The 255,553-nt window shown below is 41.7% G+C and overlaps 83 protein-coding genes and 1 non-coding gene across 84 annotated transcripts in view; 45 read left to right on the plus strand and 39 right to left on the minus strand.

The window, feature by feature from the left end:
• Positions 1-1,434: 1,434 nt before the first annotated feature.
• On the plus strand, positions 1,435-2,476 carry BCR41DRAFT_330198 (hypothetical protein). Its single transcript, XM_022021742.1, has 2 exons — positions 1,435-1,724; positions 1,859-2,476. Exon 2 carries the CDS (start codon positions 1,893-1,895, stop codon positions 2,457-2,459), a length of 567 nt encoding a protein of 188 aa, XP_021886394.1. The 5' UTR covers positions 1,435-1,724; positions 1,859-1,892; the 3' UTR covers positions 2,460-2,476.
• Positions 2,477-2,995: 519 nt separating this feature from the next.
• Positions 2,996-5,428, plus strand: BCR41DRAFT_3453 (VTC domain-domain-containing protein). Its single transcript, XM_022022689.1, has 3 exons — positions 2,996-3,476; positions 3,692-5,015; positions 5,126-5,428. Exons 1-3 carry the CDS (start codon positions 3,097-3,099, stop codon positions 5,357-5,359), a joined length of 1,938 nt encoding a protein of 645 aa, XP_021886395.1. The 5' UTR covers positions 2,996-3,096; the 3' UTR covers positions 5,360-5,428.
• Positions 5,429-5,937: 509 nt separating this feature from the next.
• BCR41DRAFT_417859 (hypothetical protein) lies at positions 5,938-7,715 on the minus strand (the record flags this gene model as incomplete). Its single annotated transcript, XM_022029551.1, has 3 exons — positions 7,282-7,715; positions 7,065-7,184; positions 5,938-6,932 (listed from the first exon to the last, which is right to left on the minus strand). Exons 1-3 carry the CDS (start codon positions 7,628-7,630, stop codon positions 5,938-5,940), a joined length of 1,464 nt encoding a protein of 487 aa, XP_021886396.1. The 5' UTR covers positions 7,631-7,715.
• Positions 7,716-9,281: 1,566 nt separating this feature from the next.
• Positions 9,282-10,466, plus strand: BCR41DRAFT_379506 (40S ribosomal protein S17-like protein). Its single transcript, XM_022027221.1, has 2 exons — positions 9,282-9,625; positions 10,002-10,466. Exons 1-2 carry the CDS (start codon positions 9,600-9,602, stop codon positions 10,408-10,410), a joined length of 435 nt encoding a protein of 144 aa, XP_021886397.1. The 5' UTR covers positions 9,282-9,599; the 3' UTR covers positions 10,411-10,466.
• Positions 10,467-10,655: 189 nt separating this feature from the next.
• Positions 10,656-12,832, minus strand: BCR41DRAFT_343960 (hypothetical protein). The gene is made up of 2 exons (XM_022022395.1): positions 12,328-12,832; positions 10,656-11,790 (listed from the first exon to the last, which is right to left on the minus strand). Exons 1-2 carry the CDS (start codon positions 12,563-12,565, stop codon positions 10,694-10,696), a joined length of 1,335 nt encoding a protein of 444 aa, XP_021886398.1. The 5' UTR covers positions 12,566-12,832; the 3' UTR covers positions 10,656-10,693.
• A 4,597-nt stretch (positions 12,833-17,429) lies between these two features.
• Positions 17,430-18,596, plus strand: BCR41DRAFT_294801 (hypothetical protein; the record flags this gene model as incomplete). The annotated part of the gene is made up of 2 exons (XM_022020408.1): positions 17,430-17,945; positions 18,213-18,596. Coding segments are annotated over 2 exons (900 nt in total), but the record flags the coding sequence as incomplete, so codon positions are not given.
• A 2,968-nt stretch (positions 18,597-21,564) lies between these two features.
• BCR41DRAFT_343966 (eukaryotic translation initiation factor 4E binding protein-domain-containing protein) lies at positions 21,565-23,164 on the minus strand. Its single transcript, XM_022022396.1, has 4 exons — positions 23,123-23,164; positions 22,694-22,865; positions 21,847-22,098; positions 21,565-21,695 (listed from the first exon to the last, which is right to left on the minus strand). Exons 2-4 carry the CDS (start codon positions 22,809-22,811, stop codon positions 21,634-21,636), a joined length of 432 nt encoding a protein of 143 aa, XP_021886400.1. The 5' UTR covers positions 22,812-22,865; positions 23,123-23,164; the 3' UTR covers positions 21,565-21,633.
• Positions 23,165-23,349: 185 nt separating this feature from the next.
• Positions 23,350-24,967, plus strand: BCR41DRAFT_417864 (hypothetical protein; the record flags this gene model as incomplete). The annotated part of the gene is made up of 4 exons (XM_022029552.1): positions 23,350-23,520; positions 23,588-24,521; positions 24,620-24,671; positions 24,760-24,967. 4 exons carry the CDS (start codon positions 23,350-23,352, stop codon positions 24,911-24,913), a joined length of 1,311 nt encoding a protein of 436 aa, XP_021886401.1. The 3' UTR covers positions 24,914-24,967.
• Positions 24,968-25,134: 167 nt separating this feature from the next.
• On the plus strand, positions 25,135-26,114 carry BCR41DRAFT_376226 (hypothetical protein; the record flags this gene model as incomplete). The annotated part of the gene is made up of 2 exons (XM_022027030.1): positions 25,135-25,791; positions 25,908-26,114. The coding sequence occupies 2 exons, from the start codon at positions 25,135-25,137 to the stop codon at positions 26,112-26,114; spliced, it is 864 nt and encodes a 287-aa protein (XP_021886402.1).
• Positions 26,115-27,216: 1,102 nt separating this feature from the next.
• Positions 27,217-27,289, plus strand: BCR41DRAFT_t1. The gene has a single exon. It is a non-coding gene; the product is annotated as a tRNA-Trp (tRNA).
• A 1,556-nt stretch (positions 27,290-28,845) lies between these two features.
• BCR41DRAFT_291924 (peptidase S8/S53 domain-containing protein) lies at positions 28,846-30,974 on the minus strand (the record flags this gene model as incomplete). Its single annotated transcript, XM_022020359.1, has 2 exons — positions 28,846-30,375; positions 30,513-30,974. Coding segments are annotated over 2 exons (1,992 nt in total), but the record flags the coding sequence as incomplete, so codon positions are not given.
• A 732-nt stretch (positions 30,975-31,706) lies between these two features.
• BCR41DRAFT_330209 (Rtf2 RING-finger-domain-containing protein) lies at positions 31,707-32,924 on the minus strand. The gene is made up of 2 exons (XM_022021743.1): positions 32,369-32,924; positions 31,707-32,258 (listed from the first exon to the last, which is right to left on the minus strand). Exons 1-2 carry the CDS (start codon positions 32,840-32,842, stop codon positions 31,815-31,817), a joined length of 918 nt encoding a protein of 305 aa, XP_021886404.1. The 5' UTR covers positions 32,843-32,924; the 3' UTR covers positions 31,707-31,814.
• Positions 32,925-33,047: 123 nt separating this feature from the next.
• On the plus strand, positions 33,048-35,888 carry BCR41DRAFT_3678 (lung seven transmembrane receptor-domain-containing protein). Its single transcript, XM_022026336.1, has 9 exons — positions 33,048-33,344; positions 33,463-33,538; positions 33,659-33,756; positions 33,909-34,205; positions 34,331-34,514; positions 34,624-34,723; positions 34,821-35,277; positions 35,360-35,662; positions 35,753-35,888. The coding sequence occupies exons 1-8, from the start codon at positions 33,252-33,254 to the stop codon at positions 35,396-35,398; spliced, it is 1,344 nt and encodes a 447-aa protein (XP_021886405.1). The 5' UTR covers positions 33,048-33,251; the 3' UTR covers positions 35,399-35,662; positions 35,753-35,888.
• On the minus strand, positions 35,790-36,943 carry BCR41DRAFT_3694 (hypothetical protein). Its single transcript, XM_022026453.1, has 4 exons — positions 36,814-36,943; positions 36,674-36,706; positions 36,292-36,395; positions 35,790-36,187 (listed from the first exon to the last, which is right to left on the minus strand). Exons 1-4 carry the CDS (start codon positions 36,814-36,816, stop codon positions 35,914-35,916), a joined length of 414 nt encoding a protein of 137 aa, XP_021886406.1. The 5' UTR covers positions 36,817-36,943; the 3' UTR covers positions 35,790-35,913.
• A 164-nt stretch (positions 36,944-37,107) lies between these two features.
• On the plus strand, positions 37,108-39,958 carry BCR41DRAFT_343973 (BCS1 N terminal-domain-containing protein). Its single transcript, XM_022022397.1, has 9 exons — positions 37,108-37,432; positions 37,592-37,741; positions 37,850-37,938; positions 38,045-38,094; positions 38,194-38,231; positions 38,359-38,579; positions 38,672-38,789; positions 38,949-39,247; positions 39,362-39,958. Exons 1-9 carry the CDS (start codon positions 37,142-37,144, stop codon positions 39,945-39,947), a joined length of 1,842 nt encoding a protein of 613 aa, XP_021886407.1. The 5' UTR covers positions 37,108-37,141; the 3' UTR covers positions 39,948-39,958.
• Positions 39,959-39,969: 11 nt separating this feature from the next.
• BCR41DRAFT_417869 (hypothetical protein) lies at positions 39,970-41,864 on the minus strand. Its single transcript, XM_022029553.1, has 5 exons — positions 41,743-41,864; positions 41,265-41,478; positions 40,999-41,159; positions 40,753-40,896; positions 39,970-40,641 (listed from the first exon to the last, which is right to left on the minus strand). The coding sequence occupies exons 1-5, from the start codon at positions 41,818-41,820 to the stop codon at positions 40,042-40,044; spliced, it is 1,197 nt and encodes a 398-aa protein (XP_021886408.1). The 5' UTR covers positions 41,821-41,864; the 3' UTR covers positions 39,970-40,041.
• Positions 41,865-41,944: 80 nt separating this feature from the next.
• BCR41DRAFT_343975 (mitotic-spindle organizing gamma-tubulin ring associated-domain-containing protein) lies at positions 41,945-42,835 on the plus strand. The gene is made up of 4 exons (XM_022022398.1): positions 41,945-42,060; positions 42,161-42,264; positions 42,431-42,472; positions 42,568-42,835. Exons 1-4 carry the CDS (start codon positions 41,988-41,990, stop codon positions 42,577-42,579), a joined length of 231 nt encoding a protein of 76 aa, XP_021886409.1. The 5' UTR covers positions 41,945-41,987; the 3' UTR covers positions 42,580-42,835.
• Positions 42,646-44,373, minus strand: BCR41DRAFT_343976 (hypothetical protein). The gene is made up of 4 exons (XM_022022399.1): positions 44,023-44,373; positions 43,863-43,902; positions 43,509-43,734; positions 42,646-43,346 (listed from the first exon to the last, which is right to left on the minus strand). Exons 1-4 carry the CDS (start codon positions 44,145-44,147, stop codon positions 42,799-42,801), a joined length of 939 nt encoding a protein of 312 aa, XP_021886410.1. The 5' UTR covers positions 44,148-44,373; the 3' UTR covers positions 42,646-42,798.
• A 278-nt stretch (positions 44,374-44,651) lies between these two features.
• On the minus strand, positions 44,652-47,044 carry BCR41DRAFT_343978 (t-SNARE). Its single transcript, XM_022022400.1, has 9 exons — positions 46,957-47,044; positions 46,801-46,838; positions 46,421-46,646; positions 45,849-46,032; positions 45,582-45,752; positions 45,396-45,469; positions 45,206-45,301; positions 44,860-45,087; positions 44,652-44,765 (listed from the first exon to the last, which is right to left on the minus strand). Exons 1-9 carry the CDS (start codon positions 46,987-46,989, stop codon positions 44,718-44,720), a joined length of 1,098 nt encoding a protein of 365 aa, XP_021886411.1. The 5' UTR covers positions 46,990-47,044; the 3' UTR covers positions 44,652-44,717.
• Positions 47,045-48,296: 1,252 nt separating this feature from the next.
• BCR41DRAFT_3894 (hypothetical protein) lies at positions 48,297-49,203 on the plus strand. Its single transcript, XM_022028117.1, has 2 exons — positions 48,297-48,655; positions 48,972-49,203. Exons 1-2 carry the CDS (start codon positions 48,338-48,340, stop codon positions 48,993-48,995), a joined length of 342 nt encoding a protein of 113 aa, XP_021886412.1. The 5' UTR covers positions 48,297-48,337; the 3' UTR covers positions 48,996-49,203.
• A 3-nt stretch (positions 49,204-49,206) lies between these two features.
• On the plus strand, positions 49,207-50,573 carry BCR41DRAFT_3882 (hypothetical protein). Its single transcript, XM_022027974.1, has 2 exons — positions 49,207-50,040; positions 50,323-50,573. The coding sequence occupies exons 1-2, from the start codon at positions 49,338-49,340 to the stop codon at positions 50,409-50,411; spliced, it is 792 nt and encodes a 263-aa protein (XP_021886413.1). The 5' UTR covers positions 49,207-49,337; the 3' UTR covers positions 50,412-50,573.
• A 422-nt stretch (positions 50,574-50,995) lies between these two features.
• On the plus strand, positions 50,996-52,302 carry BCR41DRAFT_298219 (WD40-repeat-containing domain protein; the record flags this gene model as incomplete). Its single annotated transcript, XM_022020485.1, has 2 exons — positions 50,996-52,065; positions 52,221-52,302. The coding sequence occupies 2 exons, from the start codon at positions 50,996-50,998 to the stop codon at positions 52,300-52,302; spliced, it is 1,152 nt and encodes a 383-aa protein (XP_021886414.1).
• Positions 52,303-60,674: 8,372 nt separating this feature from the next.
• Positions 60,675-63,818, plus strand: BCR41DRAFT_391180 (hypothetical protein; the record flags this gene model as incomplete). The annotated part of the gene is made up of 2 exons (XM_022028333.1): positions 60,675-61,989; positions 62,092-63,818. 2 exons carry the CDS (start codon positions 60,675-60,677, stop codon positions 63,816-63,818), a joined length of 3,042 nt encoding a protein of 1,013 aa, XP_021886415.1.
• A 638-nt stretch (positions 63,819-64,456) lies between these two features.
• On the plus strand, positions 64,457-67,514 carry BCR41DRAFT_3940 (Transglutaminase-like superfamily-domain-containing protein). The gene is made up of 4 exons (XM_022028606.1): positions 64,457-65,798; positions 65,897-65,968; positions 66,101-66,750; positions 66,860-67,514. The coding sequence occupies exons 1-4, from the start codon at positions 64,654-64,656 to the stop codon at positions 67,321-67,323; spliced, it is 2,331 nt and encodes a 776-aa protein (XP_021886416.1). The 5' UTR covers positions 64,457-64,653; the 3' UTR covers positions 67,324-67,514.
• Positions 67,392-68,334, minus strand: BCR41DRAFT_417877 (hypothetical protein). Its single transcript, XM_022029554.1, has one exon. It carries the CDS (start codon positions 68,311-68,313, stop codon positions 67,705-67,707), a length of 609 nt encoding a protein of 202 aa, XP_021886417.1. The 5' UTR covers positions 68,314-68,334; the 3' UTR covers positions 67,392-67,704.
• A 414-nt stretch (positions 68,335-68,748) lies between these two features.
• BCR41DRAFT_343987 (hypothetical protein) lies at positions 68,749-71,691 on the plus strand. Its single transcript, XM_022022401.1, has 6 exons — positions 68,749-68,910; positions 69,029-69,124; positions 69,312-69,652; positions 69,749-69,847; positions 69,997-71,394; positions 71,489-71,691. Exons 1-6 carry the CDS (start codon positions 68,895-68,897, stop codon positions 71,651-71,653), a joined length of 2,115 nt encoding a protein of 704 aa, XP_021886418.1. The 5' UTR covers positions 68,749-68,894; the 3' UTR covers positions 71,654-71,691.
• Positions 71,692-80,010: 8,319 nt separating this feature from the next.
• On the plus strand, positions 80,011-80,858 carry BCR41DRAFT_297951 (hypothetical protein; the record flags this gene model as incomplete). Its single annotated transcript, XM_022020469.1, has 2 exons — positions 80,011-80,321; positions 80,432-80,858. The coding sequence occupies 2 exons, from the start codon at positions 80,011-80,013 to the stop codon at positions 80,856-80,858; spliced, it is 738 nt and encodes a 245-aa protein (XP_021886419.1).
• A 564-nt stretch (positions 80,859-81,422) lies between these two features.
• On the minus strand, positions 81,423-81,843 carry BCR41DRAFT_343992 (hypothetical protein; the record flags this gene model as incomplete). The annotated part of the gene is made up of 1 exon (XM_022022402.1): positions 81,423-81,843. The coding sequence occupies one exon, from the start codon at positions 81,841-81,843 to the stop codon at positions 81,637-81,639; it is 207 nt and encodes a 68-aa protein (XP_021886420.1). The 3' UTR covers positions 81,423-81,636.
• A 2-nt stretch (positions 81,844-81,845) lies between these two features.
• On the plus strand, positions 81,846-83,695 carry BCR41DRAFT_382706 (SGNH hydrolase-type esterase domain-containing protein). The gene is made up of 4 exons (XM_022027377.1): positions 81,846-82,341; positions 82,455-82,545; positions 82,790-83,397; positions 83,513-83,695. Exons 1-4 carry the CDS (start codon positions 82,009-82,011, stop codon positions 83,669-83,671), a joined length of 1,191 nt encoding a protein of 396 aa, XP_021886421.1. The 5' UTR covers positions 81,846-82,008; the 3' UTR covers positions 83,672-83,695.
• A 219-nt stretch (positions 83,696-83,914) lies between these two features.
• BCR41DRAFT_382707 (hypothetical protein) lies at positions 83,915-84,964 on the minus strand. The gene is made up of 3 exons (XM_022027378.1): positions 84,687-84,964; positions 84,338-84,514; positions 83,915-84,051 (listed from the first exon to the last, which is right to left on the minus strand). Exons 1-3 carry the CDS (start codon positions 84,799-84,801, stop codon positions 83,921-83,923), a joined length of 423 nt encoding a protein of 140 aa, XP_021886422.1. The 5' UTR covers positions 84,802-84,964; the 3' UTR covers positions 83,915-83,920.
• A 1,557-nt stretch (positions 84,965-86,521) lies between these two features.
• On the plus strand, positions 86,522-89,037 carry BCR41DRAFT_4261 (hypothetical protein). The gene is made up of 2 exons (XM_022030679.1): positions 86,522-86,981; positions 88,952-89,037. The coding sequence occupies exons 1-2, from the start codon at positions 86,693-86,695 to the stop codon at positions 88,984-88,986; spliced, it is 324 nt and encodes a 107-aa protein (XP_021886423.1). The 5' UTR covers positions 86,522-86,692; the 3' UTR covers positions 88,987-89,037.
• Positions 89,038-89,121: 84 nt separating this feature from the next.
• On the plus strand, positions 89,122-91,041 carry BCR41DRAFT_366479 (camp-dependent protein kinase catalytic subunit; the record flags this gene model as incomplete). Its single annotated transcript, XM_022026219.1, has 5 exons — positions 89,122-89,194; positions 89,411-89,579; positions 89,712-89,975; positions 90,404-90,677; positions 90,838-91,041. The coding sequence occupies 5 exons, from the start codon at positions 89,122-89,124 to the stop codon at positions 91,039-91,041; spliced, it is 984 nt and encodes a 327-aa protein (XP_021886424.1).
• Positions 91,042-92,721: 1,680 nt separating this feature from the next.
• Positions 92,722-94,681, plus strand: BCR41DRAFT_343997 (ribosomal protein L23a). Its single transcript, XM_022022403.1, has 3 exons — positions 92,722-92,803; positions 93,562-93,907; positions 94,362-94,681. Exons 1-3 carry the CDS (start codon positions 92,794-92,796, stop codon positions 94,444-94,446), a joined length of 441 nt encoding a protein of 146 aa, XP_021886425.1. The 5' UTR covers positions 92,722-92,793; the 3' UTR covers positions 94,447-94,681.
• Positions 94,682-94,801: 120 nt separating this feature from the next.
• BCR41DRAFT_4218 (WD40-repeat-containing domain protein) lies at positions 94,802-96,889 on the minus strand. Its single transcript, XM_022030078.1, has 8 exons — positions 96,813-96,889; positions 96,564-96,706; positions 96,368-96,451; positions 96,174-96,263; positions 95,915-96,076; positions 95,565-95,786; positions 95,204-95,461; positions 94,802-95,103 (listed from the first exon to the last, which is right to left on the minus strand). Exons 3-8 carry the CDS (start codon positions 96,434-96,436, stop codon positions 94,822-94,824), a joined length of 1,083 nt encoding a protein of 360 aa, XP_021886426.1. The 5' UTR covers positions 96,437-96,451; positions 96,564-96,706; positions 96,813-96,889; the 3' UTR covers positions 94,802-94,821.
• A 1,775-nt stretch (positions 96,890-98,664) lies between these two features.
• BCR41DRAFT_344004 (S-adenosyl-L-methionine-dependent methyltransferase) lies at positions 98,665-100,408 on the plus strand. Its single transcript, XM_022022404.1, has 5 exons — positions 98,665-98,783; positions 98,922-98,932; positions 99,039-99,194; positions 99,317-99,611; positions 99,731-100,408. The coding sequence occupies exons 1-5, from the start codon at positions 98,717-98,719 to the stop codon at positions 100,201-100,203; spliced, it is 1,002 nt and encodes a 333-aa protein (XP_021886427.1). The 5' UTR covers positions 98,665-98,716; the 3' UTR covers positions 100,204-100,408.
• Positions 100,409-100,413: 5 nt separating this feature from the next.
• BCR41DRAFT_316218 (Reticulon-domain-containing protein) lies at positions 100,414-101,773 on the minus strand. Its single transcript, XM_022021233.1, has 4 exons — positions 101,539-101,773; positions 101,207-101,444; positions 100,894-101,041; positions 100,414-100,785 (listed from the first exon to the last, which is right to left on the minus strand). Exons 1-4 carry the CDS (start codon positions 101,663-101,665, stop codon positions 100,507-100,509), a joined length of 792 nt encoding a protein of 263 aa, XP_021886428.1. The 5' UTR covers positions 101,666-101,773; the 3' UTR covers positions 100,414-100,506.
• A 4,512-nt stretch (positions 101,774-106,285) lies between these two features.
• Positions 106,286-109,824, plus strand: BCR41DRAFT_344008 (hypothetical protein). Its single transcript, XM_022022405.1, has 4 exons — positions 106,286-106,609; positions 106,707-106,862; positions 106,990-108,949; positions 109,048-109,824. The coding sequence occupies exons 1-4, from the start codon at positions 106,448-106,450 to the stop codon at positions 109,719-109,721; spliced, it is 2,952 nt and encodes a 983-aa protein (XP_021886429.1). The 5' UTR covers positions 106,286-106,447; the 3' UTR covers positions 109,722-109,824.
• Positions 109,825-109,951: 127 nt separating this feature from the next.
• On the minus strand, positions 109,952-110,791 carry BCR41DRAFT_366486 (hypothetical protein; the record flags this gene model as incomplete). Its single annotated transcript, XM_022026220.1, has 1 exon — positions 109,952-110,791. The coding sequence occupies one exon, from the start codon at positions 110,789-110,791 to the stop codon at positions 109,952-109,954; it is 840 nt and encodes a 279-aa protein (XP_021886430.1).
• A 1,166-nt stretch (positions 110,792-111,957) lies between these two features.
• On the minus strand, positions 111,958-114,440 carry BCR41DRAFT_298325 (phosphatidylserine decarboxylase-domain-containing protein; the record flags this gene model as incomplete). The annotated part of the gene is made up of 3 exons (XM_022020489.1): positions 111,958-112,354; positions 112,476-112,996; positions 113,115-114,440. The coding sequence occupies 3 exons, from the start codon at positions 114,438-114,440 to the stop codon at positions 111,958-111,960; spliced, it is 2,244 nt and encodes a 747-aa protein (XP_021886431.1).
• A 344-nt stretch (positions 114,441-114,784) lies between these two features.
• Positions 114,785-116,383, minus strand: BCR41DRAFT_4383 (C2 domain-containing protein). Its single transcript, XM_022030844.1, has 3 exons — positions 115,741-116,383; positions 114,957-115,498; positions 114,785-114,803 (listed from the first exon to the last, which is right to left on the minus strand). The coding sequence occupies exons 1-2, from the start codon at positions 115,903-115,905 to the stop codon at positions 115,124-115,126; spliced, it is 540 nt and encodes a 179-aa protein (XP_021886432.1). The 5' UTR covers positions 115,906-116,383; the 3' UTR covers positions 114,785-114,803; positions 114,957-115,123.
• A 2,312-nt stretch (positions 116,384-118,695) lies between these two features.
• On the plus strand, positions 118,696-118,905 carry BCR41DRAFT_294514 (hypothetical protein; the record flags this gene model as incomplete). The annotated part of the gene is made up of 1 exon (XM_022020401.1): positions 118,696-118,905. A coding segment is annotated over one exon (210 nt), but the record flags the coding sequence as incomplete, so codon positions are not given.
• A 410-nt stretch (positions 118,906-119,315) lies between these two features.
• On the minus strand, positions 119,316-120,118 carry BCR41DRAFT_344014 (hypothetical protein). The gene is made up of 3 exons (XM_022022406.1): positions 120,082-120,118; positions 119,741-119,940; positions 119,316-119,635 (listed from the first exon to the last, which is right to left on the minus strand). Exons 1-3 carry the CDS (start codon positions 120,082-120,084, stop codon positions 119,500-119,502), a joined length of 339 nt encoding a protein of 112 aa, XP_021886434.1. The 5' UTR covers positions 120,085-120,118; the 3' UTR covers positions 119,316-119,499.
• On the plus strand, positions 120,071-121,891 carry BCR41DRAFT_379516 (60S ribosomal protein L5-2; the record flags this gene model as incomplete). The annotated part of the gene is made up of 3 exons (XM_022027222.1): positions 120,071-120,094; positions 120,732-120,801; positions 121,065-121,891. 3 exons carry the CDS (start codon positions 120,071-120,073, stop codon positions 121,889-121,891), a joined length of 921 nt encoding a protein of 306 aa, XP_021886435.1.
• Positions 121,892-122,007: 116 nt separating this feature from the next.
• On the minus strand, positions 122,008-124,480 carry BCR41DRAFT_344020 (Metalloenzyme, LuxS/M16 peptidase-like protein). The gene is made up of 4 exons (XM_022022407.1): positions 123,989-124,480; positions 123,351-123,472; positions 122,359-123,235; positions 122,008-122,276 (listed from the first exon to the last, which is right to left on the minus strand). Exons 1-4 carry the CDS (start codon positions 124,211-124,213, stop codon positions 122,190-122,192), a joined length of 1,311 nt encoding a protein of 436 aa, XP_021886436.1. The 5' UTR covers positions 124,214-124,480; the 3' UTR covers positions 122,008-122,189.
• Positions 124,481-125,369: 889 nt separating this feature from the next.
• BCR41DRAFT_376238 (SCO1/SenC-domain-containing protein) lies at positions 125,370-126,534 on the plus strand (the record flags this gene model as incomplete). The annotated part of the gene is made up of 4 exons (XM_022027031.1): positions 125,370-125,456; positions 125,613-125,709; positions 125,832-126,038; positions 126,137-126,534. The coding sequence occupies 4 exons, from the start codon at positions 125,370-125,372 to the stop codon at positions 126,532-126,534; spliced, it is 789 nt and encodes a 262-aa protein (XP_021886437.1).
• Positions 126,535-126,837: 303 nt separating this feature from the next.
• BCR41DRAFT_344025 (hypothetical protein) lies at positions 126,838-129,943 on the minus strand. Its single transcript, XM_022022408.1, has 2 exons — positions 127,314-129,943; positions 126,838-127,214 (listed from the first exon to the last, which is right to left on the minus strand). The coding sequence occupies exons 1-2, from the start codon at positions 129,634-129,636 to the stop codon at positions 126,952-126,954; spliced, it is 2,586 nt and encodes an 861-aa protein (XP_021886438.1). The 5' UTR covers positions 129,637-129,943; the 3' UTR covers positions 126,838-126,951.
• An 88-nt stretch (positions 129,944-130,031) lies between these two features.
• BCR41DRAFT_4547 (hypothetical protein) lies at positions 130,032-130,508 on the minus strand. Its single transcript, XM_022030853.1, has one exon. The coding sequence runs from the start codon at positions 130,374-130,376 to the stop codon at positions 130,116-130,118; it is 261 nt and encodes an 86-aa protein (XP_021886439.1). The 5' UTR covers positions 130,377-130,508; the 3' UTR covers positions 130,032-130,115.
• Positions 130,509-135,442: 4,934 nt separating this feature from the next.
• BCR41DRAFT_344027 (hypothetical protein) lies at positions 135,443-136,889 on the plus strand. The gene has a single exon (XM_022022409.1). It carries the CDS (start codon positions 135,823-135,825, stop codon positions 136,846-136,848), a length of 1,026 nt encoding a protein of 341 aa, XP_021886440.1. The 5' UTR covers positions 135,443-135,822; the 3' UTR covers positions 136,849-136,889.
• Positions 136,890-137,917: 1,028 nt separating this feature from the next.
• On the plus strand, positions 137,918-139,940 carry BCR41DRAFT_4602 (hypothetical protein). The gene is made up of 3 exons (XM_022030860.1): positions 137,918-139,214; positions 139,304-139,795; positions 139,885-139,940. The coding sequence occupies exons 1-2, from the start codon at positions 137,994-137,996 to the stop codon at positions 139,736-139,738; spliced, it is 1,656 nt and encodes a 551-aa protein (XP_021886441.1). The 5' UTR covers positions 137,918-137,993; the 3' UTR covers positions 139,739-139,795; positions 139,885-139,940.
• Positions 139,941-140,231: 291 nt separating this feature from the next.
• Positions 140,232-141,310, minus strand: BCR41DRAFT_366495 (hypothetical protein; the record flags this gene model as incomplete). Its single annotated transcript, XM_022026221.1, has 2 exons — positions 140,232-141,227; positions 141,266-141,310. The coding sequence occupies 2 exons, from the start codon at positions 141,308-141,310 to the stop codon at positions 140,232-140,234; spliced, it is 1,041 nt and encodes a 346-aa protein (XP_021886442.1).
• A 1,190-nt stretch (positions 141,311-142,500) lies between these two features.
• BCR41DRAFT_344043 (kinase-like domain-containing protein) lies at positions 142,501-146,112 on the plus strand. Its single transcript, XM_022022410.1, has 8 exons — positions 142,501-142,783; positions 142,987-143,189; positions 143,359-143,559; positions 143,687-143,734; positions 143,833-143,995; positions 144,103-145,518; positions 145,621-145,894; positions 146,007-146,112. Exons 1-8 carry the CDS (start codon positions 142,588-142,590, stop codon positions 146,068-146,070), a joined length of 2,565 nt encoding a protein of 854 aa, XP_021886443.1. The 5' UTR covers positions 142,501-142,587; the 3' UTR covers positions 146,071-146,112.
• Positions 146,113-146,166: 54 nt separating this feature from the next.
• Positions 146,167-147,906, plus strand: BCR41DRAFT_344047 (hypothetical protein). The gene has a single exon (XM_022022411.1). It carries the CDS (start codon positions 146,202-146,204, stop codon positions 147,855-147,857), a length of 1,656 nt encoding a protein of 551 aa, XP_021886444.1. The 5' UTR covers positions 146,167-146,201; the 3' UTR covers positions 147,858-147,906.
• Positions 147,907-148,170: 264 nt separating this feature from the next.
• Positions 148,171-149,213, minus strand: BCR41DRAFT_298001 (AAA domain-domain-containing protein; the record flags this gene model as incomplete). Its single annotated transcript, XM_022020473.1, has 2 exons — positions 148,171-149,004; positions 149,130-149,213. The coding sequence occupies 2 exons, from the start codon at positions 149,211-149,213 to the stop codon at positions 148,171-148,173; spliced, it is 918 nt and encodes a 305-aa protein (XP_021886445.1).
• Positions 149,214-153,015: 3,802 nt separating this feature from the next.
• BCR41DRAFT_382725 (Choline/Carnitine o-acyltransferase-domain-containing protein) lies at positions 153,016-156,222 on the plus strand (the record flags this gene model as incomplete). The annotated part of the gene is made up of 2 exons (XM_022027379.1): positions 153,016-153,859; positions 154,152-156,222. Exons 1-2 carry the CDS (start codon positions 153,303-153,305, stop codon positions 156,220-156,222), a joined length of 2,628 nt encoding a protein of 875 aa, XP_021886446.1. The 5' UTR covers positions 153,016-153,302.
• A 360-nt stretch (positions 156,223-156,582) lies between these two features.
• BCR41DRAFT_344052 (hypothetical protein) lies at positions 156,583-157,317 on the plus strand. Its single transcript, XM_022022412.1, has one exon. The coding sequence runs from the start codon at positions 156,633-156,635 to the stop codon at positions 157,080-157,082; it is 450 nt and encodes a 149-aa protein (XP_021886447.1). The 5' UTR covers positions 156,583-156,632; the 3' UTR covers positions 157,083-157,317.
• An 816-nt stretch (positions 157,318-158,133) lies between these two features.
• BCR41DRAFT_366500 (hypothetical protein) lies at positions 158,134-163,784 on the plus strand (the record flags this gene model as incomplete). The annotated part of the gene is made up of 8 exons (XM_022026222.1): positions 158,134-159,022; positions 159,335-159,954; positions 160,376-160,751; positions 160,916-161,227; positions 161,306-161,620; positions 161,778-162,166; positions 162,284-163,214; positions 163,753-163,784. The coding sequence occupies 8 exons, from the start codon at positions 158,134-158,136 to the stop codon at positions 163,782-163,784; spliced, it is 3,864 nt and encodes a 1,287-aa protein (XP_021886448.1).
• A 19-nt stretch (positions 163,785-163,803) lies between these two features.
• Positions 163,804-168,218, minus strand: BCR41DRAFT_417900 (muts domain V-domain-containing protein). The gene is made up of 7 exons (XM_022029555.1): positions 167,396-168,218; positions 167,221-167,315; positions 166,058-167,114; positions 165,666-165,938; positions 165,404-165,570; positions 164,214-165,293; positions 163,804-164,112 (listed from the first exon to the last, which is right to left on the minus strand). Exons 1-7 carry the CDS (start codon positions 168,194-168,196, stop codon positions 163,845-163,847), a joined length of 3,741 nt encoding a protein of 1,246 aa, XP_021886449.1. The 5' UTR covers positions 168,197-168,218; the 3' UTR covers positions 163,804-163,844.
• A 120-nt stretch (positions 168,219-168,338) lies between these two features.
• On the plus strand, positions 168,339-169,843 carry BCR41DRAFT_330280 (putative PRO3-delta 1-pyrroline-5-carboxylate reductase). The gene is made up of 5 exons (XM_022021744.1): positions 168,339-168,707; positions 168,890-169,058; positions 169,163-169,326; positions 169,416-169,495; positions 169,575-169,843. Exons 1-5 carry the CDS (start codon positions 168,403-168,405, stop codon positions 169,784-169,786), a joined length of 930 nt encoding a protein of 309 aa, XP_021886450.1. The 5' UTR covers positions 168,339-168,402; the 3' UTR covers positions 169,787-169,843.
• Positions 169,844-174,792: 4,949 nt separating this feature from the next.
• BCR41DRAFT_366503 (hypothetical protein) lies at positions 174,793-175,107 on the plus strand (the record flags this gene model as incomplete). Its single annotated transcript, XM_022026223.1, has 1 exon — positions 174,793-175,107. One exon carries the CDS (start codon positions 174,793-174,795, stop codon positions 175,105-175,107), a length of 315 nt encoding a protein of 104 aa, XP_021886451.1.
• BCR41DRAFT_344056 (hypothetical protein) lies at positions 174,984-175,779 on the minus strand. The gene is made up of 2 exons (XM_022022413.1): positions 175,176-175,779; positions 174,984-175,074 (listed from the first exon to the last, which is right to left on the minus strand). Exon 1 carries the CDS (start codon positions 175,537-175,539, stop codon positions 175,285-175,287), a length of 255 nt encoding a protein of 84 aa, XP_021886452.1. The 5' UTR covers positions 175,540-175,779; the 3' UTR covers positions 174,984-175,074; positions 175,176-175,284.
• Positions 175,780-178,974: 3,195 nt separating this feature from the next.
• BCR41DRAFT_344061 (ADP-ribosylglycohydrolase-domain-containing protein) lies at positions 178,975-181,135 on the plus strand. Its single transcript, XM_022022414.1, has 4 exons — positions 178,975-179,108; positions 179,208-179,313; positions 179,440-179,707; positions 179,852-181,135. The coding sequence occupies exons 1-4, from the start codon at positions 179,054-179,056 to the stop codon at positions 181,052-181,054; spliced, it is 1,632 nt and encodes a 543-aa protein (XP_021886453.1). The 5' UTR covers positions 178,975-179,053; the 3' UTR covers positions 181,055-181,135.
• Positions 181,136-182,400: 1,265 nt separating this feature from the next.
• BCR41DRAFT_5071 (origin recognition complex subunit 5 C-terminus-domain-containing protein) lies at positions 182,401-184,981 on the plus strand. The gene is made up of 6 exons (XM_022030883.1): positions 182,401-182,524; positions 182,675-183,391; positions 183,609-183,720; positions 183,855-184,034; positions 184,152-184,391; positions 184,488-184,981. The coding sequence occupies exons 1-6, from the start codon at positions 182,435-182,437 to the stop codon at positions 184,937-184,939; spliced, it is 1,791 nt and encodes a 596-aa protein (XP_021886454.1). The 5' UTR covers positions 182,401-182,434; the 3' UTR covers positions 184,940-184,981.
• Positions 184,960-187,156, minus strand: BCR41DRAFT_344063 (malate dehydrogenase, NAD-dependent). The gene is made up of 7 exons (XM_022022415.1): positions 187,000-187,156; positions 186,796-186,806; positions 186,490-186,640; positions 186,107-186,179; positions 185,894-185,984; positions 185,689-185,793; positions 184,960-185,591 (listed from the first exon to the last, which is right to left on the minus strand). Exons 1-7 carry the CDS (start codon positions 187,060-187,062, stop codon positions 185,066-185,068), a joined length of 1,020 nt encoding a protein of 339 aa, XP_021886455.1. The 5' UTR covers positions 187,063-187,156; the 3' UTR covers positions 184,960-185,065.
• A 401-nt stretch (positions 187,157-187,557) lies between these two features.
• On the minus strand, positions 187,558-189,072 carry BCR41DRAFT_376245 (peptidase C14, caspase domain-containing protein; the record flags this gene model as incomplete). Its single annotated transcript, XM_022027032.1, has 6 exons — positions 187,558-187,693; positions 187,803-187,895; positions 188,083-188,381; positions 188,483-188,606; positions 188,690-188,861; positions 188,961-189,072. 6 exons carry the CDS (start codon positions 189,070-189,072, stop codon positions 187,558-187,560), a joined length of 936 nt encoding a protein of 311 aa, XP_021886456.1.
• Positions 189,073-191,257: 2,185 nt separating this feature from the next.
• BCR41DRAFT_344066 (Cullin) lies at positions 191,258-195,000 on the plus strand. The gene is made up of 9 exons (XM_022022416.1): positions 191,258-191,609; positions 191,980-192,047; positions 192,180-192,424; positions 192,552-192,693; positions 192,827-192,984; positions 193,081-193,380; positions 193,481-193,738; positions 193,864-194,552; positions 194,671-195,000. The coding sequence occupies exons 1-9, from the start codon at positions 191,461-191,463 to the stop codon at positions 194,969-194,971; spliced, it is 2,310 nt and encodes a 769-aa protein (XP_021886457.1). The 5' UTR covers positions 191,258-191,460; the 3' UTR covers positions 194,972-195,000.
• Positions 195,001-195,323: 323 nt separating this feature from the next.
• BCR41DRAFT_366508 (hypothetical protein) lies at positions 195,324-196,958 on the minus strand (the record flags this gene model as incomplete). The annotated part of the gene is made up of 2 exons (XM_022026224.1): positions 195,324-196,113; positions 196,258-196,958. 2 exons carry the CDS (start codon positions 196,956-196,958, stop codon positions 195,324-195,326), a joined length of 1,491 nt encoding a protein of 496 aa, XP_021886458.1.
• A 1,919-nt stretch (positions 196,959-198,877) lies between these two features.
• BCR41DRAFT_366509 (hypothetical protein) lies at positions 198,878-202,065 on the plus strand (the record flags this gene model as incomplete). The annotated part of the gene is made up of 5 exons (XM_022026225.1): positions 198,878-199,179; positions 200,371-200,411; positions 200,516-200,679; positions 200,800-201,054; positions 201,178-202,065. The coding sequence occupies 5 exons, from the start codon at positions 198,878-198,880 to the stop codon at positions 202,063-202,065; spliced, it is 1,650 nt and encodes a 549-aa protein (XP_021886459.1).
• A 95-nt stretch (positions 202,066-202,160) lies between these two features.
• Positions 202,161-204,223, minus strand: BCR41DRAFT_344073 (hypothetical protein). The gene is made up of 6 exons (XM_022022417.1): positions 203,736-204,223; positions 203,447-203,524; positions 203,048-203,323; positions 202,848-202,936; positions 202,569-202,729; positions 202,161-202,478 (listed from the first exon to the last, which is right to left on the minus strand). The coding sequence occupies exons 1-6, from the start codon at positions 203,740-203,742 to the stop codon at positions 202,379-202,381; spliced, it is 711 nt and encodes a 236-aa protein (XP_021886460.1). The 5' UTR covers positions 203,743-204,223; the 3' UTR covers positions 202,161-202,378.
• An 865-nt stretch (positions 204,224-205,088) lies between these two features.
• Positions 205,089-207,119, minus strand: BCR41DRAFT_344074 (hypothetical protein). The gene is made up of 2 exons (XM_022022418.1): positions 206,144-207,119; positions 205,089-206,014 (listed from the first exon to the last, which is right to left on the minus strand). Exons 1-2 carry the CDS (start codon positions 207,079-207,081, stop codon positions 205,096-205,098), a joined length of 1,857 nt encoding a protein of 618 aa, XP_021886461.1. The 5' UTR covers positions 207,082-207,119; the 3' UTR covers positions 205,089-205,095.
• Positions 207,120-208,819: 1,700 nt separating this feature from the next.
• On the plus strand, positions 208,820-214,130 carry BCR41DRAFT_344075 (coatomer WD associated region-domain-containing protein). The gene is made up of 11 exons (XM_022022419.1): positions 208,820-209,122; positions 209,232-209,373; positions 209,604-209,945; positions 210,045-210,263; positions 210,352-210,570; positions 210,710-211,457; positions 211,597-212,192; positions 212,288-212,844; positions 212,951-213,277; positions 213,420-213,761; positions 213,836-214,130. Exons 1-11 carry the CDS (start codon positions 209,105-209,107, stop codon positions 214,010-214,012), a joined length of 3,687 nt encoding a protein of 1,228 aa, XP_021886462.1. The 5' UTR covers positions 208,820-209,104; the 3' UTR covers positions 214,013-214,130.
• A 179-nt stretch (positions 214,131-214,309) lies between these two features.
• BCR41DRAFT_344077 (Alpha/Beta hydrolase protein) lies at positions 214,310-216,394 on the plus strand. Its single transcript, XM_022022420.1, has 4 exons — positions 214,310-214,469; positions 214,579-214,696; positions 214,808-215,062; positions 215,161-216,394. Exons 1-4 carry the CDS (start codon positions 214,395-214,397, stop codon positions 216,378-216,380), a joined length of 1,668 nt encoding a protein of 555 aa, XP_021886463.1. The 5' UTR covers positions 214,310-214,394; the 3' UTR covers positions 216,381-216,394.
• Positions 216,395-216,459: 65 nt separating this feature from the next.
• Positions 216,460-220,459, plus strand: BCR41DRAFT_344078 (hypothetical protein). The gene is made up of 5 exons (XM_022022421.1): positions 216,460-216,817; positions 216,932-218,078; positions 218,192-218,885; positions 218,993-219,893; positions 219,996-220,459. Exons 1-5 carry the CDS (start codon positions 216,666-216,668, stop codon positions 220,174-220,176), a joined length of 3,075 nt encoding a protein of 1,024 aa, XP_021886464.1. The 5' UTR covers positions 216,460-216,665; the 3' UTR covers positions 220,177-220,459.
• Positions 220,460-221,201: 742 nt separating this feature from the next.
• On the plus strand, positions 221,202-222,517 carry BCR41DRAFT_330302 (hypothetical protein; the record flags this gene model as incomplete). Its single annotated transcript, XM_022021745.1, has 3 exons — positions 221,202-221,501; positions 221,804-221,908; positions 222,271-222,517. 3 exons carry the CDS (start codon positions 221,202-221,204, stop codon positions 222,388-222,390), a joined length of 525 nt encoding a protein of 174 aa, XP_021886465.1. The 3' UTR covers positions 222,391-222,517.
• A 732-nt stretch (positions 222,518-223,249) lies between these two features.
• Positions 223,250-224,897, minus strand: BCR41DRAFT_382741 (hypothetical protein; the record flags this gene model as incomplete). Its single annotated transcript, XM_022027380.1, has 6 exons — positions 224,767-224,897; positions 224,573-224,661; positions 224,374-224,452; positions 224,119-224,279; positions 223,344-223,974; positions 223,250-223,261 (listed from the first exon to the last, which is right to left on the minus strand). Exons 1-6 carry the CDS (start codon positions 224,791-224,793, stop codon positions 223,250-223,252), a joined length of 999 nt encoding a protein of 332 aa, XP_021886466.1. The 5' UTR covers positions 224,794-224,897.
• Positions 224,898-227,340: 2,443 nt separating this feature from the next.
• BCR41DRAFT_366517 (fungal-specific transcription factor domain-domain-containing protein) lies at positions 227,341-230,612 on the plus strand (the record flags this gene model as incomplete). The annotated part of the gene is made up of 3 exons (XM_022026226.1): positions 227,341-227,502; positions 227,610-228,616; positions 228,743-230,612. 3 exons carry the CDS (start codon positions 227,341-227,343, stop codon positions 230,610-230,612), a joined length of 3,039 nt encoding a protein of 1,012 aa, XP_021886467.1.
• Positions 230,613-230,802: 190 nt separating this feature from the next.
• On the minus strand, positions 230,803-233,520 carry BCR41DRAFT_297979 (hypothetical protein; the record flags this gene model as incomplete). The annotated part of the gene is made up of 8 exons (XM_022020471.1): positions 230,803-231,568; positions 231,689-231,764; positions 231,869-232,037; positions 232,137-232,252; positions 232,371-232,451; positions 232,600-233,110; positions 233,222-233,235; positions 233,343-233,520. The coding sequence occupies 8 exons, from the start codon at positions 233,518-233,520 to the stop codon at positions 230,803-230,805; spliced, it is 1,911 nt and encodes a 636-aa protein (XP_021886468.1).
• Positions 233,521-234,342: 822 nt separating this feature from the next.
• On the minus strand, positions 234,343-235,662 carry BCR41DRAFT_344087 (synaptobrevin). The gene is made up of 5 exons (XM_022022422.1): positions 235,562-235,662; positions 235,105-235,198; positions 234,908-234,962; positions 234,642-234,773; positions 234,343-234,480 (listed from the first exon to the last, which is right to left on the minus strand). Coding segments are annotated over exons 1-5 (309 nt in total). The 5' UTR covers positions 235,564-235,662; the 3' UTR covers positions 234,343-234,454.
• A 74-nt stretch (positions 235,663-235,736) lies between these two features.
• On the minus strand, positions 235,737-242,347 carry BCR41DRAFT_344088 (hypothetical protein). The gene is made up of 9 exons (XM_022022423.1): positions 242,212-242,347; positions 241,824-242,071; positions 241,138-241,731; positions 240,862-241,015; positions 240,622-240,761; positions 238,039-240,530; positions 236,845-237,919; positions 236,414-236,731; positions 235,737-236,271 (listed from the first exon to the last, which is right to left on the minus strand). The coding sequence occupies exons 1-9, from the start codon at positions 242,264-242,266 to the stop codon at positions 235,840-235,842; spliced, it is 5,508 nt and encodes a 1,835-aa protein (XP_021886470.1). The 5' UTR covers positions 242,267-242,347; the 3' UTR covers positions 235,737-235,839.
• A 50-nt stretch (positions 242,348-242,397) lies between these two features.
• BCR41DRAFT_344089 (45.2 kDa GTP-binding protein) lies at positions 242,398-244,715 on the plus strand. The gene is made up of 10 exons (XM_022022424.1): positions 242,398-242,482; positions 242,621-242,686; positions 242,782-242,847; positions 242,958-243,254; positions 243,382-243,557; positions 243,688-243,756; positions 243,840-243,953; positions 244,078-244,118; positions 244,209-244,476; positions 244,575-244,715. Exons 1-10 carry the CDS (start codon positions 242,416-242,418, stop codon positions 244,692-244,694), a joined length of 1,284 nt encoding a protein of 427 aa, XP_021886471.1. The 5' UTR covers positions 242,398-242,415; the 3' UTR covers positions 244,695-244,715.
• BCR41DRAFT_316289 (lactate dehydrogenase B) lies at positions 244,708-246,030 on the minus strand. The gene is made up of 2 exons (XM_022021234.1): positions 245,882-246,030; positions 244,708-245,708 (listed from the first exon to the last, which is right to left on the minus strand). Exons 1-2 carry the CDS (start codon positions 245,907-245,909, stop codon positions 244,795-244,797), a joined length of 942 nt encoding a protein of 313 aa, XP_021886472.1. The 5' UTR covers positions 245,910-246,030; the 3' UTR covers positions 244,708-244,794.
• Positions 246,031-246,837: 807 nt separating this feature from the next.
• Positions 246,838-247,363, minus strand: BCR41DRAFT_298218 (hypothetical protein; the record flags this gene model as incomplete). The annotated part of the gene is made up of 2 exons (XM_022020484.1): positions 246,838-247,157; positions 247,255-247,363. Coding segments are annotated over 2 exons (429 nt in total), but the record flags the coding sequence as incomplete, so codon positions are not given.
• Positions 247,364-247,679: 316 nt separating this feature from the next.
• Positions 247,680-252,498, minus strand: BCR41DRAFT_316294 (hypothetical protein). The gene is made up of 11 exons (XM_022021235.1): positions 251,929-252,498; positions 251,710-251,801; positions 251,483-251,566; positions 251,066-251,394; positions 250,860-250,953; positions 250,571-250,771; positions 250,422-250,483; positions 250,191-250,291; positions 248,538-250,059; positions 248,293-248,422; positions 247,680-248,187 (listed from the first exon to the last, which is right to left on the minus strand). Exons 1-11 carry the CDS (start codon positions 252,224-252,226, stop codon positions 247,879-247,881), a joined length of 3,222 nt encoding a protein of 1,073 aa, XP_021886474.1. The 5' UTR covers positions 252,227-252,498; the 3' UTR covers positions 247,680-247,878.
• A 564-nt stretch (positions 252,499-253,062) lies between these two features.
• On the minus strand, positions 253,063-254,694 carry BCR41DRAFT_403004 (hypothetical protein). Its single transcript, XM_022029346.1, has 3 exons — positions 254,410-254,694; positions 253,986-254,314; positions 253,063-253,902 (listed from the first exon to the last, which is right to left on the minus strand). Exons 1-3 carry the CDS (start codon positions 254,609-254,611, stop codon positions 253,099-253,101), a joined length of 1,335 nt encoding a protein of 444 aa, XP_021886475.1. The 5' UTR covers positions 254,612-254,694; the 3' UTR covers positions 253,063-253,098.
• Positions 254,695-254,873: 179 nt separating this feature from the next.
• The window catches only part of BCR41DRAFT_344095 (hypothetical protein), a 1,724-nt gene continuing 1,044 nt past the window's right edge, over positions 254,874-255,553 (minus strand). Inside the window, exon 4 of the mRNA XM_022022425.1 lies at positions 254,874-255,553. This exon is cut by the window's right edge and continues 412 nt beyond it. Within this exon, the coding sequence (XP_021886476.1) occupies positions 254,920-255,553 (634 nt within the window). The 3' untranslated portion in view covers positions 254,874-254,919.

Below are 255,553 nucleotides of genomic sequence, written 5' to 3' on the forward strand. Positions count from 1 at the left end.
AACATCGCAATGAGGCGCAGGTTCATAAAAAAGAGCAACAAGATGTCGCATGGTTGCGCCATATTTCTTACTCCTTTGTCCTTTGAGGAGTCCTTGTGTCCAGTCTATGTTCCCAGTCTTCCATAGATGCAATGCAAGCCTTCGTTATTTTTACATGTTAGGTGAATATATATATACATCATATTCCTTTCAGTTGTTGTGTTCCTTTTCTCTCTTTCAATTTTATCTGCATCTTCATTCTTACTTCCACATCCGCTTTGTCATTCTTTGTTTATCCTATTATTGTATGCCCCGAGCAACTTGCTACCAAGATACTCTCCTCGTTTACCTCCTTTTGACTCACTTTTCTTCACTTGAATCTGTTGTGATAACTCCAATACAATATCACTAACCTCTTCTCTTGATCATCGGTAAGGGATTTTTTTCTCTTTTCTACTTTTGCGACATTCATTTCTATTCGTACCTGTAGGTTCCACTTGCATATCCACAAGGGTATATGATCAAAATTTGATTATATATCCTTAAAGAAATACTCCTTCCAATGACAGCGCATGTGGACATTAAGCATTATTTTCTTTTTGTTCGTTAATGTTCTCATTCTGATAAATATATCTTACATTCATCACACAAATTATCGTGCCACTGGCTCTGCCTCCTCTTTGTTTGTGGCAAAACAGTCTAGAATATACGAACTCAATATAGGATGACTATTAAGTGTTGCATGCATCCACTTCAACCTCATTGAAACACAAATGAGAAAGAATGGGTGGATGAGTTTTTCTTTTTTCTTTTTCTTTTTCTTTTTCTTTTTTTAATCGCGGAATGTTTATCTCGGGATCTGTTTTGTTTGTTTGTTCATTTCTACATCCATCTGTCCTACAGAAGGCCTTTTATTTTGGCTCACAATTGCGCGCGCTATGGTCCCCTAAACTCAAATTTTATATTTACATTTGCACATTACACGCACATACTACTTTGGGACGCACGCGAGCTTTTGAGATTGATCAGTAGCATTGTAAATCTTTCATTTCGTGAATGTTGCATTGAATGCCATGATCTTCCATGGGATCAGGGCTACAGGAGTGAAATCACACACACACACATGCACACACGCACATATTTATGTTTATATAACGTCATATAAGAAAAAAATATATAATCCTTGCGACACATCAGGATATCGGCCTTTTCGAGCACAATAATGCTCCGTACATATTAGAAAGACCATCCTGTCGATTCAGGGTCAAGCCCAAAGGGAGGAGAAGCAGGATACACAACAACAGCTGTCTTTGTAATATGTGCTTTTATTTTAACTTTTCATATTTTTTAAAAAAAGGATCTTCTCCCTCATTTTTCTCTTTCTTCCCTTCCTCATCTCTCATCCTACATCCCCCATCCCTCCTCTCCTCATCCTCAGCCTGCCTCTGTTCCTGACCAACCATACGCCTACACTCCAACATACTCCTCATCTCTACCTAGGTACACCAATCTTTTCCTCTTTCAGATCTGCGCTTTTTCATTTATTTGTTTCTGTGTTTACAATATACATCGAATATCCAGTATTACCCAAACCCAGATCCTCTTTCGTCCCATACCCCACACTCCATACTCGACCCTTCCCTTGCCTACATTAAACACATACACTTCTCTTCTGTTCACGCCACCATAACAAAGCTAGCCACCTACTTCTATTTCTAGCTAGCTACATCTGTTTTTTGTACCATGTATATGTGCTGGACTGAGGAGCATTGAACAGCCCACAATGGCCAATCTTTCCGCTTTTTCAATTTTGCTCCCGTTCTGATTCTGATCAAACAATTCTGGTTTTTTTCTTCTTTCTTTTTTCTATCCGTAATAGACCACAACATTTTAAACGTAATAGTTCTTTCAACATGAAGTTTGGACAGCATCTGGCCGAGTCAATTCAACCCGAATGGTCATTCAACTATGTCTCGTACGATGAACTCAAAAACGTACTCAAGTCACGAACTGCCGCCCAGATATGGACGGAGACTGATGAAGGTTACTTTGTAGAGCTACTTGAGCGTGAGCTCGAGAAGGTCTACAGCTTCCAAAATGTTAAAATTGGTGAAGTACACCGTAAGCTTTCCTATTATAGCACTCAAGCGCAAGATTTCAAAAAAAATGGGGCCCAGGAAGAGACCTGGAGAGCACTTGAAATCGAACTCTACCGCCTTGTGGCTGAAATTGATGTTCTAGCCAAGTATACCCGCCTTAACTACACAGGTTTGCTCAAAATTGTCAAGAAGCATGATGTAGGTGAACATGATTCTATCTTAGTAACGGCATATAGATTCAAATGGCAAACAGCAAGATGTTGGTTTATTATTATCGACAATGTTGGCCATGGCTTTCCTTTGAACTTGGTCTTCATAGGCCCAGTTTTTTTTGTTGTTGTTGTTGTTGTTGTTTTATCTATGGACACATTTTTGCCATGATGACAACTTACCACACGATCAGATCGAAAAAAAAAAAAAAAAAAAAAAAAAAAAAAAAACTTCCCTTTCCGCAATTAACACAACCCATATTTAGAGATGGGTGTCGTAAAGATTTGCACGCATGTTAGCGTCCCGCCTGCTCTGCCTCTTTTTATTCCATCATCTCCGATTTGGAATGTAAAATACAGCCAACCGGCACTACAAAATTCGATCCAGGCCCAGAGTGCATGCTCTGTGGGTCTCGAGCTACGCCTAAAAAAAAAAATGGCTGTCATTGTGTCATTGGCGTTAAATTGGGTCAAATTGGAGTGGCGTGCAGTAACCAGCAGACGTTTGGTACTAAGAATCCGACTCCACCCCAACCTCCATTGCCTCCATTGCCTCCATTACAATTATCGTTACTGCTTTTGTGTTGTATATACGTTTGTGGTTAATCATTAGAGTGGGCAGTTTGCAATCATCCCCGAACGGAGAATGAGTCGTCTTGGTCCTGCAGAAATCCGCCGTTCCTGCAATCATTGCAAACTAATACATCTGTTTCACTCAAATCCCCTACCCCTGGATATGACATGCCAATTCCCTCATCTCACTCATTCTCTATCATTACGTGTGTTTTTTATAGAAACAAACTGGATGGATGCTCAAGTCCATCTTCCATGTCCGCCTTAACACCAAGCCTTTTCATAAAGAGAACTACGATGCAGTTATTGTGCGCCTGTCAAACATCTACCACATTGTCGCTGCCAGAGGCCAAAAGCTCAAGGGCGACAGTCAGTTTTCAAACGTGGATTCTGCCGCGTTCGTACGCGACACTACCAAGTATTGGGTGCACCCCGACAACATCACAGAGGTCAAGCTGGTCATCATGAGGCACTTACCCGTCTTGGTTTTCAACACCAAGAAAGAGTACGAGGAAAATGACTCCGCCATATCATCTGTCTATGTTGACAATGAGGATTTTGAGTGTTATCAAGGACGTCTCGAGAAAACCGACATGGCACAGGCAATCCGTATCCGGTAAGCTCCTTTTTTTTTTTTTTTTTTTTTTTTTTTTTTTTCGCTCGTGTGAGCGAAAATAGAATATCTTGTTGTAATCTATTTTTGTCTCCAATTCTTGCGAAACATATTCTTTACGACCAGGCAACGGGCTTGTATGGATACTTGATTGACATAATTGACACACCATTAACCTTATGCTCCCCACATTCACGCCTGTACTTTTTCAAATATAGTTGGTATGGACCTACTCCCACTGAAAATGGTCAGTGCTTCTTGGAAAGAAAGGTTCACCGTGAGAAATGGACGGGAGAACAGAGTGTTAAGGAGCGTTTCCCTATCAAGACAAAGTATATCAATCCATACCTAGCAGGCGAATATACCATGGATGTTAAGTTTGCCAAGCTCCGTGCTCGCGGCCAAAAGTCTGTCAAAGATGTGGAACTGATGCAGAAACTTGCCAATGACGTGCAAACGAGCATTGTTACTAAAAAAATGCGCCCCACGATCCGTGCCTTCTACCGTCGTACTGCCTTCCAGCTCTCCAACGATGCGCGCGTCCGCATTTCCCTCGACACAGAACTGGCCCTGATCCGTGAGGATGACTTTGGTGGCCGGAGGCGTGCTGGTGACAATTGGAAACGCGAGGACATTGGTATTGATTGGCCTTTCAAGCAGCTTCCTGCTGAAGATATTACTCGCTTCCCCTATGCTGTCCTGGAGGTCAAGCTTCAGACACACCATGGTCAAGAGCCACCTGCCTGGATTGTCGAACTGATCAACTCACACTTGGTTGAGTCTTGTCCTCGTTTCTCTAAATACATTCATGGTGTTGCCACACTACTGGAAGATAAGATTCAGATCCTTCCTTTTTGGCTACCGCAGATGGATCAAGAGATTCGCAAGCCTCCTAATACAGATTTTGGTTTGACCAGTTTCTTGCCAAGATCTTGGCCCGTAGGCACACCCCAAGCTGGGCCACGCCCAACATTAGCTCCACGAGCCCTTATTGAGGGCAGCTCAGATTCAACTATTAAGGGTACCAAATCTCTCTCAGAATTTGAACCAAAAATGCCCAAGACTATGGACAAAGCTACATATCAGCAAAAAATGGCAGAGAAGAACGCTAACCGTCGCCCAGCCAACAGCAGCGAGAATACCTTTTACAATCAATCTACGCCTATGAGTGCTTCAAAGGCTAGCGTGGCACACTCGCATCCTCTTGTTGATAACGGATCCACTGTTTCTGACCACGCTTCAATGGCTCCACCAGCTCGTCCTTGGGTCGACCGTCTCAATAACCGTGACTCTCCGCTCTCGCTTGGTGCGGAGCCCGCCATGAACGAGAAGAATCCCAGCAAAGCCAATGATGGCAACAATGAGGATGGTCTTTTGCGCAAGAAGTCGACCATTCGCCGCAAGCGTTTTGGCTTTAGGGAAAAGCGATCCTCCGTCGTACCCAAGCGTACCACTGCACCCGTTAGAATGGAACCTAAAGTTTTCTTTGCCAATGAGCGTACTTTCCTAAACTGGCTTCAATTCTCAGTCTTGCTTGGATCGGTAAGTTCAACAACTTACTACCATGCGATTTACTGTGTCCTTCCTGAAGGCATTTATCATGTCGTATCACAGCTTTCTGACAGATTTTTTTTTTTTTTTTTGGTTAATAGATCGCGCTCACGTTGTTAAACTTTGGCAACCACATGACTCGCGTCTCTGGAGCCGTGTTGACAGTTATTACACTATTGGCCATGCTGTACGCCCTCGGTATCTTCCATATCCGTCTGTCCAATATTTTGTCATCAAAAGCCAATCGTCAATTCCACGATCGCGTTGGGCCAACTGTTCTTTGCGTGTTCTTGTTCGGAGCATACTTTCTCAACTTTTACAGTAAGTCACCTTAGCCATTTTGGCACAAGAGACTTGAAAGTTATTCTTCTCTTTTGACTAATCAACTTACTTTCTTTTTTACCCTTCTATAGCGAAATTCATTCAAGCCAATAAAACAGGAACGGCATAAAGTGCTACTGTTTTTCATTTTCCAAAGGTCGTTTCACTATGCTTTAGTATCAAAAAAGGCTTGAAGCCAAATGTACACCACCATTTAATACATACCACAGAAGTGGCATGAGTTGGATTAAATATGGAGGACAGGGAGGGCGGAAACCTTTTTTGTCATTTTTTTTTTAATCCAGAAACCATAACCTCAACTCATAATGTCGACACTAGTACTTTTGTTTATATATGTTTGCCTTTTCACTCTTATCATTTGTTCCTTTTTTCTTTCTTTTCTTTTTCTTTTTTTTCTTCTTTTTTTTTTTTGGAAGAGGAGTGTTTATTAAAGACATGGGATCTTTCTAATACCTGCTTCCAGCTTTAATTAGCGCTTTTATTTTGCAGGATCTATACCCTGCTGATGATATTAAGTCTATCTCTAAGATGATTATATAAGCATAGCATGATATCAATTATACATATGTATTCAAATGCTATTTTTAATCCCGGACCAGATCATTTTGCTATAAAGCAATACATTGGCAATATGATTACGACTGAGTAAGATGGAAGACAAGTTCCAGACAGGCTCCTTTTGATTGGCAATACGGTGAATGTTGCCCGTCGAGACAAAAACATCGTCGAGGAACCCACCAAGCATTTTAGGTATGCGTACAGCCCCGGTAACGGACCCTGCCATGATCAAATTAGGTAGGTTTGGTTCATGACATGCGGGACGACCCAACCCAATCATGTCGATATGAGGCTGTCCATTACTATGGATGCTTTCTTCATCCGAAAGAGAGTTGAGAGCATTGATCATTCCCTTTGCGCTAACAAATCCACCTGTAAGGATGACCTTGGTGATTTTGAGCTTGTTGGAGATCCGGTCTGCAAAGACAGCGAAATGAGCCTCACGTTTCTGTGTCGATTCCGAGAGTTTTTGTTGCTCGATATTGATTCTTTTCTCGTTGCGATCCAGCAAGCCTCCAACCCAGCTTTCGTAGCTTCCACCCGAGATTTCAATAAAGTCGACGCCTAGATTTTCGAGCATCAAAGATACTTGAACAGCATCATCCAAGGATCTCTCGATTTGTTCATCATCCGCATCTAGGTCTTTAATTTCAGCTGCCAAAGCAGCATCTTTTGTATTCTGGTTCCACTGTTGCTGCTGGCCTTTAGGAGATTGTCGTCGCCCAAAGTCCACGCTATTGAGTTTAACACCAATGGAGAATTCCCTGGGGGTGGCTTGTCGAATGCCTTGGATAATCTCACATAAGAATCGAGCTCTGTTCTCAATGCTACCACCATATTTATCCGTACGAATGTTGGTGCGAGGATTCAAGAATTGGCTGACGAGATAGCCATGGGCGGCATGGATCTGGACGCCATCAAAGCCTGCTTTGTGAAGGACTACAGATGTAGTGATGAACCTTTGTATAGTTTGGTGAATTTCTGGAACCGTCAAGGCTCTTGGGTAATCTTAGAAAAAACGTGTTTCACGAAAGCGCTTTTTTTTAGTACGTACAATACGATTTACTTTCAAACCTAAACAAAAGAGAACATTTGTACTCAGTCATAGAGAATTCAAGGAATAGCATCTTTGGTACTTACTGAATACCATTAACCGGTGGAAGTTAGGGGAAGGAACAGCGCTTGGAGCAACGGGCTCCTTGGTAAGATGGGCATGGGTCTGTCGTCCTGGGTGACTAATCTGAGCGAATAGAGCACCCCCTTTTGTGGACAATAGAATTCCAAAGGGAAAAAAAATTAGTTCGACATGGACTCTATGAAAACGCACGATAACATTGCAAACAATTGTAATCTATACCATGGTTCTGCACAGTCTGAGCCCAGACTTTCAATCGACCTAGATCCCGTTCATCCTCGACAGAGACATTGAACTCCATCTCACGCATTGTTCTGTCCACCATAACGTTACCCGTTATTATCAAGCCAAAGCCTCCTTGAGCCCACGAATCATAGACGTTGAGTAGCTTGTTCAAATGAGCATTATCGATCTGACCATCTGACCGCGCCAGGTTCTCACTTAGAGCTGACTTGCAGAACCGATTCTTGATCACTTTGCCAGAGAAAGGAAGCCTCAGAGGTTGATTTAATGATTCGGCTTCGGCACCAGATAAAACTTCAGTACCATACCTGTCCGTGGAGCAAGACATTTTTTTTTTCCTTTTTGTTTTTGTTTCACTGGTTCTTTCCACGGATTCGGGTATTGATTTGCTGAGTAGGGAAGCAATGCGGAAGCTAAAAAGAAATAAAAAAAAAAAAATAAAAAAATAAAAAAAATAAAAAATAAAAGAATAAAAATAAAAAAAATGGACTTCAAGGCCTCTATTTAAATGGGATTACACAGTAACGGTCAACAGCCCCGTGTAAGACATTTCTTGTAATAAACATGCCACTTTTTGTAGATATTGGATGAGCCACCTCAATTGCCGACCGAGAGGAAAGAGAGGGGGATAAAGATCGAGGAAGATATGATGGGGACGTATCATCCAAACGCCATCCTCTTAATGACCAAGTTGAAGCGACTACAACATTCCGAGTGCACAGAGAGAAGATGAAATACCATCAATTTTAATTATACTGGATGGGTCTACGAAAGATGACTTAGTTGCATGATCTAAAGTGGCATGGAGAAAAACGGACGTCTTGTCGACACGCACCCTTTTGGCTCGAGAGAAAAACGCAGTATTGGATATCTATATTCTTTACTCTTCTTGCACACATGGAATATACTGTTGATATCTTGTGCATGAATAAGTTATTCTTTATATTTGTATAGCTGTCCATGTAAAAGATCATGAAGCTGGCTCTTGATTTTTGCTTTTAGCTGCTCTATTGAGCAATTGAATGGATCAGTAGTCACCAAGAAGTCTTAAGCAAACGCGGGGTAGTCGCATCGTATCCTAGGAAAATATATCCTATTGAAGTGAAAGGCAGTAAAATAGATCGATAACAGTGCTACACCCTATAAAAGTTACGTCCTCATGACAGAAAAAGAAAGAAAGAAGAAAAGAGGCCTTCACCCAACAACCCATCATCCCCTCACCATTCGACATGATACTCTTGTAAACCTATGAGTAAGAAATATTATAATGTGTCATCTTCTCTTGACAAATAAGTGTGTCCTACTGTGGTCTATGTCCATATAAACCCATAGTTAGGCTACTTCAAGCACGACTACACATCGAGTGCAAGTCCAATCCTCTTTTCAAGTTGGGATATTGATAAGACCTAAATATATATATAATAAGCGTTGTTTTATCGAAGTGTAAGATTTCTTTTTTTTTTCTTTATTGAAAACAACATGAGCCACTCTCATATCCATAGTAATGGAAAGTCAATCAATGAAGGAAAAAAAGAAGCCAAATGCTGATTTTTTTTCTTTCGAAGGCGAGTTTCGGGAGCTTGGTGGACAAAGAACAAATATGAATCAGGAAGAATCAGGGCAAGAAATGAAAAAGTCAGTCAATGAGCAACAGGTAGGGATACGTGCAGTAGGATAAGCTTCTTGCCATCTGGATTATCATTTACATATCCACAGTAACAACTTGATCCTCGTCTTATATTTTACTTTTATTTTTCGATATCCATAATCTTTTCCTTTTTATATCTCAATATTTCCACAAGTCAGCAAAAAGACGAAAGTGAGATAGTATGTTTATTGATATACTATCATAGTTGTCATACCGTGGTTTACGAAGATGTTAAGAACGTAATGTGAGCACAGTAGGAATTAAGGGTCACTCTCAGGGGATAAAATCAAGTCGATCACTACAATAATTTTTTTCTTCTTCCTCTTACAACTTTTAATCCAAAATGGTTAGTCACGTGCACCAACTAGTGAATAGAAGTATAAATCATGGATTACTCATGGATCATGTATATCTATGGGAAGCAGAAACCAAGTGAACATGCATCCATTAGAAAGTTACAGCAGGAATAAATATCAGCGACTTTTATACATATCATCATCAGCAGTAGCAAACATCTTTTGACTTGTTTGAACGGGATCTATGATCAACTTGGATGAAGTAAACATGACCTAAAAAATCGCAGGAATAATCCAACCATGAATGAACAAGACTAGCATAAGAAAGATGAAATCACGTTTCGCTTTTAACCATGATTAAGGAAGCGATCATACTACAGTAACATCAAAAACAACATTACTTTAAACTACACTTAAGCTCCGATCTGCATAATTGAGATGAATCGTGCCAAAATAGCACTTAACGCAACGGCTGTCATCAGTAAAAAAAAGGATAACGATGCTGCTCATTACAAGATGCTTACTTTTTTTTTTTTTTTTTTGTTTGCTTCATAATAGGGTCGCGTTAGGTAATTATCAGTAGACACGATTTGAAGGGGGAAAAAAAAATGGAGCAGAACAGTTGCTTTGTATCAAACAAAAATAGGAATAAGAGTACGTTTTTTTTGTTGAAACTGAGATGCCAGGAAATCTGACCTCCTTTCCACCAACCTTTTCTCGTTCTTTCCTTGCTGATGCATATTATCACTCAACAGAACTAAGACTGTCAAGAGGGCCTCCAAGGTTCTTATCGAGAAGTACTATCCTCGTTTGACTCTGGATTTCCAGACCAACAAGAAGATTGCTTCCGAGGTCGCCATTATTCCCTCCAAGCGTCTCCGCAACAAGATCGCTGGTTTCACCACCCACTTGATGAAGCGTATTCAGCGTGGCCCTGTCCGTGGTATCTCCTTCAAGCTTCAGGAGGAGGAGCGTGAGCGCAAGGACAACTACATTCCTGAGGTTTCGGCCTTGGATACCTCGTCTATCGAGATTGATACCGAGACCCATAACTTGCTCAAGTCTTTGAACTTTGAGGAATTGGCTGGTGTTACCGCTGTCGAGGTCAAGCAGGCTCCTATCGAGACCCGCAAGCCCCGTCCCCCCCGCCCTGAGCGTGCTTAAACAAAAACACAAAAAGGGAGAATGAATAAACATTTCTAAACTTTTTGGCACTGGATGATTTTTTAGTTTATCTTGAACCATGTCGAAGATCAAGACACTACTCTGATATTGAAATGATGTATCAATCACTACACTAAATCATCGTACTGAATGACATTAACGAAAAAAAAAAAAAAAAAAAAAAAAAAAAACACACACACACACACACACACATTATAAACAAAGATGGGTGTTTTTTGCGAATATGGGGGTTTTTTTTATTGTAGAACAATCTGACTATCCATCATATTGCAAACACTGGCCTGGCATGAGCATAGCGCTGTGTGTATGCCGCAAGGTCAGCAGCGTAGGTGTCAAGGTCAACACTTTCAGCAAAACTTCCAGTATAGTCTTCGTAGCAGGGCGGTAGTATCTCCAAAGGCCAGTCGTCCTGCAATGCCTCGATAGCCTGTTGGTCAATTTCATGGATCTTGTCCCCTTCTACCAGTGTCGTTGAAAACGATCGGTAGTAACTTGGAGGATTTACTCCGTCCTCCTTGTACTCTTGGTTACTCACAATCCGGATCGCTGTCTCATTCTCAGCGATGCCATACTCGACCACGGACTCAGCATCCTTACTCAAACTTGTGAAATGGATCACGAAGCGGATCGAATGCGTCACTTTAACACTTGCATTTGTATATGTTCCAGATGCAAGACAAAAGCCCTTTTCGAGTTTCGATCGAGGACTAGAGAGCGAAAGGGCTGTGTCTGATTTGCACCAATGAGTAAGCGGCAATTGTGGAACCCTGAATATGAGCCGTTTTATAATAGGAGCTGGCTCTTCAGGGGTGGACGAAGGCCAGTCCTGGATCGGACAGTTCTGCCTTGTAACTAATCGCTCGTCGACTAAGACTTGATCGGCGGAGGGACGAATGTAATAGATTGATTCCAGTAGTTCGATAGTGATTTTAGTCACTGTGGTCGCGTTTCCTTTGAGATTTAGATTCAACATTAATGGGATTGTAGCTGCTTGAGGTAGGACAGAACAAGGGATACTGATTTGACCTGAGAGCCGAGCAGCTTCTTCAGAAGAGATACGCATCACAGCAGTGTTGAAGAAATTATCTGAAGGGAGTTCATCTCTCTGCAGAAGTATGACTGGCTTTGTAATATGAAATGGTGAAGAGAAAGGGAGGATGGATGTCGTATGAAGTGAGGCTGTGAGTTGGTAATCGATGTTAATGTCCTTTGAGGTGATTACCGCGGGCAAATGGGAACTGATGGGTAAAGAGAATGGGAACTGATGAGTGCCAACAGGAAGTATGAGCGGAGCCTTGGACTCGCTGAGGAGCAAAGTTTGTTTCTGTTCTACCAGAGTACTCCCGAAATTATGTTTGTCTACGAATTGAACCCAATACGGCGGAACAGAAATGATGTCAGGTTAGATTGGTGAGATTGATTAGATTTCAACGTGCCCCATGCGTTTAACTCAAGGGCGTGATATCCCCTCAATCCCTAAACAAGGGTTTAAACACCGCAGATGAACAAGGGTTCCAAATATGTCAACATGGACAAGATTGACTACATTTATGGAAAAGCCCTCTTGATGTGGTACCTTCTATAACTCATTATCAACCATGCGCACAAACAAAAAAAAAAAAAAAATAGCTGCCATGACATCAGCCAATTTTGGCCGCAGTTTCCCTTTCTGGCTTTGTTTGACGCCAAATAAAAAAAAAAAAAAAAAAAAAAAAATAGAATCGCGTCGCTACTTAAAAATCAACTAAAGCTCGATTTTCAATACTTTGCGAAGGACTGGGTAACTGCGACGTAAAATGGCAGGAATAACCATTGAATGGATCAATGTGGTTATAATGCGCAATTCGTAACCTCTAAAAAAGACTTGGTAAAAATAAAAATAAAAAAATTACTTACCAAGGGCGAAGCACGGTTGTGCACCTGGAATATTGGAAGTCTCAAGATAGAACGAGGTCCTTGCGTACCCAACAAAGACTATTGAAAGCGACTTCACTTTTGTAGGCTTTGTGAGGCGAAGGAAGATGGTACCTTCAAGACTGTGGTGTTGTGGATCTGATATTGATACCTCTGGGATTACAATATGTGGTTCGTTTAGGTTGATAGAGAACCAATTATTCGTAGATGAATGACTCATGTTGTTGAAGCTGTTATATGAAAGGGCAGTAATCCTTTTGAGACTGATAGTCGTAAAAAGAGGATCAATATATCGAAGAGCAAAGTGTACTAATGTTTAATGTTTATGTGTGTGATAGTTCGATGAAACTGAGGGATGTCGTTGCGTAAAGAATGTCTATAAAAGAATAGTATGCGGAAAGAATGCAATGCAATGCTGATGAAGAACAGAAAAAAAAAAAATAAAGACAAAGACAAAGAAATACGAAGAAATGTAAGTGTGAATAAGTTGAAGGAACAAAAAGATGAAAGGAGATAGAGCGCTGTTTTATATAGCCATAATTGGAGGAGATGAGAGAAAGATTAAAAAAGATGTTGATTGCTCCACAATAAATAAATGTTCAGTTTTGGGGGACACGGACTGTTTCGATTGAAGCATCAATTGATAGAACTTGGATTAAGTTTGCGGAGAATTCTTTTCTTTTTGGAAAGATATGTGATTAGGGGTCGAAGGAAAAGAAAATGACCATGATCTGCGTTGCATCATTTTTTTTAGTCCCTTGCTGTCTACCATCCTCGGATTGAGTCAGAAGTGGCCTTTCTATCCTTCCGTTTTCTTTTTCTTTGCACGCATGAGAGGGGGACACGGCCCCCCCTTTGGATCAGTCTACTCGGATAAAAACAATTAAAATCTCTATGCTTTCCATTCTTGTAAATTTGGAGTGTTCTTGACCAAATTTGCCACTGATAACGAAGATGCTCCCTCGTTGTTTCGATAGCTTTGCAAAAAATCTTCTCCTGTGTTTACCTTATGCCTCGGGATAAATAGAGTAAAATAGGAAAGACATGTGGTAGACCTCATTGTGTTCAATGGAGCAGTTTTATCATATATCATTTATCTATTTATTTTTTTAAACTCTACGGTAACATGGCTACACAGGGGTTGAATTGTCGGGTCTTTCCATCCCGCAGTTTTAATGTACTGCGGAAATATAAAAAGTATATTTTATTCATCATGTTGTATTTATTTAACTTCTGTCTTGTAAGGTGTACACATCCATATATACAATATAAATATTCCTGTAATGTTGAATCAAATTAGCGTCAAAATAGCATCTGCAAAAGAAAAAAGACAAGGTGCGTGCGTGTTCATGAATACGCGGATAAGATGAGGTGGCTGCCGTGACTATACCTTGAGTCCTGCTTTTACAGGACAAATATGAATTATGATATTCGCGGCGTCCGAAATCTTCTCCTGTTGTCCGTCCTCTTTTCTATATGAAATAGATATCCTTCTGTACTACAAATGATAAATCTATTCTTTCAAATCAATCATTCACCGCTTGTTTATTCTTTATTCTTTTTTCTTTCTGGAAGGCAATGTCTTGGCACAAACATGCCCTTCTACTTCACCGCCACAGAAGACAAGGTTATTGTCACCATGAATACTGAAGATGAGATGTCAATTGATGGACGGCGAAGCAAAAATAGAAAAAGTGGGCAGCTGGAGGTAACGCTGTCGACTCTTACCCCATTGCGGAGAAAAATCTTTTGAAGAGAAGCAAAAGAACCTAAGATTCGATACTTTGAACGCCCTTTTATTTATAAATAAAATGAATATTGCCTGGGAAGAGAGTTATTGTCACATTGCTGTAGAAACTGAGGCGATGCTGTTGCTCTCAACTAGCTCCTTCATGAAAGAATGGCCCTATCCGTGTATGTACAGAAGTATGCGAGATATAGAATAGTACATGACAAACGAAAAATGAATTAATTAATCATTAAAAACATGGTGCTCTCCCATACCAACGCCCGATGCCTGATTTTGGAGCCTGTGCAACCAAGCCCCATGGATTCTTACGCTGCAGGGAAGATTTGAAAACATAAGGCAAATCGGTCGGATGACGCAATTATCCGAACAAAATTGCGTACAGAACGGAAGGCACCTTGGCATGAACTTGGGTTTGCGGACTGTACCTTTCGTTTTTTTGCTAGTCAAAATGAAGGTACATGTACATCTCGAAGATGTATTGAGGACCTTATCGTCCCTTCTAAAGAGGAGTCCATACTATTGGAGTAGCTGATGGACCTTCCCTATTCGTCTTCATTTCATCATAGGTAACTGGAACAGCTCATGTTGTTGATTTGGTTCTGTCGATCCTACTCTGCATCGCCACATGCTCATCACAAAAAAAAGCCTCCTCGTTAGATAGAAAAGCGGCGTGTGTCTGGCCTAGTACATATTCAGTTTATGACGAGAGCCCTTTCACCTTGTGTTCGGTTTTCGCTGCCTAAATTAGCGGCGAGGATCCTAAAGATGTAGGGCCGACAGACAGGGGAATGTGATTGCTGTTTTTTTTACAGAACGATATTGGATAGGAGGGCGTTGATGAGGATATGGGTATGATAGACCTGGAGACCCTAGGCGTGCAAAACACCATAACAGTTGATGAGTAAATCAGGATTAGCAAATATACAAAAAAAAGAAAGACTAAGAACATCCAGAGGAACACAGGACCAATCATTCGCGCGGGCCACCTCTTTATTTTGGATGCCCGATGCTAGGGATAGACCAAATCTTGTCAGAATCTTGGTTTAGAGTTTCAATGTAATGAAGGCTCGTTATAAGTGGATGCTCTCCTTTGACCATTGAGAAAGCTCCACCGCCACATTTAGAACGTCAGACATGACAGGGAGTTTTTTTTGTAACGTATCGAGTATGTACGTTGCTCACAATAACTGAACGCAAAGCTTTATAAATTCACGTTATCATCTTTTCATCCCTCTCTCATTCACTTTCCTTGGTCACGCCTTCTTTTGCCCTCTCTTGAACTCATAATCTCTTCTGTTTGTGCTGGGCACCTCATTGCTTTGACACCTCAAAGAGAGGACCCTTCCGCTTTTACTCAATTCGCATTCACTCTCCATTCACATTCACTCCTCCATTCACCTTTTTTTTTAAAAATAAAAGAAAATTTCTTCTCTCAATTTTGTTAAGCCCATAAACGCGTTCCTTAGATCGCGTCTCCTACTTGTCTCATATTCCTTTCATTCGTCATATTATCACTTGCTCATCAGCAAAGGCTTTCAATTGACTACATTCTGTACTATACAAGGTAATTTTTGCATACCATAGGATACCTGGTCAGATATTGGCCTAATTAATCTATTTATAATATCTAAACCCAATATCATGTTGTTCATATTAAGTCTTTTGTCATGCAACATTGGTACTTTGTAAAGGAGTTGACATGACGAGGTGTGCGAATTTTTTTCAAACGCACGTGTCTGGCTATTGACGAAAGCAGTAAGGAAGGACAGTTGATAATAGAATAAAAAAAAGGGCCATTGTAAAAGTCGTGCTCTCGTTTCAATGGGCAGTGCATCATTACGATCTATCCTTTTTCAGCCCAATAGTTTAGGCGCGACAGGGCGAGAGCACTGATCGCTCTGACTCTTAACACTTGTCCCACGTTGATGACTCTCCTCAGGCTCTGGTGTCTAATATATGTCTATTAGACCTTGTTATGTCAAGGAAGACATTTGTGTCTGTGTTTAATTGAATCTTTGGAGGAATGCGAAACTGTACAAGGTTTTTGATTTTCTCGTAACCTGCTTAAAAAAAAAGCCCCCCTATTATCGCGCGTTCTTTGGATAATAATTAGGATTACCCATTTTTACCATTTTTTTATACTCCATGAGGAAGATGAGGACATTGAGTGCGGTACATGTTGATAATTAGGACATAATGAATAAGCTTTTATACAACCAAACTTCCTCCTTATTTTTTCTTTCATTAGCCTTTTTTTTTTCGCGTTCTCATTTCGTTATTGAGTATTTGTGGGAGAGTGAAGAGGCGAATTAGCTCAGTAACTTTACGTGTTTGTGTGCTTGTACTGTGATGGATGTAGTTGATTAAAAAAAAAAAAAAGATAAACATGGATGCGGCTGGGTTCACTGCCCAATATATGACAGATTTGAATACAAAGACGGATTAGCGTTTTAGGCATGTTTTTTTGTATTGGAATTTTAATTGATTCGGCTGTGCAAATATTGGCTTCTCTAGACTGTGCATATTTTTATTTTTGTAATGCCAAAAAACTTTTTTTGCCTCTCCTTCTCCCTCTTTTTTATCTCTGTCTCTCCTTTACTCACTCTCTCGCTCTTGACATTCGTTTCTTCACACATTTCAGAACATTCCTCTTTATTTTGATGAATCAATTCCACCTTGACCCTCTAACACGCATAACATAATTATTTTTATTTCCCTTCCCTTCACTTGAACCCTTTTTTCTTTTTTTTTCTCTTGTTGCTATTGTTCTTTTTCAATACAACACAGCCCCATTGGTGTTTGTCTCTGCTTTTCTTTTCTTCCTTTTCCTTTTTTTTCCTTTTCTCTCTTCTACTTCTTTTCTCCTTTGCCTTGGCCTGCCCAGAAGGACTTACTGTTATTCCTCCTCCTTCCCCCACCTCTCTCTCTCTCTCTCTCTCTCACACACACTCTCTCTCACACTCTCTCTTTCTTCCCTTGTCTCTCTCCCTCTCCTTGTTCCCCACGCTCATTCAACTAACTGTTTGCTCTTGTCCTCTTCATTCTATATCCCTATCAACCCCACATCGTTCGTTGTCTTTACACTTCCTCCCTACTCATAACGTACTCCCTTTTCTGACATCATTCTAAATCTCTCTTTCTTTCTATCTCTTAATCCATTCTATCTTTTATTTCAAGTCTTGGTCTGCGTATTTGTACGAACAACTTTTTCACTCTACGTTATCATCAAACACTCGTTTTCTCTCTAGTTGACAGTAATAGCTAATTATCTCCTATCAACTCTCCTCTTCTTTCCCAACCTCATTCGCATTCTCTTTCACCATTGTCATAGATCATGAGAGAACCAAATTTCTCTTTTCCAAGCCAAAACAGAGCTGCCATATGCATCTCAAGCTCCATGTACGACAGACGTGCCCTTGACTGCACAGACTATATCCCACTCATTAACACCCTCACCAACCTCGCTTATCTCACTGGCTCCACACCTACCATCCGTGAATTCATTACCCGTGATGGAGGCTTGGAGCGCCTTGTCACTATCCTCAAGCACACTAAAGTTCATGATAAGAAGAACGGTCTCAAGTGGACCCTCGCTTTTCAATGCGTGGTCAATATCGGTATTCGTGGCACAGAACATATCCGTAAGCGAGTCGTCCAGGCTGGTATGGTTCCAGTTATCGTCAATGTCTTGGAGAGCTTCTTCACTGTCCTTAAAACTGTCAGCGATGAGAACGAGCGACGGAGAATGCTGCGACGAGCAGAAGCTGTACAGCAGAATTCACAGCCAATCATTACCAACGGAGAGCTCTCTACAGACCAAGACCCACAGCTTTCAACCGCACCCTTATCAGTTGAGCAGGAGCAACAGCCCCATGCTGGTCAGGACACTTTGAACAATTCCTCCTCCTCCTCATTTTCTTCTACCACCACATCTTCTCTGGGGCCCTCTACAGCCAATCTTAGCCCAGCAACCTCAGCGTTCTATAACCGAGGTACTATGGACAACACACAGGGACCTTCTACGATGCCAACCACTCAGGAGCCAATGCAAGCGCACTTGAACCCTAACAGCACTCGATCATTACCTATCCAAGTTGTCGACGGACGGCCGCAGCAGCAACTACCACAATTTTTTTACCGCGAAGATGATATTCTTCATTCACTTCAGCTTCTGGCATATCTTTCAAAATATCCATCGCTTCGTTCAGCGTTCCACACGGATACAGGATCAAATGTCTTTGCCATTGTAGAAAAGTTCACAAACAAAGCCATGTATCCAGTGGAGATTCAATATTGGGCCGGCGTCATTATGCGAAATGCCTGTCGTAAAGATGATTCGAGAAAAGGTATTCGGCAGTGTGCGTACATTGGCTGTGGCAAATGGGAAACTCAACCACGTGAATTCGCAAAGTGTCGTAGATGTCGCAAGGCAAAGTACTGTAGTAAGCAATGCCAGAGTAAAGCATGGAATGAAGGTCATCGCTGGTGGTGCGTCGAAAAGAAGCCAGAATCCATGGGCGTTTCATCGTCATTTGGGACCGATCCTGCTCCTCCTCCACCGCCCCCTCCAGCAGATCTTCAAGATCAACCTGACACTTCCCCAAGTTTGATGGAGAATGGCAGTATTTCATCCATGGCATCGGGTGCAGGTGGAGCAAGGATGATTGGTGGAGGGGAGGGCGGAAGCTCAACAAGTCACCATGTCCACAGAATTCATCAACCCCAAATCCAGCAACAGCAACGACCGATATCGTCGCCAGTTCCGGTTTCTCAACCACATATCCCAGTACTCGCCACTTCAGTGTCAATCCCAATGCCGATGGGAGCTCAAGCTCCGTATCAACAGCAACTCCTTCAACGTCAGCGTATCTCGTTGCCTCCACAATCGCAATCACAGCCGCAGCAACAGCAGCAACAACAACATGAGCAACTCCGTCATCAACTCGTATTGGATGCTTATGTTCAAGGACAACAAAATCAACAACAAAATCAGCAGCAAATGTTCATGCTACAGCAACAACAGAGACCTGGCCAACAGCCTCTCCCACAACAGCAGCACCAGCAGCAACAACTACCGCATATGCGAAATGCCCCCTCCTCTTCCACAAGACACCATCATGTTATAGGACCACCTCAAAGATCTATGACCCAACCTCATCCAACAACAGCCCCTGTTCGATCTTCACGCAATGGAATCACTCCTCATCTCGGCTTCACACCAGACTCGCCTACGCCAGAGCAGCTCGCCCAACGCTTTGTTCAGCAGGCTGCATTATACCCAGGTCAGCATAATGAACTGGTTCAAGGATTGAATGCCCAATTTCAACAGTATTTCCCACCTCATCATCAAGAGGAAGCCAAACGCCAGTTTTCCTTTCATCTTCGAAAACTTTTTGCTCGCAACCAAAGACAGCAGGAGCTTATGCGAACCGAAGGCCCTGGATCGTCTTTCCAGAATTCCAGTAGCCGTGGTCTCGTCTATGGACCTCCTCCAGCATCTATGATGGCTCCCGGCGTTCCAAGGACATCAGGCATGTCAACGTCAGGCTCAAGCATGGATGTTTCGAGACAAGGAACTCCCAGGCGGCGTTCCGATCTTGATTCTGATGATGAGGATTCAGCACGAAGCTCGCATATGATGTCCAACAGTAGCCTTACTGTACCCATGCTAACTCAAGATCTGTCCACAACTATGTCTTTAACATCCACTGAACTATCCGGACCACTTCCTACATCTTTGATGAATGCGCGCATGTCCGGGAACTCGACACACCCTGCTCCCTCCGCTGCTAGTGCTAATTATCCGGGCGGATTAGACTCTAATGGGGACCATGCCACGGCCCGAGACTTCAAAGTTCGTAAGCTTATGTCGCCCGATGAACCATCAAACCGAAATGGTAGTTCTTCGGCTGCACTCAGAACGTCAGAGCCAGTGCAGAGAGAGGATGAGTGGACTTATTCGCGACACATGGCGAACGACTCCTCAATGGATCCTTAATTTTCTATCTTAATATTCGTCATCCATTTGCTATTTTACCCGAGAGGGATTTATGTATCTTAGCACTAAGAACTCATGTACTATAATATAGATCGTTTTTGTCTCTTCAAAATCAAATATATCCAGAACCTTCGCCCTTTGTGTGTTGGACTACAATAACCTCGTCATGAATATCCCCTAGTTTTGTTACTCTCAATGTTCCACTTCTTGATCATCGACAGATGTAATGCTATTATCACACAGAATTTATTTAGACGGTCTGCATGGACTAATTTTGTTCTCCACAGTAAACAATCATGTTCACAGAGTAATTGATGTAGGTAATCAATAGGAGATAAATCGATATTATTACGAATGGAGATAGAAAGAGAGAAGCAGATATGCACGCATCATGTATTAGATGATTTAATTACAAGGGCACATAACAATTTTATCGCCTAAAAATACACAAAAACAGAAAAGCACATTATCATCAATCAATGAGACGTAGCTGTACTAGAAAAAGATTTCAACTGTGGTGTTTGGGTTCGTCATTAATGTGCAGCAGGGTTGCCGCAAACTTCAAGATAAGAGGCAACTAAGTAGTCATAAAAAGACACATCTTGTAAAGGCTTTAGGTTAAATACTAAGACTATAAAGGCTTTAGAGGATAGAACTAAGGAATCATGACAAAGCAAAAAAAAAAAAAAAAAAAAAAAATTATGTGCTAGAAAGACACAACTGAGGATATAGACAGGAACTCGATCTGCGTCGATTCACGTAAGGGATCGAGACTTCTACCCTAATCTTGAGGTTGACTTTCAACCAGCTCTCTGTTCTTTCTCCAGCCAGAATAGGATCATGAATCAACGTCTAACTTTTAGGGTCCTAGTATCCAAAAGAAAGCACAAGTTCAAGATCAGGCAAAAGCTCCCCCAATCCCCATCCGAGCGACACCGTTATTTACCGACAGTGCACAGGAAGACAGAAGATATCGCCAAACCTGAAGTCAATATATAAACTAGAATTCTTAAAGCAACCTCAGACTTTTTTTTTTTTTTTTTTTTTTAGGTATATCTCTTGATGTCTTTATTTCTAAATAAAATTACTTGGATACATGCTTATGAAGAGTGCACAAAATTACCGGCATATAGAATACACCTCTGGTCAAACCATTGTTGGAAATATAGAATATATTTCGAATGGGATGAGGTATGTTCTGCAGTACCCTCTCATTCGGATCAAATATCAATCGAGGTTATCGATATGTGTATCGAAACAGACAGCATATTATCCGTAACAAGCGCTGGAAGGCATGATAGTTGGATGGTTAGACCATCCTTCAAACATTTTATACGGAGTAGTTGCGCCACAACTTATGAACACAATGGTATAAAATTTGAGCTATTCAGATCGTAAGATAAAATAGATCATCGCCTCCATTTATCGACGCATTTTATCTCCTCATGTGATGAAGCAGACATACATGGCGTTAAAACAAATCATATCTTTGTTTTTAATGCTTTTCTTTTTCAATCTGTGAAAAAAACGTACTCCTCGTCTACTCCATATCCATATCAAAAAGCTGCCCATCCTTAATTTCCTTGGAAGCGGTAGCGTGAGCTATAAAGAGCCATGATTACAAAGTTGTAACAACGAAATCAGACATATTTTTCATATAGATAAAAAAGGCTAAAGCATAACCAGCCGCTTGTTAAGCGCCATTCTTGCATGAATACAATAGAGCGCATAAGCGCACAGACATTCTCTTTACCTTTGGCATCCTCCTCCTCTTGCGCCTTTGCAATAGCCTTGCGCTTCTCTTCATCCGAATCGTTGTCAGAATCAGAATCAGAATCGTGAGTCTCAACATTGAGGTGCGAGCGGCTGTGGTGGCTTCCAGCCTGGTGAGGCAGGCTCCCACCAGTTACACCAGCGACAAATGCGAGCTTTGCAGGAGGGGTGCGCGACAAAGGCGAGTTACGAAGGTTCAACAAGGTGTTGCGATCATAAATGATTCGAGTTCCTTTTTGAATTTTCGTAGTATATATGAAGAAAAAGAAAAAGGAAAAAGAATTTGGGTTGTTAGTTGTTAGTTGCGTCACATTTTTTTATCAAGGAGCAATTGTCCTTGTAAATGGCATAACATGCTAGAGTGTAGAAATTGGTGTCACAATGAAACCCAATTGTGATCCAGAGAGTCAAAATTTCCTCCACCTCACTAAGTTTTGAATAAATAAGCAGCAGACCAGCTTGTGTACAAGCATGTATTCCTCGCAGCCATTGGAATCATAAAGGTTATGAGCTATCCTGACTTCTCTTTCGTTGGTGGAAAAAATCCTGTCTCCTGATTTGATCATTGATGCACCTGACCTGTATGTCTTCGTGGGAAAGGCTCTTGTGTAGGGGAAATATAAGAGGTTGGTCTCACTCAATGTTGTGATAGACAGAAATAAAAATTCTGTCATCCTGGTTTTTGTGGCAACCAATCTTTGAGGTGTCATGAGTGAGCCACTCGGGGCAAAATGCAACAACCCAATAATATCGTTTCTTCGTTGGAAATATACAAATAAAGAGCAAAACAAAGGTCTACGATGATGCTGATTCTTTTCTTTTGTTACCTCCAGGAGTGCTCGAATAGATGGTACCACCGGGGGTGGTGCCATAGTCCAAGGGGATAGGCGTGCCGGGTTCAGCCCGTCTGCTTGGAAGAGGAATCGCCTTGGAGTTGGTTGACATGTTTTATGCTTCTACTTTGACGATTTCGGTGGGTATTCTCGTTTCCGTTCTCTACTTTTATTCAGATGAGATTAGGGAAAAGTGAAGGAGACACCACAAGTAAAATGAAGTGGAGGTTATGGTAAAAGTAAGATTAGTTAAATTCGTCAGGTCATGAACCCTCCCTGCTGCCTGAGTTTGTCTCATCCTGGCCTCAGCATCACAAGAGAATTATCTTTACTGCTCAAGACTATTTGAATATGTTGTTCTTAAGAAATAATAAGATTGTGTTTGTGTGTGTGTATGTCGATGGCTCACTCATTTCTCATTACTCGGCTTCATCCACTGCAAGGGACACATGCAATACCTTGATCGAAAGCAAAAAAAGCAGTGGTTGAACACAAAGAGAGCGCCGCACTACTTTATAAAAAGGCAAAAAAAAAAAAAAAACAAGATTTGGTGTCACGTGCTTGAGGCATATTCTGTCTGGAGAATAGGTATCCAGTCGCGATCGATCCTTTGCTCAAAAAAAACTTCGTTGGTCTATGTTGGAAATAACATGCGACGCATTAAACCTCAGCGCCGAAAGGCTTCTCCGGCCTACTCTCAAGATCAATTAGGCGCACCAAGCCTTAAAGAAAGACATCTTCCTTTTTCTAATACTCAGAATTATCACCAAAACCACACTCACACTCCGACCTCAAGCCAGATCCAAGACGACGGAGAAAAGGTTAGAGCTTCTGGCCTAATGATCACATCGGAAAAAACCATATAAACTGTCCATAAGCCTTACAGAGTTCTCGCGCGCACAGCCAGACATAGGCTCGAACAATAAGGACGCTGAAATTGAGAGTGATGACAGCATAAGCATACTGCTCCATGAGTTTGATGACGACCTAGAAAATAGTATCAGTAGAAAGTCACGTAGAGTCGAGAGCTATTTAACCACAAGCAGCATTCAGCGCCATCAAACCTCAAAGATACAAAAACATGGCATTACTGATAAAATTCATCGAGGTTCAAAAGAAGCTAAAGAAATTAGCTCTCTAAAGGATTCAAAGATGGGGGATCCTGACGAAGATCTTGCTGTTGAGGATGAGCTACTTTCGTCCTTGGAGTCTGTTGATATGGACTTTAGGCTAGGCACAGCTTCGACGGCGATAAGCAGCTCGATCACCAAGGCCACTAAGAGCGCGTCTTCAACACATTCCATTTCAGAAGCTCAAAACGCTATTGATGATATTGATCAAATGCTCATGGAGAACTCTTCAACTGCTTTCAGTCCTTTATATGAACGCTCAGCTTCAGCGGAGTCAAACATTGTAAAGGCCGAACAAGTGCAACCTTTCCCTGATCCGGGTTTGGATAAGCTTGACTCATCTTTTGAGGATAAGGATATTTCGGAGAAATCAAACTATAAAGAAAACAATGGAAAGGTCTACGACGCTGCCAAGATGAAGCTTTGTGGAGGCAAGTTTATTTTTAAGGCTCCTGAGCCATCTTCTGTCCATACTCAAATCGATAGCACCAAACATCAGGATGGTAAAGAAGCACTTCAGCACGACGAAACTTTGTATGAAGAAGAATCATCGAAAATAGATACCGCGAACGATAGTCCTTCCATAGCCCGCGTGGATATTACTGAGAATTTGGAGCAAGATCAAATCGAACCAAACTCGAATGCATTTGAAGTACCATCGACTGCTGCGGAATTCAAGTCGCGTCTTGATGGTTAAGGACAGCCTGCTCTTTTTTTTTTTGTTGCATTACGAGTTGTGACCGGCACTCCTTACTATGATTACACTATTCCATTACTTTCACTACGCTAGATATAAGCGTCAAGTTCCAATCGACCTTGAACAAAATGATTGAAGCAATACAGTATGTTCTTAACTTGTGCTTATTTTGCTCAGATGCTCAGTCGAAAATATCATTAATATCATTGAAATTGTCCAATATCTTTTTTGAGTGATGTAAATAGTCTCCATGAGTCGCTCAAAGACAATCTCTTGGGACACCAAGCTTATCTCGACCAAAGAGGACGAGGAATTCATAGCAGAGTACAGGAGCTTCAGAGAGATGCGGCTACTTTGCACGCGAGAGCCTCAAAAGGATTAGCCTGAAGAGTGTTTAGATAATCGATGACTCCCCTTGCTATTCAACACAATTAAAAAAAGAGGCCCCACTCTCAAATAAATAATGCCAGCGTACCAATAGTCACAAACCTCGTCAAAAAAAAAAAAAAAAAAAAAAAAAGATCGTATTTCTCCATTAACTTTTAATCACATCTCAATTGATCATGGAACCAACAGAATCACACGATGATGCTCTTGCAGATCGTATAATGAAGTATGCGACCTCCAAGGACTCTAATAAACTTCCAGCTTTCCCTGGGGATGATATTGAATCTCTCCCCTCCGATTACGAGTATAACGAAGGAGACGACTATCAAGAAGAAGAAATTGAAGAGATATCCGAGATGGATTTACTACAACAACTGGACGCATCAATCCCTCCCTTACTTTTAGCACAGGAGCTCTTTAATGAAAACGTTGATTCCAAATCTTTTAAGGTTCTTTCTGCAGACAATGGCAACGAACTCTTCCATAACGGATTTACTGTTCTTGAGAACGTGATTGACCCTTCGATAATTCAAACAGTACGTGAGTGGAGCATACACATGTTCAAGACGGGCCAAATGGATAAGGCCAGTGGGAGGCACGACGAGGAAGAGGACCCATTTCGAGAGGGTAATGCTCGTGGTGATTATACGATCTGGGTCTCCCCTGGATCAAAGTTTTTGGAGCAATCCCAAGCATTGAACGATTGCGTAGATTGGTTTTCAAAGCAATTGCACGATGACCTTGCTAAACTCGTGCACTTGCATGGAGATGCAGAATATCAATTGGCATACTATCCTCCAGATTCAAGTCATTATGAACGCCATCGTGATTCCTTCCCTACGAATGATCGTGAAGACCGGGATCAACGTCGAATAACCGTATGCCTTTTTTTTTTTTTTTTGTTTTTTGTTGGAAAAAATCGATGAATTGGTGTGCATTTCTTACTAGAAATCTATGTCGCTTATTCCTTTAAATTTATTATTATCATCTTTAGGCAATTGTATATTTCAATCCAGAGTGGACTCAAGGAGATGGCGGCGAACTCAGGATCTTCGATAAGGGTATGGGCGATGATGGAGAAAAGCAAATTGATATTGCTCCCAAGGCTGGACGCTGTGTACTTTTCCTAAGTGGAGTCATAGATCATGCTGTTCTTCCTTCCTTCAAAGAACGTATCGCTCTCACTTCATGGTACCGATAGATCACATAAGAAAAGCACATTTATACAATATATATCAACTAAAGTGGATTAAAAACAGATAGCATGTACTTTAGAAAAAAATCTATTTAGCAATTCTCATCTCTACTTTCCAATTTTTTTTTTTTGATAATGAGGACCAATGTGGCCACGTAGGATTTATTTAGATGTTAGCTCTATAAATGGATTGTCCCATTACTGGGGAAAGCCTCCCAGTAGACCCTTCGGTTACCGCTTTTTTTTTTTTTTTTTTTTTTTTTTTTTGATAACAAGGACCCTCAGGGTCATGGGTAGACCCTTCGGTTACCGCGCTTTTTTTCTTTTTTTTCGTGTTAACAAGAACCCACAGAGGTGAGGAATTTTATTTCATAATCTCGCTCTAAAGTAATGATATCGCCCTCAACTATGAAACAAGCGAAACTCTCAAAGTTCGCACGGGATGGCTGTGAAGAGCCAATTCGTATCCATGTTTTTCTCTACCAATGTACACCGTGATCGGTACTCGAAGTCCATCCTTCCGATGTGGCCTGTTGCACCCGTGAAAAGCCGCGGAGGCTGGCGTGCCGACTCTAGCCAAGGACGACTTTTAATTTTTTTCTATTCGATCAAATCCACTGGCATGTGGACCCAAATCTTGCGGGATTGGTCTGAAATTTCTACTTTGGACTCCGTCAAACTTTGTGATCATCGCTGTCCTAGTCAAGTGGGTGGATGGGGGGGATGTGCTGCCAGATGTACCGCTGGTTCGGCTGGGGGGTGGAATATAAACCTAAGACATGTGGCCAGCCAGGCGACTTAGGGTAGTGCACCCACGATCTTAGCCTTAGCGGAGAACACTAGGCTGTCTCGGAGAGAAAGTATAAAAACTCAAGCAAATCCCTGACCTGGCACATGTTTGCTTCACTTTATGTGCCTTAACCAGGACTCGAACCCGGCCCCTGGGCTAGACAGGAGGGTGCCCTGACGAACGAGTATACTAGACCCTTCGGTTACCGCGCGAGTAGCCTTCCATGAAGTAAAAAACTATTAATTGCTAAAATCATATAGTTGGTCACGTGTTGTGTTCAGATTTATATAGTTAATTATTGCCTTCATCCTCCGTTCCGGAGGATTGGCGCAATTGGCAGCGCGTCCGTCTCCAAAGCGGAAGGTCGGGAGTTCAAGTCTCTCATTCTCCATTTTTATTACTCATTTAACGAGTGAATAACGGGGTTTTTTGGACGAAATTATTTACACGGAGACTGTACAAATAAAGTGTGTACTAGTCTGTCCAAATATCTTTTTGGTTTTAGTAATGGTCATTTGCATGGCACCCTCGTACACACCTTATTCACACTGCCAATGTGCGAACAAATTTTTTTTTTATTTCCACGGGGTTTACTATTTCAGTCTTTCAAGAATTCCAAGAAACCTTGCCGATAGAGAAACATGTATTCATGTCCTTATGTGCGATGAGGATGTCGTCAAGATATTGTCTCAAGAAGATGTTGTCAGCTTCGATAAATAGTCTGATGAGAAAAAATGGCTAATCTAAGGTCGGCTCTCACTGCCAAGTCCTAGCAGAGCTAAACAAACGAGATACCAGAGTTTTTACAGATAAAACAGGGAATAAAAGCCAAATAACGCTAGATAGATTGCCAAGCAAATCATGAGGGTATTCCTTGGCAGTTGGGCTGCCAATTAGTTAAATCCTATCTTTTTCTTATTTTCTCACATAGATAAACATCAATTACAGTCCCATAAAACACTCCTTATTATCATGTCGTTAAGGCGAGAATATTTATTCATGAAACAACCTCCTTGGACATGTTAATTATGGCACGAAAATAATCCGCCTCTAGCCAGTCACTTCAGCGAAACGCCATCTCTCTATTTTTCCATTTCTCTGGTATTGGTTATGGGCTTCACTACAGTAGTAAGCAACCCGGAACTCGTGCACGCTGCCCTGAAAGCACGGATGTCAAAGCCAGGAACTATGAAGTGAAGAGACTGACGGTGTACATCTAGCTGGCCCCAGAAGGGTGTTATTTTTTTGACATTTTGTATTTGAGTTATAGCCGGTTTCCTTTCTTTAATTTTGTCACCAAGTCTATGGAAAATTTGTAAACGAGGAGAACCATGATTGCATGGCGCTTGAGACGAGGTCCTCTTGAGAAAACGAACAATAAGGCGTGTACGGGGCTGCGGGGAACAGTTAGTAATCTAAATGCAGATGTAGAATGTGAGATACCAACGTTTCTAACGTTTTTAAATCTGTAAATCAGATTTATGTTATCAAGTGCGTACGCAAGAAGTAGGACTATCAATTTTATATTATTATTATAATTATTATTATTATTACTATTATTATTATTACTATACACATTAGAGATACGTTTGCATACTACACTTGCGTCTATTTGAAATGAATCAGGTCCAAGTTCATAAAAAAATTTTACTTCTGCTGCCCTTCCCAGTAAATCTGATGGCGACCAACTTCAAACAAGTCAAAGTCCTTGGGATAGTCACCCTTGCTCAATTTATGCTGGGCAGCAACAACGATCTGGTAAAAACCCTTGGGTATAGCCTCAGGTATCTCGGATGGGTTCCTAGTCTTATAGACCTTACCATCCCAGACCCAAATACTGAAGAAGAGAGAGCCATTACTAAAATGGTTGGGGTCACGTCCCTGCCAACCAAAAGCAGCTCCTCGGTTGAGAGTATGGGCGTATCCAACAAACTTATTGCTCTCAGCATCGAAAATACGAATGCTAAGGTCAGGAGTGTGGGAACCTAGACGAGTAATCACAGCTGGCCACTCATCCATAGCCAAATTAAATTGATACTCTGGAGTAATTGGCGTCAATTGGCCATTAGACTTAACCGACAATAACATAGGGAATCCATTATCAGTGTCAAGTGTTGGAACCTTGGCAATATCTCCCTTGATACCAGTGTATGGAACGTGGACGGCAACGCCTCCCTTAGACTTAGGAGTGGCAACAACAAAACCAGAGTAAAGAGGGAAGCTAAAAGCATCACCCTTCTTTGGTTCCTTGAACGTCAGGGTGATCTTAGCGGTCTTGCCAGCAGGAATCTTGACCTTGTCTGCAGAAAATTTGACTGTAGCATAGTCGGCTTCAATGATGGGGTTACTAAAGGGGAAGGTGTTCTTGTCAGGGTACGAATTCAAAGCTTCAGCGGGGATATGAGAGAGAGAATAGGTCTCAGTGTGCTTGCCCTCGTTCTTGACCCGAATTTCGACAGTTCTCTTAAAGTGAGTCGAATCGAGAAGGTCAATATGGTCGGGTGAGATAGAGGTCGTGGTGGTAATGGCATTCAAGACGTTAACGAGACCAGCGCCTTGCTTGGCAGCAGAAGCCTTGATCTTGGAGCCATAGTTGGTGGCAATGGTTGCGGTGTTCTTCAAAACCTGACGGATTCTATCGCCACGGGGCCTGGACCCCTTGGCCTGCATGTACAACGCATGAGCGCCTGCAATGTAAGGAGTAGCCATGGATGTACCAGAGAAAACACCATAGGCATCTTGGCCAAGAGGTAGAGCGGACAAAATATTACCACCAGGTGCAGCAAGATCGGGCTTGGAACGGAGCTCGCCATCCAATCCGAAAGAAGAAAAGTCAGAGGGAGCGCCACCACCTTCGATCAAGAAGTTGGAAGGCTTCTTACTCCAAACCAGTGAGGTCTTGGGGTCTTTCTTCCAGACAGTAACCATGTTATTACCAGCCTTGTTCTCAACAGAGCCCATAGGAAAGTTGGGGATGCCACCTACGGCTACGAGTCCAAAAGGAGTAGTTTGAATAAGGATACCAACGGCCCCGGCAGTCTGAGCATTGGAGGCACGAGCACCAGAATTACAGCGAGAGAAATCACCAAAGGCAAGGACGACCTTGTCCTTGACATTGATAGTCTCATAAACGGCGGGATCACATCCGTCTGAGAGCGAGCCATCCTCCTCAAAAATGGGGACGAGAGAAGCGCTGGCAGGGAGCTTGATACGCTGACCATAGCTTTCTGATGGGAAATAGGGGTGAGCAACACCACCGTAAGAGACCGAATCGTAAAGTCCATGAGTATTGTCGAACGAAGCGACACAACTAGAAAGATCCCCCAAACCAGCATCAGCAACCATCCAGACGCCTTCAGTGCCATCGTTACCAGCAGCAGCAGCTAAAGCCATGCCACGTGCAGCCAATCTGTCACCGAGGATAGCAATAGGATTGTTCTTGTATGCAGATCCGCCTCCTAGAGACAAATTGATGATCTAAAAAAAAAAAAAAAAAAAAAAAAACAAACATTTGTGAGCAAAGTGTAGCAGAAATAGTGTGCATTGCCGAGATCCGGAAACACACAGACCCTTTGTGATACGAGACAAGGCGAAATTATAGAACTACTCCTTACATCCATGCCATCGTTGAAGGCCAACTCCATGGCAGCGAGGATAATATCATCTCCAGATGAGCCATCGCAACCAAAGACACGGTAGGCACCGAGGGTAGCTTCCGGAGCGACACCGACGAAAGGTTGAGGAGGTTTAGGCACGGTCTTTGATGTCAAGGGACTACTACCAATGATACCAGCAACATGAGAACCATGTCCTTGACAATCACGAGGATCCGAGCTAGGTTTAGGTTCATTCCGACCAGTATAGTCATCACCGACAAAGTCCCAACCGTACTTAATACGGCAATCCTTGCCATAGCGTGCAAAGCATCCTTCCTTAGCACCAGGGGCAGCGAAGGAAGGGTGCTTGTAGTCGATACCAGTATCAATGATGCCGATCTTGATGCCCCTTCCAGTCAACTTGTATTTCTTATGGACGATGTCAACGCCAGTCATGGAATGGGGAGAAGTCACCTCTGGATCATTAATCTGTTTGTTGCTCTTCTGAAGCTTAGGAATCCTGTGTAATGTAATAGGCCAGACGTTCTTGACAACAGGTAGCCTGGAGAGCTCATCACCCTTATGACCTGACTTTACAGTAATAGCAGCTCCGTGGAGGATATTGTAGTGAGTACGGATCTTGAAATCAATATTATGGGCTTTCAGGCTAATCTGAACTTGGTTGTGGCTAACATTAGGCTGGTACTCTATGATATAGCCAGTAGAATCAATATCACGGGGATCGATTTTCTGAGGATGGAATGTACCTGCAGAGACCAAAGAGGCCGCTGCCATGACAGAGACGATGGTGGCCGTGATTCTCATGGCGCTTTTCTATGCAATGATAGGGGTATAATGTAGCAGAGATGTTTTTAGAGTCTGACTATCAAAATCTATGGAGAAGAGAGAGAATGGGAGGATGATGAAGAAGAAGAAGAGGGGGGAGGAGAGGAAGAGGATAGGTTGAGGATTGTTGAGTCCTTGATGGCTAAAGAAAAGAAAAAAAAAAATATAGACCTCTCCTGACTTTGAAGGTTGAGAGTGACAATTGGAGCCCATTTCATTGTCGTTTCCTTTGAGATTGCCGTTATTTTGTACATGTGGATGGGCCCATGTCTTCAGAGCCTTCGTTTTTAGATCGATGGTTTAGATTGATTCTAGTCCCTCCCGCTACAAGGCATGCAAAACGGAAAGCAAGGTCTTCTAGCACTTGCCACCTTTTTTTTTCTTTATTTTTATTTTTACTTTTTTACTTTTGAGAAAAAAAATATAGGGTACAAAGATAATACGTATAATACACTAATATTGAGGATAAAAGTCTCAACGATTCATAAAGTTCTCCTTCTGACTCCTTACATTACTATTGTAAAGAGACTGAATAGCTGAGGACTTTTGTCTCATGGCATTGGCAGCCATTTGCTCTGCTACTTTAGCCGCAACAGCTGCAGTCAATGAATGAGTGGGAGAAGGTGCCACTGGTGCTCTTGCTAATTCTGAAGCTGCCGTATATTGTTTTTTGTGCCTGGAGCTGTCCGTTGCTGCCTCGTCTAGCTTGCGTTTGTTAGAAGAAGTCTCATGCAACGTTGAGTCTGTTTTGCCCGTCTTTTCGGTCTGTTCCTTCTTACTAGCCTTATTCTTCTTCTTTTCCTTCTTTTCTGCTAGTGCTTTAAGTTGTTTCTCCAATAGAGCTTCTTCCATAGCTTCCTGCTCCTCTGGTTTAGGATTAAGAACAATCACATTCAGTGATTCAAATGGCTTCGCGCACTATCAAATAGAAATATGGGAGTAGAGAATATGAATAATCATTAGAATCTGAATAGCATGTGGGGACATCCATTTTTTCCTCAAAGACTTGAAAATTGAGCCAGTTGTACCTTAATACAGGTCGTAGAGGGGACCTCCTTTAAAGCTTGTTCTGACATGACGCAACCACATGTATCCAGATATACAAATCTATGCTTTCCATTCATCTCCTTCATAGTAATTGGGCAAATAAAGCGAGCGACTGGCTCCTGATCATGATTTGTGAGACTGGGCGAGTGGTCGGGGGAGAAAGAAGGGTTGGGCTCCAGTTGTAAGGTTACAACATCCTTGAGTGATTTGATGTGCTTACAAATCCGATCTCCATCACCATAAGCAGTTCTGTCAAGAAGGAATTCTAAAATGGCATCTCTATTGTAGAGTTTTCCGAGTCCACATGATACAATGGGTGTGCTCAGAGGCTTCTTAGAGAGTGCACAGGAGAACCATTGTACTCTGTTAAGGATGCTCTGGTCGACTTTGGTTTGTTTCTGCTTCTGCTTGACAAGTTCATCTCGCTTAGGAATGGAGCCTCCGTCACAACCCATATTATGGCCGAATTTCTTTCTTTCTAATAGATGGTGTAAAAGTGATGTCCTGTGGAATAGAGTACGGTGTACTGTGAAGATAATTAAGAGGAGAGGTTTTTTCTTTTTTTAAAAAAAGCGGCTTTTAAATATATACGATCATGTGATGTATGACAAAAATGGTAAAATGCAGAATCGCCATATCGGAACAGTGTCCTGACATGCAGGACAAACGCAAATATCCATGTCTATTTGTCACACGTTTGGAGGACTGTTCCTCAGCCCATCATCGCACTTTCTTCCTTTCTTCTATTCATTTATTTGTTTTACAGGACATACTCTTACTCCCATTTTCCATTTTCCCCATATTGTCATTCATTCGTGACATTCAAAGCGCGTCCACTCAAATTTTACTTTTATTTTTTGCGTCATGGCCTCATCAAGGGGGAAGCTCTTGAGCATACTGCTTACTTTGTCCTTGCTGCTCAATCTCACATGCACGGATGCCTTTAGAGCCATAATTGCAAGTTCTTTAATATCAATATTGACATGAATGTCGCAGGCAGCTTACTTATTCATTTTGAATATCAACATGAATGTTTTAACGGAATAATTTTATTTATTGACCATGCGAAATATAGGACAGTGATCTACGTAAATTTGGATGTGCGGGAATGTATGGATCTAGTCCTGGAACGAATGATAGTGAGATCAGAGGTATCCTGAAGTCGATGATGAGGATATATTAGATGTGCTTCATCAGTATGATTGGCTGGTTTATGTTTTATTCTAACAGATTGTTGGGAGATCCCCGATTCTGAATGGACGCGATAATAGTGGTTATGGATAAAAGTTCAAAGGGAAACGCGGTAGTCGTCATTTTCGAATGGAATGACAACAAATATGTTGGTAAAACTGACCCTGAAGATGGAAAGGTGAGGTTGTAGAGTTGCTTTTCAGTTCATTAATACACTTTCTGCTTTACTTAAAAAAAAAAAAAAAAAAAAAAAAGACGACTGATAATTAACCTTCAGCCCATATTTTCTTCCTCGAATTTATTTATAATTAACGTTTTTACACAACACAGCCCATATATATTTGCGATACCGACGCCTTGAAGGCAGGGCTTTGCAATGAAGGCGAGCTAGGCCATGCTTTGATTGACACGTCAGTCGAGTCGACAGTTAGATCTGCAACGTTCAACTTCACAGAGGAAGAGCAAAAAGGCATTCAGTACTATCAATATCATATAGAGAAAACTGGCTACTATTGTGTCATGGCATGGCCTGTGCAGGTTAATCAAGAGGACGCTTATTTTCAAGGTGTTCTCGACTTTAAGAACAAATACGGGACACTAGCAGGATCTGATTTCCCTAAACTTCCTGTAAGGGCTTTTTCTTGACAAAAGTTTATACCAGCAATCTGAATGAGTCGAAACAAAAGTAGGTACAAACCTACGAGAATATGGTCTAACAGGATCCATTTGTGTGCCTACTTGTAACATAATAGTTCTATGGTGTATTGTCGCTCATATATATGACAATTGGAATTTCGTGGATGGTCCTTTGTGCAAAACACTGGCGCGAGATCTTGATGGTACAACATTTTATCTCTGGCGTCATCTTCTTCTTAATGGTCGAAATGGCCTTCAACTGGGGCTATTGGGATGATTACAACAAAACCGGCCAGTCATGTAAAGTTTTCTTTTGTTTGTTTTGTTTACAGCTTGTATTTGCGTCAGATATGGTTCGCTTTCCTCTAATCACCTTATGTTGACTGTGTTTTAATCCTTAAATTTATAGCCATGGCTTTGCTTGTCATTGTATCAATCTTGAATTCGGGCCGTAACAGTATTTCGCTATTTATGCTTTTGATTGTCTCCATGGGCTATGGTGTTGTGAAGTAAGTAATATTGTGATTAAGGCGGTAGCATGGAATGAGTAATTCTTTTTAATGATGTTCTGACAGCTTGCTTATTATATTCCTCTTCAATATGTAGACCGACGCTTGGAAGTACTATGAAAAAGGTCATCATTCTAAGCTCGGCCCACTTCTTGTTTGGAATCATCTATTCTGCGGGCACGATGTCTCCTGTTGATGATATCAGTGCCATGATCGTGCTAATGGTAGTCGTGCCCTTGGCGCTAACGATGACTAGTTTTTATATCTGGACACTGCAATCACTGACTTCAACTATCGCTACACTCAATCTACGCCGTCAAACAGAGAAGGTCAAGATGTACACTCGTTTGTGGCGTCTATTAGTCTTTTCGCTCACGGTATTGTGCGCTTTTTTCGTAATCAACACGCTCAACTTTATGAATGCGGACAGCGACGACTGGCCTGCAACCCACTGGCGTATTCAATGGTTCCTGTTGGACGGTTGGTTGAATGTTCTCTATTTAATCGTCTTCACAGTCATTGTCATCTTGTGGAGACCCACCGAAAACAATAAGGTAAATAAGCAAGTTTATTAACGATCAAATAATAATGAAAAAAAAAAAAAAAACTAATATGACGAATCCTTTCCTAACAGAGATACGGGATCGATCAACTGGAGACAGAGGATTTCGATGATAATGATGAGCACGCAGACCATAACAATGCGCGCGCTGCTGAGTCCATGGGATTGACTGGCATGAAACTCCGCCCTCAACGTCGTGACTATGAGATGGAGGACGATGTTGCCATGTTTGATATTGGCGAGGAAGATGAGGATGAAGATCAGGATGAAGACCACAATGGCGATGACTTGGAAGCTGGGGGTAGACCTAATATGCAGCGTATGAATTCAAGTAGCCGCGGATCTTCTTCAAGAGGACATTCGCCTGGAAACAATTTGTAAGTCCTGAAGGAAAAAGAAAAAAAGGATCATTGAGCCTAAAGAATACAATTTTAATATTTTATTTCCATCTTGCCTTCCGTCTCTAGCTCCAATGAGCCTAACCAGGAGCGTGTCCATAAGATGTACTAGATAGGGATCAGTTCAATGATAAAGAAATAACAGTGCAGTGGGTTTCTATTGTTTATTTATATTGGTCGCAATAATAATTAAGAGAGGGTGGACAAAAAAATCCGATTGAGTATTGATGCTAAAAAAAGACACCTAGAACACTGATGATGGCTATAGCAATGAGAGGAAGAACAAAGAATGTTGATAGATGCCAGACTGGCCAAAGTGCGATAGTTGATCCGAATGAGCCCATGACTAGAGAAGCAGTTGCTATGCGGATAGGATAGAGAAACTCTTTTTCCCAATTGACGTACTCTGTAGGCTTCTTCCTTAACACAGGGCGGATAAATTCGAGATAGAAGAAGATGGAGAGCATGATCACCCAGCACAGAAGTGAAAATGTCAAAAAGTTTCTAAAAAAAAAAAGCCATGATGACACATGAAAATTTTAGAACCAAACGCAAACTGAAACAAATTTTTCAGATGAGAAAGAGCGTCTTTCTCACAGATGCCTTACCCTCTGATGCGGGGATCCCTCCTGTATATCAACACGTCAACTGCATCATAGTACCAGCCGATCAGTAGTCCTAGTATGGTTGGGATGAATGCCTTACGCACCCTCTGTGAAAGAGGTCTTCTTACTGTCAGTCCAGATTTTGATGATGTTGTGAACCCATGACGATCAGCGTTTGTTCCTAAATGATGATGACTGTTGTCGTGATTGCTGTGTTGATTGCCTCTGCCGTCTATTCGTCCATCACGGTAACCTTGGGAATTTGTATAGTTACCATCGCCGTCCTGGTCGCCCTGCGACATCTCTCCTTGACGACGTCGTATCATTCGTGCAGTTGCTGTTTGGGGGCCATTGGCTTGAACATCTGAACCTATCTCTAACGTACCGTCTGCGCGGGGTACCGTGAATGTGTGAATGCCTGCTCACAACAATAGAAATGTAGTTAAACGTTATTTCTTGAAACGATTGAGTATATACAGTAAACAATAATCAGAAATTGAATGTAAAAGGTCTTTGCTATCATACCATGGATTGTATTATCTCTTATTCCTACTGGTCCTTGTACAGGTCTTGCATCCGAGTTCGCTCGGGCTCCAAGACCATTTGTATTTGAAATGGGTTGTCCTGTGGGCTCGTTCATGTCTCGGGAATGTTGAATTCGTTGTTGAAAAAAAAAAAAAAAAAAAAAAAAGAATTGTTGGGTCGGTTTTAATTCTCATGTCACACGAAACACGTAAACGGATCGAGGTGACTGGAATTTTCACGCGATGAAAGTATACGGAAAAACTTTTTTTTTTTTTAAAAAAATTCTTCATTCATGTCGCACCTTCAGTTAGGCAGGATCTCATCTGCCATGGTCGGGATGAGTGCAGTTGGAATAGGCGTTGGGACTGCAACGACAACAACAGTGGCAGCAACTTATCCGTTGCTTTTGTCCTCTTCGTCCATGCTTGGTGTTGGGTTGAGAGCAACGACTTCTGCAGGTTGTGCGCGGCCATGCTTTGCGTCTTTTGGAAGGAACACACTTATTGGAGGGTTGGCATTAACAGGCCATCGTGGGTTCGCATCCCTTCCCGAAGGCGCTCAGGAGGTTGGCAAGCTTGTTTCTTCTGCTACTGAAAAGATGGGACTTGGTGACAACCAGGTACTGCAACCAACAATAACAGCAATAAAAAAAAAAAAAAAAGAAAAAAAAAAAGAAAAAGATATGGCAGATGCCTAACGGGCCGTAACTCTTCTTTTCGTATAAAACAACATGAACCGTGGTATATTTTGATTCCTCATTCGGCTTTTGACGAGGAAGTTTGCTGCAGGAGGATTTCAATTGGCATTGATAGGTGGTATCCTTGCAGGAATTAGAGTTCTAGGATCCTATGCCATCGAATATTTCAAAAAGAAAATTATAGTCACGGCCGAGTTTGATTCGAGAGATGAATCCTACAGTTGGATCTTGGTAATATGTTTACAGTGGTTGTGATCTTGGTTTTTTTTTTTTTTTTTTTTTTTTTTGTACATGTGCATATGGATCTAATCTAGAAAGGGATTCTCTATTTGTTCATAGAATTGGCTTAGTGACCATCCATATTCCAAAAAAGCAACTCATTTTTCAGTATCAACGACAATTGCCAGAGGAGCTCAAAAAATCAACGGGTAAGAGATTAACTGGAGTTGACTCAAGCATCTACATTGAACTGAGAGTCCTCACTATCGAATATATCTTCTTAATCCCACGTTGCTGGCTCATACGACTCTATAGAGAAGGAGGCGATTCTGCTATTGCCGCTACATATTTTTTGCCCGCTCCAGGTATAATGCATAGCCCATGTCTGTCAATCAATGTTTAGACACAATAGATTGGCACTAGTGCTAAGAAAATGATGTCTCGCTTGATGTTTGCCGTTTTAGGACTCCACTTCTTCTGGTACAGGAATCGTTTGCTATGGGTGAGTTTTTCATGGACTATGTTGGATAGGGTTACAAGTATAGTTTTTGAGTCCATTTGATGATTTTTTTATTTTTTATTTTTTTTTACTAAACAACATGGTATTACTTCAACTATATTTATTCTAGCTGCACAGAGAGCGTGCCCGTCCTGCAGGATCCACTGTCGCCACTTCAGGGTCGGCGGTAGAAAATATTACTATTAGCACAATAGGCCGATCTCGTGATCTTATCCAGTCACTGATCTTGGAGGCACAGCGTAAATTTATTGATAGAGACCAATCTAGGACAGTTATCTTCCAAGCAGATCAATATGGTGCATGGAGACGGACCAAATCGAGACCCAAAAGGTTCAAAAAAAAAAAAAAAAAAAAAAAAAAAGATGAAAATTCAAAGCGCGTTTGTGCCATTGACTGATCCATCATAACGTTTTTTGTGATAGACCTCTAGATACTATTGTTATGGATCCGAAGTTGAAAAACTACATAGTGGAAGACGCCAAAGAGTTTTTTGCAAGTGAAAGCTGGTATGCAGAACGTGGTTTGCCCTTCCGACGTGGTGTAAGTCTGCAACTATGATATCTAACATCCAGGAGATGACCGGTTTTTTTATGTTCAACAACAGCGACGACGGCATCAGCATCTATAGCCTTTTTTCTCATATTACACGCATTTTCCCTTAAAAATCATATTTTCCTAACTTCTTGTATTGTCTTCCAGTTGCTTTTATATGGATCTCCAGGGACAGGGAAGACATCGTTCATTCATGCATTGGCAGGAGAATTGGGACTCAATATCTATGTTGTCAATTTATCGAGCAAAAACCTTACCGACGATACACTCTCGGAATTGGTTTCCGATACGCCATCGAGATGCCTGCTATTGATCGAAGACGTAGACGCTGCTTTTGTTCAAAGAGAATCTCAGGATGCTGCTAAAGGAATCACGTTTTCAGGATTGCTCAATTCCGTAGACGGTGTATCGGCTCAAGAAGGCCGTATCTTGTGCATGACGACCAAGTAAGTGGCAATTCTTTTGTTCTATCTCTTTTCCTCCCTCCAAAAGCACTGGCATACCATAGATTATTTGAGGGGTTATTGCTCCAAATATTTATCCACTATTATTCGATGCAGTCACTTAGAGCGTTTGGATGAGGCATTGATCCGTCCGGGCCGTGTGGATGTACGAGCTAAATTCGGGAAAGCTAGCCAACTGCAAGCAAAGGAACTCTTTATCAAGTTTTATCCTCATGTTTCTGGCACTCGAGTGGACAGCTCTGTATCCAAGGAGCCGAACAACAATAAACGACTAAGCGCACCTTCTAATTTATCAGAAACGACAAATTATTTGGACAATGGCAATTCTACCGTGTCATCAATGACTTCCCCTGCAGAGAATGCGATCAATAGCCTTTCAGCTGCCCAAACAGAAGCGCTAGCAACGCAGTTTGCCAAAGTTATACCTGACCAAATGTTTTCAATCGCTCAGCTGCAAGGCTTTTTGATGGGCTACAAAAAATCACCAGAGTTGGCAGTGAAGCATGCAGAAAAATTTGTTAGACAAGCTGGAAGCGCCGAAGTAAGTGGAACGGCCAAGGTTGAATATGATGAAGAGACTACTGGCAAAGCTTCTGAGAAACAATTTTACTGGGAAGATGATGAGGAAAAGCAAGGGTTTAGAGAAGAAAAGGAACGTGAGCGGAAAGCAAGCCTGAAATAAACTACCTGCCTGTTTTCATCATGTCTATTATTTTTATTTACTATTCCTACTTTTAAACTATGGTTCATTAAATAGTGGTAGACTATTTCTATGATCATTTGGCACCGGGCTTCTTTAATTGAAATCCACCAATCTTCATAGGCTTAAACCCGCTTAGTTTAACGGGCTGGAATCCAGCCGGAGTAGCTGAAGGTGCAGATACAGCTTCTGGCCCTGCATTTGTCGTTGTTGAAGATGATACCGGCATATTGGGGTCATCATTTTCTTCCTCAGGAAGGAATCCACTCACTTTTACAGGTTGAAAACCACTCTTTTTATCTGGCTGCAATCCAGGTACTTTCACAGGTTGAAAACCACTAGTCGGTATTGAGTTGGTCGTTCCTTGATTGTTTTCAGATCGTGCTGTACTACCACTCACCTGCTCGGGCTGAGGCTCACTCGATGTCACAGGCTCAAATCCTCCAAGTCTGACGGGTTGAAAGCCTGTCCGTCCTATGGTAGTCTGAGCTGGTACAGATGGAGTACTGAGAATTCCTGTTCCAATGCTTCCTCCTGCACCTGCACCTGCTCTTTTCATGGCGGCCTCTTGCATCTTTGCTAGCTCCCTTTCTTCCCTACGTTTTTCCTTTTCCTTGATCTTATTCATAGTACCCGCTGCTCCTGCACGACTAGTTTCCTTCATTTCTTTGAAGCGCTATATAATTATAATGATATCAATAGCAATAAAGGAAAGAAAACGTAAATTAAAAGAATGTTCTACTTTCATTTGCGTTTAATGAATTTCAGCTGCGTCGCCCATTCTCACCTTCTTATGGTTATGATCGTATGAACTCAAGTGAACTTCATATTCAGAGATGCGTTCATACTGCTTATCGCAAAGTGCGCAATAAAATGCTGACTTGACTACTTCAAGTTCCGCCTTGACAGCTACTTTCTGCTGAACTTGTTTCTAATGGAGTTTTATAACAAGTCATTGTGTTATCGTTAAATTTAAATAAATATATATATATAAAAGCATAAAAAGAAGCATAAAAAAAAGCATGAATGTTACCTCGCGCTTATTCTTTTCTTCCTCAGTTTCTTCTGCTTGTCTCTCCACCTCTAGCGCCTTCCTTTTGGCGGTACTCGATTCATTATACCAATTATCAACCTCCTGTTTTCCAATTCCTAGCACATCCTGCTTATGCTCAATTGGGATCGGTGCTGTCCTACCTTTTAAAATTGTAAGCAATAAATGGATATTGTGATTAATATATGATTTCATGAAGATATACACACATATATAAAAAGGAAAAGAAGCTAATGCTGGTTATTCACCTGTGGCGTTTTGACCAAGTCCTGTTCCAACCTTCCATCCCATTTTCAACAAAAGCTTGTATCCAACATTGGAGGCTGGAATATGAGTCTGCATATCTGCAGCTTCAACTTGAATATCTCCATCATCGTCATCGAGTCGATCGCTTAGACTATCCTCATTTGAATCAGAGCTGTTCTCTTGCGGACGATGCTGTGCTCTAAGTGCATCTTTCGTCTAAACCAAACAAAAAAAAAAAAAAAAAAAAAAAAAAAACGAAAACGGAAGGAGTGGGGAAAAAAGAAGGAAAAAAAAAAAAGAGTTTTTGTTCCGCAATGATAAGACTAGATTCTTTCTCTCTCTCTGAATAATTAAAAGGCATCTAGTTGTTGCCAACAATATTCAATGTAATAGGTTGCTTTAAAGACAAAAATGAAAAGGAACGGAGCGTAAGGTATAATTCTATATAAAAGAAAGTCTTTTTTTGGCCTATAAACCTACTTGAGCAAACTGTTGTAGCTCCTGGCGATAAAATCTCTGTATCTGCTCTTGTTGTCGGTCCTGTGGAAGTTGTTGCATGACTACAAGTTATTAGAATGAAAGACAGAATAGAAAGAGGGAGAGTAAGTACTTCAATCACGAGTATCAAGGGATTTTTTTTGAAAAGCCACGAACGTCAAGGACATGGATGTGATGGCTGTCTCCTTAACCCATTCCATTCTCTTTGCTTAGACAATAAAATCACAATGCAAGAATCTGTGCGGGATCAGCAGCAGCGTCAACAACAACAGCAACAAGAAGCACGCCAAGCCATGGATAGTAAGCTCTCTAGTTAGAATTTCTAGTACAGCAAAGACTCATACAAGGATAAAATAAAAAGCCTCACAGCAACCAACTGTTTTATTTGCGAGAGAAATAGTCCTGACCGAAATGTCAACTCTTCTCAATACGGGGCTTGACCGAGAAACGTTGTCTGTTTGTGTCTCATTATGTGAATCTGGCGTCAACCCAGAGGCATTGGCGGTTCGTGATCTTTTGTTTCCTTTGTACCAAAAAGCAGGGATCTTTTTTTAACCTCACCACAAAATTGATTCGTGATAAGTGGATTCTAACTGAAATACATTCTACAATACTTATGGAACTGGTGGTTAAAATCCCTGGTCGTGATATATACTCTCTCTTTCTTTAGGCTGTCATCAAGGAACTTCGACGAGAGGCTGCTTCCGCAAAAGTAAAAGCCTAAGTCTGAAGCATATTGCATATACATGGTTTTTTTTTTTTTTGAAAAAAGTCTCTTCAACTCACTATCATTTCAATATTTGATAGACCGCTTCATGAGACCAATTATCAAAGATTTCTCAGAGGCCTGGGTCTGCTGTTTCCAACCATTTGCCTGTACTACTAGGACTTGTTTGAAAAAGATTTATTATTTTTTATGAACAATTATCAAACCAAGCTGAATTCTCTGTTTTAAAGGATAGAATGCTGAGTGAATTAAAGTTTTTCTCCATCAGTGAGGTAGTAGAATAAAGTTTTTCAAACACTGCCCATCTTGCTCTAGACAATCTTGGGTTCAGCAAGGTTGGGGCCATTGCCAGCAGGGACAATGCCAGTTGGGTTAATCTGGAGATGAGACTGATAGTAATGCTTCTTGATGTGTTCCATGCTGACAGTTTCAGCGACCTTGGGCAATTGATAGATGCGGCGTGCCCATTTCAGGATGTGAGGGTAGTCCTTTTCAATGCTCTTGATGTTGCACTTGAAATGCCCATGATAGACAGGGTCAAAACGGATGATGGTTGTCCACAGACGGAGATCGGCCTCAGTAAGGGTATTTCCAACGAGGTAATCAGATTTGGACAAGATGCCTTCAATCCTGTCCAACGACTCAAAAAGTGGATACACATTCTTGTCATATGCCTCCTGTGATGTTGCGAACCCAGATTTGTAAACGCCATTATTGACGGTATCATAAACCCATTCATTCACCGAATCAATTTCGGATTGGAGATTAGGAGGATAAAAGTTTACGCCAGCCTTTTCTGGGACAAGTTTGTCGAAAGCCGTGTTGAGCATACGAATGATCTCGCTACTTTCATTATTCACTACAAAGAGAAAATAGGGGGTTTTGTGATCAGGACCAAGGTTTATTCATGCATGGGTACATACAAAAAAATATCAACGTTCCCACCCTACCCTACACAGCCCCTTCTCTTGGTTTGCTCAACTAAGAGGGAGAGAGCAGCAATGACAAATGGCCTACTTACCAATGGTTTGAGTCTTCTTATCCCAGAGAACAGGGACTGTGTAGCGTCCACTATAATCGGGCTGGGCCTTAAAGTAAAGATCCTTGATGAACTTTGATCCATAGAGAGAATCCTGGTAATCGTCCCTGAAAGGCCAGCCATTCTCTTGCAAATGCCAATGAACAACATCCACGGAAATGATGTCCTCAAGGCCCTTCAATGCGCGCACAAGCAAGGTGCGATGAGCCTAAAAGAGTTTTTTTTTTTTTTTTTTTTTTTTTTTTTTTTGGTTAGATGAGGGCTATTCATATGCTTCATTACATAGATAAATTGCCATTGATTCAAAGAGACCAATTTCTATCAGAGAAAACTTACCCAGGGACAAGCATAAGAGACATAAAGGTGATATCGGCCACTAGAGCATCCAAAGCAAACAGCATGTCATTAGCGCTAACAATATATATTTTTCTTTTTTACGTTATTTGCTCCATTGCGGAAAAAGTACGAATCGCTGGGCATCGTTGGGAACACGTACGCTTCGGGGCTAAACTTGGCATTGGGTTCATCAACGATGGATTCACGGAAGCTCGAGACCTGACGCTTGAATTCGCCTGTCTTATCATTGGCCCACTTGAGGATCGATTGGGAATTAACCATCATCGTGTTTCTTTGACCTTGGATGTAAGCTGGTTGTTGTTTTAGAAGAGAACGGTTGGCGTTGATGGTTAACGACGTGAGAGAAGCGCGAGAGGCAAAGTTGGCAGTTGCGCTTTTTGACAGCAGACGGGTGGAGATTCTTGAGATGAGAATTTTGGAAAAAAATCGTTTGAGGGCGAAGAAAGGATTGTGAATATGAATGCGAGGATATGAAGGAAGTGGATGTAGGATTGGAGTGTCCCTCTTATACCTTTTTTTTTTAAGCATCGTCCAAGCTGCGAGGCTTAGTTGACGCGAAAGAATTGATTTGTCAATGTTCAATTATTAATTATTAATAGTTATTACTACTTGCCAAAACTTACGATATCATGGCTACTTGCTGCTGATATATATACTTATAATAATTATTATCACTATTTTTATTATTATTATACTATGGTATCTTTATTAATGGAATGAGGAACAACATTTTTTTTTTTTTTTTGTAAGAGTGATAGATACTTTGTACCCAGATGACTTTTTTGCCATTTTCTTTCATGTGCTTTTTTCTATCGAACAAATGATGTCAAAAAATTATGCCTGCTTGTTGTTACTATTGGCGGCTGCACTAAAGACACCGAGCTAAGTTTAAGAGTAAATATTTAAGAATTGTTTGTTAGTCATACGTTCACTAACCGGCCCAAAGCTGACAAGAAACATCAGAGAGTCCATGTACCTGTTGAAGCACAATGATGGCAATGATGGCGATAAGCACAATAGAGACAATCAAGCAAATCCATTTCTTTTTTCTAGCTCCACGGGCATTAACAATGGCCACATCGACCTCTTTGTTTCCGGTCTCAAGATGTACTTCCGTCTGCTGCGTACTCTCCTCAATCGTGTTCATGACCTCAGCCTGCTCCGTAACCAATGTCTCCATGTCAATGAACAACTGATGCAATTCCTATTAGTAAAATAAAATACAGAAGACAAAAGTATGCATCATTAGAATCCGTTGAATGAGCATCAATTCTATAGTCATCTGCTTTCGAAATATAAATGAGGGTAAAAATCAACCATACAAGGATGGTCTTCTCAATCTTCTTGATATCATCGTGACGGCTTTGGACTTCTCGGAGAGCCCTGCTGGCATCGCCATAACGAGTGCTGTTAAGGACCTATTGTGATGAATGAAATAGACAGTACATTCAGCATCTGATTCTTATCATGCATGTCAATTTGCCTTGCAATTACTCGTGAAGCATTTCATACAGATTGAGCAAAGATTTGCTGGTTGTCGCTCTCTAAAGCTTGAGCAATCTCTTGGGGGGTAGCATCAGGTTTGACTATCAATTGGGCGAAGTTGTATGGGATAAGTTAGGATGAAGGATGAGGTAATTGGTTACATTTGCTTCGTTGCATCAGTGTCCTAGTAGCAAGTGGTTTTTTTAGTCATACCAATCTTGTATTGCCTTTCCATGCGACCCTGATATTTCTTTCTAGCCTCACTTTCCGCGGATTGGTAGTGACGAAGAGTCTTCAGGAACTTTTCTTTCAAGGCTCCGGCCTGGGTTCTACGGATTTGAATGTCCGGCGAGTTAGCTAGGCGAAGATTAGCCAGTTCAATATCTAGGATAGGTAAAGTCAATGCAAACATGAATGTCAGTACCAGTTCATATAGGACTGCAACCCTGATTGAAGGCACAGTTTATATGCATTCTTTACCCTTGATTCTTTTCTTTGTGCGGTTGGACAGCTGTGTTGTGTCAGCGGTAATAGCCTCCAATTGACGGTTGGTGCGCGAAGACTGTTCTTCAGTTGCAACACCATTCAATGAGATATCGTGGAGCTCCTCAATCTTGGCAATATTTTGCTCGATCTTGGTAATATCTTCTTGAATTGAAGTGACCTAGATTTTTTTTTTTTTTTTTTTTTTTTTTGAAGTTGAAAAAGAGTATGGGGAGATTAGTTTGATGCGAATATTGGGAACTGCATGCATATTACTGCAGGTAAGAAACCTAATTTCGCAAGAGCGTTGGATGGGAAAGGATTGGGTGCACACCCATAACAGGCACTGCACTATTCTGTCAATTCCAATGGTGTTGACGCTGGCTCTCGATTCTTATTCTGGTATGTGTATGCAGCAATTTGCTCTTCTTGTCTGGTCGTCTCCAATTTTATTAGTCTTTTTTTCACAGCTCCCAATAGAAAACAATGAGCCCGCCATTAAAACACTTTTTCTTTTTTCTTTTTTTTTTTTCTTTTGTCGTCCAAGTCACTACTGTCTTTAAACCTACCTCACTAAAGAAAGCGTTCATGTCACTGGGACCGGCATTGTTCTGTTGGACAGGAGTCATCTCGATCCTTGTAGATGGCTGCTGCTGATAGCCACCATACTGTGCAGGCTGGCTGTACTGGTTTTGCTGAGCAAATTGGTTTTGCTGACCATATTGATTTTGCTGACCGTACTGCTGACCGTATTGCTGTTGACCGTACTGGTTACCACCATATTGCTGGCCACTACTTCATCAGTACACACATATGATGAGAGAAAAGAGGGACAATTAGGCTTGTTAGTCTTATTGGGGTCACTGTCAGGATGACAGCGGGTATGTTCTTGATTTCGGCTCCATCTTTGACAAGACAAAAAAAAAAAAAAAAAAAAAAAAAAATGTACCCGTAGCCCTGGTTCTGGTTATTAGACGAGGATTGTGCCTAACCAGGATTCGATGCGTATTGATCGGAGATTTAAAAACATTAAAATGATGAGAATATCAGCAACAGATGTGAGGTTGGTCTTTTATCTCCTTAATAGGGAGGAGTCTGTCAGTACCTGAAAGTCGGCCAAGCGATCTCTTCCACTCATAATTTCTCAATTCTGTATAGCTGTTGAAATGATTGATGAGCAATTTATATGATCAGTAACAAGAAGAAGGGAACGTGTAACAGGTGGCGATTAAAGTGAAGAATGGAAGAAGGAAAAGGCGGTGAAGAACAAAACAAAACAAAACAAAAAACAAAAATGAGGATGGGTGGAGAGCAAGGTTATATTTAAACAGGTAAAAATAACATGCAAATAAACTTGTAATGTATCCGATGTAGGTAAAATGAAAAGAATGAAACAGGGTTTCCCAGCATGGATATCACTAATCTAGTAGAAACAATGGTGCTTTGAAAAGGACTTTTTGGAAAAAAGAATAAGGAAAGCGGTATACAGACTAACGTCTGTGTCTAAATTTGTCTAATGTGTAGGACAGAGAGAGAAAAAAAAAAAAAAAAAAAAAAAAAAGAGATGCTAGAATGTTTTATGAGGCATGTCAGTACCTGAACGTGCAACGGTGTAAAATGTCAAGTAATGAATGGAATGAGTGTGAATGAGGATGGGAAGAGTTGATGAAAAAGAGAAAGATGAGATGATACCGGATGAAGAAGAGAGAGAAAAAAAAAAAAAAAAAAAAAAAAAAAGAGCAAAAGGAATGAAGGCTGTAATAAGAATGAAAGAGAGCAAAGTCTTTTTTGTCCAACCAGAGACTCAGGACCAAAATAAGCTGTTGATGTACAACTCAAAATCCTAGTCTAGCCCGATGTACAAAAATTCTGCTGGAAGACTAACGTCTGCGGTGAAGCAAAACAGTCTCCGTCGTCTTCGCCATCGTTTTTGTTTTCATCTTTGCTAATCTCTTTATTGGATAGCTCTGAGTAGAAAAGAAGGGAAAAAAAAAAAAAAGGCTAAATTAGTTGGAGAGAAAAGGAGGTGTAAGGATGATAGAAAAAAATAAAGTCTAATTGAAATCAAGCAAGAGAAAGAAAGAAAGAAAGAAAGAAAGAAAGAAAGAAAGAAAGAAAGAAAGAAAGAGAGAGAGAGAGGGAGAGAGAGAGAGAAAGAAAGAAGAGACAAGGTCGCGATGTTGATAGTCTGTGAAGGTGATGGAAGCCAAGAAAGGCATGGGACATTTGACAATAATTTGAGAGACATGTGTGAACAAGAACATGGAATGAATACAACACAGACCCCCTTTTTCCTTTTGGATGTTCCTGTTTTGGGCAATTTGTTGTGAAGTGTTTGAAATTAGTTTTCAGACACACAATCGATAGAATGCAATCAAAAAGACAAGGCCCATCCTACATAATAAACGCTTCTTACTTGTCACCTTTGCAAAGATGGCTGATCTTTCCAATCACACGCACAACCTGCCTGATTTAGTCCGAGGTAAATGCCAGTTTACTCCACTGTTTGCCCCTTGAAGTTAATTAAAAAAAAAAATATCGCAAATTTTTTCAGAAACATCTTTGTCCTTCATTCCTTCACTTTTTGCTTCCACTCCACTTTTTTTTTTTTTTTTTTTTATTTTTTTATTTTTATTGTTTCTTTGCTCACAAAACTCATCATCACATCCTCGTTTCATTTGCTTCATTTTTCGTTTACTTCGTTTGCCTCATTTGCTTCATTTGCTTCATTTGCTTCATTTGCTCCCCTTTCTTTTATATCTCGTACTTCTGTTTACTCAGCCATGGTACACTCCACCACGACGGTAAGAGCTTTCATTCCAGAAGCGACACTCCTCTCCTGCTTATGGCATATCTCCATCTCCACCTACTTTTATTTTATGCTTTCCCTTTCCATTCCTTTCGTCGATCTCATGCCGTCCCGCTGAAACATATACTTCCGCAATCCCTTTATACTTCCTATTTGTCTTCTCCATTTCCGTTTTGATCAATCCGTGATTGCTCTGGATATTGATCTTCCTTTCGGAACTGCCCCGAAAAGATGGTCATATGGTTAAACACTGTGTTATTTTCTTTCCTCCGTTTCATTCCTCTCCATTGACCTGAGCATGGTTCATTCAGCTTGATCTCATGTCAATGGATTAGCTCTAAATTACAGAATAACGTGGAAAAAAATAATAATAATAATAATAATAATAACCCCGACCACCTTGAGTTTCAAACTGCTTTTTCCGGCAGAATCCTGTTTCCATCATTGTCCTTGTTGCTGTTTTTTCTCGCCACATGCGCCAATTTTTTAACACTTTGCTCCCTCCACCGTTCTTTGACTCTTGCTGCCCCTCTTTGTCCATTGCAATTTTTTTTTTTTTTTTTTTTTTTTTTTCTAAATCTTGACGAAAAAGGCTGGGTACCTTTTCACCACGTCAGGAACCATCAGGAAATACACGACAAATCATCCATTTATGATTGGTTTGGACTTGTCTAACCATGGAATATCTCTCTCTGAAAATACAGACCTCAACCTTGCTCCTTAAGGCCAAGCATGCCCTCTCGCTTCATCGCAAGTCATCCGCCAGTGGATCTGCGCCTTCTTCCTCGAGTCAGTCTTCAACACTTTCGTCAATACCGCTCCCATCTACAGACTCTCCTGTTTCACCCCCTCTCCCCAATACTTCCATCACTCCGGCTACCCACATAGACACAGCCCCTACTCCCATTCTAGACAATGTGCCTCACAAGACCAAGCGCAGTAGCCGGTTCAAGGTCAAGACATTTCCATCTTTCAGGGAATCAGCCAGCTCACTTCATACAAAAACAAATCAGTCGAGCAAAGTGAGCCGTACATCCGACTTGGTCAACACAGTGATCGGCCCCGGAATACCATCTCAACCAATGGCTTCTGTCAATCCTTACTCCCCCCTGTGGTGCCCATCCACTGTCACTGCTTTGAAATCACCATTGAGAAACGCCTCCTTGTTAAGATCAAAATCCAATTCATATCTCGACCTATCTCAAATTTCACATTACTCGCCTGCACCAAATCTTATTCTTCAACCTAGCCCCTCTGTTGATTTGGCATCATGTTATGCCGGAGCAAGGTCCTCTACATTGCCAGCTATGGTCCGCTATCACTCGACTTCTGGAGAGTTTGCAGCCGCCCGAGGTTTTGTACCGGTTATTGGGCCTCAAGGTAATGAGTAAGATTGATCTAAAGAGAAGCTAAAAGCTTCTGGACAGCATCGTGGAAGGGAGTGAAGGCTGGTAAAGGGGAAAAAAATAAAAAAAAAAAAAAAATGTCCATGCAAGTAGTGGACAAACAACTCGTACTGTACCTAAACTGTATAAGCCCATTGTGAAGAGAGAAGAGATCGTCTTTCTGCTCACTTTTTTTTTTTTTTTTTTTTTTTTTTTTTTTACCGAAATGGTATACCACTCCGTTTCTCCATTCCTTTCTTCTCTCTGTGGCCTACAGTCGTTCAACACCTCCTTTTTACCCCTTGTTACTCGATCAGGATATATTTAACATCCATCATCGTTGCCGTTGCAAAGGATCGGGTTTAACAGACGAGAATTCTGTTTTTATTCCCATTATTGTTATTTGTGATGTATTTCTGTATTTATGGCTGTAATCAAAAAAATGCGCAAATGCGATCTTGATCTGTGAAAATAACTCACTTCAAGCTTGTCAAATAGTTTTCGCACTGGTATTCTTTTTAAGTCAAAAAAAAAAAGTTTCTTTTTTTTTTTTTTTTGCCCTCTCCCTTTTCCCTGTTCACGCACATTCTCTTCCTTTTCTCCCAAACTGCCCCCGAACTTTCCCATTCAATCGACAAACTTGCTTTTGCATTTGTTACTGTCCCTCTCTCTCTCTCACTCTCTCATTCATCACCTCTTTTTCTAATCAAATGGCCTCCTCCCCGTCAAATCAATGCCAACACAACCATACATCGTCTTCATCAAACACTCGTGACATGCATCACATACCTGATCTAATTGACCGCCATTCAACCTCATCTCCCTTCGATTCTTTTGCAACGTCCCCCAATTCACTTGTTGCTGCACCTACTTCAGGCACTCCTCCATATACTCGTATTTATCTCAACCCCGAGGCCAAACGCCAGCTCGTTGACCAACTTTATGATCTGATGATTAATGGCCCTCATATAGATTTCCTTTCCAAGTTGCCGTATGAGCTTGCGACTTATATTCTCCACTTTGTGGATATGCACAACTTGGCCAAGGTAGCACTCATCTCCAGGACATGGAATCAGTTTGCTAAGGATAACGAAGTTTGGAAGTCCGTCTTTCTGCACCAGAAGCGATGGAAGATCAAGATACCCCCGCAACAAACTAAGCCGCTTAATTGGAAAATGCTTTGCCATGATCGTAAAAAGCTGGAGGAGCGTTGGACCTCGGTCCCGTCGAAAACAAAACTTGTGGGCCATACCGATAGTGTTTACTGCGTCCAGTTTGATGATAATAAGATCATCACCGGCTCAAGGGACCAGACGATTAAAATCTGGGACATTCATACTTTGCAGTGCATCTACACCCTGCGAGGTCATTCTCAGTCTGTTCTCTGTTTGCAGTTCAACGATAAGGTCATGGTCTCAGGATCGTCTGACAACAGCATTATTGTATGGGACATGGAGACTCGCCAACCCATAAGGCGGTTACAAGGACATACTGCTGGAGTTTTAGATGTCTGCTTTGATGACAACTATATTGTCAGCTGCTCCAAAGACACAACGATTAGGATTTGGGATTTTCATACCGGTAATTTGATCAGGACATTGACAGGACACCGTGGACCAGTGAATGCAGTTCAGTTACATAAGGATCAAGTGGTATCTGCATCAGGAGACGGCATGGTCAAATTGTGGAGTGTGACTACAGGACAATGCGTGCGCGACTTTATCGGTCATGAGCGAGGCCTGGCCTGTGTTCAGTTTGATGGGGAGACAATCGTCTCTGGCTCTAACGACAAAACTATTAGAATTTGGGAAGCAGCTACAGGGCGGTGTCGTCGAGTGTTAACCGGGCACGATGGCTTGGTGAGGACACTCCATTTTGACCAGAACAGAATTGTTAGTGGAAGCTATGACTACTCAATTAAAATTTGGGACATGACAACAGGAGAAGTAACCCTGGATCTCAAAAACGGACATACTAGCTGGGTGTTTGATGTACAATTCTCAGCACGGCGTATTATCAGGTTTGTGTGTTTTACAGTTTTTATGATAGTCATATGGATGTGGTTTGTCCTTGTGGTTCTTTTCTTAAGAGGTACTGACCAAAAAAACGGAATCTTTTTTTTTTTTTTTTTTTTTTTTTTTTTGTTGTTGTTGTTGTTGTTGTTGTTCGAAACAGCACTTCACAAGACAGAAGTATCGTTGTCTGGGATTTTGCACCAAGCGGTATCGAGGATATCGACGTACGACTCTTCTTGTAAAAAGAGCCGTTGCATGACATGCATTAGAGCAAGAATACATATTGCAACCTACCAAAAGGATTGTACCTTCGTGGTGCAGTTTGCGACCCTATTGACCCCCCAAGGATGTCTGAATATTCTTCTGCTGGTTCTTCCTATCATCAACGGGCCCAGCTAGTCACATGTTTAATTCCCATGCTTCACGTCACTCACGTTCTATACCCTGTCGCCTGTATTATAGTGCCGTAATAACAACAACGATAATAATAGTATAATAAAACTCCCTCCTCTCTTCACAAAGCTTCCATATGGTGTACTTTTTCGGCTGACATCTAGAAGCATAGCTTTTAGTCCATTGTTTCTCAAGGATATCTGCTATTTGACAGCACGAATTGGCGATTATAGAGGCGTATCTTTTGGAGCTCGCCGTTATCAGATGAAACAGACCCAGTAAGAGCAGAAATGTTAGTCTGACGAGAATAGCGAGAGTAGGCGCATCATCCTTATTTCACTTACAGCCCCTGTTTTGGTCAGAACAGGCCCTTATATTGGGCAGTCTGTTGGAGATCAGTGTTGATAGGTCCAGAAGCTATCGTTAGAAACTGAGTTCTTGATACTATCACTTTGTATATTTCCGTTCGGAGCATCACAGCATGCACTCTAATGCCGAGGCAGAACCGCTTTTCACATATTTCGTCTTTTCTTCCTTCTCTTCCTCATCCGTGTCGATCATAAAGACGACAACTTTTTGTGAAAAACACCCTGCTTCTCTTGGAACAAAACTTGCTCCCAAATCACAAAGTTTAAGCTGAACTTTGATCTTGTCCAAACCGCTCTTGTTCCCTCTTGGTATCATCGAGAAGTTGACGGTACCTGAGCTGCCTCTTTCTTTATTCATAGTGCTCAGACTGGTTTCCCAAAGTAGTAATGATGGCATCAGGAGCAAGGTCGGGGACTGTGATAAATGAGAATACGTCAACTATGAAGAGTAAACAAACAAGACGCTTTTTTATTCCAAAATGAGGACCAATTGCTACCAGTCTTTTTTATTGATAAGGACGCGTCTTTCATTCATTTTTACGCCCATAATATAAATGCAGACGTATGGATTACCTTAAATACGACCTCACTATAGCATCGGCTATATTTCTTACGGAAACTTTTGTATTAAAGAACGTCCCACACGATGTGTGCTCGATTGTGCAAAGATCAAAGCCTCAGCCAAAGGCTGACGTATTCAGATGCTAACCTCCCCCCACCAAATGACTGTTTGTTCCCTATGCTTGTTAGTTGTGTCTTGGACTGGGTTGAGCTTTGGTAGTCAGCTTGGTTTTTTTCAACTTCTTACATGCTTTACTAGATCTTTAAAATTGATTAATATCCTTATGTTACTTTTTAGCTCGTGGTAAACTGACGCATTGTACTTTGTGCCCCATCTCGTCATGATTGAACATTTCACCACGTCCTTGATCAAGGACTCTAAACAGTGAGCTACACCAACATCTCCAATTCAAAACAATCTTGCCATATTCGACTGAACAACTGGCCTATAAGTTTTGTTAAAAAAGAATAAGCTCAATCTTAGTTTGCCAAAAAAAAAAAAAAAAAAAAAAAAAAGCTTGCTGTCAACAACAGTGGAGGAGGGAGGGGTTAACCTTTCTGCATAAGCAAAAGACTGAGTTTAGCAAGATAGTAGACCATGAGAAGAAGACGTCGGGCGCGACGGTGTCACACAGACCCTCGTTACCAAGACATGACGAGATGTGATCCACATTTTGATTGTATGATACTGAAAGTGATCGTAAAAGGTGATAGTGGTGGATTTTAATTATAAGAGTCAGACCTATAAATGGTTATCGCCAATGTTGGATGATGGATTATGATATTGACTTTTTACCTTGGCTGCTCTAGGAAGCATGAAAGACAAGAGACTCCTGTATTGAAAAAAAAAAAAAAAAAAAAAAAAAAAAAAAAGACCCACTCTAAAATACTCTTCAAAAGTGAAACAGCGGGAGATGACATAAGAGAAAAATAATAAAAAAATATATATATATTCCAACAAGTGGATTTCGTTCGCCTAAGAATCTATGGAGCCCATCAGAATTCTATAAGAGAAGCCTCGATAAAATGATTCGGACATATCTCAGACGCGAACGGTAAAAGGGAAAGAGACATTTCCAATTTTATGTAAAGAAACATCTGTTATAACCCCTGCATCTATTTTTCACATTTTATTATTTTTTTTAATGGCAGGTACAACGCGTATCATGATCATGAAAGCGCTTGTCTAATTTTATGTGACTGCAGCATACATATTATCGCAGACATGCACTTAATGCGAATATTAGAATACACATGTAGCATAAATAAGGGTGACGCTTGTACTACCAAAAATTGATACGACTCGTTTCCTGCATACAGCACAAAATGCATTTACTCTACCCCTCTGCCTTGTCGTGACTTTGGCCAGGGTGCTGAGGAAAAAAAAAAAAAAAAAAAAACTGATTGAGACTGAGACTGAGACGAAAATTAGGTCCGGGGGCATTATTTCAATCTGTTTATATCAAGTCGTAAAGGAGAGAATGGATGCTCATTATCCGACGCGCTCTAGATCCTGCCATGCGATAGTAAAGGAGCCTCTTACTATACAAGGGAAGTGAGAAAGGAGTCGAAAGGGGGGGGAGAAGGGGTGAAAGGAGTAAAGAAATGAAAGGGACAATTTCAGTCATCGACTGTGGATTATCATTTGCTATCCCAAATCATCAAGAGGCGAATGGGAGGAGCTTGTTTGCATTAACGGTTCACGACACTGTTTTAATCAATGCTAGACTTATTGCTCATCCTTATTACATGTGCTTTTTCTTCAAATCCATGGTAATGAGACTAATAGGAAAAGAGTAAGTCTACATTTATTACACATGTGCAATACAACGCAACGCGATGAGGAATGAATAATGCTATATAACAAGGTTAAAGGAGTAAATAATGATTATTATATTTATCATCATATCCTTTTTAACCTTTACAATTCTCACTCGGAGACTGTGCATTTAATGATTTTCATATCCTGAGTTTTTTTTTTTTTTTTTTTTTTTTTTTTTTTCTCAGGCTTGTCGCCTACGGATCCTCATATGCTCGCATTTATACAATAAAACAGACTAATAGATGATATCGGGATGCACTTTTGTTTATCAAAATATTATTTATACAATTTCTACAGTTATACATGTATAAAACAAAGGCATGCACGCATGCGTGTGTATAAATATGTTTATATATATAAAATACGTAAAAAAAAAAAAAAAGTACATGTATTGTTTATGAGCAATGTCGAGTGTTGAGAACAAACAGGATTGGGGGGGTCCTTGAGGATTGGTGTTGTTATCACGCAAGAAAGGTTTGGCGATACAATTTTCTAAAAGAGATATAGGTCGTTTTGGTCATGGGGTTTTGTTCAAAGAAGGTCGGTGCCATAACTTTCATGTACATGTATAGCAATCATTATATTGTTGCGATATGTATTTTTCTGTGTATAATCAATCACTTTTCTAAAAGAAAGTTTGGAAAAGGATTGTGGGTGCCAGAATACAATACTTTAAAAAAAAAAAAAAAAAAGGCTGGCCTAATTGGGTTGCACTGAATGTGTCCAGATACATGTACATGTATCCATGTAGATACAGTAGACACAATACATTGAAATATACACATGTTGTGTACTGATAATTGTTTCGTGTTTATTGTTATATATATATTTATATTCTTCATATCCTGTTGTATCCTTTGAAACTTGTCTGCAATGAAAAAGGTAATTAAGAACATTGTGTAACATTATAATTGATAAATATTGACTAGTTCAGCTCACAGCTCTCGCTTTTTTTACCCCTTGTTTGTTTCAAGAGGTATCATTTGCATCTCATCATATGCCTGCATCTGTGAGAGCACTTGCACGCTTTTTTTTTTTTTTTTTTTTATCACTCTCACTGTTCTGTTTTGTCTCAAGACGAAGACGAAACGAGGAATGGATTGAGAAATGCTTTGGATGGAAGGATGAGAGAAAAAGAATGTGTTGTTGATTCGTTGGATCTTGGGTTGATATCGGTGAGAACCACACAGTGATCGAGTCCGCGTGGCCATCAAATCACTCGCAATCCCCTTGATTGAACGAGGTTGCTTGTGTTAATGATTGCGCTCGTGCCCCTGCGTACCCATTCATGAAGGAGAAATGAGGGGCCCAGGACGTGGTTCCCAGGTCTTGATAGAGCATGGCAAGATGCGCAAATTCTTTTTTTCTTTTCTTACAGCCATCCATCGTATCCATCCATCTGTCATCGCTCTGAGTTTAACTTTTGCTTCTTCCTTCTTGATTGTTTTGCTCGGAGTAAAAGAAGAAGGAAGGGTGACTGATCTGAATGTATTTGTTTACATGGTCAAAAAAAAATTGGTTTTTTTTTTTTTTTTTTTTTTTTTCTTTTGCAAGTGCCTTGGGTGCTCACACTAGACCTACTGATGACATGCAGGTCTACTTCGCTGAACACATCATTTGATTCAGTTTGCCTCACGCCTCAAAAGATGAATTGTTTGATGATGAGCGTTTTTGGGCTTACTCAGTTATCAACGAATAATGCAATGAGAATGCGTGTGTGTGTGGTCAAGCGGTAGCTATTTGACGTGGTTTTGCCATTCTGCCGCAATAAAACCCCTTCTTGGGTTCTCCGTTCGAGTAGAGATATAGAGTAATACTACATTTAAAGTGAGTATGGTAGATGGAAGTAAATAGATTAATAAAAGTTTTTCAGAGCCATGCACAGAAATGTCCCTTTCTTCATATTATACCTATCGGAGAAGGGGCCAATAAGTCAAGATAGACATGAAGCTTTCTTTTGTTGATTTAAAGACAGCCATAAGAGCACTACGGTATATGTATAACAAATATTATATACTAATATTGTATAAACGTATTGTTCATTTCGAACAAAGTAACATTGTGTTCAACGTGTTGTGTAGGATTTTGGATCTGTTCATTTCTTGGGTCTTCTCCACGTCTTTGGCCAAACATGGTTTAAAGAGCAACCCTGGTTGTTTTTTTTTTTTTTTTTTTTTTTTTTTGTTTTGAATTCAATTGACCGAGAATGAATAGTTTAATATATTCCGCAATACAAAGCTCTATTTCTCATTCCGGAATCGTACCCTGTTCATTGTAAATAAAAGTATAAACAGTATATGTACATATAAATTTCTTTACATCGGTATGTCTGTGTGTGTAAAGAATACATTAGCCCATTGACGGCTAACAGTGACATGTATGTACATTCGCTTTATTATATACTGTCGATGGTGATGGTAGTGCCACCGTTCCCGCTGCCCATGTAAGAGTTATGCTTATTGAGATCCAGGTGTGACGGTATGAATAGCAATATAAGATATGTTTAGCTTTATTTGCACTGCCCCAAAGGTGGGAACTGCCTCTTTTTTTGATCTGGCATGCTTGCAGACCGGGCTCCTCCCCTTCCATTCTCGCGACAGTTTTCGATTTGCTCTGCTCTGTCCTTGAAATATACGATTGGTGTGTATATGTATATACCAATTGTCCTTTACGGGATATGATTCAGACGCAGTATCAGGATCGATCATGAACGAAAAGAGAGAAGAATGCGAAGAGACTATGAGGAGAAACAGGAGAAAGAAATTAACGAGAGTGAGGGAGAGCCTGTTGTTCTGCTTTACTTCTCAAGCTTCAGTGGTTAATTTTTTTTTTTCTACTTCAGGAAGACCAGTTAGGGCAGATCCCTTCCTCCAGTTCGATTACGTTGCTGTCGTAATAAGAAAGATAAATAAATAAAAAAAACCTTGGCGTGCTAACGAGTGCCTTGGGCTCGGAAAAAAAAAAAAAAAAGGGTCCACAAGGAGAGAATCAGGAAGGAGGAGGGTCAGAGGCGGTGCAGAACTAATGGCAGTGATTGATTAGGTCGTTGGTCACCGATTTTTATTTTGATCAGAAGAAGACGGACCTGTCAACTGTCATTGTTCCCGCAGGATTGTCTGACAATGGACAATAAAAAAAAAAAGAGTTCTTTTGGTTTTTTGTATTACGTACTGGTCCTTCGACTTGTTGAGGCTGTCTTTTTTATTCTACATGTTTGCATAGTCTACAATACATTTCAGAAGGAGGGAGGTCAGGCACTGAGGATGCATGGACGATGATGTATACTAACTGAAATACACTTTGCCCTGTGTCTTTTTTTTTTTTTTTTTTTTTTTGAATACTCGGTCGAGTAAACCATTTTTTATTCTCCACTCTGGCTTGTTGCCGTTGTACCGTCCTGTCCTATCCCAACTTAGTCTTTTATTTTATTTTTATCCTTCTTTTCTTCCTCTCTTTCTCTCTCTCTCCTTCCCTTGACCCATCATCCCCCACCCATCCTGCACTTCGTCTCCTTGTGTGCCCTTTTTTTTTTTTTTTTTTTTTTTTTTTTTTTCTTCTTCTCTTTTTTGACTCATCTTCATTTCTTTTCCTTTCTTCCTTTCCTTTCCTTCCTTCCTTCCTTCCTTCTTTCCTTTTTTTTTATTTACTTTTTTTTCTTTTTCATTCTTCCTTTCAAATACTCATTGTCATCATTCTTCCTTCCTTCCTTTTATTTTCCATTCCTTTCTTACAACCCTATCTCGTCTATCATATTCATCACACCCACAACTTCCTCCTTTCATAAAGAAATACGTTCCAAAAAGCCTTTTGTCATTGCCACCATTCATATCTCTCAACCACATAATTATCTTAACCCTCCGTGCTCTTTATTTTTCTTTATCTCCATTCCCAGATTACAGCTCCTTGAACTCCCCACCTCTCCCCTTCCTCTTCGCCACGCTCCATTCCCAGACTCGAAAAGAAGTCATAGCCAAAGTCTTTTTTTTTTTTTTTTTTTTTTTTTTTTTTTTTTCCCACTTTAATACCAACATAGTTGACTAGGCGAACTTAAGCCTACGTATAGTTCTTACTTTCCTTCTTTGTCCACGTTCCTTGCATCTTATTTTAAAGCCTTATATTCCAGGTGAAAACCTTGGAGCACGTCTTCGATCTTTTTTGTTCATTTTTCTGTCTTATAATTTTTTTTTTCTCTTTCTCTGTGTGCCTGGCTGCCTATCGATTGTTGATCAATCCAGGGCAATCAACGTAAGTAGACTATTTATTTATTTGAATTGAGCACCATCTTTTTTGTCAGATGTGGGATAAAAGGGCTGAATTGTCAATTTTCATCCTATAACCTCTGCTGGTCTTATAAGTCAGCAGTGACCCTCTGATGGGTCGTGGGTAACTATCGTGCAAGGGAACTGGGGCCAGTGACCTGGAAATCAACCAGTCTCATTGCCAATCACCCAAAAGGAAAAAAAAAAAAATCGAGGGCACTTCTACCACATCACATTCTTTCCATGGCTACAGACCGTCTTTTTTTATGCCTTCCTTCTCTTTTCCACTAAAAAGTCTGCCATGTTCACATTCTGTTTAAGCAGTTCTTTTTTTTTTTTTTTTTTTCCTTCTCTCCTCTGTCATCATTGTTTCTATTCAATTGACATTCTGTTCTCATCTCACACTGTGTCTTTTGTACTGTATGTATTTGCCAATTTTATTTGTATTGGCGTTGTTGGGCTTCCACACAAACATCCTCTCTCTATCAGTATTCATGCCGCGTAGCCCATCATTTGATGTGTTCTATTTTGGTACAACTGCAATCAGGGACTGAGGGTGGCAGTAGATCGCATGGGGAGATTACGGCAGTCTGTTTGAGGCTTCTCCTTTTTTTTTTTTTCCGACCATGTTGGCATTTCAGAAACCACATGTCGTTATGAATAAACTCTTTCTCTGAGTCTTGGTTATGATTACCTTTTTCATTCATTCAAATCTCAATTTGGCTTCAGACGCCGCCTCTTTGAACATGCGCGGGGCTGGTGTGTGGTGGTGAAAGAGAAAGCAATCTCACCACATTTTTATCTTTCTGCCCAATCCCAACTTCCCCAGACTGAATGTGTTATTCCTCCTGTCAACCATATCCTTCCTGCTATATCATTTTGACTTTCAGTGGTGGAACATCTTCCAGATGTATGTTGGTTTGGTGGAGATTAAACATAAATCCCCATCCAAGTCTACTATCATATCTCTTCCCCGCAGCTACAGCTCCAGCTGATTGCTGATATTTCTTCTCTTCAGTTTTTGGCTTGGCCTCTCTCTCCTCCTGTCCTTTTTTTTTTTGTGTTTCAAAGTGTTTATTTGAACGGCCTGACAACTGAAAACAGCCAGTCATTGCTAACTGGCGTCACCTTTTTTTTTTTTTTTTTTTTTTTTTTTTGCACTGACTGTAGACTAAAACACAGAAGTAACGTCTGCGACAGAACACGACTTCATGAACCCGTATGAAGGTCGTGCACAGGACTTGAAGCAATCACTGCCACTATATCCAACTGCTCCGTCTTTTCCTTTGAAGCAAGGTCCGTCCCAGCATCTGCAGGCCCAATCAACTTTGTCTTCTGTCCACACCACTTATCCACAGCAAAACACAATGCTTACCTTTAACCAACAACCACAGCAGCATCACCTTAACAACCAATATACTCAACGTATGCCCCCAGGCCCTTCTATAAAGAAACCAGAGCTTCTTCTTCAATCATCGACACCATTAGCTAACTCCACCATCAACTCAAGTACTAGCAATAACAACAGCAACGCTCAAATGCATTCAGCAGCAGTAGCAGTAGCACAACAACAGCAACTACTTTTGCAGCAACAGTTGCAGCATAAGCAACAGCAGCAGCAACAGCAACAACAACAACAGCAGCAGCAGCAGCAGCAGCAACAGCAGCAACAACAACAACAGCAGCAGCAACAGCAGCAACAACAACAACAACAACAACAACAGCAACAGCAGCATCACACACAGCACCATCTTCAACAACATACAGCATACCAACAACGCCAATTTGGCAACTTTGAAACACCAAGTCCACCTACACCTTCCCCTTCTCCAGGCAACCACCCAACAATCCTCATACCTCATCCCAAGTTACACCAACTCGACATGTCCCAAAATTCACCAAGCGGTGATCCGGCATCGTCACCGTCACTGTCAGCATCATCACCAACTAGTACCACATCCAAGAAACGCACGAGAGCCTCAGCTGAACAGCTCGCGATTTTAGAGGACACATTCTTGACAAATCAATCACCAAACTCCAAGGTGCGTGAGATCCTCGCCAAGAAAGTCAAGATGTCTGAGCGGTCTATTCAGATTTGGTTCCAGAATAGGAGGGCGAAGGTCAAGCAGGCACAAAAGCGGTCAGAGCTTGTCCAACAGGAGGCCATGAAAGCTCAGTATCTTAGCAGTTGTGCTGCTGCAGGTATTACGCCCCAACCTTTCTACGGATTTGGCGCGCCCACTGCAGGAGCCAAAGCCTTCCCGATGGCGGCACATCTCCATCCTTCTGCCACAGCTCGTGCTACTCTTTCGCGAACTAATAGCTACGATGCTGCTCGAGCGTCTGCTGTGCAGGCACGTTTTGCGCAGACAGGCCTGGGTATTAATGTGCCTGGAGCGGCCAATGCTGCATTATGGAGTGGCCAACTCCCATACGGAATGCAACCTCAGAATCATCCAGGTTTTGCCTTCCGTCCAAATGTTCCTCAGGCTATGGCAGCTGCTCGAGGGGTTAAACGATCGTTTGGTAAGTAAGATGTAAAATAAGAAAAAAAAAAAAAAAAAAAAAAAAAAGTAGTGAAAAGTATGTTCTAATGAAAGCTGCCTTTCTCATTGATTTTCTTCATAGACGCCACTAACGGTACCCTCACTCCTGGTGCGGTTCCCAAGGCTCTTCATTTCCCCGGTGCGGTTGGTGCTGACGGATTACCTGAAGGCGTTGCCTCGCCTGATGTGATGTTTGCCGCCGGTCTGATGCCTGGTGCGTCTCAAATTCCTACCATGCCAACATTCAATTGTGACAACCTGGCTATTGGAACGTGGAGGAGAATGTCTACACCTAATACGGATTTGAGCTGCTTCTACTGTCCTACCACAAGGATTATGACGTGGCAGATCATTGATCATGCTGCTCGTTTCAAGATGACATTCCCCCTAAGTGCAATATCCCGTATTGAATTCTACGAAGTTGATGCCATGTATTCTCAAGTAGACTTTGATCTGCTTGAAACTCCTCAGTTCTTTATGGAAACTGTTTCAGAGGACCAGACGCGCGATTGGAAGAAATGTAGTGACTTCACAGAAGGCAAACAGGCGACATTAGTAATGAGGCACACTATCCACGGAATTTCTTCGGCTCTCAAGATGCAGGTCATGAGCTTGACAATCGCATATCCCCCATTGCAGGGCATCACACACTACCGCGAGACACAGTTCCAAACACAATTCCACGGATTCACTGCCCCTATTCCTCAGATTTCTCAGTTCTTGGATCCTTCTCAATATGATCGTCGATTTGCTGCTACCCCAATGAATCCTGGGTCGTATTTGGGGCTGAATGACGGTCTAGACTCTGGCGAAGGTTCTGATATTGGCGAGGACTTCTATGATGGATCGAATACTTTCGGGACACCCTTTTCGGCCACTACCAGTGCACTTTTGGATATGAATGCTGACGGTACTCAGCAACCGAGACTCAAGTCGCGCCGAACAGCAAGTATGCCAACGCCAGCTGTTAACAATTTCTTGACTACAGGGCTTAACGCAGTACCCTACCACTCCTCGCCCTTATCAATGTACTCAACAACTGGCGTAGCCTTGGAGACGTCTACAAGTACGCCAGGACTTTTGCCCACCTCAGCTGCAGCTGCTGTAGCAGCCACAGTGACCCCAGCTGTAGGGGAATCGCAGACTGCATTGCCAGCGTCTTCAGTCCCAACCACATCCACCGCTCCGTCACAGACAGTACAAGTGCCCGCTCCAACAGCGACAGCTTCTACTATAACTAGCTCCACGGCCGCGGAAACATCTGCAGCCTCTGTTACCGTCTCTGCGTCATCCACAGTGACACCGGCACCGGCTGCTACCCTTGCTCCTTCTATGATTGCTACTGCTACGACCATGCCTAAAGTGACCATCACAACACTAAGCGATTCAGCCGACAATGGCGGCGCCGCTACAGAATCCACTACTATTGTCCATGGTGAAAACGATCAAGAAAAGGACAAAGGGGAGACACAACAGGAGGAGCAAGAAGAAACGAAGCAGACCGAAAATCAAATGGGCTTGACTTCTCAGTTCAATGAATTTTTAGCACAAGCTGTAGTATCGACATCGGCTCAAATGTCGGCACCCTTCGTTTCAGCAGCTTTCGGAGGTGGTATGATGTATGGTCATGCGCATCCTCAAGCCTTCCAGCTGGGAACATTAGATGATGGATCGGATAGTGGATACGAATTCAATTCTGGATACTATGGCATGATGCCCGAGCAGGCCTCGTTCGTCTCCATGAGTGATCTGGAAGGAAGCACCGGTCAACAAACAGACGGCGAAGAGAGTTCGTATGGTCCATACTAAAGTGGATCCACGCATGTGTCCGCTTACTCATCCATTTTTATAATCTCAAGCAGTCTCCAGCTTTTCTGTGTATCATGTTCAATGTCCTGTATTTCTGCAATATTCATGCCTCGATTCTGTACCCTCTTTGTATAGCCTTTCTCACAAACGAAACTTTCTCTTGATTACCATCGAACCCACACATATTTTTCCTTGATCCGTTCATCATTTACCATCCATCATCTTGGCCCGTTATGTTTGTTATTTATTTATTTTAGCCTTGCATGTCTTCATTTGATCTATACTATTTTTTTTTTTTTTTGCATTGACAAACCTTTCCTTGGATATCCTCCACACCTCACTATGAGAGAATTTTAAAAAGCCAATAAAAGTATAGCCATGCATTCCTAGCAGTCACTTAATCAAATTAAAATGCTGACAAAACAATTTCGCATTCTTTTCTCCCAATGACCCTTTCACTCTCATTTTTTGTCAAACCCGCTTTTAAGAATTAAACTCATGTCAGAAAGAACTTTCCCAACTTTGCCCGAAGACTGCGTCTTTGAAGTGTTGAAATATCTCTCCGCACGCGGTACTAACCTGTCTGATACGTTGCCTCATTTCACTATGCCTTGTAAATTTTTAAATACATTTAATAATATATACTCCTGTGCCCTCACAATATGTAGATCTTGCATTGGTATCAAGGACTTGCAGCACTTGGAATAGGCTAGCGTGGAAGAATAGCTTGTGGCAACGCCTCTGTTTAGAGCGCTGGAGAACTTGGCCACTCCCTCCGTCATATTCATCGTACTACAAAAACCAGTATAGCTACTCAGATGGCCGACTCGATGGAATGCTTGATGGAATGTCGATAGATTCACAAAAATCGGGGTCATTCTTGTCGCTACCAGATTCTTTAACTGACCTATATTCACCTGAGCGGTGGTACTCGACTTCTTATCCACCGTACGGATTCGACACATGGAAGGAAGTCTATAGAGAGCGGCATGAGAAGGATGGGATCGTTCGAGTGTTGCTACAGGAAATGGTGGAGGACCCCAGGAATAGGGTGCGTCATATGGATGGTATCGCGGAGGTTGGTGTGGTTCATGCACGCGATGTTTTAGAAAATATTATTGCAGGGAGAAACGGCGAGGTGAAGAATCTTACTCGGACATACTATGCCCGGAAAACGCTCAAAAGACTTCGACGAGGCTGGGTACTTGACCAATGGCGTGCATACCGTTCCAATAGCCAGAACTTCCCCATCTGGCAGGGATGTGCACTTATGGCCATGTTCTCTGATCATGAACTGGAGCTGACAGACATTGAAGATCAATTTCAGGAGCTTGCAGACGGATTTCTTGAAGACTCTCCTATACCCGAACAAGGAGACCATAGCCTAGCAACAACGCCACCTATTGTATCGAATACATTTGATAGAGGCAACTCTGAAAACTCGTCATTGGATGACTGGAATAAGAGGTGCTCTAGGTGGTTTGAGACTCAGATCAATCGCCTTAAGCACTTGATTCGATTTTTTACGCAAGAGAAGGGATTTAAGGGTAACACCGAAAATTATTACGACCCATTCAATAGCTTTATCGATAAGGTATTGGTGCGCAAGGTTGGCATTCCAATATCGCTGAGTATTATCTTCGCAGAGCTAGCACAGCGGGTAGGGATTGCAGGAGTGGAGTTGATGGGATTCCCGCAACATTTTATGATCCGCTATCGCCCATCAATGCTTGACCGCTCATTGGAGCCCCAGGTATCGCTATCAGAAGCAGCGCTAGAAGCTCCAACATTCTACCTTGATTTGTTTCATCCGCCCCATCGGTTACTGTCAACAGAGGAGTACGAAAGCTACTTTTCTGTCTTGAATATACCGCGCCCATCCAACATCTACAGAGATTTGCCAACACCACCACTAGAAATCTTCCTAAGATGCCTTCGGAACATTATTCGTGCGGTGGAACAGACCGGAGGAGCAGGGAGGTATAGTATCCTGGAAACAGATTGTTATCAAGGTCATAGCGTTTAATGGTCAGCTTTCTCAAGAGTGTATGGATTATCGGTTTTATCTACTCAAATAGGATCGGGTCCGACCATCAAACAAGTCTATATTCTGGTATCACTCAACTACTTGCATTGCATCCTGGTGAAGAGTAAGCCTTTTCTATTTTGATCTCTTTGGATGGGAACTAATGAATGCTTTGTTAAGTTTTTTTTTTTTTTTTTTTTTTTTTTTCAGTATCACTTGTCATTAACATTATCATGTCGGTCCCTGAAACCCGTAGATGGGAACTGTACGTTTTGTGGCTCAAATACCTTAGTAACTTCTGGCCAGAGGATATCGGATTTATCCGAACATCCATTGAGGATATGGAATTGATGGATCATCGACGGTCTGTAACTAAAGCTTATGTGTCATCCACTATTTCACCCTCACAGAATCAGCATTCACAGCACCAGCAATCAAGCCATACCTCAGAATTCCATCGAGGAAGGCTTCATGAGGCGGCAAGTCGCTCCGACACTCATTTTGCATCAACGTCCAATGAAATAATCAGAATAATGAGGGCCCAAGTCAGAGAGCTTGAAAGGATGGATGAGGATGTAGATGTTGGTGAGATCCGTCGACGGAAACGACCCAAGGCTTCACCTGATGCTGATCAAAGCGACGCAGCCCAACTTCGATCTGAAGCGCGATCTCCTGATCAGTACATCACTGGAGTAAGCCAAGCATCATCGTCATCAATGCTTGGTGAACAGGTCAATAGCTCTATTGAGATGGAATCGGATGAGCACCCCCATGCTCCCACGAGCAGGATTATAGCTCTGTTTGGAAACGAAGAACGTCGGCGACCTGAGCCTAAATATTATGTTGGTGAAGTTTTTCGGCATTTGATTTACCGCTATACTGGAGTCATCTATGGATATGATCTGAGTAAGCTTAAGAAACGAAGGAAAAAAAAAAAAAAAAAAAAAAAATTGACAGCAGTTTTAAGCTTACAATGTATTTCATCATTTTTATTTTATTTTTATTATCCCACAAGAATGTGAGGCTCCGGACTCATGGATCCAATCTATGGGTGTTGACTTACTCCCTCATGGAAGAAATCAACCTTTTTATAATGCTCTGTTGGCTGATGGTTCAAAACGATATGTTGCGCAAGTGAATATCCAAGCCCTTTTCCGAGAATATAGGTCGTCTAATCCTATTTTAACTCATTCTATAACCTCATCTGCAGCGGATCAAATTCAATCTAATGATTCAGAATCATTAGTGTCATTCAGTCAGACAGATTCAACTTCAACAGAGCCAGTATTAGCAGCGGCAGAGTCATCGGCTGTTACACCTGTTACAGAGTCAGCGCTGCCCACGCTTCAGTTCTCGGAGTTGGGACCACTTGAGATTGAAGCTGTGGGGCAATATTTTGAAGCCTGGGACGGACAACGTGGCTACTACATCATGAATAAAGAGCTTCGCAAGCTTTATCCTACAGAAGATTATCTGTAAAAAAATAAATAAATAAATAAAATATCTCCGAATACCATGCCAAGTTTATTTGAAAGCACACAGAAGGTCGAGTGATTAACCTTATAGGGAACCATGTCCACGCAAATGTGTTCTTTGTATCTGTTATACTATTCCTCTTACATCCTTTCAAAAAGAAAAAAAATCCCGAGACAATTTTGTGGATCAAGTGTAGCCAAGAAAGGGACTACTGACAACGATCCCTGCCTGATGTCGCTGGATCCTTCGAATGATGAGTCCCTGCCATCAAAAATAAAGCGTGCAAGTTGAATGATCCGTATAGAGTGGATAACAGCATTAGCTACAACATAGTGCAGCATCATTTCCTGAAAACTTGAAAATGTGCAGATGGATTTATTTGTACTAGTTTAATGAAGGGGATGAGACTGACGAGGCAGGGATATTTGCAGCAAATTTCTCAAGTAACTGAGCCTCTTCTTTGGCAATCTCCTCTAACTCTTCACGGGTCTGAAGTCCCTTAGTTTCCTTACGCAACTCATAGAGTTGTCCCAGTTGCTGATCCGTCATCTTGTCCAACAACCCCGGGTCGAGTTTCCTACCGAACGCTCTTCCTTGTTCCACCATTCGTTGTAATGTTGTCTCTCTATTGATTTTCTCTTGTTCTTTCTTTATTGTGTCTATGGAGGTCGTTGATACTGTTGTTGGTATTGATGACATGGAGGAAAGAGATTCAGCTGCTTGCTGTTTCAGGTCCTGGTTCTGGCTCTGGCTCTGGCTCTGGCTCTGATTCTGCTTGGGTGAGGCAATGAGGATATGATTGAGATAGTCCTGCCACTGCTCTAGAAAGCCAACAATGTAAAGAGGATTATCGACATCTTTATGGCGATGAAACTCGGCTTTGACATAGCCATCTCCCAGAATCCGAAATTGTGGAGGCAAATGCTTTCGGTGGGCTCGGAGAATCTGTCTGTATAGGGTCAGAGGTGGAATGAGAGTCTTTTGCGATGCCATGATGCTCTTTATGAATAAAACTAAAACAGATATTTTTTCCCCCTGTGTCCGAAGTGATCCGGTTATAAATCCTTTTTTTTAAGGCACGTGACAGACAGTTGGCGCAAACATATACCTTCACATTGGGCGAAGTCTTTGTCTTTACAAAAGAATGAAAGAGTGACAAAAAAGATATCTTTGTAGTATGGGGTTTACATGACATGTGGGTTATGGCAGCATTCTTTTTTTTTTTTTTTTTTTTTTGCATAGCATCAGAGCCTATTTATTTTGCGGGAATGGAGGCGTTATAAATGGTGGCAAATGCAAAAGCTTTCTCCATGAAGAGCGTCTGCACATTTGACTGTTCCCAAACAAGGCAATGCTTGGCAGCCTTTTTATTTATTTATTTATTTATTTTAGACTTGCTTTGCCTCTTTTTCTTTTTTCTCTCCAACCCACTTTTGACGCAACGTATCTTAAAGCATTTTTTTCCTTTCTACACTCTTCCTCACTCCGCTTATCCCATATCTTTTATTCTGCTGTCATTTGTCCGCCTGCTTGCTTCCTCTTACGCATAGTGGTGTATAATGAGCTAAACAAAGATGGGCATCAACAAAAGTATGTCTCATGACAAAAGTGTTTGAATTCCCTGATATTCGAAATAGTGCATTCATATTCATCTAAAAACCTTGGGTCGGCATCACCACCAATATTACCTCGTTTATCTTTTTCATAGATCTCTTCAGTGACCCAGAGCATCTGCCTTCTGGACTCATTTGTCCACTATGCGCCAACATCTTTCTTAACCCATATCAAGTTTTTTGCAGTGAAGGCAAGTATTCCAAGAATATCTCACCGAGGCAAGAATGACGAGCCATAATCACTATGGTCCCAAATTGATGAAAACCATTCTCACCTTTGACTTTTGAGATTTACTTCTCTCATTTCTTACCACGTCCTTTATTATTTTTATTTTTATTTCTGTGTGTGCATGAACGTTGAAAATATTTGCAAATCAGACCATGTTTTTTGTGAAGCATGTTTGGAGGTTTATATTGATGATTATCTTCAAAGCAATCAACTAAAGGTTTTGCAGGAGACTGATCAAGAGCAACAATCACAATCACATTTGTCTCGGCCAATACAGCACCCAATGATTACAACGTCTGATCAGGAAGCACAAGAAGAAGAACATGAAGAAGAAAGGGAGGAAGAAGAGAAGGAGAGGCCCATTGAGTCACCATCTTCATTAAATGATACCATCAGTGTAGAGTGCCCTGAATGTCGAAGAACAGCACAAGATTCTGCTTCAAGAATTAAGCTTTGTATCAGTTCATTTCGACCAGCGAAATATCTGGCGGTAAATTTATTGAGTCCATTTGTTTCTGTGTGGTATAATTTTGAGTCTGAAATGATACTCACATTCTTGCGTTGCCTTCTCATATAAATCACTTAGAGAATGATTGATGCACAGCGTTTACGGTGTCCAACGACTATGATGAGATCATGCCAATGGATTGGAGCTATGAAAGATATGCATACGCATCTTGATGTGGTAAAAAAACTGAAGTTTGTCTATTTCTATACTATTCAGTACGTCAGCATCCTTTCGACTTCCTAACCCCTTTGTACCAATTATTCTGTTATTATTGTTATTATTGTAATTATTATTATTATTGTCGTGATTGTCTTCGATCCTCATAGTGCGGATTTGCCATAGAAACACTATGCCCTCACCGCCAATATGGCTGTAGATACAGAGCTTCCGCCCTTGACATTGTCGCACATCTGCCATCGTGCCCATTTGCACCACAGGGTAGCTCAACATCTGAGATCTCTGATAGCCAGAGTCTTCCAGAGACTTCGCTTCCAAATCAACATATAGCGCCCCTTTCGCCCCCACAATCATCCCCGCCAATGAATCCAATGGACTATCCCCCGCATGGGCTATTTGAGCGCTTTCCACAAACGCAAGAATCAGACAATATCCCGGACCAACAACAGGATAGCGACAAAAAGAAAGCTATGAGCTCAACTGCTAATGAACTTCAGCCGTCTAATAAAAACTTCCGCGCACTGTCAATGGATAGTATCACGGAGGATGGTCCTGGACATATCAATGACCTGCATAACGGCGAGACAGTGAGAATGGATGACAACGAGGATGAGTTTGATCAAGATGAGTTCCTGGAACGTCTTGAAGACTTGGAAATGGCAGATATTTCGTTCTCTCCTCATCATAGCCCTTTACTGGCCCATAGTGACAACAGCCCAGACCCTTTGTTGATTAAGTCAGAGCAAGCACCCATTTCGATGTCTTTGCAGCCTCTAAGAGTTCCTACACGACGTAGGCTCATCGTAGAGGAAGAATCGGAACAAGAGGACTGTGATAACGCAACCAGAGCTGCAGTTAACGACCACAATTTAGACGTAGCCATGACAGACTCGGTTCCTCCAACTGAAATGGAGGATCGTAGCCAGTATGGTGCACATGCTGGAGGAGATCCTAATGACCAAGGGCTTCTGCCTTATATTTCTAGCTATGCAGGGGAGCTACCACCAGCCTCTAGATCTGCTGCTTTACATCAGAGCTCTCCCCACATTGATGGACTTACAAGCACTTCAGATCACCCTGCGCCGCTTATAACTGAGCAACAGCTACCGCCAGCACCATTGTCACCGCATCAAATAGAACAAGAAGCTGAGCAGCACAATCCACAAACGTTTATTACCCGTCGAAGGCCTTCGCTTGATAGTTTGACAGACGCACAGCATGACTCTAGTAAACGAAGAATGCTGGAATTTCATGGACCTTGGCAGTGGCAGGTTGGACCAGCATCTCAGGCACAGCCACAAGAACCAGCCATTATTACCATGACCGACATCTCGTCTGTTGACTCTCCAGCTGCATCATCAGTAATGTCATCACTCGTATCTTCTTTTATCAAACCTCTATCACGAAGGCCAGCATCGTTTTTTGCGCCGCTACATCGTCCAATGACAAGATCTGAAGCAACTGATATACAGGTTTATGTGGCTGAGTCGTCAAGCTATCTACCACTTTTGGTGCATCAACCAAGATACTTACGACCACGACAAAAGGTAAACGTGATACAAACTCATATCGCTCATATTGTTATTATTATTATTATTATTTTACTGACCTTGCGCATACACCAACATCGATTTTATGTAGAAAATCCTTCGTGGACGTGCTCGATCCAAATTTTTGACTCCTATTGTCCATGGAACAAACAATACAGAAAATCAGCTGAATGGACCACCATTTGGTAGCATGATGACAAACATCACATCACCTGAGAATTCGTTTGCTTCCGATGGAAATTCCCATGAATGCTGAAGAAAATGTTGTATACAAAACCGTAGTTTTTAGTAAGGACATTCCAATGGTTAATAAAGCATACATAAAGTTTAATTCTGTTCATTTTGCCCCTACTTGCGGTTATTAATTTCAAGGTAAATGCCAATACAGTCGACGTCAAGAAAGATGTACTAAGACTGAGTGGTCTTCAAAAACGCACTAGTGTGAGACGTGTTTCTGTATTCCTTTCATAAAACATTACCATGTGAACTAAGGATGAAGAGAACGGGTACATACTAATACAGGATAAGTTTGGTTCTACGCAATCTCCGAGTTCATCCTCCATCCTGAAAAACATCCTTGGTCAAGGAAACAAATAAATAGGACATATCGCATTGACCATCCGATGTTTTTTGGCATGATGGAAGACATGCGTATAGTAAATTCAAGCATTCAAGGACGTCAAACAATCAAGTGCGAATGAAAGTTTAGTAATAAGTACAGTCTAAAAAACATGATGCATCACATTCTCACATTCTCCCCAAGAAAAAGAAAGGATGGCGTAGAAGAAGAGTTCAGTTTCATGTGCTTTTCATATCATCGGAAGGGGCAGGGTACAATGAACACTCTGTAAAAATCACATCTTGGTCTTCTTATCTCCTCTTCTATCTTATCCTCTCTCTTCATGAGAAAAGAGTTCTGCAGGCGAATGCGTCTGATACCTGGTTATGTTCTTTCTCTTGTAAATGCAATTTAATTCTTAACGTACCGAGTCCGCGTTCAGCTCAGATGTGGCGTAGGGGGAGGGGGGGGGTTTCGAGATACAGAAATGTAAAAAAAATTACTCCATCTGCAAAAAAGGTGAGACAAAAAACTTGTATACAAAAATGGTCCAAAACCAAACCAACGGGAATATGTATTGGTATAATAAAACAACAACAAACACAGTCAAACAAAATAAAAAATAGAGAAGAGGCTGGAGAGGAAAAGGAAATTGGATGAAGTGCGGAGTGACCCCCACTGGTCATCGTAATTGATCATCCCTCGCCTGCAGTGTTGATGACAGCCAAGCCAAATGCAAGCGTAAAGAGAAAAAAAGATGGGATGTTTTCTTCTAAGATCCTCTTGCGAATCTGTAATTAAGAGGGGAGGGCCTACCCCTTCAATAAGAGAGAGAAGCATATGCCTCTTATTTATACCCACTAAGCTAATACTACGCGTCCTTTGCAACACAAACTCAAGATGGTCAGAGCACCTCTCTCTCAACCCACATTGCCCCTTGCATTCACACACTCTATTTGACTTCCTTCCCTTGTCCCTTCTACTTTGGTCTGATTGTGTTAGATGTTATGCCGCGTGGCAGGACCTAATTTACCTTCTCTTTTTCTCCTGCCTTTTCCCCTGTTCCTTCTCAAGTCCTTGAATGTCTTTTTTGCTGTTGACATTCGTGTTCATACTCGTGCTCGTGTTCGTGTTCGTTAGTTTGTCCCTTTCGTGCACCAATAGGTCGTGTCCTTTTTGTGCGTCTACTTGCAAGAGGTAGTTTGGTTGGCTCGGGCTTGTACAAGGACGCGTTGTACGTGTCTTCTTCATCCCTGGCGCATCGCGTGACCTTGCTTTTTAGTCAAAAAAAAAAAAAAAAAAAAAAAAGAATGCCCACTGCATCTAAGCATTTATTCACTGGACGATCTTGGTCTGTCCTTCTTGAACATATTTGTATTTGCACATGTTTTCATGTATTGAATGGGTACGTTCCACTTCATCAATCAACCGTCGGCACAGCCGCCACAATCCCTTTGAGTCCCTATCTACAGTTACCCCACTCCGAGAGCAATTCCAGTCCTCTTTGGCGTTTTTATATTAACTCATACTTGTCATGATACTCATAAGCTCTACATTTCATCCTGAGATTTGAAGGTATCCAATACAACTTCATTCCAAAGCCCCAATGTCAAACCTTAGTGTATTCATTGACCAGAGTTCCTAATGTCAATTGATGTGGTTTGTCTTCAAACTGGTGCTCCTTTGATTTTGCTACCCTCGTCATCAAGAGTTGCTCAGATAACAGAAATGTGGATATGATAGGAGAGTATAAATGCAGTGAGCCAGCGCCTACGATGCCTCCTTGAGCCACTACAGCAAGAAAAGAAAAAAAAAAAAAAAAAAAAAAAAAAAGACAATCTACTGGTACAACAGCATCACTTGTTGCAGACATTGCAAGTTTCAACAACTACGCAACAAACATCAACTACCGCGATTCAGCATCCGCTACATGCACTATAATCCCTTGAGCTTGCTCTTGATGTAGCCCCTCCCTTTTCCCCTGCGATCTTTCAAAATAAAAAAAAATAAAAAAAAAAGAAGAAAAATTCTTGTGGACAGGGAAAAAAAGCGAGGGATGAGGAAGGAGAGAGAAGGATGAGTCTATTTATTGTCTTTTTTTTTTTTTTTTTTTTTTTTTTTGTTTCTGTACATCCTTCCAATTGCACCTGCAGTCGATTGACGAGCACTTTATTCGGATGTAATCTGACGGACGCTTTTTTTTTATTCGTTTAGCAACTCCTCTTGTTCTTCGTCATCTTTGTCTGTGTTTATTATCACCATCGTTACCCTTCTTTGAACACTTTGAACACTTTGATTTCTGCATCTGTATCATCATCCCAGTTTACATTTGCAAAAGACAAAGTGAAAAAAAAAAAAAAAAAAAAAAAAAAAAAAAAAGCAGATCTACCCTGTTTGTCTCTGTTTGCGTTCTTTTTTTTTTTTTTTGTTTGTCACTGTTATCTGTTGCTACTGTTTGCTGCTGCAGGCGACTGCATCCTAACCCTGCTCAACCACGGGTCACTTTCAGTCCCGACCTTTTTCCATCTCGAGCACCCCCTTTCATTCATCCTATTGCTTCCTATTATCCTTTTGTCTTTCTCTATCCCTTGGGAATCCATTGATTCATCACTGCTACATATTCTTTTTAAATTATAACAATTAGGTATTCAATCAACACAGACAAGAATAGGTGGGTGAGTTGGATGAATTTTGTGTACTTTGTGTATTGTTGTTGATTGACCAGTTGAAAAAGAGGCTCCTTTTCCCCCCTACCTTTTTTTTTTTTTTTTTTTTTTTTGTTCCTCGTCCTTAATCCTTTTTGTCCTCACCCTTCCAACCAGACCAATCGTACCCAGGTCAACACCAATCTCTGTCTTGTGTCTGCTTTTTTTTTTTTTTTTTTTTTTTTTTTTTTACTTTATTTGGTTGAATAAGAAGTTAAAGACAAATTCTTTTCAATAGTTTCAAATAACAATTTTTTTTTTCTTTTCTTATTGTGTTATTGTGTGGAAATGCGTGCATGCCAAAAAGGTTTTTGAAATGAGTCTGCATCCGTCAAGGAGATCCTGGTATCATTGTTTGGGTCATCAATAACCCTCTTTGGCGCCTTTTTCTTTTTCTTCTTTTCTCACTTTTCCTTTCTCGTCCAACTAAACCTTCTCACTTGCACCATCAAGAACTGCACAGCGTAAAAAAAAAAAAAAGCAACTCCTAAAATCACTGTTCTTTTAAAAAAGTAACGACATTTGAATGATATCCTTTTTTTTTTTTTTTTTTTTTTTTTTTAAATTGTTCACTCTCATACTCTAAAAACTCACACATACGCACACACAGCATCTTTTGTGTTAGTCTGCATTCGTCCTGTCTTTCTTTTCTTTTCCTTCTTTCTTTTCTCTTGGCCAGTTTTCCCTTCTTTCTTCAGTTCTCCCTCTCCTGTTGCCTTTCTATTCTCTTTATATTCATTGTATTTTCCCTAGCTCCTCTTCCTCTCCTCTCTCCTCTCCTCTCTCACCCCTACTTCCATAAAGCAACATCCCACCTCCATCGTCTCTCCACATCATTCTTTCGATTCCCTCCCCTTTTTTTATTGACACGAACAACGATTCTTATTCTCTTCATCATTCTTATTTAATCTCAAGTATTGATATATCCATCTTCCACATTGTAATTTACAAACTTCTCACTGTTGGCCTTTGTAGCCCAATCTATGCATGGTACGGGCGTTTTTCTATACTTAAACATGTGCTCTGTTACATTCATCCATATGGTTACACTCGTAAACAGTGCCAGCAATACCAACAACAACAATAACAACAATAACAACCATTTCCCGAAAAAAAAAAGGGATTTTTTTTTTTTTTTTTTTCCTCCAAGTTTGTGATGAGGCTCTACAAACCATTCTGCTTTTTTTTTTTTTTTTTTTTTTTTTTTTGCTCCTCCTCGGAAAAATGGTCTATGCTTCTCCTTGACAATTACATTCACATTGTCGTTCTCATTTCTTCACTTGCCACCCATTTGCCTCGTTAACCAAAACAGGCTAAAGCTAACACAAAAAGTAAACAACAAAGAGTATAGAGGGAAAGAGAAAGATTATCCATTCTAAAATGGCAAGATTGTTGTTGTGAATAGGTTATTGGTTTGTAGCACCGCTCCAGTTGTGTGTGGACCCTTTTCTCCTTTACATCAGGTATTTTTCCTCCCCTTCTGGCTCTGGTCTGTAAACCAATCTCCGCCTCATTGTTTGTTCTATCAGTCAATCCGTGCTCGAAATCTTTTTTAGTATTCTGTGACAGGAGCTTGATTTGGGTCGCATGCTCCCTGTTCCCATGTTCACAATTGTAAGAGCATAATACGAACGGTTGTTATTGGGAAATGGAAAGGGGGAAATGGGACGATCGCTCAGTGAAGAACCTTATGCGACCGACCACTTCTCTTTTTTTTTTTTTTTTTTTTTTTTTTTTTTGGAGCCCAATCTTTAGATCAAATGCCTATATTCTTTTTGTTTTTCTTGTTGACTACAGAAATTGAGATAGGATTAACAGATGTATTAGAGCGTCAGAGAGAGAAGATTACGACAAATTCTATCGTCCTCTTGCGTATAATGCAGCAGTATGCTGTGGTTGTCTGTCCGCGCGCGACCTATCATCGCGATGCACGCGTCTATGGGCTTACGGCTATTTCTAGTCTTTTCTGACTTACCATACCAATCTAGACTAATCGCTGTATTCAAACATCTCGGAAGATGATCCCCTATCTTTCTATCCCTCCCCTTATTCGATTTTTTTCCTTTTCTTTTTTTGTCTTGCTTCGCCATTTCACCGCTATCATTATTGCATCGCACAATTGGCTGTCGCATTTAATTGGCCTTTCTTCACTCTTTTTCCCTTTCCAGTTTTTGATATTTCTGATATGGTGATTTGCTCTCCTCCCATTTTTCGTCTTCAGAGTTGTGTCTTCCCACAGATTTTCTGCTGATAAAAACACAGATGGCTTATCAGTCACGCCCATAACCTTGTGCTCCTTTTTTTTTGTACTCCAACTCATTTCTTTGTGCTTGTCTTCAGTTGTTTTTACTTCAAAAAAGAAGCTTTTGAATAATCTGACCCATTCGCTGCTCTCTTCCTCCTTCCTCTCTCTCACTAGACTCCAAAGATTTAAACGAAAAAATCACTTTTGACTCTAAGATCATCCTTACCCATCAACGGGATCTACATCATCCTCAGAATCAAAGCCAGAATCAGGATTTAAGTCTACGCGGCGTCGCGACTCACAGCGGAAAGCAGCTGGACATGATGATGGAGCATCCCCAACAGCCCCTGGATCTACGACAGCTCCACTCACAGCAGCAGCAGCCACATCAGCAACAGATCTCGACCCCTACTCATATCGACCCCAGTTCGACAGCTTCTTTTGCAGCATTTTCACAGTCATTGGCGATGGAGCCCATTCACCCCTTTCAAACCGCATCCCCATCCATATCTTTGGGATCGCTATCATCTGCAGGTATGACCGCAGATGGTATGCCTTTACATCCTCAGACTACCATGTCCCAACATTCAATGCCCCAAAGGCCTCTTTGGCATGAGCAAGGTCCTCTCAGTCATCGTGGATCTTTTCACAATCTCATATCTGCGAGCAGAGAGGACCGTCTACGGGCTCGACAGGACCGCGGCAGCATCATCAGCCTTGCTTCGACTGTCGGTGAAGACTCTCCTTCAGAATTTAGTGCGCTTGATTTAGAGCCTACACTTGGCGACTTGCATTCGCAGCAAGGAGCATCCGGAGTAGGTATTGACAATGAAGAGTATGATCATCAGGGTATCGGTACAGAATTTGCGATGATGAGTGTTCTGGATTACAACCTGTCTGGTTCTAGATCCAGTCCAGGTGGCACAAGTGTGGAAGGAGATTTATCTAGTGCTCAGCCCTCAAGGAGTAATAGCGTTATGCTAGACCCTTCGACAGTCATGAAGGTTAATGCAATGTTCAACATGGGCGAGGAACCACTTCATCTTCAGGCAGAGCAGTTCAATGGATCATCATCTCTCACTCATCCTCTATCCAAAGAAGTGTCTCAACAGCCAGAGTCTTCTCTGGATGGCACTGTGCGCTTCCAAACTATGGCCCCTGGCCAGCATCCCAATGAGACAGAAGGCACTCTTTCATCACTGTGGTCTGGTTCAATGGATATGCTCGCGGCATCTGTTCATCCATTTAGCATGCCTCCTTACATGAATGATGGCAGTCAATCAATTTCGAGTCCTGCAGACCCTGCTTTACTGGATGGTACTAGAACGCAAGAGCATATGCTACAGACATATGATCATGATGGTTCTCGACCTGCCCTTCCAACTTCGGTGTCTTCCTACTCCAATTGCTCATCCTATTTTGATGGCAACAAGGAGAGTTCAAGAACTGTAAACTCCCAAATATCCATTCCTAATAACATAGGGGATGGATCTCAACAGCAGCCGCAACAACAACAACAACAGCAGCAGCAGCAGAAACAGCAACAACAGCAACAACAGCAACAGCAACAACAGCAACAGCAACAACAGCAACAGCAACAACAGCAACAGCAACAGCAACAGCAACAGCAACAGCAACAGCAACAGCAACAGCAACAGCAACAGCAACAGCAACAGCAACAGCAACAGCAACAGCAACAGCAACAGCAACAGCAACAACAACAACAACAACATCAGATACATTTGCAACATCAGCAGCAACAGGCGTTTCAGCAGCAACAACAGGCGTTTCAACAGCAGCAACAACAGGTGCTTCAACAGCAACAACAACAGCATCAACTACACCTGCAACAGCAACAACAAGCAATTCAGCAGCAGCAAATGCAGCAGCAACAGCTGCAGCAACAGCAAATACAGCAGCAACAAATGCAGCAGCAACAACAGATGCAGCAGCATAGACTTCATCTACGGTCTCAGACACTTTCCATGCCACAACCACCCCATATCCGCAATCTTCCAAGTCCTGGTATCGAGTATCTTAAGAATCCACATTCTCTTACACCACCTTTGCATCCGCAACAACAACAACAAATGAACCAGAAAATGTTCGCTGGCCCTGTTGGTCCTTCTAATCTTGGCGTCAGTAAGGCTACAAGGATTCGAAACAGGACAATTAGTAGTCCTGCTGGCTCTTTTCAGTATTCTCCTTCCAGCATGGCAACCACATCCACTAGTGTTAATAGCATTCAAAGGCCACCTTCTGGTCTTTCGTTTGGGCCTATGCCTGTTCGAGAACGGAAGCGCTCGCTACTGGATGCCAATATGACCCAAGGATTGGACCAAGTTCGTCAGTCTTTCTCAGGATCAAGCCATTCTGGTACTTCATCTTCATCCGATGGCAGCCAAATCAATACGTCAAATGTTAGTAATGGGAACAACAGTGGCAGTAGTAACAACAATGCTAGTGTCGATGGGAAACCCACGTTGCATCTTTCCTATGCTATCAAACAGGAGCCAGGGGATCAAAATCTCATCGGCTTAGGCCTCGGAAGTTCAAGCTCTGGTGATGTACCTCTCACCGAAGAAACATACCATCGCAAGAGGACAAAGTCTGTGGACATGTATAGCAGTTATATAGAGGCAATGAAAGCATTCACACCTCCAACGACGTCTGCTAATATATCACCATCCACTGTGGAGATGGCTTCCAACATTACTACAGGACCAAGCCAAGGGACTTCTGTTCAGAATTGGCAACCACCAGATATGGCCTTCCACCTGCAGATGTATCAAAGCAATATGCATTTAAATGGGCTTGGCTCAGCCATGCCGCCGTCGTCAATGCCTATGCATATGCAGATGAATGGTCCTGTTCACCAGCATCAGCTGACATCAGGTGTAATGGGGTCAGACTCCAATCTTTATCAAGTCCAAAATGTGGGGTTACCAGAAGGTAGTCACACGCTTCGTCATTCCATATCTCATGACCGAATTGGAGCCAGCTTTGGTTTGCCACCACAGCATCAATCGGGAGTCAAAACTAAAACTAAGGCAAAAGCTTCAAAAGGTCCTGCCAAGCCAAGGCTCAAGGGACGCTCCATGTCCATGGGGGATGCTCTTGATCCCGAGAATAATAGTGGCGGTGGTAGTAGTGGCAGTGGCGGTACTGGCAGCGGTAGCAACGGTGGCAACGGCGAGGGAGATACTCCACAGAGTGACGAGAACAAACCTGTGTCTGGATTAGACTTTGAAGGTAGTGAAATCCATGGTGATCCTACTGCAAGGAAGCAAAAACTTCGCTACGAGGGTGACCAGTATACACCGCAATGGGTGCGCAATACAGGGCAGGCCAAAGAAGGTTTTTGCGATACTTGTGTTCCGGGCAAGTGGCTTCAGTTAAAGAACAGCGCGTTTTGGTAAGTAAATATACTTTTGAAGAAAGTGTTGCTATGAGCTTGAGTAATCACCAGTATGTATGACTGTGGCATTAAGCGGCGACTCTTATAATCTTTTTACTTGGTCATAGGTACCATAAGCAGTTTTTTCACGGCATATCTTCTGTGTCTGGCAAGTTATTTTCAAACCCAGTGAAGACACGTCAGATGGAGCAAGAGGATATTGAGGGTCTTTGTCATCAATGCAATGAATGGATTCCAATCTCGAATCATAAGCGTCAAAACTCAATGTTGTGGTATCGTCATGCGCATAAGTGCCACATCTACCATAAGCCAAAAACACAGGGTCAGAGCTCTAATCGATCATCGTTCTCGGCACCGCAACCTTTACCAACCTTTACAGATTCACAACAACAGCTACAACAACAGCAGCAGCAGCAGCAGCAACAGCAACAACACCCTCAACACCCTCTGTCGCAAACACTAATAGTAGGCGTGTCTGAATCGACTGTCCCAACGACTGTAGCAGCAACAGTGTCAGCAGGAGATAACTTCTGACTATAATACCAACTAGCGGACAGTTTGCCAATGCCCTTCATTTATTTCTTTATCTTCGTTTTTATTTTATTTTTCTATTTTTTATTTTTATTTTTATTTTTTTTATTATTATTTTCGGCTAACATCAATCTTGTGTGGCTATTATCCATCGGTCGGTTCAACCTCTTACGGATCACCTATTTTATATGAATTGGCTTTTTCATACTGTTTTCTTTTTTTTTCTTCCTGTATCCTTTCTCCCTGCATTAGTATTATATTGTAGTAGAAACCCCTTTGGTCAGCAAAGAAGAGTAGCCCCACTTGTAGGCCAGTCCTTCTCCCTTCTCTTTACTTGTCTATGTACATGTATATAAATATAAATATAAAAAATGGAATTCAAGAAGGGTTGCACCATGTGCAGTAATTGATGAGCGACATAATTCAGGACATGTTTTTTTTTACGTCTTTATTACATACCGCACTACCACACTTTTTTTTTGTGATTGAGCCACTAAGACAATGACATGAGATTGGTTTTTGGCTTTGCGCTTGGGCTTCCTCTTTCCTTCTCAATTTTCAACTTTACTCATTTTCTCATATTAAGCCCTTACAAATGCAAAATTTAGACTCCGTTGTGTACGAAGATACCACCTCCGCAGAACGTTGCTATCCTGAACGGATCCCCAAGGATCCAATCTTAATGGTAGATCGAATCTTAACAAAATACGACTTCAATGAAAGCAACGATAACATTAGCAGTAGTAGCAGCGACAATGATGAAGATTACATCAGTTCCAGCTTACATGATAGCGGGGATGAAAGCAATACCAGCAATGATTGCTGCTATGATTCGCAATATAAACTCAATCAGCGTCAACAGTTTTACTCGATACGCAGACATGAAAATAATAAGAGTAATAACAATAAGAGCATGGGTGGGAGCGGTAGCGATAGCTGTCTGTTTACACAGCGCGAGAGAAGGCGGCGCAATGCTGCACGACTTCATAACGGGGGACAGTGCCTGTGGTCTCCTTGGTCACGTTGGCGAGTATTGCTGAAGCTTCTGTATGGTGTAGTGGTGCCAGCAGTGATCATATACTTACTACGGCGATCAGACCAATCTCTTCCACGACACGCTCGCTACTCTTCTCAAGAACCGTACCTTCGGCGTATGCAGACGTCCATACAGACACCAGCAATAGCAAGGTCTGTTATTGAAGCAAGGAAAAGATACTGGAAGGAAGGATCTGGAGTCCAGCCTTACCAAAGATGCTCTAGGGACGATTTGGACAGAACAAAAAGAGATTATATTGAGAGCACGCCAACAAACAACGACAGAGACAAAGACTGCTATAAAGACAGGAGCAGTCCCGAATTTCTATCCTCTTCATCCAAGAATCAGTGTCGTCTACATCGGGATCAGGAGCAACAGGAATCTAGCAACGCCATGGTGCAGCAAGTGTCCTATGATCAATTCATCCTCTTTGGAGACTCCATCACACAGGTAATTTAGCTCGATTGATTTTAAAAATGCAAAGACTGGTGGTAACGTTGCTTTAATAGAAGGTTGCGGCTACATCCTTATTCAAAATATATGAACTTTTTTTTAACTCCTAGTATTCATTTGATGTGAATCAGCGAGGATATGGTTCTCAGCTCGCCCATTTATTTCAGCGACGACTTGATGTTATTAACCGTGGATTTTCAGGTGTGTATTACGCGTGATTTTTTTTTTTTTTTTTTTTTTTTTTTTTTTTTAAATATTGGTTGGGACACCCACGCTTTATGGAAAAGTTCGGGTATGAGAAGTGAATTAATAGAAACTCATTATGTCTTTGACTAACAGGATGGAAAGTTTTTCTCAATGTCTATATCTATATCTATATCTATATCTATTTATTTATTTTATTTTCTTTTCTTTATTCAATCTTTCTTTGGGATCTAACATGCAGGATATACAAGCGAGCAGGCTATCCATCTCCTGCCCCAATTCCTTCCTCGACCAAATGATCAGCAACAGCAACTAGGAAAACAGGAGCAGGAACAGGGGCAAGAGCAGGCCCCCCAGCTCCCCACGCGCCTACAATTATCCTCATCACTATCACCATCATCAAAAGTTCAATTCTTGAGTATATTTTTCGGTGCGAACGATGCATGTCTCCCTCCATCACCTCAGCACGTAGATTTGGAGCGATATGAGCAAAATCTTCGTAGCCTGATCGATATGGTCCATGATCCCAGATCCTTAACTTACTCACCTGAAACACGTGTCATCATAATTTGTCCTCCTGTCATTGACGAAGAGCGTTGGGCAAAGAGACGTCAAAAGCAAGGCAGGGCGATGGATCGGGAAAAGGGCGTGACCAAGAAATATGCAGCGACCTGCCTGAAAGTTGGACAGGAATACCAATGCAGGAACGACCAGCAATCACCACCTCAGTATCATCAGGTCGATGTCATTGATACCTGGAGCTTAATGACTACACAGATCGAAAGTGGTCAGCGGACACTGCAGGACTATCTAATAGATGGGTTGCATCTGGCTTCTGAAGGCAACAATGTAATGAATGACTAAACTGGAAAAAAAAAAAAAAAAAAAAAAAAAAGTAACTTAATTATGTGGCCGATATTAATATGAATGCTAAATTTTATTTTTATCTTTAACAAACTAAAAGCTTATTTTCGAGGAAATTATGAAGATCATACGAAGTCGTTATCAGGAATGGGATCCAGAAGTTATGCCAATGCATGCACCATGGTGGGGCCATCTGGATTTGAAACAACCAGAGATAGATCTACTGATCTGTGCCAATAAGACAAAGAAGGAACTATAATACGGGACAACGCCAAACCAAGTGAAAAAAAAAAAAAAAAAAAAAGGCAATAAATCAATTTTTTTTTTGGTTTTTTTTGCTACTTCTGCTACTGTGTGTATTATGATCTTTTCGTTTCTTCTAGTCTTACAGCGATTATTATTAGGGTAGGTAGAATAAATTATTGTTTTTGAGTAATATACAAATGAACGAGGCAAAAAAAAAAAAAAAAAAGAAAAAAAAAGAAAAAGAAAAATCTAATCAAGCTAATCAAAGAATTGTCGTAACGGTTGAGTAGGATCCCATAATTACGACTAGTGCCTGGATGAGACCCCATAGAAATGGCACCCATGTTGACATGCGATATGCTCCTGCATTGTAGATCGCAGCGATGGCCAACCCTAATTTGATCAGATACGTTGGGTTGATTTGAATAAGTATATCATTTTCCTCAAAAAGAATGGTATGAAGGAACGAACGTCACCCATCTATGCATGCCTTTGATTGTCTTTTTTTTTTTTTTTTTTTTTTTTTTAGAATTCCACTTCAGTAAGTTGATGTATTTTTTTATCCTGTCATTTTGTAATCTTGTAGTCATGCATTCTCAGAGATGTATATACTTTTTTTTTTTTTTTTTTTTTTTTGTCAATATCTTGTCGTCAATGCCTTCTGTCTCTTGCTGCTTACCGACAAGACTTCCGCTAAGGAAAGCGATGAATGCTCCTGTGACGAAGAAAAAGATAGGTAAGAGAATAGCCCATTTATAATGTCTTCGTCCAAAAACAAGACAAGCCCACAATCCTGCCAAAGTGTATATGCTGACAATAAATATAAGAGTCCAATATGTGGTAAATCGCCAAATATCTATTTTTATTTGATCCATAAAAAAAGAAAAGGTTATTACACCGTTGCACAGTTTGAGAGAAAGAGACAATGGCACCTTTATTTTTTTTTTTTTTTTTTAAAAAAAAAGAAACGGGGTTGTTGTTAAAATCCTCAGCTGCATTTTGCAGCGCGACATTAATAGCAACTTTACCCTTTGGATAGTACATAAAGATGCCATGTCTTAAAGGATCAGTTACAGGCCAATAGAGTGATGGCCAAGGCGGAGTGGTATAATCTGATGGAGGCGTAAAGCCATTTGGAGGCATGCCTGTAAATCCTACTTGTTATGAATGTGTGATCGCGTGCTGTGGTATGAAGATTTATAGAATGTTGAAAAGAACTTGTTGGTAATTTGTATTTAGGCTTTTCAACGTTATAATGGAGCAAGAGAGGAAGGAAGAAAGAAACAGAAATTGCGAGAAAAAAAAAAAAGGCAAGAGTGAGCTTGAGAATGAGAATGAAAATGGGAATGAGCTTGAGAATGAGACAAGAGGGTGAGAGTGAGAGTGAGAGTGTGGGTGAGGGCGAGAATGAAATTGAGAATGAGAATGGAAGTAGGAATGAGAGAAGGAATGAAATGAGAGCCATGAGTGGAATTCCAGCTGATATTAACGCTCTGGCGTGTCAATCAAAATAAATTAATCATTCACCGGGTCTTTGAACATGTCTTTTTGACATGATAAAATGTATTTCTGTCATGAAGGATGCTTATCAGCCAGTCAGCGATCTGTACAACCAATAATAATAATGATGTGTAATAACGATGATCATAATAGTGTATAATAGTGATAATAAATGTTGCACCTAAACTTGAACGCACACAAGGATTCGTGTTTCGATCAAGATCCAGGTCAAACGATCAATTGAGTTCAAAAGGGATGAAATAATAGATTGCTGAGTTTATGGCAAAAAGAGGAGAAAAGGAGTAAAGGAGAATGAAAAAAGGAAAATTACAAGGCTCTGGCCGTTAACCAAACAACGCGAACAGAATCAGCCTTTGATGACTTGCCAGAGACTATCCTTAATGTCTGATCAATGAGCTTCGCCTGAAGATTGAACATGGCCCATGCTTATATTATTGTTATTATTATTATGTAGTATTTCTTACAATTAAGCAATCAACTTTAGCAGCAAGAGGCAAAAAAGGATGCTCCATGTGCCTGGATTGCTTGTACGGATGTATAAATGTCTCATGTATATGAATGTGGAGAAATAGAAGCCAAGAAAGCTCTTTCGATTTCTCCTTGTTTTCTTTATTTTCTAATACTTTTTTTTTTATTTTTTTTTTTTTATTGATTTTGCTTCATGATCATTGGATCATTGGAAATATCCCTTTTCATTTTCATTTTACATTTATTTATGAACCCCCCCCCCAAACCCTTCTCACATTAACCCCCGTCTCATCTTTGTCCTTCCACCTCAACGCGTGTCTGTGTGTTTAAATTATTGTGTTCCATCTTGTGCATGGGGTCATTTTGAGTTGACTCTCTACCCCTCTCTTCCCTTCCCTTGACATCTAACCACTCGCTCATATTACTCTCTGCCCATCCCTCTTTCCTTTTGAACGCGTTTTATTTCTACGACGACCTTCTCTTCTTCTTCATATTCTCCTTTAGACATTCATTCACTCATTCACTCATTCACTCACTCGTTCATTTCATTTCATTCATTCTTTCATTCATCCATTCATTCATTTTATTCTATTTTATTTTTTTTTCAACTTCTTCCAATTACTGCACGATTAGGAAACCCAATAACATTCACTGACACGCGCGTGTGCCATTCACATTAAAAAAGATCTTCCATCACTTGACGCTCACTAAAAAAAAAAGACTAGTGCCTCGCCAACCTTTTCCCTCTTGCTTTCTCTCCTCTCTTATCCCATTTATGCTTGCACCTGTTTCCCCATCGCGGCACAGCCTCAACAAGTCTTAACAGGCACCTCCCTTTCTTGTTTTTTCTTTTTTTTTCTTTTTTTTTTTTTTTTTTTTTTTTCTTTATTTTATACAACTTTTTATTTAGTCTTTCTTACTCGCTCTACACATTCTTACTTCAAATTCACATTCGCAGACACATACACATACATACATACACTTTACACGCTTGTCTGAATAGACATCAACGTCCACCTAAATACATTTGTGCTTGCCCTCGGTCATGAACAACGGACATATTAACATGGCATCAGGCGGAATGGCTATGGCATCTCTTAGTCCCATGGACACGGAGCAGTTTCAGGAACATCAGCTTCGTTTGCATGAAAGGTATCGACTGCAACATGAGCAACAGATGGAACTCAATCAAAATAGTACACACCCGCATGACAACGACAAGATGTCGCCTTACTATTCTTCTCAAGGTGTCTTTGTCGGACATGAATTAAGTCCAAACTTCGTTGCTAGGCCACAATATGGCCTTTCTGACTTTCAGCTTTTAGAGACTTTGGGTAAGAGAAACAAAAAAAAAAAAAAAAAAAAAAAAAAAAAGAGAAAAAGAGAAAAAGTGGAGCAATAACACAATTGTCACGCAAGCCCAGATGGAGTAATTGTAAAGGATATCGATGCACATGAGTAATTATTCAGTTCTTTATCTTTCATTGGTCCACCTTTGCTTCCCTTTTTTTTTTTGGGCACGAACTTGGTGTTCATTTTGATGGGTGATGCAAGGCATTGATAAAAAAGAGGGTCGAGCGAGTATTGAAATATGCATGCCATTGCTTCGACCGAGCCTGGAGTTAAATGTGTGGGCCATTTTACACAGGCGGGAGATGACTCTAACAGTGCGCTATCAAGGAGTGAGAGCATGAGGATGCGTGCATGTGTATTTGCAGAATGTTTTGTGTTTTTTATAAAATATGCTTTTTTTGTTGTTGTTGTTTGAGTGAGAGCCAAATGGTTGATGTACGCGAGACTCAGGGAGGCGCGCGATTATGTTGTACTTCTTCCTGTATGCATTATTCAGTATTTTGATGTCTCTCGGATCGATCTGCGCGTGTATGATGATGGATTTGCAAAAAGTCTCTTGTTTGTGTTTATCCATATTTTGGGATTGCATACTTCGGGCATGCTGGGAAGGCGTTCTGAACACAAAGGATCTCTCCGGACCATCAAGCGTAAAGTTCCAGAGGGGAAAAAAAAAAAAAAAAAAAAGTATAAAAATTTGAGCGGGATATGGTTGCGTCGCCACTGGACCGAGCATGCTTCATATCGTCATGTCAGCATGCCGACATGCTCAACAACCCGCCTCCCTTCCCCTCCCCTCATGTCATACCGACACAGGTGTTCAACTTTGAGATGCACAAAAGACAAAAACAAAAAAAAAAGAAAAAGAAAAAGAAATAGAAAAAGAAATACCGCTTAGAAACGCTTATGCTTTTTTGAGCTTGAAAGAGGATTATGCGAGAAGGATCTTTACCCTTCTGTGATGATTGGCACAAAGGAGAGATTCAACCTGCAGAAAGGAACACCCGCGCGCACGCACATTCAATTCGATAGGCATTTCCATATTTTTATTATACGCACACACCACACACATACCCAAGCAAATGTATTTACAGTTCAGAGATGATGAATACAGAAACAAAGCGGACTTTTTTTTTTTGTGTAGATGATGCTGGATGATGATGAGCTTGGATACGGGAAGATGGATTTTCTCACTGGGAAGAGCTGGCCTAATCCAGATCAGACCATCAATACTCATAACTCGTAATCTTCAACGCTACCGCTATCTTCAGTAAATTCTACAGTTGCAAAGGGAAAGGGAGAAGGGGTGTGATAGTAAAACTAGAGAAAGGTTGAACGCCCAGACACTCAAACACTTTGTTCCGCACGTATACAAACACATTCATTCATCCAGAAAACAGACGCATAATGACCGAAAAACACAGATGGTAGAGCACCATCTCGACCTAATTCTGGGCATAAGCTGAAACAGTTTTTCATCCATCTTTTTTTTTTTTTTTTTTTTTTTTTTTTCGGGACCAGAAGCACATTGGTACTAATAAAATCCCTTGAGGGAAGGGGGGGGGGAGGAGAGAAAACACACGTATGCACGTAATCGTAACAACCGCATATCTCTCGGACAAAAATAAATGTTGAGGTTGTTGGCAAAGCAGGGATCTCGTGGATAATATCTGGAAAACAAAGTTGGTATCGAGAGAAGATACTGGAAATATTGTTGTAGACAGATTACTCAACTTGGGTCTGCAATCGTAGAAAGGGATTGGGACGCTATTGATCGCACATTATTGATATCAAATACAGTTGGTGTTCCACGTAGATTGATATGTTCCTTATCAATTATCAGAGAAAAATTTTATCAAGGTCTTCCATTCTTTCCTTTTATTCACATGCCATTTTCCTTCCCTTTCCATTTTACCACCTATTCTGAAAAACAAACACGTCTGGGTTATCAAAGTCATAAATGAAGATAATGCGAGGCTTCTTGCCTAGACTTTTCACCCCTTTCATATTTCAAGTTCAAACTGCAAAAATCCATGAGTGTGGTTTGAGGCATTGAGGCAATGATTCATTGTATTGCGGCGATATCTTTGCGCGGAGGTGTCCCTTAAAATTTCTTTGGTATTCATGCTGGCGCACCCATTTGCGGGCTTTACCTTGCTCGTTGACCCCGTGCATTCCACCCTTTCAGGGGAGAGGGGTGTGAGTTGTAACAGGAAGGGCAAAAAAAAAAAAAGGCGAACATTGATCCAAGAACAAAAAAAACCGAGGAGAGTTCGGGCGACCAATGGTCGTGATGCAATGCTCAAAAAAAGGCGTGGTTTCGGTAATCATATTATTAATGGTCTATTCTAACTGGACATGATTATCATATTATTATTATTATTATTATTATTATTATTTTATTCCCTTGTAGGAACGGGAACATTTGGACGCGTCTACTTGACAAGATCGCAACATGATCAAAAATTTTACGCAATGAAGGTGCTTAAAAAAGTAGAAGTGGTGCGGTTGAAGCAAGTCGAACATATCAATTCTGAAAAGCAGATTCTTGCACAAGTCAATTTTCCGTTCATCGTCAACCTGTACGTGAATCTTGGAAATTTAAGCATATCGCCATTTGGCCCACTCGTTCACGCACTGACATTAAACTCTTTTTTAACTTTTTTTTTTTTTTTTTTTTTTTTTTTCGACAATTTAAATTGTATTTTGAACAGACATACAACTTTTCAGGACGACCGTAATTTGTACATGCTACTAGAATATGTTATTGGGGGTGAGCTCTTTTCACATCTACGAAGAGCAGGTCGATTTTCGAACGACATGACAAGATTTTATGCGGCAGAAATCGTCTTGGCCATTGAATACTTGCACGCGAGGGACATCATCTATCGCGATTTGAAACCAGAAAACTTGTTGCTAGATATCAATGGACATATCAAGATTACTGATTTTGGATTTGCTAAAAGAGTGCAGGATAGGTAAGCAAGCGGAGGATTCATGCGGCTTTATTGCCTTTTTTTTTTTTTTTTTTTTTTTTTTTTTCGAGAAAGATTAAATATTGGGAATACTCGTTAAGCAAATGCGTTCCGTCTAAGTGGAGTACGGAAGAGCCATCACAAGCGTCATTGCTTGCAATGCATGTCCTTCTATCTTTCTTTTTTTTTTTTTTACGGATTGTGAGCCTATACCTGTGTGCGGCTAGATTACTTTGAGGGCAAGCTAGGATTACGGCATGGGATGGAATTGATTCATAATGATTAGTAGTTGTCATCAATATGATAAACAGCGCTGAACGACTGGTCTTAAATACTATTTTGGAATGACCAGCCTTAATGGGATCCATAATTTTAAAATTCATCTTTCACTGAGTCTGACTTTTCAATTTCGTTCTTCTCTTAATGGATAGAACCTGGACATTGTGTGGAACACCCGAATATCTGGCACCAGAGATTATTCAGTCAAAAGGACATGGCAAGCCGGTGGATTGGTGGGCGCTTGGTATCCTCATTTTTGAAATGCTTGCAGGATATCCGCCTTTTTTTGATGACAATCCATTTGGGATTTATGAAAAGATACTAGCAGGACGCATATACTTCCCATCGCATATTGATTCTGCAGCAAAGGATCTGATCAAAAAACTATTAACATCCGATAGGACCAAACGTCTGGGTAACCTTAGGGTAATGAAATGACAATATTCTTTTAATACCTCTGGTGCTTGACAAAAAAAAAAAAAAAAAAAAAAAAAAAATAGAAAAAAAGCCTCCTCGGTTGTATTGCAGAATCATTAATAATTACCTTTGTTTAATGCTCTATCTTCAAAATATGTTTATAACATAGGGCGGGTCAGAGGATATCAAGAGTCACAAGTGGTTCAGGGGTGTGGATTGGGAAGGGTTACGCGAAAGGAGAGTAATAGCACCAATAGTGCCACTTCATCGTCATCCTGGCGATACTAGCAATTTTGAAAATTACCCCGAAGTAATTGATGAAGATGCAGGGCAGCAAGGTGATCCTTACAGATCCCTATTCCTCGACTTTTAGGATCAGTCAACAGTTTCATTAACTAGCTCTAAAGAGTATTGGGATAGAGATACTGTTGCTTCCAGCGTTGACGTGCTCCTGCCACATCAATCAACATTTGGTTCTTTTTTTTTATTTTTTTATTTTTTTCTTTCGTATACAGACGTCTTTTATCGAAGTTTACGCATGCAAACACCTACGAAACGAAAGAAAAAAAAAAAAAAAAAAAAAGCTAATCAACGACAACCACACCAACATCAACTACAACAAAAAAAAGTGAAAAAAACAAAAAAAAGAAAAAAAAATTTTATCTCCATCTCATACTCAGCATCTATTTCATGTAATATTATCATTTTTCACTATTCCCTCTTTATTTTGCTGCATGACGAGAAAAAGAAATTTATGATATGGCAAAGTACAGGACAATCGCTGGCAGGCTAATAAACATGATCCTTCCTCCGCCGAAAAATCTTAAATGCTTACAGACGCAACATATTGAGCCTAAAGACGATTTAGGCCAAAGATTTCAATAACAACCTTCACGTAAAATGACATTAATATATATATATATATATATATATATATTGACAATGTGTTGCTGCCATGGTTTTAAACTTCTATTTGTTACGCCCATTTTGGTCCTACCGGTGACCAATTATGGATACTACCAACCTTTTCCGTGCCTTCAAAAAAAAAAAAGCCCTGAATCTTTGAGCAGCTTTTTTTTTATTCCACACAAATCGATGCAGAAACAATAGTGTCGTTGCTTAACTATCAATAGGATTCTAGGACACTTGCTAAAGAGCCAGTACATCCATTAAATCCTTGTAAGAAAATAACACTTCTTTTTTTTCCTTCATTCGACAGAGTATAACCATCGATTTTTTCTTTTTTTTCTTCTACTGTTCCTCCTGACTTCCTTTTAGTTCTTGATACCCTGTATAATGGAATAGAGAGGGGGATGTCAGTTTGTTAAACCAATTCAATAATAATAAAGTCAATCAAGAGTTACTTACTCTGGCCATCTTCGTAGCACCATACAAGCTGCCAATGAATCCAATGGCGACGAGGCCGACGAACCCAGTCATAATGAACTTATCACCACCTTTTCTGAGGTAGATTGGGACATGAGAGGGAGTCTATCAATTGTTCAGGTTGGAGTTTGCCAAAGTGCAGAAATAAAATACAATAAAATTAAAAAAAAAAAAAAAAAAAAAAAAAAAAAGCGTGTATAAAGTTGAGATTCTTTTTTTAATTATGGCCGTAACTAGTAACTCCACGACATGGCGTAGTAAGCAGGCGTGACATTCAAGTTGTAAAAAAAGTTAAAGTTGAAGTATGAAAAAAAGAAAAAAAAAAAAAAAAAAAAAACAGGCTAGGAATGATGGAAAACGCGAAAGTATGACAGTTTTAAAAAAGGAAGGACCAACAATAGGACAATAGGAAGAGGAGTATATTCAAGTACCTGATACAGACGCTGGAGATGAGGAACGGGGTTAGGGCGGTTGATGATAGACATGTCTGAAAAAGTCGCTAAATGGAATAATGCAATAATGCAATTGAAGAATATAATGTAAGAAAATGAACTTCAATTGTCCGAACAACTGAAGCGTCGAGGACGCGTCACGTTAATATCACGTGATAAGTAATTCTTTTTTATGCAAGCACTGCTAAAATGGAAGGTGCACAAAGTCTGTGTAGCTCAAAGTGAAAGGACCACCACGTTTGCAGTCCCAGTGAAATCTTCCTCTTTTCTCTAATATCCAAACGAAGATGACCAAAGGTGATTAGAGCGGATAGCAAAATGAAATAGGAGACTTCCATCCAATGATGATCCATCGATCCCCATCGACCCTCATCAAACCCATCGATCTGTTATCTTGGCTCAGGACATTGTATCTATGGATATTACCAATGCCCAAGATCCTTCAAAGCGCATTCAGGGCAATCGTACATGTCAACAGGATTGTCTTTTTATTTTTTTATTTCTTCATTAAAATGCTCATCCAATGAGTTTGGTTTAATGGAAAAGGACATTAAGCTCAGCATCAACAATAGAAAGAGTCGACTTGATACTACCACCATTACCTGAACTGTTACAACACAAAATGTTGATTCACCTCTTCCAAGTGCTGGTTCATTTGTCTTCAGTCAGTGAAGAGTTTGCATCGTCACAGAACATATTCACACCTGTATTCTAGACGCGTGAGGGAGCTATTGGCGAAGTACTCTTCTCTATGAAGAGCATAGGACCTTAAAAAAAAGAATGAGAAGAAAAGACAAATGAGGAACAACAAAAAGAATATTGGAGACTCACTATCGTTTGAAAGCAAATCATACTCGGAATTAGTTGGATAGATCATTCTATGGAATTGTTTGTCCTGTAGCCTCAGTCATGGACTTCAAACAATCAAGAGGAAAAAAAAAAAAAAAAAAAAAAAAAAAACTTTTTGTTAATGGGAGGAGCCAGAAAACGGTGATGATCTGATGAGTATAAATACTGATCTGTGATCTATATTTCGAATTATAAATCGTTTTTAGCTACTTCGGATAAGACCAAGGCTCTCGCCGCCAAGAAGGCTGCCTTGAAGGGTGTCAACGGTCAGAAGTCTCGCAAGATCCGCACTTCGACCACCTTCAACCGCCCCAAGACCCTCAAGCTTGCTCGCAACCCCAAGTATGCTCGCAAGTCTGTTCCCCATGCTCCTCGCTTGGATCAGTACAAGGTCTTGAAGGCTCCTCTCAACACCGAGTCTGCCATGAAGAAGATTGAGGAGAACAACACCCTCGTCTTCCTTGTCGATGTTAAGGCTAACAAGCGCCAAATCAAGGATGCCTTGAAGAAGATGTATGATGTTACCGCCCTCAAGGTCAACACCCTCATCCGGTAAGTTCCTTCTGATTTTTTTTTCTTTTTTTGGCTCTCTGTTTTTGTGTGAAAAATCTATGGGAGTATTTCGGCGAAAGCAATTGGATCGCATCAGAAAACCTCCAACAACAGGAAAACTGCATTAAAAGGGAAACTGTTCAGAAGTTCTGTATAAATTACAGTTCAAGATTGGACTTGATCGTCAACACCCCTATTTATGCAACTCAAGAGTGACTACAATACAAAAACTGGTGCAATTGCTATCAATAACTTCCCTATAAAAATAAAAGTCAAAAAAAAAAAAAGTTGGGTTTATTATAACAGCCAGCAGTAATGTCTGGAGGCCTCGAAATAATATAAAAGCGATTAGAACCATTTTCTGATTTGCAATAATATTTCGCCGCTTTCAGTTGACACTATTATATTTTTTCTTTTTCTAACTTTTCTTTCTTTGTTTTGCATATCATATTAGCCCTGATGGCAACAAGAAGGCCTATATTAAGCTTACCGCCGATGTCGATGCTCTTGATGTCGCCAACAAGATTGGATTCATCTAAACGCTTTCAATAAACCTCTTTGCTGCGCGCGCATTGTTTTCCGTGTTGGCACTTCGAACAAAGAAAATTTTAATGCTACATTACTTTTCCTCTTTCTACATGTAATTAATGGTTCCTTCTCGACAGTTTTTATTTGACTTTTTTGGGTCGTATTTGGCGCTATATGATAGCTCTTTGCTAAGTTGTTGTTACATGTTATTACAGAATGATGAAAGTGCAAATAAGAACAACAGAGATGGTGTACAAATGTGGAGCTTCGTGCTTAAAATCACAAAGAACAAAGAAAGTAATGATGACAAAAAAAAAAAGAAAAGAAAAGGGAAAAAAATTAGATGAAGAAATAAAAAAAAAAAAAAAATGGAGAGATCGTGTTTTTCAGCGTATAGTGGTGATCACGCCAGAGAGCCCTTCATCGTCTCGTCGTTCCGACTTGCTCTTTTGAAAAACATTCCAGAACCGTAGCGTTTCATCGCCCGCACCGGTGACAACGGTTTGACCATCAGGCGAAAGAGCCAAGTAAAGAACTCGCATAGAATGCCCAGAAAGAGCAACGATCTGATGCATTGCAGGGTATTTCCATACAACGACCTGGTTTTGGGAATATCCGTGAGTTGAAACAAGCTCATTTGATGTTTTAGACCATGCAAGATTGCAAACCTAGTGCCAGCATATGTAATATTGAATCGAGCCTATTAGAGACATAGCACAGCGCAAGAAAACTTTATAGGAACCTCAATAGTGTTACTGCTGTATATACCTGCGATCCTGTATCTGTAGCTCCAAGGCAAACTCCTGTGGCAGTGTTCCAAAAGCGAATATGACGATCTACAGTTCCTCCTCCGCTGGCTAAGACGCCAGACTGATGTGGGTTCCAATCAATTGCCTTAACGGCTGCAGTGTGGTCTCGGAACTTGTAAAGAGGCACAGTTGAATCCTTCTCCCAGACCATTAGTTTATTATCGTTGCCGCCACTAGCAAGTTGAGATCCACTACTGTTCCACTTCAATCCACAAACCTATGCATTGCCATAAAGTGATGAATGTCAGTTTTACATAGCTACCCCATTGTGGTCCCAATGATTGTAACAATAATAACAAGCAATCGGAATAGACTCTCACCTCCCCAGTGTGGCTGGCCAATTGATGGATCCACATCTCTTGAGCTCGCACATCACGGTGGTAGATCTTTCGATCGCGACTTCCTGATGTCAAAATATGATCTTTCCATGCCAGTACGCCAACTCTTTGAGTATGTCCAGTTAAGGTCCTGACTTTCCGTCGAGCTCCTACATCCCAAATCTGCACATATCCCTTGTCTGTACCAACAGCAAGATGTGATCCCTATCATTTTGAACAAGAAATATATATGTGCAGATGATACGGTGATATGTAAGATTGCCTTCTTTTAAAAGTTATAACATCACAGTAATGGTCATATGCCAGGATGTGTTCAAGCAATTTTTTTTTACCATTGAAATCCAATTGATGGAAGTAACACTATCATTCTCACCAAGACTACAGAGCTGGGTGACCCTGCTTGTCAATGCGCTCCAAAGATAGACGCAGTTCCCTAAACCAACACCTAATACATTTTGTGATGACCAGTCTACTAGATTCAAGTAGAAATCATCCTGTTGTAAGTGTTATCCAATGATGGCATCAGTTAGTCACAAATACTGCTTCATGAATTGAGATGATCATAAAAAAAAATGCTCTATTACATCATACCTTGAGTTCTGGCGCATCAAGGATTTTAAAGGGTACCTGGCTGATCGTTCGTGGGGCTTTCTTTGGGCTAAGTAGAATATTGCGACTCTCCTGCGACACAGGAGTTGAAGCATAAATTTGACGTGATGGTGAGTCGAAATGAATGGTATTATGTGTTGTTGTCGAAGAGTAATTAAAGAGTCGGCGCGGCGTACTAGCCAACTGCTGGTCAGAATGATTATGTGTATTGGTAAGCTGTAGTTCGTTTGCGATGACTGTGTCATGAGCTTGGTTTTGAGCTACATATTTAATATGTGAGAGTAGGTGATAAAAGAATAAGTTTTGTATAGTTTCATTTTTAAAAAAATAAAAATAAATAAAAAAGGGGTATCAAATCAGTTCCCAGCCAACCTTTCTTATAATGGTCTGTAGCCTGCGTAGCTTGTGTTGGAGTCATCGATGTCTTTCGTGATTTTAATCGAGATGTAGTCGAGTGCGTTTCTGGCAAAAGATCATATAGCTCTGAAAGACCTCCCTCCCGTACAGGAATGTATCTATGCAATGAATAATCGGGAACCGCGCACGGTAAGAATGCTTTTCCAATTTTTATGCTTTTGCTCACCATCTTTGTATTAGCTCTACACAACAAATGATATTTACCTATCATATACATGCTTTTTGGTCGGAGACCTTAATCCAGGGGATCGAATTGTTGATGAATTCCCGGTGCCGGTGAGGCCGTCATATATAGAATAAAAAGGGTGCAAGGTTGCACTAGGAATAGGGGTAGTTCTGGGAGTAGACTGTGTATTATCATTATTGCTGATGTTTTTCGCGCCATCAGTTGTTGTGTTATTGCTGCTGATATTATTTTTATCTTGATTCGCCGTATTATTGATATTGCTTTTAGAACTATTGGTGCTAGAAATATTGCGCCTTTCAAACTTTTTTGCTGTTCCAGCAGTTCCTGGTATGCTAACTGAGGCCGCGCTTTGTAAAGAATTGCGCTCTAATAACGATGCTCTTCTCTTCTGGCCCGGACTTGAAGATGACCAGAGACGACTCTTCGTTGTCCGGTTTAGTCCTGTTGAGGGCTGCACTTCTGTGTTGGTTGTAGGTGCCGCTGAAGGACCAAATACGCTGCGGTTAATCACACCGCCTGATGAGCCTGGAGGGCCACGAGCTCTCGCAGAACGAGCAATAGCCAAGGATGTTCTAATAGCGCCACCTGTCGTTCTTCCAGCTTGAATGTTATTTGCATCCCTTGTTGATAAAAGATTAGGTTGATGTTCGGGTAGGGTGTGGTTGCTTCTTGTTGCGTGTTGCTCGTCCCTTGTAGTCCCATTTTGAAATGCTTCTACTCGACGTTTAAAGTCCGCATCCATATTGTATATTACTCTCACGTTTGTCGTTTTTACGAATCTTGACGCGCGTGAGACGTCGGCCGTTACAATGGACGTGCCAGACCCTGGATGAGGTCTATATCTCTCTTATTGAGCAATACCCTTTCTACTCTGATTCAGTAGATATTGGAAGATAAGTAGCAATAGGTAACTTGATTGGGAAGAAATAAGCTGCTGGGTAACAAAAAGCAAAAACAACAATTATAATAAGTATTTTAACGATACTATGAGTCAAAGCGTACAATAAAGCTTGATATGGGTTTAGTGGCGCTGTAGCCAATGGAGCTGTGCAAGGATAGTTGGTGTACTCACTGTACGTATACGTCAAGTTGCGAGAATGGGGTTTTGGGTTTTTGGCCGTGGACATAAAGGGGATCGCTGACTGTTTAAATTGAATGTGATGGCTGATTTCGATATTTTTCTCTTGATGATGACTACTCTTTTTTGTTGATTTGCTTGTATGCACGTAGATGTGAACAAATGTTTGTTTGAAATGGGCGTAGGAAAAAAATAGTAAAATATTGCGATAGATGTCTTTTGTGAATGAAGAGAAGTGAACAAGCAAGATGAAAAGTTTAAAATTTGATTAAAAAAAAAACGCTTTTGACCAAGATAACAATGTAAAATAAAGAGAACAATAAAATCAAAGATAAAGAAGGCCAAAAGCGCAATATTTAAGTACTTTATGGTACTTGGCTCCTCTCCTCATCCGACTTAAAAGACGCGTCTAAAACTGTTCAGGAACTGCGCATGCTGATGTCCCAGGTCATTTTCCCCTACTTAATACATTATCAAAAACGCAGCATTACTTGGGCATTAGCCAAGCGGATACACTGCTAGTCCAAGGAATCCATTGCTTTGATCCATAAAGAAGTATCTCATTTATATTTCATACATGATATAAACCATCAGAGCTCTGCTCATGTTTGACACTGGGATCCCAAGAAGCCAGGCTGGCTATCATTCAACGTATATCGCAGGCCCCTTAATTTATATTAAATACGAATATCGAAATATCGCATGTGCTGTGTGTCACCGAGCTCAAGATATTTGTTGTGTTCGCGTGGCTTAACATGCATTATCTTTTTTTTTTTTTTTTGTGAACATTTCTTTGTCTCATTCTTCCAGCACCTTTTTTTTTTTCTTCATCCTCACGAAACAATGTCGGCCATGGAAGAGGATACACAGACTGCAAAGGACTACTACTTTGACTCGTATGCCCACTTTGGTAAGTCCTGAGCTTGTACAAAGCAAATTCGATTACTTATCAAAACGATACAATTGTCCATTCAAATGACTCTCTCTAACCGCTCAGAACTTTTTTAAAACTTTTCTCCCACTTCATTGTCGGTGTTTGCGTTCTCAGGCATTCATGAGGTAGACATCAAACACAATCTGATTTTTTCTTAACATTAAATATATTGCATGTGCTAAGCTGATTGATCCTGAATATACAATTTAATTTTACTCTGGATACTAATAGGAAATGTTGAAGGATGAGGTCCGCACCTTGTCTTACCGTGCCTCGATTTACCAGAACCGCCACTTGTTCAAGGATAAGGTCGTGCTCGATGTTGGATGTGGGACTGGCATCCTTTCCATGTTTGCTGCCAAAGCTGGCGCAAAAATGGTTATCGGAGTACGTGAACTCATAATGTTGATGATATGTATTACAAGTTGACATTATATTACCGATATTTAGTATGCAGAACTAATACTTTTCTTAATTATTATTATTATTATTATTTTTGCCGCTATCAGGTTGACATGTCCAACATTATTAATAATGCTCGTGAGATTGTCAAGGATAACAAGTTGGACCATATTGTCACTTTAATCCAAGGCAAGATGGAAGAGGTTGAATTACCTGTGGACAAGGTCGATATCATTATTTCTGAGTGGATGGGATATTTCTTGTTGTATGAATCCATGTTGGATACCGTCCTGGTCGCCCGTGACAAGTACCTCGCTCCTGGTGGTCTTATCTTTCCCGATAAAGCTACGATGTATATTGCTGCCATTGAGGATGGTGACTACAAAGAAGAGAAGATTGGATGTATGTCACTCTGCATGTTTTCATTGAGGGGATGTCAATCCATCTGGTGAGAAACTTTTTTTTAGTTGCTAATTTTTTTTTTTTTTTTTGTCTTATGTTTGCTTGCGTGGATAATATAGATTGGGACAATGTTTATGGATTCGACTACTCTTCGATCAGAAAAATTGCCCTCAAGGAGCCTTTGGTGGATACTGTTGATGCCAAGGCAATTGTCACAACCGCCTGTCCATTCAAGAGCATTGACATCTTGACTGTCAAGAAGGAGGACTTGAACTTTAAGGTTCCCTTCTCGATCACAGCCACACGTGACGATTACATCCATGCTTTTATCTCATGGTTTGACATCTCGTTTGACGCATGCCACAAGCCCGTTAACTTCAGCACTGCACCTTATGCTCAGTATACTCATTGGAAGCAAACTGTCTTCTACACAAAAGAGGCTATGACGGTCAAGAAGGATGAGACCATTACTGGAGAGCTCACATGTTCACCTAATGCTCGTAATCCCAGAGACCTCGATATTGTAATCGACTATGAGTTCAATGGCAAACAAATGTCTCTTAAAGAGAAGAACGAGTATCGCATGTGTTAAAAAACTCATCTTTGATAATTTTTGTCAAGGGGAGATTTTCTAGGAATTATTTTTTGAATTTGATTTTTGTTTTATTTTCATTCTCTCCGTTTATATCCGTCACCTTCTTGCCATTTCCCAAAGAATAGACAGAAGCATAGGCGAAGAAGCTTCAAACCTGTACAATAAAAACTTGCATTGAGTGCTTGATTTATTTAAAAAAAAAAAAAAAAAAACAAACAAACAGCACATAACATCGAAAGTAAAGATGCCATGATGTGAACAGGAGACTATGATATATACAAATGGAACATGTTAATTTGTTTACTCAGCTTTCTGAGCCTTCTTCATTAGACCCTTGCTCTGAGCAAACTGCTCAGCCTTGGTGTAGACAGAACTCAAGTGTTCTTGAGCTTTCTGGCGACCCTTGCCGACTTGCTCTTGCACCAGATCGGAAGTCTTGGCAACATGGCTGTCAATCAGAGTCTGATTATCAATGTATAGTCGAGGGAAAGTGAAGAGCGAGATCAAAACAGCTGAGAGGAGTGTGGTTGTCGAGAACCAGGTTCGCAGAGTCCAAATGGCGTAAAAAATGCCCATAAACTACATTACAAAAGATTAAGATTAAGCCATACGTCAGAATCGTTAAAAATTTAAAACCTTTTAGTTTTTTTTTTTTTTTTTTTTTTTTTTTTGCATAATGCGCTTTACCTTCAAACTGCGCTTATTGTCCTCAATAAGCACTACTTTGGCGAGCTCGGTGATGACAACATTCAAACCATCAGTGACAAAACCTACACGGCGATGAAGAGCATCTGCCTCAACGTGCACAAATTCGGCTGAACGCTGGTAGTACTTTCTATATGTACAGGATATAGAAGATATAAAACTTGATTAACAAAATCAAAAAGAAAAACAGATGATCTGTATGGCCATATATATCCTCAATGATAAGATGTAGACAACCCGTAACCACAAATGAAAGCGAACCATGAAATTAAATAAATTCGTAAAAATGACATACCCAAGTGGTCGAGAAGTAGCTGGCTTGTTAGTCACACGACCGAGAAGCAACATGCCATTAACATAGGCAAAAGAGGCAGAAATTCCTATAACAAATAGGCCGCAGACCAAATTCAATAGTGAAACCCATCGGCACAGCAGCACCATTGTCAGTGCCGTAGCGAGATGAGCTGCCGATACTACGGGTTTCTCCCAAAGCAAGATGCTCTTCAGACGTGGCGACATGTATGCAGAGTGATCTGTAGCCAAAAAAAGAAAAAAATAAAGAATGTACTAAGCGTCTGGCTCTAAGACAGCTACATGATTAAGTCCACTATCCAAGTTGTTGCTTACCAGAAGAATGGATCTTGCTCTCAAGGCTAGACTTTGGTGAATCACTGCTGCTCCGTTCGCGTGGTGCAGGGATTTGCCCCTCAAGCACAGGCTCGACTTTAGTAGGATGATCTGGCTGAAGCTCCATGACTGATTTTACTGACAATAGAGATGGGATTGATAAAATATGTGTTTAAGGGATTGGAAGAGGGAAGAAAAAAGATGGGAAGAAAGAAAAGATAAAAGAAGAGAGAAGAGGAAACTGTGAGAAGAGAAGAACTGCTGTAAGTTTTATAGCAGCCACGCCACATCGTTTTTCAGCTCTGTTGGAAAATACTTTTGTCCTCTTGCAGTAATGTTTATATCGTACAGTTTTTTTTCTTTTTTTTACCGTGCGTGTAATGTCGTGAACAGTAACATCGCATACAAAATACACAAGCACAGATAAAGGCCCTTTTGGGTCATCTTTGGATGATCTCCAACCTCATTTAGTGAATTCTTTACGATGTCACCATTCATGATAGCCTTACAGGAGATGAAGTCACCTACTCCTCTGATAAAGAAACACCAACAAAATCCGATTGATTGAAACAGACATCGTGGGTAAGCCAAGCAAAAATTTAAGGGGGCGAGCGAGTCCTCAAGTTTCTCGTTTTCTCGGGAGGAAAAGACATGCACAAAGACAAGTAACAATGTTACAGCATATATCAGATATGCATATTTGTCACACGATGAAAAACCCAATTAATCTTTACTGGATTTCTAACCAACGAGCAAGGGAACATGTGCTTGCCAAGACAAATCGAAGCAAGGACTTGAGGACTGGAAACCTTTCTTGATGCTGTTTATAAATACTTTTACATGTTGGTCGTGTACAAAGGCTCAACATATCATTATCTCTCAATACATTTATTTGCTATAAGGATGTAAAGGCTGGACTAAGGGTGCTGCAAGGGTGCCTTTAAGAATGTTTGCTCCGCGTCACCCTCTCTACACTGTCATCTATCGCTTGTGTGCCTCCTTTTCAATAGCCCCGACATTCTTGAACCATCTCCTTTTTTTTTGTGCTTGTGTATGCCAGTGTGGGCTTCTCACACGATATGCCAGTGCCTCCTGATATTCGAATTAAAAAAGCCTGCAGCTTTCAGTTGTTACGAAGGAGGTCGTCTTGTTTGCTGTCTATACACTTATTTGCTGTATGCACAGTAGATTAAGAATAATGTGCAGTCAAGTAGAACTCACTCCTGATAAAATGGTCCATCAAAAGCGTCTTTCTCTCCTTGCAACACTCTTTTCCTGTTCTGATATCGTGAATCTTACCGTAGTTCAAATCGTACTCTTAATAAGAAAGCCAATGGAAGCTAAATGAATGCAAAAAAGAAAGGCCAGATTAATTTCAGGGTAATAAACTAGCTCTTGCGGTGGGCTTTTAACAGTAGTTACCTGTCCTTTGTTTGTGCTTTTGTTTTTCATGCTGATTGAACTTCTTTTGTGATAGAGATACGTATGAAAGTCAAAGAATGAGCCTAAATGAAGGAGAGAAAGGAAGGAGTGAGAGGAGCAGGATGTGCTGTGAAGGCAGCTTTCTTTTTTTTATTTAAAACATCTGCTTGTCATTATTACAGCTTCGTTAACTGCACCCTTAGCCAGGAACAGAAGTGTCAAACTGAATTTGAAGACAAAAGGCCTCTCATTATCTTGTAAAGCTTTTAGCAATCCTGTTCCTGCTAATTTGTAACATTTGGGAAGAGTGAGAGAAATAGTGCATCTCTTTCTTACAAACGCCCTTCAGGTGGTTTTATTTTTAAAAGAAGAAAAGGCTTCAAAAGCGGCCGAAAAGAAAGAGCAAATACTCACGTCTGTTCCTTCTTTTCTTTTTTAATCTTTTCGTTTTTTGCTCATCAACAAGTTATCATCGAAATAGAAATTGGAATGAACGAGTGTCTTCATCTTATCAGGTACCACAATGAACATCCTAAAATTTGCTGAAGGCTATATCAAACCAAAGTAACTTACGGATTAAATGTCATCGTCCACATAGCCTCTGGCGATCATCTTGGCCCTTCGTAGCCTAGTGCTTGCTCTGGCCTCGTCCATCATGTGCCTAGCAAGAACATCTAACCAACATTGGGGAACGCTGAGAAGCAAGCAAGGATTAAAGCCTTGGGATCGATTGCCTGCTTACAAAAGCACCATGTCTCAGAAGTGTTTGCAAAGGGCGAAAGAACATTTTACAAAACCCTAATTAACAGTCTGAGTGTTATAGGATGTTAAAAGAAAAGAATAAGACGAAATTCATTAGGTCTATCCCATCACGATCAAGGTTGACACCACCTACCGTAATTGTCATACATATATCTAACGGTTCTCGAGCCGAGTCTGGCGAGTCTGGAGAGATAGCCTTGTGGCTGAGGACAAGTTATTGTCGATCCATTTCTTGCTTTGATTGTTATTATGTGACATGTATTCACGCCTTTTTGGGGTTCTATAGCTCTGAGGCAAGTGGACCTCATCTATTGATACCAATAGCTTTCTAGACGCATTGAGGCATGATTCCATTTGCTTCTGCGGCAGCTTTATGTCCATAATGCTAAGCTACTGATGTTATATACACTAACTCATATAATGTCAAGCTTTTGTCTAACAGCGGCGATTATATATTGTGCATGATATTCGTTATGTTTATTCGTCTGATAAATATGCTCTTCGGCGTTGTCGACAAGGCCCACGATGGCACAGTTAGAACCTGAAGAACTGCTGATAACTGGAGCTTTTTGATCCAGTATGAGCTTTAGCCTTGCGGCTGTCTACAACTTTTCATGTTCTGAATGAGCCAACTCCAATGTTATCGCTTAGCAAAATCGCTACTAATTCCATGGTATTTTAGAGCCTGCAAACCCCGATCAGGATTCAAGGTATCTATATTATTAAGCGAATATGCCTTAGTTGTGAACAGGTAGGGACTAGCAAACCGCAATGTGTTATATTTTAGGACGTTTTTTTATGTCCCAGTTCTAACAAGCCTTTGCTCGACTTCTGCCTCGCGATATTTAAATTGTGGTCAGCAACAGCTTATTGACACTAATTCCGCAGTTTACCAAGTGACTATCATCTGTACAACAGATTACTGCCTCAGAAAAGTCCAGCCAGCTACTCCAATAGTCAGTATTATCAGGGCATCTAACCACAATATCAAAGGGCCGACAATGGTTTAGTCGGCGATACGGAATTGAATTGCTGTAGTAACAGTGGCAGTTTCAAAAGCATCAGAAACCGACCTAAACCACGTGAGTTCCGTGGTCCTCTACATATGGGATCTCTCTCCACGTTAAACACGTATTATATTCTATCTCATGAATATCCCAATGTGAGAAGAGTTGGGAAAGGCGGCCCACTAGGTAATTGGGCTACCAAAAGCAACACCGCAAACATAGCAACCACAGCAACCATAGTAGACGGAACGGTGATGATGGTAATGATGGTAATGATGTTGATATCCCACGGGTCCAGGAATGAACCATCCAGATGAAGGATTATGGACAACTACGCCATGGATATCAAATGAAAAGACATGTGCAACATACCATACAGGAAATAAAGAAGCGATCATCTATTTTCTGAAACTATCCATGTATAGTAATACTATGAGGGTTGAGGCCAGTAAATTGCAAATACTGCGCAGGACGCGTTTACCCCTTGCTATGATGAATCTGGTGTCTACTCTAGGCTGTAGCCAAGTAAAAAAAACGTGCTAGCCAACTGAAAAGAAAATGCAAAAGCGATAAAGGACGAGGCCTACAGAGAAGTGATGGACATGGAAACATGGGACCATAAGCTTTTTGTTTTGTTGATTGGGAAAAAAAAGGCCGCCCATGAACATAACAGTAGAATAAATGGAGTGGACAGAAAGACTCGAGCATAAGGTTATAATAGTACATTATAATGGTCGCGAATAATAGATCAGCATCTTGCATGGAGCAGTGATGGATCTGTTTTTCGACATCTCCCTTTTATACAGGGCATCAAACGTGGTGCACTGGAAAGGGAAAGTACATGTACAAGATATCACAAAAGCAGTGCTGTCAGAAATGTCTCTTCCTCATTAAAAATGTATCAGCATTTGGTGGAACCACAACCCAGCAGCCTTGGACGGAGTAATTTTTATGCCAAAAGTGCGGACAAGCCTGTTTGGATCGTCGCACATGTAAACTTTATTCATCCTCCAATACATCATCACCAATAGATATACTAGAAGATTGATCGAATATTTTTGCGATTTCATTTTCGCAAAAGTAGAAGATTATCAAAGTCGTAGTCGACAAGTGCCAAGAAGTTCAGGAAGTCAAGACACAGTCGATTGTGTCTTACTGATCATCTGTGTGTGCAAATACGGAGAGACAGTCGGAGCGACAGTGTCCAGTCCTCTAATACAAATTGGACAAGAGCAGGAACAGTCCTTCTGCGCAGACAAGAGAAGAGCAAAAAAAAAAAAAAGCCCACACACAGATACATGGAACTTCCGAGAATGAAAATAAGAACAATTAAAATTCATAATCATCCAGGCAATCAAAGCACGTTCTATGCGAATATGCGAATAAAGATATTTGTATTAACAAGCATCGCATTGTCACTCTTTTGTACTTTCGGTCTCTTGCTTTGTGCCGCCTCCGTTATTATTATATTATTTTTTGACTCATTGATGTCTTGAAGTCATTGATTCCATTGTGCATTCATTCCTTTCTTTCTTCCTTTCTTTTAGTCTCCTCCACCTCAACCGTCACTTCGCTTCATTTCTCTCCACTCCAATTCTACTTCATTTCTATTTTTTTTTTTTTATTTTATAAAAGAGCTACTGAGCTGTACTTTTATCCAGTCCATCACCAGTCATATCCATATACCCTCTTAATCAGACTAGACGAGAGAGATAGAGATGCCATCTGTCTCCGAACTACAGTTCTCGCCAGAGGACTCTGTTCAAGCCAACAGCAGACATCAGTCGTATGCGGTCAAAGACAACTTTACATACCAGAATGGTTTTATCATTGGACTTCGTCAACTTTGGACTATGCTCAAGCGTAACACCATTCTACAGGTACAATCCAACAATACAAAAATACTGCACCCTGTCATCAATGTCAATGCTAAAAATCTCTCTAATGAACGCTATTCCAAATGTCACATTTTACTAGGTCCGCTATAGGAGATCCACTTTTGCACAAGTTCTCCTAGGTCCAATCCTGTTCCTGCTTCTCCTCTGGGCCCTCCAGAAAGCAGACACAGCACGCCAACTTCGATCAAACTACCATCCAGAACCTTGGGTTCTGCCTGGAATTGATAATTGTCAGGTACAGCATCAGGTTAAAATGTTAATAGGCATTCTTGTTACACAGCCTTGTATCCGCACTTTTTTTTTTTTTTTTTTTTTTTTTTTCATTTCTAACCGTCCACAGCTTCCCCCTTCTATCTCGTTAGGGTCGCACTCCAGGAGACCCTTGTATAAATATCATGTTTACGCCAGACACGTCAGAAATTCGTGAGATCCTTGCTACTGTTAACAACCGCAATAAGATCCGTGAACCATCCGTAAACCTTGGCTTTGAGAACGCCATTTCTGATTTAAATACTCTTCCACGATCAACGCTTGGTATGGTTCCTGTACCCAACGGCAAATTTATTTACGATTACACACTTTCTCATCCCAATGTCACCCGATTTGGAATTGAGTTCTCGATTGTACCTGGGCCACCAAAGAACTATGTCTATCAGACCTGGTTTAATTTTACCAACACGGCTAATGACACAGACCCTTTTGGCGATTCCTTGCTCTCGTTTACTCGAGCTGTTGACGAGGCTATCATGCAGGTTGCAGAAGGTAGTGATCCAAGTCTGATAACTATGCTTAAGGATTTCCCACTGGTACCACCTAGGGTAGCCAGCGATGAGGTTGTCTCTGCACTCGGAGCAATGTTCTTTTTCTGCTCCATGATGATTATTTTCATCTGTGTGCTTAACCAAATTGTAGCAGAAAAGGAGCTTCATCTGCGCCATAGTATGCAGATGATGGGTCTCAAGACACTCGTCTATTGGTTTTCATGGTGGCTTTCGAATGCACTTCTTGTACTCGTTAGTGCTATCGTTATTTCTGGATTTGGTATCGCTTTTGGCTTTTCTGTCTTCAAGAACAGCAACTTTTTAGCTGTCTTGATCACTTTCTTCCTCTTTGGTCTTTCCATGGTAACAATGGCATTTTGGATTACCACTATGGTCAAGGCGAGTAGAACAGCCATCCTGATTGGAATTTTTTTGTTCATTATCGGTTTGCTGTTTGAAAGTATGGTTTTCTCCAATCCTTTCGTGGGCTACCTCTGGTATGACTCTGGCACGTCTCCTGCAGCGAGATATGTCCTTATGTTCATTCCCTTCTTCAATTTTGGCAAGATCTTTTTGGATATGTCTCGTTTTGCGACGGGCCGCTTCGATGTTCTTACAGAGACTTACATCCCTGGACCAGGCTTCTACTGGAAGGACCTTTATAACAAGATCCCCACATCATTCACTCCAACGTATGATGACGCCAGAACGCGTCATCCAGACGTCCCAGCTCCTATTCAGTCCTGGTATTTAATGCTCATGAATATCGGCGTTTTTGCCATTTTGACCCTATACTTTGATCAAGTGGTGGCAGACGACTATGGAAATCGACGCCATCCACTTTTTTTCTTGGACCCAACGTTCTATGGTTGGCATATAGGCAAAAAGCTCGCGACACGTGATTGGATTGCCGCTCAAGAGGCAGATAAGTCCAAACGGGATGCACGTAGGATGAAAATGAACAAGTCCCCAGCTGATCTATCTATTGAAGATGAAGATGAAGACGTGAAAACAGAGAGGAATATGGCATTGGACCCCAATTATGATACTGCAGCCAGGATCTGTAACCTTCAAAAGGTCTTCCAAGAATCAATGTTCCGGAAAAGCCCTCTTGACAAGATTGCAGTGAAAGATTTATGTCTGACTTTGCAGGAAGGGAAACTATTAGCACTCCTCGGACAGAACGGCGCTGGAAAATCAACTACGATGAACATGCTTTCTGGATTGACGAAATCAACTGGAGGCGATGCTGTGTTCTACGGTCTATCGATGAATAACGAAATGGCAGAAATCCGCTCATTGATGGGCGTTTGTCCTCAACACGATATCCTGTTTGGTGATCTTACTGCCAAAGAGCACATTGAGCTTTATGCTGGACTCAAAAACGTACCCAAACATGAGATTCCAAAGTTGACAGAAGAACGTTTGAAGGCGGTTCGACTTTGGAAGGTCAAGGACAAGCTTTCGCATACGTATTCCGGTGGCATGAAGAGACGTCTGTCTATGGTTATCTCTACCCTTGGAGATCCCAAAATTATCTTTTTGGATGAACCAACTACAGGTAAGCATTATTGGTTCATTACAGTAAATCTTTATGTGTTTTGTGGCGTCATTTGAATAAAACGCTCATCTCTTTGACTTCATTATAAATTTTATTAGGAATGGACCCAACTAATCGTCGTCATGTGTGGTCATTTATTGAAAAGTTTAAACAGGGACGGATCATTATTCTCACAACGCATTCAATGGAGGAGGCTGATATTTTGGGAGATCGAATCTGTGTGATGGCTCACGGCCGTCTCCGAGCTATTGGCAATTCGATTCATCTCAAGAACAAATTTGGAGCTGGCTATCGTATCTCGTTGGTGACTGATCCATCGAATACAGCGTTAGTCAAGTCCATCATCGAGTCCAAAGTACCTGGCTGTATTCTTAAGGATGATTCTGCAGGTGCACTCCTATATCAGTTCCCACCATCGTCTATGAGTAGCATTCCAAAATTGGTTCAATGGCTTGAAGGTGCTGATGTTGGCCCACAGGCTGTCAACCGAAATGCTCGGGACTCATCTGCCAACAGTGGTCGGAATACTCCCACCGCCACTCCACCAACGGGTAGTGACAATCAAGTTTCAAAGGGATTCAGCACTTCAGGGAATGCTCAGTCTCTGATCCATGGCTATGGTATTTCTCAAACATCTTTGGAGGAAGTTTTCTTGAAGCTAATTCGAGATGCTAACCCAGAGGGATATCAGGGTTATGAAGTCACTAAAAAGCCTGCCAATGACAAGTCCAAGTCTGATTCCACTCTTCGAAATCGGGGCACAGGGCAGTAGTAGGCTTTACAAAAAATATACAATGTTCATATAATCCTTTAGTTTAAAAAGAGTTTATTCATAAAATTACAAGTTAGTTATAATAAATTATTTTACAAATGGGATATAAAAGGTAAAGAAATTGCGATTTTCCTTTCTAAACATGGCATTGAGTTTACATCATGATGCATGAAGTGTGGGCCGCAAATGTCCGATTCTTTTTTTTTTTTTTTTTTTTTTTTTTTTTTTTTTTAAAGCCGAAGAAAATGGCCATGCTGAGGAAAATGGTCTTCTCGGAGATACATTCTCCCGCCTGCCCTGCCCACTGCTACAGCCTCGTCCATCTCAAGCTGTCTCCACATCTTACGGACTTGTATGACTCCGTAACGATCCATCCATTGCCAATGCTTGATCATGTCCTCCACTTTCCAGATCCAGATTGCAAACCATACCATACCATAGATAGCTCCAATGATAGCTCCTACCAGCACCTGACTAACTGTGTGGTGACCGACTTGAATACGTGACCACACCACAGACCACGCATAAAGCTGCAATAGCAGGATCAAAAACCATTGGCCAGGTGACCCTTCAGGCTCCATTAGCACCAGCTGTAACGAGATATAGCAGACAAAAAACGCAACAAGTTGTGCATGACTACTGGGCATTCCGTAATCTGGACGAAAATTATAGATTTTGCGCCTTCTCTGCCGTCTGATCTTTTGACTTGTTAATTTGGTCTTGAGTTCATTAGAAGAGTTAGCTTGCTCCTGCTGTAATGATGTTGTAGGCGCAAGGGACAAGGAGGATGAACTGATCGTTGATATAGAATTCATGTCTACTTCTTTTGTATGAGCACGGGTCGATTGAGTATCCGAAAATGAGGATGTGTTGGAAGACACGAAACCAGAAGCTGAGGTTATGGACTCAAAAGTTACACCAGATGTGTGCAGTGCAGAAGTAGATGAAGATGAGGATGAGGAAGAAGGTGATGTAAATGAAGGCTGAGAATCCATGTCAACGCCCTCGTCCAGATTGGGTCTTTCTGGGCGAGGTTGCCGGATGATGTGTTTCAGGCACTTTGCTAACATGAGTGTCCAAGGAATTATGAAAACCAGATAGTTGTAAGATTAGATTCAGGTCCCTCCACTTCAAGATACAGCTCATTATATTGTCATCGCACATGCCCTTTTTTCCTGAATTGCATCATAAATCTCCACTTTTTGGTCACACATCACTCCCTCCTTTTCTCCATTTTTTTTCCCTTCTTTTGATAGGTCCGAATATGTAAAGAATGTGCTTTTGTGTATTTACTGCCTGCGTGTACTTTAACATGAAGCAGCCAAGGGCTACGACAACGAAAGAAGGTGGTTTTTGTACACTCACCAAGTACTGCACACGACAGAGCTCCTGTGCCAAAGAAAAGACAATGAAGTGTCCGAAGGTAGATGATAGCAATAAAAGTACAGGTTGATGCAATGTATCGAGTACGTTCGAACGATGGCGAGCGGGAAAAGGATAGTGACTGATAAAGCGATATTGACAAGGCTCCAAGGATGGACCTTGGCTGATTCTGATATTGGTGTCGTTGATACTGTGGCGTAATACTTGGCCGCCGTCGCTGTTGCTGTTCCTGTTGTTGGCGAAGTAGAGAGTTTCGCAAAACCGATTCATCAAGTCCATGTGAATGAACAGACATTTTGAACCTCTAGTTTGTAATGAATTAGATGAATGATTGGTGTCTATGTATGTGTCCGCTTGTGCGAATGGAATTTGTGAATGACGAGAAGGGCAAAAAAAGAAAAGCGACAGTCAAAAACAGAATAAAAATAGGGAGCTCAGATACACGTGATTATAGGCGTCGTGCAGCTCCCATATCCTACGATTTTCAACGCGCGTTCTCAATCTCATCAACACTAGTCACTAAGGGAAAAAATTTCATTGGACATGCCCCTTTGATCTTTCTTTCTTTCTCTTTTCTATTCCTTGTGTACTCAGAATGAATGTATCGGCATTGCTGCGACACGATCCACAGTTGCATTGCATATTGCCTCTGGAATCTAGTCATGTACTTCCAATTAATAAATTTACTCTTTTCATCTGTTGCGTCCTATAATTTAAAAGTCACATAATGCGCGTTCAAAAAGTTTTTCACCCTTGGAAACAAAATATTCAATGTATTGTACAACGCACACTGTGCACACTATCGTCTATCAAAGACAGGAATGATCTAATGATGGAGTAGTAGCAGACTGATCTATAGCTGCCTGGTAGAAATACCAACACGCATACCAACACGCACAAGCATCTCGATCTGTTCTTTTGATGACTGTAATAGATCTTCGTCAAATTGGATCGAGTCGGGCTCAAATAATAACACAATCGTCGAGCCACCAAAGGCAAAGTAACCATGTTCTTCCATCCTCTCTACTTCTTGACCGGGCTTCGTTGTCAAGACTATTGATCCAACCATCATGGCGCCAATTGAGCAATATGCGACTGAGCCAAACTCTTTGGACTCAATAGTCGAAATGACGCGCTTGTTCTCACCATAGACGTCTAAATGACTCCGGATCGACATTGGATTAACCGTGAAGTACTCCCCAGTGATATGCTTGGGTTCGGATATTACACCACGAACGGGTATATGAAATCTACCGTGATATAACAAACGATGATGAAACAAGTCAGTTTTTTTTTTTTTTTTTTTTTTTAAGAAAAAGAACAAAAGAAAAGCAAAAGTTGATGATTAGAGTGAGCAGAATTTTGACTTACCTATGGTAATCTTGTGGAGCTAGACGGAAAATAGCCAAGCTTCCACCAATGTATTTCTTTGCAAGCACCTCATCCCCCAACAGTTTTGCAACTGTAAATTGTCGCCCCTTGATCCAAAACTTTTGAGCATCTTCTATCGTTTGGAAACATGTCATGCGACAGTCTGCCACACTAACCGCCACGCGGTCGTCACCTGGGGAGGCAAGTGTCCTTGCATTTGGTTTCAATCGTCGGTAGAAGAATTCATTGAATGTTTTAAAGTTCTGAACCGGTTCCAAGACTTCCGACATATGGGCTTCAAGATTGTGGAAGCGGATAAAGGGTTCAATGCTTCTCTTCGACCTTGGGTCATCAAATTTAAGTCCCTGCTTTCTAGACATATTAGCCATGATCCTACCAACACGAATCTTTTGGGCAGGGCTCCTATAAAGCAGTCGTATACCCAGACGAATAAAGGTAGGTATTTTCTCCTCCAACATGACTCCGGTTATCCTGTCTTGTACAATAATATTGGCATTACTCTACCAATCGCCGAATGTGAAAGAATAAAAAAAAAAAAGAAAAAAGAAAAGCTGAGTGCACGGATTTGAAGAAGGCGACTGGACAAACCCAAAGTGCTTATTTGTATGCAAAGCCTACCTTGCCGATTACATATCGGCCGTAGCCAAGAGTCTTGACGACCTTAGTGATCCATTTCCGTTGCGCATTTGCTTCTGTTACAAAGTTGCCCAGGATTAGCTTGTCGAGGTTAAAACCGTCATTACCGGAGCACACTGCGATATGTGTGATCACGTCCGTTTCCAGTTTAGATCCGAGACTTGGATCGCGACAAATGGGGCAAGAGGAAATCCTAATTACATACTCATCCTCGGATGTTTGTGGCTCAAAATCTGCCTCTGTAGGCTCAACCATATCCATGGCTTGTGGCACGGCACCGACAGGGACCTTATTTCGTGTTAAATGCATAAATAGCTCATTATCCTGCTCAAACTCTTCATCTTCGATCGAGTCATCTGTGGAATCCTTCTCATCAGACTCTTCCTTTCCATCTGACTCTGGGAAGGCTTCTGATTCCGGTGGTGCTACTGCAGCTGATTTGCGTGACCAAAATTTCCTAAGCCTACGCTTTCGACGCTTGCTTGGCATGCTATCATCCAAACGGACTTGACTCTCTAGTCTCTCAAACAGCTCGTCAAATGTCAATTCATCTTGATCTGGGTCTTTACCATATGGGGTAAAGAAGCTGTCCACAGTCTTGCTTGAGAGGTTCGAGCCAAGTCCTTCGAGCATTGCCTGGATCAATAATTTGCTGAATAGACTCTTTCGTGGTTCAACATCGAATGCCTTTGCAAGGCCAAGCCAGAATCGCCGTCTCAAGTCAGTATATGTTACAAACTTGGCACGAACTTTGAGGTAAGTATCTTCAGTTTGCTTCTTGATGTTGCTTGCTATCACAACTTTAAGCACATATTCCTTCATGTCTGGATCTGTTAACTCTTTCTCATCTTCAGCGCCTGGCACTGGTGATGAAGGTCGATCGGTTTCTTGTGTTTTGGATGCATTGATTAAGGTATCGATATCCATCGTTGCCATGCCAATATAGTCGTTTCCACTCAATTTGTCCCAATCATGAATGGAATACTTGATATGGAAAGATTCTTGACCATAATGAACTCTGAACATGAGTTTTCCACCCCATTTAGGGTTCAAATTGTGTCGAATAACACGAGTCCTGAAAATATATTTTCCGAAAGAAACAACTACGAATGGATCCATATCGAACCCTGTCCGTGTCATGTTACGAGTCCTTGGGAGATTTGAAGCGGAGACGATCTCCATGAATACCACGCCATGTAAACTATTAGATAATGGTGCTGACGCTAATGTGGACAAACTAGAAGATGATGCTGTTCGAGTGCCGGGAGGAGGCGAAGGAGTGTCTATTCGTAATGCAGACAACCCCATAGATGGATCACCTTCACCTATGGCAACTGGAATGTCGGCTACGGCGATTGCCATGTCGTCGGCTGTATGTAGTTGACGTTGTCCTAGGCCCAGCTTATTGCGTCCGCTTGCTAGTTGAGCCCATATAGTTGCGCAACGCAGCTGTGAGTCCTTGTGAACGGGAGCCAACTCTGTATCGACGAACCCGAACTTTACCTCAACTAGGACGGAAAAAAAAGGTTTAAATTATAGATGCAGATTAGCGTCTTGTCTTGCAAGTGATGTAGTATTTAATTTTGGCAATAGGTTTTGGTCACTAAACACACCTTCACCAGTGACTTTTGAAAATTTCCCAGGGATTGATTTCAATGGAAACCATCTAGCCTAATTGGAGCAGAGATAGAGAAAACTAATGGTCAGATTTGATTTTTCACAGCATTGCATGCTACTTCACTCCACTCACAGAGAAGGAAAAAAATAGAATAAGGTCTATAGCGGTAATTGGCTGGAGAGAAAGGGAAATGATGCTATTTACACGATATAGTTTGCTCAGCGTTCTCGATCGGGAAAAAATGGTTCATGCTCTCTTCATGTTACTACCTTATTTTACTTTCTCTCTCTCTTACGGTATCCATAGTTAATTATTAGCAGCAAATGGCGAGAGAGAGGCAAATAGAGCAATAGAGGAAAGGATAATGATAGGCTTACAGAGAGCCGAAGACAAATGAGCAATTGAAAGGTTCAAAGCGCATGGCGAAATGGCTTATTGTATGAAAAGGGGTGGTGAAGAAATTTAATAAAGGACTTGCCTTGTTTTCGGGGTCATCAAAGTGCTTTGGAACCGCATCAGACCACAATGACGCAGACTCAAAGGGAATATAAACCGTACCGAGGTAATCATCTCGACCCCAGCGATCTTTGTCCCAGAACATGAGACTTGCCTGGTCTGGGAGCGACTGAGCTTCGACTTCGAATTCATATGCTTCATTCCAAACGGGGTTTAATGTTTTCCGGATGACATTGGTAGTGAATTTATGACCACCAACGGATAATTTGACGTAAGGATCTGAGAAGCCGTTCTGTTCAGTCCAAAGAATAGAGTGATTAAAAAAAAAAAAAAAAAAAAAAAAAATGATCAGAAAGTGTGAGTGGATGATGCAAGTCGTCCAAATTAAGTCTATTTTAGTACTGAATTTTCTCTATTGTATTATTAAATTGATTTGGTACTGTATAATTTTTTTTATTACAGGCGTCATGCTGCAACTGTTTGACAGTGAATCTGTTGGTACTCCAATTGTGAAATTTAGTCATGCAACCATACCCTGTCTCTGCCAACAAGATTCTTTGCTCGAGAAATAAGAATTCGCATTTTAGCCACAGTAGGCTGCTCATCCTCATCATGTAGCCATTTTATTGTTGTTGTGCCTGGTGTGGTTGGTTTAGGTGCAGCTGTGGTGGATGAGGATGTCGAGACTGTTCGAGGCATTATGAAAGGAATGGATGCAGCAAAGGGACGCAGCGAGCGTGACTTCGAAAGAGAATAATGATGTCGATGCCTTAATGGTCGAATGGTTTAATGGGGTAAAGGAGATTTTAACGTGCAATGTTGGGGTAGAATGTAATGTGAGCGTTAGAAGTCTGTGTCCGTTTTGCGTGAGGGCGGGTATAAAAATATTATATGTCTGTGTGGGGTGCGTGCAAAAGCGTTGGTTTGGATGTGGAGGCAAGTGGTGAAGTGAACAAACAAACAAACAAGCACGCTACGCAGGATGAATTTTAGTAATTTGTTTAAGATATGAGAGTGGAGAAAGAGACTAATTGTCAGGATAAAGAGACAAGGTGGATGGTGAAAGCAAGTAAAGAGAAAAGCAAAAGCAAGAAGGAGACAGAAACAAAGGAAAGCAAAGAGAATTATGAGTTCTGAAATGAATAGTTAATGGTCTGAATCAGCAAGAGCGGGGAATTAAAAAAAGAAAGAGGAAAATAGTAAAAAAAGCCCAAAAAAACGGATGATGATAAGACATGAGACAGGAACCAAAGCCAAACTGAATTGTTTACACTACACGAAGACATGGATGGATAGGGCTGTTTACTTTCTAATTCTCTGTTTGTAAGCAGTTTCTATGAACTCAGGCAATGTCCTTCATACCCGCGGATTTGATACTGGGCGCTCGGGCTTTGGAACGGTCAGATGGACAGGATTCTGTCTAGAATTGGAAGTGAGAGCAGGAGATGTAAAGTTCAATAACACATGTTGATATATATAAATATACATCTATATATTAATAAATACATACCGTTGCCATACTGACGTTGGCCCCTGCGATGAGAACGTTATTATCACTGACTCGGACTACGAGCCCTTCATCGCCTTATTTTTTTTTTTTTTTTTTTTTTTTTATTTCTTTATTTTCTTTTAAATTAGTCTCACTCAAATATCCTCCATAATGATAAACTATTGAAATTTCAATAAATCTTTTACACTACACATGAAAACGATGCAACCATCTCATAATCTGAGATAAAGGCATAGGCAAGTAGCGAAGATCAGGCCACTACAAAGTCTGCTAAATATTGAGTTGTAAAATGAACCTAACAAGGTCATAGCCATCAAAGAAGATGCGATGCTGCTGTGATATCTGAGTAACTGAGAGATGGCGAGTCTTATTAGCCTATTATGATGACAATTGACCATCGATCTGAAAAACAGAACAGAATGTCCATCTCTGTTTTGACAACCACTGCACACTTCTCCTGTTGCTTTTTTTTATGAATGAAACAGTGGATGTAGATTTTCTGATCCCGTGCAATTAACCTTTCAAAATGAAAAACTATGACTGTGGAAATTTTTTTTCCTTATTGTAAATAGGGAGTTTATCTAGCGTTCCTCCCCACGTAACTTTTTCCAACAATCGGTTCTTCGTTTTTTCATCAAGCCTCCATCAAAGCCTCCCGATGAATAGAAATGTCCTCCGCCACTGACCATATCAATACCGATCCTTCCAGGACTTCCTCACCACCTACAACAGATGACACAGCCCGCAATGCAATCCCAGAAGTAGTGGATCCGGTCGATCCACCCGTGACAGCGATTCAAGAGCCTCCTAGTAATGCCTCATCACCACCCGCCAACTCCCATAATGAGTTTTCCAGCACTGTGTCAGAGGATGTCAAAGCCCTGACTGAGGCCCTTACAACACCGATTCGTGAGCAGATCGAAGCACATGAGCAAGCCGCAGCAGCAGTCGTTGCAGCTGTAGGTGCATCTGTAACTGCTGAATCTCATGCAGATCAGACTGCGCAGCCAGAGTCGACCGCCGCTCCCACAGTAGCTCCTTCTACCCAAGCCTTTGATGTCAGTAATATTGAAAGCCTTTCACCAACTACTCAGGACGAGATTGTAAAGAATCAAGCTGCAAAGACATTGCAATTGATTGCCTTGTCTTTTAGTAACCAGGTTTCGCAAACCTCAGAGAGCGCCAGCACTGCATCAGGGTCTGCAACAGACGATGGAAAAGCAGCCTCAGCTATGGATCCTGCTTTGGTCAGTCTTGAACAAGTCCTGAGAGAGCATGCAGCCGCAAGCGCTAGAGAAGCGCCATCAGGAGTCAATGCAGCATCCTCTTCCTCTGCGAACTCAAACTCAAAGCTAGAAGACGAAACAAACGCACTTGCACAGGCTGTTCTTAAGGCTATGCAAGCTGATGCTCTCAAGTCAAGTCAAGTCAATCTGGAGACTGACTCTTCTTCTGCATCCCTGCAAAGTGGTGCTCATCAAAATGTTATTGACCAAAGCGAGCTGCACAGAGTTAAGCTCGAAACTGTACCCACGGGCGAAAGTAGCTCTGCAACCTCAACTTCCACATCAAATCCTAGTCGTGAGTTATTTTTCGAGCAGGACATGGCTACAGGCAAGACTCAAGTCAAATGGATTACAGATTCAAAAACCGAGCCAAAGGAGCATGTCAATAGTGTTCTAGAAGACGCAACTGTTATCCAGTTAGCACTCCAGACGTTGATGGCGAGCACTGGTATCACAGGACTCTCAGAACTGAATGTTGCAAGTGGCGGACTATTGGCGCCACCTGTTGGTCATTTTCCTGCGCAAGGTTCAGATTTCGGATCAAGCCAGGATCCTGCAGCCCCGGAGTCACGTACAGATACAGAAGCAACAGCACCACCTCGTAAAAAGCGTAAGACGGGGGGTTCTAGCAAGCAGAACACTGCCGCATCTATTCCAGAAGGGTCACCTTCATTCCCATGTACATTTCCAGGATGTGAGAAAGTGTTTGCAAGGCTTTATAATCTCAAATCTCATTCCAGAACTCATACGGACGAGCGACCCTTTGTATGCAGTAGCTGCAAATTAGCATTTTCACGGAACCATGATCTAAGAAGGCATGTCAAGATCCACATAGGTGATAAAGTTTTCAAGTGCGATGGCTGCGGCAAATCATTTTCTCGCCTGGATGCACTTGGTCGTCATCGAAACAACGCCAAGAATCGGCCAGGTTGTCAGACAGTGGTAGAAACCCCATCTTCATAAAATTTTCTGTATTTGCGTCAACAAAATAAAGAAAACATGTTGCCTTATCGCTTTCATAGTTGTTTCGAAACAATAATTCGCTAAAAGCTGGTTACATCATGTAAATAAGCTGGTACTATGAGATCCAGAATGATGGTAACACTGAAAAGAGGTTTGTCCTTAATTTTGGATATGAATGTATGTGAAATGTGGAGTAAAAGAAGTAGAATATTGGACATGGTTATTAAAAAGAAAAGGAATTCGTAAGCATCTCTGGAAAAAATGTACTGTATGCTCACGACACTTGTACACGAAGAAGAAAAAAAAAAAAGAGTTAATGACCAGTTAAAACATTGGTCTTTAAAATAAATGGAAGAAGAGATGAAATTTATTTTTTTGCTATTCTACAATGATAATCATAATAATAAGAGTAACAGTAATAAGTATTAAATGCTGGAAAGATCGAGTTATTCTAATGAGATAATGAATAATGAGGAAGATGAAGCGGCATGAAGACTTGTCGTTGACACGATATGAATCCTGCAATATATATATTTACTTCTTGTCCAATAGATCCTTGGCCTCGTTGATCTTTGAAGCCAAAAACGGTGAACCTCCACGATCAGGATGATTAAGCAACATGATCCGGCGATGAGCCTCCTTTAACTTTGACGAATTAAGTCCACTCTCTCTAAAAAAAAAAAGAGAAAAGAGAAAGAGTGAGTAAAAAAAAAGAAGCTAGGCGACTAAAGAATAGAAGTATTTCTCCCCAAACTTTTAATTTGACAAGACTTACTTGAGTCCAAGGATCAATGCAGCTTCACGCCTATCCATCTTTGCCTCGAACCCTCCTTTGTAATACTTCCCAGCGCCAATAGTATCAGGCCGAGGAATGGCAGCCATGATTCTAGTACCATGCAACTGCCAAGCACGCATAGCAACCTTTGTGCCATAAGCAGCACCTGCGATTCCGATACCGATAAAAAGGGGCGTGGTCTAACAAAAAAGTATAAAGAAAGAAAGAATTAGAATCAGTGAGCCTGCAAGCAAATCAGTTCAGGGTTCAATATTCATCCATTTATTCACCTCAGTTTTATTTTTCATTCTCTAAATACATGTAGTAATAATGATTCTTACCATGCTGTGTGTCGTAAATGAAGTTCGAAAAGCAAAGGAGTGGAGCGATGGAACTAAAAAAGAAAAAATAAGGTCGATATACGTCATAGAATATATTTCATCGTAAAGAAATCCGAGAAGGAAACATTTAGTGAGCATCACAATTCCAAATTTGTTTGCTCCTTCTCTTATTTTTTGCAGATAACAAAGATGGTACTTAAAAATGCTTAATATATTAAGCTGTGAGTAGATTAAAGACAGCAACTCTATCGATCCATCAAAGAACAATCAATCAATCCATCTATCCACCCTCTTGTCAATACATTCCTATTACCTAACCAGGATTTTATCATGACACCGTTAAGAAAAAAAAAAATATAATAATCTGACGATCGACCAATAGGCCAATGTCAGGACAGACTGATCGAATGAGAAAATTTAATTTTACAACAAAATCATTTCTGGATATCATCTTCATACGCGCCATTGTGAGATGAGCTTTCCTTGAAGCGTCACCAATCAGATTTGATCTCATCACCTTTACTCACATAATATTGAAAGTGCAAAGAAAACAAGAAGCGCATGTGGGCATGGATAGAGAGGAACAGAGAACCCAATTGGTCTAACTCCTTTGCTGGCTCTGCCGATGGATTTTTCCCCTCATTCTTTAGCCTTTCGTCAAGCTCGTCAAGAACAAGGCTTACTACAAGCGTTTCCAGGTCAAGTACCGCAGACGCAGAGGTAAATATAATAAAATCAAAGTGGGGGGGGGGGGTGTGTTTTTGTGCCGTGATACTTTCGTGTTGTCGTGATCCTGATGATTCCATAGTTCACCCGACGGGAACTGGGTTGGCGCCCGGCCCTTATGGGGAACAATCTATCTTTCGCTCCTATCTGATAATTCGACAAACATAAGTTATTTGACAATTTTTTTTTTCTTCACCAGTGTTCTCTTGAAAACTAACCATGTTAATGGCTTTGATCAAATAACAAACAAACGATAGAGGGCAAGACTGACTACTACGCTCGTAAGCGTTTGGTTGTCCAGGCTAAGAACAAGTACAACTCCCCCAAGTACCGCCTTGTTGTCCGCTTCACCAACGCTGACATTGTTTGCCAGGTCGTCTATGCCAAGCTTCAGGGTGACTTTGTTCTTGCCTCTGCTTATTCTCACGAGCTCCCCAAGTACGGTGTCAAGGGTGGTTTGACCAACTGGGCTGCCGCCTACTGCACTGGTCTTCTTGTTGCCCGCCGTGTCTTGACCAAGCTCGGTCTTGCTGACAAGTACGAGGGTGTCACTGAGCCCGATGGTACCATCTCGATGACCGAGGCTATTGAGGATGCTCCTCGTCCCTTCAAGTGCTTCTTGGATGTCGGTCTCAAGCGTACCTCGACTGGTTCCCGTGTCTTTGCTGCCATGAAGGGAGCCTCCGATGGTGGTATCTTCATCCCCCACGGTGAGAACCGCTTCCCTGGTTTCGATGCCGAATCCAAGGAGCTTGATGCTGATGTTCTTCGTTCGTACATCTATGGTGGTCACGTTGCTGACTACATGCGTTACCTTGAGGAGGATGACGATGAGAAGTACAAGAAGCAGTTCTCAAAGTTCATCGCTGCTGGTGTTGAGCCCGATGATCTTGAGGACATGTATGCTGATGCTCACAAGGCCATCCGTGAGGATCCCACTCACGTCCCTACCGAGAAGAAGAAGCCTGCTCCTGGCGAGAAGGTCAAGAACAACAAGAAGGAGCGCCTCAACTACAAGCAGAAGAAGAACAAGATCCAACAGAAGCTCAAGGCCTTCAATGCCAAGAACGGTATCTCTGCTTAAATGCGAATCTTATGGTAGTCTTTGTTATGAATCAATCTCTGATTTTCATTGCATTGTCAGTCCAGCTTCAAATAAAAGATTTAAAAAAAAACCTCCATCTAAATATATTCTTTTGCGTCGCAAACGAACAAATGGAAAACGGAAAATGTTTTGAATTCTGTTGTATTGCCGTTACTTGTTTGCTACTACGTGCATCAAAAGAGGGATATGGGAGAGAGAAGACAAGAAATGAAAGGTCGAGAAGTAAGATCTATGTGGCATTTATTGGTCGTACGAGGCATTGAGGGCAAAGCGTTATTTAAAAGAGAGCATCTCCATAGGGAAGCTCCGAAGTTTTTCCAAGGACGACAGTGGTGGGCTTGCTGCTCAACAGCTTGGCGGCAAACTATAATAAAAAGAACAAGATTAATAACAGTGATAAAAAGATAAAGGGCAAAGACTTCTTTGTAAGAAACCAGTCAACTTACCTTCGAGACATCACCAGCCTGAACCTTGTCAAAAGCATCCAAGGCGTCGATAGTAGTGATCTTATGGTCCTGGAAAGCTTGGGCACCAAGGATCTCGTTTGTAGAGGCACGGCTTTCGAAACGAGAGGCCGTCTCAAACTTGGCCTGAGCCAAAGCGCGCTTGAACTCTTCAGCAGTAATAGACTTGGAAGCAGCCTTCAAGGAGGAAATGGCAGCCTTGGCAGCCTCACTCACAGAGCTATGCTCAGCTTGGGCGTAGACACCAAAAAGACCAGCATCCGAGTAGCCAAAGTTGAAGGCAGAAATTTGAGCACCGTGGCCGATCTGGGAAGCAGCAGCGGCGAGAGGCGAGACACCGGCAGTTGACCACTTGACAAAGCGGTCACCACCAAGCAATGAGCGCAAGACCTGAGCGGTATAGAACTCGGAGGTACCAGCGGCAGCGCCCTGGAAGGCAATTGCAATGTGTGCAATGGAGCTGTTGTGGGGAACACGGATCTCACCACCATAGTACTTGGTGGTCTCAATGTTGGTAGCTGAACCAGAAGCGACATTGGCAAATGCAGAGGCAGCCAAGCCCTTGAGCTCTTCCTCACTGATACCGGTGGCAACGAGGGCAAGCTTGTTAGCAACAAAGTTGTCGGCAGCAAACTTCTTCAGATCAGAGGAAGTGATATCAGAGTAAGGAGCAGCAAAGATGGGGTTGCCGAGACCGTTGCGGAAAGCGGCATTATGAATAGCTTCAACAACAGCAACCTCTGGCGAACTTTCTGCAACAGAGCATTCGGCGGCAATTTCTTTGGCAACAGCATGGAGCTCATGGTCAGTGTATTTTGTCTGGGCGACCAAATCACCGAAAACCTCAACAAAATATGGGCTATTGAATCGGGAGGAATTTTTTTTTTTTTTTTTTTTTTTTTTTTAGATCTGCCATGTATTATGTCGATAAAAGCGTCAATTCTGCGATTATAGGGTCACATTAGTGTACTTACACATCCTCCTTCAAGCATTCAGCAGTAAAAGAAATATTCTCACGGCCGAGGTTGGAAGAAAGAACACCTCCGACGAGTTCAGTCTCACGAGTAATACGGAAAGCAGAGCGCTTACCAGTGTTCTATATGAGCCATTCAAATTTTTCATCGTTAGCTACCCTGTTCGACAATTAATGCCATGAACATCCCAAAAAAAAAAATCGCTCAAGTCTTGTAGTCTTGTTGAGAATAATGTGCCCATTATGGTTTAGCATCCATATTGACAAGAAAACATAGCTCGAAACAGGCAATGTCGTTTTGTATCCATTGCTCCTCGACTTCCAATGATCACATAATATCCTGTATATCGAAATTTCAAAGGCTGATAGAATGTAGTTATTACTGATACTTGATGCTGCAGCACCATCAATTAGATCCTGGATGTATATTCCGAAGCATCAATACTAAAAAAAGAAAAAGACGCGTTTCCAACGGTCTCTAATCTTAGCAATTGAGCAGTTCCTGATGCAGTTATTGTAAACGCGGCATGGTTATCGCTCGAAAACAAATAGTCGTTTTGAATATGGATATTGAAAGATGGACAATAATTGTCACAATGGCTGTAGAGGGCATTGGTGAGAACAAGGTCCAGCTAATACCTTGAAGCCAAAGTTCTTGGCAAAGTGGGCGATACCGGACTTGCCCTTGGGCTCGAAGCGGGCTCCAGCGTTGATGACCAAGGAAACGGAAGCAGTGGGTGAGCTTTCATCGAGGGCAGCAACCTTGACACCGTTACTAGTCTTGGAAATGGCGGTAGCATAACCAGCTTTGAGGAGAGTAGGGACCAAGTTGATGGTCTTGCGAGCTGAGGAAATGGACAACATTATGTTTCTAGTTTGGATTGATTATTATTATACAGAAGTTGATATGAGATAGGGGAACAACTTAGTCAAAGAGCACGCGTTGTGGAGGGAATGAAAGTTGAACACGCCACGCTCCGAATATTTGCATGGGCAATAGGCGAGTTGTGAAAAAATGACACTGCCATGGTCTCGTTAATAAAATATGAGTTTGTTCTTCTCCGTCCCGTCTTTGCTTATGAATAATTCATTTTTTTTGCGATAATAGTCTAAAACATAGCCTCCATTCACTCTTGCGATAGTGTAGGCTCGAAAAAAAAGAAAGAAAGAAAAAAAGAAAGAAACTAAAGAGAAAGCGACTCAATAACAATAATAAAAAAATAAAAAAAAAACCATGTTATGATTAATCCAATTAATCACAAGAATAATTAATGAGTCCGGAAAGGTGAGAGTGTTCTAATCCATCCGAATGACGTGAGTAAATGTGATTTTGTTGCTGCTCGAAGCGAGGATATGATTAAGAGCATTACCGTTGTGCAAAAAAAAGTAAAAGACGGAAGGGGACAATGGATGGCAAGGAGAAAGAGGAAGGAGGATAGAGAGAAATTTGATTTTCGTGATCGAGCAGATCGGAGGACCACAATCTCCGAGCAATCTTTCTCTCTCACTGTGCACGAAGGAAGTTCGGACCAAAAAAAAAATTAAAAAAGTCTACGTCAATTTCATTTAAATCCTATAATTCGCTATATCCTATAAGTACTTATTTTCGGTGCTGTTGCCTCTTTTGGTGGCAAGAAGACACGATTTCATATTCTTTCTATTCCTTCACATTAAACGATCGCTGTTTATTCTTTCCTTTCACCTTCCTTGCCCTCAATTGCATTATAACAAAAAGTCTGCCGATCCACCATGTTGAAGAATCTGATCCGATCCAACGGTATGCACTTGGTTACAGATCTCTTTTAGTCCAGTGACGAACTCCTCTTTCCTATCTCCTACAACTACTCTTTGGAACATAAACATAACAAGCAAAAAAACAAAAAAAAAATAAAATAACAGTTCGTAACGATTCATGTCCCTTTCACATATTTATTGATCATAAGCTTTCAACAGGGTTGCAACCGAAGCTCGCTCAATTGGCGTTAGGGCCGCAGGGCCTGTTAGACCAATTACAACGCGTATGCAGCTTCCCGTGAACTGCAATGTCCGATATTATAGTAACATTAAGTCAGAGGGCGCCCGGGCTCAAAGTACAAGTGCTGCAGGAGTAAGTTTATACAATAGAAATGTTGGAATTAAGACGTAAGCTAACTTTTACTTCTCTTAAGGCAGACACTATTTCATTTCTTTTTTTTTTTTTTTTTTTTTTTCATTTTCTAATGCTTACAGGCGTATATCAATCTTCATTTATCAACTTTGATAGGCATTGAACTGGAAGACTCTTGCTGTTTTTACTGCAACTGGCGCTGGCTTGCTCTATTACTTCCGTGAAGAAAAGAAGCGCGTCGAAGCTGCTCGAGGTAAGCAATAGCATCAAACAACAGGAACAAAAAAAAAAAAGGTTAGTTAAATGTTAATATGTTTGAAAGGGAGAATAAACAGGAGCTTACAATATTTTCAATTCATCCTTAAACCTCCAAAGCTAAGGAGGCACGACTTGCTAGGGAAAACACTACATACGGGAAACCAAAGATCGGTGGACCCTTCTCATTGATTGATCAGAATGGAGTCCTTACCACAAACGAAGATTTCAAGGGACGTTATATGCTCATCTACTTTGGCTTCACAAACTGCCCTGACATCTGCCCGGAGGAGCTCGATAAGATGGCAGAAGTCTTGGATACTGTCAGTATGTTGCAAAGACATAAAAAAGGTCTATCTATATCATATTCATATATAAACATCCATTCTTATTTGCTATGTTTCTTGTTTACTTAAAATGCATAGACTCTGACCCAAAGATCGGCAATGTGATTACTCCCATCTTCATCACCTGCGACCCTCAGCGTGATACAGTCTCGGAGGTAAAGAATTATGTCAAGGAATTCCATAAAGATTTGATTGGATTGACTGGATCAATGGAGGAAATCGCCAAGGTGGCAAAGGCATATCGTGTTTATTTCTCTAAGCCTCCCAAGGTAGCAGAAGGTGAAGATTATTTGGTGGATCATTCTATCTTCTTCTACTTGATGTCACCAGAGGGTGAGTTTGTGGACTGTTATGCAAAGGATCACACAGCGGAACACGTTTCTGAAAGTGTGAAGAATCATATCCAAGATTACATCAACAAAGGTGGTAAAGTCTCCAAGGAACTTGCTTCACGTCGATCGCAGTCGTCATCTTGAGCACTTTCCTTTCTTTCTTTCTTTCTTTTTTCTTTCTGTCCTTTTATCATTCCTTCATATTAGAGCAGCACGATAAACTACATACATTAAGGAATTCTATCTGATCATTCTGACATATTAAAAAAAAAAAAAAAAAAAAAAAAAAGAGGTTGTATGGTATTTGTGTCTCTTTGATTATAATTTTGTGTTCTAGAAATACAACAGGAAATGGCCTCTCAAAATTCAAATAATTGATTTTAGCATAAAACAACAATAATAGTACCAAAGGCGATAGAGAAAAACAAAAAAGCCAAAAATGAATTGCAATAAGTGAAGCAGAAAGAAAAAAAAAAATCTATGAAGGATCAAAGGACTAGGATATCAAAATGCAAGGTCTAGAATGATGTACAGTAGTTATGATGACAAGGGAGAGCTATTTCACCACATGAAGCCATCCTTGGAGTACGTCGAGTCGGAGGGTTCGAACGTCATTGACTCCTGCGACCCAAGCAAGAGCATATCCAGATCATCCTGTGAGAGAGATTGGTGATGGAGGGTAGAATCCATCTCTCCTTCGGTTGAAAAGTTTGAATCGAAATTGAATGTTGTCTGCTGTTGCTGTTGCTGTTGCTGTTGCGATTGCTGTTGATGGAGGTTCATTTCATTTCCTGTCATTGTTGGAGGAGGGAACGCTAAGAATCCTACGTGCGGAAATGGGCAATAAAAAAAATATGAGCTATAGATACAGCCACTGGTGAGAAATACGCCATTGCTTTACAAACAAAGTACAGACGTCTTACCATCCTTAACTTGATTGATATTTGAAGAATCCGTTCCATCGCCAGTGATTGTCAATGATGGGTTCATCAGTGGTTGGAAGCCAAACATATTGCTCTGTTGCTGGTCCGAGAACCCATTGGGGTTCGAGTCCGACATGATGGATTCGTCATCACCTCCTTGCATTGCAAGAAGTCCAGGAGCAGCCAAAAACTCGTTACAGAGCGCAACATCATCAGAACTCATGAATTGATCGGCCTCTTCAGCCTTGCCTGCCCCGGTTAGCATTACGTCATTTTGACGATTCTCCTGATCCACCATAAAATCAGAGTTATCCGTAGTGTAGGATTCAGGACTATAACTGCTTCTTAAGCTATTGTTTCCTGTTGGGCTGGTGTGGGTTGAAGATGATGGTACATTGGCAGATAAAGTAGAGGTACCATTAGTGGGTGTAGCTTGCTGATGGTTGTGGGCATTACTGTGATTGTTATTATTGTTGTTGCTATTGTTGTGCGAGTGAGCCAAAGTTGAATGTATTTGAACATCGGATGAAAGGTAAGAGGAACCGAGCATGGAAGACATTCCTGGGGGACCTGTAATAATTGGCGCTGAACCTGAATCACGCACACCAGATAAAGCTGTGTTTTTAGTGGGAGTATCCATGCTTGATGAGGGTGGTGCAGGGGAAACAATCGCTCCTACATCGCTATTAACATTATTAACGGCAACACTGGTATTGCTTGTAAGTCCAGGTGATGGCAAAGGGGCCGAGTAAGGAGTATAGCGATGTCCAGATGGCGATGTCGGATGCAAAGCATGAGAATGAATTGGGGGTGAGCCTATGTGCAGGTTCCCTAACGTGCGGTGAAGCGAGGGCCCTGGAGAATGGATAGGAACAGGAGTCGAGGATGGACCACCATTTGATCGGGAAAGACTTGCATTGCGATTTGCTCGAATCAACTCGATCTCAGCCTGCAAGCGCTTAATCAAATCAGCCTTCTTACCTCCACCGTGTTTACCTCGTTGTCTTAGCATTTCCTTAAGCTCCGCCACAGTGACATCTTCAAAGTTGACCCGCTCCATTGCAGCATCTAGCTGCCTCTGCTGTTCCTCTGTTCGTGCCTGAGAACTAGAGTTTCGTGGGATGATTCGATCGATTTGGATGGGTGCTGGTGAAGAAACTGAAGTGGAGAGCAAAGCCGGACTGGTCAACGGTCCCAGCTCCGAACCAGGCGTGATGTTAGGTGGTAATATAATCCGTTTTGTTTGAGAATCCAATCCAAGGTTAGGCGGTATAAGGGAACTCGACTTGGATGATGACAGTGCAGGTCGTTGTTGGTTTGTGCCTGTGGCCCCTGTAGTTGTGCCAGAGCCTGTAGAGGCAGCAGCAGCTCTGCGCTCTGCCAACGTCATAGTAGGCGTATTATCGCATGCTGGTGTGTCTGCATGCGACTCTGTGACAGTGATGGGGATAGGGCCACCACCGCTGCTGAGATTACTGTTACTAATTGTAGAGTTATCTGCAGAGACATTCTTGCTGGCCTTTTTCTTGACAGAAGGTGTCTTCGCACCTATGTTAAGATGCTGCAATGCGTTTTCTGATTTCAAATCCAGAGATGTGCGATTGCCCTTCGGAAGACTTTGACCAAAAAGCGCCTTAATGCCGCCTTGTGAGACTCGTGCGCCTGCGGTAGAGGGCCGTGGTCTGGACTTTATTTTGGAGGATCCTCCTGGGGACGCAGCTGGGCCAGGTGAGACTTGTCGGGATGAAAAGTAATCGTCGCCAGCATAGTTACCTGGAGATAAAGGAGAGTTGGCTGGCGAATGTCCAGTTGGGAACTGGCTCAATCCTGATACATATGGATGTGACATGTATGGTGGGTGATGGTGATACGTCATACTAGGCCCTGGGCTTTGTGGTAGTTGTGTTTGACTAGCTATTTCCAGCTGCATTCGAAGAAGTTGTTGCTGTTGCAATTGATAGAGTTGCTGCTGGCGAATATGTTGTTGCTGTAGCTCTTGCTGTTGTTGTTGAGTGAGTTGCTGCTGCGGTTGTTGTTGTAGTCCTACACCGTCTGTATGCAGCTCTCGCTTTTGCTGCCGCTCTGCTCGCTCCAAGAAAGAAGGATTAGGCATGCTAAAGTGGTTGCGGCTGCCCGAGCCCCAGTTTTCTTCATTACTGTTGCCGTGCAAGAGCTGTTCCATGTCTGTGTTGGCGATGTTACTCATGCCCTCTGCAGCACTGAAAGATTGCCATTCATTTGAGTTAATTCCATTAGACATTGTCTTATGTCCTGAAATAATGGACAGACCCGTGGGGGTCATGTTGACAGTTTGGTTGCTCATTCTTTCGACCAAAGCAGGGTCTGTTGGAGCAGAGGTAGAAAGCACTTGATTTACTGGCCAAAGATTGTCAACGGATTGGTCCTGTTGTTGCTGTTGCTGTTGCTGCTGTTGTTGTGCCGAGAGAATGAATTGCTGTTGCTGTTGTTGTTGCTGTTGGTACTGTGGTGTTGGAAGGTATTGTTGGTTCTGCGAAGGATAACTAATGGGATTTGTATTTGTGGCTGTAGTGCTGTTATCCTGTTGAATCTGCTCTGTGGTCAAGGCTTGTGTCAACAAGCTGTTAGTGGACAGATTTTGTGGAGAAAAGTGCATGGTTAAGAAAAGAGAAGAGAGAAATATAAAAAAATAAATATAAAAATAAAAATAACAAAAAAAAAAGGGCGTAGCTATTTCCTGTTAAGAGAGAGGATGGAGTGCTGTTGTTGCTTATAAGAAACGCTGTCGTCACGATGACTTTTTCATATCTTCTTCCTTTGGCTCTATTTTTTTCTTTTTTTTTTTTTTTTTTTTTTTTTTCTTTTTTTATGTTTATCCGTGGTCAAGGTAGAATAAAGTATGAAGATGCTGTAGGGAGACGATGATAACTGCAAAGTTGATGTCGCTGTTACGGATGTACGTGCCGCAAGTGTTTGTCTGACCAAAAAGTCGTGTTCAAATATGACAGCGGTTCGGTTACACGATATGAAGAGAAGAGAAGCTAAATTACGCTTCGACACGGAAATACATAAAACAAATATCATAGTCTGTAATTAGGTTTTCTTTCTCTTATTGACATTGCTGGTGATGGCTAACATTACTGGATTGGCATGGATCTCGATGAGACTATGACGCTGATGACGAGCACCTTAGTAGAAGAAGGAAAAAAAAAAAAAGGTGCTAAGGCAGCCTGGGGAAAAAGATACTAAAAACGACCCTGCATTGACGTTGTTTTAATTGTCTTAATTGATTCTTTGAGCTGCCTTCGATCCCAATAGACAACGCTCTCCTTTGCTTTTTTCTTCTGTAACCCCTCGTTTTTTCTCTTACATCTGTTCCCCTCTTTTCCTTCATTTCCTTCCATCTGCTCAAAACTTAGGCTCAGTTATCCTTTTTTTTTTAAGTGATCATCTAAGCGCTTTATATCAAACCAGCTGACAGTTTTCTCTGATCCCATAGTCAATAGCGAAGAAAAAAAATGGTAATAAAGATGAAAACAAGTAATCTGCAAACATTTCCTATCCTAGTCTAGATTTCTGTTAACTTACGGATTGGATCTTGATTCACAAAATATGCACAGCAAAAACAATTGCTCCGAGAATTTTTTTTGATCTGCAATACAGTCACAGCACTGTCAGGCAAGAAGTTATCCACTAGCTTATTTTTTTTGTGAGCCTGGATCTCGCAATGGCTCTTGCGCTCGATTGAGTAAAGGAAGGAAAGAGAGATGTTGTGCCTGTTACTTTGAATTGTCGATGTTGATCCAGACTGTTTTAGTAAGGATTACTGTTTGTCAATAGAAAGAAGGAATGCTTAGCATGCTTAGCTTACAAAATAAAGTGAAGAAATAATAATAACAATAATAAAAAAGTATCTTAGGATTTTTAGACTCTTTGCTTAGTATCGCTTCGTACCGTCTTTTGTTTAATAAACAATAGATTGGAAGCCAGGAAACCAACAAACTGGGTTCGAAGACTGAATGGATTGCTTGGACAGACAAAACGAGTGTGAAACAAAGACAGGTAGACAGGTGATGTGCCTGCAAATGATGTGCAATAATAAAAAATATCTATCAATCGACGATATGCAAATAAAGAGGTGGAAATTGAGGAAATAATATTAAAACGTAATGTTTCAACAATGGGTGAAAGGATGATGAAAGAAACGAAAGAGTGTAAAAAAAAAAAAAAAAATGATGGTGAATAACGAATATGAATGAAACAAAAATAAATAAAAAAAAAAAAAAAAAAAGAAAAAAGAAAAAAATAAAAAATAAAAAAAAGATCAGTGATCTCACATTTCACAGACAGACAACACACAGACATCTTGTTAATGTCACCATCTCATATTGGATCTTCAAAAAGACATCAAGGTCCAAAGTGCACAACATTACTATTCTCTTATTTCTTGGTTGTTTCTGAATGCATGCTTTGTAACAGTAGACAAATATGCACATAAACATCCAATGTATTTTTTATATACAATAATATAAGCGAGAGCCACAGACAATTTGGCACTATTTGTAGTTGAAGATTTCCATTCCTCTCCTCCTTTAGGTTCCAGTGATGGGGTCCTTAGGAGGCCGCCGTTTCAAAGCGTCCCCAGGATGGAGAGTATGTCTTACCATCGAAACTACCAATTAAACTTTATCGCGCTCATCACTTTACCTTTTAGCCATGTATCTTCTGAAAATAACTGGACAACCACAGCCAGTTCATTTGTTATTCAGATGTATCTAAGCTATACTATTTAATCGGGGGCGACTTTGGATTTCGTCTCCATAAAAGAATTATGAAAGTTACCCCACCCACCAGGCTGCAGATCGCATTCGAGATGATCAAATTCATTGTGTGGAGACTACTGTTTTTTTTAGTGTATCAATCCAAGCAGGCGGCAGCTACACAAGATTTCCATCGGAAGCTTGGTACTCTCTCCATCAACCTTCGATGTGTCTCTTTTTGATGCTGGAAAATAGTGAGGGTCTAAATATGATCACCATACACATTCACAGTTGGTTAGTACTATAACGTATAGTCAAACACCCAGCCAATCTATTTACACAGCAGAAAACAGGATATTACCCATTCATTCTTCTCTTGAGATTTTCGTCTGATGACTCTAGAAAAATGAAAGAGCGTGTTAATGGCAAGGATATTCACATTGTGCTCAAATCAAGGAATATACTGGTGTAAGAAGATGTAAACGCCAGTCAGTGGAGAGCTAGAGCATGTATGCGAAATAGGCTCAAGCAGAAAAAATAACAAATTCATCAATGTAAACAAGTCAAATAAAAAATAAAAAATAAAAAATAAAAAATAAAAAATAAAAAATAAAAAATAAAAAATAAAAAATAAAAAATAAAAAATAAAAAATAAAAAATAAAAAATAAAAAATAAAAAATAAAAAATAAAAAATAAAAAATAAAAAATAAAAAATAAAAAATAAAAAATAAAAAATAAAAAATAAAAAATAAAAAAAAAAAATAAAAAATAAAAAATAAAAAATGTATCTTTAAGCAAAAAGGCTCGCGAGAGGACAAAAAAGCAACAGTGAAAGTCGGGGCATGGGCATAGACCATGGGTCCCTATACCATCCTAGGGCCAGATCCCAAAGGGGTTTAAAAGATTTAGCAAACTTAAGAAATTCAACCAACGTTCTGAATTCTCGCCACGGGCCAAATGCTTGAGCTTTGGAACGAGATGAAAGAGGAACAATCTTTCGAATACAGACGGATCCAATGGGTGTCGGTAAGAGCTTCTCTCCTATTTTTTGACAGCAAGAGCATATGCTAAAGATGGCATACCCTCTATATCGCAGATGCAGGAGAGTTGGTTCGGTCTGATGAAGATACTGAGTTTAAGTTGATTCAACGTTTCCTGGTGCTCGATGGCGAAATTTTGATTTCCGACGATTAGAAAAGGCGTGCTAGTGCCCATCTTAGGTCCCGGGGCTCAGCCGCTAAAGCAATGTTTGAGAAAATCCTCATACAGAGGTCACAAGGGCGTAGGGGCCTTACGGTTGTCGATGGACATGGCAGGCTTTTCCAACCCGCTCCCCCAATGCCAAAGAAATATACATATCTAAGCTATCCCTGGGAGGACTTGCCATTTGCTCTGATGACAAATCTGGATCTTGTTTGATCCTCACGGCAAACCAGATGTATTTTTTATGCTCTTTCGATTTTACTGCGACATAGAAAAACAGAGAAAAATAAAGTTATTGTACAAATTTGTACAATAAACGGTTGGATAGTATATTTGTCGTCATCCTTGCATGGTCCGTGCGTGACATAGTCTGTGCAAGAGGTTCTTTAAAAAAAACTCATAAAATGAGCTAATTCCATGGTTTATTGATGATTCTTTTTTGACTAATGAATGTTTGGCAGATTAATATCGACTCAGTGGAGTTCTTGCACGCAGGCTGGCTCGTTGTAGGGCGGAGTAAACTTCACTGCTCTGAAATCAAGAATGTGGAAAATATTCAACGGACTTAAGACTTTGTATTATCCCAGTTATTATCTCTGTTTTCTTTTTCTTAGTGGTGCTTCTTGGCGCTAGGGGTTATCCTGACCCTACCGAAATGTTAAGGAAGACATCTTAATACTGTATATGTTGTTGAAGGGCACCTCAATCTCTGAGATGAATGTATTTTTGCCCAAGAGGTCATTTCATGACGTTATTACAGACTTTTTTTGACAGGAAAACGCTTATTTTAGATTAAAAATTAACCTCATGTGTTAGCAACATGTTCTCAAGTATAACCTTTCGTCTGCTAACGTCGCGGTCCATTAATCCAGAGGAGTTTAAGTGTAATACACTTCACATTGATGACCATGATAGCCGAGTGGCATACCTTATTGCGGACGAAGCTATTATGTACTCATACAAACTCAAAAAGTCTGGGCTCCGCATTCAGGTGTGCTGTGGCATAAATAGTATGATTTTGTTTATATCTCAACCCGGCGAATGCCACGATTTCAATGACGAAGTCATGCTCTTCAAGATGGCTATTGAGAAGAATATCCGTAACCTTGATTGCATTACTCTGGATGGAGGCTATGCACAATTTCTTCACGGCATCGTTGAAAAGAGCGGCTAATTAAATTGTCGAATTTCTGTTGTGCAATCTGGAAGCTGAGAGGAATAGTATTGACAGGCCAGAAAAAAAGCTCAACGAAATGATCGGAGGCTTTCATTCCGAGATAGAAAGTTGGTTTGGAGAGATGCGGAGTGCCTTCACAAAGTTTAGTCATACTGTGGTAAAGAGGATATCTGATATAAGCGCTTTCTTACTGCAATTCAAGCTATGCTGTTTACTCCTTAATATCAAACGCATGGTCGCCTTGTGGAATGTAACAGCAGAGCCGCATCAAAGCTTCTGGATGTAAGAGAGCTTCGACTATCCAGACGGCACTGATGCAAACGCTACTCAAAAACCTTTTTCTCCAAAGACACTCATAGTATTCATAGCCCTCAGGATTATTCCTAGATCTCACTATCGCTACCACCACTACTATTGCTACTGTCCAAAGTGTCGGCAACGACCATGAGTTGAGCGATGACGCATTAGACGGTAGTTGTGGTATTTGCAAATGAGCATCGCCCTGGCTCATGGAATATGAGTCCAACGTTTTCAAGAAGTTTGGGGCCTCTCTTCCAGCTTATGTTTGCGTAGTCTTCATCTATCAGGCCTTCACCGGCTGCCTTTAAAACACGCCGTGTTAAGGAATCCTTGAGAAAGTTTCAATTCCTGGCTGAGATCTTCTTCATCTACGTCAGACTACTGCTGTCTCTTCGTCTGGACTGTGTCATAGGCAAGTGGATTCAGAACAAGGCCATTGGCAATATCGTTCCTTTGAGTTTGAACCGAGTTATACCTTTGTCTTGTGCCTGTAGGGGTACCTTGTCTTGATAGCCATGAAACATGCGATCTCCTTCAATGTCACAAAGAGAGCCTGTATCTAGACCTCTTTTGCTCCCTGTACACATTCAAACACTGCAGCCTTGGAAGGATTGTCGAGAGGATGTCAGTTAGGACGTGTTCAGACAGATACACATACCGAGGGGGGACGTAAGGAAGTCTGTTTTTTTTATTTCTTGTTGATTGTCATGGCGAAGGCTTGATTTGGTAAATGTAGATGATTGGAGAAGAGCTGTAAACAATACTCGAAATCCAAAAAGTTAAAACTTGTCGCTGAGAAACTTATTGTTTCGAGTTGTTCCAAATTCATCAGCCTTTTGTTTCGTTCTCTTTCATACACCTATAAATACGTCCTGCCTCCTTCTCTTTTTCCCTCTCTCTCTCTCTCTCTCATTTTACAACGACATTGCTTTCGCGCTCTCACCCGTACTCTTACACCCTCATCCCCTCACAGATCATAACTTTTTGCTTTCTTAAAGGTAAACTATCTCTACTCTAACAACTTCAGCTTCAATCTTTAGCCGCTTAAACCAACATTGCTTGCACTGTTTTACACTATACTTTCTCTAGATGGGTATTAAAGGACTCTATTCATACCTTTCAAGGAGAGACCTGCCACCAAAGGAGATTGATGTACATGAGCTTGCTGCTGAACCCCATTCATCTTTTGAGCTGGATCTGCTTGGCACTTTCCACAGCGATATACATAATATCATCCTAAGGAGATTCAGCTGGCAGAGTTCTTTCACTGCCTGCGGCCATGCTATGGCTAGTATCATTCGAAAGATCTTTGGTCCTCTTGCCACAGTGACGATACACATTGATGGGCCTCGCTGCGAAGAAAAAACGCGTGCCTATAGGGACCGAGATGCTAAGCGTACAGCAGCGGATGCAAAACTCGATACGTTCATAGCCAACATGGAAACCAAGTCCAATGAAGGCAAATGGGAATCTCGAAGCCATATGATTGCCATTAAAAAGAATCTTCGACAGCTCTTCACATTCAGTCATAACGAGAAGAGGGAGCTCGCGGCGCCATTCGGTCGATACAATAACTTTGTGATTTGCCATTGTAGAAATGAGGCTGATGTGTGTATTGCCGCCAAATGTACACCAACCAGTATCGCTGTGTCTGGGGACTCTGACCTTCTCATCTATCCTTCTATAAAAAGAGTTCTTCGTCCAATCCCTCGTCGCCATCACATGTTTGCACTCTATGAGAAACAAGAGGTCCTGCAAGCCCTTGGGTTTTCAAGGAACAGTCAACTCCTGGTCTATGGCATTATATCCGATAACGATTACACCCCAAATATCCCAACCTTTGGTCTTGCTACAAATGCTGAGATTATCTCCGCGCTAACTGACACTGATGCCGAAAAGTTGACGGTATCATATGTTCGTGAGGTCCATGCCCGTAGCCGTCGAACTCCTGCAGAAGGCCAGTTTGACCATTCAATTAATGTTTTCTTTGGTGGGATCCAAACCCAGGCCTCGCAGCAACCAACCGCTGAAAGATTCCTTCATTACCATGATAGAATGAGGACTGCGATATCTGCTAGGTACCAGAATAAAAATAATCAACCTCAACCCAGGTAAGCTCCTTCAAATGAACATTTTCCAAAGCATATACAAAAAAAAAAAAAAAAAAGTCATCTAACCCTTGACATTGTTGTTCCTAATTAGATTCTATATCCCTAAACGCGCAAAGCCGAATCGCTATCGGCCTGTTTTCCCTACCCAGAAAAAGGAACTTTCCCCTAAGAAATATGACCTGACCAACTGCAAACAACACGACCGTCCCGTCAGCTCCAGCCGTCAAAGAAAGTCCCCCAAAAAAAAGGAAAAGGAAAAAAAAGAGGATGACAAAGAAGAGGGGGTTAAGGAGGAAAAGAAGAAAAAAAAGAAGAACAAAGGGAAGGCCAAGTATATCAGAAAGACTGATAAGACCAGGAAAGTGAAGGAGGCTACTGCCGAGGACCGACGGTTGAAGAGGGCCCACCCCACTGTTGCATTAACTCTGGGCACGTTAAAGACATGTGTAGTTGCCAAGCTGGACTCTACTTCCGATCCCAATCTCAATCCCGAGCAACTTGCTGCAACAATTCAAGGGCTCATTCAATCATTTATTAAAATGTTGAATGAGGCACGGATTCGAGCTTTCTGGGCCTGCGCCTTGTGGATCGATAACCTGCTTACCACTGGGCCATCCAATCCAGCTGATCTCCCACAACTCCTAGATGAAGTTCTTGATAGCAGGGACTTTATTTACGGCCTTGCTGCGTTGTTGTATCACGGAGTGATGAGTCCATTATCTAGGTATAGCAGGGAAGTGAAGAAAAAAGGCGAAGGGAACGTAGCCAAGCCGTCCCAGCTCAAAGCATACGAAAACTTCTATGCAAAGACAGGGCTTGGTCCTTTAAACCAGATCTATCCCGATTTGGTGATCAGCAGGTCGTCTCGGATGGTCATGGTCCCTGTTCAAGCAGCGCTAAGGTCTCACTATCGGAATGCGCAGGTAAATATAATATTATAATATTTTGAGGTTATCTTATAATATGTTTATAGAAATGTTCCTAATCATTTCTTCAATATAATGTCTAGTTTGACATAGATATTCCAGGCGATGGAAGAAGTTCCATCCAATTCTTTTTCGAGCAAAATGCAACTGCCAAAAAATATCTGGATTATTATGGTCTAACCCAACAGTTCGAGAGGAAATAGCCCAATTGTTGGAACTAAACATGAGTACCAAGGGGGCTGCAGAGGACAAGATCCTTAACCACAAGGGGATATTGTTGCAGGAGCTGTTTTCCTTGAAAGGATACAAGGACGTTGGACTACAATCTGATGATGGCCCTAGAAGGAAACTACGGACATCGTTCTTTACAAACGGCCTTACCCTAACACTTCTTGCCTATGACACATCGAAGCAAAAAAGAGGTAGAGGTTCGCAAGCTGCCCAACCTTCGGATACTCAAAGATCTCAAGCAGTCCAGGCTTCTTCAAGTGCTCAGCAGGGATCCTCGTCTTCAGGCCATGGTGCAGGTGATGGTGGTGATGATGGAGACGACGACGGAAATGAAGATGACGATATCTTGCTGGGTATCAGCGATATTGACTTGCTGGAAGTTGATGAACCATTCTTAGATGGCGGAGAGGGAGAAGAAGCAGCTAAAGAAGGTACATCGAGCACAAATCCACTGTTCCCGGTGAGTCCCAGTCCCCGGCGTGAGATCAACTGGAAGCAGAGATCCCGTCTCCTCGAGAATGTAGAAGTTAAATATGACACCCAGGCGGCATGCCCTCCCTCCGAAAGTACCATTATCATTAGGATCGATCCAGGCGAGAGGTACTCGATGACAATTGCAAAGTTGGATCCAAGGAAACCTAACGAACGTGAGATCCTTCGGATTTCTAGAGCGTACCTTTACAAACCATCCAAGAAGTTTCAAGGCGAGCTAGAGAGGCGAAAGCTTAGAAGAGGAATTACAGAGATTGAAAGCAATATTCCGTCATTCTCAAGGCCTACTTTAACACAGTATTTCGCTTATATGAGCTTGCTGCTAAATCAAGCTCCATCAAGTACTGGAGGTAGTTTCTCTGGTAGTGGGGTTGGGGCCAGTAGTAGCAGTAGAGCAGGGATCGGTAGTAGCAGTGGAGTTGAGGCCAGTAGTAGCAGTGGATCTGGGATCAGTGACGACAATAGGGAGACTATATATAGGGCGCTTGTCGATTTCTATAATGACGGGTGGTTTGTTCGGAATAGCTGGGATATTAGAAAAGCACAGAACGGATGCATTGATTATGTGATCAAGGCAATTCTGAAGCTTGCGGGCGGAAGCAATGGAAGAAGAAGAGATGCCAATACGAATGCGGTGATCTGTATTGGACTAGGATCATTCAAGACAAACCGAGGACAAGTATCGAAGCATGGGATATTGATGAAGAAGCTTGTTGAAAAGGTAAAAAAAAAAAAAAAAAAAATCCCTTGATCAATGACATTTAATTTTTGAGTCTTTTTTTTAACGAGTATTAAATCTGGCTCGAACAGGCAAAATCTCTAGACTACCCCATTGTAGGTTGTCATGAATACTACACATCTGCCAAGTGTCCACGGCCTCACTGTGACAGTATATTGGAGAATGTTCCTTTTCGATCCAAGTACTGTCGAAATTGTAAAGCATACTTTGATCGAGATGCTGTTGGTGCTGAGAACATCGCAAGGGTCTGTGAGTCGCAGATAAGAGAGCAAAAACGACCTGCAAAATATATGCCGCCGGACGGAGGAACTCAAGGCCAAGCTTCTAGCGGTAGTGGCGGCGGTGGAGGTAGTGGTGGCAGTGGTGGCAGTGGTGGTGGTAGTAGCAGACCCACAAAAAGGAAATTTTCAGATGAAGGAGGAGGAGGAGTAGAGGGATCAAGACCACCGAAAGGACCTTTGCTGGGTCCAGGAGGAGGGGGAGAGACAAGCCGGCAACAGCAGTAGGACACAATCTACTACAAACATGACTAGGTCCAGAAAGGCCTTCGTCTTAAAAAAATTGTAAGTATTGGCTTGATAGTACTTTTTTTTCTTGGTTAATTTATTTATTTATTTATTTCTGTGTTCTAATACATTTCTTTTTACAATAGATGGAATGTCTCGTTTTTTAATGGGACGGACTATAAAGCATGAACTTGCATTTGACCCTGCAGAAATAAAAGATGATTTTATTTTTTATTTTTTTTATTTTGCGTTCATTGACTTGTGCATAAGTGGAGGCGGGTAGTATATATTTATATATGTTTATACGTATTTAGATATTTAGACGTGTAAAAACCCGAGCAGAATGCAAAAAAAAAAAAAAAAAAGATTGCTGAAATAGCCTATTTGTCTATTTGTCTCCTTGCCTTTTCATCGTTTTGCTTAATACTTTCGCACACGTTCCTATCAGCATAGCTGCAGTGCTTTTCCAAGCTCGATTAAAGAAGAAAGCTCTTTACGTCTTCTTGTGCCAGACCAACTTGAAACCATCAGTCGCCTCTGGATCGACATACTTTGCCAGACCCAGAGTCTTAAAACGTTGGTCAATCAAAAGCCCTTTGCATAGCTCCGCAATGACGAGTACTTGAAGATTTGGGCAGAAGAGCAGAGCCTCAAAGAATCGACTTGTCGTCGCTCCAGGAGCCACCAAGTGCAGCTGCTCTAGTCGCTTACAGCTTTTGGCTAATGCAATCAGTGACTCTTGACGGTAAGTCATCCCGCTTTGAGCTGATCCAGCACGGGGCAAGATTAGGTTGCGCAAATAACGAAGTTTGGATAAGGTCTGGAATGATACATCCGAGATCTGGTTGGCATCCAACAGTGAGATGTATTGAAGGCGTAGGCAGTTCGAGGTCAACTCAAGGATAACCTCGTCATTGATCTTGGGTGCTGTAGTCTCAATCCACGAAACGTTCAAATGGCGCAGATTAGGACAATGCCTTGCAAACTCAATCATCTCGGCTGCTCCTAGACACTCATCCGAATCCAGAAGGACCAATTTTGTGAGAGCCTTTCCACAAGTCCGTGCCAACTGTTGGAATGTCTCCTCCGGAATGTTTTTGCAGCGCTTGAGAACCAACTCTGTCAGTGGATTTGTATCCGTAGCAAACATGTGCAATGGATGCCCATTTCCGACCGGCAAGATAGGACAGATATAATTCGTGAGTGTCAAGATGAATAACCGACGACAGGACTCTGCTAAAGCGTTCCAGGGAATGAGACCTTCTTCGTTTTCAGTCGAAATCTGGCGTCCAGTGGCAAAAACCAGTGTCAGATCGCGAAGTCGCTTGCAACAATGCTCTGACAAAGCAAGGATGACATCGGGGGTGATCCAGTTGATGACAAACTGACCATTTTGCTTATCAACGACATCATGCGAGTCAATAATCTCAATCCGTTTGACAAATTCTCCATATTCATGTGTAGATGAAAAGTCGGCATTTTCGGTCAACTGCAAAAAGACATTGAGTTCCTCGCCTGCCTTCCAACCATGAAAGGAACGTTCCTGCCAAAGGAGAGGCGACGCGATGGCATTCCAAGTCTTACAGACTAACGTGAGTGGCCTCAGATGGTGATAGAGGGTATGTGTTCGGTGATTAAGGTAGTCGTAATGTTGGACAGCCAGAAAAGAAAAGATGTGTCGGAGCAGGTATGGATCGAGCGAGTGAATGCCTACAGGACGATTTACATTATCGCCTTGACCTGATGGACTTTTGTCAAGGATAGTTGAATCAATGGCGGCAACGTCCGTAAGACCGCCTTGGTCCACATCCTTGTGTGTGCTGTCGAGTGACTCCAGGTCGAAAAAAGTGATGCTGGAAATAGTAGGTAGAATGCCTTGCGATGCTGTTTGCTCGTTGCAATTGGGGCGTAAAAGATTTTAAAAAAAAGTCGATTGAATGTTTAATTATTTCCTCACACAGAAGCGACCTTTTCAAGTTGAAATCCTTGTTACTAGATCGGATTCCAGGCGCATTTAAAGAAAAGGAGACAATCGAGAATGTTCCTGCGAGTCTAAAAAGTATTTGCCAGGTTAAATTGGTAAGATGAGACATGAATATTGAATTGTTATAGGCTGTGACTCCTAGTCATTAAACTTTTGCTTCTATTACACATATAATGTGATGATGTCTATGCCTTCTTTCATTTTATGAATCAATGTGTTTTTTTTTTTTTTAACATGATAGAATCTGATAACATGTTACTGTATGTGAATGGCAAGCTAAAAAAAATTACCTTTTGTAATTGCTTTTATTAGCGTTCTGTTGCTATTGCTGATTGTCCCTGCGCAGAGTGTGTCAGAAAAGTGCTGTAGAGATTATAAAGAGCCTAAGACTTAGAAAGAATAAAGAAAAGAAGAAGAAAGAAGAAAGAAGAAAGAAAGAAGGAAAAGGTCAGAAAAGCACGAGACATACACTCCAACACAGCACGCAAAAAATGGGGCGTAACAACTCGTGAGAGTAAAATGTCATTAGGTTTTTTATTAATGTAAACTTTGTAAACTACAAATAATAAGTAAGAATATATTGCGAACTCAGCCTAGTCTAATTGTTGGCTTCTTGTGCCTTCCTCCATCTCGCATTGACCGCACTTTTGGGCAAAGACAATCTTTCTTCATTCTTCCTCGACATCTCTTTCTTCCTTCACTCTCGCTTTCATACTTTTCTACCTCGCTCTTGTTGCTCTTCGTCTTCTTCCTACACTATCCTATCTCTCTCCCTCTTTTTTTTTTTATTCTACTCCTCCTTCTGGGAGCAAGACAGTGGGATTCCTGATTAACACGACCTAACGGCTCCTTTCTTCTTTTCCCAATGACAAGCTCATCTCCACGCTCCTTCACCTTCTCTGCCTCAAGTGGCACTCCTACTCCTACCACCCCAACCTTTGACATCTATTCATACTCTAATGCTACATCCTTTTATGAGATCCTACGTCAGTGGGACGATGAAGGCATTGCTTTATGGCTTCATGACAACAAGATGAGCCACTATGACCGTCTGTTTGTTGGTAAGAGAAAAAAACACAGAATTGCTTGATGTTAATGGATGGATGAAAAAGTGGACGTCCATCAGATTTTGTTCCATGCTATGCTGCAATGCAGTTTGTCAGTTTATTATATTGTATTACAACGTAGTTGATGTTCCTTTTCTTCCTCTTGTTTAATTTTACTCATGGCTAATTATTGTCTTATCTTCCTCTACCCCTTGCAGAGCACTGCGTCCGAGGGGCAGCACTATTAGAACTCGATCATTATGCACTCAAGGAGATGGGTATCACGTCACTTGCTGACAGGATTAGGATACTCACCGCTGTCAAATCTCTGCGTATCCGCTGCCTCACCACCCATCCTCAGTCTAACGGTAGTTTTAATAGCAACACTAACGGCAACGGCTTCCTTCATACTTCAAATAAGGTGAATAGCTCTTACAAAATTAAAATCTCGTTACAGGGTAGAACGATATCCAGAAGAAAAAAAAAAGAGATTATATTATTTGAAAACACCATGTCTAAATCCTGGATTAACCCACCTCATTCCTGCTGGCTCCTCCTCCTTCCGCCTATTCTTTTCCTCTGATATGTAGGAAAAGTTGGAGGTGCCTTCCATGAACAAGAAAGAGTCGTTGGGACTAGGTCTTGGTGGCGATGGGTCTCTTCTAAAATCCTTAAAGAGGTCTGGCTCTTCCAAGACCCTAAACCTAAAGCGTGCCAACTCAAAAAATCTCGGCCGCTCCAACTCAAAGAAGCAGACCCATTTTGAAGAGCCTACCTCACCCAGGACGCCTGTAAGTCATGGACGGCACAACAGCATCCTATAAAGAAAAAGGGGAAAAATGAAAAGACTTTGGACTCACCCAATTACTGCTTACTGATTTTTTTTTTTTTTTTTTTTTTTTTTTGATCTTTTTATAGAGATCTTCACATGAAGGAGGCATTATGTCGCTAGAGGTCGTTAAACATGTACGTAGTATGAATTGTGAAGTAATATGACATTGTGCTTATAACCGATAAATCTGGAAGCTAATAGCTAATATGCTTTTATTTTGCTCTTCATACAGCGATGCATCAGAGTATTTGACGATGGAGGCCAATCCAGGATTGTAAATGTGCAAGATGTCACCGATGCTCAGGCTGTTTATACCCGTGTTTTGCATAAATTCAATATTACCGATGAGATGGAAAAGTATTCCATTTTTACTCTGTCAGGCGACACAGGCGATGGTATCTTGTCATCAGAGGGTTTCTTTTTTACGGAGCAAGCCAGAGGGATAAAGTCTAAGATCACCATATCTAAATCGATATATTTATTTCTTCACATATATATTTAGCTCGAAGTCTTGCCGATGATGAGTTATTAAACATCTGCAGAAGCCTTGATCGCCCCGAGAAAGAAAGACTCATTCTGCGTAAGAAGCATCAGCCCGTCAGTCACGACATCCTTAAGAGGCGAGGAACTACCAAAAGAACTGGGATGGGTCCAACAGGAGACCAATCCTCTCCGACCGCAAACTCTTTCAAAGAATCGACTCGTATGCAGACATTCTTTGGCCAGCGTCCGCCAGACGAGATTATTGAGAGCAATTTAGCTGAATATTTTCCAGGTCATCGCAAGGAACTCTTACGTGAAGTCAGCAATGTACGCAGCTCGCTTCTTTTCAGGAACTCTCAATTTATGAGTCGCAACTCCTATATAAGCCGCAACTCCTTTATACCCCGTCATTCATATTTGATTGAACCTGGTGCAGCCGATGTACTCTCTCAGTCTCTTGCACATCTATCTCTTCAGGAGGCTGACGAAGCAGCTGAAGCTGAAGCATCATCAACTGCTGTCAGTGCAAGACCAACGCACGGCATCCAGGAGCATGAGGCAAGACAGGAGAATTCAGCAGAGTCCAGACACGACTCTACCTTCAAAGATGTCTCAAAAACAGGAGATCAATATGATCAGGGTGATAAAGTACAAGTGGAAGAAAAGCAAAACCACGAAGATGATGAGGCAATTGGCGATGATCAGGATCCACAGGGCACAGTGATCCCAGGCGTGGTCGTCTCAGAACACTCGAGCGAAACGGATCTCGCCTCCAAGCAAATCGCAGAGGCGCGTATGTCGCGTGTCTCTCTCGCTAGCCAGCGATATCACAATTCCACAATGTCTGAAATTGTGGCTAGACCACGACAACCAAATCCTTTCGGTCCAAAACAGCGGGGAGCATCAGAGGGGGGCTTACCAAGAGACGCCGGACTTATTCCTTTAGAGAACGACTACTCATGGTGGATTCGCGGAAAGTTTATTGGCGTTGGATCCTTCGGACGTGTCTCATTAGGCTGGCATCGACAACTAGGCACCTTTATGGCAGTGAAGCAGGTCGAATTACCTGTCAACAATTCAGTCAAGGAGGATAAGCAAAAGACGCTGGTCGAAGCTCTAGAGCGTGAGATCGATCTACTCAAGGAATTACATCATGAACGAATTGTGCAGTATATTGGCTCAGACATTGAAAAGGGCCACATCAATATTTTCTTAGAATATGTTCCTGGTGGTTCTATTGCGACATTATTAGCGAACTATGGTCCATTCTCTGAAATCCTGGTACGGTCGTTTGTAAAACAGATCTTGGAGGGATTAGACTATCTTCATGAGTGTGACATTATTCATCGCGACATCAAGGGAGCCAACATTTTAGTTGATAACAAAGCTTGTATAAAGATCTCGGACTTTGGAATCTCCAAGAAAGTCGAAGATCGTAAGTACCAACGTTTTTATGTTTTAATGACGCTGATATATGGATTCGTTAAATCGTGTATTAAAATACATATTGCAACTCGGTATAAAAAAAATTTAATAGATCTTAAATCCATCAATGTCAAGTCTTCTCGACCATCTCTTCAGGGTTCTACCTTCTGGATGGCGCCTGAAGTTGTAAAGCAGATTGAGACCACTTACAAGGCCGATATCTGGAGCTTGGGTTGTTTAGTTGTAGAGATGTTTACTGGTACCCATCCATTCCCACAGTTTTCACAGATGCAAGCGCTCTTTCAGATTGGCTCCAACTGCACTCCTGATATTCCGGAGGATATTTCAGATGATGCAAAAGACTTCTTATCAAGGACTTTTGAAGTGTAAGTTATAGCTTTTATCGATCTTTATTGGTCGGCAATATTCTGTAAACTGAAAGATACTGACCTTTCTTTTTTTCTTTTTTTTCTTCCTAATCAATAATATTAAAAAAAGGGATTACCATGTTCGGCCGTCTGCACAGATCCTCTTGGGGCACTTATTCATCCAGCAGTTGTAATTTTAGACACAAAATAAAGATCTCGTGGGCGTTGCTTTAGGCAATTACATAATTCCAAAACGTCGTCTTGTTCCACAAAATTGGGCATCATTGAAAAAGCAACCAATGCAGACAATTGCTACGAACCATCTATGAATTCCGATGCAAAGACTAAAATTAAAATGACAGAGATGCACACGTCCTTCCGATTCAGCGACTTACCCTGCGAGGTTCAGCTACAAGTGATACAAGCCTTACAAGATATAACGACTGAAAGAGAGTTGCTTCAGCTTCGTTTAGTTTCATCACAAATGAATACCCTGATACTGGACCCCACATTCTGGCACACGATTACATTTTCAAAGCAACGGTACTTCAAAACTGGGACTGGACATGGTAGTAATATAGGGCTTTCTCAGAATCGAGCAGGCGAGACAGGCAGGCATATGTCCATGAGCGCACTGCAGCCAAACTTTTTCCATAGTTCAGACGCCAATATCATAATTCATCGACAGTCTTGGGCAGCGACTATGTTAGGCTCATCGTCATCACTCTCCTCCTCTCTATCATCATCAAGTCACCCATCGTCAACAGAAAATGAGCGGGGGAGAGCAGAAGGTATAGATTTTGACGCAGGTCATCCAACTCAACCATCATTATCAATTACGGCTAATATACCGAGTTTCATTTACAATGAACCACTGCGGAGTGTCGAAGTCGAATCAACTCCACAAAGACAATCCCAGCATTCCTGGAGGAGCATTGGGGACTCCTTTCTTATGTTCATATCACGACTTGCCTCTCAACCACAGACAGCAGCATATGGCATTCGGGAACTCTCTATTGAGGAGTGGGAAAATGATATCTCCATGAAGGCGCTTTGGACGACATTAGCCCAGTTTAACTCATTGCGCAGCCTTTCTGTCAAGAAATCTGCTCTCCAGTGTTTATCACTAATATCTACTCCAGTCTTTGCTTCATTATCAGCACCAATACCGATACCGGCAGAGGAATATGAGAGTCTGCCAAGGTTATCCGTAGGTTTAACACCGTTTTTTTCCTGGGAGCATTTAACACGTCTTGAACTTAAAGACTGTGTAGGCCTAGTTGATCTTTCTGGGATTCTAGAGTTAATGCCTCGACTTGAGGATTTGAACCTGGATGGATGTACTGGGTTGATAGATTTTTCACCTCTTGTGCGCGTTTCTTCCGCCAGACGCCATCATACTCATTCGTCACAGATACGACAAGATACACAAGACGATATCAATGTGTCGCTGTCATTCAAAACCATCAATCTGACACAGACAAAGATTCGTGACCACGAGTTGATTGAACTTTTGAGAGTATCGCCTTATTTACGAGAGTTACGATTGGATCAATGCTATCGGTTGACAGATGCATCATTAATGGGGATCGGTTATAGAGACACATCTTCAATCATGGAATCATCGCAAGCTGAAGTATTAGAGTCGAATCAAGATCCGAACTTGGAGAATCATGAACAATATCAACATGGTGCTGCAACTCCGCTTCCATTTCCACCTCCGCAGAGGATAACAAAATATCGTGACACATCCACATCCTTTTGTCCAAATCTACAGATACTATCACTCAAAAATTGTTGTGATTTAACAGACGATGGCGTGCGGGCTTTGGCAGGCTGTCATCAACTCGAGCTTCTCATCATTCGGGGACTTCGAAATGTTCGTGAAGAGACAATCGAGTGGTTGCATTCACAGGGCGTGCCTTTACGTAAGGCATTAGATCCATTAGGCCATTGGCGACATTGGCAGGAACAGAAGTGAGACACAGGGAAAATGAGATAAAAATAAAAATAAAAATAAAAAAATAAAAAAAAAATCTGGACCAGTGGATTTATTTAAATAATAAAAACAGCTTTGGACCAATCGTTTCATTAAGGATTGCCTGGTTTTTGATGATAGAATAATATTACATCTGTCGTTGTGAAGGCTTTTTATCCTTTGTATCTCAATTGCCTTTGACTAATTCTTTCGTTTTCCAAAATATTGATTAGATAAGTAACCTTTGTACAAAAAATAATAAATCCTGTACGAGCATCCTGACTTCTCTTTTTTCCCTTTCTGTTTCTCCCCTTTCCTACTTATTATCATCATCGCTATTATTTTCACCCAAAAGATCAAAGGGGTTGGCGATGGCAGGTTTGGAAATCTCTTGGATTGTTGGGCCAAACCTCGCTGGCTCCTGCTGCTGTTGCAGTTTAGCCGCTTCACGCGCCCTCCATCCGCCTGAAGCGCCACCAAAGAGTGGAGGGCGTACAGGAGCCGGAGGTGATGAACCTTCCTTTTGATTCGAACGCTTCATGATGGCAAACCCTTCGCTGTCCATTTCCAAAGCTCTGTTTTGGTGATGATTATTATCGCGTGGTCCTCTCCGTTGCTGGTGTTGGGCTGTCTTACGAGCACGATAAGCCTCCTCGTCACGGTGGTACTGAGTCTTGAAGTAATAGTCGTCCTTTTGCCAACGAGGGGCTTGCAGGTTTTCGGGTTTTGTTACTGCCTGCAAACGCTCCATGATTTCTTTAACAGCTTCATCTGAGTACTCGGGTGTGAGTTGAGGCTCGAGACGCAAAATCCTGGAGAAGCCCTCAAAGTAAGTGGGCAAAGTCATCATCTCCAAAAATTTGTAGAGAATATCAACGCCATGAAATCCTTCAACTTGGGTAGGATGGTCAGCTCTAGCAAGGATACGTTGCTTACAGTGATAAAACTGTGTATCCATGATAATGACATTCACTTCGGATACATTTAATTGTTTTGCAATCTCGAGCCAGACCTTGCGCTGACTCTGATTAAAATTACAGCGATCAATGATCACAGATTGGGTTCTGTTATTGGCCTGAAGCGCACTCATAGTCATTTCCTCACAAGTGATTCTGTCGCCGAGATCGTCCTGATTAATGCGGACGTACTCCTAGAATTTTCCATATGGAACGAGCAAAATAAAAGCTAGAAGGTTAATTCCGTTCAAGGGAAAAGAAAAAATGGATAAGAAAATTGCGTTTGCCAAGGAAGCGTTTTTAATGCTGCTCTCTTTACAGGGAAAACCTTGGTTAAAGCTTTTGCAAAGGTCGACTTCCCCGAACCCGGGGGTCCTACGAGGATAAGAACCCTTTGCACCATAGTTGAAGACATTAGTGATTAAAGGTTGGAATGAATGAGGAGAAAAAAAAAAAAAAAAAGCAATAACAAGTGTAATGTCACGTGATAAACATATGGAGCTTGTTTTTTAGATGGTAGTTGTAAAAACAGTATTTTCTCACATTAGAATATACAAAGTAGACATACATGCCACACAGTGCCACAGATCCTGGTGCTCCTCTTCTCGTTAGCCACTCTGCCACTTTGTACTATCCCTTGATCTGTTACAAGTTGAAAATAGTTCAAAAATTCATGGGCAGAACATAGGTATTGTGATACTTCGAGAATATGAACACTATGGTTGTTTCACTTACAAACTTGTGAAGGGATTCATTGTTGTCTCGAACGCTTCACATATGCTATTGAGGAAATCTCTCACAGTCCTTGTGGTGCCACGGTTAATTTGAGCTTCTCGAATCGCATTTGAGATGACATATGTGCAAGACACACCCCACCAGCATTTTGGGCACCAATACACATCTACGGTAATATTTTAACCCTGGCAGGGTGGATTCCAAGAAACTGGTGCAATTGGTAGGGTGGCGACGTATACTATTGGAATATTTATAAATGCCAACCGCTCCATATCCTAGCGCTTCGCCTAGTACTGTTGCGGACGATTTTTCTTTAAAAAAAAAAAAAAAAAAAAAAAAAAAGACTCGAACAGAAAGCATTTTTTGGATCGGTATAGAGACTTACTCGGCAACATACCTCCAGCAAAAAAGAAATCAGGAAGAGATAGAAAATAATAGGGGTAGGTAGTGGTATTTTGGTTATCTTCAGCTTGGGGTAGAAGGAGTGAAAAAGTAGTGAAAGTTGGTAGATGCGCAGAGGAGCGGAGGCAAGGGAAAGATGCACCTAGTGCATCATGTTATATGGTTTTTGCTGATTTTTTTAGCGACTGATTTTTACTGATTGTTTTTACTTCCTTGGCATGCACTCACTAGCGCTAGCGTCAGTACATGAATGCATTGCATCCTACACACCATAAGTGTGGCCTCGTAAAGGCAACAGGAAGCCAGTAATCGGTTATTTTCTGGTAATAGGAAGCACAGAGAACTGAATCTGGTCTGCCTATGGGGTTGATGAAAGCTAATTGACAAATTTGTCCGTTTGACGGTCCAAGGGATACAAACCTGATAGATACAAAACATACATTGCTTAGAGGACCTGATCCTTCATTCGCCATACTGCAAAGTTCTGGCTTCTTTGTTATTGAAATAACTTCGAATCGCTTTACCAGAAATAACTACCAATCTTATTCTCAATAACTTCCAAGCCATCAACGTATATGTTGGAGGTTAACTACCGGAAGAATCCTCTTTGCGAAAACGAAGATTCCTGCAACCATTGTCATATTCATCCATATGGTTTGTGTAAGGTGGTAGGAAGCATCTGTACTCTAACCGATTCCATGATTCATTTCAAAGCTGCGGGGAGCATACACGTAAACGCTGCTCGACTCTACTTCATTTTCATCCAAGTCAATGATACTACTGTTCCTCAGAAGAGCCTTGCACTCTCATTAATTACCCTCCCTATCTTATCTCCTTTTTTACTTGAAGCTTCCATCAAATGCTGCCATACTGGTGGACAGCCTCCCTGAAGAAACTGAAGCCGTCGCATGTATTCTCGTCTAAGTCAAGCAGGTTGAAGTGCTCTACTCATCCTTCCACTTGATATCATTGAAGAAGTCTATAAGTAGAGTTGATAGAAACTCCTTGATAAATATTAGAATTCTGCTGCCGAAATCACTGGGCTGAAAAAAAAAAAAAAAAAAAAAAAAAAAAAAAAAGTGTATAGTGGGCCAGTAAAATTGTGAGCGATGATGATGCTGTAGCTGTAGCTCTTAATACTGATGCCGGCGGTGTGCTGCTGCTTTGACCGGAGCTTCAACGATGGGAGAATATCTCGCCAGCCACTTCAATGCGTGTGTGTCATGTTCGTGTTTTCAACTGCTTCATGGGATGTGTCAGGGGACGCGTCGAGCCAATTCTGGCATTGCTCTTTGGAATAAGATTATTGTGTGGCTTGATCTAATACACCTGATCTCCGCAATGAAGTTGGTACAACAAATTTAAAATCAGAAGAAATATGAGCAAGGCATGTAATGATGGTCTTGGTCATGCAGCTTAAGCGCTATGCTGTATTTCTAGGGAATTGTCTACGTGTATTATTGCACTTCAAGCTACATCAGGTTCTTGTTTGATCATCTGGTGATGTAGAAGCACGGTTTGCTTCAGTATCTCGAAGATAAGTATGGAAGATCCTAAAGAACGAGCCACTAATGATACGGAAGATTATCAGTTTCGCACAAGGGCTGGATAGTATGGGCGTAGCCTGGGAAAGAAAGACGTGTGAGATGTTTAGATAAATTGCATTAGTGTATCTGGGATACTGGTTTGAGAAGGACTTGAGTCCTTTTAAACACTGTTCACATGTCGGTGGCCTAGAAGACATTGATTTGCGAGATGCTTTGCCATAATAAGTGCGAAAGTAGCCAACATCCTCATAAAGTCTTTGATAAACTAATTAAGGTGAAAGGTAAACGGCCGAGTTTCTAGGCTTATCACAATTTCTGGATACTTCTAGCATTTCCTCTCACGATTAATGTGCACGTCAAGCCCTCCTACTTCCGGCAAGCAATAGTCATCTGGGACGAAGAAAACTTGAATAGATATAAGGGCTTTGTGGAGATCTTTGATCCAAATCCAATTAGAATGAGTAAAGTCCAAGCAACATACTAGTAACGCCATCAAGTTACCAAAGTTCACGACAGCAGCACAGACGTTAAAATGTATATTTAGGAATATTATGCTTGTTTTTGACTTGGGGCACAAGACTGATCTCGATATATTGTCGCCTCATTAAACACTGTCTATTTGGTGGAGGGATTTGGATGCCCTAGAGTAAAAGAAAAAAAGAACCGTCTTGGCAAAGGCTCTTTCTCTGTACGAAAGGAAGCCATTGGCATTTAAAATGGCGCAAGTCTAAAAAACTACAGCTAAGTGTGTGGAGTATGACTAGATCTAGTCATACCTAGGACGCAGCCAAGGTCTGAATATGTCACAGCAGCACAGCAATTGTGCACAAAGGATTTAATTATAAACAATTAATCTGTCAAGAGGCTTGTCCTTCGTAAATTACATTTAGCCCAACTAGGGTGATCATTTTTTCTTCTCCACATTTGAAGCATAACATTGTTTAATGATGACTCCAAACTCTCCACGCATATTCAGAACTTCTGTAAGTATAGGAAGGTACGATAACAAATGTATACACCTACCACGGAAACTTTTTTGTTTGCAATATTGAGGGTCCATCCTAAAATCGATAACGGAATTCTTTTATCAGGATAGTCATGTTTGGCTGGATAAGGAAATTGCTTCCGAAAATGTGGTCCTCTGTGGTTCATGTTATTCATGTGCGTGAAAGAAAACAGAACAGTAAAGTCTGAAGTCAATGAAAAAGAAGGGATGGATTTGTTATACCCCTCACCACCTTCAAAAAGAAAAAAAAAGAAAAAAAAAAGTTTGCACATGGTATGAATGATGCATGTGTTGCTGACACCATGATTATGATTACAACTCCTATCCCTTGCCTTGGTTGCACAGGGCTAAAAAAGAAAAATAAAGACTGTAAATAAGAGCCAGCTTATTAAGAAGGAGGTAATTACAGCCACACGCGCAAGCAAACTATTTCATGTGTCAGACGGAGCTTTCTACGACAGCAAGCATATATTCACATCAATACAGGGCCTTTCATTGTCCTTTTTTTCTTTTCCTTTTTCTTTTCTTTTTCTTTTCTTTTTTTTTCTTATCTCTTCATTCTGCCAGTGCAGAATATCACTCTCCACTCTGCATTCTTCTTACTCCACTCCCCACTCTTTTTTGCTCACATCTATCCTCGGACGTTACCTATCATCCACCCATCTACCGCGCCTGTCAGTACTGTACATATGCATCTTCTCCCTCGTTCTGCTTGCCCCTGCTTCAAATCCCCTAAAACACCAACATCTCAGCATTATTAACGACAACGATAAAGAAAGGAAAAAACAAAGACATAAGAGAGATGCCACTACTTAACGTCTCCCGTCCACCTATGGTCTCATTAGTGGCTACTAGCCCCTTGCCAAACCTCAACCAATCCGCAGAGAACTCACCACTGCCATCGCCTGAGCTTTCACCGCTTAAATCAGTCATAGAGCTGCCACCTGCCATTTCAATCATGGACAAGGGTCAGGCAGAGCTTCCATCGTTGCCTGTCCCTCCTCTAAACCAAACGCTTGACAGGTATCTGGAAACAGTGCGTCCGCTGGCCACTGATCAAGAGTATGAAAACACTGTCGCCGCAGTGAAGGCATTTAAAGGAGAGTTTGAGGAGAAATCTGAACAGGGAAGGGACCTTGACCGTCGTTTGCGAGAACATGCTCGACAATGCGAGGCTCGTGGAACAAGCTGGCTTGCAGAGTGGTGGGACGATTGGGCATATTTTTCTCACCGAGATTCGTCCACATTCTTTGTCAACTATTACTTTGGTTTTCAAGATGATCCACGCATGCCCACTCAGACTGCACGCGCCGCGCTACTGGTCAGCCTGGCCCTCGAATTCCGTCAATTAATTGCAACGTAAGTGCTAACGAAAGTTTCCCTTCATTGATATTCATCAAACTTTTTTCCTACAAAATACATGTATACTTGCAGACCTATAGAGCATTGGACAAAGATGTTTTGTTCTTGTTTCGGTGCTCAGCGTTTTTTTTTTTTTTTTTTTTTTTCGTTGTTGTTGTCGACTGCACGCGCTCATTCCTTTTTGGGATTTCCGGAATCCGCCTTGATTTTCATTATCAGTTGTGTTGTACGAAATGTGCGCGGTCCTTTTTTCTATATCGTCAACATCATAAAAATGTACTTTTTACAGATCGTTAAACTTTAACACTAACCTTCTATTTGACACGACCATCAATGCCTCATATAGACGCACACTCACCCCGGATATGGCGAGGAATTCACCTTTTTGTATGAATATGTATCAGTACCTCTTCAATTACGCTCGCATAGCTGGTTCACCCGCAGACACTGCAGTAGGTTTCCCGTTCGAAACCAACAACCACATCTGTGTTGTCCGCAACGGCAAGTTTTATATTTTCGAAACGTTGCACCTACCCTCCAAGCCATCTTCTGTCCTTAGCCCACGTGAGATCATGATTCAATTGGAACGTATCAAAAAGATGGCAGACGACGACCATTCGACCGTGCCGAAAGTTGGCATCCTTTCGACAGGTCAGCGCGATCAAGCTGCTAAGGACAGAGTTACGCTCTTTGAAGCCCATACGTCAAATAAAGCTCATATGGCGAAGATTGAATCATCCATGTTTGTGCTTTGTTTGGACTCAAGCTCCCCCACGACACCAGAAGAGTTTTCAAGAGCCTGCTGGCATGGCGATGGCGAAAGCCGATGGTTTGATAAATGTTTTCAATTGATTGTCTTTGCCAACGGCCGCGCTGGGATGAATGGAGAGCACTCCAAGATGGATGCCACACCTACATCTCGACTCTGCCGTTTTTTAATCGATGAAGCTCAAGCCCGCAACCTCCCTGACTTTAGGAACCTGAATGCAGAGGATTTATATGAGTGCGCCTCGGCCTTGGACAAGCCTCAGCCTCTCAAGTTTGTGTCAAGCCCTGCGCTCGATCGAGCTATTGCAGATGCATTTACATACTTCAAAAAGACTGTGGAAGCACATGAGATGGTGCCTACTGAATTCAAGGGATATGGCAAGGGCTTGATCAAGGCCTTCAAAATGTCGCCTGATGCCTATGTTCAGATGGCGTTCCAACTTGCATACTATCGTAAACATGGCGAACTGGTGGGGACCTATGAATCAGCTGCAACCCGCAAGTATCGCCACGGACGCACAGAGACTGCACGCTCATGCTCTATCGAAAGCAAAGCCTTCTGTGAAGCCATGGTGGACCCTGACAAGAGCCTTAAAGAGAAGGCCGCTGCCTGTCGTGCAGCTGTGGCTCGTCACGCCCAGTACACTGCGTGGGCAGTGGATGGGCAAGCAGTGGACCGTCACTTACTGGGTTTGCGTTTGATTCGAAAGCCTGATGAGCCTGTGCCAACCTTATTTTCGGATCCTGTATTTGCGAGAAGCTGCCGTTGGAGATTGTCCACTTCACAAATTTCAGACGATTGTTTTATTGCATATGGTTGGGGCGAGGTAGTTCCAGATGGATATGGCTGCGCTTACATGGTCAAAGAAAGAGAGCTTTACTTTTGTGTGACAAGTCTTGGTCTTGGATCAAAAGAGTTTGGGGATTATATTGTAGAAGCGCTTGAAGAAATGCGCTTCATGTTTGAAGAGGTTCGCAAAATTGAAAAGGCCGAGGCTGCTGAGGCCGCCTTGGCAGCAGCAGCCGCGGAGGCAGAGCGTCTTGCGGCAGAGGCAGCTATCAAAGCCAGTCAGGCTGATCAAGCTGAAGCCGCAGTTACAGCAGTGGCGGCTGCTGGCCCTTTGATCTCACGTAGCCCATCACCACCATCTCCATCTGCACCTGCGCCCCGAACCAGTTTGTTTTTCCAAAAGAATGACCCTGTACTTCGCACGGCACTTGCGCGCAATGCGATGGCGACGGCACAGGAGAAGTACTGGTCTGGCATTGATGATATTGCGTTTGATGACGTGACCCCTGGATCACCGAAATTGAAGACTCGTCCAATGCAGCCTCCTCCCAGCTCAATGACCTTATCGGGCTCATCGGCGTCCCTTCTATCATCCACTTCCTCAATATCGTCACCATCTTACGCTAATGGAACCCGTTCCCGATCTTCAAGTCAACAGAGTGGAGTACGTCCTCGCAGTGATTCTGGAGCGCAAAAGAAGACGTTCCTAGCCATCCTGATGGGCGAGGATAGTGTATTGCGCAAACTCCGGACACGGCGAGGGTCTAATCTGGGTAGTAGGAATAATACATCTACAAATTAGAATTTAGAGTACATGTAGGGCTTTTGAAGTTGGAATATTCAAAACATAAAAATATATATATAAAATCGGATGATAGTTTGTTTTAAATCTGGGCTTTTGCATTCCACGTTGACAGTTCTGCATCTTGGGCTTTTGCATTTCACGTTGACAGTAAGCTCCTAAACAATACATTATTGGTGGAACGGTATGTATTGTGCTCACATACATGCATGTCCCGATCAGAATATCGTCTTCCGCCCCGCGCCTCAATTTTTTTCATCAGAAGGTTTGTAGCTTTCGGTACCCCGCTCTCGATTGCCGTTGTTGATCAAATGGGTATAAAAACCGTTGGACTTACTTTTAAAAATAAAAATAAAACCCTTCTCCAACAACAACAACAACACTATTCTGTTTTTCTTTTTACTTTCACCATGTTCTCCTCCTCTTCTCACTCAAGCAAGCCGACTGGCTCGACCCACTTTGGCCTCAAGACGTTTCTCAAGGCAGCGGCGACCTTTTTGGTACTTTCTCAGGCCGCCATGCAGGCTCAAGCTGGAGCATGCGAGTCCATCAGGCTGGATATTATGACCGACTGGACGTCAGATACACAGGTGAAGCCTGGGTACATTGCACAGTTCTGGGAAAGCCCTGAATACCGTACGGCATTAAGTGGTAGACTCGGTGTGTATGAATGGTCACAGGACCGCAAGTTGATGCTCTTTGTCAACCTCAAGATGAACGATCCAAAGAAGCATTCGTATGGGGTGGTGAATATCAATTTGGAGTACAAGGGTCGTCCTTATGGTTTTGATGTGCCCAGTCAGACCACTTTCAATGGCAACGGACGTGTTGATAGATTTGACGGTTGCGTCCCTTTATAATCAAGTGATCACTTGGAGAGGAAATAAGTGAGGAGGATTTAACGACTATAATTCAACACAGTTGCATGTTTAAAAAAAAAGTGACTCCTTTGCGCCTTTTTCTTCCCTTGCATTTGTCTCCTCATCTTTTACTCTTTCCAATCCTTTTGCCTTCCTTTCTCTATTGGTTGTCAGTATTAAAATTTAAATATATTTATATAGACAAATATGCTATTGGAATAAAATGTATTCTGCGAACTGTATAAATACTTGGGATCTTTTTCTTTTCTATTCTCCTTGATGAATTAGGCTGGGGTCCTTGTAAAAATATGTAAAAAGCATATATATATAATTATAATCTCGACAAATAAAGCAGCTTGACTGATATTAGCAAGGTTGTTCTGCGAACGTTAAAAGAAATATGTAAAAAGAAAAAGAAAGAAAAAAAAGACTTCTCCCTCAATGTTTCAATGAAAGCATTCGGGTCGTGTCGTGTTGCCAAGTCATACAAGTCAAGTTGTGGAAAATAAAAAATTGATAGTCTGCTTTTTTACCTTCACCTAGCCACCTCACCATCCTTATTTATTATTGTCCCATCCATCCAATCCCTATTCTCATCACATCCTTTTTTTTTTTTTTTTTTTTTCTTCTTCCTCTTTTTTTTCTCTTTCTCTTTCTCCTTCTCTCTTTCTGATCTCCGCTTCATCGCTTCATCTCTTATCCTCTCTCGTCCCATCCCTTTCTCTCATCTGATTCTTTGCTTGATTGCCTGACACGCGTAGCAGAGCATTATTTTTATTACATTACACTATATTATTTTTATAATATTATATTTTAATATATTATTCACACTTCTACTGTATTCTCTGCTCTAATCGTCTGGTCCCCCCCCTTTTTTTTTCTTCCTTTCTTTTTATCTTATTTTATTTCTTCGGGTCTCTTACCCAACGTCAGCAGAGAAAAGAAAAAAAAAAAAGAAAAAAAAAAAAAAGATTATAAAAAAAGTAGCAATACATTCTATACATTCCTAAAGGATTCTTTCCTTGTGCCTGATTCTGTTCCCAGACTCGCCATGGATCAATCCTCTACCGCAGCGGCTGTCACGACATCAGCAAGCACGCCTGCAACAGCTGTTAGAACACCAACCCTGGCAACAGCGAGTTTAAAAGCAGGTTCTATTCATAACAACAACACTAGTTCAGGCAATCTTCACAGTATCATGCCCGGCATCTCAACCTCGACCGATCTCGGCACAACCATTCCTTCCTTCGCTGCTGCCCGTCGTGCAAGAGCTGATACTTTACCTTCTCGACCTTCATCTTTACTACAGGATAGTTCGTCTCAAGGCCTTGCTGGAACTAATGCCTTCTCTCTTGGAAAGGTGCCCCCGGGTGTACAGAGACCCCTCCGAAGGACTCCTAGCCTGCTGGTACCCCCGCAATTATCGACACGTCATCGATCTGGGTCCTTAACCTTACCCTCCGCCTCTATATCTGCAGCTTTCGGGCCATCCATCTTTACATCTTCCTGGGGTGATCCTGATTCTCCTAATGGTGATCGTCCAGCGACTACGCCAACTACTCGCGAGATGCTCTTTGACTCTGAAAACGAAAACGCAATCATGAGCACATTAGACGCACTTGGCTTGGATGATCCTGTTCAATCTAGTACCGGCACTAGTTCCGCCAACAGCATGGGCATGGGTATAGGTATGGGCTTGGGCAAGACTGGCAGTGCCACTGTTAATACCAACAACAGTAGCAGCAGCAGTCTGAACAATAATATTGCCCCCGGTATCAGCGCCAATCACCGTGTTGGTGTCGATTTGCGCAGTCGATCTGCCTCGTTTGCCTCCTCTGCTCTTTCCCACCTGGAACTTGGTTCAAGTCGCGGATCTCCCTCCTCCAGCTCATCTCCTTTAGCTCTAGGTGCCCTTACAAGTCGAAGTGGCAGTATTAATAGTCTGAATGGCATTAATGGCATTAGCGGTATCAGCAATATCAACGGCATCAACGGCATGAATAACATTAGCAGCATGAACAGCATCAACAGCATCGGTAATATCAACTCTATCAAAAGCGGCTCTAACTCTTCTGTCAATGCCGTTAGTAATAGCAGCAGCACTACCACAACCTCCAATAGTAGTAGTACTAGTATTGGCAGCTCTGGGCTGCCCATGCATGATATCCGCCTTGAAAAATCCCTTGCACACTCCTTATTGATGCCTAATAGCGTGAGCTTTTCCAATCGCATCAGGTCGTACTCTGTATCAGCCACAGCAGCGTATCAGGAAGTTCTTGAAGACGAACATGAAGATGATATTGGTCTCTTAAACTCGAACGCCAGCTCGCACTCATCTGGTGCCTCTGGTATTTATCCCACTGGCGCTGGCGGCGTCCATCAATTTCAGACGCTCCAACAAACACACTCGCGTCCTAGGGCCATCAGTATGGGTTTTCTGGAGATGCCACATGATATTGTAGAGGAACAGCGCAAGTTTGCTAATGCTGGCCCTCGTAGCTACAGTGATATGAAGGCTCGCCAGACGCACCAGCGCACGACAAGTGCTGGTGCTGACATGCTTTCTGAGATTGTCAATGGCCATCTACCAACCACGGACAAGAATGGGGTCTCAAATGGCAACATATCGAGTGGATCAGCGTTGGTACATGGACACTCACATTCCTTGTCGCTTAATTATAGCAGTCAGCTTCATGCACAGCAACAGCAGCAACAACAACAGCAGCACACGTCAACACAGCGACCAGGACATCAGCATAGCAACAGCTTTGGTGGACGTAGCCTTGCGGACGATGTTGCTTTCGGTCATGTTCATGGCCTTGGCAACAGCGGGTCCAACCTTAGTCTTACCAATGGAGCTGATCCTCACCAGGTACTGATGGTTTGTTTATTTGGGTGCATGCATTATTTATGTGTGATTGAGATAGTGGGAAACATAATATCGTTCACGATCTGTGACGATGGATGGTAAAGATTTTTTCTTTTTTTCTTTTCTGCTATGTGAGTGAAAGTAGAGATAGAAGGTTGAGATTTTTTTGGAGACGATGCGGGCGAGTGGAATAGGGAAGGATGATGACCATGCGTCAACATTTTATACTATGGATTGATTGATTTGATTTTTTTTTTTTTTTATATGCAACTCTATTTGGAGAAAGGAAAGAGAGGCAGCAGATACATTTGACACGTTTACTTTCTCTTACCCTTCCTTTCCTTCTTCCTCTTCATAAGTCGTAAATGTATAATATCCTTTTCACTAATTCATGTCTTTTTTCCCTCCTTACTCTCATGTCGAGGATATCCAGACTCTTACTGGCACAGCAACACCACCCTTCATAGAACAAGGCATCACCTCCAACTCAGCCACGGCGATCACTCAACAGGTTCCCACTCGTTCGCTCTGGATCGGAAATATTGATCCTAGTTTTACAAGTAATGATCTCATGCAAGTTTTCAGTCCCTTCGGACCTGTTGAGTCTCTCAAGGTGATCCCTGACAAGGAGTGTGCCTTCATCAACTTCACGCGTGTCGAAGACGCTATGCGAGCTAAAGAGGACATTTCTGAGCGTCGCGGAGGACGTATCGGGAATACTACTGTTCGTGTTGGCTATGGCAAGGCAGAGCTAATGGTCAATGCCGACGCACCAGTATCGCATCCTACCCGCGCACTTTGTAAGTTCAATGAGGTTTATAAAATCAATGACCAATTCCTTTTTATTTTCTTTTCGGTTGTGTCTTTAAGGAAAAAAAAAAAAAAAAAAAAAAAAAAAAAAAAGAAGAATGTAAGCTCATTTTGTTTCCTTTTCTCTTCATTTTTCTATCATGAACTTATCTAGGGATCGGTAATATTCCTTCGTCTACCACACCAGCGATGCTACATGCTATGTTTGCTAACTTTGGAGCAATTGAGTCAGCCAGAGTTTTGACGCACAAGTCATGTGGCTTTATCAATTTTGAAAACATGGAGGACGCCGTCGTTGCCAAAAAGGTCACGCATGGACAAGAGATCTTTGGCCCTGGTACAGGAGCTGTAAGGATTGGATTTGCCAAAGTCCCTGCTAAACAGTCTCCCACTGATAGTCCTTCGCTGGGTCATGGTGATCCTTTGGATGGAGTTGGAGAGGGCAGATCGAGCTCGACGACCAACAGTAAGTCGGCGAAGCAGGATTTCGATGGACCCACTGAGCTAGATCGCATGCTTTCCTTGATAAATATCAATAACAAAGGCCAATCCTCAACCAGTGCTGTGGATCGAGAAGCAGCGTCTGAAGACCCTGCCATGGAGCGTCAGGCCATGTTGCGCGAATTTAGTGATGGGGAGCCAGATCCGGTATTGTCCGAGCCTATCCCTGCTTCTTTGACAGAACCTATCGTCTATTTTACTTCAATTCCACCTGTGGCGGAGCCCTCACCTCACCGTCGGCTAGATGCTCCGAGATTGAGAGAAATTCGTAAACGACTGGATAGTGGACATTGCACACAAAAGGAACTGGATAATCTCTCGAATGAATGCATAGACGAGTGTGTTGAACTTTGCAGTGGTATGTACCCGTATCCATGACCGTGTTATATTGCTGCAGGCACAACTCAAGTTCTTTGGAACATTACCGTATTGTTCGATGTATCTAATACTTTTTTTTTTTTTTTTTTTTTTTTTTTTTTAATTTTTATTTTTATTTTTTTTCTTAAAAAAAATAGACTATATTGGCAACACTGTTATCCAAAAGCTTTTTGAGCGTTGTTCAGAGTCTCAAAAGACAAAAATGCTCGAGCTGATTGCTCCTCATCTAGCATCGATCGGTGTCCACAAGAATGGTACTTGGGCAGCTCAAAAAATCATTGATTGTGCCAAGAGTCCTGCGCAAACAGAGCTTATCTGTAAACATGTTCGTCCATACACACCTCCTCTTCTTTTGGACCAATTTGGAAACTATGTCGTACAATGTTGTCTGCGTCTTGGACAGTCAAGAAATGGGTTTATTTTTGAGGCTATGGCTGACAAATTTTGGGAGATTGCACAGGGTCGCTTTGGTGCTCGTGCTATGAGAGCTTCCCTCGAGAGCCAGCACGCCACTAAACAGCAGCAGGTACATGTTTACACGATAATTCCGTACTAATTTTTTGTTTTTTATTTTTATTTTCTTGATGAAAAATATGGCTTGTGGCTAACGTAGCACTCTAAAACGTTGGGTTCCTGATACTAGAAACATGTCGCAGTTGCAGTCGTTCAGAATGCGTTGGCCCTCGCTACAAACCCCAATGGAACACTGATGCTCACTTGGCTTTTGGACAACTCACAGCTGCCTGGTCGATACCGTGTTCTTGCACCTCGACTTGTACCACACATGGTGACATTGGCGACTCACAAGCTAGCGTCTCTCACGATCCTCAAGGTCATTAACCAACGACAAGAGCTGGATGCAAGCGACATCATGATTAACAGTATTGTCAACTCAAACCAGGACCAGGTCTTGGTAGAGATCTTAGGGGATCAAGTGCATGGTGTTAGTCTGATCCAAAAGATTTTGGCATCGCCCAATGTAGAACAACAGCAGAAGCACGTGTTGGCAGAAAAAGTCAAGGCCGTGCTTTCATCAAAACTGAACACCCAAAGTATGCAGGGATGCAAGCGTCTATTAGAGGAGGTTAATATGATCTTGGGAGGAGACTATTCGCCAACAGAACAGGCGAAGCTGACACCAGGATCCACTGGATATTCATCTGCAGAATTCTCAGGTTCAGCAACCAACTTTTATACAGGTATGGGTAACCATCATCTTCAATCTCTCGCCATGCCATCCGATACCTCCACCAGTGTCGACTCGAGTTCGGCTCTTAACACGGAAGGACAAGAGAGTGTCCATTCTGGAACTTCTACAGCCCCTGTGACATCTGGATCAGCTCATATGTCATCTTCGGCCATGACACATGCCAGTGGATTCTCAGTTCAACATAGTCCATATTATACTATGCCTCATGGACAGCTCTATGGACATTATCCAGGCCAAATGTCACCCTATTACGGCCCTGGTGCATACATCCCGCAGCATGTACCATCCATGGGATTCGGAGGCATAATTCCACAGGGAGGATTCAGTCCTTATGTGCCCATGCCTCCTCCAGGGATAGGTGCTGGTATGCACGGAGACGCCTCACAACTTAATGGATCGCCCATGTATTTACAGCAACAGCAACAACAACAAATTTATCACATGCAACAGCAACAACATTTCCAGCAACAACAACAACAGCAGCAGCAGCAGCAGCAGCAACAACAACAACAGCAATAATATCACCTATAATAGCAGTCACTATAGGAAACACGTGCTTTACTCCGTATATATTTAACTGTCCTTCTTCTGATTCCCTTTTGCTTTCGATGTTATTTGATCTTTTTTTTTTACTAGACAAAGTTTAATTTTCTGTCATTCTTTTTATACTTTTTTAAGACACTGTTATTATTGAGGCTCGCGTTTGTTTGTTTGTTTGTTTGTTTGTTTGTTTGTCTCAAGTTGTACACTATTATTGAACAATACTCCCGCTCCATTTTTAAGCACACTAAGACACCAGGAATGTCAGAAATGAAATCAGAGAATTCAGAAGAGCTTCATATATTTACCAGATGACAGCTAATAAAGAATGTCAAATTCCATGTGTTTTATGTTTCGTCTAGTTCGTTTGATCGATTTGATGGCTAATTCTTAAAGTTTACCATTCATGACGACCAATTTATTCAAAATAAAACAAACTAAATACTTCATTAGATTATTCTTGTGATGCAGTGCATGCAACAGTAAGCCGTTCCAACAGCTCTATTGCTCGGTCATTTGTTTTGCACTGAATAATCTCTTGTAACCGAGACAACAAGCGTTGTTGAACATCCTGATCATTGGCAGATCCATGCTCTTTTTGCTCTCGTTGTCGTTGTCTGGACTTGACTCGATCCTCTAAAATCGCTTCCAACTCCTTTGACTTGACTTTGGCTTTCTTGATTAGTGAAAAGGGTAATTTGGCCATTCGAGCTACGTTTAATCTTTTTTTTTTTTTTTTTTTTAACAAAAAAAAAAGTCATCTTAGTTCAATGCTCAATATTAAAGTACCTTATTTGATCAAATGACTACAAATGGCACTTACCCATAGCTCTTTAATGACACCCCAGGAACCAGTTTGTATAAAAAGACAATATCCATGTCATCCAAAGCTGCACTTGATTCCGAAGCTATTCCTTCTTCTGCCAAATCTGTCTCTGTGGCGGTACAGGAGCCAGAAGCAGCACCGCTAGCCGATGCCATGAATCCCATATGATAGTTCCTAACAGTGCCCTCCGCAAACTCAGTGGCCACATCTGCAAGAGATGGATAATGAGTCACAAACAACGTAATGGACCCTACATGGCTGACTACATGCTTCAAAACTGCATAAGCAATCGCAACTCCATCTAACGTTGATGTCCCTCGTCCGAGTTCATCCAAAATCACCAACGATCGAGGCGTCGCCATCTTAAGGATATCGGATGTTTCCTGTAGCTCAACCATGAATGTACTTTCGTGACCAAAAATGTTGTCAGACGCACCCATTCTCGTAAACACTGCATCTAGTAGCGAAACACGCGCAGAATCTGCTGGCAAGTATGATCCGATCTGGGCCATAATGCATAAAAGCGCCACTTGTCGGATATAGCAACTCTTACCGCCCATATTCGGTCCTGTGAGGATCATTGCCTTTTGATCGACCCCACTAGATGGATTCCTGCCAAAATGGATATCGTTGGGTACAAAAGTCCCAAAGGGTAGCATTTGTTCCACCATAGGATGGCGCCCATTCTTGATGTCAATTGTTGCTTTTGTGGCGCGTCTCTTCGGAGACTGTAATTGTAAGTCCAAAGTTGATCCTGTAAAATCATCAGTATCAACATCCATACGCTGAGGACTACTATGAGCGTCATTGTCTTGAGCATCATCAGGAAGGCTGTCGTCTACGTACTCTGGTTTTACGTAACCAGGAAGGCAGGCCACAACAGCCAATGAGAATAAACAATCCAATATCGCCAAATTCTGAACCAAATCGCGGAACACCTCATAACGCTCTGAAAACTCTTGTTGAAAAGCCATAAAAGCCTGATCGCAGGTAAGAATCAGCCTCTCTTGATGCTGTGCCTTCTCCTGAATTAATTGGATTGTCTCAGGCGTATGGAACCGAGAAACTTGCTTTGTCCTAAATAGACCAGTGTGGTACAGATTGAATGGAAGAGGGAACTGAGACATCAGAATTATAAAAAGTGTTGGGGTTGGCCATTTTGTTTAGAGGCAATCAGGCTAAATTACCCACTAATTTTGACCCAAGATTTTGGCACTTTGGCCACGTCCTTGTTCTTGACTTCAACTAAATAATCGATGCCTGAACAAGAAGTAAATTCAAGTTTTGGTTCTCGCAATTGCTTTCGGATAGTATTCAAATGGATCGCTAAATCTCCTTCGGTTGTAACAATGTTCTACAATATTCATAAATCGACTCCCTGTTAACTCTCTATATGGATCCACCATTGCGACGCCTTTACTTTGATAAATAAATCAGAACATCACTTACGTTCCTATGCTCCTGTATATCTGGCCACTTCTCCGCTATCACCTCATCTTGGAACATTAAAAGTTTATCATTTTTCCTAGCTGCCTCCACATTTAAAGCATTTAAAAAATATTGACTGTCCTCAGCAGCATTCGCCAATGATCCAATCAAGTTTCTCAACATCGGACTTGTCAAATTAAAGTCTGCAGGTGATTTTGATCGTTGGCTTGGAGGAATCACTTCTGCGACCTTCATGAACGTCTGAATAATCGCTAAAAATTCTTTTGGTGACGACTAAGTAGACAAAAGGTGGTATGTTTTGAAAATAGTGAAGAAACACTGTTAGACTCAAGTTCGATCTAATGTGGATTTAGAAAGACGTTTCAATAAAACAAATCCTCGTTAATATCCACCTTGCCATAATGGATGCGGCAGACACCCTTTTCCAAATCCATGAGACCTTTGAGCATGATTTTTGCATCCTCCAGGTACGGGTTTTTTCCTGCGGAAGCCAGTATCTCTTCTACAGCATCAACTCTTTCCTGAAGCGGCTCTCTATTAGTTAGCGGTTTACCAATCCATTTTTTGAGTAGCCGTCGCCCGAACCCCGTATAAGTGTGGTCCATGATTGCAAAAAGGGATCCTCGTGTTGACCAGTCTGTTTGATTTCGATATATTTCGAGGTTGGCAATTGTATTTCCATTAAGAAGCATATGCGACCTTGAGGTGAAGCATTCAAAATACTTGGATAGCCGAAAAACAGGAGCTAGTCCAAACTCTGCTAGATGAGTAATCATTGCAGACAATGCGATTATAAGGTTTCGCGGGAGCCCCAAGACTGTTTTGAGTATCGTTTCCATCTGACTCTTTCTGGTCGACCCTTGGTGTCCAATTTTTGATTGTTCATCTTTCAGATTTAAGGAATAAAACTCAGATACCGTTGAAAACGCTTTGTCGTATTTGACAAATCCCTGCGTTCTCTCAACCCGAACATCGTCTTGGTTCCTTGTCGTCCCTATCCGACGCTGTGATGAACCTGTGAGGTAACCGAGAAGCTTCTCTGTTGCTTTACTCATTGATTCCATTGGAATAATTAGCTCCGAGGGTTGAATATGAAGCAACCGAGTCTCAAGTTCATTCCTAAAGTGGCCATCCAAAAATTCATCATAAATGATGTCTCCTGTTGAGGGTTGTACAGCAAGCATTGCAATCCTGACCTTTTCATCTGCACCGTTACCGCCCTGAGGTTCTTCATATAAACACATAAGATACTGAGATACGGTGCCTCTACCAACAAAACTCCCATTAAACTGCTCTTCGTCCCGATCTAAGCTCTCTAGAAATGTTGCTCTTGTATACAAATTAGTGAGTTTTCGGGTAAAAGGTGCACTCTTATTGTCGCCAGCAGACTTAAGAGCCGCTGTTTCCATTTGGCGCACCACGCCCACTTTGTAGCCTGCATGAACCAGCCTAATTACGACAAAGGACAGTGGCATACGTTAATAAAATGAGAAAATATCATACTCGATAGCTAATAAACAAATAGAATCCTAAATATGGGGACGCGACACCTTACCGCCGTACATGAACATCCAATCGATGGGTAGGTATACTTGCAGTGTAAAAATTATGGTCCATGAAGTGTGCGATCCCAAGTTCCTTTGAGGCAATCTAAAAAAGTGACCGACATGTTAGTGCGATCAATGTTACGCCAGCGGACAAATCAAAGTCACTTGAGAGAACCGATTTACCTCTGCGTCTTCTCCAAAGAAACGAAACTTGTATCCAACCTCAATACAAAGGATTGCATCCGGATGTTGATCTTTAATCTCAACAAACTGCTTTTCGAGAGGTGTGTAAATACTTTTGGTGGACTTTTTAGAACTTACGGATCGGTTTGGATTTATGGGCACATGTTGTTGGATCTGTGGTTGCTGTGGCGATGAGCTCACTAAGATTTTTTGGTCTCCTTCTTCATCACTCTCTGCTATAATCAACCGATGCCTTCTCCTGGTAGGCTCGTGCGCTTTTTCATCCAAGCTCGGATGTGATTTTTCGAAGTTGCCCAGCTTTTTCAAAAACCGTTCTCGTCTCTCGTCCTTTGCCTGCTGGGCTACAGCATCATATGATCCCCTTTCATCCTCCTCATTAACATTCATGGTAGTCTCATGGTATTCAAACTTTGACAGATCCTTATTGAAAACTTTCTTTCCTACTTTTTCTCCTAAAGGAGCCTCTTCGCTGCTGATATTCGACCCTGCTTGAGGTATGGATCCCGAAGGTTGACGTGGCGGCGACATATGATCATAATGTTGCATGTCACTCGTGAACCCGGACGGGAACAAAGGCTCGTCCTGTATTGTCCCCTTAATAGTATCTTTGCGCCGCTTCGAATCTCTACCACCTTGTGAATCGTATTCATTCCTCTCTCTATTGCCTTTTCGTTTAGTTGAAATAGATGACCCTGTTGAGGATTGATTCTGATCGGTGTCTATAGTTTGTGGCGAAGCTGCTTTTGGCTTGAAGAAACTGAGCAAAGTCTTTTGTGACATGGCGAGAGGCTTTTCAGTCAACCATGAACGCGAGGAGTTTTTTTGTGAGAAAAAAAAAAAAAAAAATGGTGGCAATGTGCAGTCACTACAGCCACCAAAAGAGAAAGCTACTGTGGGAAAAAAAAAAGACTTTACTTGATCTGTTTCTTTTCTTTACTAAATCCGTATCCTTCCCTTTCCTCTGTTCCCCTGTCTTTCCCATCGTCATGTCTCTAAATAGACCTACCATATGTATCCTTGGGTGCGGCACCATGGGTGTTGCCATCATTCGTGGCACTTTAGATTCCATGGAATCTGATTCGAAGATCATTTCTGGTGTTACGGCTTCTCGAGATGACGATAGACAGTGTGGACAGGAGGAGTTACTTCGCCCAGCCGGATTTATTGCTTGTGTGAGCCATGAAGAGTCGGCCAACAAGCTGCGCAAGGTTCTCGGCGACCATGCCAGAGTGCTTCATGGTGAAGCAGGCAATGTTCAGGGCGTATCCGGGGCCGATGTGATTCTGCTTTGGTAAGTTTATTATTATTATTTATTTATTTTACTTTTCTTTGGAAGTTTGATGTTGTTTTTGAATAGATCAGCTTTTAGCAGTAGGTGAAGGTCAATATAGTATTTTGGTGGCCAAATCTGACTTTGACGGGTATTGCCATTTTTTGATGAAAAAAAAAAAAAAAAAAAAAAAAAAAAAAAAGTACGAAGCCCCAGGTAGCTAAAGCGGTTCTTTCTGCACCTGGTATCAAGGAGGCATTGACAGATAAGCTGCTGGTCAGCATCTGTGCTGGTGTTACAATTGAACAGCTACAGTCATGGACTACGCCTACGACGACCGTTATTCGAGCCATGCCTAACACACCCTGCAAAGTGCGTAAAAATTATTATCGACTCATTTCAGAAATCAGCTAGCATTCCTATTTTAATTGATTTGCCATCGCCGTTATTTTTCATTTTTTAAACTAATACAATAGATTCGTGAGGGGATGACAGTGCTATCATGTGGACCCAATACCGCTGCCCAATATCTGACGTTTACCTCCAAGATTTTCTCGACACTTGGCCGATGCAGAATCCTGGATGAAAAGCATCTTGATGCAGTGACAGCTTTAGCTGGAAGTGGACCAGCATTTGCATGGTTAGTATTAATATATATACTTTGTGTAGGTATCTTTATCGCACATCGAACAAAAAAGCACTATGTATTGATCCCTTTATTTATCATAGCGTGATGCTAGAAGCCTTAGCTGACGGTGGAGTCATGATGGGTCTACCTCGCGACGTTGCCACAGAACTCGCAGCACAAGGTACGCAAAAAAAAAAAAAAAAAAAAAAGCTTCCATAGTCTTCCCATTTACTTAACCATTATTCTTATGAGTTTGATAGTTCTCCAAGGCGCAGCAAGAATGGTGCTCACGACAGGAGATCATCCAGCGGCCATCAAGGACTCTGTAACAACCCCAGGTGGATGCACTATTGCGGGCCTGCTCACGATGGAGGACGGTAGAATCCGTTCTACACTTGCGAGGACGATCCAGGAGGCTGCAACCGTAGCATCGACTCTTGGTCGTGATAAGAAGCCCCAGAATGATGAATAGGTTGTATTTATTCAAATAAACATAATTTAAAAAGCCAGGTGTTTTGGCAAAGCCAAGAAACAAGACCATGTGTATTATAATAGATGTTGATCTGTCGCTATGCTAGGCCTTATTGGGCTGGATGTTCAGTCTTCTTTAGGACACAAAAAAAAGTGAGGGCTCCGGGCTCGCATGAGGGCTAGAAAATATTTATTTTCCTGAAATTCCTCACCAATGACTCGGAATACTATACCTCAAGTAGTGAAGTCACCCAATACTGCGCCAAAAACACTTGTAAATCCCTAGAATGATGTAATATATGTGTTCGCATGTCTCTAGAGCGTTATACGTGGTTTAGATATAAAAAAAAACTATCAAGTTTCTATGCTGAAGATGTTTAACGAAAACGCGTCTAAACATCGGTTGCTGTCTAGTTTTTACTTGAAAATAAACAAACCCTGCTAAAGATATCCAAACTCTCCAAACTTCCCGAATAAATAGAGTTCCAAATGAGGGCTATGAATCGTTAATAATCTCAAGGTGTTTACTGAATAAACAGAAGTTTATCATGTGCCTAAATATCAAAAAGTCTTCAAAAATTGTTGTTTTTTCAGCTTTACGTATATGAAAACTCGAAGCCTGTCCTTGTAAAGCCAGGCGTTAGAATATAGCTGTAGTTAGTAGCTACCATTAATGCCACGGGCTATGAAGAGATACGATGTATGAGAATGCTATATATATTCTAACTCTGAAAATAGAGGTTAAAGGATGGAGTCATTGTCCGGTTCACTTGATCATGCTATAATTCATTCGTAGTATATTTTGGATATTTTAAAATAGCTTCTAAGGTTGTTAGGATAATTACCAGCCAACATATATAAAATACAACACTTCGAATGAATTGTGTCGTGACCAAGTGAACTGGACATACAAACTCATGTCATGTTTTGTTTGAGCACTACAAAAAAGGCCGCGTTTACAATCCATGGAGATTCAAAAGACTTACTTTACTATCCCAATTCCTTGACACACCTTATAGCTCTGAGCCTTTGCTTTCGTTTCATTATCCCACATTCTATACCTCTGAACCTTCATTTTCATTTATTGTCTCATTTCTTGAAACTATGCCTGCCACACGTTCCACACGTTCGTCAACTGCACCTTCATCTTCCATATGTCCGTCGGCTGTTAAAGGCTCTCGCTCTATTATGGAGCTTCGAGCCATTCGACAACCGTTTCTCAGTTGAAAGGGTCCACATCGGGGGTGCAACGTATCATCCGAGCACGGTGAACCAAGCGGGCTGTGCGACGTATCATCCAAGCACGGTCTGTGGAGACTGAAGAAGAGTCACAAGGCCAACAGGTTACGGAGGATGAGGAGAAGCTTTATAATAAGGTTTACAACTGCGTTGACGAGTGCACCTTGCTTGACTTCCTCGAAAGGGAGAGAAAAGAAGGGAGAGAAAAGAAGGGAAAGGAAAGAACAAGAGAAAAGAAGAGTTTTAGAGCAAACTTAGATTTAGCGTTTGCTTGGACACAGGTTCTGTCGTACAGAAGAGAGTCGGTTAGGTGAAGCTGAGTATTATACGATAAACAAAAAAAAGTAAGAAACACGAGTCAGTGGCGTCAAGGCCAAGGTCTTAGTACTTCTTTGAGCCAAATCATTTAATTTATCCCTTGGACCGTAAGCACATTTAGTTTCCATCAACTCATAGGCAGCTCAGGTGCAGTTCTCTATGCTTTCTACTAGCAGAAAGCAACCGTCTGTTGCATGCCAACAAAAAAAAAATTAGTAAAGATTAATCAGTAAATATTATTCATAAAAAATCAATCAGCAAAAAGCATATATTAAGCTATATCACCACGATGCACTATGTCCACCATTTACTTGCCTCCACTCTTTTAGCACATCTAGAGACATTTACCATTTTTTCATTCCTTCTTCCTCAGTCTAAAGAAAAACAAAACACCATTCCTGCTCCTTTTACGCTAGGGGAATGTTACCGAATCTCCATATTGATCTAAAAATGGTTATCTTTCAAGACTTTAAAAAATCAATTGATTGCATCTTTGCCTCTAACAGCAATAGCATCAAGGCAAACTGCTAGGGGGTATTCATAGATATTCCACCAGAGCACGTTGTTACCAAACCAACCTTAGTAATCTCCTAGAACCAGCCCTACCACGGTTAAAATACTATCTTAGATGCGTGGTATATTTAATCATGATGCGATTAGTGCCGGAAATATTGGTGAGATCTCAACCTCCAGGCCCGACTTCGAGAAGTGCCGAACGGAATGTGACGAAATTTTATCACAAGGATCTATAGGTGTGGGACGCACAGCTGTGAGCAATGTTGTGAACAATGCGATACAAGTACATGATGCCCGTGAGCATAATTATCTTTAACAACACAATATGCGTCAGTTGTTATGGATGAATAGATGACTTATGAGTCTTTGCTATTGTTGCTTGAGTGGGGATTGCTCGCGACGTTAACGTTGCAGCTGGGGACCGTGAGTATCGTATCTTTCATGCCAAGCTTAAATAGCTTATTTCTCATCAGAATTGGCATGGAACTTACTCCTCAAACGACAGATGGGTCAGATATACCTTTTTGTGTGTTGCTTTTATGCAACTGTTGCTCGTATCCGCAGTCTCCCTACTAACTTAGTATTATGTTCAGTACTCGTGTAAATAGATAACCAAGTTGCAGTGCGTCTCACTTTCTGGCTACTTGAATTGTATATCACTTTGCCAATTCTTACTGAATAATCATTAATTTATTAAGACGAGTTTACATCAAGTGTTACCCCACTAATGGCCTCAAACCAACCAACGGCCCCGAACCAGTCAATTGCATCATCAACAAGCATCGCGCCATCAAGAGCGACCAAGATCCCGCAGGCATCTGGGATGCCTCCTGGCAAGAGGCGCGAATACTCAGCTACAAATATCATTAATCAGCCATGGCGATCTTTGCTTTATCTTATGTTGTGAAAAGTTGGTATTTATAGTTTGCTCTGGGTTCTATACTAGTAGCGATGATTACTCTGTAAAGGCTATGTTAATCACATGTAATGTTGTTCTTGTTTAGATCAAAGGCGGTGATGTGGCCTGCCAGGAGGCGTGGCCTCAAGCCCTCAATGGTATCCATTTAAACCTATACAGATTCATTGAGACAAAGCTGCATCACCCTCCGCCCCTTACCAAGATTTCAGGCAGAATATCGACATGCAGCTTGAAGACTTAGAAGTGCTAGCCTTTAATGTCCATAGTATGTATGAAACTAATACTAAACATTACTTCTTTTTAGATTCGAAACTCACTTCTTTTGTTATTTAAGATAGATGTCTGTGCAGTCCTGTTCTCATTGCGATGCCATGGCATCCGATCTCGCGACCAAACACCTGCTTCGACTCCCTAATTCCACCGCTTCGTGGAAGCAATTCCTGTTAGGAAGTACACTGAATGTTCTTATAGCCTATGTGGTACGTTGCTTATTAGTTGCCCTCGTCGGGAAAGTGCTGTGGAAATAGACTAATCCTTCTTTTCATAGCATAGGAAGACTTGCAAAATCCGATTGAGAGAACTGAAGAGCACATTTTGTTGCAGGAACAACAAGAACACACGGAGGACCGACAGACTCCTGAGAGAAAGCTCGGAGACTTTCGATTTTTCAGCTCGGCCAAGAAACAATGCCATGTTGAAATCCAGTCCTCAAATCAGGCACCAACTGATAGCAAGACACTTTTTTCTACTTTTGGGCTGGTTTGCAAAAAAAAAAAAAAAAAAAAAAAAGAGTAACTTATAACGATTGCTTTCAACAAAAGTGAAGCTTTCATAAAGTCCTAATGGATGTTGCATGTAGCTGATTGTCTGTTATTAGGAAAAAAAAAGTCCGTTTGGTGCATCTTCCTTTGGCTCGCACATCCATGTTCTGCAGCATTTTAAATAAACGAAACTGATGAGTAAACTGGTGATGTCTCTCAAAAGTATTTATCTTCAGTTAAATCTCAAATGATGTAGTCCTTGCCTGACAAAAATCTTTTCAAGATTAAAATATCCTTTATTTGATTCAAAAACAATATTTTAAAAGTGTATTGTATTACACGCCAGTGAGCAATCATTTTTGGAAGGAACACAGCATTGATTTCCTTCATGAAGATTTGTCATTTCTATTAAAAAGATCTCAAGGATATGCACAAGTTCCATGCAAACATTCTAGATCGGCTCCATACGATTGCATGCCGGATTCTCAAATCTAAGTAAAAAGGTTTCAGATCTCTAGTTGATAACAAAGTCATATTTTCAAACACATATGATAGCTAGTCTACACTGTACCCTCTTCTTTTCAATACTATTAAGCTATCGCGGACGAATAACGATGAGCTACTGAGGACGGATTTGTGTTTCTATTTGCTTATTTGCTCAATCGTTATTCTGAAAGCATATCTTTTCTGGTCAGGTTTCTAGGACTCGAGAATGGTCAGTAATTAATGCCCGCCGGTTCCTCTCCATAGCAACCGCTATTAGTTGTGCCAGGCTTTTGTTCCGACTTGCTGTCAATTCAGCAAACACTGACCCTCGATGGAAAGAAATCATTTAAGGTTTATGCAAGAAACTTTATTTTAATTATTTGGAAGCAAGAAGCATTAAGGTTCGCAATTAAAGCGGTGTTGAATAATTGGCCGTAGGCACAACTTATTGAGAGCAGAGGGTCAAGCTTGTCGCTCTTTTTGGCTAGACTCTTTCAAATATAAATGGTTTACTTAACAAAATTCTTATAATTGAAAAGGACTAACCAAAAAGAGTGACAAGCTTGACCCTCTGATTGAGAGTGTCTGGATGGCACTTTAGCCTAAGGTTAAAAAAGTATAAATACCGTAGACATTTAATATGGAAAGCCACAGCCTGCAATAAACCAATCCTGTATTTCTGCCTAATCCCTGCTCCACTTGCCATTCCTTGCAATTATCTTGTCTATATTCGACATGAACACACTCCTTGGAAATACTTAGTTTGTCATGACGTCTAATAGCGATCTCGATTTCAGTTTTGAAGAGAAGAAATACAACGACATGAGCGATGTTGAACAGCAGGAGGAAGACAACGACATCTACTATTCTGAAGAGAGAGAAAACAACATCAGTTATAATGAGAAGGATGAAGAAAACAACACCAGTTATAATGAAGAGGGGGAAGATTGCGGAGATAATCTATATGCGGGATCTATGAGTGAGGGAGTTGAAGATGAAGTCGAAGCAGAGTACTGGTCTGATGAAGATAACGATGGGTGTAGATCACCTGTAAGTCTACATACATCGTCTGGTGCCTTTTAAGCATTGACACGCTTCATGACGACTTATTCTAAAATACAAATGCAACTCTTCTCTTGAAATTTTAAAAGTCCTACTTAGCCCACCAATATCGCTTGGAGTCTTTAACTTATGGAGAGCTGGATGCACCGCAAGATGTCATTGTAACATTGCAAGTTTCCATAGTCGAAAATGAACTCCTCAACAATAGAAGATCTTCACCGCTTCTGGAGGCTGAAAATACCCATAAACTTGCATCGTCTGCAAGGTTTTTGTCATCGGTCTCTTCTCCTCAGCTGCACACCCCATATCAACCTTTGAACACTCCACATCGCTCTTCAGGGACTCCACATCGCTCTTTAGGCACCCCATATCATTCCTTGAACACTTCGCATCCCTCTTCCGGCACTCCATATCGCTCTTCAGGCACTCCATATTACTCTTTAAACACTCCATATCGCTCTTCGAACACTTCCTCTTCACGCAGGCCTCTAGCAGCCACGTTGCCACCTCGGCAGAGAGAGTCAACCTCAAGTTTTAACAAGTTTCGGGGCCCTATTTCCCTGGAAGAATTCTTCAAGGTCCCGTTCTTCAAGACCCGTTTCCTCAAGATCCCTTTGCTCAAAGTCATCGTCGAGCTCTGTACAATATGGTGAGTTGCAGAGTCCACAGTCAGCCAAGAAGATCCTACAGAGCCTCATTCATCAGGCACAGCCACCATCTTCCCGTGCATGCACACGTCCACCAACGCTCAGTGCTGCCCATGATACCTCATCGTTCATCCAGATTTCAGAATTAGACTCTGAGGCGCAATCTATATTGGAATTACGTCGACAGAACTTGCAAATGGTTAATGAGATATCCGAAGGATGGTGCAAGTTGTATGAAACTCTTGCTCTTGGCACTATTCCGACTCCTGACCAGTGTGCCGAGGCCCCACAATCGCAGCAAGCTCTTGCAAATATCCCATTTACGCAGGCTCAGCGCAAGGACAGTTTAATGGGACATTTTTTTGAGTCCATAAAAAATGTGGGGTTCGTTTGCAAGACGCGTCAGGCCGATAGTGTCTGTGCTTTTCATTTTAAGGTAATGTAAGTGGGAATGCTCGGAAAAGACATGTCGCACAACATCACGGGGATGAGTATAGTGCTCTTCTCGAATTTCGATCATACCAGCTTTCGGTCCAAGGCGTAGAAACAGCGCAAGAAACATCGCAAGAGAATCCGCATGAGATACCACTTGGAGATAAAGGAGACATATCCTTGATGCTAAGAAGATCGAAGTCTGAAATTGTCAGAGAAGAAGTAATGATTTCAAACATGAAAAAACCAAATTGGTTTGAAAAAGACAATTTCGAAAAGTTACTTTTGCGGATGATTGTCATCGATGGGGCGCCATTTTCGCTACTCAAGTCGGACTCTTTCGCTGCTCTTTGGAGGTTACGCAACATAGATTTTAGTATACCCTGTCAAGAAACATTACAAGCCAGGCTGAGGGACCGTGTGCAAGATTATAAGCTGAGGTTCAAGCAATATGCTCATATGAATTTAGATGCAGTTTCAATCACCGCAGATTGCTGGTCTAGCATAGATCAAAGGAAGTACCTTGGGATCATTGCCCATTTTGTGACGCCTGAGTTCAAACTAGCTTCTGTAGTCCTTAGAATGGAGCGAACGGATGAATCCTATACGGCAGAATATTTGCTGCAGAAAATACGTAAGTGAGCTTTGATCCGTATCTCTAGCCTGACTGCTAACCGTTAAGTAAGATTTTAACTCTGGGCTGTCGATTGATAGACCAAGTTACGGATGACTGGGGCCTTGAGGAAAAGATAATTTGTGTGACGACTGGTCAGGGAACTAACATCAAAAAAGCAATGGGAACATATTCCACTGAAACAGGAGCTGCCTGGATTTCGTGTGCTTCCCATAAGCTACAGCTATGCGTCAATAAGGCGATAGAGTGTTCCCAAAAGGCAAAGGCGATATTCGATAAGTGCCAAAAGATATCGACATATTTCAGGAATCATCAGGAGCCGGCGAAAATCCTTGCTGCAAAACAATTAAACCGCTACGGGGAAGCGCGCAAACTACCGACAGTAAATGCAACGTGCTGGAACTCCCACTTCATTATGGCGGGAAGAGTGTATGAAACCAGAGATGCAATAGTAGCAGCACTTGAAGAGCTGGACAGCATTCCAAAAATCCGGCAAGTTAAGGGCAGAAGCATTACCTTTTTACCTGAAGAAATCCTCGCACTTGGCGAAATAGTTTCGATCTTAGAGCCTGCATCTCATCTCACGCATTGGTTGGGTAAAACCGACAGCCCGACAGTTTCACAAGTTTACTCGAAAATCCATGGACTTATTCCTGCCTCCATCACGGTCGAGACGGAAGCAGCGGTGCAGCTACGTCAACACTTGGGTGACCAGATCAAGGAGAAATGGTCGCTCGCGGATATACCGGACCCAGTGCTTCTTTCGAGTTATCTGAATCCAGGCTGTGCTGCATTACCCATCTTCGATGACCTTGTGGATGGAACTAATACAACGCTCCGAGATAAGGCGAAAACTCTTGCTAAAGATGCCTACATGGAGATGCGGAAAAAAACCCCAAAGGCGCCCCAAACCGACTCCCAAACGGATTTTTTAGATGGAAAGTCTGTGTTTCCTTCTATAAATGGCGCAGCTGCCAGCTCTCTCAGCCAATCGTACATGCTTTTGGAGAGCCAGTTTGCCGTAACTGCCTACGATATCCTTCTTACTGAGAGGAGGGAAGATCTCCTCGAAACTGTTGACAAGGCACTCGAATTCTGGAAGTACCAAGAAGCTGTTGAAAAAAGGAATGGTACCAAAACTATTCAGGACCTGCCAAGGTTGGCTCGTTTGTTTTTGTGTATCCAGGCCACATCAAATGAATGCAAGCGACTGTTCAGTAAGGCTGGACTCATACTTACAGAACGCAGGACTGGGCTTTCAGACCACAATCTTTGCAACATGATCTTTTTTAACAGCTTTTATAAATTTTATGAGGAGTAGTGCAACCAATCCTGTCATCAGATCCATTTTCATATTTGTTTAAATGAAGCTTGCTATTTAATGATGTGACAATATCGATCCCTTTCTGGTAATTAATGGAAATGTATTTCACGAGCCTGAACACCTCTTATTCTCACAGTTGGAGTGCTGGTGGGTCTATCCTTTGGGATAAAAAAAAGCATTTAAGAAGGGGTTGTGGTTTGGGTTCCTTGTTATCATGCAAGCAGTGGAGGGTGTCAATAAGGGGCCAAGGATTATTAAACTGTCTGATTCAATATGGTAATACATGAAGATTTTACATTGACATGGAGACGCAACTAGAACTATATATTGTAGACAACTCTTTCTCTTGCAGTTTGGCTGACTCCTTCTCAACCTTCTTCACCTTCCATATTTCAACCTTCGTCCTTTACCAAAGCAGACCAACAGTGCACAGGGGACAGAGCATTCACTATTTTACATAGGAAATTTGTGGGCCTTGCAGAACAACCACCCTTCAGCTGTTGTGGATTGGATGCACAGACATGGACGCGTAAAGATAAATGGGTAGGATAAAGAGGTGCTATTTCATTTATTATTTTTGCTTTTTGAGGAGGTGAGTGCCTCGTTTCCCTAGTAGACATAAACTAGAAGTGAAAAGGAGATTAATAGGAAAAGAGATCAGTGGAGAGAGTGAGATTTATACGATTAATGGGGAATGAATTAGGCGAAAGTGAGGATTAATTAGCGGCAATGAAAGAACAACCAACAGGCAAATGCTTGTCACAGAACAGGTAAACCTGCCTATCGTAACAAGATTGGGCTCATATTTAAAGAAGGGTCAAATATTTTTCTTCGACTTCTTTCTTTCCTCTCTTCTCATTTCTCTCCAAACATTATCGACACATAAGCCTAATATCAATCGTGGGCATTACAGCCTTGCACAGGGAGAAGATGGTTACCCTTACTAGAGAGCAGATCAAAGATCGTATTCTCGGTTGCTTATTTGGTGAGAATGATCACAACCTTGAAGCTCTAGTACCATCATTATATCAAGCCGAGGTGACGGTTTACTTATCATTCTTTTTGCTCCTTTTGATTATTGCAGGCAATGCAGTAGGAGATGCATATGGGTTGGCGACAGAATTCATGTCCAAGGAGACTGCCCGGAAACGTTATGGCAATGGACCTATTGCATTTGGTCTAGATCCGGGGTAAGGTCTCTCCGAAGTTGCTGTGCAGGTGCTGAAAGTTAGCTCAATATGTTCTTCAAGTCGGTCATAACTATGATCATGACCATTTCTTTTTTCTTTACTTTGTTGCTTCATCGCTTTTCTAAGCTATCCCATCTGGATTGATTATCATCGCTCAAAATGGGAACGAAACGATTTTACCGACGATACCGATCAAATGTTGCTTATTCTCCAATCACTACAGCAAACTCAAGACGGCCGACTTCATGCTGCCAACTTTTCCAAGAGGTTAAAGGAATGGAGCATTATCGGTTTTCCAGAGTTGGGCACGCCTCCACGCGGCATTGGCTACACTGTCGGCTCGACGCTTTCCCATAGTGACTTTCGATACAATCCGCATAAGGCCGCATTTGATGTAAGTGCGGCTCGAAAGAACGACTATCCTCCCAAAAACTCTTGTTTCACATGTACAGGAGGGATTCATGCAATAGCTATTCTCTATGACTAATCTCTGTATACTCGCTGACATACATCTTGGCGTTACAAATCCGATGCCTAGATCTGGGACAGCAAAGGGCGTACACTTGCTGCAAATGGCGCTGTGATGCGAACTTCAGTGCTTGGTATTGAATCATTTTGGGATGAAGCTAGGGTGGTGGAGAACGCTCTTGCAGCGGCCAAAGTTACTCATGCTGATCCACGCTCCGTAGTGAGCGCCTTGATAGCATCGGTCCTCATTTCGCGACTGCTACGAGGAGGAGGAGTGGATATTGACCAAGATAGTGCACATGTCTGGAACGCAAGGCTTCAGCAGGCCCAGTATAAGCAAGAGCTCCTGGACTACTTACGACGCGGGTCATATATCCAGGGCGAGCAATCCTCTAACCCTGCATATGAGCCGGAGACAGAGCAAAACCTCTTCAAGAATAAAGATAAGAATGCGATCGCTGAATCACGCCTCCAGTCTGCCATGGCAGCATGGACTTCATCACCAGATACTGCTACCCGCAGTTTCGGGTTGGGGATCGTTGAGAAGGTTGCCAACTTTGTGAAAGGCACGCCTGCAGCCGCTTCCCCCGATAACTGGAACACAGGACGGCCAACTGTCCAACTGAGAAAGAACATTGGCTGGGGAGGTATAGATCAGGTTGGGGGCAGTCAACCTATGACTGCCTTGGCTAGATCTGTTGTGAACGACTACATCTTTTTGCTCCGGGAAACGGACTTGATACCGTCCACTATTCGCATCGAAAACAGTGCACAGGGAAACAATGCACTTGATGGTTCTGAGCAGATTCAGCAGGCCCATGATAAGACACTGGCTTCCATTCAAGATAAGTGGGCCTACGAGCTCGAGTCCCATTGTTTCCCTAACAATTTAGCCCAGCTCGACCTTGGCGAAGGCTCGACGATGGGGTATACCTTCAAGTGTGTTGGCGTTGGCTTTTATGCTGTTACCCGCCATGAGGACCCTCAACCAATAGATAGCGCCTATAATGGTCCGGCAGGCCTTTTTCGTGGCATTATGGAGCAGGTGACGCTAGAAGCCGGCGATGCCGATACTAACGGAGCAGTTGTAGGGTCACTGCTAGGTGCACGATTTGGGATTGAAAAAGGTATCCCTTCTTCTTGGTGGACGGAGTTACGACATTTTGAGTGGTTGAACCATGAGGTTAATGACTTTGCAGAAAGAGTACTGTTAATGTACGAAGACCATGAACAGCGGTTACAGCGACAACAGCAGCAGGACACACAACAATAGATGTATACTGTAGGATGCGTCAGAAGATGCTATGTCTCTTTTACGCACTTGAGCAATTCATTTTTTAAATAAATAAATGCATAGTGCGTTATGGGTTGACTAATTTATTTAAATGACGATCTGCATATTCTTTTTTTTCGATGATGGCTCCTGCAGAGCTATTAGCAATGTTAGGCCTCCACTATGCTAGGCGGAAGGAGCCAGTAGTGCAGGGCATTCGCATAAAGCTGCCATCCTTATTTTAGCCTACGGTTTGAAGAGTGGTTCCTATCTCATTCTACAAATTGCCGTTCATGCAACCATGCAAAAGTCAACACAATGTAGTACACTAAGGAGACATATAGAGCAGTAGTGGCTAAACAGCTGCTGAAGAGCTATTTACTCCGGTTACAGAGTTTTCGTGGTATTGAGCGTGGGATAGAACATGGTCTCACAACATTCGTTGCCCTTTGAGAGGGAAAATTTGGCGCTTGAAGGAGCGTGCTGGAACCATATGTCTCAATCCCCCAATTCCTCCTTGAATTGACTTAGTACTGCATACTTTTTTTTTATGTTGCACTGTGGGCTTTCAAAGAAAAGGAAGTATTTGGGCAGAGGTATTTATCAGGCTCCAGTCATAAATACTTTGCTTCCTAGCGGTATATAGGTCCTTTGTCCTAAAGAATGAGAGGCCAAGCTTTAGACCGCCTTAGAGCTTGAGACAAAGGCATTTCTGGGTATTGAAGCTATTATGGCAAATGAATTCTTGACAGTTGGATCGCTTGATGCATGGGAGTATCAAAGCAAACTAAAAGCATGTCTTTTTTCCACTGACCAATGCTTGAGACGGGCTGAAGAGCAAAATGCCAGTAAAGAGGACATGGAATGAGGTTTCACGTTGATGCTTGTGTTAGAGTTGCGCCTGTATTACATAAAAAAAAAACGATATTCAGCGCTTCTTTAGGTGGCATAAAGGGCATGCGTGCACACATGTTAATTGCGAAAAGCCTCTGTAAACCTTTAAAAGGCCTTGCTTTCGTAGTGTCTAATTGAGTTACATAAATCTATACATACAACTGAACTGATGGCCCTTTTATATCTTTAATTCATTTAGCAACAGAATAACTATAGCAATAAGAGAGCCTTTTGTAATTTAGATACTGCCCCTGGCAATAAAGGAATTCTTTTTTTTTTTTATCAGCCATTACTGATCGCTGTCTGTAATTTCCACCTGTGGCAATTCTTGCCTATCCGCGAATTGTGTGTTATGATAATTAGTCGCGTTTCGCGTTGGTGGTACATTCCACGTGATTTCATTCTGCCAAATGAGGCAACTCTGCTTTCAGTTCCATCGCTTCATGCCTTCATGCCATTGGAACATTAGTATTTCAACTTTTCAGAATGGCCAATCCATTGCATCGTGAAAAATTACATCATTCTTTTCCAGGCAGAGCAAAGCAAATTGATCAGATCCTTAGCTTTATGGGAAAGGTATATTTGTGTGGATTTTTTTCTATTTTTTATTTTATTTTATTTTGGCGTTAATAACTCCTTTTATTAAGAATATCCTATTTATTTTTCAAAGCATTCACACCATTTTCATATTATCACTACAATAATCTTTGTAAATGAATTTAAAAGCCCACAGCTCCTACACCGCCAGCTTTATTTATCAATGGAAACTCGTCGTTGGGGAAGACATCGGTCGTCAAAGCTATTCTTTCTACTGTATTAGGCGACACTAGTCCCAGCCATTATGCATTCCTGGACTGTATAGAATGCCATACGCCCCGTCTGATTTTTGAGCATGCCATATATCAATTCCGGCATCCACCTTCTGTACGATGGCGATATCCAGCTGATCTCCATTCTCAACAACAAGCGGATCAAATCATGGATGGATATGCTCACGCTCAACATACAGCTGAGGCAGATCAAAGTGGTAGTGGTAGCAGCAGAAGTAGTAGTAATGAGGATGGCAGCTCACCAAGTCAGGATCCACAAATGAGTGATGGCTCTGGAAGGAAGGATATTGACACAGGCACAACTCTTGTCAAGAATGGCGAAGGAAGACGGAAGAGGAAGTGGATCCAGGATGAAATCATTACTTCGGGGCCACCCACTTGGGACAAGTGCGAAAACATCAATGAATTTGTGGAGTGGTGTCGGAGGATCTGCGCTGATGGCAATGATGGCCAAGGTCATGCTTCAATACACGCTAAGGGCTCAGCATATTCAGAAGAACAACGTCAGCGTAAAGGACAGCATGATACCCGTTATCTCGTTCTTGACCGAGCAGAAAGACTGAGAGATAATGCACCAACCTTAATTCCTGTTCTCATGCGTCTCCAAGAGCTCGTAAGTTATTCCTATCTAAATCAATTACTTAGTCTTCAAGGCTCCAAAAAAAAAAAAAAAAAAAAAAAAAAAAAGGGAGGGAGAGAACTAAGCGGCCATCGTCTTGTATTTTCGCGCCCTAAATATTGTTAATCTTTCTCACTGCATTTTTGCCTTCGGTACTCTGGGATGCTGCAATTTTTTTTTTTTTTTTTTTTTTTTTTTTTTCGCTTCCTAGACTGGCCGCAATATCTGTGTCATCTTTATCACAAGTATCGTTTGGGAAAAGTTCCGTTCCAAAAATGGGGGATATGAGCCCATCATTATGAACTTTCCTCAATACTCAAAAGATATGTATAGTAACTGCGGATTGAGTATGATGACAGAAAAGAGGCCCTTTTTTCTTTTATTTTTTAATTATTTCTGATTGATATTCAGCATTCTTATCAATATGTGTTTTATTCTCATTATTGGGGCTGATTACGCGAGACAATTGCTATTTTAGAACGGGATTTACCTGAGGGCCAAGATAAAGAGCTGTATATGCGGTTTGTGGATCTGGTTTATAATGTTTTTCAGAGGAACTGTAAGGATCTAAACGAAATTCGGCACTTGGTTGCATTGCTATTCCCATTGTATATTAAGCCGATAAAGGAAGGCAAAAGTAAGATCTTTGGTTTTTTATTCTTTATTTTTTTTTCAATGGCCGTGAAATATGTTGACCAAAACTCCGCTTGTTGACTCAAGTTGTTTATCGTTCTACTCCTTTTATTTCATTTAGTCCAAAAGCATGAAGGATTAAAACTTCATCGACATATTCAGGCTTATTTTGTAGAAGCGATGGATAAACTATACCTTCGGGAGATTTCAAGTACGGAGTGGGTTGATCGCACTTTACTCACTTCTTCAGGATCTTTTAAGAGCAAACATGGAGGCACTCTTGGAGAATCTTTGATAGCCAGGTCCAGTTCAGAAGCGGCTAAGGATGAGCGGGCGTTGATGAATGCCGTTGATATTCAGAGTATGTCGTTATTTTACACACACACACACAAAAAAGATTCACTGCTCTATCACATGCCAATATACCTAACTTTTTTTCTTTTTTTTTTAAACTTAGACACATTCGATTTGCCTTACTTTACAAAATTCATTTTAATAGCGTCATTTCTCGCGTCTTATAACCCGCCCCGGTTGGATTTGCGATATTTTGCCAAAGTGTCCAATCAAGGTGGCAAGATGTCCAAGCGCAGCAAGGTGGCTGCTGCCAAGAAGCATGGGCACGAGCAGCTAGGTACGAAATTGAGGCAGCAGTTACTTGGCCCAAAAACGTTTCCAATTGAGCGAATGCTGGCCATCTTCTACAGTATATTGGATGAAGAGGTGGAAGAGAACGTGAACGTACACACACAGATCGCATCCTTGGTCTCACTCCGGCTCCTGCAAAGAGTTACCCCAATGGATAAACTGGACTCTATTAAGTGCAAGTGCAACGTCAGTTATGACACGATCAAAGCAATAGCGAAAAGTATCAAATTTGACATTGATAGATATCTCTATGATTTTGCATAAATTCATATTCCTGTCACAATCATAAAGAAACCAACGTTTTTATTCTATTCCAAGGTAAATGGATGTATTTGAATAAAAAAAGACTATGAACAAAAATAATGGGATGTGAAAATAGACGAAGAGATTCTAAGCCTTGTTGATGAAGCTCTGGCCCTTGGCGATGTTACCCTTGAGCTCAGGAATAGCAGCACTGATAAGACCTTTCTCATACTCATTGACATTGCCAACGGGGTGGATCTTCTCAACACCATTGGGACCGAGCTCAACGTTGGTGGCAAAGTACTCAACACCCTCCTTGGCGAAGACGTCCGACTTGACAAAAGTAGGCTCAACAATGCCCTTCTTACCAGCAACAGTGGCCTCAAGGAGAGAGTTGGTGAAGCGAGCACCAGCAAAAGCCATGGAAAGGGTGGCAGAGCCAGCGCCATTCTTGGCCTTTACGACCTCGTCACCACCAAACTGGATGCGGTGGGTCAAAGCCTTAACCTCCTCCTCAGTGAAGCTATGGCCAGACTGGGACAGAAGAGGAACGATGGTGACACCGGAGTGTCCACCAATGACGGTGATCTTGGCCTGATCAGTGGGGACCTTCTTAACCTCAGCGACAAAGCGGGAGGCACGAACAACATCAAGGGTGGTGACACCGAAGATTCTATCATGTCGACAATAAGCAATGAATGAAATAGTGTTAGAATAACCGCAGAGTATTTAAGTGGTGTAAGGACTGCAAATATAGCTTTTTTATTTACCTCTTGGGGTCAAAGACACCAGCTTTCTTGAAGACCTCAGCAACGATTGGGACGGTCGAGTTGACGGGGTTGGCAATGACCAAAACATGGGCCTTAGGGCAGTGCCTGAAACACATAAAAAAAATTATGTTTGCAGTCACATTAAGGGTCTGTCCTTCCCTCTTTGTGTTCTGTGTGCAGCTCTAACATAATTGAATTCACTTACTCAGCGCAGGCCTGAGCCAAATCGCGGACGATAGAGGCGTTGGTGTTGAAGAGATCATCACGAGTCATACCAGGCTTGCGTGGAACACCGGCTATGACAGGTAAATGAAAGGATAAAGAGAAAAAAATGGTTAACATGGTGATAAGCAATATGATCACTTAAGCATGTTCTATTGATGTTATAGTCATATAGGATTTTAAGACAAGGTCGTACCAGGGATGACAACAACTTCGCAGCCAGTAAGGGCCTCCTTAAGACCATTGTTGTCAGGAGTATGGCCAGTGACCTGCATTAATTGTTTTTTTTTTTTTTTTTTTTTTTTTTTTTTTTAAAAAAAAAAAAAAAAGAGCATTCGATATGAAAATAGATCCCCTTAAAAATTTCTCCATATCTTTGCAAGCACTGTCCATATGTAATGGTGACGATTCTGACGATGCGACTTGAGAAAATCCAAGTCGGAGATTTTGGCGAAACTTTGTCACTTCCAGATTAACCGGCGGAAGAGTAAGCCCGACAAAGCTCAGCATGAATATTTTCAAGAGGCCCATCCCTTATGCTACTGAAAATATTTTAATATTCATCTCAAAAAGGCTTACCTTTGAGTCAGTGTTGATGTGGCTCAAATCAGCAGCAACACCGGGGGTGTTGACAATGTCGTAGAGAGAGAGATGAGAGATCAAGCTCGACTGCTTAAGGAGGAGCGACAAAGGCTGACCAATACCACCGGCAGCACCAAGAACAGCAACCCTAAAGTATGAAATAACGAATAGATCAATAGATTGTGAGGTGGGTGAGCATATTGTTAGGACCGCCGTAGAGGGTAGATCATTGGCACACACGATTATCACTAGCGTCTGCTTTTTTTAAAAATATATATATATTTATTTCAAAAGAAAACTTACTTGGCAGCGTTCTACAAAAGCCGTGTAATAGTATAAAACACGTGTTTAGAACATCAAAAGCAGGCCAAATGACAGGGAATAAAAAAAAAAAAAAAAAAAAACAATGAATAGAATGAGATCAGTGCATGTCAATGACTACAGTTTATTAATGTCCAAGTCAAACAGTAAAGCCTTTATCAAATCAGGTTGTGAGCGAGCGCGTACCGAAGATGCAGAAGTTGAGAAAGCGCGTTTAGCGATAGAGGAGATCTGACGGGTGGCGAACATGGCTGCTTGTTTGAGTAGAGTGGAGTGAAGGGTGGTGAAAGTGATGAAAAAGAAGAAAGAAAGTGTAAGAGAGAGAATTAACCAGGAATAAAAAAAGAAAAAAGAAAAAAAGACTGGGGAAATTGTCCAATTGCGGGAAGATCGGGTTCCATCGCAGCAGCCATAATGACCAGCCAATCAATTCTCAGAGAAACTTTCCCTCTGTTGCTGTCAGTGAGAGCTTGGAGTCTAAACTTACACGTGACAGTGCACCCACCCCTAGAAAGGACAAGCCGAGGGTCCAAAAGCAATTATTGAATATGAACCTTATCGGCAACGTGATATGTATCAGGCACATGCATTGTTTTATTCGTGTATCAAGCCGTGTTGGTAGCAATGTTACTGTTGGATATACTGATAGATCATAAATATCTCCAGAAAATAAAAGAGTATCTTGATCTGCCTATAACATGAACGTGTCATATTATATGGGAATGTGTATACATATCATGTCTATTACAAAAAGAACAACTCCGCCATGTTCTTCGGGCGCGATGAGCTCAATTGAGGCTTCTGCTTGTACTTCTCCCGCATCAGATCACGGATGCTATTAAGGAAATCCTGGTATGTTTGCACAGAATTTTCGCGGTAACTATGGATGTGTAATCACGAAAACAAAAAAAAAAATAAAAAAATAAAAAAAAAATGAGTATTCATTCATGATAGTCATGATGGGAAAAGCAATAAAATCAATTTGCTACCTCTTGGTGAATGCGTAGGTCATTGCGCCATTCGCGGACGAGGTCTTTCCTCGAGTGACGCTCACATCAGCGGATGTTTCGTCGTCTTTACATCTATAATGTAGCCATAAAGAAATTCGCCATCATTTCAAAGGGTTATGACATTAAGTTAATTAATAGTAGATAATAGAATTCAAGAAAATTATATCCTTAGTTCCAGATAACCGTTGATTCCATTGATATTGATGCCGTAACCACGCATACTATCAACAATAATAGTGGTGAAATTAAGAAAACCTACCCACTAAACATGACTACATCTGCGTCATGGACAGCCTTAAGCTTGACCTGGAGTTCAAACTTTTCTTTCTCCTCCTTCAGCTTCACCCATTTTGCCTGGAGATTCTTAAGCGCTTCTGGATCAAAGTTGCCTGAGACGAGTTCATGACCTAGATTAGCAAGAGCGTCTGAACCCCGAATGTAGCCGGTTCCCGTATAGATGTATGGCAGGTCCAAAGCAGATCCTGAGTGGCAGCAATCAAATAAAACCGTCAGACGGACACCTGGGGGCAATGCCTTGACCAGAATCATGTGCAACTCCTAAACAACCATTCAAATAAAAAGTATATGATACTAAGTTAAAAAAAAAAAAAAAAAAAAGGAAAAATAATAACAATACGTATCATCTAAGGACTCCTTACATCGTCTATAATCACCCCATTCTCTTTATGATCAAGAGGGAAAATGCAGTTGTCATAGTCTCCAACCTCATCGTCATCGAGATCCAGAACTTGACCCCCATGTCCAGAATAATGCAAGAAAAGTCTATTGGTTTAGGTCAAACATCAATTATGTGTTTTTTTTTTTTTTTTTTGCGACCCACCCATTCCTCAGAAGCTTGTACTTACGAGTCATCTTTCTGAGCACCATGAAGTAACCATTTGAGATTCTCAATAATATTCTCGCGAGTGGGCATCCAAGGGGTGTCGACTTGATCGTCTGTGAGAACGCGGATATTCTCTTCTTTGAAGTTAAAACCCAAAAGGAAATCTTTCATGACCGCAGTGTCGTTGATACAACCTGAAATAATAAAATGCACTTGAAAAGATGAGACCTGTCTTCTATTCTCTAAATTGTCTCGACTTATTATACGAATAATTAGAAATTCACTGAGTTTACCTTGCAGAGGGTTAGGGCGACCAGTGTAATTGATCCCAATTAGAAGCGCACGACGTTCTCCAGTGCATTTGGAGAGTGACTGTGCAGAACCGTTTGAATGCTTGACTTTCATTGATTGAACAAGCACCTCTTTGACTGTATCGGTGCCTGATTTAATTACCTCTTTAACCTCAGTCTTAGTCTCGGACACAGGAATGGATGGCAATGGCTTGTCAGACTTTGAGGAACGGCGTGAAAGCTAGTTGTATGCAGATAAGGTAAGTAAAAAAGGCTTCAATATATTAGGGCTACTATTGAGCAGAAACACAATTAGCTTTTTTTTTTTTTGACTCACGCGCTTGAAGAACTTTGAGAATGGCGACGAGCCTGAGGACGAAGACGAGGAAGATGTAGTTGTGGTGGTCTTTGTGACCTTGCGACCATCATCATCAATTGTTGACTGCACAACGATCGTTGGCTCGTTTTGGATTGCGGTTGCTCCTTGCTCAAAGTTTAGTTTGTTATTGAACTCCTGATGGAGTTCGGGTTGGGCACCATTCTTATCGCTGGAGCTGTAGCTGGATGAGTGATAGGTCGTCGTGGTGCCATTCTGAGGAATGCCTGCATCGGCAGTCGACACCAATGTAGCGCCCTCAGGGATAGGGGTTCCCGCAGGGACCTCAACCTGATAGGAATGTGTTATTTTTTTAATAGTTTTCGTGACCTTGCGACCATCTGGCAAAACAGTGACGACTGTTTCCACGTTCACTATGGGTTCACCGACTTCTCGGGGTTGAGACGACATTTGGAATGGAGGTTTAATGAGAGATGAGTCACGAAAGGAAAAGGATGAGATGAAGAGAGGGAGAAGAGAAGGCTGTGTAGCAATGAAGTGAAGGGTAGAGAGAAGGGAGGAGGAAGAGGTGAGAAAGAAAAAAGAAAGAAAGAAAGGGGTTGAGGCGGATTATGAAGTTGATGGCTGAAAAGACATTTTCCCGGACGGCAAGGCCAACGTTGAAAAAGAGCAGGAGTTGTTGAGCTTATGTGCATGCCTTTGCTATTGGCATTGATATCGTTCTCATTGAACAACAATGCAGGTTTTTTTAAAATGGGTTCTTGGAGTGGTTGGAAGATTATAAAAATGTTTGTATTCATGGTGTTGTGTGGGAACGAACACAGTAAACAACACCAAAGTATTTAAAAGCCGTTACACTAACAGGGCTGTACCTCGGCCTGTTGAACATTGAGAGGGGCACTTCCATGTTCAACATGCTGGGTTATTGGATTAAAAAACAAAAAGAATCAATTGAGAGCACTTTTCTTTTTTTCCTCTTTTTCTCTGTTCCCCATAACAATGCTCCTTGAAGGCATGGGTTAAACTTATTCATCTTCTTGCTTAAATAAACCTTCTGCTGTATGCGTCGAATATCCATCCACCTATGCATGTATACGCTTGATGAATATGGAATAAAAGACGCTATAGACCTAATTACATTTACAGTATTTGCAAGACTAACGTTGCAATCAGAGGAATGGGGACTGGCAAGGATTGATGGGTTCTGCTGTCAGACGATATTCAGGGCCAAGTACATGCTCATTGCTTGCTCAATGCTTGCTCAATGCTGGGGTGCTGTATCAAGGATGTCTGTATCTGCTAAGACTTTTTTTTTTTTTTTTTTTTTAACAGGCGAGATGAAAAGGAAAAAGATTTTTCAAAATGTTGCCAATTCATTCACTTGCTTATGTCATTCGTTCCTGATTTTTTTTTTTTTTTTTTTTTTTTTTTTTTTGTTGTTGTTTGTGAGAGAAGAGTGCTTATAAAACGATCCTCTTTCAGGACAGGATCGCATAGCAAACTTTTTAGGCCTACTCGAAAGAAAAAGTGATTGCAGGCTTGTTCATTTTGAGAGTTATAAAAGATTATCTTACGGTTGTAGTTAAGTTTGCGAGTATATGATACTAGTCCAGCATGGGAGATGTGCGCACAGTAAGCCAGGTTGTCACCAGGGCGGTATTTATAAACATACACATTCATTCATAGACGACTGCGGTTGTGGCCGCAGTGGATTTTCTGGGGGCGTTGCTCTTTTCATGATCGGATAGCTTTTCCACCAAGCATACTGCGCCACTGTTGTCTGAATGTGTAGTAGACAAGTGTTGAGGAGGCTGTTTTTTTCTTTTTTCTTTTGTAGGAGTGGGTGGCAAGAGGCGGTGCATCCCGTGGGCAATGACTACAGTGAGGGCGAGTCACTCATTTACAAAAACCCACGTACGAAAAAAAAAAAAAAAAAAAAAAAAAAAAAAAAGGTGCTTTCAATCTTCTCTCTTCAAGTATTGCGTGGTCTTGTTCTTTTTTCTCTCTCTCCTCACCTCCTTGAAAATATTCCCAAAGGCGTCACTCCATCATTCCTTCTCTTTCTGTCTACTGTCTTTCTGTCCTTGGTCATCCTTCATATCTTTTTTTCTTCCTCTCTCTCATTTCACTCTTATTCTTCATTGTCTGTCCCTCTCTAGTCGCGTCATGTCCTCATCAAAGAGCGTGGCCACTCCACCACCGCCCCATGGTAGTGACATTAATGCCACCTGGGCTTTCCTTGAACAAGGCATCGACCAGATCATGAACCGTCTCGAAGATGGACTCACTTATCAACGTTATATGGAGATCTACACGTAAGCTTGCCTATTCATTTGGATATTTTCCTTTTGTCATTGATGACCTTAATGGCGCCTGCGCCTCCTTTTTTTTTTGTTGGAAGTGAATGATGTGAGGGCATTTTTTTTTTTCTCCCGCTTCGTATCATGCAATGATGTTCTGTGTCAGTAGTGGCAAAAAAAAAAAAAAAAAAAAAAAAAAGTGCCATTATTCTTGTCAGGAAACCTGAGCACATTGCGAAATAAATGACATTTGTTTGGACTATTGTTGCCTTAACCTTTTCTACGTTTTGCTTGTCTATTTTGGCTCCATACTGGAATGATTCGTTAACCATCTATTTCTTATTGTTCCCATCCTGGCTCCTACTGTGTGATGAAATCACTTCAGCGTTATCTACAACTATTGTACTACTAAAGCTACGTCTGATACATTAAACCATTCGATCCAAACACGAGGTATATCTTCAGAACATTCAGATCATCAATTGTATTAACTGCGCTTCCACTCCTATACGTCGATCGCGCAAAGACCATGATGTCGTTTTAACGTATATTCCTGATACTGCTGTTAACTTTGTCATCATATAGGTGCAACGCTTGGCGGAAGTGATCTCTATTCGCATTTGATTCGCTACTTTCAAAAGCATCTTGAGGTCATTCGTAAGGACTCGGAAAAGTTCATGGACGTGTCACTTTTGGAATACTATACCAAGCAGTGGGTCAAGTTCACAGGAGCCTCCACCTATGTCCACCATTTATTCACGTATCTCAATCGCCATTGGGTTAAACGCGAGATCGACGAGGGTCGCAAGACTGTGCATGATGTGGGCACTGTACGTTTGCTACTGTATTACTTACAAGAGACATCTTTGACCATCTTTGATACCACATTAGTTATTGAGTAATGTACGTCATGTACTAATTTATTCCAAATTGTATTTCATGCCTGTGCATCTCTAGCTCGCTCTGGTTAGCTGGAAGGATAGCTTGTTTAGTCATGTTGAACGTAACGTTATGGCAGCCGTTCTCAAGCTTATCGAGCGTCAACGCAATGGCGAGTCTGTCGAGACAAGTCTTCTGCGAAACGTCGTGGAGTCGTTCGGTTAGTTATTCTTATCTATTATCTACAAATAGTCTTTTTATACTTTTTTTATTACTTTTTCCTCTCGTACTTGTTCCATGCGCTAATCTTTATCATTTTAATTTATCCTGTTTGTACCAAACCATCCACCTAGTATCTCTGGGTTTGGACGAAAATGATTCTAAAAAGACAACGCTTGAAGTCTACAGACAGTACTTTGAAAAGCCCTTCGTCACTGCTACAGAAGTTTATTATAAGATGGAATCTGAAAAATTCTTGAGCGAGAACAGTGTTACTGAGTATATGAAAAAGGTAGGTAAAATGCCAAAGAATTTACCATTGGTTGATTTGAGACTGTTTTTCATGATTACTGACTTAGTGTTCCCATGACTCGTTCACATTTCCTAGGCGGAGGCCCGTTTGGCAGAGGAGGAGAGTCGCGTGCAGATGTATCTTCATGCCAGCACTCACAAGCCTCTTATCTTTACGTGTGAAACAGTGCTCGTTAAAGGCCACACAGAGATTATTTGGGAGGAATTCCAGAACTTGCTGAACCAGGACAAACAAGAGGACCTCTTCAGAATGTTCTCTCTTTTGCTTCGCATCCCCGAAGGCCTTGATCCACTACGTGCTCGCTTCGAGGCTCATGTCCGCAAGGCCGGCTTGAGCGCTATTGAAAAAATTGCTGATGAATCAGCAGAAACCTTGGTAAGAATATGATGTGATCTAATGGATGAGGTGCATTTGAATTTATGAAGCAATGGTTTATTGATTCTAATATCATTCATGTTCATTTGCATTTTTTCAGGAACCTAAAGTGTATGTGGACGCCCTACTGGAAGTTCACAAAAAATACAATGATCTTGTACAGACCGCTTTCCGTGGTGAAGCCGGATTTGTGGCGTCGTTGGATAAAGCTTGTCGAGAGTTTGTCAATAGAAACAAAATTTGCAAGTCCTCTTCATCAAAGTCACCTGAAATGCTGGCACGCTACTGTGATTCCTTGTTGCGTAAGAGCTCCAAGAACCCCGAAGAGAATGATTTGGAAGACATTTTGACCAGCATTGTAGGTCTATCGATCTTCTCGTTGGCATGCTTCTGTCTATAAAGACACGTAAAAAGATCTTTGATCTTTAAAGTCTACTGGCCCTAACATTATTTTCTTCGTTACTTTATCAATGGTCTCAATAGATGACAGTGTTCAAGTACGTAGAAGACAAGGATGTGTTTCAAAAATTCTACTCCAAGATGCTTGCTAAGCGTCTTGTGAATGATACTTCGGCCTCGGATGATGCAGAAGCTGGAATGATCTCAAGGTTGAAAGAAGCTTGCGGATTTGAGTACACGGCTAAACTTCAGCGTATGTTCACAGATATGGGCCTATCTAAAGAGTTGAATGATCAATTCAGAGATAAGATGAATCAGAACCATGATGCGTCTGAAAATACGGTGGACTTTTCTATTCTTGTACTGGGCACAGCATCATGGCCATTGCAGCCTCCCAGTACATCGTTCAACTTGCCAGATGATGTTGTCAAGACCTATGAGCGCTTCCAAGCGTTTTACCAGGATAAGCATCAGGGTCGTAAACTGAATTGGCTCTTTCAGCTGTCTAAAGCTGACTTGAAGACAAATTATATTAAAGCCAGCAAGACTGGCTATACTTTCCAGACTTCCACTTATCAAATGGGCATTTTGCTGCAATACAACAGTGGCCTCTCTTATACATTAGAGGAACTGCAGACACAAACAAACCTCAATTCGGACATTTTGGCCGGCGCATTAGGAATCTTGGTCAAGGCAAAGGTTCTCTTGCTGGAGAACGGAAAAAATGTTGGAGATGCTGGCACGAGATATGAGCTAAACACTGAATTTAAGAGGTATGCAACAAACAACCTTTTTATTTCTTTTCTTGTGAAATGTCAAATTCAAATATTCAAATACTCAAAGTTTACCTCTCCTCCTTTATTTCTGTTGGCTAACGATATAATATAATAGTAAAAAGATTCGCGTGAATTTGAACTTGCCTCTCAAAGCGGAGCAAAAGATAGAGACGGAAGAGACACACAAGACAATTGAAGAGGACCGCAAGCTGGTGATGCAGGCAGCGATTGTCCGTATTATGAAGACTCGTAAGGTGATGAAGCACGTAGCCCTGATGAATGAGGTTATTACGCAACTTCAGTCTCGTTTCAAGCCTCGTGTGCCTGATATCAAGAAGTGTATTGATGTTCTCTTGGATAAGGAGTATATCGAGCGCGTGGAAGGACAGAAAGACATGTTCTCTTATGTTGCCTAAGTAAAAGAGAAGAGAAAAGAAAAAGAAAGAAAAAAGAAAGAAAAAAAAAGAAAAAAAAGAATAAATAATAAAACTAAAGTTCTAGTCTATCTAATGTTTGCATATTGAAAGATGTGGTGTCGATGGTGGCTAAAAAAAAAAAAAAAAAAAAAAAAAAAACGAAGCGATCATCTTATTCAGTCCAATCAACCTTTGCATTAGTTCTTTCTAAGCTTGCTACTTTATTAGGAAAAGGTATTCTTAATGTCTCCATCTACTCGGAGTATTGGAGATATGAAGGGATAGATTATGTTGTGTTGATTATAAGAATGATATGCAAAGGACATGAACCTGATTATTATTATTGTTATTGTTACTTGGTGCCTGCTGCTGTAGAGGACCCTTCCGAATGGTTGATAACATGAATACTACCTAGCATCACTGGAGTGGTTGTATCGCGGCCATGGCGGACTTGACCGGCTTCGAGATCTATTTCATTGACTTCGTACTTTTGGGGTGAAAAGTGCTGCACATCCGTGCTGCTAGACTGTGAATGCTGCTTGGATCGATGATCAACCACCAGTTCTTCCCAGCGAGATCCCGGAGTGCCATCTTCAGACTGATGCATACGAAGATCCAAGCCATCACACCAGCGAATAGCTCCAGTCAGCCAGACGTTGTATTGCATGGGTACAAAGGCTACACGATCATACTCGCCTCGGTCGTAGCCAATACCAGGTCCACGGATGCGATTCAGGCGGTGTTGGAGCTGGGCCTTCTTGGTGGCAAAACCCGAAGTAGTCGATTTGGCCATTGCTGTCGTGTCGCCGTTCACGGCCTCCTTTTCATCTAGGTTACCGCTCTCCAAATCATTTTCATATTGCTTCTCTTGTTCATTGATTTCTGCCCAGCGATCGTCGAAAACGATGTACTTCTCATGATTGCGTCGGATGCCAAAGTATTCCTTCTCCATTACTACGTCGATCGTAGCCATATAAAGCGACCAAACAGCATAGGTGATAAAGACAGCCAGAACAACATCAACAGTATAGTGAAGACGAGTTGCTACGACAAAGTAGAGGCCAACTGTGATGTAGATGTACGTAAAATAAGTGATCCATCTATTTCGGCAATAGAGACGCCACTGAATAGCACAAGTAACCCTACATAATAGCAGAGGAAAAAAAAAAAAGAAAAAAGAAAAAAAAATCAGCAAGGTGCAATTATAAAAAAGAGACGCGAATGACAACAGAAAGAGATGCATTCATAGGTTAGAAGAATAACGCGTGGATTCGCAAGATGCTTACATAAAGACCGTGTGTCCAGAAAAGATGTCATCAGTACAGGCCTGGACTGTTCCTGGAATCATTTGCAAAGCGATCCACAACATGGGTCCAAATCCTCGCTTAGTCGCAGGGACGCAGTCTACCTTGGGCGTAGGCATGGTGGTAACTGAAAGGGTGAGGGCACGAAGGATACTGAGTGTACCTACGACCCAGAAGACTCTTCTTATAGCAATAATACGGGCAGTCCAGGTAGGGCAAATCAAGGCTACACCGACGAGCGTAAAGATAACGGAGGTCATGACAAAGACGTTGGCAGGCGTAATATCCTTTTGAGCAGGAAAGATGTCAAAACCTCGGTCTTCAAGATAAATTTCTCTGTAGTTTGTGGTGACCCAACGATGGTCCGAAAACTGGTTACAAAAGGCCATACCAATACAGATGACCACAAAATAGATAAGACCAAAGAAGGCCCGACCAAGCTCCGAATTAACAAAACGACTCCAACATCCCCTGTTGCTTGATTTATGATGTGATGTGACCAATTCAACGTCGTTAGGCTGATCCGAGCTAGAGTAAGGACGAGACCCTGAAGGTGATTCTGTTGAAGGGTTTCCAACCATGGTTGTGTTGCTGTGCCTGTTAAGCATCTCCTTATTTGTAGGCGTCTGTAACGAGTCAATAGAGCTTAGTTGTTCTGTGCGCGTGGCAGCGAGTGAAGCCATTTTTTATTTTATTTTTTTCTTTAGCTTTGTTGTAATGATCTTCTCTTTCTAAAAATGAGTTTAGGTAGAATACAAGAGAGAGAATGGGGTATGATGAGCGGTCTTGTATCAGTTTTGTTGGTGGGTTTAGAATGATAAAGGTCATGGAAACTGCAATGGGAAAAAAGAGAGAAGGTGGGTCAAGGATTTGACCGAGGAGGATGAAAAGACATTTTTATCAGGCAGGGCAAGTTAGGAATGGAACGACGAGCAATGTGAGATGTATAATCCGCACGATACGGATGCAAGAAATAAAGACGCCAACGGCCACACAACGATTCGAAGGAAATTTTCTTTCGATGAGATAAAGGGGGAAAGGGAGTATCGCCCATGTATTTGTTTGTTTGTTGGTTGTGCATGGAAAGAGCTATTTCTGAAGGCCAAATTAAAAAAGAATGACTAGACATGCCCCACACACCATCCACCATCCAAGAAAGTATTCATGGCGGCACGCTATTCAGACAACAGCCACAGGGCTTGTGTAGCGTCTATTTGATAATTCTTAGGAGGTTTTTTGGAGTTGCCAAACATGGCTGAAGTCTATTTCTCAATCCAATCTTATTAAAGATTCTACCAACCACAACAGCCAACAGGGGGCGTAAAAAAATGAAATTCTTTGAAAGAGTCAACAGGATGATTGTTGTGTGGGTTAAAAAACAAAGCAGAATGTAATACATGAGCAATCACAGTATGCACATTTATAAAGACTGCATTCAGATGGTGAACTGGCTCGACTGTTTGGAGTTGTGTGGTATGAATAATCTTTCCAAATAAACCGTTACATGAATACATGTATATTTTTTTTTTTTTTTTTTTTTTTAGATCTTCTTTTATGAGAGAATTATGAATGTTTTAATTCTTTTTTTAACTTTTTTTTATAGACAAATGTATATGAAGAGCCAGGAAGGAAGGGTGTACAGGGCGGAACGAATCATCTGACAGGCCAAAATCAACTGACGGACCAAATCTTACAATTATGAATGATGACAAAGGTGGTGTGAGTGAAGTTGAAGTAGTACAGATGATGGACGCAATGACTTCAACCACACGTAGAAACAGTAATAAAAAAGAAAGAAAAAGAAAATATCGATTGGGATAATGGAGAACTAAAAAAGGATGGTAATGAGTGATGGCAAATGGTTGAAGTAACTCACCAAGGGAGGAAGAAAGTTCAAAGTCAATCCCAGACCACAGATGAGGCAATGGAGAAGAGCTTGATGAGAATGAGTAGAGAGGGAAAGAGGAAAGAGAAGAGGAAAGAGAGGGAAAAGGGAAGGAGGAGGGAGAAGGAGGAGGGAGAAGAAAGAGAGAGAGAGAGAGAGAAGAGAGGGAAGAGAGGAAGAGGACAAAGAAAGGGTTGAGGTGTAACCCAAAGTGATGGTACCTGAGACTATGGAGAAAGATATAGGACTATACCATAGAAAGACATGATAAAAATATTTCTTTGTTTCTAATTTAAAATATTTAATTTAAATTGCTTTTTACTTTTTACTTCACGTATGAACATGCAGAACATGCATGCATACTTTTCACACAGATCGGCTCTCTCTCTTCTCTTCTCTTCTCTTCTCTTCTCTTCTTTCCTTTCCTCTTCCCTTTCCGTCAAGAAAGGAATTCAGTTCTATCAAACGTGAATTCCAACCATCGTGTTGATCCATGTTCCTTTAGAATTGTTTGACTAAGAAAATGGAAATACCAAAGTTCAAAAAGTAAACCTTATCTCAAATGAGCAAACTCACAATCAGTATCCACATAACAGCGCAGCGCAAATGGAGCTTATCACGTGGATAGCCCGTGACTAGCCCCTACACCACCCTATTATGATAACCTTTATCAAAAGCAAGTTCTTTTTTTTTTGCATCAATCACAGATTATTCTTCATGACATCCAAACAAGACGAAAACTTTGATCTATACGACGATCCTTACGCGGCGTCAGCTGGAAATGGGGGCGCAGATCCCTATGCAGAGGATGATGATGACTATTATCACAGCAGTCATGGAGACCGCGGACGAGGAGGCTACAATGATGGTGCAGATGCAAATGATGATCAGTCTCGCTTCCAGAACTCTCGAGAAAATCATGACAACAGCTCTCGGTACAAAGCAGACGACTATGGTGGCTCGTATGGCCAAGAGAAGAATCAGCAGAATCAGTATCAAGCTCCTGACTCTACTGGTGGGTATGATCCAGCAGAGCCATATCATCAACGAAATGCTGCCTATCAACCCCAACAACAACAATCGCCACTAGCACAACAACCACAGTCTCAACAGCAGCAGCAACAGCAACAACAGCAACAGCAACAACAGCAGCAACAACAGCAACAGCAACAACAGCAGCGACAACAAGTGCCTCTACAATATACAAGATCTCAACAAGGCTCAAATTATAATTCTGACGGAGGAATCTATAATCAACAACAACGTCAACAACAACCTCAGCAGTCCACGGGTTCTGGCGGACGCGAGCTTGGGTAAGATGATGACATTAAATGAATATTGACTGATTTCTCATTACTACTCTCTGGACGATAAAAGGAATCAAAGCATTCCAAAGCACTACTTTGGTTTTTGGAAAGCGTCACAGCAGGAGTTGCGGGTCTCAGCCTTACCAAATCATCGCCTTTGAGATGTACAGCAGGGTAGTAGGCAATGGTTGGTAGAGGGGAAATAGTGTGCAGCCGGAATCTCACCCTTTTCACAGGATCGAGTATAGTTGGCATAACATTTTTGTTTACTCTATGCCCTAACGAGAGAATCGCCAGCGAGTGTGTTGGTTAGCTATCTACGAACTAGTCTCACTTTTCACTTTCATACTTTGCATATACAACATTCGCTTTACCTCTTCTTATTCGTCACTTTGCTCATCCCTGTAACATCCTACCACACCAGCTGCTTCCTAGAGAAAACCCCTGTCTTTTTTTTATATTATCGATCTATTTTTTGAGAGACATAGGCATAGCTATCTAATGGGCCAACTCAGTAATAGTTATGCAGAGACAGACAGATACACAGAAAAAAACAGTTGCAAAAAAAAAAAAAAAAAAAAAAAAAAAAAAGGCTTCAGAGATATAAGATAGGTCGTGTAGAAGTTATACACACAATCCTAATGAAGCAAAAATGATTTCACTCAGGTAGCTAATCGGACTCCTCCCTTTTTTCCCTTTTTAACCCTGCTATGCTGCTCTTATGATATGCCACGCCTGCAATATTTGGGTCGTCCCCTTCATGCATTGTTCAAATACATCTTTCTGATGGTCTTCTCTTTTATCACGAAATGGTGTGCTCTGGGCATTGTACTACGATTCCACGTCTGTGCAAAAAAAAAAAAAAAAAAAAAAAAAATGCATATAATGATAATGATTTTACAGCAAGATGTTTATTGGCGGCTTGAATTGGGAAACCACAGATGGTAAGTGTACTATTGATAGGAGTTATATTGAACGAATGCTTTTCTTGCTTTGTTGCAAGGAATATTACCTGATAAGCAGTTTTATTTACTCCTGGATTTGGTAGAGAGCTTGAAAACATACTTTTCGCGTTATGGTGAACTGACAGACTGTATGGTCATGAAGGATCCTATCTCCAACAAGTCCCGTGGATTTGGTTTTTTGACATTTTTGGATCCAAAGCATGTAGATGATGTGTTGAAGGAAGACCATTATTTAGATGGCAAGATGGTAACGATAAAACTTATTACTCTGGACGTCCTATTCACGTCTTTGAGGCATGCTATCATTATCATTATCACTATCACTTCATCGATCAATCCTGACACTGTCTTATTCGTACTTGCCTAGATTGACCCTAAACGAGCTATTCCACGAGAGGAACAGGAAAAAACGGAAAAGATTTTCGTCGGAGGCATTGCGCCAGACGTAACGGAGGAAGAGTTTGCAAACTACTTTTCACAGTTCGGACATGTCCTTGATGCCACACTCATGCTTGACCGTGCCACAGGACGTCCCCGCGGCTTTGGTTTCATTACCTTTGAGGACGACCGTTGGGTAGAAGCAGCTCTCAGTAGACGTGATCTCATGTTGCATGACAAACCGGTAGGTCATATTATCCGCTATTTATTTATTTATTTTTTTAAAAGAACTCTCCAATATGGTCAATAACGGTTGGCGCCTCTTTTCACCTTTTTAAATTTAAATTTTGTTTCCCGTATTTAATAGATCGAGGTCAAAAGAGCACAGCCAAAACATCGTGCCGATACAAGAGGCGGTGGTGGCTTTGGAGGGTCAGGATACGGTGGTGGTGGGCAAGGAAATCTTGGCGGCTATGGTGGCGGCCAAGGCGGCTATGGTGGTGGAATGGGAGGCAGCGGACGAAACTATAGCATGGAGGCGATGGGTATGATGGGAGGCGCTGGTTTTAATCCTGGCTTTAGCGGCGGTGCTGGAGGTACAGATCCTTACCAGACTATGGGTGCCTATGCTGCCGCGGCTGCGCGCTATGGAGCGAACCCAGCCGCAGCAGCCGCAGCCGCAGCACTAGCGCAACGGTATCGCATGGCAGCAGCAGCAGCAGCAGCAGCATATGGTGGCGCTGGAGGAGCAGGTGCTGGAGGAGCAAATGCTGGTATGAACAATAATGCTGGTGGAGGTGGTGGTGGATATGACCCTACTGTTGCTTTGTCTGCATTCTATCGCCAGCAATTCGGATATGGAAATGCAGCAGGTGGAGCGGGTGGAGGAGCAGGAGGGGGAGGGAATTCTGGTGGAACCCAAGGGGGCTACAATGCAAATAATACTGCAAGCTATGGCGACCAAGACTCTGGCAACAATCAATCGTCTCAGAGACGGTATGGATTGCAAGATGGATCTTCCGGCTCTGGCTACAATAATAGCGGGGGTTCCCCGTATGGTGGGAATGATTCACGGGGAAGTGGCGGTAGCGGCTACGGCACAGGACGTAACGCATCTAGTTCTGGTGGGGGTCGTCAGGGTAATTCTTCTGGCGGTCCCGTGCGTGGTGGAGCTAGTGGCAGTGGAAGTGGTGGTGGCACATCATCTTCAGGTCATGGACGAGGAGGTGGATCATATCATCCATACCAACGTTGAGCAAGGCTACCTCTGAGGCCCATACTTTTATAGTTTAGTGCATCGACAGTTTTTTTTTCTTCGTAATTCAGTGCATTTGATATTTGTTGAAATCAGGGTGCATAACCAAATGTGATTACTATGTATTTCGTGTGTTTGATTTATGAGCTATTATTACAAGTGCTGCTTGTCCTGTTCCTATTCTTGCCTCTACTGTATCCCTTTTTCTCCTCGACCATTAGTTTACAATGCTATGAAGACATTATACGAAAGCATTTCTCCTGACGAAGCCCGTAGGATTTACTCTTGCTCCACCTTTCTACTTGTGGCATCTTCAATTTGTATCATTCTGATACAAGCCCTGTTCATAAATATAATCGATCACTGCTGTAGGTAAAAGGTACTTGATCGACATGCCCCTACGAATGAACAGTCTATGAAACACATTTTTACAAAAATAAGCTCATAAGAATATACCCAAGAAGACACACAATTTAATTGATCGAATGTTGTTCATGACTTGCCTGATTTTCGTGGAGCTAATATCGTTATAGATGAGTTGCTTGATTACGAAGACATTGTGTCGATGCTTGTAAAGAACGTCATGAGATAACAAGAACTCATACACATCTGATCCTGTCCTTTCCAAAATAAGGCATCCATATTTTCCAATAATGTGATGAAGCTATGCGTAACATTAGGGAAAAAAAAAACAAAACAAAAAGCATGTGTTGGCCTTTGATTACATTTTCAACTCGAACTAACTCAAACTCTTAAAGTGTAGTAGATATAATTTAACATACATCAGCCGTTGCCCACACATCGGGTGCAGCAAAGGACTGCACTAAGTCTCCACCAGCAAGGAGCATGATTTTGATGGGCTTGTATTCACCTAAACGATAATTGTGTTATAAAAAATGTTTTCAGGATTTTGATGAAAGAAAGAGATCATCCCAACGGTACCAAATATTATTAGTACACAGGCCAACCGTAGATCACATACCATTCTTCAGCCTAATACCACCTTCGCCATCAGCACCATTGAGCTCTGCCTGAAAATGATCAAGCACAATGGCAGTTCTCTGGTAGCTGGTCTGTAGACTCTCCCAACTGTCGACCATGAGCCACGAGCTCGATTTCTCTACTGCCAACTCACACATACGCACTCTGTGTCTTGCTTCGGCCAGACCTTGTTTTTGATAAAAGTCGGATACTGGCGAAAAATATCCCGCCAAGATTTCGAAATTAGTGTTTTCCATAACATGGTCCCTGGCCATTTCTACAGCAGACAGTCAACAAATACAAAATAGATGATAAGAATCAATTGGTGTTTCTGATACGTTTAGATTTCAAAATATTGAGCAACGACAGAGTTTCTTTATAATAGAGGATCATGAAATACCAAACATTCGCAGATGCAGATATGTGATGGGAGAGAAAGATCCACATGCAACGATTACTAACGGCGTCTTGGTTTCGTCTAAGAGAAGTATGACCAAGGAGCATAGAGAAACAGAGAAACGTTAAGTATGATTTTTAGATGCCATTTAATCATTGGTTACTTCCATGGCATCAGACCACAGCACAGTGGCGTGCCCACATAGAGCAAAGTATGATTTAGCCTGTAAAGCAATGAAAAAAAAAAAAAAAAAAAAAAAAAAAAAAGCGAGGTACAGAGCATTACATCGTACCATTCATTTGAAGTGGCAGACGGTCTCGCGGGAAGGTGTACTTGGAATTATCGAAGAACTCTGTGGACCCATAGGCCTCAGTGTGTCGTCGATCTGAGGAGCTAAAAATGGTTTTCAAAGAGAGTTTTGCTTAGTATTAGTCATTGGTCAAAAAAAATAAAAAGTTAAAGCAAAGAGACCCTTGCTGATGAATAAGACTAATCAATCTGGTATAATTGTTGGTGAAATATATCTCTTCTTGCGTATCCGTGGGTGAACGAATTCATTATTGATAGTGATATTTAATTTGCCATTAGGACAGAAGGAATTGTATGTATTCAATATGACAATGCCAATAATGATATCGATAATGCAACGCAGAGGTAGATCAGAACGTATTCTGTTGGGTATTGGGGCTTGGGCTGACCAATAGAGGCCAGGAGAGGAAGAAAGAGAGAGAACGGGGAAACGAGAAAAAGAAACAGTCAATGGACAACAGAATGAGTAGGTTGGGATGTGAACTGAGAAACATGCCTGTTAAGATTCCAGATGTTATCATCCACTGGCATGGGAGGAGGCATCGCAAAAAAAAAAAAGATAAAATAAAAAAAAAAAAAAAAAAAGAGTAAATGAACAAGGTAGACGGATCGATGGAGTAGAAAGAATGCGTGAACAATGATAAAAGGGCAAAAGCGTGGAGAGTAGTGAAGGTGAATGGTAAAAAAAGAGAAGAGAAGAAAAAAGGGACAGCACAGCCAGCCAAATGGCTTTTTTGCACTGTGCTTGAGGGTCTGACTTGAAGCGATTTCAGTGGCAAAAAACTTTGAATGTCTAATTAGGCCAGTCATGTTTGGCCACAGATTTGCGTCTTGATGCGAATTGGTCTGTTGCTTATTGCTGTAAAGCACAAATATGATCTCAAGTGGATCAAATGGATTAAAATGGACCCCAGCCCGCCTGTAGTGCGGGGAGGGACACTAGATCTTGTTATACTCATATACTCAACTGTCTATCATAAACTATGGTTCCGGTCAGACCCGTAAGATTACGGAAATCATGAACATTGCAGGAGGATGGATATCTTCCATACGTCCATACGACACAATATTAACGTGGATTAGGAGATACATTGAGAGAGAAGCTAACTTGTGCTGCTTACTTCGGGGTCGCTCTTTGATTGTGTACGTTGTGTCTTGGAAAACACTCCAGCTTTCGGAATTTAGACGCACCCATCCAATTTTTTACATTTATCCTGCACGACTGCACCCTAGCAAAGCAGGTCGTCTGACTTCAAAGTTAGGCAGATATTATTTCACAAAGTCGCATGCATTTCCTTTTTTTTTTTTTTTTTTTTTTTTTTTTTTAATGTAGGATTCAAAATCTACTGAGGCTCTTCTTGGTTTTCAGAGTGCATTCTTGAAAGATATGCGCGAATGAACGTGCTCTCTTCTAGGCAGCTTGTTTGTGCCTCTCCTAGAAAGTTTCCCATTTGAACTAATTGATTCATCTCCTCAATACGATAGCTTTTCATCGTAGACACTAAACTTGATATTTGCATCTCAGCCTCAAATTGGCGACAAGTGATCGGGTGCTCTTGATCAGGCTCCAACAAAGTAGGCATCAGGCAATCACCAGTATGGTTGCAGAGTCTTCTTGTAGCTGGAAGTCTTGGTGAGGCTACGCTGGATGGAGTGTCCGGCCTGCTCTCGCTCTGCGAGTCAATTTCGTAGTTGATGGCGCGGACAATCGCTAAATCGTCTGCAATTTGCACCTTATCTCCAGTCTCCATAATCCTTGTAATATAGAATTCAACTCGATCGGCCAACAAAACCAATGAACGGAGAATCAAGACTGGATAGATATCAAGTTTTGGTATGATTTTACGGAGCTCCTCTTTCGAAACAATCTTAGTTTCTTGGATTGTCAACATGAGGCGGCCTACAGACCCTTCATCCATCAAATCTGCTTCTTCCATTTGTTCCTCATCATCTTCAACCTCCTGAGTGACGCAAATTTTGTCATCAGGTTCCTCGATTAGAGCCCCAATGCCATCTTCTTCGTTCAGGGCGTAGAGCCAAAGAAGGCACTGTGACTCGTGAGTAATCCACAGCCCTTTACAAATCTCTACCAAATCACACGGCCCGTCGTGCTTATCCATATAAACCGTTATCCTTGGAGGAATGCCTAGTCGCATCAAAGTGTGTGCCTTTGGCATATAATAAGGATCATCTTCATCCATTGGCATAGCTAGCGTTATAGTTTTAGTTGGGTTATCATGCAAGGTGAACCCATATAGAAACCTATATCAACATGATTCAGTAAGGACATTTTAGTGAACTATTAGCACAGCAATGAAGCCTTGGTTCAATGTGTTCATCTACTACCAAGGCTTTAAATCTTTTGAACCCATAATAATAAAAGAGCCTTACAATAACTCCACGTTGGGCTTATTTCCATATGACAAGAACACTTCTCGTCTTTTCGACTTGGTTCGATTCTCATCATTCTCAACGCTATCCAAATCCTTTAGTAGCGATTCTTTAGCCCATACTCGAAGACCATCCGGATCTACTTGCCAACGAATGTTTGGATATGTCGCGTGGTTAGCAAAATCGAGGAAAGGAACCATATGTAGATCGTCGGTCTGGTGATCTGGCTTTGATGCCAGTCCGTCATCGGTGCTCTTGTCACTGTCCCATTGAGTCTGGAATGACAGCACACGAGACCAAAAAATGGCATCCGCCCATATAAAGTTGTCAAGCGATGGGCGGATGGCCCAATGGTCAAATACACCAAGATTGCCACTCAGTAGCTCAAACTCAGCCTCTAGTTTTGAGCGTTTAGCGCAAACAGAGTCGAGCAATAATGTTCCTGCAAGGTAACCACGAACCAGATCCGGGTCCAATGTAACTGGTGTACAAACATCAGGCAACATAGCGATATACGGCTCAAAGAGCGATGCTGCCGAAAAGTTCTCAGCATTGGTTGGAGTTGTATTGTCAAAAGTAGGTAAAGGTTCTTCCAGGACACATACTCCATGATCTAGCAGTAGTCGTTGGTAAAGGAGGAAGAGAAGGATAACGAGTCGCTCTGTAAGCAAGTCGGTACTAAGGACGGCAAAGGTACGTTTTAAGGCAAGACATGGAAGCTTGAGAACACGGGAACGAGAGATAATTAGATCATGAGGCACAAACAGCAATTCGCCTTCATGTTCACTTCCACATTTGAACTCAGATTTCAACTGGTGAACAAAGGCAGGATCAATAAAGAGACCATTTCCTTTGCCAGAAGATGTATGAGGTTCTAATACAGTACGAACGGAATGCTCTGTTGCCCATCTGCGGAAGTTTTTAAGTGACGGAGACATAATGTAACGGCTACAAGAGAGTTTCAAGAGTAAGCGAGAAGATAAGAGTGAAGCTGGATTCTACAGGCGCCGCATGACATCATATAATGGACGCTCTTGCACTAATAGAGAATCCGTGTGTCTACAATGGATCCATACATTCTATATATTCATAACAACCTCTAATCGCACAATTAAATCGCAGCGTGTCAGATGGCATCATCTTGTACTGTCCATATCCAACACCATTCACAGCCTCTCGCTCTTTCGCTCTTTTTCTGACTATCGCATACTCCCTATCCAAGCTGCTATAACTCAGGTCCCTCTTTCTTGATCAGTTTCTTTTTCTTTCGCACGCTTGAGCAGTAGCTAGGACAGGACTTGGAACCGTCATATCCCCTCCATTTACACCTGTCCTTTAAGTTTATAATAAAATATTATAATACGTATGACGATTAGAGACTCCACCACAAAAATTATGCAGACGTCCACAAAGCTTCTAAGCGTTCTTATAAACATACAACTGCTCTGTTTGGTATCGTTGATCTATACAACGTTATAATCACACGCGTACAAGTTTTTATTATTTTTATTATTATTTTTTTTTTATTTTTCCCCGCCTACTTCGAATCGAAGAGCAATAGTGTCAAGGGCATTGCTTCTCAACTAAAACACCTTTGGATTCTTGCGGCCTTGCAAAGTGGCCTGATCCAGCTTTGGAACTTCAGGATGAGTACGTTCCTCGAGCGGTTAGATGAGCACGGTAGTAAGTCATCAAATAGTCACGAGGGATGATGAAACGGCATCACCTATATCATTTCGCATTATATTCCTATTATGCGCCTGTTATACAGGCCTTATCCGAAGAGTAGCATTCCATCCCTTTCAATCCTCGTTTGTATCCGCTGGAGATGACTGCAAGATCAAGGATTGGGGCTATAAAACACGACGGTGCCAGTTCACGCTCACGGACCAACACGAGCACCTTTAGATCCTTAGGAAGAAGTAGGAGAATCTTTTTATTTTTACTTTTTATTAAGAGAGCAGAGGGTATACCAGACAACTATGAGCTAAGCCTCCCATTCGCAGGGGCTGCCTTTATTTCTCTTTGAACAGCTCCCAGCCATTTCATAAAGTTCGTAATAATTACCTTTGTGTATTGAACTAGTTATTCTTCTTAGAACTTGTAGGAAAGAGAAACTAAAGCTGTCTTTTTGGCTGAAAGAGCATTACAGGGTATCTCAGCAATACCCATAGCTTTAGCAATTCACACACTCTATCCAACACCATGGGCAGAATCATCCTGCTAAAATTTGCTTCAATATCTTTATTGATGTCACTCCAAATGCATATATACTTGCTGATGATACCCAATTATGAAATAACCTTGCGTGTAGGTGCCAATCAATACTCACTTCGGCAAAGTAACCAACGTTATTGTCACTCTCTAGTATCTCTACTATTCTTCCTCGGGACTGTTATCCATAGCATTTTGAAAGTTGGTGCTATCTCTTTCATCTTCCCTCTCCAACTCAGTAGCATTTTACTGCTTTCTCTCGGCTTCTACAACCTTTTCATCCTGGGGCTGCACTATAACAGAACATTTATCATGTTAGACTTTTAATCATGACGCCTGAAAAAACGCGTTATATTTAACGCGTTCGCGATGGCAAATTCAAATCACGTGAATTCGCAATTTTTTGGAGGGCATTTGTGTTCTCGTCAATGTATGAATGTCGAGGCGAGACAGGGCGTGCCACGATGGCATCCTCTCATCATCTTATGTTGATTGCTCATTTCTAACAACATTCACAGTCTTCGTTCTTCTTATTTTTCATTATTTTACCTTTTTCATTCTTCTTTATTCGACTACTACATCTTTCCATCCTGGCTACTATAGTCCAGATCCTTCTTTCTTGATCAGTTTCTACTTCTCTCACATTCTTGAGCAGCAGTTAGGACAAGACTTGGGACCGTCATAAACGCCAACGGACACCCACTAGACTCTACCACTTCCATTTATTCTACCCTTTCTTCTTTCAAGATGCAAATGCTCACAAAGGTTTCAAGGCTTGTTACAAACACAACTGCTCTGTTTGCCAACGTCGGCCTATGCAATGTTACAACTACATGTGGACTTAAGTTTTTTTATTTTTTTTTTCCTCACCTAGTTCGAGTCGAAGAGCAATCGTGTCAAGGGCATTGCTTTTCATCCAAAACGACCTTGGATCCTTGCAGCCTTACATAACGGCTCTATCCAACTTTGGGACTATAGAATGGGCACACTTCTTGAGCGGTTTGATGAGCATGATGGTAAGAAAGACAGACAGACAATACAGACTTTACAGAACGGAGCAGAGCAGAAAATCGGATCGTTAGATAGTAGATAAGCACACAAACAGGCAGTAACAAATGTCAAATGTCAAATTATACAAGAAATTGCGGAACGCCTTTTTATGAATTTTTTATTTGCCTCATAGTCATAATATCGTTTTCTTTTTTCTGCCGTATACTACTTCTTCTACTTTTACTTCTATAAAAAGGCCCTGTCCGTGGAATTGCATTCCATCCCTCTCAACCCTTGTTTGTATCTGCTGGTGATGATTACAAGATCAAGGTCTGGAATTATAAGACGCGACGGTGCCAATTCACACTCACGGGCCATCTAGACTATGTGCGCACAGTATACTTTCATCACGAATATCCTTGGATCCTCAGTTGTTCAGATGATCAAACGATTCGTATCTGGAATTGGCAGTCTCGCAACTGTATCGCCATTCTGACAGGTCATAATCACTATGTTATGAGTGCACAATTTCACCCTAAAGAGGATTTGATTGTCTCTGCATCTCTGGATCAGACAGTTCGTGTCTGGGACTTTTCAGGCAAGTTTTTTTTGTGTATGTATTCTTAGCTGTCATTATTTACTCGTATATTTACACTATACACTCCATTCTCCCCACATACCTTTTTGTTGCTGTTAGGCCTCAGAAAAAAGAATGCTGCACCCGGAACTGTTGCGTATGACGAGAGTGCGCACCGTGCATCACAGCAGGCAGACATTTTTGGAAGCACCGATGCAGTTGTGAAATATGTCCTTGAAGGCCACGATCGTAGTGTCAATTGGGCAACATTCCACCCAACCTTGCCTCTGATTGTTTCTGCCGGTGATGATCGCCAAGTTAAGCTTTGGAGAATGAATGGTAACTTTTTTTTTTTTTTTTTTTTTTTTTGCCGCTTTTAATTAGCGTGGTAGCTAACCGCGAGTCCTTTTTTTATATATTAATTCAGAGACCAAGGCTTGGGAGGTTGATACTTGCAGAGGACATACCAACAATGTTTCATGCACCATCTTCCATCAGCGTCAAGAGCTCATCATTTCGGTGGCAGAAGACAAATCCATCCGTGTATGGGATATGTCAAAGCGTACTGCTGTGCAGACATTTCGCCGGGAACACGACCGATTCTGGGCATTGACAGCCCATCCTGAGCTCAACTTGTTTGCAGCTGGTAAGGTGTTAAGCAATATTTATGTGGTGCTATATGTTGTTCCCATTCGAAATCGGTGGATAAGGATAATGTCACTGACTCATAGCTGTGGTCTTTTTTTTTTTTTTTTTTTTTTTTTTACCTATAAATCAAATTGCAGGTCATGACAACGGCTTGATTGTGTTCAAATTGGAGAGAGAACGACCGGCTTATGCTGTACACCAAGCAAATTTGTTCTACATCAAGGACAAATATTTACGCGTCTATGACTATGGCACCTCACAGGACACAGCAATGTTGTCAGTGCGTCGCGCTGGATCGCAATTTGTCCAACCAAGAGCATTATCGTACAATCCTGCGGAGCGGGCTGTGCTGATCACATCCACTGTGGATGGAGGCACATATGAGCTGTACAACTTGCCTAAGGATTATGGCGGAGATGCACGTGAACCAGCCAATGAGGGCAAGCGAGGATCAGGCAACTCAGCGATCTTTATTGCGCGCAATCGATTTGCGGTCCTTGAAAAGGTGGCGCAGACGATTACAATTCGCGATCTGCAGAATAACAGTACAAAATCGTTCAAGGCACCCAACGTGGTGAATGAGATATTTTATGCAGGTACGGGTCAATTATTGTTAAGTACACCAACATCAGTGATCTTATATGATATTCAGCAGCGGAGGACAATCTCGGAGGTGACGACGCCTCCGGTCAAGTATGTCGTATGGTCGACGGACATGGCATATGTGGCTCTGCTGAGCAAGCATACGATCACGGTTGCGACCAAGTCATTGGAACAGACATGCTTGATCCACGAGACTATCAGGATTAAGAGCGCAGCATGGGATGACAGTGGCATCTTGATTTACTCGACGTTGAACCACATTAAATACGCACTTCCTCAGGGGTAAGTAGGAGAATGTTTTTATTTTTTATTAAGAGAGCAGAGGGTATATCAGATAACTATAAGCTAAGGAAATGGTATTAACTATTTTATTATTTCTGTTCTTAATTGTTCATTTCCACTTTTTTATTCTATTATATAGTGATAATGGAATCATTCGTACATTGGACCAGCCCATCTACCTAACGCGGGTCAAGGGCAAGAACGTTTACTGCCTGGATCGAGATGGCAAGACACGAACGATCTCTATTGATCCAACTGAGTATCGATTCAAGCAGGCGCTGACGAAGCGCAACTATGATGAAGTTCTGCAGATTATCCGTAACTCCAACTTGGTGGGACAATCCATCATTGCATATCTGCAAAAGAAGGGCTACCCTGAGATTGCACTTCACTTTGTACGTGATGACAAAACACGGTTCGAGTTGGCGTTGGAGTGCGGCAACCTAGAGGTAGGATTGGAAACAGCCAAATCGATCAACAAGGAAGAAAGTTGGAACAAGTTGGCACAGGAAGCGCTTCGACAGGGCAATCACCAAATTGTGGAGATGTGCTATCAGCGCGTCAAAAACTTTGACAGACTTTCGTTTTTGTACCTGGTAACTGGAAACACAGATAAGCTATCTCGAATGCTCCAGATTGCGGAACTTCGCGGTGATGCCATGTCACGCTTCCACAACTCGCTGTTTTTAGGCAATGTCGAGGAGCGTGTTCGCTTGCTGCGTGAGATTGGACAGGGTAAGAGAGAAGGAGGGAGAGGTTTTAAAGTTTTAATTCATCCGAACTGGGGTTTTTTTACTAATTTTTGCTAATTAATTTCATTATGGCTTTAGCCCCGCTGGCATATTTGACCGCCAAGACACACGGCATGAACGATATTGCTGAGGAGATTCTAGAAAGCTCTGGATTGACAGCAGAGGATGTTGTAGATCTTCCGAGACAGGGTACACTGCTGGTTCCACCACGACCACTGATGCGTATACACGACCTGAACTGGCCACAGCTTTCAGTGTCGCGCAGCTACTTTGAAAGTGTGTTCTCAGGAGATATGGAGGGTGTTGCACCACAGGCGCCATTTACAGCATCGGAGCCGGAACCCCAAGTAGACCAATGGGGCATGGATGATGAATTTAGCATTCAAGCAGTGGAGCAGAAGGGAGCATCTTTGGCACCAATTGGGAACGATGGATTTGACGTTGATGGTGAGGGTGGATGGGATTTGGATGCAGATCTTGCAGCAGAACTACATGCGGAGACTGGAGCTATTGTTGCTGAGGATAGTGGGCTGACGATCCCTGTTGCTGGGCAGAGCGAAGGAGAAATTTGGTGCCAGAACTCGCCATTGGCAGCGGACCATGTAGCAGCAGGAGCATTTGAGTCTGCGATGCAGGTAAGTGGATGAAGATGATAGAAGAGGGAATGTAATGTTAAAGTGTTTATAGTGGTTACTTCGCTAATAGAGAACCATCGTTATTATGTTGGATTCCTCTACACAGCTCTTGAACCGACAAGTGGGTGCAGTCAACTTTGAGCCACTCAAGGACCACTTTTTGTCGATTTTCCAGGCCAGTCGTGCGATTGTTACTGGTAATGAAGGCATGCCGCCGATTACACTACCAGTTCGCCGCAATCCTACGGAAACTGATTCAAGGAAAGCGTTGCCTGTGCTTGTCAAGAATTTCCAGTCATTGATCTCCAAGGAGTTGCAGGATGCGTACAAGCTGACAACGTCGAATAAGATCACAGAGGCATGCACGTTGTTCAGAAGTATTCTACATACTCTATTATTGACAGTTGTTACTCAAGCATCAGAGGCTGAAGAGGTATATAAGCATGATTATAAGGACGTTAAGGCGCCCATCATAGGCAGCGGTTTTTTTTTTACACGTTTTGTATATTTGTATTTTGATAAATTGCAGACTAATTTAATGAAACGCATTGAATTCTGGCTTTAAAAAAACTCAGGTATTGCAGCTTGTGGGAGTCTGTCGCGAATACATACTTGGATTGAGCGTAGAGCTGAGCCGTCGTGAGGTCCAGAATGACACGTCGGCAGCAGGGATTAAGAGAATGTTGGAGTTAGCAGCATACTTCACAGCGGTCCAGCTGCAGCCAAAACACATGATTATCAGTTTGCGTACAGCAATGACAGCATGCTATAAGCATAAGAATCTACAATCTGCGCAGACATTTGCACGTCGGTTGTTAGAGCTGGCTCCTCCAGGACAGGCAGCAACGCTTGCGCGACAAATCCAACAGGTTGCGGAGCGTAACCCTCGTGATGAGATTCAGCTGGATTATGATCAGGTATGGCAAGTTTTTTTTTTTTTTTTTTTTTTTTTGCTTGATCATTACTTGACTAACTTTTTTTTTATGATCAGTACAACTCGTTTGTGGTTTGTGGCATTTCGTACACGCCCATCTATCGTGGGTCACCCAGTGTACAATGTCCCTATTGCCGAGCACACTTCAAGCCTGAATTCCAAGGCAATCTATGCACAGTATGCGACATCTCACAGATCGGTAGTACCGGGACAGGCATGGTGGTACTTCCCTAGACTCCTTGCTCCAAATGATTGAGGCAAATACCTCCGTATTCCAGACTTCCACTCTCATTTGCTCTGCAATGCAAATAGAAGTAGATTAATAAACTATTCAGGTCATTTTAATACCATGGTTACCAGCGCAATGTTCTACTGACCTTTTTATACCTGCTTCATGCAGTTGAAACAGATATGAGGACCATTACGACCGTGTGCTTGAATTGAAGAGCCTATTGAGGTTTGTTCAATGCTTTGCTAAAAAAGTAAAATTGGGCGTATGTCATATTCGCTTGCTCGTGTTTTCGATTTAAACTCATCCATGTCATCCGTCCTTTGTTCCATCGCTATTTCTTTACCATTCAATTTTTGATCCTTCAGCACTCAATTATTCACCGCCATGATCATCAACCTGTTAACCACAGCTTTGGTCCTGTGCATTCTAGGTGTCGTGCTCCTCTTGATCGCTTATTTGGTATTCGACTCTCACCGCTTTAGCACCCTATACTAAAGTTGCTGGACCTATTTTCCTCCTCCTTCTAGCCAACTCTCATTTACACTTTTTACACTCTATATATTACTAGACTTCACTCGCCATTCTTTTGTTCGTGCCATGGACCCAAGCGTACCTTGTCTTCGCTCATTGGTTACGATTTCAAAACCCTGCAAGGTTGCTCACTCCTGAAGCATATACACTCCGACGTGAGTCTTATTACTTTCATTTTTTATTTTACTGATAACTCTTCATAGCGACTATTTTCTTGACATCTAACTATGCTCACATTCGTATATTTCAATATGACTCCTCAATAGCCTTTAGCACGCGAAATATCCGGATATCCACACCAGACAACTTGCAGCTTGGAGCTTGGCATATCCTACCTATCAACACACCTAGGACTGTTCTGGAAAAGATACATGCAAACGAACCCGCTTCTCCTCGTCTTGATAATGGAAGAAACTCTGATAGCGGCTATGGCATCTTCATCAACGAGCAGACAGAATCCATTTTTGAGGAAGCCTTGAAGACAGCAGATAAAGTTATTCTATATTTTCATGGTCAAGTGGGTGCGTCTAATGTATTAATTTAATAGCCTTGAATGTGTTGCGCACAGGCCAAATGTTTTGCACAGAACCACTCAGCCTCATCTACTATTTCCTTCTAGGCGATCGAGGGAAATCTAATAGGATCGCGACATACAAGGGTATTCAGGAAGCATTGCCTTCTGCTCATATCATCACTATTGACTGTCGAGGCTACGGGGATTCGGAGGGCTTTCCATCTGAGCTAGGTTTCAAAATGGACGCCTTTGCAGCCTGGCAATGGGTAACAAAGCGGGTAGCGAGTGAAAAAGTTATTATCTATGGGCACTCCCTCGGTTCAGGAATTGCAACCAATTTATGCCTACAACTTGAGGAGCAGCAAATCGCACCTTTAGCCATGGTACTTGATGCAGCATTCACTTCAATGCCTGACATGATGACGGCATACAGAAAAATCCCTATTGTCCGACCTTTTGCCCGCTTTCCGTTCCTTTTAAACCATTTCAAGTTGAGATTGATGGATCGCTTTGAAACTGTCCAAGCTGTCGAAACTATAAAGTCTCCGCTGCTGCTGATTCACGGGCAAGAAGATGCGGACGTACTAATCTCAAATTCCCATACATTATTTCACACTGCCCTCACAGCTCGTCGGCTACAGCCATGTACAAAGGAGCTCGCAGTGACCGAGGCTGGGGAAGCAGCTTCAGCAGAAGATGAATTAGCTCGTGCAGGACTAGACCTTTCATTCCAAATTAGCCACTCTACCAGCAGAAATATTAACGCGGACGAAAATCATATCCAACTGAGAACGAAGGGCAAGTCGTGGAGCAAAGGCATTGATGTTCTAGATGATAATTTAGATGAGTCAGATTCTACCAAGGAGTTAAAGCCACCATCGTATAGTGACGACTCTGGTCTCGGTAGCGAGGGTAACAGCGGGAACAGTAGTGTATTTACGACCTCCCCACTCCATGGCTCTGGTGAATCAGTACAAGGGCATCAACAACGTGAACGTCAGCGCAACCGTGGACAAGGACAATGTCACACTGTTCAGCTGGATTTTCCGCGCGAAGGTTCGCTTGAGTATAATCAAGAATACCAAATTGGATTCTTGACAGTGCAATATGCAGCACATAATACCTGTATGGATTTTGTGCTTTCAACAGAGGTTCTGGGGCTGTTCATAAAGACAACAGAGAATCAACGACGTAAGAATACGTCGACTTATGCGAATATCAGTAGGCATGACTGTGATGAATACGACCTAGATCTTGCGTCAGCACTTTGTCGTGACAGGATCGGGTATGTTGACCGGAGCGAAGTGCCTGAGGTGGTAGAGTAAAATTGAGAAGCAAAAATAAACCATAAAAAAAAAAAAATACAAGCTTGTCACGCGAAATTCAATCATCGTTTTTAAAATAGAAATATATTTTAGTTTCACCATCGTCAATGAAAGAGCAGACAATGTAGCATTTCATTGGAATGCACCAACAGATCAGCATTCCTTGATCTAACTTCTAGCATCAGCCGGCCAGTATCTTTTAATTCTTATTCTAGCTCATTCCAGTCATATTATCAATCGTTGCTGTATTAGAATAATCTTATTGAGTGCACTTGAATAAGTGCCATGACCAACAGTTCAACCCTCCAACGAACTTTAGCAACGCCACCACGAAACAAACAAACCACAGAGGCTATTAAGGCATCAAAAGTTATCTATCCAACCAGCTTGCAGCCTGACGCAATGGATCGAGTCCCTACTATGAGCGTAGCTGATAGGTAGGTAGGCGGCTTCTCAACGAGACGATTTAATTTCTTGTCATTGACCCTACATCCGATCCTCAATGAATGTCGAAGTTGTAACACTCACAAGCACTTCCTGGGTCTTTATAGCGTACTCCTCCAGGCAACGCTGAAGCAATCGCGACATACCTGGACTCACACAGCTTTTGCACGATTCACACCTGAGTCTGCCGTGCGTGGACCTGGCGGTAAAAAATACGTTTCGGAAGTGACGCCTGTTGGACTTTGCACCGTCTGTATCGGGCCACATATGTTTCTTGATACAAAATTTTTTACAGTATACAACCCATCGCCACCAACTCCTTCATCACCTCCCCCTGCGACTGCAGCTCTTAGCACGACTACTGACGCCATAGCACTACCGACTGAGGAATTTCCTCAGTCATCATCCACGTTGACCAATATCGTACCTACAGGGACAACAGGGACAACAGCGCCGGAAGGTATGGATGGGCTGATCGAAGCTCAACCGGGGAACTTATCTGCACAAGAAAAGCTGTCCGAATCAGTATCGGACACTCTCATGGATGGAGATATGGATATTGATAATAAATCCACAAACATATCATTAGCCGATGATTCGAAAAGCCAACCGGTCGTTGTACACCATCTACAATCAGCTGAAACATGCACACCCAGTATACCAGTTGTTGCAATGGAAGATGATACTTTACAAGGAAAATCGTTGATAGAACCGGCAGAGAAGCCTTCTACGACTACACCAACATCCATAGATGCTAAAGCCAAAACACCGGCTGCAAAGCCGCAACGACCGATGTATCAAGTAATTTTTGAGTTCAGAGAGAACCCTGGTGTACGATGGCTATTTCCGCACGAGTCATCGCTTGAGTTCACGTCAATTGAAGGCTGCGATACCGCCAAAATCTCCGCTTCATTCTGGTTACCAACGACAGAGGAATCATGTGCAGGCGCGTATGGATTAGGATCTGGCTCAGAGACTGCCTCCAGATCTGGCCAGGCCACAACTGTCGTTATTCTTCAAGCTACCAATGAGCTTTGGGTGGGACTTCAACAGTCCATCAGCGACCCAGCATTGACATATCGACTTATGTTGGAAAAGATGAAGAGCATTCCGCCTCGAACCTACGTTCAGTATAATCTTCCCCTAGATTTTCCGGACGACCAGTTACAACATAAGGGCTTCAAAAAACTTTCCGATCATCATGTGGACCCATTAAAGAAGTTTGAACCGTCAAAGCGGAAACCTGACGATATAGTGAGTTTTTATTTATTTATTCATTTGCCTATTTGGAAAACATTCAAAAATGCTTCTTTTGTTTTAATATAAAAAGCAAAAGGCTGATATTTTATTCTTTTATAAAATTGTAGGTGGAACAGCAGACATTTGGGAAAACAAAGCGATCAAAAGCTGAGCTGGATCAAGTCGGGCCTTTTAGCCATAAAAACGCGATGACGACTAAAAAGAATACACAGACAACCAGCGCAGGTAGTAGCAATGCTGCATCAAGTTCGGTATCTCATCAGAAGCAGTGTGCTTACTGTGGAGTAACCTCGACACCAACATGGAGACGTGGCCCTGAGGGGCCGCATACACTCTGCAATGCCTGTGGAGTGAAATGGAGACAAGGAAAGATTTTTATAAATCCTGGAGAAAAACCTGGCCTAGCTCAGACGCCTGGGACAACTTCAGTCTCAACCCCCGCACCACTACCTGTCTCGAGGAAACTTCCACCCCCACCGCCACAACCAACGCCATTAGCGCTTCAAAAGATCCCTACAACAACACTTAGTGTTACCATTTTACCTCCTGACTCCCTAACAACTACAGCTGAGGCCGCTGTTCGTATGCAGCAGGGTTTAGTCCGACATGCAGAGCAATTATTATTTGTAGATAACCCCGGAACTGAGACTGAGCTGCGACCTGAGCCAAAAATGTCGAGCAAACGCGCTTCTAGCACTATAAGGAAGCAAAACTCATCCGCATTGAGTACAGATGGAAAAATGCTAAAGACAGTTTATGGGGAAACAACCTCGTCAGGGAAAAAGAGAAGTATTAGTAAAGGTAAAGAAAAGATTGGCATTATGCTTTTGACTATTCTGGAAATGGCATCGCAGAAGCCCAATGTTTATATACCCAATTTTTTGTGTGACCTTCATATACAACGATAGGGCCTAAAATGGTCCCCATTAATCAAATTGGAGAGTCATCTAAGCCTCATGGTAAAATTGTCGCCAGTTCGAAGAAAGACAAAGATAGGGACAAGAGCAAGGAGAAGGAGAAGGATAAAGAAAAGGAGAAGGCAAAAGCTAAAGAAAAATTAAAGAGCAAGCCTAAACAGAAGGAATGTGAAAAAAATATAGTCATTGAAGTACCAGCTCCTCAATCAAAGGCAACTGAAGCTGCTATATCTTTAGCCATGGGATCGCCTAACAAGACAATGTCAGCACAAATCACTGGTACAACAAGCTCCACTACCTGTCTTGCTGACCCCACCTCCGATAAAATCCTCTCGGAGCCAGCCAGTATACTTGTTGCAACCCCCACACCCATTCCTGCGGCAACGCAAACCATGGCTCACAAGCCTGGGACCACAATAACATCAAATATATCAAACCCAAATCCTCTGACTATCGGAACCACTTCGCAATCAACCGTTAAGTCACCTTTGGCAATGTCAGCAGCTACAAAGCTTTCGATTCTCAAATCTCTTGCCAGTAACCCTAGATATCAAGTTGGACACGACGCTGCTGTTTCCACAGTTAGTCTGATAGATGAAGGACTTTCATTATATGCAACCAAAAATCTCTACACCAACAATACGGCGACTTTTCCTCTGCACTTCCCGACTATTTCGATTGCTTTCGGGCCAAATAACGCTTATTACATGTACCCAAACTGCGCTGTAGTACTATTTGAAAATCATTTTCAAATTAAGCTGATTCATTCAGGTGAGCGTGCAGATATTGATGTGTGGAAAGAAAATGTCGAGAAGTCAGAGTTTCAAGTTGTAGATGTTGGTGACGAGAGTATGATTATAATGAAGGCAGTTTTGAGCCAGCATCTATCAAGGTATATTCTTCTGCGTCTTTGCTTTGTAATTTATTAGTTGGATTTTTAAACCTGACCCGTCTTTTGTTTTTGTTTATTTGATATATTTATGGCACCGCGCAGATTTAACAAAGATCTATTGAATCCAGACAAGAACGAAACGTCAATCGTGTTCCGGTTTAGAGAGCGTCTGGACGGTGGAGGACCACCGGTCAAGCCCCTTCTTGAGCAATGGCTGACAACCAAAATTCCGGAGGCTGTACCTCTTGCATCTAAAGTGTCTGTAGCGGCGTCTAAAAAGTAACTTGATTGCAAATACATTAAATGGATATTAGAAAGCATTCATTTGCAGTAAAATCTATAAATTTTTATAGCGAATCAATTCATTGCTTCATGCATGCATCTGACGACTGGTATGGCTCGCGGCAGTGTATCATCGCATTGGACCCAATCTTTATCTAGGCAGAATATAGCTTCTGTCAATCACGGTTATGCTGCGGACACCGCAAGAATCGCGATGAATGATGGCGTCACAGATAAGCCCTGCTTTATTATCATTCTTCCATACTACTCATCAACCTTACGATGCCCAGTGCATGATCTGGCGCAGTTAGATTTTGCTTTATTTTTCGGTGTACGTATAAATGTTAAACATATCTTTGCAAAATACCTGGTGAGCGCAGTGTGTAGTGCCGCTTATAGCAGGCTGGAGTTCTTCATTTAGTGTGGACATTGACTTACATGAAACTGTAGTACTAGAGTACGCGTCTAGTTGAAGACCGCTCAGAAGGGAGTATTCACTTACACTCAAATCTTGTGCCCTTTTTTTATTTTTATTTTTTTATTAAAAAGATATTAGCTTCAAATCTCAGGGATTGTACTGTGTCATCATTTCCCATCAGCTTGGTTCAGTAGGAATTCAGGGGCGCTGGTGGCGGCATAAATGGTTTAAACAGCCATTTCATGGCATATTCCGTATACAGGGCTCGTAGCATATATTGAACACCAATCTTCCTCAGTCCTCAAGAGCTATAAATCAACACTTGATATTTTCGCATAACCTAGTGAAGGAAGCGGATTTTAAGGTGCAACGCCACCACTTTCATTTCCACCAACACCACTGCCAACATCATTGTCACTCTTGCCGTCTAGTTCCTAGGATGTCTCAGTAAGCTGAAGTACTGAAGTAGCGAAAAGGAACAACATTCTGGCGCAGAAAATGTTACATAAAAAATTAATAAATCACGTGTGCAATGAATGCGATGTTATAAATCGGATAAATGTCTGATGTGATCCTCTCTCGTCTAATCTTCACATCCATCCTTTACCATGTCTACTCTTAAGGCTGCTGCTACTCATATCGACTGGACTAAGCTGTCCACTTCTCTTGGCCTCAAAGCCGAGACCGTTGCTGCCCTTTCCGCGTTTCGAAAGCGCAATGAGGAGGCCCGCCGTGTCTTGGCTGATCTTCAGGAGCAGAAGACCACTGTCAACTTTGCCCACTACAGGAAGGTTCTTAAGAATCAAGCTGTCGTTGATGAGCTTGAGCAGACTTTCAAGTCCTTCAAGCCTACTTCCTATGATGTTCAGGCGCAGATTAAGTCTATCGAGGCTGTTGAAGCCAAGGCTGTATGTCTTTGTATATTAGTATCGAATTGTAGCAGGAGACAGGGATAGTTATTATTATTATTATTATTTCAGAAGCCATGGACTTACGGAAGACACCAACTCTTCAAAATTGGCAACGCTTTTTTTTCTAAATATCTTCCACCCAGTTATTAGATCTTGGGCGCTGGACATGCGAAATGATGAAATACTAGCGTTCTCGCTCCATCACTGTCGCCATCACTTTTTTTTATTTTTTTCTGTTGTTTGGTGCGTCAACCCACTAACTGTACACTCTGTTGTTTTGCTTCCAACCGATACCATAGCTCGAGCGTGCCAAGACTACCGCCACCAAGGTCGAGTCTGAACTTGCTGATCTCCAGGCTACTTTAAAGAACATTGAGACCTCTCGTCCTATCGATGAACTTACGGTAAGCATCATTATATTCACTATTTTACTTCTGACGTACAAACTCAACCGCTAGATTAAGTCACTCCGTAAAGAGTTTTCAGGAAATGAAAGCATCACAGATGTTGCTCTTCATATTTCGCATTGGATATAAAATATCACCGAAAAGTGGCGCTTTATATAAAAGTTGTCTTATCCACGTTTAGTAAAAATATTGAGGTCGGTTCACAAGGCAACAACTCCAACAGGAGAGAGGATATATTCAGGACATTACATGAGCGAAGCCGAGAGTTGATGCTTTTAAGTGTCAGAAACAACTGGAATTCGAATCAAACAGGGGTTTTAAACTTGTATATTTTTCATACATTGGAATCACTGTGCTAGGCCGATGATGTCCTCAAGTCCCGTCCAGAGATTGCGGAGAAAGTCGATGCACAATTGTCCAAGAGCAAGTGGGAGACTAAGGGCTACAATGACAGATTCGGATACGTGACCCTCTTCTAAGATGTCGTTCTGTCAGTTCCCCTCGCTTTTCGTGATAATGGCAAAGTACAAGGATCCCGATACCTTTTTCTTTAATTGAAAAGGACAGAGAGATGCTTTAAAATGAAATAAATACTCTTACTCTATCAATAACTTGCACTGCATTGCATAGTGTATCTGTCGCGTTTTAGTAAGGACATTTCTACAATCATTGTAAAAACCACTACACACATGTGTTTGATATCTCAAAATGAAAATAGAATGACAAGACCAATTGGCAGTCATGAAGTAGCTTGGTGAAAAAAATGCGTGATCTTGGCATCTTGGCCTCGTTTTTTACTTTTTACAGGAGACACCGGAGTATTCGCGCCTGAACCTGGCTTTCGCTTCCTGGGTGTCGTAGGAGAGGAAGTTGTTCCCGCTATTTTCGACCGCGGCGAAGGTGATGTTGCGGATTCTATCGACCTGGATGTTGCGGCAGGTTGTTGTGGCTGCAAGGGTTCAATAGCATTGTCCGTTTCATTTAATGAAGCAGCAATGGCCTTTTTCAGTTCATCATCTTCCAATTTATCCAAATCTTGTAGTGGATCGTTACATTCCGGATATATGCTGTCATGCCACTCAGTATCCTCATGCCCATCGGCAATAGCCTGTAGACGCGACATCTCAAGCACTTTTTTCATTTCCTCTTCCTCTTGCTGTAGCTCGATCCGTCTCCTCTCTAGCAAATCGACAGATTCAGAGGGCTCCCTGTGTTTGCTTGCCTGCCTTTCCCGAGGGTCAGATTTTGACCAAAGGTTTTTGTCAGCAACTTGCTGATTCCCATTCTTTTCTTCTTCTTGTCGAGACAACTCCAGAGCTAGTTTTAAATCTTCACTTTTCATGCTTTCGACTATATCCTGATCAGACATTTTGTTTAAGTTTAATGCACCCTGTGGCGCATCAATCGCTTTGTTTTGATTTTCCGATCGCACCTGTTCTCCCTCTATCTCTTCTTGTTTCATTGAATCATTACGCTGACTAATATTTTCCTTCTGCTCCAACTTTCCAGTTTGCTGGTTATTTTCAGGCTCACTCTCTTGTTTGGCGATTTTGGTTGAAGATATATGCTCTGGTGGAGCGTCACCGAGTGCTGTCTTAGGGACAAGAAATCGATTCAATGTCTTCTCATTGGAGCTTGAGTTCCATGGCTTTGCAAAATCCGGCGAGTCATTCTTCACACTGTTAACTTTTTCATCTACTTGGTATGTTTCCAAGACATAGATACTTTGTGCTCCTCCGTTTCCATTGGCATCCTCGATTTGTATAAATTCATCGCAGGGCTTTAGCATCGCTTCCAGAGTTGAGTTCCAAGGTAAGTTAGGATCTAACCACATACGGATCTTTTCAAGACCATCATTGGGAATCAAGACGGGCATGCGATCATGAAGCCAGTCAAGTTGTGGAGAAGCTCTGGTAGTAATGGTTGCATATGTATAAAGAGGCTCTTCGTATCCTTGAATCTGCGCGACATCATAAATGGCAGCCATAAGCATCAGCTTTCCATCTCTTCGCTTGGTAAAAAATGGCACTCGCTCTTTTCCACGCCTTCGCCATTCGTAGAAGCTGGATATAGTGGCAAGTAATAATAATAATAATAATAAAAAAGACGGAAGTTAGCTAATATCCTAAGAACAGAAATGAATTCGGGTGCATGGCCAATAATAAAAAAAAAAAAAAAAAAAAAAAGAGCAGGATAAGTTAACTGACCCTTCTGCAAGTAGAATGCACCTCTTCTGATTCTTTGAGTGGCTAAACATGGGTTTGCCTGTAGGTCCCATGGATAAGGAATCATCCCGCGCATTAATGGACTTGAGAACTGAACTATAATCTGGCATAGACTTTGTATTTCTCGGAATCAATCCCCATCGCTAAAATAAAAAAAAAATAAAAAAAAATCTCTGGTGGGTAGGTTGATCTCGGTCAATTACTCAATGCAACTCATGTGTGATTTGGAGTCCCTACCATCAAGTGCACGACATATGAGTTAGTTTTAGGGTCTGCGCGGACCACGGGCTGATAACGAGTTGGCGCTACATTATACCTAATAGATGGGACAATTAAGGGATATGTAAATTAAACTCGCGTATAATATCCTTCTCTACTATCTGGCTATTGGATTGTCTGAATAAAAGCCATAGTAATTGCAATAAAGTCCACTTACGAAGTGCGGTACTTGTCTTCCCCTATCCATGAGTCAGCTGGCTTGCTTGGTAAGGTCTTGTCAAGTTCTTGTCGGATTTGAGCGGGAGCCTATATTGTACAAAACAATATTTATTAGTTTAGTCATAAGAACGTCGGAGAAAGGGTTTTTTTTAAATGTGCATCAGAGGTATTTTAATTATTGACATTCCTTACCAGGCCTTGGGCTGTCCTGCCACACATTGTGTCTAAATTGTAATTTTTAATTCCTTGCAGTAGAATGCAATACAGTTGCAAAAATGTAGTGTGAAGTGTGAAATGTGAAGTGTGAAATGTGAAGTGTGAAGTATGAAGGTCAAATGAAGTATATTTTAAGGTTTAGAAATTGGTGGCGATTACATCCGAATGAAGTATTGAATTTGGCACATGCATTTAGCGCTTCTTGTTCATTTTCCCATTTATTCCCCCTATACTTTTGTGCTAGTTGTTTATTCGTGTGTAGCGATTACATGGGAAAGGACTGTTGGCGAATAAATTAATCACCTTACTGACCTCTTCGGCCCAACTGTGATCCACTCTGGCATTCTCTCTTTCAAGTCTTTTAATCCACAATGAGAGGTGCTTTTCATAACTCTTTCATGTCCTGTCTGTAACAATTAGCATTCATATCATCAATGCTCAATAAATCAGAGGCTCCCCTCTGCTACTAGCCACCCAAGTTTGATTACAGGGCTTCTTTCGTAGCCCCTAGTCTCTTTGTTTTTCGGGTCTTCATAGAAACGGCCTTGATTTAAAGCAGCAACGTGCTTAAACAATTTTAAACAATCTCAATGTCGTTTCTGAAATCTGTTAATGAGGGATTTCGATGTAAGCTTTGAGTTAGAAATGCTGAACTAAATATACTTCTTCTAAAGCGTCAACTTTGGATAGCCAAACAAAGAACGAGTGTTGTGGACATGGAAAGCAAGAGTAATAATAAAGAAACCGATAGAATAATAGCCATCAGTCTATTGCACATGCACAGGGTGCGAAGCTAGGAAAGAAAAGACATATAAAATAGAATCTCACAAAGACCAGCGTCTTTCATGCATGACATCCGAAAAAGTGAGATCGGTGATACCAGCACTGCCTACGCCTTTCAAGAAGTGTGCACTATCCACCACAAGGTTTTGATAAGTAAATCTGGTAGCAAGGTTATCATAACCATTAGATATCGTAGAGAAAAACGAGTGCTAAATTAATACAAAAATTGCGAGACAGCTGCATGGCAAAATGTTTATCCTTCCCTCTTCCCTCCGATTTGCTCCTTTTCCTTTTCTCGGCAGATCTTCTTCCGCTCACTTTTGTTTCTGACTGAATGTAGTCTCCATTTTCCCCTTATCCTAATCATATCTTAAGGCTTCAAAAAGTCTTTTTTTTATTATTATTTTTTGGCTTTCTAATCGTCTGAAGATGTAAGGTTTCATACTTTCTCGCATCTTTTACCTCTCTTTCTTTATATTCAACTTTAGAAGGAGCGTAGAGTTGAGAAGATTGTGTGCAGGAATAGTGTTAATAAAGAAATATATTTGTATCCAAGAGCATTGATGCTTATTGTGTGAAAGAAAGAAGTTTGATGCGTTTTGTGTTCCAGCTGTAACATTATTTTATTTAGGGTTGAGGGAACTTGCTTCATCATGCAAGCTAGCAAAACTGCCTCCATTTTCTCCTTTCTCTTGTCTCTCTCTTTCGTCGCTCTCTCTCTCCTCTCTCTCTCTTTTTTTTTTTTTTTTTTTTTTTTTTGAGGCTCATCGTCCCGCCATCTTCCGCTTTGAGTTCTCTTGGTCCATACTTTTGGCATCTACTTTTTCACTGCCTTTTACACAGCCCTCGCTTACCTTCCTGGCGGTCTCATTCGCGTTACCATCCATCAACATTCTTTCCCTCTTCCATTCCTCTCATTGTCTTCTTTAATTTCTTTAATTGCTTTGAGGGATTTATATCTCGGATTCTTCAATACTTGACACCTCTTTCTTATCTTTCTTACTTGCCTTGGTGTCCGTTCGTCATATCGTACTTCTTTTTTCTTATTCGCCTTGTCATTTTTACCCTTCGTTTTTCAAATGACGGACAATAAGCGCCTGAGGGTTTCCAAGGTACGTTTCAAAGGAATCGTGACATAAAGCAGCAGCGGCTATCATGCTAGGAGATTCTCATAATCATTTGTCTCTTCCTCTGCCACCCATCCATAAAGGCCTGCGACTCCTGTCGGAGGAAGAAGGTCAAGTGCGGTAAGTTAGCTATTCATTTGGATATACCAAAATGTATCATCGGATTTAGATTAACATAATACCTACTTCATGCATCCTCCTAGTTGACTCTTGGACTATGCAGGCACATTATAAAAAAAATTGGGGCTATTTATTTCTGATATAAACTGACATAGTGAAAACCTCTGTGGCTTCTTTTTTGGTGATAGATGCAATTCATCCACTCTGTACCAATTGTCAGACGTTTAAATATGAATGTAGGTGTAGCCCTCAAATGGCTGCTGGTATACTCAGCCCTTAATGTCTCTGATCATATTAATGTGTCCTGCCTATTAATACCGCTTATCGCACCGGAATGCAGGCACCTACAATGACCCAACCAAGAAGCGGGGTCCTCCAAAAGGTATAGTTTTAATTAAGCTGTAAGAATTTTCAGGGGCAAGTATGCAGCTGCCAACACCACCTTTTTTTTCAAAAAAAAAAAAAAAAAAAAAAAAAAAATGCAGGTTACATCGAGGCTATTGAGGCACGGCTTCATCGAATGGAGGAGCTTCTTGGCGGTCTTATCAAGGACAAGGACCCTCGCGCAGAAATAGTCCGAGCTGAGCTCGATGCCATGGCACGTGAGGCAGAGATGACAGGACTCAAATTACGCAGATCCAAAGCTTATGAAGAGATCAATAATAGTAATCGTAATAACAATGTATGTTATATATTTTTATTGCTTAACACCTCGTCTCTCAAACTGGTTATGATGCCGGTCTCCCATCATGGATCTTGCCATTTCTCACAATGTTTTATTCCATGTAGAATATAGACATTGCCTCCAATGTATCAGAATCAGCCCCAACAGCGTCAGAAGCTTTGTTCGGAAAAGTACCGGAGCAGAATCCAGCAACAATTTCACCTGGGACTTTTAATGTTTTGAATCAGCACCAACGCAGTATACAAAATCAAAGTCCTACTGACCTATATACTCCTCAAGGACTTTCGAAAATCTCTCATCAACAGTACGCCTCATATCAGCAGGAGTACGACCATCAAACTACTCATGTTGAGCAAAAGCAGCAGCTGCATCGACATGAACCGGTCGCTGCGACACATCCCTATTATCCACCATACCCAAACACCCTTCCAAATAGTCATTCATTCACTTCAAACAGAAATGAAACTAAACTTGCATTTGCGGGGCAAGATTTGGACCAAAACCGCCACTCCCTGTCTTCGAGGCATTTTTCGCAAGTCAATCCTCTCACAGGATACATGCCGATGCCACAAGAAAGCATGGATAATGAAACAGGCATCATATTGCCTTCACCAGATGTCATGGATCATTTGTTGAGCATTCACTTTCGCTTTGTTCATCCAGTACTCCCTATTCTTCATCAGAGAAGCCTCTATGAGCAAATTCATCAACGCGAGTATTCGCCACCCCATCTACTATTTGCAATCCTTGGGCTATCGTCTCGATTCAGCGACAACCCAATCTTCCGAACCCCTCAGCCTGGTACAGATCGGCCTCCCTGCACTGTCTTTTACGAACGAGCCAAGCAACTCATCAAGGAAGAGTACGATCATTCCCAAATACGGACTGTGCAGGCCCTCCTTCTCATGTCAATCCAGCAGATGGGTTTTTGTGAAAGTCAACGTGCTTGGCTTTATGTTGGTATGGCTATTCGTATGGCGCAGGATCTGGGGCTAAATAAAGACTTACCAGAGCAGGATCAGGTTCGTGATCGCCTGTCAGCAGAACTTCGGAAGAGGACATGGTGGTCATGCTATGTTGTAGAGCGGCTAATCTGCGCCGGTCTTGGAAGGTAAACCAGTCATGTCTTTTAAGGATACAAATATATACTCGCCTGGATTGCTCCCTTGTTAATATGTGTTGATAGTTTTTTTTTTTTTTTTTTTTTTTTTTGGTCCCCGCTATTGTAAATAAATAGACCGCTCACTATCACGCAACAGGATTGTGAGACTGGATATCCGCAATCCGACAATACTAGCCATCATGAAAAAGTTGAGTCGGAGGCATTGTATACAGAGCCAATATCATTGATCCCCAATTTCGTACATCTGATAGCGCTCTCTAGGATTCAGGGAAACATCATGCAATTTATCAAGGCAAGGGCGGTGCAGTGTGACGAGTACAATGATGGCCATCCTTCTGTTTTGAATGTAGTCAGTGAGGGCAATGGCCATCACGTGGATATCAGCCCAGCAGCCTTCTCAGTGTTGGACAAGTCATTGACAGAGTGGCGACAGCAACTCCCCGAATCATTGCAGAACCCTACTTCCGATTCCTGTCATTTTGGGCTATTCCTACATATGACCTACAATACGCTGATCATCCTCCTTCACCGACCAGAAATTCCCAGCTCCCCGACGTCTGCGTCACTCTGCACACAAGCTGCAGCTACAATCACTGATATAACAGCGATGTTGATGAATGCCAAGGCTTTGACATCCATGTTCATTAGCTGTCTTTATGCTATTTTCTCAGCAGGAATAATTCATTTCATTAATATCCCTAGTACAAGGCGTCCATCCAATATCACTAGCGCCAACCCTGTTGATACACCATCAATCTTATCTCGATCATCCAATCACGCACACACTGCCAAAACAGATCTGAAGCGTTGCATCGATGCCCTAAAACACTTGTCAACACACTGGCTCAGCGCAGCTCGTCGTGCCAAGGTCCTTGAAGATTTGTTAGATCTTAAGCATGTAAGTCTAAAGGACATAGAGAACGACTCTTTTCAGACCGCGCCGTCAATGCCTCCATGGGCAATGGAGACATCCAACTGCGACAAGGCTCTGGCTGTCCCACGAGAGACTCATGACCATCTACGACAGCAATGTCGATCGAAAGTAATGGCTATTCAGTCATTGCTAGCTACGGACGATGAATTTAAAAAGATGCAGGCAAGAATGAGCGACCACTCTCTGGATTACGATAGTCAGGACGACATAGAGCATTATGAAACAAAGTTTCGCGGCCCGGAGCTTTCGCAAGATAACGACGGCGCCATGGATATCTCAATGGATTCCCCAAATCTCTCAAGATCATTTACGGAGCAATCACCTGTTTCAGGATTATCGTCTCCTTCTATCTCCACTCCTTCATCAACCATTTCACCGCGTCTCGCCAGCATGAATGCACTAATACATCAGCGGCCACTTGACGCTGACCCAATGATGCTTATTTCCACAGCAACGTTCGGTGACCCACATATTCAGAGTACGGCTCGTGGCACTTTAATTAGCGAGACGGCCTCGTTAGTGTATCCCAAGAATGTAGCTCTTGGAGTCATGGGAGTGGCAAGCCCCATGACACTGACAACACTCGGGCATAAATTACATACAATTCCGCCAAGTCCAGCATTCGATAAAGCCCGGTCCATGTCCGGTCAACAGGATGTGATGTTGGACCCTTTTTCTATGCCCAGCAGTATCACGTTCCCAGATCAGAATCATGGGCGTCAGACTAGCTGTGGAGGAAACACGTATGGTGGAGGGCCTCAATCCAATACAGTTTGGTCTACGAATGCTCAAACACATCGGGCAGTTGCCCGTGCTGAGCCCTCTTTAACAACAAAGGCCTGTACATCCCAGCAGCCTGGTCATGCAGTAGAGGCCGAACACGCTCACTATGGAGTCAGAAGTGGAAGTGAAGAGCGAGAGTCCGATGATCTTGATTTAGCCTGGAATGATATGCCACCCACGTTAGGACTGGATGAATGGATGACCTACATCGGTGCTTTAATGATGCGCTGGCTAGCAAGCGGTGAATCATCACCACGGTCGATTTGATTCTAGAATCATCTGTAAATTAAATAAAATCGCATCACTCCAGAACCATGTCTAATCTTTATCGAATGTAAGCTTTGAATGCAACCCCCTTGTCAAAATATTATAGACTTTATATGTGAAATTATAGAAGATTACGAGTGTTGTAAAGTATATAAATATATAAAAAAGTAGATCACATCTATTTCTGTATTCAAAGCCGTGCCTGCTCCACGTAGATCTGTTCATTCTCTGTACGGTCAAAACGCTCATATCGTCTCTGGGGTGTCCACCAGTAGAGGCGGTCTTTGACAAGGTTCAAATCGAAGCCTTCCTTTTTTAGGACCTCTTTCTTATTCTTGAATGTGCCAGTTATCTCAAGGTCCTGTTCGCAAATACGAAGAAACCGTGGAACTGCATATGATGGCAGATTTTTTGCCACATACTCGCTCATCCTCTGGAGAAAATTGTTCAGTGCTTGTTCATTGACCACAGCCCGTGATCCATTCTCAGTTGGGCGTTGGAGAATGGAGTCCTTCAAAACCAGTGTGGCCATCCCAGCGCGCCCATCTTGGCCAGGAATTGTGACACCATAGACCACGCACGAAACCACTCCCTCCACTCGGCCCAACGTGTCTGCAACTTCAGCTGTTGAAACATTTTCTCCTTTCCAGCGGTAGGTGTCGCCAGTACGGTCTACAAAAAACCAATATTGGTCCTCATTTCTGTAAACGAGATCACCTGTCCGGAAGTACACATCTCCTTGCACGAAAGCATTATGAACCAGCTTTGCCTGAGTCATTTTTGGCTGATTAAAATAACCTTGGTATCGTGTACTGTGCGTCTTGTTGTCTGCAAGCGTGATCAGTTCTCCAGGCTCATTTAGTCGACATTCAATGCAGAAACCAGTCTTTTCATCCCGAATCAGCTCATTGGTATCTGTATCGACTTTAACCACTTTCATAGTCGGTGCCAAAATTCTAGAGAGAAACATGTATGGGACACGTTATTACACAATCATAGAAGCTATAAAGTTGAGGAACAAATATCAAATTGAATTCGCCTCATGAATAGAATTTCCTCATTGACGTTAGGTGTACCTTTGAATAGGTCCACGGAACCCAATAGCACCTTGAGATCTTTTATCTGTGGCCACATTCAATAGTGCGGTTGTTCCTAATTTCGATCCATTTATGTAAGTTATATTTAGTAAGAATGGAGATCCACTAGTCTATTTGTCTGCTCACTAAAAAAAAAAAAAAAAAAAAAAAAAAACGAACCTTCGCTCATGCTATAATATTCAAAGATGGTTTTAATGCCAAAGCGTTCCTGTACTTTTGCCCAAATATCCGGACGCAATCCATTGCCAAATGCTGTCCTAACTTTGTGTTTGCGATCCAAAGGACTCTCGGGAGCATGAAGCAGATATCTACACAGCTCTCCAATGTACTTTTTTATATATATGACGAGATTCATATAAAGTATTATGCAAAATGACCTTTGTCAACGTTAACCAAAACAATAGCAAAGAAAAAGAAGTCTTCATACTTGAAAGTGTGTGACATCGTATGCAATACAGTCCTTCCAAAAGTTGGAAGCAGAAAACTTCCGAGCAAGAACAATAGTGCAACCAGAATGCCAGCTCTGACCCACGCCGATAATTGCTAGTTTTTTTTTTTTGTGAATGAAAAAAGATCGAAAAACTCAGTTACATATAGTTTTCTGTAAGCAGACAAACTAAAAAAAAAAAAAAAAAAAAAGAGCCATCTAAAAAGTGCATACATCCGGCAGAATGATAGAGAGGTAAAGGAATGTATACTTTGCTTTGGGGCGTAATGCTTGCAAAATATGGCCATGCCACTCCTGATACTGTTGATTGCAGATAGCATGATAAAGCCAGACAGACAGATAGATAGACAAGCAGATGGGTGGCGAAAGAAAGAAAGATTTCCTTAGTATCAGCTCAACCAAATCGTTTCTTCAAAGAAAAATGTTAACCATATCAAATAACGCATACTATTGCCCCTTCCGTGATCCATGATAGCAGCCTTGGGGAGACCAGTTGTTCCACTAGTAAATATGAGAGCTGCAGGATCACTCATCTCTATATGCTCACGGATGCTCTTTTGGAAGCCCTCGCTGCTCATGTTCTCCCATTCAACAAAATCATACTGGAATGGGATCTCGAAGGAGCGACGTGTATCTCGAGATAAATAATTGTATATCTGACCCAGAACTTGTTGCTTTGGCGTCATTGTATAAAGGTCATAGTTCAAACCCTTGATGTCATCAAAACACTCTTGAAGAGCTGATGCGTATTCAAAATCAAATACCAAGATTTTGGCATCCGAAACTTTTAGACTGTGGACCAATGCTGCATGGGTGAGTTGGGTATTGATGAATGACGCAACGGCTGCAATCTTGAGCAAAGATAGCCAGGTGATGATAAAGAGAGGAGAATTGCCCATCATCATTGCGACACGGTCACCGGCTTGGATACCTTTTGATACAAACCAATGGGCCTATATAACCAGTGTAAGTTAACAACATTAGTATAAAATAACGATGAACGAGTAGTTCAGGCTTAATAATGAAAGAAGCGCAGTATTACACAAGCATATTATGCTTATTACCATGCGATTAGAGGCTGCATATTTCGGGGGTGGGGAAAAAAGGGGATGTGTTTTGTTGTTAATGATTATTCCGAACCGGCCAAACTGCATCAAAACAAACAATCGTTTTGTTTTCACCCACCGAGCTCCAATTCACGCCATGTGTGTGAAGTGCCTTCAAATGAAAGTGCGACTGCAAACGGACGAATCTGGCACTGCTCCTCGAATCGATTGTAGATACTGCAACTTCGGTTGCGGACACATTTGTCAAACCTAAAGAAATGAGTAGGATCCAAGGGCCAGATGTCGGATGGATTCATTATCCTCCATTCAATACGTGAAAGATCAAAAGAAGGAGGACTTCACACAATGGGATTCGAAACCTGCAAAACCTACTCTTTCTGGGACGCGACCGCGCTTTTGAGGACGAACAAGTCCTTCGACAACTGATACTTATTCTCAATGAAGTAACCCGCCACTGCGGTCGCTGCGATGCCTGCAACAAGAGGTGCTAAATTACAAATGTTATCCTATCAATTAGCAATTGTGACATTTTTTCAAGAGTACAAGAGTAGTAATAGTAATAAAAATAATTAAAGCCTACTCATGAAGTTCAAAATTAAGAAAAAAAAATTAAAATAAAAGGAACTGTGAATGAGAAATGACTAATGAGTTGACGAATTTAAAAAAAAAAAAAAAAAAAAAAAAAAAAAAAAGAAGCGAAAAACATAAAAAAAGGAAGACCAAGTCCACATAAGAATTGTCAACAACCGAGGTTTTCAATTGAATAACATCTTATTATTCATGTATTTTTAGTATTTTTAGTTATAGTTATGAAATGGACCCTTAGAGCCTCCCCCACAAACCCGCAGACTATTTGAATTCCGAATAAGAAAACTCAATCTTGTAACCTAACCTCAAAAACGATCGTCGCGTTGCCTTCAGGCTCAGCCCTTGATTATGTTAACCAAATGTGAAGTAACAAAAGTGGAATGGCTTTATATTACATCACAGGTTGGCCTTGGATAGAGCCAATTCACTTATTTACATGTGGGATAGCAGTTTTTGGTGCTGCATTTAATGATAGTAGATACATATGTAAGGCAATTGAAAAATAGACAGACTATGACAGTAAACTGGATACGGCACTGGGAGAAAAAACAAACTAGACTAAGCTACTCCATGAGTGAAATACTGAATCGCTTCAATTCCTCAAGGCGTAGAATATTTGCGCTCTCCTTTACTAGATTAGTGTTACTTCGTAGCCTGGACGATGGAAACTATTCACAAGATAACAGTGAGGAATGTGAGAATGTGAGGATCAAATGGATGAGATTAGTGCCCTGTCCGATCATATCACCATCGTGATGCCCTATTGTCGCCTGTACTATAATCATATCTGCATCTAAAAAAAAAAAAAAAAAAAAAAAGCTGGTCTTACCGATGATAATGATCAGGATAATGAGAATACCAGTGCCAACAATGAGGCGCCACTTCATATTCTTCCACCACATCTGGCGTCTGACGCCTGTGGCACCCCTCCTGAACTGAACCGCACCTTGTTCAAGGTCAGCTGTGGGGGGCAGAAATCATGAACATAATAAGAATATGTTAGTAACGGTTGTTTTGTAATTTGGGTATAGTTACTTAAGGGTGAAATCGTCCCATGTGTCACACATGGCAAGGAGCCATAAAAAAGCCACTCACATGTCTTGTGCTGAAGCGAGTCAAGCTTCTCACCGCGGTCTCTTACAGAGTCAATCTATACTCAGGTGAAAATGTAATGAGATTAATTATCAGTGGATAAAAGAACCATAGAAAATTAATAATAACAAATACAATAACAATAACAATAATAGTAATAATAATAATAAAAAGCATCGCAGATTGTTCTGTTTACATACGTTTTGCTGCATGATTCCAACGACATCGTTGACTTGCTGCTGCAATTGAGCAGTCTTGGAAGATGGGCCGGGATGGGGGTCATAGGGAGTAGACCTATTTTTGTCAATACACAGCCAACAGGTCCGTTAGTCATATGTTTCTCCTCCAAAACGCAAAAATATTTTTTCTGTAATGTCTCTGCAGCATAATCTGACTTTCTCTCTCTCTCTTTTTTTTTATGGTCGTGGCAAGGATTTATATTTCTAATGCTGTTGAATGTTCATATTATTCTCAGTGTCTTGTTTTTTTCCCTCTGCTGAGTCAGGAGTAACAATGAGAGCAGAGGTGAAGCAGTGTAATTGAGACTGTGGCGGTGAAGAGAGAACATGGGGGCCAAGAGGGCATATATGAGCGCAAGAGATGAGCCGGAGAGATGAGCGCAAGAGATGAGCAGAGATAACAGCAGAAACTACTTACATAGTGGCTGTGTGTATATGTTACGAGTGTTATTTACAGACAAAGATGGAATATACAGGAAATGATGATGAGGAAAGAAAGAAAGGAAAAAAGAAAATGAGGCGCAAGAATAAAAAAAGTATTCACTTTTAAACAACTGTTTGAGGTGTCTGTCACAGGCACATTGATTCAGATGGGTAGCCAAAAATTATTTATACACATTTCTTATATTTATCGTCAAGCTAGCAATGGACTATGACGATATGATGCTACACAAGTCAACGAATGCTTACAACAGTTCATTGCGACCGTGCCTTCTTAGCAGGTCTCTGCTCCTCTGTCCCTACTTCTGCTTCTGTTTCCATCAGCGTCTCCGAAGCTTCTTGCCAATCCTCCATTTCTTCCTCTTCTTCTTCTTCCTCCTCTTCTCCTTCAGCTACCAGAGGGAAAGGCGTATCAAGTGTATCCGTGCCTGATTGACTAGACCCTACTACAAGACTCATATCCACAAACGAATAATACGCTGGCACTGCAAAATAATTCGTGATCTTGCGTTCATCAATCGTGTCCTTGTCGCACAATTTATATTCTTCTCGCCGGGAGAACAACGTCGTTTGACGCGGGAGGATCCCAGATCGTGCTTCGATCGCACCCCGGCGTTCCAGTTCTTCAATAAGATCATCCAGTTCAACTGATAAAATCAGCTTGTGGAACTGCTTTAACAATGCACCCTGTTCGTTATTTTATTTTACACCCAATGTAAAAACATGTATTTCATGTATTATTAGTAAACATACATTTCATGTGCTCATTAATGTATCACAGGATATACACAATCGTTTGTGTGCACAACAACCTGTAACTGTACTCTACCTTGGAAATGCCTGGTTTTTCTGCAATATGCGAAAGGATCGCATGCAAGCTCGTCTCGAAAATGCTCTCGTCAATTGCGCCTTCAAGCGTTCGCCACATTCGTGGTAAAATCCAATCCTTTGGATTGTTGATGCTGTTTTGTGACTCCATTGACACCTTATAGTTTAAAGTCCATGTTTGGTGCCATCCATATCCAACAAACCGAGTATACGCCATTCCCACCTTCATCACTACTGGTGGTGATGTGCTTTTTAATTTCTGGATGCATTCCATAATTTCCTTGTCGCTATACTCGAAACCTCGTGAAATAAGAGTTCTCTAAAAAAAAAAAAAAAAAAAAAAAAGTTAAACATTAGCTTTTTTTTAAAAAAAAAAAAAAAAAAAAAAAAAAGGAATTGTAAGCACATGAGAATACCAATGTTCATATTTACCTTGATATCTTGGGGAACAATCCCAACTGTGCAAGAATCGCAAATAATCTCATAGATGGCTTTGTACAAACAGCGACTTGTTTCTATGGACAACCCATCATGTAACGCTTGGAAAATAATTTGGGCCTCACGGCGTGCCTCTTGCCATGGGTCTTTGTCATCATCATCTGATAAAGTCTCCGATGATTTGTGCGGTGCAGGTTGCATCTCCATTTCTTTAAGATTTTCAGTATTGGTTTGATCCTTTACTCTTTTAAGTCTGATCGAAGTAGGCACGTTAGCGAGTAACGCTGTATCTCTCGTATTTTTCATATTCACACCAAAATGGTGAAGAGCACCCTGACCATATGGCTCTTCATATGCTGCCGATTGATCTATTTCAATGGGCCGCGCCATGGAAACTTGCAGCCATCCCATCGCAATGTCGTTTAAAAAAACCATCATTTCTGCTGGCCCTGCGTCCAAAGGAAATAGCCGCTCAGACGCCTGGTGATATACCTGGTCAATATCGGAGGCTGCTGCTGTGAGTTTCCGTGGATAGATGCCGTTCATCAATGTCGAAAATCGCTCCGATCGACCCACTTTCTGGCCAGGGATGCGATATGACGCGTTTTTGATCGATGTCAGGATCTTCCATTCCTTTGCTAGCTCACAGGTCTCAAGTACCTTACTTGACACAAAACACGAAAGGATGGATCGAATCATGCTCCTTGGCCGTTTATGGCGGGGTAAGCAGTATATAGCCTTGATAACGGCAAGAATCGTATGCTCCATACCTCGTGTTTCCTGCCGTACTATCAAAGGTTTTGGTTCGTCTTGCTTTGCAACAGAATTTCCAGCAATAGACTGAGGCATATCCAATTCTTCGGGCGAATTGTCCAATTCCATATTGTTGTTGGTTCGAAGAGTTGGTGGAAGTCGATTGATTAATCGTAGTCGTCGTGGTAAGGATTGGTCAGGATGCAGTTTTTCTTCCAAATAGATACTCGAGAACCTCTCATTTTGTCGTACATAGTTCAATCGTTCAATTGCAGCGGGATTGTTTAACAGAGGTGAGGCATCAGGTAGCTTGGGCCTATTACTTATAAAAAATAAAAACCAAAACAGTGAGAAGATAGCAGTTATGCAGTCATGTCATAGAGTTGTCCTCAAAGCATAAAAAGGCAAACCAATGTTATTGAGACTCAGCATTACATCGGTGTACCCTCATTTGGTTGAAAGTATGCAATGAGAGCGCTTGGATCATATTCATCAAGTTTACGCTTGATATCAAATTGCTCTGCAAGAGTCGGAAAGATATAGCTGAATTGCGCTCGATAGCTCTCTACTTGCTTATATAAGTGAGGCTCGCGGATCAATTTGGCATAGCGATGGCGGCAAACATCTCGAGCTCGTGAGCCATTGAAAGAGTTGGAGACACATTGCCAGCTAAACTTTGTATTAAATGTCTCCGACATGCAGCGAACGATAGCGCATGCCAAAAGTAATCTCTCGTCCTCCATATCTGTCCAAACAACTCTCCTGGCGCGTGATTTCTTTGGTTTGCCTACGCTGAATCGCCCGCCGTCCAGAGTAGTTGCCATTTTTAAGGTTTGGCTTGCATTTGTGGCCACATTAGACGACGACGCACCGGTAATAGATGGGGTGTCTTCCACCTCCTGTTTGATGATCATGGAAGTTGTGTCATCCTGCTTATTAATGATGGTTTGTCTCGCTTTCCTCACTCGAGGCAACCGTTTGGCTTTTTCAGGAGCAGATCTAATTGGGTTGGCATGCCACACAGATGCTACAGTTTTGTAGTATTGAATCACATGCTCCCTTGGGAGTCCTGTCTCCTTAGCCATCTGATCTATCTTTGGGTCGTGAGCAGCAGGCGCAAATCGTATCTTAGTATTGACTTGGGTCATAAGTTTCTCAGCTTGTGATGGGGTAATTTGAATGGGTTCTGCCCAAATCCTCTTGTTACACAAGTTCAAGAGAAAATCTCGTCGAATTTCCTCCCAGGATCGATCTATAGACCGCTCTTTGGGCATATATTTCATAACTGAGGCGCTGGCTTGAAGATCAGTCCAAAATGCTTTACATTCATCGGGCATGAGGAGCTTGTACTGTTTCCGACCTTCAAGTTCATGATCCAATTGATCTGGCACCACAGGATCCAATGGGGCTTTGACATTTGTGTGTACTTCATAATGAGTATTGAGCACTAGATGGTTGGGAGCAGGTCCTAGATTCATTGACCCGCCAAAGGAATGGACGGCCACGAGTGGCGATACAAGCCCAAGCGCATCCAGAATCTCCAAGGCTTCGCGCAATCGCTTCTTAAAATTTGTACTGAGGGAGACATAAGGTTGCATAAAGTCTGGCAAGCTATTCAGAGGTTGGCATGACTTGCGATGTTGGTCCAGAAATGCCTTAGCCTCGTCAGTGGGTACCTGAACAATCCCAACGACTATTAAAAAGACACGGAATTGCATTGCATCAAACAGTTTTGAAGTCGAAAACACATTTGGGCGGTCCGCAAAATTATAAAGCGTTTGGTCAGTGGATGCCAATTTATCCAGTAGCATTCGATGAAAGACAAGCGCTCTCATCATCTTGGCTTTGCTCCAACCATATGTGACCGCAGTATCCAAGCCATCAGGTTCCTGTGCCTGTCCGCGTGTCTGTTTTTGCTTTGGATCAGTCCTTGTCTTTGTTACCGGTGGACCGAGGTCAGCGAAGGGAACCGAAGGAACTGAGGGTCCTTTGTAAAAGTCCTGGCCCAAGCGTCGTTGTATCTCATCCAATGATTCTACTTCAAGCTGTATTTTTTCCGCCTTTTTGCTAGACTTGGGGCCCTGCGCTCCGAAAAGGACTTGTCGATTGCTACATTCTTTCATAAATTCCCTGCCCTCTTCCGACTCTGGATCGACTGATGGATGCAGACAAAATGTTTTTGTCAACATGTTACCGCCGGCCGTAAGGATATTCTGGACTTTATATAGTTTAATAAGACCCTCTGCTTCAAGGATGCTAATGGTGCGATAGAGCGTTTTCCTATCGATCACACTGCTTTCTTCTTCGTTTGGATACAGCCGATGCTTTTCTTCCTGATATTCTTGAACTAATGAGTGATGTAGCTCTATTATGCGCTTACGTTCCAAAATTGAAAGGATGACTTTACGGCGCTTCAATAAAGCTACAGAAATAAATCGCTCCGGTGTAGCGGCCGTTGTTAGCTCTGGTGTTTGATTTAATGTAGTTGTATTGCCATTTGCCGGCTGGGTAACAGTAGAACCAGATGAAAAGCTTGTTGCTGTGTCTAGTAAAGGTTGCTCTGACCCTGTGGGGTCTGTTGGCAACTGCGAAGTAATGATGGTGGTCGCGGGCGCTGGTAAGATCGTGGTCTGTGATGCCTGTGTGTCGCTGGATATGGGGACCCGACCCTTCTGTACGCCCGCCGCGCGAGGAGGAAGAGTGATAACGGGGAAAGATTTTGCTTTTTCAATGTACTCTCTGTGATCTTCCGCGACACCGGTTTTAAATCCATGTTCAGAGTAGTATCGGTAACGGCGCTCACGCCCCACAAATTCCACTACTCTCTTAACAAGTGGTTTATCTGTGCCAGGCATAGGCTTACTGAGTGTTTCAAGGATACGAGCCAGCAGTCTTACGTTCAGCATATCCATCTTGTGCCGAATTTCCTAGCAGCAGAATAGACACATACTCATCATGGTCAACTTAATGGATATATTATAATCAAAATAAAATTCCTAGCTGTGACTTATCGGCTACCTTGGCAATTACACCCTTCTCTTTTGAATCAATGATGTGTTTATAGACTTGGTGCTCAATTGATGTATCCATGTAGATGCCGCTCTGTGAGGTGTCGTCTGCAATAACGCTCCTCAAATTGATTTTCTCTCGTTCATTTTCTGTACGATAACATATTGCGACAAGAGAGTGAGATACACTGTTAAAGCTAGATAGACGTAATATATGAGGGGCTTTAGAAGTCAAGTCATTGATACTTACCATCAACTGGCATATCTGTGCCGTAGGGGCGCAAAAGCTGAATGCATCGATAAACCCCTGGCACATGAACACGCTTGATATACTTAAGCTTACAAAGAAGCTCAATTTGCCTATTAAACCATCTGTTCTGGACGATGTTCATTTCTGTCAAATCCTATCACCGTTTTTTTTTTTTTTAGCGAGGGTAAGAAAAGAGTGCATCTAGACGCGTATCATAAAGGGGCTCTATCCCTGTGCAAGGAAATTCATCATATATATCAGGGCTTATCCACATACCAAGGCTTTGGCGAGATCATCAATTGACATTGCCTGATTTTTGGCTCGCCCAAGGATATCAGTTAGCTTCTGTTTGATGAGTCCACTGTAGTAGCTGACTTTTTTCGTCTCTGTTTTGAGAAGCCCTTCAAAACGTTGTCCTCTATCGCCTGTAATTAAGTGGCGACCTGCACTTGCAAAATCAGACTCAGAGTTCATAGCCTTATAGCCCGGGTTCATATCCGCAAACTTTACGTGGAGGCACAATAGAGTATATTGGCCGTCGGTTGTAACAGGGATCTTTACTATCAGTTTCATCTCAATAAGGACCTTTAGGAAATGAAACATGCTTCTAGGATCAACCTTGAGCAGTTTAGCGAGTTGTGCCTGCGTGGCACCGACATCACGAGCGGCTGCGATCGATTGCAAAACTTGGAATGCTTGGTTTGATATCTGAAAAGCAGCGCCCGAGTAACCTAAAAGTGCAGCTCGCTGCTGTTCTGCACTCGCTACAATCCGAATCGTCCCCGCGTATTTCTCTGTTACATTTGTGTAAGAGATCTCTGCAGGATCCAACGGAATCAATTCGTTGAACGGTATAAATGATGCCTTAGACTATCAAAAAATGGACAAAAGGCTGTGGAAATTAGCACAGGCAGCATCAAAAGAAAGATAAAAGAAAGATTGCTACCATCATATTTTATTACATCGTCGGAGCGTTCCTTTGAGCTCGACCTGGAACCGGCGCTGTTGTCGACGCTGTGATTATAAAAGGAAACGCCATCCTCTTGTACAAAGTTACTCCAGAAGAAGAGCCGAAACTTTTCGTCCGCTCGCTTCAAGCGATTATCTGTAAAGCTCTGGGGCGCTCCTGTAAAGGATGGGGCTGACGTAGGATCATCATCCTTTAGTAAAAATTGGTCGACTAAAAACCAAAAACGGCTCCAGCTACAACCTATTTGAAACAATTAGCGAAGCTACTCAGTGGTTACTTGATATTCAACCAAAAAAAAAAAAAAAAAAGCTTCCATCGCTCTCCTATGAATAGTTGAAAGAGAGACCACGGACGGGACGATAAGAAAAAAAAAAACTTTCCTGATTCACCATCAAGTGCGACTTCCGTCTGCACATGAAGTACCAGGTCGTCCATTATGTGCTCTTGAACATGAAGATTGGAAGCTGAACATGAAGTGGCGTTACCACAAATGGTGGGATGATCCAACAAACAAAGCCACTGTTTAAGGTAGATCATTTTCGTTCATAAAATAAAGCAATTCAATTCTTGACCTTTGTACTATAATGAAGGACGTGGTCATTGCGTGTGTAGGGAAACCATCGGCAGGAAAGTCTTCCTTCCTGAACGCAGGTTAGCATAGTATACCTCTTCATTTTTATTTTATTTATTTTTTTTATTAGCGTTATTGTTGCTGTCGTTGTTGTAAAAATCACAGCGGAATCCTGGTCAAGTATCAATGTCTAGACTACGTGTATTCTCCTACAATAGTGACGGATGCGACTGCCAAAGTCGGCAATTACCCATTCACAACGATTACGCCCAACAACGGCGTTGGTATGTAGATATAGCTATATTAAAGACATTCATACAGAAAGCTCTTGGTAGTTTCATTTTACGAACAAGTTTATCTCTATCTTTGTTCACCATAGCTTACTTCCCGATTGAGTGCCCATGCAAGAGGTTTAATAAATCACACTTATGCTCTCCCCGATATGGTATTCTACTGAATTAATAGAGAATTGAATGTCCTACAGATGTACTATTCTCTTTGCCAACCATCAATCTTAACCATACTATACCCTCTTTTACTTAATCTTCATTTAAGGCCGTTGCATTGACGGGAAGCGATATGTGCCTATTCAGATCATGGATGTTGCTGGACTTGTCCCTGGAGCATCAGAAGGTCAAGGACTTGGCAATCAGTTTTTGGATGACCTCCGACATGCTAATGCCTTGATCCACGTGGTTGATGCCAGTGGTACCACAGATGCCAATGGGAAAGAGACAGTCGGATATGATCCAATTGGTGACATTGAATGGCTCCGGAGCGAAATTCATTCTTGGATTTTCGGGAATCTTGATAAGAGATGGAGTCAGATCGTTCGAAGACATGTAGCCGTCAGTATGTTCAACCATATATACATCACTACTGAAGCGGAAGGAAAAGCGAGAGGCACATTATTTTTTCGCTATATTAGCCATTAACAGAGATGTATGATCGTTTGTTTTCTTCTTGCATATGCATTTAGAGGCTTCGACAGCAGAAACCTTACATAACCAACTTTCCGGATATGGAGCAACACTGAAACTAGTGCAGCGGACCCTTGACAGGAGCGGTGTCAAAGAAGCCATGGATACCTGGGACAAGGAAACAATCAAAAAAGTCGTTGATGCTTTCTTGGAGGAGCGTTTCCCCACAGTCTTTGTGAGTTCTTTTGGTCAGCGCTTAGTCGTAGCAATGCTCTTCATTAAACAACTTAAGGTCATTATATCATCACCAATGGTAGAGGATACTTACTCAAAATCACAATATATATTACATACTTCATTGCCAGGCTCTCAACAAGATCGATCTACCGGACTCAGATAAGAATATATCTAAAATAATGAGAAAATATGATCAGGTAATTGCAATCCTTGATCTCATACTCCAAGTGTGGCTCATCCATATTTGCTGACACTTTGCTCTTTATTGTCGTTACTTCAGAATAAGGTTATTCTCACAAGCGCCTTAGCGGAGGTATTTCTTAGGAAACTTCATAAACAAAAGTTCATCATATATGAGGAAGGCACAGACAACATTTCTACCAAAGCAGACCTTGTACGTTTAAAAAAAAAAAAAAAAAAAAAAAAAGTAAATTAAGATAGTCTTACGAGCGCAATAACAATAAGCTTTTCTCTTTCCCTTCTCTTTTTTTTTTTTATTCCATGCTTTCGTTTCTTAGCCCGAGTCTGACCTAAAACCGCTAGATGAAAGGCTAGAAGCGTAAGCTGAATTGCGTATATTCTGACAGAGTGTATAAAGTGGATGTTACATAATTTCCTACTGTATAACAAAACTCTATTCCCTCCATAGCCGCATTGAGAAGGTACAGGACTTAGTTTTATATCGGTATGGATCAACGGGCGTACAAGATGTCATTCTTAAGGCTGTCGAGATATTAGGTCTGATCCCTGCATTCCCTGTCAAGAGCTTGAGTACATTTGGCAATGCCAATGGCAAGGGTGTGTTCCGAGACTGCGTACTTTTATGGCCTGGAACAACAGTTCTCGAATTTGCCGAGATTGTACACCCAGAGATTGCTAAACACTACCTTGGCGCAGAGACAGTTGGAAATCGAATGGTAAGCTTGAGTAACATAAACTGAAAAAGATTCCATGAAAAGAAAGTTCTATCAGAAAGCCTAAATTGGAATTAAAAAAAAAAAAAAAAAAAAAATAGATTGGCGAAGACGATGTAATCACGTTAGAAAACAACATTATCTGCTTCAAGACATCACAATCAACACACGGCAATGCAGCAGGTGCAGGTGCAGGTTCAGGCCAGGCAAACAAGAAATAAATTATTCTTTTTAAAGTGCATGACAAAAAATTGAATTTATTGTTTAGTAAAGTTATGTATGAATAAGGCGTATTAGAGAAAAGGGGAAAAAGGTACATGTTCACTTGCGATGGTCATTGTACTTGGCACACTGCTCACGAGTGGCCTTGGCGCTGGCTTCGACCATCGCAATCTCCTTTTCGTTCATCTCTGGGTAAACGATGCGCTCAACGCCGTTGGTACCCAAAGAGACGGGGAAAGATAAGCAGGCATCAAAACGCTCGCAGTAGGTTGAGATGGGAATGACAGACAATTTGTTGAGAGTAATGCAGAGAGCAAGATCCGAGACTACGGCAGCGATACCAAAGGAAGTAGCGCCCTTAAGATCGATAATACTATAAGCTTTCCGTGCAACCTTTTTGGCTTCCTCATCACAATCAATGCTCTTAATCTCTTCGTATGAGAGCAATGGCTTTCCTCCGACGGTAGCGGAAGACCAGACTGCAACCTGCTTATCGCCATGATCACCAACAACATAGGCATGGACGGATGCACCAGAAACCTGGAGATGTTCTCTCATGGCAACACGGAAACGAACCGAGTCTAGGTAGGTACCGGTACCAATGACCTGACTTGGAGGTAAGCCTGAGAACTTTTGGGCCATGCAAGTAAGGATATTGACCGGATTAGCAACAAGCATCAAAATAGCAGTAGATTTGATGGGCTGCAAGCCATCAAGGACATTCCTGAGAATATCTTCATTTCGCTGAACGAGTTCGTCACGCGTCTCGCCTGGACGCTGGCGCGCTCCCGCCGTAATGACGATGATATCAGCTTGACCACACTCCTTTGGTGTACCGACTCGAACCTTGGTTGAGGAAACAAAGGCGGCGTCCTGAAGATCGAGCACCTGGCCTTGGCAAACCTTCTCATTGAAATCGTTGATCAATAATTCCGAGACAACAGAACGCATCAGACAAGCGAAAGCGATAGCGGATCCAACTGAACCGGCGCCAATGATTGCCATACGCGAACCTTCATTAAGAAAAATCCCAAAAGCAAAAAATAAATAAGTTAATACCGATACAGCCTTTATTTCATTTAAGCAAGCAAACAGCTGTAAGACTACGATGAATAACAATGTCAGAAAATAAAATTTTTCAAAGCTCTGACGATGTTAATCAATATTTCTTATCGTGGCTAGTTACCATCGCGCTTAGATGCATTAAAAGACATGATTTTAATTAAAATAGGAATAGAGAGAGGGATAAATGAAAAGGGCCAAGAGGTAAAGAAGTGGGAAGGTGAGCGTGAGAACAAGAGGTTGCAAGGAAAAGAAAGAAAGAAGGAAAGAAAAAGTGTGGCACAATAAAAAGCGATGATTTAACCTCTCAATAAAACCATGATGTGTCACTTGGTCAAGACGCGCACAGAATTTGACGATTAGGATTAAGACTGAATCAAGTTCAGCTCCCCCAAAATCTATTCCAGTCTCCTTCTGATGAATGAGACAGTTTGTGTGTGGGATGCAGTTACAGTGATGTCTAACAGACAAAATGTCCATTATTGAGAAGCGAACTTGTGAAACAAATTTCGCTAGCATGCCACAACAATCCGCCTTCGATTCTCTGTTACAGCTGTTACAGACAAAATATCTGGTAGAGATATCAGTTCAGAAAATAAATAAAAAAACATGCGCTGGCTCGCTTATTTGCTTATTCATCCATAAACATGCTCTTTTTACTCCTTCTATGGCAGTGGAATACACACATCCTTTTTGTCTTTATTCTACTATTCTACACATCTTTCTCGTGCTTGACATTCTGCAATACAAATATTATGTAATAATGTGCAATAAATTCCATAAGTCACACAAAGGAGTGTTTTTTTTCCTTCGAAGTGCATTCAAATGATGACAGATTTTAAGGTGGAAAATATTTTTTTTCTTGTGCCTGGGATCCCTGAACCAGGCATGCCGATCTAAGCAATCAAGATTCACATTATTCAATCAATTTATTATTACAAAGCGTGTAGATGTAGAATGTATACAGCAGAAAAGGCACGTTGGCAAAAGTGTGGGTATGGAAGCCAAAGGCGATGAAAGTGATTACATGTATGAATGTATGTGTTATTACGTATGTATGTGTGAAAGACTATGGGCCCTTCAAGGACTTGTTGCAGCAGGTATATCTCCGGATGGTACTTGTGAAATTGGTGCTGCAGAAATAGCAGTACCGTCAGCACCAAGGCTAGTATGTGTACTGTTACTACGACTAATGCCTACGGGGTGTTGACTATTGTTACTGCTACTCATGGATGCCTCGGCGCGCTTGCGGTGAAGCTCAATAGTCCGGATCCAACGTCTTTGTTCATGTTTATCATGTGCCAGCAGATAGATGGGTAAGCTGTGGCGAAGGCCTTGTTGCTCTTGACAAGAGATGGTGAGCACGTCTAGGCATTGTCTATGTGCAACGTACTTGCAGACTAGCATATTCAAGATAAGAAGTATAAAAGTGGTCAAAAAGAAGAAATAGACACGCTATGTAAATGCATTACTGTAGTAAAAAAAAAATCCACGTACTGGAACATTCGTATCCTGACTTTTGAGATCCCCACAACACATCATGACACTGATGACACGATTTTGGAGTTGTATAGTGCTTCAAATGGAAACTATGTCCATATGTCTCGCGATGCTGCGACCATATGCCCACTCCTCCAGACTGTAAAGGCGATGCACTCTTGGAACCCTATTTTAGTTGTCCATAAAAATGAGCATGTTTAGAAATCGAACCACCCAAAGAGTTATTCGAATAGTAGGCGCCCCATTCCATTTCATGGTATCACCTGCTTCCTCCTGTCAGTGCTTACCGAGCTAATTTTCTCCAATTCTGCTTTAAGCAGTGCTAAACGCTGTTTAGAGCTTTCCATCTGAACTTCTACAGCGGATTTCCAATTCCGGCGCGCAGCATTATTGGCATTCATAAGGGGTGCTGCCATTTTCTCCGCTGCCTCAAGATGGCTACGTTCAATGGCAATCAGCTTCTCCAGCTCCTTGGCTCTATGGCTCCGCTCAGCAGAGAACAGATCTGGAGAAGACTCGGCCTTATGCTATATCAAAATGTTATCTCTCAGCATTGTATTTTTAAAAAAGAAAAAAAAATTGATAAAACAACGAGACATAGCTCACTTATCTTGCTCTTTTTCATACCTCGGGTGCATTCAATAAAGCACTTAAACGCTCGACTTCTGCGGTTTTTTCCTTGATGATTTTGATACACAAATCAACATTTTCTTTGGATTTCAAATAAGCGTCACTGGTGCCTTTGGTTCCCATCCAGGCTGCTTGCATGGATTCCGCTCCACGTTTGATCTGTTCCTCCTTAGCAATCTCTGCCTTGAGAGTGTCGACCTTGGCTTGTAATTCTGCACGATTCAGACCGCTCGTTGGTGTAGATGAACTAGATCCATTTGTCATGTTGGCCACGGAAATAGAAGTATCCGTTGTAGCGGTCTAGTTTCGATTTAAAAAATAAATAGTAAGGATGAGACTACAATGCATTGACTTTGCTCTGTTATCGATAGCAGAAACAAGGGAAGAAAGGGGGTGAGAAATTACCGAAAACGTGGATGTTGTTGAAGTGACGCCAATGTTCGAGCTTCGTAATTGAAAAATGCATTCCAGTTCCTTAGCGGTTGCATGAATGAGTTCGGACCGGTTCACTGTCCGGACAGAGAAAAAATCAGACCTAAAGACAATGAACAAAGGGACAAACCAAAATATACATCAGAAACAATAAGAGAAATAAAGTAAAAGCAAAAGTAAAAATAAAAATAAACACCCATGTCTAGCTTGCGCTTTACCTCAGGTCGGCAAGTACCTTGCAGTTTTGAGCTGTGCTAGGATCACCTTCCTTCTCCAAAGCAAAAATTCGTAGATCTTTCAGGACCACAAATTGCTTTTTCCAAACCTGCTTTCCTCCTCTCTTCTCTGTCGAAGGCCAAGAGACGCGGATCCAACCTGACGCATCTTCCGGTGCACACAGCTCCATTAACATCTTAGTAGGACTGGACAATGAAGCCATGTCATGCGTCGAGTGCATAGGGGATAGCGCTCTGTCTGGGCTACGGAGGGCATGTTGACGACCCTTTTCCTGCTCCAAGTGCTTGATCTTGTTCTCCAGCTCTGTTATCTTCTCGCCTTGTTCTTCCAGCTGCTGGATCAGGACTTTATTGCTAGCACGCTCACGTTTAAGCATTGAAGGATAGATGGTGCGCACGCTACCCCCACCATTCGCTCCTGAAGCGGATGCATCCATGGCCACTTCACATGCCTTCGTTAATTGCGCTACTTCAACGTCCCTTTGCTCAAGCTTCTCGAGAGCCTTGTTTAATGACTCTTGTAGATTTGCCCTAGCCTCAGCATGTTGATGCAGATCTTCTTCCAGCCTCTTACGGGTTTGGAGTTGAGATGCTACGTCCTCCTGGACACCGCGTAGAGCCTTTTTAAGCTCAGATATTGTGTTTCTATAATCCAAACTCGATTGTTCTTCTTGGCGCTCAAGTTCGCGGATCTGCAGCCGCAGCGCTTCGTTTTCCTCCCTGAGCCGATTACCACGCTCCATTTCTGTCAAAAGAAGTTGATTTTCCTTAAGTTTACCGTGTTCCTGTTGGTTTCGGAGCTCTTCATTCTCTGCCTTGAGCAAAGAGACTTTCTGGCCCTCAATCTCCTGTTTCAGGATCGACTCGCGCTGCCGCTCAATTTCATTCTCAAGCTCACCACATTTCGTTCGTAAGGTTTCGTTCTCTTGCTCAAGTTGCAGAGTTTTCTTAAGCTGTATTCCCAGACTGTTTTTAAGGTCCAGCGTTGCCTCTTCAGCTTCAACCCGCTCTCGTTCAGCCACCGCAGCTATGCCGACCAGCTTGGCGGAGAGTTCAGATTCTGCTGCTGTTGCCTGCGCTACATGCTCGTCATACTGCGTCAATAATGCTTGATGGACATTGTTGAGTTCAGTCAACAGCTCCTCTTTTGCGGCAAGCTCTCCTGTAAGTCGGAATATCTCCTGCTCCATACGCATGCGTCCAACATCATCTTTATCTAGGCCAGTTAATGAAGGCTCACGCCTGAATCTGCCATTTTCCTTTGTAGCAGAAATAGAGCTTCCTGAGATGGATTGGCTCATACCAAAATCTACAAAGGTTTGATAGGTGTATCCGATAAATGCAAGATTATATCCCTCGAACCGACGCAGCTGTCCACCCCTGTAATCGACCACAGTTGACTGTTTATCCTGCATTGTTTCATCACTACCATCCAATTCGTCGTCAAATCGAAAATTTGATGTGTCGTCAGGTGTTTCGATTACGGGAAGGAACGGTGGTATTGCTAAATACCAAAAATGCCATGAACATGTTGAATTAAAATATTTCTATCTGTCAGTATTCCTACTTGAGATTGCATCCTACTACAAATATGCATCCAATCATCAGCACTGCCCCCAAATGTCAATCACATACACTTGCGAATGTTATCCCAGTCAATATTCTTAAAAAACGGATGAGCTTTGATCTCCTCCACTCCATTCTTGCCTAGACGGTTTTCCTTTCGAGCAAGTAGCCTACAGCATCATGAGGAAAGTAAAAGGAAAAGTAGAAGGAAAAGTAGAAGGAAAAGGATGTTATAATGATACACTCTTTATTCCTTATTCCAAAGTCATTTTTTCCCCTGCGGTTGATCCAGCAGCTTACCTAGTAATGAGGTCTTTGCAGTCATTACTGAGACCGGGCGCTTTGTCGAAGCTAAGATTTTTCTATAGACGATTCCATTAAAACTAAAAGTGAGTACTTCTTTATTTTCATTTTTATTTTTATTTTTGCAAATCCTTGCAGCATATTACCTCGTGATCTCGTAATAAACGTATGATCCCCATGGCGCTTTCAGCAAAGAACGGAGGCTCTCCTACTAATAATTCGTACATTACCACACCCACAGCCCACCAGTCAACTTCTTTGCCGTATGGTTTCCCACCTGATTGAGCATCTACGACCTCGGGCGACATGTAGTCCCACGTTCCAAGGGGAACTGTCTGCCCATGGACCTATCACATTAAATATACAAACAGCATCTGTCAGACAGGTTTCAATTGAGCGTGGGACAAATATATATGCTGATGTGGCTAACTGTACCTGGCCTTCAGGGTCAAGTCTTGCGCAGGCGCCAAAATCGGCTAGCATGATATGGCCCGATGCATCCAGAAGGATGTTCTGAGGTTTAAGATCCCTATTCAGCGATGTAATGTGAGGTAAATATCTAAAAACACATCGACGTATGACCAAAATAGACAATTTGACCCCTTTTTTTTTTCCTTGTTGGGGATGATAGGGGATCATACCTGTGAATGTAATTATTTCGATGCAGCTCTGCAACGGCCAAGATGATTTCTGCAATGTAGAATCGAATTTCATCCTCTGTCAGTGTAGTGTCTTCGTCATCGGAAACGCCTCCATCATCTTGATCGAGACCAGCGCTCGCCGATCTGTCTACTCCTTGTGCCTTGTTAAGTTCGTCCTGCTTTTTGTCCAATACGCTATACAAGTCCCCTCCAGGTGCGTATTCCATGACAAGATACAAGTTGACTTCGTCCTGAAAGGCCGCATGCAGTTTTGGGAACCACTCAGATGTAATAGCTAATACCTCTCGTTCTTCCATGTACAAAATTTTCTAGGCCGAGTATTTTTTTTTTTAAGTCAGTAAGTTAACAAGAATCGGACTTTGCGTTCTATAAAGCAAGCCATGATCATATGCTTACATCTTTCTGCGAAAGAATATACATCTTGTTCAGAGTTTTCATTGCGTATATTCCGCCATCGAGACGGCTGCGGACAATTGAAACCTAACAGTGAGAAAGTCGGTGCGTAACTCATTTCAGGGGCGAGTTTTTTTTAGATGGGCCATTACAATGTGAGGAATTCATTGTACTTCACTCGTCTTTTTAGTCTTTTTACTTTGTTGCGGATAGGCTAAAGAGATCTTTACCTTGCCATATTGCCCACGTGTGAGTGCCTTTATTGTCTCAAAGTCATCTTTGTTGATCCTAAGCAGCTTGAGTTTCGATACGATCTTTTCGACTGGAATCAGTGTAGAATGACAATGCCAAGTTATTTCTTTTTTCTTTTTGAATATTCAACCATCATTAGGAGGAGCTATGGGGACCAAGAGCTCAGCAGAGGCATGAAACATAGCCATCGAACTTACATCTCTCCCAAAAAGCTGGTAATGCGCCCCAGTTCTCAGTATGTAGTACAGCTCTAGTGTCGTCATGAATTGCGATCAGTCCATCCACTAAAGCATCAATGCCACCTCGGACAGGGGCTCCTCCTTCTGCATTCGATACAACTTTTGTAACGTCTTGTTGTTCTGCCAGTTGGAGCACACATTCTTTGTATTTCTCAAGACGCTCCTGTAAGAAAGTGGCTAAAGATTTTTCGTCACTGGATTCTAGGAACTCTGTATAATTTTGGCCCAATGGGGCTACAGGAAAGGATTTTAACATGGTGGAGGGCCAACACACGATGGTAATGGCGATACGATCCTTCTATCCTGTTAGGCACTTGACAGCACTTCTGTCCTTCCTCCACTCGACAGTGTTCAACTTTCTGCAATGAGTATTTAGAAGGATAATGAGAGTATACGTGGTACAAGCAAGCAATTGAGACAGAAAGAAGTCTAAGAATGAAATGAGCAGAAAGGAGAGAAGGGAGAGAAAGAGAGAGAGAAAGAGGAAAAAAAGAAAGAAAGAATGTGACGAGAACAGGAGAAAAAAAAAAAAAAAAAAAAAAAAGTAAAGGCAAATATGAAATAGGCTACAAGATTAGCATTAAAGCTTCCTCATTAGACACACAAAAAAAAGAATATGAGAATGAAAATAGAGGGAGAGAGAGAAAGAAAAGACCGATTGTAAGTGGACAAGCGTCGATGGGAATGTGCAGTTGGATCGTCTGAATTGCGACGGTGAGGAATGGATTGAATGAGCACTTGACTTCTTAGTAATGAGTGTAAACACACAATGACCGAATTCGCTATTATTGACGACAAATAACTTTGTAAAAAAAGGGGTTTGTGATATAAAAGTTCAGGGCCAGTCATGGCCAAGGTCAGGTTCGCAAGGCGTATGCGCATCAAGACGTGGTCTGTAATGAACCATGCATAGAAAAGAATGCGGATGCATGGCAAATTTATTGGCACGTAATAACAAGTCAGTCAATAGATACGCTCTGATAAACGCGTCATCCACATAATACCATCCCATATGTTCAGTTTCTCGCGTCTCCGCGCGTCATCTTCAATCAAGATTTAACTGAAGCTTGCTGAGCTAACAAGGCGCTGTGAACTATTTATTCTGCAATGTGATGCCAACACTGTTTCTCACTTCGTACCCAAATAGAGACTCGTTTCACTTCCATCGATTTCAAGCCAATCTTCAGATTGGAGCCAGTCTGAAGCAGAAACGGCTTCACACTGTCTGCGCTCCTCGTGGACGATACTACTAACCTCAATTTCCTCTTTTAAACCGTCAGATACTTCCAATGAAGCTGCGTCTTCAGGGTCTGATGAAAGATCAACTGGAGAGAATGCTATTAATCGCGAATAACTGCAAGATTCTTCATCCCTTTTAACTACTGCTTGACTCTGCTCCGGCGATCCTCTTGGGTTTGAGTCTTGAGCCTTAGATCTCTTCTGCCAATCTAGCCTCATTGCTGCTTCTTGATTAGGCGGCGGCCATTCCAGCGACAAGCTGTCAGCAAAAACAGGAGTTGCAGCTGCAATAATTGGTGACACTACCTCCTCATCGTGATCCGTGACTCCCTTCCATTCTTTATTCTCGCTATCTGATTTGTTCCCAGTAACCGTCTCAGTATCATGAGTCCTTTCCATCTCTTCCGACTCGTAATCACCATTTCCCTCATTCTCAAAGATCTTGATCTCTTCGCCAGCGACAGAAATGTTCATTTCTGAGGGAGCATTACTTGAATCGTCCTGGTTATCCATCGAATCTGTGATCCATGGTCTAGAACCACGATTTTCGTCTTGCAGATGCGTGTTGATATCTCCCCTTCTATAACCGATCAAGGATGGATAAGCTTTCTGACCCTTTGATTGAAGCAACTTCTTTGCTTCGATACTCTGCCTCATTTCACGAACAGCATTGCAAATGGCAATATGCCTCTCCTATTTATTGGGGTGGAGGCAAAAGATAATGAGATGTGCAAGGGTTAAACATGCTCTGTCCCACTGGATCAAATGACATTTACCGGAATCTTCAGTGGCTCGTCCTCGTGCTCATCCTCATTCATGAAGTCTTTTACAGCCTGGTGTTCTTCACCTTTTTTGCTTCTCTTGCAATGGCGCTTTACAAACTGCAGCTCTTTCTTATCTTGCTCTGTAGAATACTTGAGATAAGGCCGAAAATCATGCCGCTGTTGGACAACGCTGCTTCGTTCACCTTGTGTAGGGCTTCTGATTAGTGGCGTCGGGGGAGTGCGTAGGAGATATGGTTTGCCGACCCAGTCGAACGAAGACCCAAGCATCTCTTTGCATATCTGTCTCGCATTCTCATAATCCTCAGAACCGAACACTTTCACTAGATAATATTTACATTGTGACACGTCTGATATATGAGTACTTATGACATTGAACTTCATCTCTTCCAACATTCAGCTCCAATATTTATAGTACTTTTAGATGATGAGTCAAAGTTGTGCATTTGATCCTGGAGCTTAAGAGCTGAAGGTCCAGAATCCTTGATCTCGAAAGAAAGGCGTAGTTGTGTCTGAGCTTCATAATTGCTTTCACGATCATAATCTAGACTTATATAACTTGTGTCTTGAGTCTGTCCGCATGGGCTCATGGCCTGCCTTGAACTCTGATTGAAGATCATCCGTCGCTGTCGATCAAAGTGTTCTCTCTGTTTCAGCTGTTCTTGACTCTTTTGAATCTTGTTCCTATGGATAATAGTGCGGATCATTCGTTTTTGAAATGTAAAGCACGTTCTGATCTACTTATTAATATATCTCTGCTCACCTTCGTCCGCCTGTCCAGTTCATAATCGCTTCTTTAATGTAAAAAGCAAGGAGTCAGTCATTTAAAAAAAAAAAAAAAAAAAGTCAAAATGAAGAACTAAAGCATTAGACGCAAGAAAGTTAAAAAGTAACGGGGTACACATTTATTAAATCTACGATTTTAAATCTATTTGAAGACCTTTCCGTCCTGGATGGGCTTGCCATCGATAGAACCTTCCCAAGCGAATACTTGGTCGATCTTGTTCTTTTCTTCATCATCCACTTTAACTTTAATCCAAGTATAGGAGTCGTAGTCAGCAGCATCAGTTATCTCTTCAATCATCTCATCGGCGTTGCCACGCACAATAAAATAGCCTGTAATGATGTTGTTGTTGTCTTCGCCTGCGACAACCAGACTGCCAAAAGCGTACTTGCGTGCCCGCTCGAGACGATTCATCAGACCACCGGCAAGATTGTTGGACATGTATAGTTTGGTGAGTTCATCGTTATATTTGTAATCAACTTTCCAAATTGAATAATCCGAAGTTAAATCAATATTCTCCCACAGCCATTTCATTGCAACAGGAGTATCGTTGTTGGAATACTGGCGCTTCCACTCGTCCAATGGCATCTTGGCAGGAGGCAATAGATCCAACTTGGATTTTGGTTTAGGAGCCTCCTGGAAGGATTCTTCCACTTCATCTTCCTTAGACTCTTTGACCTTGGGTTTCTTCTCTTCTTGGACAGTTTTGAGCTTTTCCTCTTTTTGGTTCTTTTCTTTGGCTTCCTTCTTAGGTGGAGTGAACTTCAAGGGGGTCTCA

The sequence above is a fragment of the Lobosporangium transversale genome, assembly GCF_002105155.1.
Source record: "Lobosporangium transversale strain NRRL 3116 chromosome Unknown BCR41scaffold_1, whole genome shotgun sequence".
Taxonomy (NCBI): Eukaryota; Fungi; Mortierellomycota; class Mortierellomycetes; order Mortierellales; family Mortierellaceae; genus Lobosporangium; species Lobosporangium transversale.

Excerpts from the sequence above, each read along its gene's own strand:
- BCR41DRAFT_330198 (XM_022021742.1), top strand. The coding sequence starts at position 1,893 with ATGAAGTTTGGACAGCATCTGGCCGAGTCAATTCAACCCGAATGGTCA.
- BCR41DRAFT_3453 (XM_022022689.1), top strand. The coding sequence starts at position 3,097 with ATGCTCAAGTCCATCTTCCATGTCCGCCTTAACACCAAGCCTTTTCAT. Across the intron at positions 3,477-3,691 it reads GCACAGGCAATCCGTATCCG|TTGGTATGGACCTACTCCCA; the intron begins GTAAGCTCCTTT and ends TTTCAAATATAG. Across the intron at positions 5,016-5,125 it reads TCTCAGTCTTGCTTGGATCG|ATCGCGCTCACGTTGTTAAA; the intron begins GTAAGTTCAACA and ends TTTGGTTAATAG.
- BCR41DRAFT_379506 (XM_022027221.1), top strand. The coding sequence starts at position 9,600 with ATGATTAAGGAAGCGATCATACTACA. Across the intron at positions 9,626-10,001 it reads AAGGAAGCGATCATACTACA|AACTAAGACTGTCAAGAGGG; the intron begins GTAACATCAAAA and ends ATCACTCAACAG.
- BCR41DRAFT_343960 (XM_022022395.1), bottom strand. The coding sequence starts at position 12,565 with ATGAGTCATTCATCTACGAATAATTGGTTCTCTATCAACCTAAACGAA. Across the intron at positions 11,791-12,327 it reads ACAACCGTGCTTCGCCCTTG|ACAAACATAATTTCGGGAGT; the intron begins GTAAGTAATTTT and ends TTCAATTCGTAG.
- BCR41DRAFT_343966 (XM_022022396.1), bottom strand. The coding sequence starts at position 22,811 with ATGTCAACCAACTCCAAGGCGATTCCTCTTCCAAGCAGACGGGCTGAA. Across the intron at positions 22,099-22,693 it reads CTATTCGAGCACTCCTGGAG|GAACTCGAATCATTTATGAT; the intron begins GTAACAAAAGAA and ends AAATTCAAAAAG. Across the intron at positions 21,696-21,846 it reads AGAGGAGGAGGATGCCAAAG|CTCACGCTACCGCTTCCAAG; the intron begins GTAAAGAGAATG and ends GGCTCTTTATAG.
- BCR41DRAFT_330209 (XM_022021743.1), bottom strand. The coding sequence starts at position 32,842 with ATGGGTTGTGACGGAGGCTCCATTCCTAAGCGAGATGAACTTGTCAAG. Across the intron at positions 32,259-32,368 it reads CCTCTACGACCTGTATTAAG|TGCGCGAAGCCATTTGAATC; the intron begins GTACAACTGGCT and ends TCTATTTGATAG.
- BCR41DRAFT_3678 (XM_022026336.1), top strand. The coding sequence starts at position 33,252 with ATGGCCTCATCAAGGGGGAAGCTCTTGAGCATACTGCTTACTTTGTCC. Across the intron at positions 33,345-33,462 it reads ATGCCTTTAGAGCCATAATT|GACAGTGATCTACGTAAATT; the intron begins GCAAGTTCTTTA and ends TGCGAAATATAG. Across the intron at positions 34,515-34,623 it reads CAACAAAACCGGCCAGTCAT|CCATGGCTTTGCTTGTCATT; the intron begins GTAAAGTTTTCT and ends TTAAATTTATAG.
- BCR41DRAFT_3694 (XM_022026453.1), bottom strand. Across the intron at positions 36,396-36,673 it reads CACGGTACCCCGCGCAGACG|AGGGTGCGTAAGGCATTCAT; the intron begins GTACGTTAGAGA and ends CCTCTTTCACAG. Across the intron at positions 36,188-36,291 it reads AGGGATCCCCGCATCAGAGG|AAACTTTTTGACATTTTCAC; the intron begins GTAAGGCATCTG and ends TTTTTTTTTTAG.
- BCR41DRAFT_343973 (XM_022022397.1), top strand. The coding sequence starts at position 37,142 with ATGGTCGGGATGAGTGCAGTTGGAATAGGCGTTGGGACTGCAACGACA. Across the intron at positions 37,433-37,591 it reads TGGGACTTGGTGACAACCAG|TTTGCTGCAGGAGGATTTCA; the intron begins GTACTGCAACCA and ends TTGACGAGGAAG. Across the intron at positions 37,939-38,044 it reads GGAGCTCAAAAAATCAACGG|AGAAGGAGGCGATTCTGCTA; the intron begins GTAAGAGATTAA and ends ACGACTCTATAG.
- BCR41DRAFT_417869 (XM_022029553.1), bottom strand. The coding sequence starts at position 41,820 with ATGCAACAACTTCCACAGGACCGACAACAAGAGCAGATACAGAGATTT. Across the intron at positions 40,897-40,998 it reads AAGAAAAGAATAAGCGCGAG|AAACAAGTTCAGCAGAAAGT; the intron begins GTAACATTCATG and ends AAACTCCATTAG. Across the intron at positions 40,642-40,752 it reads ACGATCATAACCATAAGAAG|CGCTTCAAAGAAATGAAGGA; the intron begins GTGAGAATGGGC and ends ATAATTATATAG.
- BCR41DRAFT_343975 (XM_022022398.1), top strand. The coding sequence starts at position 41,988 with ATGCAAGAATCTGTGCGGGATCAGCAGCAGCGTCAACAACAACAGCAA. Across the intron at positions 42,061-42,160 it reads AGCACGCCAAGCCATGGATA|TCCTGACCGAAATGTCAACT; the intron begins GTAAGCTCTCTA and ends CGAGAGAAATAG. Across the intron at positions 42,265-42,430 it reads TCAACCCAGAGGCATTGGCG|GCTGTCATCAAGGAACTTCG; the intron begins GTTCGTGATCTT and ends CTCTTTCTTTAG.
- BCR41DRAFT_343976 (XM_022022399.1), bottom strand. The coding sequence starts at position 44,147 with ATGATGGTTAATTCCCAATCGATCCTCAAGTGGGCCAATGATAAGACA. Across the intron at positions 43,735-43,862 it reads TCTCTTATGCTTGTCCCTGG|GCTCATCGCACCTTGCTTGT; the intron begins GTAAGTTTTCTC and ends AAACTCTTTTAG. Across the intron at positions 43,347-43,508 it reads TAAGAAGACTCAAACCATTG|TGAATAATGAAAGTAGCGAG; the intron begins GTAAGTAGGCCA and ends TTCTCTTTGTAG.
- BCR41DRAFT_343978 (XM_022022400.1), bottom strand. The coding sequence starts at position 46,989 with ATGAGTGGAAGAGATCGCTTGGCCGACTTTCAG. Across the intron at positions 46,839-46,956 it reads ATCGCTTGGCCGACTTTCAG|GCACAATCCTCGTCTAATAA; the intron begins GTACTGACAGAC and ends AATCCTGGTTAG. Across the intron at positions 45,470-45,581 it reads GGAAAGGCAATACAAGATTG|TCAAACCTGATGCTACCCCC; the intron begins GTATGACTAAAA and ends CCCAATTGATAG.
- BCR41DRAFT_3894 (XM_022028117.1), top strand. The coding sequence starts at position 48,338 with ATGCCAGTTTACTCCACTGTTTGCCCCTTGAAGTTAATTAAAAAAAAA. Across the intron at positions 48,656-48,971 it reads TGGTACACTCCACCACGACG|CTTGATCTCATGTCAATGGA; the intron begins GTAAGAGCTTTC and ends TGGTTCATTCAG.
- BCR41DRAFT_3882 (XM_022027974.1), top strand. The coding sequence starts at position 49,338 with ATGGAATATCTCTCTCTGAAAATACAGACCTCAACCTTGCTCCTTAAG. Across the intron at positions 50,041-50,322 it reads ACCGGTTATTGGGCCTCAAG|TCGTTCAACACCTCCTTTTT; the intron begins GTAATGAGTAAG and ends TGTGGCCTACAG.
- BCR41DRAFT_3940 (XM_022028606.1), top strand. The coding sequence starts at position 64,654 with ATGCTTGATGGAATGTCGATAGATTCACAAAAATCGGGGTCATTCTTG. Across the intron at positions 65,969-66,100 it reads GCATTGCATCCTGGTGAAGA|ATGGGAACTGTACGTTTTGT; the intron begins GTAAGCCTTTTC and ends TGAAACCCGTAG. Across the intron at positions 66,751-66,859 it reads CATCTATGGATATGATCTGA|AATGTGAGGCTCCGGACTCA; the intron begins GTAAGCTTAAGA and ends TTATCCCACAAG.
- BCR41DRAFT_417877 (XM_022029554.1), bottom strand. The coding sequence starts at position 68,313 with ATGGCATCGCAAAAGACTCTCATTCCACCTCTGACCCTATACAGACAG.
- BCR41DRAFT_343987 (XM_022022401.1), top strand. Across the intron at positions 69,125-69,311 it reads TCAAGTTTTTTGCAGTGAAG|ACCATGTTTTTTGTGAAGCA; the intron begins GCAAGTATTCCA and ends TTTGCAAATCAG. Across the intron at positions 71,395-71,488 it reads ACTTACGACCACGACAAAAG|AAAATCCTTCGTGGACGTGC; the intron begins GTAAACGTGATA and ends GATTTTATGTAG.
- BCR41DRAFT_382706 (XM_022027377.1), top strand. The coding sequence starts at position 82,009 with ATGCAGACGTCCATACAGACACCAGCAATAGCAAGGTCTGTTATTGAA. Across the intron at positions 82,342-82,454 it reads TTGGAGACTCCATCACACAG|TATTCATTTGATGTGAATCA; the intron begins GTAATTTAGCTC and ends TTTAACTCCTAG. Across the intron at positions 82,546-82,789 it reads TATTAACCGTGGATTTTCAG|GATATACAAGCGAGCAGGCT; the intron begins GTGTGTATTACG and ends TCTAACATGCAG.
- BCR41DRAFT_382707 (XM_022027378.1), bottom strand. The coding sequence starts at position 84,801 with ATGCCTCCAAATGGCTTTACGCCTCCATCAGATTATACCACTCCGCCT. Across the intron at positions 84,515-84,686 it reads CTTTATGTACTATCCAAAGG|ATATTTGGCGATTTACCACA; the intron begins GTAAAGTTGCTA and ends AAATAAAAATAG. Across the intron at positions 84,052-84,337 it reads CCTTAGCGGAAGTCTTGTCG|GGTTGGCCATCGCTGCGATC; the intron begins GTAAGCAGCAAG and ends TGATCAAATTAG.
- BCR41DRAFT_4261 (XM_022030679.1), top strand. The coding sequence starts at position 86,693 with ATGAACAACGGACATATTAACATGGCATCAGGCGGAATGGCTATGGCA. Across the intron at positions 86,982-88,951 it reads TCAGCTTTTAGAGACTTTGG|TCATAAATGAAGATAATGCG; the intron begins GTAAGAGAAACA and ends GGGTTATCAAAG.
- BCR41DRAFT_343997 (XM_022022403.1), top strand. Across the intron at positions 93,908-94,361 it reads AAGGTCAACACCCTCATCCG|CCCTGATGGCAACAAGAAGG; the intron begins GTAAGTTCCTTC and ends ATATCATATTAG.
- BCR41DRAFT_4218 (XM_022030078.1), bottom strand. The coding sequence starts at position 96,436 with ATGACACAGTCATCGCAAACGAACTACAGCTTACCAATACACATAATC. Across the intron at positions 96,264-96,367 it reads TTCTGACCAGCAGTTGGCTA|GAGAGTCGCAATATTCTACT; the intron begins GTACGCCGCGCC and ends CCTGTGTCGCAG. Across the intron at positions 95,462-95,564 it reads TGGCCAGCCACACTGGGGAG|GTTTGTGGATTGAAGTGGAA; the intron begins GTGAGAGTCTAT and ends GGCAATGCATAG.
- BCR41DRAFT_344004 (XM_022022404.1), top strand. The coding sequence starts at position 98,717 with ATGTCGGCCATGGAAGAGGATACACAGACTGCAAAGGACTACTACTTT. Across the intron at positions 99,195-99,316 it reads GCGCAAAAATGGTTATCGGA|GTTGACATGTCCAACATTAT; the intron begins GTACGTGAACTC and ends TGCCGCTATCAG. Across the intron at positions 99,612-99,730 it reads CAAAGAAGAGAAGATTGGAT|ATTGGGACAATGTTTATGGA; the intron begins GTATGTCACTCT and ends TGGATAATATAG.
- BCR41DRAFT_316218 (XM_022021233.1), bottom strand. The coding sequence starts at position 101,665 with ATGGAGCTTCAGCCAGATCATCCTACTAAAGTCGAGCCTGTGCTTGAG. Across the intron at positions 101,445-101,538 it reads GAGCAAGATCCATTCTTCTG|ATCACTCTGCATACATGTCG; the intron begins GTAAGCAACAAC and ends TTTTGGCTACAG. Across the intron at positions 100,786-100,893 it reads ACAATAAGCGCAGTTTGAAG|TTTATGGGCATTTTTTACGC; the intron begins GTAAAGCGCATT and ends TTTGTAATGTAG.
- BCR41DRAFT_344008 (XM_022022405.1), top strand. The coding sequence starts at position 106,448 with ATGCCATCTGTCTCCGAACTACAGTTCTCGCCAGAGGACTCTGTTCAA. Across the intron at positions 106,610-106,706 it reads AGCGTAACACCATTCTACAG|GTCCGCTATAGGAGATCCAC; the intron begins GTACAATCCAAC and ends ACATTTTACTAG. Across the intron at positions 108,950-109,047 it reads TTTGGATGAACCAACTACAG|GAATGGACCCAACTAATCGT; the intron begins GTAAGCATTATT and ends AAATTTTATTAG.
- BCR41DRAFT_4383 (XM_022030844.1), bottom strand. The coding sequence starts at position 115,905 with ATGCCTCGAACAGTCTCGACATCCTCATCCACCACAGCTGCACCTAAA. Across the intron at positions 115,499-115,740 it reads ATCTTGTTGGCAGAGACAGG|AACGGCTTCTCAGATCCTTA; the intron begins GTATGGTTGCAT and ends TGGACTGAACAG.
- BCR41DRAFT_344014 (XM_022022406.1), bottom strand. Across the intron at positions 119,636-119,740 it reads GCATTGATCCTTGGACTCAA|AGAGAGTGGACTTAATTCGT; the intron begins GTAAGTCTTGTC and ends TTTTTTTTTTAG.
- BCR41DRAFT_344020 (XM_022022407.1), bottom strand. The coding sequence starts at position 124,213 with ATGTTGTCCATTTCCTCAGCTCGCAAGACCATCAACTTGGTCCCTACT. Across the intron at positions 123,473-123,988 it reads CCAAGAACTTTGGCTTCAAG|AACACTGGTAAGCGCTCTGC; the intron begins GTATTAGCTGGA and ends TGGCTCATATAG. Across the intron at positions 123,236-123,350 it reads GAATGCTTGAAGGAGGATGT|CCCATATTTTGTTGAGGTTT; the intron begins GTAAGTACACTA and ends CCGATTCAATAG.
- BCR41DRAFT_344025 (XM_022022408.1), bottom strand. The coding sequence starts at position 129,636 with ATGAGCAACCAAACTGTCAACATGACCCCCACGGGTCTGTCCATTATT. Across the intron at positions 127,215-127,313 it reads TATCAATCAAGTTAAGGATG|GATTCTTAGCGTTCCCTCCT; the intron begins GTAAGACGTCTG and ends TTCCGCACGTAG.
- BCR41DRAFT_4547 (XM_022030853.1), bottom strand. The coding sequence starts at position 130,376 with ATGATATTTGTTTTATGTATTTCCGTGTCGAAGCGTAATTTAGCTTCT.
- BCR41DRAFT_344027 (XM_022022409.1), top strand. The coding sequence starts at position 135,823 with ATGGGTATTAAAGGACTCTATTCATACCTTTCAAGGAGAGACCTGCCA.
- BCR41DRAFT_4602 (XM_022030860.1), top strand. The coding sequence starts at position 137,994 with ATGAGTACCAAGGGGGCTGCAGAGGACAAGATCCTTAACCACAAGGGG. Across the intron at positions 139,215-139,303 it reads TGAAGAAGCTTGTTGAAAAG|GCAAAATCTCTAGACTACCC; the intron begins GTAAAAAAAAAA and ends TGGCTCGAACAG.
- BCR41DRAFT_344043 (XM_022022410.1), top strand. The coding sequence starts at position 142,588 with ATGACAAGCTCATCTCCACGCTCCTTCACCTTCTCTGCCTCAAGTGGC. Across the intron at positions 142,784-142,986 it reads CTATGACCGTCTGTTTGTTG|AGCACTGCGTCCGAGGGGCA; the intron begins GTAAGAGAAAAA and ends TACCCCTTGCAG. Across the intron at positions 143,996-144,102 it reads GTCAGGCGACACAGGCGATG|CTCGAAGTCTTGCCGATGAT; the intron begins GTATCTTGTCAT and ends ATATATATTTAG.
- BCR41DRAFT_344047 (XM_022022411.1), top strand. The coding sequence starts at position 146,202 with ATGAATTCCGATGCAAAGACTAAAATTAAAATGACAGAGATGCACACG.
- BCR41DRAFT_344052 (XM_022022412.1), top strand. The coding sequence starts at position 156,633 with ATGTTCTCCTCCTCTTCTCACTCAAGCAAGCCGACTGGCTCGACCCAC.
- BCR41DRAFT_417900 (XM_022029555.1), bottom strand. The coding sequence starts at position 168,196 with ATGTCACAAAAGACTTTGCTCAGTTTCTTCAAGCCAAAAGCAGCTTCG. Across the intron at positions 165,571-165,665 it reads ATATACAGGAGCATAGGAAC|AACATTGTTACAACCGAAGG; the intron begins GTAAGTGATGTT and ends TGAATATTGTAG. Across the intron at positions 165,294-165,403 it reads TCTTGGGTCAAAATTAGTGG|GACAAAGCAAGTTTCTCGGT; the intron begins GTAATTTAGCCT and ends TGGTCTATTTAG.
- BCR41DRAFT_330280 (XM_022021744.1), top strand. The coding sequence starts at position 168,403 with ATGTCTCTAAATAGACCTACCATATGTATCCTTGGGTGCGGCACCATG. Across the intron at positions 169,327-169,415 it reads AGTGGACCAGCATTTGCATG|CGTGATGCTAGAAGCCTTAG; the intron begins GTTAGTATTAAT and ends TATTTATCATAG. Across the intron at positions 169,496-169,574 it reads CACAGAACTCGCAGCACAAG|TTCTCCAAGGCGCAGCAAGA; the intron begins GTACGCAAAAAA and ends TGAGTTTGATAG.
- BCR41DRAFT_344056 (XM_022022413.1), bottom strand. The coding sequence starts at position 175,539 with ATGGAGTGTTTAAAGAGTAATATGGAGTGCCTGAAGAGCGATATGGAG.
- BCR41DRAFT_344061 (XM_022022414.1), top strand. The coding sequence starts at position 179,054 with ATGGTTACCCTTACTAGAGAGCAGATCAAAGATCGTATTCTCGGTTGC. Across the intron at positions 179,109-179,207 it reads TATTCTCGGTTGCTTATTTG|GCAATGCAGTAGGAGATGCA; the intron begins GTGAGAATGATC and ends TGATTATTGCAG. Across the intron at positions 179,708-179,851 it reads CGCATAAGGCCGCATTTGAT|ATCTGGGACAGCAAAGGGCG; the intron begins GTAAGTGCGGCT and ends TCCGATGCCTAG.
- BCR41DRAFT_5071 (XM_022030883.1), top strand. The coding sequence starts at position 182,435 with ATGGCCAATCCATTGCATCGTGAAAAATTACATCATTCTTTTCCAGGC. Across the intron at positions 183,392-183,608 it reads TCATGCGTCTCCAAGAGCTC|ACTGGCCGCAATATCTGTGT; the intron begins GTAAGTTATTCC and ends TTCGCTTCCTAG. Across the intron at positions 184,392-184,487 it reads GAATGCCGTTGATATTCAGA|ACACATTCGATTTGCCTTAC; the intron begins GTATGTCGTTAT and ends TTTTAAACTTAG.
- BCR41DRAFT_344063 (XM_022022415.1), bottom strand. The coding sequence starts at position 187,062 with ATGTTCGCCACCCGTCAGATCTCCTCTATCGCTAAACGCGCTTTCTCA. Across the intron at positions 186,180-186,489 it reads ACATCAACACTGACTCAAAG|GTCACTGGCCATACTCCTGA; the intron begins GTAAGCCTTTTT and ends CAATTAATGCAG. Across the intron at positions 185,985-186,106 it reads CGAAGTTGTTGTCATCCCTG|CCGGTGTTCCACGCAAGCCT; the intron begins GTACGACCTTGT and ends TACCTGTCATAG.
- BCR41DRAFT_344066 (XM_022022416.1), top strand. The coding sequence starts at position 191,461 with ATGTCCTCATCAAAGAGCGTGGCCACTCCACCACCGCCCCATGGTAGT. Across the intron at positions 192,048-192,179 it reads CCATTCGATCCAAACACGAG|GTGCAACGCTTGGCGGAAGT; the intron begins GTATATCTTCAG and ends GTCATCATATAG. Across the intron at positions 194,553-194,670 it reads CTAAACACTGAATTTAAGAG|TAAAAAGATTCGCGTGAATT; the intron begins GTATGCAACAAA and ends ATAATATAATAG.
- BCR41DRAFT_344073 (XM_022022417.1), bottom strand. Across the intron at positions 203,324-203,446 it reads TCTGCATCTGCGAATGTTTG|AAATGGCCAGGGACCATGTT; the intron begins GTATTTCATGAT and ends TGTCTGCTGTAG. Across the intron at positions 202,479-202,568 it reads ATTAGCTCCACGAAAATCAG|ACTGTTCATTCGTAGGGGCA; the intron begins GCAAGTCATGAA and ends TGTGTTTCATAG.
- BCR41DRAFT_344074 (XM_022022418.1), bottom strand. The coding sequence starts at position 207,081 with ATGTCTCCGTCACTTAAAAACTTCCGCAGATGGGCAACAGAGCATTCC. Across the intron at positions 206,015-206,143 it reads AAGCCCAACGTGGAGTTATT|GTTTCTATATGGGTTCACCT; the intron begins GTAAGGCTCTTT and ends ATGTTGATATAG.
- BCR41DRAFT_344075 (XM_022022419.1), top strand. Across the intron at positions 209,946-210,044 it reads TCGTGTCTGGGACTTTTCAG|GCCTCAGAAAAAAGAATGCT; the intron begins GCAAGTTTTTTT and ends TGTTGCTGTTAG. Across the intron at positions 212,193-212,287 it reads GCTGCGTGAGATTGGACAGG|CCCCGCTGGCATATTTGACC; the intron begins GTAAGAGAGAAG and ends TTATGGCTTTAG.
- BCR41DRAFT_344077 (XM_022022420.1), top strand. The coding sequence starts at position 214,395 with ATGATCATCAACCTGTTAACCACAGCTTTGGTCCTGTGCATTCTAGGT. Across the intron at positions 214,697-214,807 it reads TGAAGCATATACACTCCGAC|CCTTTAGCACGCGAAATATC; the intron begins GTGAGTCTTATT and ends ACTCCTCAATAG. Across the intron at positions 215,063-215,160 it reads ATATTTTCATGGTCAAGTGG|GCGATCGAGGGAAATCTAAT; the intron begins GTGCGTCTAATG and ends ATTTCCTTCTAG.
- BCR41DRAFT_344078 (XM_022022421.1), top strand. The coding sequence starts at position 216,666 with ATGACCAACAGTTCAACCCTCCAACGAACTTTAGCAACGCCACCACGA. Across the intron at positions 218,079-218,191 it reads AGCGGAAACCTGACGATATA|GTGGAACAGCAGACATTTGG; the intron begins GTGAGTTTTTAT and ends ATAAAATTGTAG. Across the intron at positions 218,886-218,992 it reads AAAGAGAAGTATTAGTAAAG|GGCCTAAAATGGTCCCCATT; the intron begins GTAAAGAAAAGA and ends ATACAACGATAG.
- BCR41DRAFT_344087 (XM_022022422.1), bottom strand. Across the intron at positions 234,774-234,907 it reads CTCGCTTCAGCACAAGACAT|CTGACCTTGAACAAGGTGCG; the intron begins GTGAGTGGCTTT and ends TGCCCCCCACAG. Across the intron at positions 234,481-234,641 it reads TATCCTGATCATTATCATCG|TTTCCATCGTCCAGGCTACG; the intron begins GTAAGACCAGCT and ends TCTTGTGAATAG.
- BCR41DRAFT_344088 (XM_022022423.1), bottom strand. The coding sequence starts at position 242,266 with ATGGACGACCTGGTACTTCATGTGCAGACGGAAGTCGCACTTGATGGT. Across the intron at positions 237,920-238,038 it reads CCAAATGAGGGTACACCGAT|GCCCAAGCTACCTGATGCCT; the intron begins GTAATGCTGAGT and ends TATAAGTAATAG. Across the intron at positions 236,272-236,413 it reads AAAAACCAGGCATTTCCAAG|GGTGCATTGTTAAAGCAGTT; the intron begins GTAGAGTACAGT and ends AATAACGAACAG.
- BCR41DRAFT_344089 (XM_022022424.1), top strand. The coding sequence starts at position 242,416 with ATGAAGGACGTGGTCATTGCGTGTGTAGGGAAACCATCGGCAGGAAAG. Across the intron at positions 242,483-242,620 it reads GTCTTCCTTCCTGAACGCAG|TGACGGATGCGACTGCCAAA; the intron begins GTTAGCATAGTA and ends CTCCTACAATAG. Across the intron at positions 243,757-243,839 it reads TAATGAGAAAATATGATCAG|AATAAGGTTATTCTCACAAG; the intron begins GTAATTGCAATC and ends TCGTTACTTCAG.
- BCR41DRAFT_316289 (XM_022021234.1), bottom strand. The coding sequence starts at position 245,909 with ATGTCTTTTAATGCATCTAAGCGCGATG. Across the intron at positions 245,709-245,881 it reads TAATGCATCTAAGCGCGATG|GTTCGCGTATGGCAATCATT; the intron begins GTAACTAGCCAC and ends TTCTTAATGAAG.
- BCR41DRAFT_316294 (XM_022021235.1), bottom strand. The coding sequence starts at position 252,226 with ATGTTAAAATCCTTTCCTGTAGCCCCATTGGGCCAAAATTATACAGAG. Across the intron at positions 251,802-251,928 it reads ACCAGCTTTTTGGGAGAGAT|TCGAAAAGATCGTATCGAAA; the intron begins GTAAGTTCGATG and ends CACTGATTCCAG. Across the intron at positions 250,772-250,859 it reads GACTTGACCCTGAAGGCCAG|GTCCATGGGCAGACAGTTCC; the intron begins GTACAGTTAGCC and ends TTAATGTGATAG.
- BCR41DRAFT_403004 (XM_022029346.1), bottom strand. The coding sequence starts at position 254,611 with ATGATCTTCAATCAGAGTTCAAGGCAGGCCATGAGCCCATGCGGACAG. Across the intron at positions 254,315-254,409 it reads CTTTGACTCATCATCTAAAA|TGAAAGTGTTCGGTTCTGAG; the intron begins GTACTATAAATA and ends AATATTATCTAG. Across the intron at positions 253,903-253,985 it reads ACGAGCCACTGAAGATTCCG|GAGAGGCATATTGCCATTTG; the intron begins GTAAATGTCATT and ends CCCAATAAATAG.